Source organism: Chrysoperla carnea, chromosome 2 (assembly GCF_905475395.1).
Source record: "Chrysoperla carnea chromosome 2, inChrCarn1.1, whole genome shotgun sequence".
Classification (NCBI taxonomy): domain Eukaryota; kingdom Metazoa; phylum Arthropoda; class Insecta; order Neuroptera; family Chrysopidae; genus Chrysoperla; species Chrysoperla carnea.
The window spans coordinates 81,735,374-82,023,731 of NC_058338.1; the positions used below are offsets into that span (position 1 = coordinate 81,735,374).

The 288,358-nt window shown below is 29.6% G+C and overlaps 17 protein-coding genes across 21 annotated transcripts; 6 read left to right on the plus strand and 11 right to left on the minus strand.

The window, feature by feature from the left end:
- Nucleotides 1-1,327: 1,327 nt before the first annotated feature.
- On the minus strand, nt 1,328-13,573 carry LOC123292365 (claspin). Its single transcript, XM_044872994.1, has 12 exons — nt 13,041-13,573; nt 12,443-12,669; nt 9,099-9,944; nt 7,727-8,454; nt 7,470-7,615; nt 6,488-6,607; nt 6,211-6,420; nt 4,930-5,468; nt 3,461-3,582; nt 3,219-3,352; nt 2,625-2,819; nt 1,328-2,185 (listed from the first exon to the last, which is right to left on the minus strand). Exons 1-12 carry the CDS (start codon nt 13,482-13,484, stop codon nt 1,853-1,855), a joined length of 4,044 nt encoding a protein of 1,347 aa, XP_044728929.1. The 5' UTR covers nt 13,485-13,573; the 3' UTR covers nt 1,328-1,852.
- A 2,564-nt stretch (nt 13,574-16,137) lies between these two features.
- Nucleotides 16,138-21,359, minus strand: LOC123292106 (CCA tRNA nucleotidyltransferase 1, mitochondrial). Its single transcript, XM_044872642.1, has 7 exons — nt 21,091-21,359; nt 20,812-21,020; nt 19,760-20,043; nt 19,573-19,699; nt 18,165-18,358; nt 17,869-18,088; nt 16,138-16,520 (listed from the first exon to the last, which is right to left on the minus strand). Exons 1-7 carry the CDS (start codon nt 21,220-21,222, stop codon nt 16,202-16,204), a joined length of 1,485 nt encoding a protein of 494 aa, XP_044728577.1. The 5' UTR covers nt 21,223-21,359; the 3' UTR covers nt 16,138-16,201.
- Nucleotides 21,360-23,369: 2,010 nt separating this feature from the next.
- LOC123292389 (polyubiquitin-C) lies at nt 23,370-27,008 on the plus strand. The gene is made up of 2 exons (XM_044873024.1): nt 23,370-23,487; nt 23,888-27,008. Exon 2 carries the CDS (start codon nt 23,889-23,891, stop codon nt 26,856-26,858), a length of 2,970 nt encoding a protein of 989 aa, XP_044728959.1. The 5' UTR covers nt 23,370-23,487; nt 23,888; the 3' UTR covers nt 26,859-27,008.
- Nucleotides 27,009-28,953: 1,945 nt separating this feature from the next.
- LOC123292981 lies at nt 28,954-34,703 on the minus strand. The gene is made up of 7 exons (XM_044873696.1): nt 34,544-34,703; nt 32,705-33,431; nt 30,317-30,623; nt 30,021-30,242; nt 29,381-29,492; nt 29,098-29,311; nt 28,954-28,983 (listed from the first exon to the last, which is right to left on the minus strand). The coding sequence occupies exons 1-7, from the start codon at nt 34,603-34,605 to the stop codon at nt 28,954-28,956; spliced, it is 1,674 nt and encodes a 557-aa protein (XP_044729631.1). The 5' UTR covers nt 34,606-34,703.
- A 1,160-nt stretch (nt 34,704-35,863) lies between these two features.
- LOC123294179 (proteasome activator complex subunit 4-like) lies at nt 35,864-56,478 on the plus strand. The gene is made up of 20 exons (XM_044875286.1): nt 35,864-36,168; nt 36,416-36,556; nt 37,987-38,148; nt 38,218-38,434; nt 39,947-40,406; nt 41,179-41,759; nt 42,790-43,023; nt 43,093-43,307; nt 43,794-44,102; nt 44,424-44,601; nt 45,599-45,853; nt 46,964-47,472; nt 48,957-49,614; nt 50,578-50,864; nt 51,211-51,722; nt 52,923-53,077; nt 53,142-53,306; nt 53,873-53,992; nt 54,510-54,770; nt 56,229-56,478. The coding sequence occupies exons 1-20, from the start codon at nt 35,942-35,944 to the stop codon at nt 56,361-56,363; spliced, it is 5,781 nt and encodes a 1,926-aa protein (XP_044731221.1). The 5' UTR covers nt 35,864-35,941; the 3' UTR covers nt 56,364-56,478.
- A 606-nt stretch (nt 56,479-57,084) lies between these two features.
- Nucleotides 57,085-59,971, minus strand: LOC123293221 (DNA-directed RNA polymerases I and III subunit RPAC1). The gene is made up of 6 exons (XM_044873966.1): nt 59,858-59,971; nt 59,495-59,795; nt 58,951-59,070; nt 58,623-58,805; nt 57,312-57,557; nt 57,085-57,233 (listed from the first exon to the last, which is right to left on the minus strand). The coding sequence occupies exons 1-6, from the start codon at nt 59,912-59,914 to the stop codon at nt 57,124-57,126; spliced, it is 1,017 nt and encodes a 338-aa protein (XP_044729901.1). The 5' UTR covers nt 59,915-59,971; the 3' UTR covers nt 57,085-57,123.
- Nucleotides 59,972-61,878: 1,907 nt separating this feature from the next.
- LOC123293305 lies at nt 61,879-76,990 on the plus strand. Its single transcript, XM_044874080.1, has 11 exons — nt 61,879-61,959; nt 62,525-62,783; nt 65,782-66,237; nt 67,675-68,232; nt 68,767-68,989; nt 69,558-69,841; nt 71,026-71,396; nt 72,231-72,520; nt 72,610-72,759; nt 74,047-74,441; nt 75,409-76,990. The coding sequence occupies exons 1-11, from the start codon at nt 61,957-61,959 to the stop codon at nt 75,435-75,437; spliced, it is 3,018 nt and encodes a 1,005-aa protein (XP_044730015.1). The 5' UTR covers nt 61,879-61,956; the 3' UTR covers nt 75,438-76,990.
- A 9,082-nt stretch (nt 76,991-86,072) lies between these two features.
- On the minus strand, nt 86,073-89,257 carry LOC123292982 (sarcoplasmic reticulum histidine-rich calcium-binding protein-like). Its single transcript, XM_044873697.1, has 3 exons — nt 89,250-89,257; nt 87,524-88,431; nt 86,073-87,421 (listed from the first exon to the last, which is right to left on the minus strand). The coding sequence occupies exons 1-3, from the start codon at nt 89,255-89,257 to the stop codon at nt 86,073-86,075; spliced, it is 2,265 nt and encodes a 754-aa protein (XP_044729632.1).
- Nucleotides 89,258-92,974: 3,717 nt separating this feature from the next.
- On the minus strand, nt 92,975-100,483 carry LOC123291978 (DNA-(apurinic or apyrimidinic site) endonuclease). Its single transcript, XM_044872469.1, has 5 exons — nt 100,438-100,483; nt 98,602-99,655; nt 94,221-94,634; nt 93,240-93,420; nt 92,975-93,168 (listed from the first exon to the last, which is right to left on the minus strand). Exons 1-5 carry the CDS (start codon nt 100,459-100,461, stop codon nt 93,051-93,053), a joined length of 1,791 nt encoding a protein of 596 aa, XP_044728404.1. The 5' UTR covers nt 100,462-100,483; the 3' UTR covers nt 92,975-93,050.
- A 1,632-nt stretch (nt 100,484-102,115) lies between these two features.
- Nucleotides 102,116-106,843, minus strand: LOC123292984 (fidgetin-like protein 1). The gene is made up of 7 exons (XM_044873698.1): nt 106,710-106,843; nt 106,278-106,648; nt 105,860-106,145; nt 103,933-104,356; nt 103,591-103,818; nt 103,334-103,525; nt 102,116-102,334 (listed from the first exon to the last, which is right to left on the minus strand). Exons 1-7 carry the CDS (start codon nt 106,841-106,843, stop codon nt 102,212-102,214), a joined length of 1,758 nt encoding a protein of 585 aa, XP_044729633.1. The 3' UTR covers nt 102,116-102,211.
- Nucleotides 106,844-107,870: 1,027 nt separating this feature from the next.
- On the minus strand, nt 107,871-128,337 carry LOC123291946 (folylpolyglutamate synthase, mitochondrial-like). 3 transcript variants are annotated; one of them, XM_044872413.1, is made up of 10 exons: nt 128,239-128,337; nt 116,370-116,497; nt 111,476-111,722; nt 111,278-111,414; nt 110,263-110,443; nt 109,822-109,960; nt 109,087-109,177; nt 108,963-109,034; nt 108,673-108,818; nt 107,871-108,154 (listed from the first exon to the last, which is right to left on the minus strand). In XM_044872413.1, exons 1-10 carry the CDS (start codon nt 128,260-128,262, stop codon nt 107,886-107,888), a joined length of 1,434 nt encoding a protein of 477 aa, XP_044728348.1. In that variant the 5' UTR covers nt 128,263-128,337; the 3' UTR covers nt 107,871-107,885. The 3 variants fall into 3 exon arrangements, with proteins under 3 accessions (XP_044728348.1, XP_044728349.1, XP_044728350.1); XM_044872414.1 differs by lacking the exon at nt 128,239-128,337 and adding an exon at nt 117,317-117,353; XM_044872415.1 differs by lacking the exon at nt 128,239-128,337 and adding an exon at nt 116,877-116,897.
- Nucleotides 119,452-150,593, plus strand: LOC123291949 (fizzy-related protein homolog). Its single transcript, XM_044872416.1, has 5 exons — nt 119,452-120,024; nt 146,660-146,902; nt 148,313-148,562; nt 148,715-149,005; nt 150,031-150,593. Exons 1-5 carry the CDS (start codon nt 119,665-119,667, stop codon nt 150,315-150,317), a joined length of 1,431 nt encoding a protein of 476 aa, XP_044728351.1. The 5' UTR covers nt 119,452-119,664; the 3' UTR covers nt 150,318-150,593.
- A 3,528-nt stretch (nt 150,594-154,121) lies between these two features.
- LOC123293965 (neuropathy target esterase sws) lies at nt 154,122-192,053 on the minus strand. 2 transcript variants are annotated; one of them, XM_044874977.1, is made up of 22 exons: nt 191,870-192,053; nt 191,437-191,518; nt 189,540-189,935; nt 186,568-186,713; nt 185,874-186,083; nt 184,733-185,188; nt 184,257-184,459; nt 183,206-183,461; nt 182,980-183,136; nt 181,746-181,910; nt 181,440-181,672; nt 180,971-181,153; nt 179,186-179,341; nt 179,000-179,119; nt 177,672-177,858; nt 164,368-164,484; nt 162,528-162,739; nt 161,992-162,245; nt 160,791-160,893; nt 159,872-159,973; nt 157,794-157,853; nt 154,122-154,225 (listed from the first exon to the last, which is right to left on the minus strand). In XM_044874977.1, the coding sequence occupies exons 1-22, from the start codon at nt 191,969-191,971 to the stop codon at nt 154,139-154,141; spliced, it is 3,987 nt and encodes a 1,328-aa protein (XP_044730912.1). In that variant the 5' UTR covers nt 191,972-192,053; the 3' UTR covers nt 154,122-154,138. The 2 variants fall into 2 exon arrangements, with proteins under 2 accessions (XP_044730912.1, XP_044730911.1); XM_044874976.1 differs by lacking the exon at nt 164,368-164,484 and adding an exon at nt 168,370-168,486.
- A 451-nt stretch (nt 192,054-192,504) lies between these two features.
- LOC123293862 (protein yellow) lies at nt 192,505-237,871 on the minus strand. 2 transcript variants are annotated; one of them, XR_006535056.1, is made up of 4 exons: nt 237,243-237,871; nt 209,140-210,772; nt 204,988-204,991; nt 192,505-192,515 (listed from the first exon to the last, which is right to left on the minus strand). XR_006535056.1 is itself a non-coding variant. In XM_044874821.1 (2 exons), the coding sequence occupies exons 1-2, from the start codon at nt 237,574-237,576 to the stop codon at nt 209,667-209,669; spliced, it is 1,440 nt and encodes a 479-aa protein (XP_044730756.1). In that variant the 5' UTR covers nt 237,577-237,871; the 3' UTR covers nt 209,130-209,666. The 2 variants fall into 2 exon arrangements, 1 of the variants encoding a protein (XP_044730756.1); XM_044874821.1 differs by lacking the exons at nt 192,505-192,515; nt 204,988-204,991 and having other exon boundaries at nt 209,130-210,772.
- On the plus strand, nt 193,984-201,252 carry LOC123293863 (histone-lysine N-methyltransferase SMYD3). The gene is made up of 7 exons (XM_044874822.1): nt 193,984-194,453; nt 196,273-196,514; nt 196,578-196,705; nt 197,093-197,269; nt 198,199-198,517; nt 199,266-199,428; nt 199,968-201,252. The coding sequence occupies exons 1-7, from the start codon at nt 194,311-194,313 to the stop codon at nt 200,194-200,196; spliced, it is 1,401 nt and encodes a 466-aa protein (XP_044730757.1). The 5' UTR covers nt 193,984-194,310; the 3' UTR covers nt 200,197-201,252.
- Nucleotides 201,555-204,428, plus strand: LOC123292985 (zinc finger protein 271-like). The gene is made up of 4 exons (XM_044873699.1): nt 201,555-201,585; nt 203,023-203,415; nt 203,881-204,093; nt 204,193-204,428. The coding sequence occupies exons 1-4, from the start codon at nt 201,555-201,557 to the stop codon at nt 204,426-204,428; spliced, it is 873 nt and encodes a 290-aa protein (XP_044729634.1).
- Nucleotides 237,872-254,389: 16,518 nt separating the features above from the next.
- Nucleotides 254,390-267,801, minus strand: LOC123292502 (BUB3-interacting and GLEBS motif-containing protein ZNF207). The gene is made up of 5 exons (XM_044873210.1): nt 267,645-267,801; nt 267,049-267,522; nt 266,519-266,903; nt 265,114-265,372; nt 254,390-254,641 (listed from the first exon to the last, which is right to left on the minus strand). The coding sequence occupies exons 1-5, from the start codon at nt 267,683-267,685 to the stop codon at nt 254,544-254,546; spliced, it is 1,257 nt and encodes a 418-aa protein (XP_044729145.1). The 5' UTR covers nt 267,686-267,801; the 3' UTR covers nt 254,390-254,543.
- Between the last annotated feature and the right edge of the window lie 20,557 nt (nt 267,802-288,358).

Genomic DNA, 288,358 nt, shown 5'->3' on the forward strand with positions numbered 1-288,358 from the left:
AAATGTTACTCAGTATTATATTCCATACATAACCCTACAAGTGTTGTCAATTCAGTGATTTTATCATTAAAACTAATAGTTTTATTCTTAGTTTAGGTTAGGTTATATTGGCTGTCCACGAAGGACACACTTAGGCTATAGAAATATTTCTTTCCGCTTTGTTAATTATCCGAAACAGATACGGGAATAATATTCTATTTTAGATATAATGACAATTACATATTAAAAAAATAACAAAAATAGAAATCCAAACCAATCTAACCAGACCCACTAGCTAGATAAAAGCTGACGATCCAAAATAAAATATCAAATTCTGTGGACACATTTAGCAACCAGTAAAAAATTTATCTAAACTCGGGTAGTGAATCAAATAATCTAAATTTAAAAATTAATTTAAGATTGTACAGTCAGCCTATTTGATTATTTATAAGGTTGGCATACATTTAAAATTTTCCAAGAAAGTTTTGAAGTTACAAATGCAATTTTAATTGCATTTCATTGAACCATTTTCCTGAAATTCACCATATTTTTCACCAGGTAGGCACTAAGGATACAATAGGTAAATCTCTATAATGCCCGAAACAAGTAAGTCTTTAGGGGGGAATTCTTAACTCATAGTTAAAATCTCAAGTAGTGTGCACTTTTCAATACGTTATTTTCATTAACCGATGGTCCCCTATTATTCAAAGCCCGCCTATAATATTTAGCCAAGACACAGTAAGTATTAACTATTGTAGGAAATGAAGCATTTAAGATTTGATTTAATCAAATATTTGAAGAAAAAAAAAAGCAAAATATAAGGTTCAATGACTGATTCACATATTTCATGATTTTTGAGTGCTGATAAAAGCACACTTTTTAATCAATATCACTTTTTGATCTGGATCCCATAAGAAGTCTCATTCTTAACTCATTTATTATATTAAACTTGAAATTGATTAATGAATACATCTAAATTTTACTACTGTCCCTTGAATATGGTGCCATGTAGTTAATAATTGGCCGTACTTCTTTCAGGAAAATGGTTCATTAAAATTTTTATTGTTTATTAAACGTATGTCACCCCCAATTAAAGGAAAATATTTGAAGTTTTTAACAGGAGAAACAAAATAAGTATACAAATATCAGTATTAATAAACGAAAATCGACTTTATTGCACGATTTCTACGATTAATGTATCATGACAGATGGTAAAAGAGTCCATAAGAAAAGGTACCAATCTAACACCTCAAAATTATAAAGTGGAAATGACTGAAAAATATTTTACGCCCGCCAGACTAATAAAAATTTATTAGTTATCTTTTTTTAATTTTTGAATTGAGCCACACAAATTTTTTATTAGTATTAAGATAAACAAATTTTTATCAGTCTGGCGGGCGTAACATGTTTTTCAGTCGTTTTCACTTTATAGTTTTAAGGGGTTATATGGATGTCTTTTTCTATTATGGACTATTATACCAATACTGTACAATCTTAACAATAAAAAAAAATTCAACAATAATAAATAAATTTTAATTATGCAGTAATTAAGCACTTTCAAGTAGACCGATTGCAAAAGGTACTGCTGGCAATAAATCTTCAGGATCAAGATAATTAGTACAACTTTTAATTAAATAGGTAAATTTTGCTTAATTACAAAAATTTTTTTAATTTATATTTTTAGATCATTAAAAAAATATGTAATAATTAAAATTGGTCAAACAAAAACATTCATCAGCCTTTACAGTTTTCAAGCGCTACTTATGGTTTCACATGTTTTCTTCGTTTCTCTCATTATACAAGACCCAATAATTTTTCCGTTATAAATGCATTTTTATCTGATTTTAATTTTTTTTAAATTATAACAAGAAAATTACAAATTATTTAATAATTTTTTAACCCTAGAGCTCACTTTTTTATCTAAACTATCAGCCACACGTAATTTTTTAAACATTAATGGTGTTGTATCCAAGTCTGTTGCTTTTCGTTTACCGTTTATATTATTTTTTGTAACCTTTTTATCATCACTGTTTTTATTATTAATATTATTATTACCGTTTACTGTAGGAGGAGGATCTAATGTTTGAAATACAAAATTTCGTGAATTTTTTACACCGCCAATAATGTCAGTCGATTTTGTTGTGGCTACTGCTGCTAATCGTGCTAATGTACTTTGTCCTCGCGTTAGAAATGATCCTTTTTTATTCTAAAATACAAGAAAAAAAAGTTATAATAAATAAATTAGTATACTAAAAATTTAGCAACGTAATTTTTTAACTTGCCCTAAAATTTAAATCAATAAATTTTTAAAGATGTACGAGCACCAAGGCAATTTCAATTTCAAAAAAAACTTTTTTAAATATGAAGTTGGACTAAAGACTAAATCAACTCTGAAAATTTTAGGGGGAGGGGGGGGTTGCACGGGTTTTTTTTTTTAATTATTTAACTTTCGATATTTTGAAAACGAAGATTGATAGCGAAAAATTTTATTCTTATTCTTCGTCTACATTCATGAAGTTATAACAAAATTCATCATCAAAGTTGAAAAAGGTACAAATAATTTCAATCACAAGTCTAAACTTGCTTTGGCGCTCCGCTCTACCTTAAGGAAAATAAAAGCAATAATGCAAAGTTACAAAACTTACCGTTAACCCTAATGGTTTTTTAATATCCTGTGAAACATTTATCACCGAACTACATTTTTCCATAGATGTCCGTTTACACGACATAGACGAAACCCCACTTGTGCGTAATTTAGTTTGACCTAATTTTAAAATTGAATCGCCACCTTCAATCACTAAATCAATGTCACTGGTATCCAATTTTTCTTTTAATCTTTGCTGGAAAAACAAATTTTAATTTTAATATTGGAATATTTTACAACTTTCTTTCGACATGGCAATACTGCCTTTTATGGTAAACCATTTTTTTCCCTATCGATCAATAGACTTTTACTTTCAATTATTCATTTTTTTTCAGCTAGACATTTGACAGTAATTCGATTAAATACAATTTTGATCGGAAATCATTATATTATATTGGTTTTTTAACATTCTGACCAAAACAGAAGCGAATTGTGAAGATAAAATCACGCGAAAAGACTTACTGGTCAATACAATTGATTAAAACTTTCATTGCATTTTTTTTAACATCGAGACTTTGATTTTATTTTATGAAATGGTGCCATTTTCAATAAATTTTGCACAAAATCCCCCATTTATTTTTTAAGAACAACAAACCTCTTTTAATATTTTTTCACGTTCAAATCTTGCCTTCCTCCATTCGCTGTCTCCATCTTGCTCTTCATCGATACTTATTAATTCAGATTCATTATCAAAAGGTTGAACATTCTCATCGTTTCCGAGACCCGCATCTTTAAAAAGATAAATCAAATTATAATTTCCGGACTTTTTTAGTATATTTAAAATTATTGTCTAGTATATTTCAAGTTTTCCAAGTCAAATGGAAAATTTTAACTTACCCATTGAATTTTTCCACCTAAATTGTCGTTGTCGGCCCTTATCTGAATGTAAATCACCATCCTCTAATAATAATTCTTGCAAAATTCGTACATCTCGTTTATCTTCATCAAGTATTTGTTTCCTAAATTTGCATACAAAAATATTTTAATTCAATTTAGACATAATATTTCTGAAAGAACGCGAAATAGCTGTAACCCCAATTCTTGCTTTTATTATTGAATAAACAGATTTAGAGAAAAAATAATCAGACCCAAATCTAATAATAGAGAAGTTGTCTGTTTTTAATTTAATTTTATTTTATTTTTTTGAAAGTTAAGAAAACAAAAATAAATAATTCAAGACTGGATGAATTTAAACATTATTTCTGATAGTTTGAAGAAGTCCGGCGAACTGCCTACCGCCTAACAGTCAATTAATGTCGTATTCGCTGGGCACTTTTAACTTTAAAAACAAAAACTATCACGATGTAGCCTTCCTTTCCTCTTCCCTCATTTGTTTACCCCTTGTTCACAATTTCATGAGTTTTAATTTTTTGGAACGGAACCCTAATTTTTTTAGAAAATAAAATGTAGCTCATTATATTTGCTGAGAATTTAGCATTCTATTCGCTCCGTGCGTGAGTTTCGTTTCCATGGTAACGATACACTACTTTAATTATAGAATTGTATGGATGCATATATAATTGTATGGATTGCATTTAAGACTTACATTGAAAATTTAATATTATTGTCTCACAAATTTAAATAAATAATTATGATAATTTACATTTGAAAAATAATATTTGTGCAATTTCATTTCTTATTTTCACAATTTTTAATGCATTAAGTTTAATTAATTCGTGTTTTACAATAATTTTAATTTAACATTTCTATAACATTAACATGTAAAGAACTGCAAATTAGTAATAACAGCCCCCTTTAACGCCAAAATTTTTCACTGGAAGCGCTGGCATCGATTTTATTGTCCCTACCATGACTACGCACACAACAATTAGACGAAAAATTTTTTTAAAATTGTTTTAAAGTAGTATAATCAAAATTGACGTATTTTCATACAAAATGTCCCACTCCTCCTATTGCCCCACCTCCTTGGGCAGGGGAGGAGGAGTTGTTATGATATTCGAGGCGGAGACAAACACAACAAATCAAAAGCCATACAAATTCGTCCATCCTTATCGAGTTATAAGTTAGCCTGTAAGTGGATGCGATACGTAGAGCGAGAGAGAAGACTGTCAGTGAGTTCCGCTATGTCCTTATGATAATCATATGTACATATATACTTATTATACACGATAGCCAGTATATTACGTATTACGGACAGTAACTCATTGGCAGTCTTCTCACTCGATACCCATATCGTAAGTTTTAACCCCTTAGCGTGCTCTAAGTATTCGTATCTCTATGGTTTTTATTAAGATTACGACTATTTATGTCAAAATTTCTAATTTATTGAACGATTTTCAACTTACATGTGAATCTTTTCTAATTGACGTTTTACTTCACTTTCATTTAATTTATCACGATCACCTTCTTCTAGTTCCATTTCATCTAAGCCATCCTCACTTTCATCATCACTTCCCATATGTTCATCTTCTGATAATTCTGCTTCCGCATCAAAGAAATCTTTAACACGAGTTGCTTTTGGCTTTTCAACAAGAATTTCATTCTCTTCCGAATCATAACCAATTTCATGAGTCTCTTCAACATCCTCTTCTTGATCATCCGAGCCATCATCGTTAGAGTTGATTTCTTTGTCAATTGAATTTTCTGAGGCGTCGTCTTCATCGTCAGAACAAAACAATTTTACAGGTTTTTTCTTGACTAATTTTCGTTGTTTTTTAGTTGTTTTCAGAACTTTATTTTCATCCTCCGAGGACGAAGCGGCTAAAAATAGTTCATTCTTTGTTGGTTTGGGGGTGTTCGTACTATTAGAACTCATTATTTTTTTTAACTCAATTTCTGATTCATCATCCGATGTAAATAATTTCATGAAGGAATTATTTTCAGTCTGAAATTTAAATTCGAAATTTAATCACTATTTTCTTCCATTACTCTAAAAGTAACTAGTAGCAGTAAGTAACAAACAAAGAATAGGGAACTTTCGGTAGTAAAAAATAAATTATGAAATTAAATTGGGTAAAAATTAAAATATATATCCAAATATACTTAAATATTTTGATTTTGTGTCATAAAAGCATATTATTGTTTTATTATATTAAAATTAAAAGTCGTAATTTTTAACCTGTATATTATGTGACCTAAAACGCGAGCCACCATAATGTGACATCATATAGGCAAAAATAATATGCATTAATTACTAATTTGTTGATGGCTTTCATAGTAATTTTAGGTTATGTTACCATACTTGATTTATACATGTAATAATTACATACACGACTGTTTTTTTTACCAATATTACGTCACCAAAATGCTTGACAGTATTTTTGCGAGAGTAAAAAAGGTTTAAAATTTAATTTAATTTTATGGCAAGAAAAACGTGTTTATTTTGCCGAGATATATTATTTTGTAGCCATTTATTAGAAAATCAAGATTTTAAGGTACTTTTTCAAACCTAGTAGTATACCCTATTACCTAAGATAATCAATATTAATCAATATTCCTTAAAAAAAATTTTCCAATTATCTAAATTAATTAATGAGTTGAAATAGCGGTAAATTTGTTTAACTTTGAAACTTTTTTTGCTTTAAATTTGTACTCAATAAGTATAGACAAAAAAATATCCCAGTTACCTTCAAATTATTTCCATTTAACTCTTGTGATGCATCTGTCGTTTTTTTTTGAGTATCCGTACTTTGACTGGCTGTTATTATACGTTGTGTAGTCCACTCCGCATCTGGAGTTAAAGTAAAATCTAATTGCGGTTGTGATGGTGCGGTCAAAGCTTGAGAACTATCACTGAATTTCCCGGAACATAATTCCATAAGTTCATTTAAATTTTCCTATTAAAAAACAATATTTATACTATAGGCATATTTCAATAAAATCATTAAAATATTCATTACTTACTTGAGTATTTGGTATTTTTGAATCACAGAACAATTGTTTTGGAGAATATTTTTCATTCCTTAAAGGTGACGGTTCATTGGGTATTGTAAACGTGCAATTTGGTGATTGTTGATGAATTGTCTGTAAGTAACAAAAATAATAAAATAAACAACTGAATTATTGTGGAAAAACCCATTTTAATTTAACGAGTCAATAGACAAAATACAAAAAAATTTTGTTATTAGCAAATATTATTGTGAATAGAACTGAGTCAATCTGAGTTAGTTTAATAGTGAAACCTGGTTAAGTGAAACATCAAGGGACCTGCAACTTTGTCGCACTTATAGAGGTATTCCACTTACTCAGTGTCTCAGACATCCAGGTATCCAGAACATTGTATTTAAATTTTATCTTTATACTGAATTATTCTACAAAGAGTAGATTTTGGCACATTAAATTCGACACAGACTTTATCGAGTGTCTTCCCTCCTCATAAACGGATATTAACTTCAGTTTTTCACGTACTCATAACGTTTTGAGCCTTCGTTTCTGCATTTTTCAAATATATATCCGCATGATAGTAAAACAAAACTAAAACTGATGGTCATTAAGACTCAACGTACTTTTCACGTACTCATAACGTTTTGAGCCTTCGTTTCTGCATTTTTCAAATATATATCCGCATGATAGTAAAACAAAACTAAAACTGATGGTCATTAAGACTCAAAATTAGTTAAGTCTGGAATTTGCGGGTAGAATAAGCATAAGTAAACAAACACAACGGTGTAATCTCAGTTCTCAGTTACAGAGGTTAATGCATATAAAATTTAATGTATGTAAAATTCACTCGTTGTCTCAGTTATAGAGGTAATTATAACGATAAAATACTAATAATCTACTTCGAACTCTCTCAATGTAGTTATTTCATCCAGTAGTTAGCGTCTGTGAATAATTAAGTAGAAGGCTGCTCATTCGTTAGAAAGTAAAATAATATAATAAATACCTTGGTATCCAATGATAAACTTTGTAACGCTGTAAATTGTAGAACAGGTGATAGAAAATTATTTTCTGCTTCACAATTATTACGTTTCGATAAAGGTGTTTTCAAAATTGGCGGTTGACATAATGGAAACTCATCACCATCACAATCTAAAATGGAAATATTATTTTAATTAAAATTCAAAAAATTGAGATTATTCTGTGCTAGTTTTAAAAAATTCGCCTGCAACACACAAAGTCATCAAGTACTTGAAGACTTACCAGTTTTTGATTGAGTACTGAACATATCATTTTGTGACTTATTGATTGGACTTTCTTCAGTTTGTGTTTGATATGTTGTAGATTTGGGCAATTTTTGTGAATCATTCTCAGCAGTTTCATTCTCAGTATCCGTACTGTCCTCTGTTAATTCCTTAATTCTCCGTCTAGGCCGTACTTTGTTCTTCTCAGTTTCCTGATTCTGTTCATTTTCATCTTCGTCATTATCTACACTTTCACCGTCTTCTTCTTCACTTTCATCGCCATCTTCTTCGTTACCACTTTCTTCTGCCTCTTCATCAACAAATTCAGAATTCTTTTTAGTTTTCTTTTCTTTATAATAATCAACATCTTCCTCCTCTTCGTCTTCGTCTTCAACATCCTCATCTTCAGCTTCATCATCACCATCTACACCATTATCAACATCTCCTTTTGTTTTTTTATCTGAACAACAATCATCTTTTTCATTTTTATAAATTGATTCAAAATCATCCTCTTCTTCCTCTTCATCATCATTTTCGACGACACCCAACAATTCTTTCGTTTCTTTTTGTTTACGTGCCCATTCTTCAGCACGACGTTTTGCTATTTTCTTTTGTAAATCTTCACGCAATCGCATTAATTTTGCACCGGGTTTTTCATTTATTGGAGAAACTACATCTTCATCTTCGTGATGTGTCTGCATAGTTAATTTCTCTTCTTTAAATCCACCAGTATCTTCTGTTACCACTCTGTAAAGTATTCGTTTTTTTTGTTTTAATTAATAAAATTTGTATAAACGGGACATCATTTAGAATGCGTTGTGCAATACTTATAAAGAAAATGCCGTTATTTTGGCAATAAAAAAAAGAAAATAGGGCAAAGATTCAAGAGGGCAAAAGAAGTTGATTACATCACGGAAAAATGATCAGTTCTTGATTAGAACTTAAAAATCACGAAAAAATCATTAAAAAAAACTGAGCCCCCTATTTTCTTTTTCACTTAATTGTTTATAACTTTTGCAATTTTTTTCAGCGCCATTTCGGATTTTTCAGTAAACTTTCTACATAAAATTACGAATCGAATGACACCTATTTCGTAATTTTCCGAGAATATACAAAAAAGTTAGAAAAAATCGTACATGTGAACCAGACTATTAAAGTGTTCATCTTATGTTTGTCAGTTATGAATCAAAGCGAGGTTTTAATTAAATATGAAACTTAGATCGAATTCGATTCTAATATTTTTCGTTTGAAACATTTTTCTCGATTCAATTTATTTATCGAGTTTCAAGCATATGTCAACTTAAAAAAGAAGCATCCTGTATATTGGATAAATTTTCTAATACCTATGTTTAGTTTTCCCTGATTTTTTAAACAAGTAATTTTTCTATTACCTAACTTGGAGCACTTTTGGCGAATGCGACTTCTTTGCATTATGTTGTACAAAACGTTCCACCAAATTCTTAACACCTTTATTCTTCTCAAAAATATCTTCGGACAAATCAATTATTTGATTTTTATCGCCAGTCAAACGTGGTGTAAGTGTTTTAATATTTGTTAAATGTATATTTTCTTTTAATTCTGTATTATTATGTTCCATAACCGCATCATTGGTTTCATCTTTTTCACTATCCGATAATTCATTGAAACATTTATTTTCTGTCCATTTTCCTTGATTATTATTCATATTTTCAATATTAACATCACATTTCGTTGAAACAGCGACTTCTTCATCATCATCAATTTCCATAATTTGATCATTGCTGTTGGTTTTCGAAGCATCCTCGGTATTTAGGGTATCAATGATTTTATTCAATTCGAATTCTGATATTAATTCGGTTTCTTCAAAATCTTGATCTTCAAATGATTTAATGTCAGCTTCCATGCGTTCTATTAATTTTGTTGGTTGTAGAAATGATTTAATTAATTCATGTTTGAATTTTGAATAATCAATTTGTAATTCATCTAATATCCCTTGAATGCTACATGGTTCTTCTTCAACAATGTTTTCAGACGATTTATTATTCATTTCTGAATTTTCATTTATTTCCTCAATTTGAGGTGTATCATTTTCATTAGTTTCATCGATTTTTTTCTCATCATTTTTATCTTTTGAAGTTGATGTATTTATCACAGATTTTTCAATAAGTTCATCATCTTTCTCATTTTCTTCAGTTTCCGATTCACTAGATGATTTATAGAACTTTTCAAGGATTTTCTCTCTTTCTTCCAGTTTTTTACTAAAAATGTCATCCAAAAATTAGTATATGAAATGTAAACGAACCCGTACGATTTAAATGGAAATGATTTCCAGTTAAAAATTTATGGAAGACTTGGGTTTAACAAATAAGATTTCAACGCCATAATGTCACAAATATCAATTAAGATCAAATAGAAGTTTTTTTATCTCTATCTCTATATATCATAAATGCGAAAGTAAGGATGTTTGTTTGTTTGTTTGTTACGCTTTCACGCTAAAACTAGCGAATGGTTTTTAATGAAACTGTACAGCAATATAGCTCATATTTCAGAATAACACATGAGCTATAATTTATAAAGATCTATTAAAAATAAATAAAAAAATAAAATTTAATCTGACATTTACTATTTTAAATTTTTACAGAAATCTGTAATTTATGGTTGAAAATGATGATTATAGATGGAGCAAATCTATAATTATCATTTTGAACCATAAATTAAAGTATTTTGATTTGACACCTAAGAGAACAACATCATTCTTGCTGATACTGCGTATATTATGACCATAGTACTTAAACACGCAGTATAATATTTAAAAAAAAAAAAAAAAGTATTTTGTAAAAATTTAAAATAGTCAATGTCAAACCATTAATGACCAACTTTTTTGCTATACTCAATGAATTATGACTATTTTACATTTAACAAAATTGAAAACTGTGCACATCAAGAGAGGTGGAGGCAATCAAGCGGTGTTTTTTTACTTTTAAGCTCAGTGAAACGGGCGGGTATCAGGCTAATATAATATAAATATGAAAGTAAGCATGTTTGTTTGTTAAGCTTTCACGCAAAAATTACCGAATGGATTTGAATGAAATTGAACAACAATATAGCTCATACATCAGAATAACACATGAGCTATAATTTATAAAGGTATATATATTATTTTAAATTTTAGTAAGTCATTTTACTGCCCCGTCTATGATCATCATTTTGAACCATAAATTAAAGACTGCTGTAAAAAATTAAAACAGTAAACGTAAAACAATTGATGCCATATTTTCATTCCATTGATATACTCAATGAATGACTATATTAAACTTAATAAAATTGTAAACTGTGCAAATATTTTGGCTGTGTAAAAAAAAAAAAACAATCTCTTCAAGTGTTATAGAAGGGGGATAAGTGAGATCAAAAATGGCGGAAGCTATAAAGCAGTGGTTTTTACTTTTAAGGCCAGTGAAGCGGGCGAGTATCAAGCTAGTAAAAATATACTTTTAATACCATAGAAACAAAATAACAAAAATGTTATTAATTTATGTCAAATAATTATCTCCAAATTGGTGTTAATGCCTTGTTTTTACCATGTAAAGATGTGTTGAAAATTTCGATTTCGAAAATCGGACCCATTACAATAACTTTCTATACTGGGAAGTTGATAATTATTTGACATAAATTAATTTAAAAAAATTCAATTTTGATTATTTTGTTTCTATGCTGTTAAAAATATATTTTCATAAAAAAAACTTCTATTTGATCTTAAATGAAATGCATTCGATAAAAATTCCGACAAAAAGTCCGATTTTCAAAATTTTCAGCATATCTTTACGTTTCATGGTTAGCGCAAGGCATCAACACCAATTTGGAGAGGAAGTATATGTGATTGTGTGTGTGAGGAAATAAAACCGAAAAAAACTCAAGAATTGGCTCCTCGTTAGTTTATTCTTTATGGAAGCTGGTGGAAAATGTTTGTCTGAGTATACTCAACAAAATCATATTCATGCGACCTTGTTCTTTTTCGATTTATGCCCATACGGTGGGACAGAAGTATCCTACTTCCGGACTCCACATTCTATATTATTGAGTGTTTCCGGTCAAAAATTTAATATGAAAGCCATTAGAAATTATACATGGGGCGATTCTAAGTAGTTTTAGACTCATGACAATTTTCAAGAAACCTCACCATTTTCGATATATATAAGCGTTTAAAAAAATAAAGTACGATTTTTTGCCGAAAATTTGTTATAGTCAGAAATACAGATTACTTTGTGGTTTTGGTCAAATATTTTATGTGAAAATCATATGACTTTTTTATTTTGGACAATTCTAATCAAACTTTTGACCAAAACCACAAAATAATCTTTATTTTCGTTAAAAAATGCTGAGGATTGTCCATGATTTAAAATCTAATAGTTTTTTTAAATGCTAAATAAAGAGAATGGTGATGTGGAAAAATAAAGTAAATCGAAAAAGCACAAGTACGCATGAATATGATTTTGTTGAGTACACTGAGACAACCATCTTCCATCGGCTCCTATAAAAATCAACTAATGAGGAATCGATTCTCGGATCAAATGCTTCATTTTCTAAAGTAAATGAAGTGTATACTACATAAGTATCTAAAAACTACAGATGTGTATCGATGTTTTTGTGAGCAACATATTGGTTAATTATCATCGGAGATGTGGGTTCTTAATAAAAACGTTTGATAGAGTATCTCTTAACTAGAAAAGTCAATTTTGTATAGAAAATAAATACTTACGAAATTTCTGTTGTGCGAATTGACGCTAATTTTATAGCATTTACTGAACTCATATTTTTTAAATCCTCTGGTACAGGGTCAGAAATTTTAGGTCGAATTTTTAAAAATTCTTTTAAAGTACGCTGTTTAGGTTTATGATATGGTAACGATAAGCGAGATTCACGTAATCGACGTTGACTTGCTGAAGCAATTTCCAAACGTTGTATTTGTGCTTCTTTACCAGTCATCTAAAAAACAAACCAAATTTTATACTTCTGCAGGCGGTGTCGTACTTATATTATTATTTAGGCTGGAGTTCCGAAAAGCGGAGCGCCTTATTTTAATTTATTTTTTTTCTAAACTCGCCGGTGCGAAGAGTTCTAATAGTTGACTAACTGATCGCTCAATTTTTATCTTTGACACTAGTTATAAACAATTCGTAAAATACTAGCATTAACCAAAATCGAATTTTATCGATAGACACTTTAGAAATGTCATTGACCCAAATGTTGATTAATTAATTGGTCTATAGTCAAGAAAAATCTGCTGCTTGCGAATTTTGAGTAATTGTTTGTTTTGAAAATACTAATTTTTGAAATAACATAAATTTTTAATTCACCTTAATCGTAGATTTGCTTTTACTTTTAACGTCTTCGGTTTCTTTGACAGAACTAAAATTTTCATCTTCATTATTATTTTCTTCATTTTCACTTTCCGAATCAAATAGATTCACCCGACTCGGTTTTGAATAAGTAATATTACATGTACCGTTATCATCTGAGTCCGAATCACTATCAATCAATGAACTAAATCTTGTTTTAAAATTACTTTGTTTATTTTCTATTTTATTAGATAAATTTTCATCTGTTTCAACACTCTCAACCATAATTGCTGTATGAATAATTGTACTCTGGTCTGTTTCCATGTTTTGATCAACACCTGATGTATTCCCATTGTCTGACTTAACTGTACTTAAAACTGTCGCATGCATTTCCACTGCTGGTGGTGAATCTACCGATGATAATATTATTTCCGTAGAATTATTATTGACAACTGTACCCATTTTTTAATATGCCAATTTTTGTTCTTAATTAAATAAATTAAATAGACGATTTTTGAAAAGAATAACTTTACCCGCCGTAAAAAGTTTGGTTATATTTTTATGTATAATATTTCACTTTAAATATAATTCACATTTTTTGTTTAGTTTTAAACCGTTCATAAATCGAGATTTAAATATATAAATTTTGATTAATTAGTTTTATTAAAAAAAAGAACATTTATTTATTTGTTTAAGACGGACGTTATTATGACAAACCAAAGACATTTCGCCATTTCGCGCTAATATTAATGTACAATAATATTCTATTATTGAATATATTTTACAGAGCATGCGTACGTTTTTATTACGTGCTATGGAAGCTTTCTATTTAGAGCTCCGTACCGAAAAATTACAACATTCAGGGAATCCAAGGGAATCTCAATCCATAATGAGCAACACAATATACAGAAACTCTTTCATTCAAGAAAATGACAGACCTAATCAGTACGAAAACCAATATAGGATTATACTCAACTACGATAAGGTTGAGTTAGCACAGGCTCGTTTTATCAGAGTGATATTCGAACAAAATTTCATATCAACCCCACAAAAATTTTAAACGAAAGGTAACGAACGCTTAATTCCTACCAGAGTGTCGAGTATTATAGATTTTACATCAGTTATTATTAATTTCATACTTAATTCATTTGATTATGATTTTTTCATCATCTCACCCTTGTGGAAATATTTTAAACGAAAGACTTAAAAAGTTGTACTAATTTTGAAAAACTTTTCTTTTGTATTAGTAAGACTTTTTACCATCTTTTGTCTGAAATATTTCCACAAGCGCATCAATTTTCGCTTATCGCGTTGGTGGAAATCACCATAATTTGAACGAATCGAAAGAATATACGGTCTCAATCAGACTATACCTGGGATTTTTATTTTTTTATTTTACCGTACATTATTTCAATAGAATCATCTAATCTATTTATAATGATAGCCTCAGATTTTTTTATGTTGAATGTACTACGAAACCCTCTACGGCATAAATTTTTCCAGTTTGATTTAAATAAGAAACTTCTATCCTATTTTTGGTTTTTGCGCTCATTACGCTAAAAAACATGAAAGAAACACAAATTTAATCAATCAATTCAATTCAATCAATATAATGTTAGATTCAGAAATTTAGATAGAAACATTATTAGTTGTATTATATCAGTGGTTGTGCTAGATGTCGAACTAAATCAATGATAAATTCAGATCCAAGGGGAGAGTTTCCCTGACCTGTTTCCTCTAGGTACGCCTATGTATGTCAAATGGTAAAGGGGCGACGGTGGTAAAGGGACGACTAAATATTCTAAGGGATTAAACGGGCAAAAATTTCGCACGAGTAACCTGGTTTTATTTATTTTATAATAAAGTTAATTCACTTAGCTATATATTGATATTGCAATGATACGCAACTATTTTGCAGAACCTACCTTTTGCAATACAATAATGTTAATTTTCCCTCATCGCCGGCATAGGCCCCCCACCTGTTTACTGGACTCCTTCCAGTAGACGAATTCAAATTAATTATTTCATACTAGACGCTAAAATGATTTAGACGCTTACCCTTATAAGCGCACTTTACTGGTGTCCATCCAAAACAAATACAGGCAACCCTCATCACAGCCAGTGAATTTAATAAAAATTAATAGCATTGTGATTGTACTACTTTTGTCGTACGACACACGATTTACGAAATATTTAACAACTTCCTACTAACTTGGGTTTACGTTCGGGAGATGACACTGAACATATTCCAAAACAAGAGAAAACAAACAATTGACTGAGTTAATTGTTGAAATACCATGTATAGGCAGTGTTGATAACTCATTTCACATACATAACTCATTTCTCATGATAACATTTCACATACATACATATCTGACATATTTAACTGATATTCTCATATAATGCGCAAGTGTTGATGCGCAATCGTTTGTTTTTTGACGTCACGTAAATAACAAAAGATATTCACTTTGATATTCCTATATTAATACATACTATAAAATTTGCACCTAATTAACGCCCTCGTGGGTAAACAGTGATGTTTACAAAAAAATGTTTCAAACAAAAGTTTTATATTTTTTTATAAGCAACATTTTTTACATTTAAACTTTTGTTCTATCTCTAACGGTTTACAAGATGGGTCCTACGGACCCATGATCCAATTGACCCATGTTGCTCATTTACGAACTTGACCTCACTTTTTACGTCCTAAGCACGCTGTAAAAATTTCAGCTTAATATCTCTTTTCGTTTTTGAGTAATCGTGACCACAGACGGACGGCCGGACGGCCAGACGGACGGACGGACAACCGGAAATGGATTAATTAGGTGATTTTATGAACACCTATACCAATTTTTTTTTTGTAGCATCAATATTTTTAGGCGTTACAAACTTGGGACTAAACTTATAATACTATGTATATTTCATATATACATGGTATAAAAATTACTGCAGTAAATTCAAGACAAAACCCAGTTATTGGCATTTTACTTTTAACTTCCAAAAGGCTTTTTGTGTGAATTATAAACATTTGCTATCATTAGCTTACGTTTCTTATAATTCAAATTATAAAACTGTGCTATATTTTAAATTTAAAATAATAAAATTGCGAGATTCTTTTTATTACAATAAAAAAAAATGGATGGGAAAATTTACAAATTTAAATAATAAAAATAATTTAACTACGATTTTGTAAGTTTTATTTTGTTTTCAACTTCTTCTATTATTTTAGGTGCTGCTTTTAATAAATCTTCAGTAGTCATACCAAAACCATTTTCGGCCCAGTGTAATTTTAATTGTTTGATAATTTCACCAACCATACGTCCGGCTTTAAGATTATACTCATTCATTAATACTTTGCCACTGAGTGGAAATTTTGGTATTTCCCATTTTTCTAATTCTTCTAATAATTTTGTATCATTTCGATATTTTAATACTTCTTGTACCCACTCTTTTGTATCTTTAGGTTTGTTAAATGATAATATTAATTTTTGATAAGGTCTGTAAAAAGAAATATAATAATCAACATACGTACTAAAATTATATTTGCCTGAAATCGTATTATTCTAAAATTGATAATAAAATTTAAGAATTGATGAGAGGCCTTCCATATTCACCGATGTATCGACAACTTCGTGTTTCTCTCAATCATCAATCAATTTTATTGAAAGACAGATCTTTGCTGTGCATTTGCCATCATACTTCTGTATGTTAGGACATGTTACATATTCATGACTTTGCTTTGTTGAATTCAATATTTAAGACCACATTATAAACTAATAGCCCTGGAGCCCCTGGCAGTAAAAATAGAATCAATACTATTTAACGATAGGTACAATATGGACTTGGTGTTCAAGGTTTATCTTAGCAGAAATATTTCCGAGGGTTAAAGTTATATTATAAACTGATGTGACAGATATTTTGGTCAAGTTTTGAGCTGTCACACCGAGATATTCCGAAGGTAAAATTCAAAACGAACAAATTAAAAAAATAATACTAATTCGGCGATAAGGGTAAAATTTTATTGGCTTTAAATATTAAAAATCGGTGTGACAGACCTTTCTGGCACGATAAGATCTGTCACACATATCGTGCCAGAAAAAAGATAAAATTTACAATAAAATGGTCTCTTACAAATTAAATTCCATGAAAGTACAAAATACTTGTAATTATTAAAAATATAAAAATTAATAAAAAATATTTCTGCCAGGATAAACCCTGGCACACCTAGTCTATATTGTAGCTATCATTAAATAGCATTAAGTTATATGCGAAATTTCGAAATCCGTGTAAGTGCAGTCTTACTGTTACGAGCTCCCCGCTTATAGACCATTGATTTTTCTGGGTGTTCATCACCGGAAAACGATTAAAGTTATCAAGATAGGATTTTCTTATTTTTTTGTAATAATTAACTGATTTAGAATCCTTAATTTTATTAAAATAGGACATCAATTTATTAGATAGATTTAGAGCCAATGAAATTTAAATAAATTATCTACTAAACAAGAGCAAAATATTGTAAAAGTGTCAATTTAGTGGAATCCACAAGGTTCTCGATGAAGAGGATCCAGTTAACAATCGAACTATCGAGCAAGAGGCGAAAAAACACAATAATGTCTTGGAATGAAGTAAAAAATGTTGCTAGTTACCGATTTCTTTGGCGTCGTGTAGTGCAAGCGCTATGCTCCTGATCGGGGAATACAGGATTCAAAGGCTAAAAGTAAAAGACTAATACATCTACACAGGATTCTGGATCATAGGGCGACGGATAGAAGGCATAGAGAAAACACTTTCCACCTGCTTTTTTCGAATATGGGTACGAATTCGAGGCAATTTAGTTATTACTTACAGTAATGGTTTCACATCTACTTTCTCATCATGTCTATGCTGAGTTATAAAAATTGCTAAATCTCTTTCATAAGCACTGAATTTTAATCGTTCATACAATTTTACAGCATCATTTGTATCATGGAGTAAAGCTGTTAAAAGTGTGATTGGATGCATTTTATTATTTTGACATCGTTTCCATACGATATCAAATTCATTTTCATTTGGATTTTCTGGTAAACCTAGAAATTTAAAATTTTATTTAATAAGCATTGAAACTGGTAATCTACCCATCATTCAAAAACTTGAGTTACGTACCTATATATCTTGCTATGCCAACATGAAGCATTGTTTTCATTAATTCACCAGCAAAATTTCCTTCCAATATTTTTTTCAGTTCTGACCAAATTCGTTCACCCGAAATTCGTTCTAATCCATTAATATTTTCACTAATTGTATGTAATGTGCTGTCTTCATGATTATCCGGTCGTGATGCAATTCTCCCATAAAACCTAGATTAACTACATATTATGTAAAAAACTTAATAATAAGTAGGAAGTTAGGGGCACAGTGAAACACGAGACAAAATGGAACAACCGCAATATTTATACCTCATTCCATTACCCCTTGTTCCACTGTACCTAAATGCATGTATAATTTATAATATAAATAATAAATAAATAGAAATAATTTTAACGTAATCCTTCATTTTCGTATTTTTAATACAAAATGAAATTTTTTCAAATCTATAAAAAAGCGAACCGTATATAGAAAGCCATAAGAAAAAGTTCAGAGTTTCTCCGCTAAGATTTCTTTCACGACGGAAGGACTAAGTAGTTTTGATCAGAACATTATTTACCCAGGTCCCTGATAATAGGATTAATTTTGCCTTACAAGTGAGATAGCTGAATCATGAATCGTCAAAAATTTGTGTAGCCGTGCCACATGGTTATATGTAACTTGATTAGGTGGGATTTTCGAAGCTACAATTTTATTGGAAATATCACGAAGAATTTTGCTAGGGGAGTTACAAGCTACGCCTAGAGCGGCGTATAAAACTACCTATCCAGTCTCAGCGAAAAATTGCCGCTACATTTCCTTTCGTCATTTCCCACTAGAAAAATCCAATTCCTAAATCAACTTGCTATTTAATGCCAGGTAGTTCAATTTCTTGAAGCATTTACTGACAATTTTCGATCGGATTCTTAAAGCTTAAATGATTCTAAAATTTTTTAATGTAAAAATTCGGGTACAGCCTAATAAAGCAAGAATTTTTGTTAGGAACTCCGTCAAGTAATGTCGAGAGTACTGTCACTTTTAGATCCATAAATTCTTGCTTCTTGGTACAGGCAAGTTCCAAAAGGCTAAAGTCTATATATTTAAAAATTATATTCTTCACGAGAAGATGGGTAATCCTTAATTTATCGTCGAAGCAGTAAACTGGTAGAATTATGAAGTAATTAAATGCTGCTTTATTCAAGGGAGGATTCAATTTTCGAATTGGATTATGGTGACCGGCAGTTACAGTTATAAACATCCATCTCGATAAATTAACCCAGAATATGCGGTAAAAACGTTAAAAAAATGACGGGAAACACTGGATGTGGCCGTAAAAACCATCCATAATGGCCTTAAAGAATTCATTTCCACAAGTCTCAGTCTCTAGTCTGTTCAATGTATCCTCCCTTGTTTGGAACTTAATACTTAGATTTCTAAAAATAAGTACCTAAAATAGCGTAAAATTCGTAAATAATCTTCTTTTATTCGAGTATCTGGATCCCCAACAAAAGCGACCCGTTTCTTTTTTAAGTCATCATATCCATAAAAATAATCATAAACTGAACCATCCAAACCTAGTATTAAAAATTCAAATTTAGGGCTAAGTTTTAAACGAATAGAATACACAAAAATACCTAAATACATTGAATTAATAGTTAAATCTCTTCGATTCGCATCTAACATCCAGTCAGTTGTGTAAACAACATCTGCATGTCTTCCATCTGTAACAACATCTATCCGCAATGTTGTTACTTCGAAATTTTCTTTATCATTTATTCTGGGTGTAATTGTGCCATGTTTTTCTCCTTTATCATTAATCATACGAATTTCTTCAGCCGTAAACATTTCTTTCATTTGTTCTGGTGTAGCCGTAGTGGCAAAATCTAAATCTTTTGGCTGTTTTTCCATCAATATGTCTCTAAACATTGAATTTTTGAAATAAATATATATTAACAGGTCTGACTTCGGTGAACATTTTGACAATTCAAGTACAGAAATTTAAGAGGGACACGAGAAGACTAGTCTTTCTTTGGTTTCTTTTTTTTGAAGCACTTGCAGGGTGCAGTTTCTTTTTTTTGGGTACGAAGTTGTTTATTTTATATTTTACGGGAAAAGCGGAAATTTCAATCTTCCAAACGCCTTGTCCAATATTGAAGTGTCTGTTGACACCATCTAAAGACCTTTTTGGTTAATCCTGTGATTGTGTTCATTCACTCCACGATCCACGGGGATTTGCGTTTAATTTCGAGTTATCCGGGTCTCTAATTACATTAGTCCGTGGATAGTGTCAGTAGCAGCACCGGTTCAGTAAAAGAACCGATGCTGCTCAGAAATGTTTGTAAAATAGCTTATTCTTGTGAAAATAAAAGTTTCTAATCTACAAATAGCTTTACGGCTGAGGACGCAACCTTAACTGACACTCGAATTTCGATCTTTGATATGAGTAATCGAAATATACACTGGTGATTGGTCGCAGCATACAAAGAATCATATAAAACAAAGAAGTTTCTCGAATTATTACACGAATCACGGCGTTAGAATAACAAAAGTAACAACACAAATACAAAAAAAGAGCAGGTAAAGAAGGTACTATCGGAACATGCAAAATCACGATAAAAAAGGTTTACTATGTCCATATTCTTTGATATAATGATTTCAGAATTATTGCTAAGTAAAGTTTATTTACCTCACAGCTCCGCCAGCAACTCGAATTTCATATCCATGCTTATTGAAAATTTTTATTAAACTCTCTAATTCTGGTGTAAATATTGATTTAAATTCAGGACTTTCTAATTTCATAATAATTGGATTCTCACGAAGTTTTGGCATATCTAATTTAAACTTTTTTATATATTCTGTATGTTTAAGGTTTGTACTAAATAATCTATTAAATGTCTGCAAAGAATTAAATAAAAATTTCAAAATATCAATTTTATTAATCCTTGTTCCTTATTCCTATCTTTACCGTTCTAATTGATAAATTTACATAACATGTAATAATCCTCCCGATATTGACCATGTTTTGAAAAATAAATATATTTTTGAGGTTAAGTTGTCTAACCAAAACCCTGAAAAATTCCTTGAAATAATTCGTCATTGATTACTGAAGATGAGCAAATCCGAATATGAACACGAAATATCGCTATTTGTTCCCAGTAATGTCATTAAATCATAAAAATTTTTTGTCATAATCCAAACTATTCCAGAAAAAATCACATGTTAGTAAACAAAAAACAGTGTTCAAATTTAGATTATTTTTAGACACGTCATAAATAAGAAAACGTAAATTTTAATAATATTAACGTCATAAAATAGCTAACTCATGTTAAAATAAAACCCATATCATTTTTAAATGATATTGTGCAATATTTTTTAATGATTTTCACGGAAGTTATTACTTATTTTTCTATTTTCTAACAAAACATGTTTTGGCAATGAAAAACTTAATTTCTTGAGAAAATGCCGTTTATGTTTTACAAAATAATAATTCTCATATTTTTTAATTAATTTTTAATTCTCAAGCCTTTATAAATAGAAAATTTTGAATTTGAATGTATTCTAATAACTTATGCTTTAAGAAAAATTATTCTAGTAATATTTCTGAGGATTAGCCTAAAAAGAATGTCTGATTTCTGTGACATAAGCTGAAATAATATGAAATTCAAGAAAATATCGAATACTTCTAAGGCTATGTAGATACAAAATTTAGATTTTGTCTCTGATCCTAGGATCTTACTCTTTTTCCTAACAATAAATTATTTCAATTATATATTCACTTGTGGATTACTAATTGAAATGTTTCGAATCACAAACTGATAAAGAAAAACCCAATTTCGAGTAGATTCTTGAATGTATACATAGTATAATCCTTTTATTTTAAAGATTTTGTAATGCCCTTAAAATTTATAATCATCATATTTTTTTTGAAAATATAATAAACAGTTACATCTTCTTGACCTAATTAAATTAATTGAATCTAATCAATATGAATTAAAAACTACGTGGCCATTTTTTCTAAATTAAATTGCGTTTTAGATTTTTAGTAAATAATACTATGTAGAAAAATTTGTTAGTAGATATAAATTATGTTTTTATATTAAAAAACAAATTGCGTTCAAAATGAAATTGTGAAATTTGAACGAAAATTTGTTTTGTCCTGTCATATCTTTGTTCTTTCAAGTCTTTGACCTTTGATCATAAATTTGTCATATTTAAAATACAGACAAAATACAAATATTATTGTTTTTTTTCTAAATCTAATTTTGTGAAAGATTAAATAGGTTTATAGTACCTAATGTCAAAATTATAAAATTTGTGTAATTTATGCTTGACTCAAATTGAAATTTTTAGATATTATATATTTTAATCTGTGGCTTAAACATCTAATAACCACATTGAAGAAATGTTGGAAATCCAGAAAATTTAAGTAATGCGTTATTAAAAATCCCCATTTACTGGAAAGCTTCCACATAGATAAATATTAAAATTATGGTTTCCAAATGCTTTTTAAGACTAATAGAAACGAATGTTCTTTCCTTATATGTTCAAAATCTTTTGATTTCGAATTACTTTTAGACTTTTTTTTATAAATTTTCTTTCTTAAAATTCCATAGAAAAAAAATTTTGTATCGCCAGGAAATAAGAAGTTTACTAGACTCCATTCTATTTATTGTTAGCTAATCAATATTAAAAAGAATATAGCATAATATTTTGTTAAATTTCTATATTTTGAAATTAAAACAGAAAAATGATTGCATCATATTGACAAAAGTGTCCATTTTGCTTTATAATTAATTTTAAACCTTGAAACCATCTGAAATCATGAAAATGCCAGCAAATTGTATAATGAGAGAAAAATAATTGGATTTAAATAAAGATTTAAAAGTAATTTTTCCAGAAAATTATGGGTTTTCTTTGTTATGAATCATAACAAAACCAAATCAATAACAAAAACACCAATCACCTGATCAGCGAGGGGAACAGATGTTTCTAGTATGTTTTGTAAAAAAAACGAGATTAAAAAAAATGACGTATTTTTTAAAATTATTAAATAAATAAATGAATTGATATTTTATTTATCTGAAAATATTCAAAAAAATAATTTAATTTATAATTTTAATTTAAAAATAACGAGATAATTTTAGTTTTAGTTTAATTTCAATTATTTTTATTTTTAATTAGGGGATTCGAGATTAAAAATTGTCTAGTGGGGGAAACATTGACAAATAAAGTTTATATATTCGACTGCATTGCGTTAGGAAAATTCAGTCTACGAGACAATTATAAAGTGGTGAACTTAATAAAATTACAGAGAGAAAGATTTATTATATCTTGACTGCTGTTTATATAAATAAATATTAAAGTGAGTTTATTTTATTGTTTAATATTTTTATTTAGTTTTAAACATGCTTTGATCAATTTTGTATAATAATTAATTGTTTTGAAATAAAAATAAATACAAAATTTTGAGTTGATGTGAAATATTCATATTCTGTAACATTTTTCTTAACATTGTAATTAATTTTTTGTGTAGTAATTTGGTTTTTTTTATAATTTTAATCCAATAAGTTTTCAATTTGAGGACGAAATGTATATAAATTCTTTGTTCTTTGTTCATGGCTGTCTAAACAAAATGGCTGTTGTTTTAATATTAGATGACGCCATATTTGTCAAGTCATTATTCTAGAAACAAAATTGATTTTTAATTACACAATTATTATTAATAGTTTATATTAACTGAATTTATTTTTTTTATCTTTTAGAATGCAGATTTTTGTGAAGACATTGACTGGTAAAACAATTACATTGGAAGTTGAACCATCAGATACAATTGAAAATGTAAAAGCTAAAATCCAAGATAAAGAAGGAATTCCACCAGATCAACAACGTTTGATTTTTGCTGGTAAACAATTAGAAGATGGGCGTACATTATCTGATTACAACATCCAAAAGGAATCAACACTCCATTTAGTTTTACGTTTACGAGGTGGTATGCAAATTTTTGTTAAAACCTTGACTGGTAAAACTATCACTTTGGAAGTTGAACCATCAGATACTATCGAAAATGTAAAAGCTAAAATCCAAGACAAAGAAGGTATCCCTCCAGATCAGCAACGTTTGATCTTCGCTGGTAAACAATTGGAAGATGGTCGTACATTATCCGATTATAACATTCAAAAAGAATCTACCTTGCATTTAGTACTCCGTCTTCGAGGTGGTATGCAAATTTTCGTTAAGACATTAACCGGAAAAACAATCACCTTAGAAGTTGAACCATCTGATACCATTGAAAATGTAAAAGCCAAAATTCAAGACAAAGAAGGTATTCCACCAGATCAACAACGTTTGATTTTCGCTGGTAAACAGTTGGAGGATGGCCGTACACTCTCCGATTATAACATTCAAAAAGAATCAACCCTTCATTTGGTACTTCGTCTTCGTGGTGGTATGCAAATTTTCGTCAAAACCTTGACTGGAAAAACAATTACATTGGAAGTTGAACCATCAGACACAATTGAAAACGTCAAAGCCAAAATTCAAGATAAAGAAGGTATTCCACCAGATCAACAACGTCTCATTTTTGCGGGTAAACAATTAGAAGATGGCCGAACTCTATCTGATTACAACATTCAAAAGGAATCTACCTTGCATTTAGTACTCCGTCTTCGAGGTGGTATGCAAATATTCGTCAAAACTCTAACCGGAAAAACAATTACACTAGAAGTTGAACCATCCGATACCATCGAAAACGTTAAAGCCAAAATTCAAGACAAAGAAGGTATTCCACCAGACCAACAACGTTTGATCTTCGCCGGTAAACAGTTGGAAGATGGGCGAACCTTGTCCGATTACAACATCCAAAAAGAATCAACTCTTCATTTGGTTCTTCGTCTCCGTGGTGGAATGCAAATTTTTGTCAAAACCCTAACTGGAAAAACTATCACATTGGAAGTTGAACCATCTGATACCATCGAAAATGTGAAAGCTAAAATCCAGGACAAAGAAGGTATTCCACCAGATCAACAACGTTTGATCTTTGCCGGTAAACAATTGGAAGATGGTCGTACATTATCTGATTACAACATTCAAAAAGAGTCTACCTTGCATTTAGTACTCCGTCTTCGGGGTGGTATGCAAATTTTCGTTAAGACATTAACCGGTAAAACTATAACATTGGAAGTTGAACCATCTGATACCATTGAAAATGTCAAAGCTAAGATTCAAGATAAAGAAGGTATTCCTCCAGATCAACAACGTTTAATTTTCGCCGGTAAACAATTAGAAGATGGCCGAACTCTATCTGATTACAACATTCAAAAAGAATCAACCTTACATTTAGTATTACGTCTTCGAGGTGGTATGCAAATATTCGTCAAAACTTTAACTGGAAAAACAATTACACTAGAAGTTGAACCATCCGATACCATCGAAAACGTTAAAGCTAAAATCCAAGACAAAGAAGGTATTCCACCAGACCAACAACGTTTGATTTTCGCCGGTAAACAATTGGAAGACGGCCGTACATTATCTGATTACAACATCCAAAAAGAATCCACTCTTCATTTAGTATTACGTCTTCGTGGTGGTATGCAAATTTTCGTCAAAACTTTAACTGGGAAAACTATCACCTTGGAAGTCGAACCTTCAGATACCATTGAAAATGTAAAAGCTAAAATTCAAGATAAGGAAGGAATTCCACCAGATCAACAACGTTTGATCTTCGCCGGTAAACAATTGGAAGATGGCCGTACATTATCTGATTACAATATCCAAAAAGAATCAACTCTTCATTTAGTATTACGTCTTCGTGGTGGTATGCAAATTTTCGTCAAAACTTTGACCGGAAAAACAATCACCTTGGAAGTTGAGCCATCTGACACCATCGAAAATGTAAAAGCCAAAATCCAAGACAAAGAAGGTATTCCACCAGATCAACAACGTTTGATTTTCGCCGGTAAACAATTAGAAGATGGCCGAACTCTATCTGATTACAACATTCAAAAAGAATCAACCTTACATTTAGTATTACGTCTTCGTGGTGGTATGCAAATTTTCGTCAAAACTTTAACTGGAAAAACTATCACCTTGGAAGTCGAACCTTCAGATACCATTGAAAATGTAAAAGCTAAAATTCAAGATAAAGAAGGAATTCCACCAGATCAACAACGTTTGATCTTCGCCGGCAAACAATTAGAAGATGGTCGAACTCTGTCTGATTACAACATCCAAAAAGAGTCTACCTTGCATTTAGTACTCCGTCTTCGAGGTGGTATGCAAATTTTTGTCAAAACATTAACCGGTAAAACAATCACCTTGGAAGTTGAACCTTCAGACACAATTGAAAACGTCAAAGCTAAAATCCAAGACAAAGAAGGTATTCCACCAGATCAGCAACGTTTGATTTTCGCCGGTAAACAATTAGAAGATGGCCGAACTCTATCTGATTACAACATTCAAAAAGAATCAACCTTACATTTAGTATTACGTCTCCGAGGTGGTATGCAAATTTTCGTTAAAACTTTGACCGGAAAAACAATCACCTTGGAAGTTGAACCATCTGATACCATTGAAAATGTAAAAGCCAAAATTCAAGACAAAGAAGGTATTCCACCAGATCAACAACGTTTGATCTTCGCCGGTAAACAGTTGGAAGATGGTCGAACACTTTCCGATTATAACATTCAAAAAGAGTCAACTCTTCATTTAGTTCTGCGTCTACGTGGAGGAAATTAAAGTTCATCAATATTATTATGCATCTGCTTTTATAAATTTTTAGTAAACTGAATTTTTTAAACGATTTTATTTATTTTTTATATATTTTTAAAACTGATACTACTAAATTTTGTTAAGTGAGATTCGTAATAAAATTCTTTTCGACCTTTATTTGCGACTTTTTTCTATCTAATTATCCTCCAATTTTATTTTTCAGATACAAAAAGTATTTTCATAAGCAGAGAGGTTTTGTTCTAGGTTCTTGGGATCCACTTGCGGTTTCCCCTTTTTTGTTTAGTCAATTTTATTTGGGGTTGGGTCAGAGATACCTAAACCCTAGTTGATTTTTAGGTTAAACATATGTTGAAAAATTCTGAATAAACTCATCGATTGGTTAGAAAATGAATCTTAAATCAAGTTAATTTTCCTATAAATGGATGATGACGGGACTCCACTCTCTCATTGTATTTAGCCATTGTGTTCTATAGATTACAAACGATCAGCTAATAATTATATTGTCTGCAGGGCTGGCCATAAGGGGAAATTTCCGGTGAACCAATAGTCAAAAAACGAGAAAATGGGCTGGTCGGTTCAAAATATCGGGAAATTGAATTTTCAATTATATGTTTTACACTTTTGAAGATTCAATTTTTTTGTACTCGAATATTGAATGTAGGGTCAAAAAATACGTCTGCCAAAGATTGAAGTGCGTTGGCGCTTAATTCTTTGCTAGACGAAATCTCTAAATTTTGACCTTTAACACCGATTTCGATGAAAATTTGCTATTAAGCTTTGACCACCCTCTAGATCAAAAGTTCAATGATGCCTGGTGGTACTTTTACCCAGGGTAAATTTTTTTGCTTTTTGAGCCGAATCTTGTATGAGTTCCTGGTTCTTTTTTATAGATAACAGGTAGCGAGAGCATTGGATGAGTTTATAAGAAACCCTAGATAAAATTTTTAATAATATATTCATGTATTTTTTTTATACCATGTATATATGAAATATACATAGTATATTAAGTTTAGTCCCAAGATTGTAACGCTTAAAAATAATGATGCTAGGAAAAAAATTTTGTCATAGGTGTTTACTAAATCACCTAATTAGTCCATTTCCGGTTGTCCGTCCGTCTGTGGACACGATAACTCAAAAACGAAAAAAGATATCGAGCTGAAATCCTTACAGCGTACTCAGGACGTAAAAAGTAGGTCAAGTTCGTAAATGAGCATCATAGGTCAATTGGGTCTTGGGTCCGTAAGACCCATCTTGTAAACCGTTGGAGATAGAACAAAAGTGTAAATGTAAAAAATGTTTCTTATAAAAAAATAAACAACTTTTGTTTGAAACATTTTTTCGTAAACATCACTGTTTACCCGTGAGGGTGCCAATTAGGCGGAAATTTTATAGTATGCACTATACTTGAATATCAGTATGTATGTGTTATGTGATAAAGAAATCAACACTGTCTATGCATGGTATTCCAACAATTAACTCAGTCAATTGTTTGTTTTCACTTGTTATATTTTTAATTCTTTTTTACACCGTTATAACAAAGTAAAAAATATAAATACTGCTTAAAAATGCTGTAATTAAGTGTAAAAAATATTTAAAATACATTATAATTTTGAAATATTTAAACGCAGTTTTTTGGCGTTCTCTGTAGATGACGTATAAGTACGTGATCTGTCAATTGGTGACAGTTCAATGTATAATTTACACTTAAAAAAATGAATTTACAACACAGAATTTACACTCGTTATTATTAAGTTTTGTAATAAAAAGCCGTAGAATAGTATAATTTAATGAAATACCATATAAAATGTAAGTAATTAATATCATAGGTACAGTATGTCAACAAATTTGACAAGCCCGTACTTTGATATCACGTATAAAAATTTGAATTTCCGTTTTAGAAATTTTTAAATGCGTTCACTGAATTAGTACTTTTATTAATTAATTTTAATTGTAATTAAAAAAATATTAATTACTAAAGTAATGGTTTAATTGAAATGTCCAGTCATTAAAGTTACGGAAGAAAAATATTTGAACTAAATTTAAATTTCATGAATATTCCGTATTGATTATGAAAAAATTGATTGATCTTTTTAATAATTGATTATGAAAAAACGACAAAAATCGAATCATTCTATTTCAAAAACATGGTCCAGTTTAAAATTCCATTAATTTGACTGTGGTAATTATGTGTGAGAGGATTTAATGGTGACAGGAAATAAAAACAAGTTAAATATTATTGTAAAACATTTATTTCATTATATTTATCACATTCTAATTTAATTTTTTGCATTAAATATGGAATTTTTTCAAAATCTAGTAATTTATTCCATTTCATTATAGAAATAGGAATTGTCCGAATTCCTCTTGCCTCTAACAAATTTACCATAAACGAATAATTGCCTTTTAAACGATGTGAATTTATTGCATAACAATTTGACGGGAATGTAATTATTGCTACCCTGCAAATTGTTCAATAGAAAATTATTAAAAATTTGTCGAAAATATTTTTTCCAATAATCGAAACTTACATTTGATTGTCATTTGAACATTCAATGTCTTCTAAATTAGTTTGTACATTCGCTTCATCATTTTGATTTATTGCAATTGGAAAACCTCCTCGACGTACAACCATTATATGATCTAAAATACATAATTTGAAAATTCATATGATCTAAAATACATTAATTTCCTTTTTTGCTTTCTAACACTGAACTTTTGATATATCGGTTAAAAAACAAATCTGGTTCATTTTGAGATGGTTTCTTTATTTAGATATCGACTCAAATAACATCGTCCTCGTATACGATTTTGGGCGATACGAAACTATCCGCCACATCGTAAAAACGACAAAATTTTGCTTATAAATTTGATTAAATTTTGGTAGAAGGGATAATTTTGATCCAAAAAATACAATTATCAGGTTCATTTAACGATATTGTGAATAGTTTTTGAAATGTTGCCAGAAATTTGGTTTGAAAAGCATTTATTTCGGAAAAATTCTAGTAATATACAAAATAATTAAATTCATCTTATAGTCGTTTTAGGTTTCTAAAATATTAGAAAAGTGTTTCAAGAGGGTGTAGAGTACAGAAGTCTTCTCTCGTGTCGATATTAAAAATTACCCAACATAATTCTTTAAAAAATGCCCGTCTAATTTTGTTAACTTACCAATTGCATATCCTAAATTAGCATTAACATTAGTTTTAAAATAATTATAGCCCCCTAAAGCAACTGATAATGCATTTTTCAATGGAAATTCGTTTCTGGGTGGTATTCGTTCTAAAGCTGCATTAATAATGGTATTCGATGGCACTAAATCTGTATGATCTTTGTTTAAATGAACAAGTGCTTGCGATAACAATAATAAATTTTGGCATTGCGTTAAATTCCCTGAAAATAAATTTTAAAATTATGATACAGTTCATTAAGGATTTCATCTAAATTATCCCTGACTACTTTATTACCTTTATTGACAGTTCGTTGAAGATATTCATCTTCTAATGAAGTTTCTAATACTTTTCGATTATAAAAATCCAATACAGCCAATTCAAGTGTAAAATTGATACCAGCAATTTCTTTCCTTTCTTTACTATCAATATACTTTTGAATTATCTCTTTAACATTTGGCAGTGATTTTAAATTTATATAATCAGCACGAACAATTGAACTAATAAATGTTTTCATGAAAACTGTTTTATTATTTAATAATAGAGTTGGGTCATTTAAATATAAATTAGTGAAGTAGTCGATAAGCGGCATATGTACATGGTCCTGGAAAAGGAGTTAAATAAGTTAAATACAATTAAAAGAAAATCAGTCAATTTTAATTTTTTTTGATGAGTCATTTACCAAAAAAGTGGCAGGTCCGTGCTTCAGGAATCACCCAAAGGGGAGAGAGGTAGCCCTGGTGGAAAAAATATTTAAAGAAAGAATAAGAAATTCTGAAAAAGTCTTAGGAATTTTGAATTTCTCAACGTTTTCGGACTAGTCTAATTCAGAGTTATTCAGAGTTCTTAATACTTTATTAAAGTTTCTAAGACTCTTTCAGAGTTTCCTAAGACTCATTCAGACTTATTCTTTTTTCAAATATTTTTTCCACCAAGGAGATTTTCAAGCTTTTGTCCATCATGGTAGGTCAAATAAAAACAAGAAACTTTTTTCGAGTAAGAGAACATTTAATTATGTCAAAATGTGATATCCGTCACTATTTTTTAATTATAAGTTAATTTTTCGAGGTATATCGAGGCTAAGCCGTTTAGCCGATCTAAGGTCTTCAGATATTGTGGACCTCCCTGGTGGAAAAAATATTTGAATTAATAATAAGTCTTAATAAGTCTCCGGAAACTCTGAAAAAGTCTTAGAAACTTTAAAAAAGTATTAAGAACTCTGAATAACTCTGAATTAGACTAGTCCGAAAACGTTGAGAAATTCAAAGTTCCTAAGACTTTTTCAGAATTTTTTATTCTTTCTTCAAATATTTTTTCCACCAGGGCTAAGGTATTTTTTGAGACGACGCAAAGTTGAAAAGGAACGTTCATTTGTCGCTGTTGTCACAGGTAAAACTGCCGGTACGCGAAGCATTTGGTAGACAACTGGAAACGCATTTTCATTGCAAATATCGAATTTTTCGAGTAAATTTTTGACTTCATGTTCGGGAATGCGTTTCCCCCAAAGTTTAACTTAGTCGACCCAGATGTCACGAGAATCATCGTACAAAATTGAAGAATGTGGTTCAAAAAGTCGAGCACAAGAGTCTTCAATGAAAAATTTCATCTTGTTGAGAAAGATATAAGCAAAATTTGATAAAATTTTGCGATGATTCAAAAATCATTCCTGTAAATGTGTTAGAAACCAATCTGTGAACGGTATGAAGATTGTGATCTGGAAATAATCTTCAACTGAATCAGTCTGTACATCCGAGCAGAGAGTCCGTTTTGACGTGAGCCTTGGCTTCCGCTTTTTCATGTCGTATTTATCGCAAATTTCGCTTATGCTATGTAAGTATGTGTGTTTATATTTTAACTATAAAATCGTTGTCCATTTTGTTTAAGCATCCCGCCAAAAACTACTAAAGATACCGAAATTCAATTATAGCTATATTTAATGACAAAAAGGCTACAAGGCAATTATCCAAAACTGATCTTATTTTTAATTGTAAATACCACGCTCGGATTCACCTTGATAAATACAAAACTGTGTTCTACCCTTCCTTCCTGTTCCACTATACCCTTTGAATCATTTGAGCTTATTTAAAAAAATAGCAGAAGGATTTGACTTCTGCAGATTTCAATTCGGAGCTCTATCAGTTTTCTTTTAGCATGATTCTGACATTGACAGAAGAGGTGAATCATTATTCCTTTCGCTTCCACATTATCACAGCTAATGTCATTTACTGGCTACTTCATTCAGAAGTTGTTTGCAGTTCGCAAAAGTGTACGTAGATATATAATGACACTTGTGTCCAACAACATTGTGCCATTTTTTGCGAACATATTGGCTTTGATATAGCCTAAAACTTGACACGCTTATCAGGTTTATAATGAAACTTGCTAATACCATCTCAGAAGGTGCACAGACCAAGCTAAGGAATTTTATCACCACTTGGATATCAGATATAATCTTTTCACGTAAAAGTAATAGTTCTAATCAAATTGGATCCGATAATCGGAATGATAATTTATATTTGAGTTTTCAAAGTAGAACTCACAGGCCACTTTACCCTCAAGCTTAGATCCGTCAGTATAAAAAATCACAATTTTCGCCCTGATCAAGCTAACTGATCTCCAAAGAAAATTTGCCCGCGATAATCTACTCCTATTAAAATGCCCCTTAAATAATATAATTTTACTTACAAATTGTAAAAGTCGACGTTGTATACCATTTGCAACATTAATATCCAATCGATTATCAATTATATACTCAGCACAACTATTAGCAAATTTCTCATGATAAAACCAAACTGCATTATTACGCGACGAAAATCGTTGTGCTAATTTCGATAATGTTGTATCAACTTCTGTACATTTTAATTGACTTAAATCTTTTGAAATTAAATCTAAACACTTTTTTAATAATTTCTCATATGCAACATCCTCAACTGGTAGATCGCATACAGACCATACAATACTTTTTGCCATGTGAATATTTTGTATATCATGTGATATTAACACATTTATTATATAATCAATATTCTCTTTTGATATTTGATTTTTCGATGCAAATTGTAATAAATGCGATAACTCATTTAGATTTGTCGTATCAATTTTTGTACGTAAATTAATATCTAATACAATTGGTAATGCAATTTTTAATGCATCTACTAATGGATTACTTGTAAATTTATTTAAAATAAATTGTAAAAAAATTATTTGTTGTAATGATAAATTATTGATTTGATGGCGTAATAATTGTAGAAGTATTTGTGTTATTGTACTGTTTGAATTTACACCAACGTATGTTACAGTTTTTAATACTTCTAATAATTCCGTGATTTCTAAGTCGCGTGAACGTTTTCGTAATACTAAACATAGTTTTTCGAAGCTCGGATGTGTTAATATTTGTTCATTTTTTAAATCAGTCCTGAAAATAAAAAAATTGATTGGTATTAAGAAGTTTCACATCATCGGGGGTTGCAAAACATCAAAAATCGATTATTTCTTTGCCTGTAGGTATTAAATCAATACGAGCAATATGTATTACATATTTAATTCACTCGTTTTTTTACTATGATGAAAAACTTTTAAAAAAATTGTGGAATCGTACAGCGATCATTTTAAGCTGAAATAGTCACGAAATAAAGTCTAAATTAATCCAAGGACCCTTTTTATTAATTTTTACACTTCAAATATTGTAAAAGTTTCTAGTGAGAAATCTTTTGTTTATTAAATATTTAAATCCAGTGACGGATTAACCATTAGGCAAATTACAGACCTTCCTAAGGGTCCTACATCGACTGGGAGAAGAGCCGCATACAAGGAGCCGCCAAGTTGATTTACGAAGGCTAAAAGAAAGGAGGGAAAGGCAGATTTTTATGAAAAGGGCCGCACACAAGGGGCCCTAAGGTAATTTACGAAGACTTAAAAAAATTAAAAAGGGAGAGAATTTAAATTTTTATGACAAGGTTCGCCAAGGTGATTCGCCTATAGGGGTCTTGGAGAATTTCATTGCCTATGGGTATCGGCATGAGTTAACCCGACACTGTCTAAATCGCTATAAAAAATCAGCTACTTATAAAAAAACAAATAACTTTATGTCAAAATATAGACAAGTGTCCTATAAATTACTTCATAAATGGGCATTCAGCCAATCGATTACAAATCATAATTGTTTTCTATAATCGAGCCCATTATAAATTAGCGCCTCTACTATGACAAATTGGCAACTATATCCCTTAATTTTAGTTTTTACCGTTTGCTTAAAACATGGATATTTAAAAAAGAAATCGACGTCGAATTATTTATAGATAAAAACAAAATTCTTAAAAATTTGGCGGGGACATCCAAAAAAAATTTACGATTGTTCATACATATTACTTAAATGTAGAAGTAAATTAACTATAGTCATTCTCGTTAATATTATGCTGTAGGCAGGCATCCCAGAGCTTCCCACATGTGAGGCAACTCTTTATTAAAAACTTGCTTGGATATAAACATTATTTAACAAAAGAAAAAGCAATAAAATTTTTATCTTACTTATGAATTTTTTGTAACGAAAATAGTGATCGAAATGCTTGAATTATATGTCGATTGTTCATTATTTTATGATGTAAATCAATTGTGTTCAATATTTGTGTTGAATCTGTACTTTTTTTCAAAGTTTCTAATAAATAATCATTATTTTGTAATTTTGTGGACGATATTAAATCTAAAACCATAAAAATAAAATTCATCAGGTATTAATAAATTATAAAATTATATAAATCAATTAATATTATTTGTTTTAGCTCGAATCGAAGTATGATAGTATCGCATTTAAAACTTCGACTAAAATAATTTTGCCTGAGAGAGAAATTAGCCATCAGTAGGTGTCTCATACATGGTGTCTGAAAATTACTGGATACGATTACTGATCCGCATAGATAATTAGTTATTTATTAAAATAAGTAGCCAATCGGATAAACGCTACGGCGGTAAAAAGGCGTGAAGTGGATATAACAGGAACCGTAGCAGTGAGACCCAAGCATGAGAGATGTAAATTGATTCGCTAAGAATGTAAGCGCAGTGTTAATTACCTCGGTAGATGCAAAAATGGCAGAGGACTTTACGTTTCAAAATTTCTATCTTTATTAGGGTCAATAATTGAGCTCGGTACTTTTGAGCACCCTGTATAGCCATGTGAAGTTTAATTTCTTTTTTAAAATCGGTAATAAGAAATTTTTGAAAAGCAAGAAAAACAGTAAAAATAATAACGCGTAAATTATCTATTTATATCTCAAAATTTTTATTTAATAGAGTATTTACTTATTAGTGAAAAATAAAATTATTTGAACTGATAGACTTTGATTTAACAAAAAGTGATCGATCGTAAATTTAATTTAAGAAAAGTAACCAATTGCAAGCTATAATAAATCAGAAATTCAAAAAATTTCAACATTATATAATAATTTCACCTTTTGTTGTTGAATTACTTCGCCTAAAATTATTTTGAAAATAATTTATCTTAAACAATCTCGCATAATGTTTTGTGATCGTATTCATTATAATGTGTTTATCTAAAAAAAAAATAGAATAAAAGAAAAGTTCAATAAATTATAAGAAAAATATATAAAATAATATTTGGCAACAATCATTTCCAAAAATAATCACAAAGGTTGATGGCATGAAAAATATTTGAAATAAGCGCAATTTCAATAAGCACAAAGAACAGAATTGAAGAATGCAATACGATTGGTTGATTTAGTTCAAATGCCACTTGTAATCATCATAAAACATGTCTGCCAAAATGACTAGTATAAAATAACAATTCAGCAAGTTGTCGTGAATGACAAATTTCAATGAATATTTTTTTACACAAAATAGGTGCAATACAATTTAAAAACTAAGTGAAAACAATAGTGTTCACATAAAAATATTATAATCACAATTGCAACAATGGATGAAGATTATTCGTTAAATGATTTTGAGTTAAATGATCGATGTGTTAAATTGGGTTTTAAACCACAAAAAGAAATAATATTTAATCGTTTATTGCCTTATGCACATAAATTAGATGATGAATCATTACGCTTATTTGCAGATATTAAAGGTAATCTTGGACGATCTTTAATGCTTAGAGAATATCGACCAGGATTTGGAATTTGGATATCTCGACTAAACAAGTAGGTTATAAATTATGTTCAATGACTTAACAAATAAATTATTTAATTAATATTCGAATTACCAAATCAAATTTTTATTGATTTATTAGTTGTGTTAATTAATCAATTAATTAATATGTTTTTCACTTTTATATACAATTTAATTGTCTGTTTTTGACAGTCTTTTATCATTGCTTAGTTCAATCACATGACAAATGTGCGCAATTTACATTATACAGCGGGTATATTCAAAATTATTTATTTTTAGATATATAAAGGTCTATGGACTTAAGTTTTCAAAGGAAGATCACATTGCTTTAATTAAATTATTATTGGAGGCGTTATTAATACCTGATTTAGAACCTAGTCGAGTGTATAAAATTTCGAATTCATTACTACTACTATTAAAGTAAGTTAACTTTGAAATATAGATTAGAAAGTGACGAAATTCTTATTTTAAAATTTTAAATAGTGATATCAAACAAAGGCGCAAATGCTATTTATCATTTTTTGAATGTACCTATCTTACTCTTAAGCTTAAAGGATATTATTTATATAAAAATAACAAAATAGTTACCTTTTTTCATTGACTGATGCACTAGCCATAAATTTAGCAACCATAACTGTCTGACGTGTTTACCGTTTACTTTTAGTAGACTTAGTCGTTCTGTAGCTGATGATTAGTAAGTCTATGTTGCTTTATAACCAGCTGTTACCTGTTTCTTTTGCTGGACAAGTTTGTAGGTGTTATGAAGTAGGAAGTATTTCCCCTTGGTTCTGTAATCATACTCTAATAGAGTATGTGGTAAATAGAGTTGAGTGTGAAAAAATCGAGGATCGCATTTTGTCAATTGATTCTTGTTCAGAAAAGCTTATAGATTAATATCCCGGATGTAGCTAGAAACCCTATTAGTCCAATTTTTTGTATATCCCTCCCACATCCACAGAAACAATTAAATGCCATTTTTTGAACCAAATATAGCTACCCGAGGTTTTTTGGGTAACTTTACGTCAAAAAGGCTCTTTGAGATTTTTTCCTAAAGTTTATCGTTTTTGAGTAATTAATAGTTTAATGTTTGGAAAAACTCCAGAATGGTTAAAAATAAATTAAATTTTTGAGCTTTTCAAAATCTTAAAATCATCTTTTATAAAATTCTGAAGATTAATTACAGATTGTTTGATTAGAAGGCCTCAATTTTTCATTGTTAAAAATTTAAAAGTGTTATAATGCTGGTTTTCCACTAAACGGACAGTTGAGTTTTTAATAAAAAAAAAACAAAACTGAAACTGTAATGGTCATTACATTGCCAGATTCTTAGAACGGTAGATTGAAAGCTATAATTTCACGTGAAAATTATTACCTTATGAGTTAAATTGGTACCCCTAAAAGAACAACAAAAATAAGGGTTATCAGAATTTATCGACCAAGTTGGTCTGGAAACCTATTATTTCTTGAAAAGGTAGATTGAAAGTTGTAATTTTACATGAAAATTACTCGGTTAGCTTATGAGTTAAGTTGATAACTCAATTTTGCATTGAAAATGGCCCCCTTCTTCATTTTTGTAATCGATCTCATAAGGTTGCCATAGTTCATTATTTTTACGAGATTGATCGTCGCTTTAATAGAAAGTATGAGACATTTACCGATGAGACAAGTGATTTTTCGGTCTGCTTCCGGCATGTATGTGTAGGGCGGATTTTAGCCTTTGCTTAATTTAGCTAAGTCTACAGCAATACAGGTACCTTACTACATCTCAAAGCACTATTTAAAATTTTTAAATGATTTATCTAATTAAAAATTTAATATTAAAATTCAAAATGCATATAATTTTTCAACAGAAAACATAGTCTAATTTCTCCTGACGAATTAGAAATACCTTGGAGACCTTTATGTGAATTACATAAACGAATTATAACCAGAAATGAAACAAATTTGGGAATGTACAGATATTTTGCAAGTCTCGATAACACAATTACGTGTCTTATTGAAGATTGCAAAACGTAAGTAATATTTGTATCAATTTCGAATTTTTTATTAAAAAAAAATAATATTTTTACCTTGGTATACAGATATTTTCCTGTATCAGCGACACAAGAAATTCTTGATGAATGGCGACCGAAATTATGCCCATTTAATACTCAAGATATGTGTCAAGCATTGGAATCACTAATGTTATTTTTACCAATGAATGTTCCACCTGAGTATGGTCCACAAACTTATAATTTATGGTTGAAAGAAATATTAAATTTGTGGGATACATGTCACAATTCTCCACCATGGGAAAATGTAAGATAACTTTCATTTTGCCAAAAAATTCTTATGAATACAAATTTTTATAAATTAATTATTAAATTGGTAAGTTTTTAATGCTTTGAAATGTAATACTGTAATATTTTTATGCTGGTTAGTATTTGGCATGAGGTTTGTATTTGACATAAGGATAAGGAAGGATTTATAATACTTCGGTTCGTTTTTGCTATCCAGTACATACAAAAATAATACTATGCATTTGCTTCTGAACTAGTATTGCCCGCCGTTGCGTTGTAATAGCTCTCAAGCTGACTATTGTAATCTATATTGCGAGCGTTGTAATCGTCCAGACACCCGGACTGGAGAGTTATATTGACAGCGAATAATTCAACCAAAAATATGCCTTCCGTTGTTAGAACAGTGACACAAGACCCTCGTTTGTTCATCAGATTTTTGGTATTCTGATTCTGTTTGATTCTAATTTTTGGAATTTTATCGATACACATAAAAAATATATCGAGAAATTTGAAATTATCGTTGTGTCTGATTTTTGGAAAACAAAAGGTAAAGAAGACCCAAGAAATACAATAATCTAGTTAATCCAAAAGGTGAATATATAGAATTTCGAGTGATACCATAAAAAATTCTAGACCAACCATCAAATGAGCTTCTTTTTTTTTTTTAGTTCAAAACTATATAGCTAGTTTTATCGAATTCCAGAACAACCAATTTTTTGTGATGTTTTTCAAAGAGATACTCCTTAAGAAGATTGTAAAAATCGAGAAAAATTTGTTGCCACCAACTTCCATAAAACTTAGTATATAAGACTAGCTCGATCCGTGTGGAATCGCAATGCAATACTCGTGGCTAAAAACTGTGATAAACATCAACAGTAACTTTCTTTATTTTAATTTATAGGCAATTTTATTACAGATATAATATACAAATTACATAATGAACAAAATTAAATGTTAATATTATTTCTTTGGCCTGTTTTTTTATAAGCGGTACATTTTTAGACCGTGGGTCTAATTTTCCTCATTAGCCAGCACGATATGCTTTAAAATGAGGGAAATAAAAATAAATCATAGAATTTGGCTAGAGGAATAGTATATAAGATAATTTTGACCCCAAAAAAATACAAAAATCGGATTCATTTGATGATTGGATGCATAGTTTTTGAGAAATCGTCTAAAATTCTATACGAACAGCGATTTGTCTTATCGATTTTAGGAAAATATTTATCTCATATTCAAATAAATCGAAAACATCGAGTAAAATAGTATTTCAGTGTATACATTTAATGAAAATTTTACCTTTTATGACGATAAATTTCAGTGTGATTCTATGTGGATTTAAAAAAAAAAGTCAAAGAAAAAAGATAAATAATTTTATTGAAAAAATAGGAATCATCAGAAATTTTGAAAAATAATTTTTATTGCCACCTTATTGAACCTTTTCTGAATGACATTGTAAAATCATTCTTTCGTTTTATATAAAATTTAAAACAAGAAGTTACATTCTCTTTTCTTTTTTTTTAATTTTAAGACTTTAATGTGGATGGTAGCAAAAGTAGCTGCTGGAAATATTGGATACATTGATTGGGAGCCAACCATACCAATAATGTTTACACGTTTTTTAAGGTCACTAGATTTACCAGTATCGTATAAAGGTTACCAAAATGTGAAATCAAGTAAAATTGATATATCTGCAATATCATTATGGATTGTGTCTGTGTTACATGAAAAAAGTTGTGCCATGCAATACCTACAACAGTTTATGTGCACCGTTGAATCGTATTTCCATCATGCGAATCAAGGACGTTGGGTTGGTAAATTAAAAGCGTTATTGAAAAAATTACCATATGATTTTATTGAACGTTTACATAAAGAACGTTATGCTAAGAAAAAATGGAATATTAATATACCAAATGAGTATAAGTTAACTGAAGATTGTATTACAAAATTTGTGGAAGTATTGTTACCAGCTGTTACATTTTCAATTTATGGTATGTAATGGAAAAATTTGTTGAAAGTCTATATTAGTAATTTTTGACACTTTCTTGACATGAAGTAATATTTTATGAAAATAGTATAGTTTGATAACAAGGGGCTTAATACAAATGACATTTTCTTGGCAAAATGTACACTCTTAGAATATCCGGCTGATCAGCAAAAATGTAAAAAAATTTGCTCGTGAATTTGCCACGTCTTGTTCGGTTTATATTCGGTTTTTTGTACTTGTATCAAAAGGACACGAAGCATAGTAACTAGTTTACTTAAACGATAGTTTGTTTAACGAGAATGCTTAGCGAGTGTGTGATGCGAACATTGACGATAGTTGGCTAAGTGCGAGTGGGAGTATGTTCTCGATCACGATCTATATGGTGCATTCCTACAAAGAAGAAGTTTACAAAATATATGAAGACCTGACCCAGATTTTGTACAGTGGTGAAAAAAATATTTGAAGAAAGAATAAGTTTTAATAAGTCTTAGAAACTATGAAAAAGTGTTAGGAACTCTAAATAACTCTGAATTTCTAAACGTTTTTGGACTTTATAATTCAGAGTTACTCAGACTTATTAAGTCTGAATTAAAAAGCCCAAAAACGTTGAGAAATTCAAGAATTTTGAGCTCCTAATACTTTTTCGAAGTTTCTAACAATTATTTTTTCCACCAGACCTTTGAATGCGGATATAAACTCGCTCTGCACTGATTATATTAAGTTGTAACCTTACGTTTTAATAAAATTTGAGTCCAATGAAATTTAATTTGTTACAGGTACATTAATTGAAGTAACATCAGCGTTACAAAATTTATCGTTACTAAGGCCAGCAATTGTTATACCAGTGGTATTAGAAAAATTATATTCAACATTAGGCTCATTAACTGAACCACATAAATTAACCGCATCAATGATGTGTGTAGTATCAACAGCACGATCCTTAGTTGAAGGTGCACGTTTAGGGTATCCCGAAGGTCCAACGCATGTTGTTCCATTATTAATGGCATTACTACCGGGTATTGATCCAAACGATATACGTAAATGTTTAGTGACCTTTCAATTTATATCAACATTTGCATCGTTGGTCCCGATCGTTGATTCATCAAATGCTGCTGATTATTATTCTGATTTAACGGAAGAGGAACATGTAATTTGTGAGGCCACAGCACAATTTGAAGATTTTGTATTACAATTTATGGATAAAGTATTTACAATGATTGAAAGTAGTGCTTTGGAATTAACACGATTAGAACAAGCTGATACCGAAAAGAAGAGTCGATTAGAGAGTGTTGCTGAGAGTGCATTATCATCAATTTGTGCCAGTCTTTTAATGCAAACTTCACCAGCTATTTTTAAGGTTTGACTTAATAAAAATATAATTTACTAGCTTTTATTCGCTGCTTCGTTCGCTTTTTGTGTCCTTAATAAATGACAAAGATCATTAAAAAGTAAATGAAATAATATGAAACAAACAAAGTGAAGGAGATTATGAACAACTTGTTCAACCAAGGTTATCAGACATACTTGTTACAAAAAAAAAAATAATTTTTTAGAAACATATTAACTATTGCCTAAAGAAAATGGAAATAAATAAAGAGAAAATAGGATTAAAACTAGCCGTTAAGGAAACAATTGTTTTTTGTATTATGTAAAAATGATTATTTTAAACCACTTCTTTTCATTGAATATGCAATAATCAAAATAACACTTCTACGATTGTTTTCACAGATAAAAGTATATGTACCAAATAAACAGTTTTTATTTTTTTTGTAACAAAAGTATATGTATCAAATAATCAGTTTTTAATTTTTTTGTAACAAGTATGTCAGACAACCTTGGTTGAACAGATGTCCATAAATTGTATCTCCTTCACCCCGTTTTATGAAATGTCAAAACAATAAATATAATTTTTAAAATATATCTTTATAAATTATAGCTCATGTGTTATTCTGATGTATGAGCTATATTATTGCTAAGTTTCATTCAAATCCATTCGGAAGTTTTTCGTGAAATCGTAACAAACAACTTTGCTTTCACTTTTATAATATATAGGTATAGGGATTTTATATAAAAGCTAAAAATTTTGCTGTTAATAATCCCCTTTAGTGATTTTTTCTGAATCTTTATTCGTTTTCGAGAAATCTTTAAAAGTTTTGCCGGGAGAATTAATAACTATTATCAGTTTACCACTTAATTTCTTCGATTATTGATATCTCTTCAGCGCTACTAATTGAACTAAATTATTAACGAAATACAATAGCCACTTTTGAAATCGTAATCGTTTTCTACATTTTACATATCATTAGATATTTATCGAATGGAACAGGGAAGTAATTGATAGCGAGTACATAATCTAAAATAAATAATAATGAAGAATTATTTTTCAGTCAGCATTACGAAAAATGGATGCATTTTTAAAAGATAAAATAATGGAAATTAAAGTATCCGGACCATTAGTTGCCATAATGGTGCGAAGTTTTGTTCGTGTGAATCCCGAAGAAGTAATTAAATTATTTTTACCACGATTTTGTGAAAATATTTTAAATGGATTAAAAGATATTGATAAAAAAGAAGAAAATTTAGATAATGAAATTTTATTTAATTTACTTTTACTATCAGAAGTAAGTAAACATTTTTTTTTTAATTTCACGATTTATACGGAACGTTAACACAATTTTTCCCCCCAAAAGGTTGTATATCCTGGTGGACGTGCTTTATTGCCTTATGAAAAATTATTAATGGATGTATTAGATCGTACTTTATGGCTTACTTGTCGTCAAGCTGCTTATTCAGCCCATTGTTTATTAGGACGGATTTTATCCTCGCTTTCTACAATAGGTTTAATCGAATATCGTTCATCGCCAGCTCCATATGATACACACGTTAAAGATTTTCTTCCAATAAGGTATATAGTTGTTTGGACTAATTTTATTCATACTTAAAAATTTATCGCATAATTTCGCCGAGAAAATAAAAAATAGAGCTTGAAGTTTCAAAAGACATTCTAAAAAATTATTGGAAAAAGCAGCGGAAAGCTCGTGAAAAAAACTTCAACCCCTATTTTTTATTTTCTAGGTAAAATTATGCGATAACTTTTTAAATAAACAAGTTTTCGTAAAATGTTATATGCGATACCTTTTTGCGACCTTTTTTTGTAGATAATTTAAGTTCCAGATACTTTTATCTCTTTTCTTTTGACTTTAAAACTGCTAGGGGCGAGATAAGACGGCAAAACCGAACGCTCCCTTAAATTCAAGATGACGGTACGTTTCTCCGAAGGTAGCATCTCAAATTTTTGAAGTTAAGCTCACCATAAGACCCCACACTATTATTTACTATTTTTTCGACATTTTTTTTTCCTAAATAAAAAACTTTAGTTAACAATTTCCAGAGATTGGGGAAAACCTGGTGATATACATAATTTAAATATACAATATTTTGTACCTGGGGAAGAGGAATTACAATGTATTAAAAATTTTATATGGCGTTATTTACCAATTGAATTACGCCGTTTAGAATTACATATTATTGGTAATAATGACAGTTCAATAAAATTACCCGATGGTAATGAAATTACACCGTCATCAGATAATAATGTTGAATTGCAACGTGAAGAATTACATAGAAGCTTAGGTGTGATACTAGCATTAATGAATTGTAAAACATTGTTACCAATTTGGGACGAACAACCAATTGCATTGTAAGTATGTAAATTCAGAATTTTATCTAAACTAAATTTAAATTTCCCCTTTAGAGTTTTAATGTTAAGATCGCAGCGTTATTGTGGCAAAACTAGAACTCTTTTAATATTGAAGACCGAGACTCAATACGAATAATATTCTGATTGTTCTCATCCATAATTGTATAACAAAATGCAAGGCAAAATATCCGGAACTTGTCCAAGTTCCCGATATTTTGTCTTGCATTTTGTAATACGAATAATGTTTAGATAAACGAAGATACCATTGATTTTTCAATGGGTTTTCTGCCTGACTATTAATAATTGAAGTGTTTATTGTAGATTGGATACAAAAGTTGATATATCTCCAATGGAATTAGAAATTGGATGTCCAGGTGTAATAAATATGCCCGATGGTAGTAATATTAGAAGAACCGTTGCTCAAACAATTGGACGATTGCAAGATAAGATTTTGGATTCTTCAGAAGGTGATACAAAATCACTATTTCATTTAATTACAGTAAGTTTAAAATATAAATTTACAATCACAATTTTTTTTTTAATCTCCGGCGCAAAAACAGGAGTGTTATAAATTTGTTCGCCATGTGTGTCTGTCTGTCTGTGACACCGTAACTCTTACACGGGTGAACTGATTTGAATGGGTTTTTTTTATTGGAAAACAGATTTTCTAGCGATAATTTTTAGACATGTTTTATCAAAATCATGCTTATTTATAAACAACAAACAAAAAATGCTTATCTTTAAATTTCAAACGAAAGAAAAATCGTGTCTAAAGCTTAAGCAACAGTTCATCTAAATAATATGGAAAATATCGAATAAATACTTTTTTACTGCAGAAATAAAATTCGATTCATCCTTGAAATTTACTAGCTTGATACCAAGCCGTTTCGCTGGGTTTAATAGCATAAATTCCAACGCGTTATAGCTTCCATATCCCTTGCTCTCACTTATCCCTCTTCCATAACACTCGAAATAGAGGTAGTGATTGTTTTAACAGGTAAAATTTATGTACATAATTCAATTTTTTTATTTGTTATATGGTGTTGATTAATTGAGTGTATCAGAACAGGTGGCCATGAATTGTATATCGTTCACAATTTTACAGAAATCTTTAATGGTTCAAAATGATGCTCTTAGATGACGTAGTGAAATGTCATAGACTAAGTTTAATTTTTTTTTTAATCTTTATAAATTATAGCTCATGTGTTAGTCTGATGTATGAGCTATATTATTATAAAGTTTCATTCAAATCCATTCGCTAGTTTTTGTGTGAAAGCGTAACAAACATCCTTACTTTCACATTTATAATATAAAAGGATTATACAGACGAATTGCCTGGTTTCGATTTACGAATTTTATTTGTACTAAAATTTTATTCTTCAGAAAAAACTTTATCATTTCTAGTGTATAAACACTGTGGAATGTGAAAATTACCCTATCTTTGAAAATTTGAAAGTTTTTTATATCAGACAAATGAAAATAAAATTTTATCATAGATATGGAATACGTTGTTGTTAAATAAAAGCAATGGTGATCGAGGCTTTGAAGCACATTGGAAACATTATCATAATATCAAACGTGTTATGGAAAATCGTTTAACTGGATGTAAAAGACATTTACGTTGGTTATTAGTGGATCGAGTTATGTTACAACATGAATTACGAATTGAAGCATCTGTTCAGGAATTAACTCAAAGTCATGTCGATATTTTAAAACGCTTATTTCAACTTTCCATTAGTTCATATAGTGAGGTAAGAATATTATTAATGATGGATGTTTCAGGATGGTAAATATTTTAAAAAAAACGGGGTAGATATTATAATTTTAACACGAAATTAATCTGTTACAAAATTAGTGTCGTAACTATATGTTCCAGAATTTCTTAGCTGCCATTTGATAAGAAATTTTTAGGTTAAGCTAGATACGGAAAAAAACTTGTTGAGTTTTAAGCGAAGCACCATCTTCAGCATGATCTAAAATTCAACTTGAATTCGTAACTCAAAAGGTAGAAGACCACTTTTTTATTTGATAGTTGTTTCTTATAGAATACCTAACATTTTTAGTATGATTTTTGATTTTTATTTTGTATGATCCGACAGATTTTGATTTTAAAATTGTTTCTCTATATAATCAATTTCTAATTTATTTGATTTATGAAAAGACTTTTTATAATCAACAGCTTTTTAATTTTAAGTGGCTTCTATCTATCAGTTACGAATTGGAATTGATTTGTAGCTATTTTTTAACCCACTGCTTTATGTAACATCCACGGCTGCATAAAAATGACCTATTTCTTACCATGTTCTAAGCTATGTTTCAAGTGCAAGCTTAGGGTTCCGTTTCCGAAACAATTAAAAATGAGGCGATGATATTCCAAATTGGTTCAATTTTGAAAGAGCCACAATGAGAAAGAGCTACGAGAGCTATTTGTCAGAGATTATTTAAATTTTGTAAATTTCACTAGTTTCCATTAAAATTGTCCAATCGAATAATACCGCCTTTAAATATAGAATAGCTAACCGAATAATATCGCCCTTAAATATTTACTATAGATTGTAAAAAGTATTTATTCTTCCTTCAAAAGATTTTTTCTGAAATTGTTAAACAATAGCGACTTCAGGTAAGAAAAACCGATTTTTCTCACGGAAAAGTTAATTCAGTACGGAAAATTTTACTTTCACGTACTATTGTTTCATTTTTTGTAACCATTTAAATACCAGACAGGTTTTCTCGAAGGTCACTATTTTAACAATTTCTGTCAAAATAGCGTGTGCATTTCGAAGGAAAAGCATATTCCCGTACTTGCGCTTAATATATTGCTTTTTTTTAGTATTTTTTTCTTTATAATTAAATTTTTTTAGGTTCGTGCTCAAGCTCAAAGTAAACTATTAACGGCAATAAGTCATTTTCCATATTCATATACAATTTTAATACCCGAAATAAAAAAAATTTTGGAATTAGATTCAAATGAAAATCATGAACAATTCAAAGGCGCATTATACATATTGTTAGGACCAAAAACAGTACCATTAATTGCTCGACATGATTGGACGTTAATCAATCAAATATGGCCAACGTTAGTCAATTCAAAATTATCAGAAAAACCATCTGTTATTAATTTAGTTGAATTATTAGTGGATACAGTACATAAACATTTTCCAACAATTACAATACATTTAAAAATACCATCGAGTTGTGTTGATGTTGCAAAAATAATGTGGACAAATCATCCAGTACCTAAACAAGCGATGGCTAGTGAAGAAGATATCACTGATGGTATAATTGCGTTAGAGAGAGCAGGACATAAAAATTTAAGTGTTTATTTGGACACAGTTAATCGTATTTTAGATTCTATTGAGTTTGGAAATTTGTGAGTATTAATCGACGAAGGTATGCTTGTTTTGTATATAAAATGCATGTACTTTCTTAAATAATCATCTTTTATAGTAGTATCTGGATGACCGAGCTTTGTTCGTTTTTTTTTTTTTTTTTATAAAACCGAGATTAAAGTTTCCGATATAAAACGACGTTTTCTAAAAATGAAACCCAACTAGATCGATTTTTCGCCAGGAAACCTCCTGCATACTAAATATCATGAAAATCTTTGGAGCTCTTTCCGAGATTAAAGTATACGAGATAAAACGACGTTTTATAAAAATGAAACCTAGCTATATCGATTTTTCGCCCCAAAAACCCCTGCATACTACCTTTCATGAAAATCGTTGAAGCCGTTTCGGAGATATCAGATAAATATATATACATATTGCTCGTTTAAATATATAAGATAGACGTGCCGTCAAATAATTGTGGCTTCGTGTTTATTGGGAAAATGCAATTTTTTCAAGTCTATTTCTTTCTCAGCAAGCAAATTTTTAACAGCCGTACAAATATTCATTAATGACGTTTCCTACGAAATATCGAGCAAAAACAACTAAATTTGCAGATTTATTGACGTCAGTGCTTTCGTCAAAACTTAGCGATGTAAAAAGAACGGAGTTAATGTCAATGTTTTGTTGATATGTTAACATTTCCGACCAGTTTTAAGATTTTTCTTTTATTGTGTTTCTAGATAGAGGAGTATCTTTGATGCGCTGAATTATCTTTATTATCGAAATCATAAAAAAGAGGGCGTATGCTAACCAGACTTCCTTCAAAAACTTCCTTTGTTGAAAAGGTTTACAATGTCGAGCAATGAAATTTTCAGGCGTGCAGGCATAGATGTTGACTGTTTATTTCTGTCTTTCATTTCACTTGCAACTAATTACTTTTGCTCTGGTTCGCTTCTTTGACTAACGGATTTGTTTTTTGTTTCAAAATGCCGTTTTACAGACGATGTACGATCACTCGCGTTGGTTTCTTGATATAGATGATATATGAATAATGTATGAAAGGCCTACAATGTACAGACCTTTCAAGAACGTAGAACGGGGAAAGTATAATTAGATGATTTACTCCGGAATTGGGTTTAAAAAACAACTTTAAAAAATTTTCTTTTGACATCGAATAAAAACTAAAATATTTCATGGCACTCAAAATTTTAAGATCTCGTAGCTCTCGAATATCAGGCGAAGGTAGGATATCAATAAAGTGCATCATATTACCATCTCTACTATTCAATTTTTTCTTTTTCTTGTTTCATATTTTTATTTTTTGTAGCCTTCATTTGCAAAGTACATGTTCTTTAAATACAAAACAAACCTATCAAAAATTTTTTATTTCATTTTATGAAATTCTATATTGCCCTTTTTAAACCCTTTTTCTCAAAAAGTTAATATCAACCCCTTCAAATAATTTTCTGGTTACACATTTTTTAATCTTGACCCATTTTTTAAAATTACTCTCCCTTTTTTACAGACATTGGCGATATAAATATATGGCCTATAATTTTCTCCGTGATCTTGTCCATCCCGATGTAAAATACAGTGCTCGTGTTGTGCGATGTTTCTTTCAAACATTAATACATGACTCACTCGAATTGCGTAAACTAAATATTCGTACGTCATTGTTTGTATTAAAACAACAAAAACGACCCCATAAAAAGGTCAAAGTACGATGTTTGCCATGCATATGTACAGAAAAAAATGATACTGATGATAGTGCCAATAAAAATGACTCAACAGATGAGATAAATAATTTATTACCACTTGAAATTCGATGTACTATGTCAAACGATAAATTTAACGAAATTAAACCGGGTGATCGATATGATAATCGATGGTTACAATATAATAGTGCAAAACGTCCATTAACCGAAGCCGATTGGGAAAAACCACATTATTTACATAAAGAATATTATGGTTATTATACGTGGCCAAAAGTTTTGGAAATATATTCACCAACGGCCGAACAACCAAATTTAGATCGTGATGTTAGTGAATTAAATGAGCAAGAATTAGAAGTGTATAACTTTTTTAACGATACAAATAATGTTAATAAATTAATTGAATATTTATCAATGGAAGAGAAAAAAGGAAAAGACAAATTTAGTGGATTTAGATTTATCTTTTTTAAGGTGAGTTTGTGAGAAAGATTCTACTGATTTCAATGAGGAAAGTTTTATGACATTTAATGATTAAAGGGAATAAAGCAGCGGACTCTTTGGTATCAGAGGACCCTTTCACTTGAGCCTGTCATTCTTATTGCAAAATGTTCCGTAATTATAATCGAATCAAGGAATGGATACGACAAGCCCATCTTGATTACTGGGACTTTGCGCAAGTCATGCGACAGGCCAAACTGTGTATAATCATAGCTAGGTCCAAGAGCATATATATATATATACGTAAAATTTGAGTGAAGACCTGGGCAGGGTGTAGTCATCGGTCGTTGCTTAATTTGTACTGGGTTTCAGACTGTCTAAGTGATTGAAAATAAAAGCCGCAACGACCGAGGACTAGAACTCGCCCCGATATGCGCCTTTTTACCTGCTACCATCTTCACTCAAATTTTACGTATGTATATATATATATAGGGCGAGTTCTAGTCCTCGGTCGTTGCCGCTTTTATTTTCAATCACTTAGACAGTCTGAAATCCATTACAAATTAAACAACGACCGATGACTACACCCTGCCCAGGTAGGCGCCGTAAATTCAGTCACGGGCGCTTATACCTTGGCATAGGACGTTTCACGTCCTTATTATGGCCCTGGTTAGGCCATTTGACTGTGCTCGTCTGAGAGTTACTAAAGCACAGTTGAGGAGGGTGGTGGGACTCTTGACAAGACACTGATGAAAAATGAAAACAATAATGAAAATTATGATTTTTCTCAAAGAAAAAATACAATTTCATTGGATAAACATTTGAAGGTTTTGCGTTAAAAAAAAATTAAATGGCATATTCGAAGCTCTTCGATTCAATATTTGTAAATGGAATATTTAACATTATTAGACAAAGTCGTGCCTAAAACCGTTACTCAATTTCCAATCGTTCTGAAATGTCTGGCAAATACTAATAATCGATTAATTTCTTTTTCAGAATTTGTTCCGTAATCATGGTGATACATTTTTACCAATTTTTTTACCACATATTAGACGTTTAGTAACCGATAAGCAAGAACAACATCAACGATGTGCCGCTGAATTAATTGCGGCATTAATACGTGGATGTAAACATTGGCCTTTTAAAAAGGTCAAAAATTTATGGGATGAATTAGATCCGATAATACGAACGGCTTTAGCTAATATGACCGTTGAAACTACACATGATTGGGGAATTTGTTTTGCAACAGCTGCAGAAGGACGAGATCCAAATAGATATCATTGGTAAGTTATTGAAAAATGAAATAAATCAAAATCAAGTACTCTCGAAGGTGAATTATGTTATAACTTGACAATATCAGACGAAAAGTAGGAATACAAATTTTCGGTATCTGAAGTAATAATCAAAATATCGGAAATTGAAAATTTTGTTTAATTATTTAGCTTTGATACTTCGAAAATGAAGGCAGAAATCGAAAAATTTTATTCATTTTTTTTAGTCTATATTTATGAAGTTATAACAAAGTTCATCATCAAAGTTGAAAATAAGGTACAAATAATTTCAACCCTAAGTCTAAAACAAACTGAATTAATTGTTTATATATTTTGTTTATTTTTATTTTTGTTAAAGGTTGTATGAAATATTAATGGATAATCCATTACGTGACGAAGCATCATTTATTGAATGTGGACGATTGTATGCATTACAAGGGGCATTAAATCAACAAGAATGGCGTGTAGCTGAATTACATCATCGTTTATGGGTATATTTTAAAAATTATTTGACACATCCATTTCAAAATGTAAGAGATCGTTTGAGTAGCGTATTGACAAATATTACTGAGGCTGATATACAATTTCCTGGTGGTAATCGTACAATATCACCACGTGTTGAACAAATTATTGAAGAAGTTGAACCAAAATTAACGGTGTTGTATAATTCTGGTTTGAAAAACTTTCAACATATTGACGGTGCAATTAATTTGGGTAATGGAGATTCATCGAATGTGACTAATGTGGCAGCAGCATCTCATGTTTTAGCCGAAGGTGAAAACAGTAGTGCTAGTTCTCCTTTTAAAACTATTGACAATATGAAATTAACTGATGATGAAAAAGATACTGCCTTACGATTAATGAAAACAGGTTAGTAAGAATAAATATTTTTATCAGTGATACTTTCAATATATCTTGAACCTACTTTGGACTCCAGACAAAAGTTTTATGTCAATTTTACGTATTGTGTACGTCATACAAAGTCATCCTTAATATTTAGGCATACAATATCTTAAATTTTTACGTGGAAAGTTATACAATAACTAGCAGATACCCGGGCGCTTTACTGAGAAACACCACTTTAAAATCAAAGACTACCGTGTTATAGCCCTGACTTTCCTTGACCTCTCTTATCCTCCCAATTTGCTCACAATTTTATGAATTTTAAAATTTTTTGATGCGGGACCCTAATTTTTTGATACTTGTTGATAATGTAACTTTCTACAGGTGAAATAATTTTTAAAATCGGTTAAGTATTAAATTCAAAAATGACGAATATCAACTTCAATGCAAATCACCCCTAACTTTCTACCCTGTTTTAATCCCGTTAAGTGATTTCAATAAAATACGAAACACGTCCTCCGTCAATGAATGTTTATGTAAAATTTGAAGTAGATTGGACCAAGGAATCACGTTGTCCCATACCAACTTTGTTCCCGTTTTTCACCCCTTTAGAGGTAGAATTTCGAAAAATCCGGATGGATCCGATTTCTTATCGGATGCCTCCGTCATACAAAGAACACACCCTCCTAGTGTCAAGTCTCTACGAACAGCCGTTTAGGCTGTGCGTTGATCCGCTAGTCAGTCAATCAATAGTTCAGGACAAAGCTATCTTCTATCTTCAGAACAACCTATCACTCGAAGGTGAGACCTTTCCGTGTGAGAGATACCCTACAAGTGAGATCATCAGAGATTTCCATGTTATGTATATGGTAGTTCAATCGTCAGTGTCCTGTCAAGAGATCCACCACTCTTCTCAACTGTTCTCTAATAATTTTCATGCGAGCACAGTCGAATGGCCTAGCTATGGTTATATACAGTTTGGCTTGCCGCATGCCCCGCGCAAAGTTCTGATTATCAAGATGGGCTTGTCGTAGCCATTATTTGAATCGGTAATTTACGGAATATCTTGCTAGGGGAATGAGAAGTGAAAAAGACATTTAAGACGACCACTCTCGTGCCTACGAGTCCCCTGCTTCATTCCCTTCAACGCCAGAGTGGCCCGGTACCCAGATCAGTTTGATTGTGTTTAATTGTATGAAACTAATCATTTTTTTATTTATTTATTAGTATTTAAATGGATTGTATCGGTATTATCAAGAATGCAATATTCTTCATTAGCACCATTTTATAAGTTATTTGGATTGGCATGTTTTCTTCAGAGTCATGAAAATGATGAAGATGTAGCTAAAACATGTACACAATTTTTGGCAATGTTAGCACAGGTAATATACTTTTTTTTAGAAATTATTACAATTTGATTATAAAATAAATATCTTAAAATTACAGGCGTTACATCCTGTCAATGAGATTGGTTTTGCAATTGAACATATCCGTAATATTGCGTTACCATGCCCGTCATGGTCAGCTCGTGTAGCTGTTACTAGATTTATTCAATCGTTTGTGTTCTATAATATGGCACTTATATTAAGTAACGAACAATACGTTTTAGAGGTAAATATTTTCTGACAATATATTTTCAAAATATACAAGGGAGAGTTATCCCCACGAAGTATATATACAAGGAGTTCGAATGTAATGTGTGAACGAGTGGTCTCAATTTATGGAACAGATAATAATGCCATCTGTACGTCGTGAATTCTTGCAAAGCTAATGGCAGAAAAGAGAACTATGATCTGGGTTTATTATTGTGTAAATAAATACCATGGAAAAACCTATACCGTTCGGACTTCTTGTATCTATACTTCGTGGTTATCACTTTTAATGAATTTCTGCAAACCTCTCTTTAATGCCGGTTTTCCACTGACCGGACAACCAAAAACAAAACTCGAATAACTTTTCGAAAAATTTTTGAAGGCTGGCGTGTTTTGCTACAGTTGAAAAAAAAACCATATTTGATTATTATTATTATTATCAATTTTCGCAAAACACGCCAGTCTTCCAAAAGTTTGCGAAACGTTAAGTTATTATTTGAGCTTGTGTTTTGTTTTTGTTTGTCCATTTAATGAAAAACCGGCATAACAAGTAATCTGTGTCTAATAAATGTTTTGAATTCGTAGATAAAGGATATTGTCCTCACATTATTAAAAGATGAAGCTTTAGAAGTTAGAACAATTGCCGAACAAGTTTTAAGTGGTCTATTACATTGTAATTTTATACCAAATCCAGACGAAACATTGGTAAGTACAAATTAATTATCTTGTCCAGTTTTTGAAAATAAATTTAAAGTTTAATTGACATTGGAATGAAGAATAGAGAATCGATCGGAGGAAATGCGACTTAAGAATATGTCATTATTGCATTTAATCGAAAGAAAACAAGGGCAATAGAAGGCAATCGCCTGTGTCTATGACTTTGACCTACAAATATCGATAAACTTTAAGCGTACTTTCTTTCGATTTAATTTCCTGAAAGCGAACGTTTTTCGTAAAGATGTTTTAATTTTAAACAAAAATGTTAGTATTTTTTAGGAGGATCAACTTTATCATTTATTCTATCTCTTACCATTTAGAGCCTAATTTGGCTTTTAAAGCAACCCGAAGAACTAAGTCATCAAACTCTACAATTTTTTTTAAAGTTATTTTTGGATTGGTTAACTACAAAACCAATTATTAGCCATTATAGATTAAAATGACTCACCCTGTATATGTGTTTTTATATTATTTACCTAAATGTTTTATTAAATTTTGTTTACAGCAAGAATTTTTATTAAAAGCTAAAACAAGAGTTAAGAAACGCTCAAAAATGAGTGCAAATACAAATGTAAATGCAGATAATTCTAAATCACTTAGTAATTCAAATAAAAATACTAAACAAATTGAAACGATACGGTTACGACATGCAGCTATTTTAGGTTTATGTGCATTTATTGATGCGCATCCATATGATGTACCGTCATACATACCAGATATATTTTCCGAATTAGGAAACCATTTAAATGATCCTCAACCAATTCCAGTAAGTTATAAATTTTTTTCATCTTAATAGTATGTTAATATCCAAGCGCAAATCCAGAAAATTTTTAAAGAGTCGAGTAATTAATAATTTTAAATTATTTACACATTAGGTCTCGTCTCACGTAGGTTCTAGAAAATAAACAAATCCAATCATGAAATTGGCTCGATATTTGCATTTTCTGGATCTAAATTATTCTAGAAAACTATTTTTATACAAACTGGAGACAAACAATTTTTCCTATTTGTTACAAGTTTCATAAGAGAGACCACAATGAAAAAATTAGAACTCTTTTTGTTCCGAAATTTGATAAAACTTAATAAACAGAGTAATTTTGATCTTGCATATTACTTTGAACGGTAATCTTTTATTTCGAAGCGATTCTGCCAAATGGATACCATCACTCGTTTATGATTTAAAGCGAAATTTCAGAAACTATTGCAAACTTTTAAGAGTAAATGTATTTTTTTTGTTGAAAAATGTCTTAGCTATACTATTATAGTAATTTTATACATTACAGTTTGCGTCAAATTCGGTAGTTCTGATTTTTTGCAGACTTGTTTACGATGTTGGCCCAATGAATAATCCAAGGTTTTGAACTCGAGCGCCGAATGCAACTTTGTCAAAAATCGAAAAAACCGTGAAAATTTAAGTTTTTGACGGTTATCCCTTTAAGGACTAGTTTGTGATAGTACCTTTTCAGCACGTTTTTCAAGCAGACTTTTGCTACAATATGACAGCAGAATGGACTTTGTAGATCCAATAGTTTCCGAGATAAAGCCTTTCAAAGTTTATCAACGTAACTTTATACATCAGGACTTGTCAAATCCGGAAGTTCTGATTTTTAGCAGACTAGTTTATGACCTCGAGTACCGAACGCAACTTTGTCATAAATCGAAAAAAACCGTGAAAATTTCTGCATTTTTCAGATTCTGGCGATTATAACCCTAAAGGGATAGTTTTGAAGTATTTTTCAAGATATTTTTAAAGTAGACTAAATTTGCTGCAATATCAAATTAGAATCGTCACTGAGCAACACTAGCACACTACTTCGGAGGTAAGTAGAACTACCCTCCGCTAGAGTAGCTCGAATGACGTCTGAAATATTGCAAACAATTGCAAAATTAGAAAAAAGGATGAATTTTGATCTACTGGGACGATTCTTGTCTCATAATGTAGCAAAAGTCTACTTTAAAAAGATATTTCATAAACTATTCCTCTAAAAAAAATTAGAACTACCGGATCTGATGCAAACTACCCCGTACTTTCAGACGACAAGGCTGCTGTAATATACTCTTTTGCATATTTATTGGTGAAAAGTCTTAAGTTTACAAGATATTTGCGAAAAATCTAATTTTTTTTCTATTTCAATCGTCCGTTAGTCGAATTAAAGATAAATTTTCTAATATTTTAGTTTCGTTTTATTTCTTGAAATAATCATTAAAAAAATTTATTTTTTAGACCACAATCAGAAAAACATTAGGTGATTTCAAGCGAACACATCATGACAATTGGGAAATACATAAATTAAAATTTACCGAAGAACAATTGGCTGTGCTTACAGATCTTTCAGTGCCTCCATCATATTATGCATAATAGGTTTAGTATTTGAAAAACAAATGTGTTTTTTTTTAAACAAACGAACTTATGTACCTTATTGTGACCAATTATCACACTGCAAATATTATTTTTAATATGATTTTTTAGTATTAGCACTTTTTTTTTTGGTGTACAGTTTTTTTGTATAATAAAACAAAAATAAAATTATATTTTATAGAAAACGACAATTTGGTGTTTAAAAGTAAAAAATTTGTTGTTTTTTTTTTTTAATCTTTCAATTTCAATCAGATTTTCTATTTATAAAAATAGATCAGGCCCATGAAGACAGTAGTAATAGTAGCAGTAACGAGGAAACCGAAGTCTGGCAAGTAGGTTAGGTTAGAGTGGATGTCCAAAAAATGATTGACCCATCCTCGGCTACTACTCCATGAATCATTTGGAGCTGTTTAAAAACAGCAGAGGTGCTTTGAAATCGACGGACTTTAGGTCGGGGAGGTCATCAAAGAGAGGCTGGCTCAAGTAAGTCCATCTCCTCATGGCAAGAGCTGGGAAGTAACAGAGAAGATGCTGTCTCCTCCTCCTCCTCACTGTGACAACTCCTTTCAGAGAATATACTTAAATAAATGTATACTCTGTATCATAAAAAATCCACATTCCAGAAATGCAAGAAAAAAAATCGATTTTTTGAAAATTTTAATTGGATATAATCCCTTAAAGACTTTAAGAAGAGATAAAGGAATAATGAAAACAGAATTACAAAACGAAATATTTTTTATTTTTTAATACAAAAATTATATTACTTATTTTCTAAAGCTTCTAATAACGCAGTCGCCTTTTGTTTTAAAATTTTTATAGCTTCAATAAATATCACATCCGGTGCCAAAGCGCCCGTTGATTCAATATTAACTGAAAATATGAAACGAAACATAAAAATTTTATCATACCGCATCACATCTTCGAAGAGCTAATCAAAAAGATACTTACAAATAAAATGATCTTTTATTCGACTCATGATCACAGCATCTTTTAAATCATCATATCGAAAAACATTTCGACTGCATGTATCGTATCGTGCACTTTTCACATACGCAACACGCTGTTCTGGTGAAGGACCATTAGAACGCAATTCGATAACACCGGGTGCAAAACATTGTTGAAGACGTTGAGCTTGTTCACCAGATACTTCACGTGTTAAACGAATATCCGGTAAAATTCTATACAAAACCGTTGCTGCAAAACCAAACAAAAAAATAATTATTAAATAAGTGAAACTTTTTAAAATTTTTTTCGCAGGTATTTGGATAAATTTTTGATTTATTTTTTACAAAATTATTAATTTACAACTATTTTTGGATTTTTTTTAATCCTTCTTCAGGTACCTACGAAAAATAATGGATTATATTAAAAATAATTTTACAAAATTTATTTATTTATTTTTTTTTTATAAGAAACATTTTTTACATTTAAACTTTTGTTCTATCTTTAACGATTTACAACATGGGTCCTACGAACCGAAGATCTAATTGATTTTTGTTGCTCATTTAATAACTGGGTCTCACTTTTTACGTCCTGCGCACGCAATAAAAATTTCAGTTTGATATATTTTTTCGTTTCTGAGTTATCGTGCCCATAGACGGACAGACAAACAACCGGAAATGGACTTATGTGATTTTATGAACACCTATAGCAAAATTTTGTTTGTAGCGTCCATTTTTTTAAGCGTTACAAACTTGGGACTAAACTTAGTATACCTTGATATATTTCATATATACATGGTATAAAAATACACATTTTCAAGGATGCGAAAAAAAAATTCCAAGGTTTTCAAGCACCGTTATACACCCGGAACAATGATTTTAGCAATTTTTGATCCCACTACCTCCATGAAAGAGGGTACATAAGATTTCTCGAACCGCCCTCAAATTCGAAAAATTCTATCTCATTTTTCAGAATAATAAAATGTTTTTAGAAAAGGGTCAGTATTTCAAACTAACAGTTGGACGTAAATCAAAGATTTTTATTTTTTAGCAAATAATTTATATTCAAGATGTAATTCCAAGTGTACATTATAGAATGAAGAAAACCATTCAGCATCCGAAAGAGAACTAGATTTCTATTAATAAATTTTGACTTACAAAATATTACGTAATAATGGGTTTTACCCCCGCCACAAAGATAAGGTCATGTAGAAAAGTTTTTCAATCTTCCTCCCTTTTGGACCCTTACGTAATTAATGAATGGCCCCTTAGTACTTAGATCAAAATTATGTCATTTATGACGAGGATTAAAACTTACCAACTGGAGAAAATTTTGCATGATCTTTCCCCACACCTTTGACTGCAATCATTTTTAGATCAATTTCTTGACCTGGCCTAAGTTTATTGATTAGAATGTCGTTATGAACTGGACCGACATCTTTTTCCTTGTACATACTTTCTTGTGAGCCAATTGGTAACCATTTGATATGCTTTGAATATACTAAATAATTGCAAAATTCGAATAAAAAAATTAATTCGATATTATTACGAAAGTGTTTAGCGAAAAATAGTGCCTAAAGGAAAATGATAATCATTAATATTTGTTCTATGCACTTTTTTTCGCTAAACGCAGCTTATAATCATACCATTCGAATTTTTGTAAATATCCTCTGGCAATGTTGAATCTTTTTGAGTTCCTGCATTGCTTGTACACTTTATTTTTAGTTCAAATGCTAAAGTATTTTGTTCATTTTCTTCCGTGACACCTATTAGAAAACATTTTATAATTTTTTATTCTTTTTCAATATTTCATACTTTTATAATAATAGCCAACTACGACGTAGCTACAGGAGGTAGGCACGAGGAGCATCTCGTACCCGCTGTAACGACGCTGTAGATAACTGATAATATTTTGGTAAATTCCAATTCTAGAAACTCAGAGCATAATTAATCATTTTCATCAACTCATACCAAAATTACCTGACTTTTTCAGGATCTCAAAAATGCCTGACATTTTCAGATCGATCGACAACCTGCTGTCTACCGCGTCAATCTAAACTTATGAAGAGTTGGGGAGTGCTAACTCATACTAACTCAGCTAATTTAAAAGAGAGTTATCTTATTTTGGACAGAAGGCTATTTACAGACAGCAAACGGACGGATGATTACTTATAGATACAAAAAGATTACCATCAGGTCTAAACTCAAATAGCCTTGGATCTGCTTTCAATGGAATTAATCCAATGCGATGAGCTAAAACTTCGTCACGTAATATTGATGTATTATTTGCAATTATAACTTGATCAATGGCCATTGTTGGTACATCGCTAAGCATTATACGACGGAATGTATTGGCTATAAATGGATGAATACCAATTAAATCTATTTCCATTTCTAAATTATTATATCGAACAACGACTGCTCGAAATCTTTTTTTAAATGTATCTATGTTAAATTCTTCATCGAATATTGTCTCTGCTGATGGAACATTCTGAAAAAGTGTTAGGTTGTTTTACTTTTTTTTCAAAATTTTAACATTAATTTTGAGCTTACATGAGTAACTTTGTATTCTTGTAATATAACACGCGGTTTATCATCATTTAAAGTCATCTTGTAAATTTATATGTTTATAAATATTTTGAAAATTTATACAAATTTACTTTAAATTAAAGCACATGGTATTTTAATTGCATACATGTAACCAGAGGGCCAGCTAATCTGTCAAAGTAATGGATGTGTTAATTAGGGTGCGTTCCATAAGACTTACGACAATTTCAAGTTTCAACGTTAATAAATATCTTTATCGTTCCGTTTTCACTTCCACTTACTAAAAACTTAAGCCCTCAAAGAAGGTTGTGGTCATATACACCCGAAAATCGGTCATGTACGAGTCGAAGTATAAACTCGCTCATGGTCGATATAGTGTATTTCTACAAAGGAATGTTTACAGAATTTACAACGTCCTGACCAAGATTATGTTCTACGTGGGCAAAGCCGTGTAGCGAACATTAGTAAGTTAATGCAATAACACTTGTAAATTAATTACAAAAGTAAATGTGTTTTAGTTCACGACTCGAGAGTATATATTTTACATTAAATAATTTTATTTAGGTGCTTTTACTTAAATTAGAAATCAAGTTTACGTTTCTATTTCGCGAAAACGTTGATTGGAATTTCATCTTTATCCAGGTTTACATCTTTGTGTATATTTACGAGATCTAGCCCGAGAAATATTTTTTGTGTCATTGAGACACGCAATCAAGATTTTACTATGCTAAGAGTAGAAAACGATATCTCTGCGTTAGCTACGCTGGCCAGAGTTGTCAGTATTAGTAGGAAAATTTTTATGCTAGGGTAGTACCAGGACATTTGCCAGTTTTTGTAGGAAAATTTTTATACCAGTGTACAAATCTTGATCGCATGCTTCAATGAAATGAGCTACCGACTCTGGTATGGCGGAATAGTTTTCACATTTTGTTTTCTATTGACCACTCAGAATCGGTATTCATTTATAACAGTCGATATTCATTATTATACCAGTTGATCATGAATATGTGGTATATCTGGACGGTTCTTTTCACTGTCTGGATATCGATATCCTAGTTCCTAACTAACATTTGATTTAGGTAGAAAACTCCCAGCTGAAATAGGCCGAGTACCTCCGGAGACAATCTCTGACCCAAACCATTAGTAAAGGAATTGTAAACGAGAAATGTAAATTGATTTCTGAAAGTACTTTTATGTCGATTTCGCCTGATAATTGGACCTGTTCATTTGCCTTGGAACTGTATGTGGGAATTTTAATGTGACATCCAACTTTGCTTCCTCTGTCGTCTCTGAAAATAATTTCTTGAATAAACTTTTATTTATTTTATTAGGGCATTGGATATAATATCATCATCCTATCGACCTCAATAGACCGTGAAAGTGTGATGTCATAGATCTACTAGGATTGTGAGCGTGTTGCTAATGAAAAAAGGCTTTTTAGCATTTACAATCAGGAAACAATTAACAGAAGGATAATGATTATCGAGATTACAGAGCTCCTACAAAAAAATTTTGTCAAAGAGTATTCTGTTTCGTTTATTTTGTGGTAAACTGAAAAAATACCCTTATACGAACAAAGAGTATCAAGGAACGCAACCTACGGCATTTTTAAAAAGTTTAAAGAAGATAAACAAAAACCTCACTATTTCGTCATCAAAAAAATCATAAATTATCGGTAATAATAATAATATTTATCTGAACATAGAACTAATTAATTAAGTTTAAACCAGTTAAAAATTGTTATTTAATTCGTAAACTTGTGTGTGTAACTTTTTTCAAGTACAATCATTAAATTTTGTTTACAACGTAATTAATTATTATTTTCAAAAATACCGTCTATGCCTCCTTTTAAAATACATGTTACGAGTTCATGAATATATTTCAAATATATTTTGTCATTTTTGTTATACAAATAATTTGATATTATCCATAAATTGATGAATGTTTTATTATTTTAAATAATTTGATTAATTTTAATGTTATTCATAAAAAATTCCAGTTAAGTGTCTTAGATTAAGATTGATATGTGAGTGGTTTGATAAACATTGCAATTTGTTCAACATAATAATCAATTAATTAAAATATTCATATCCAAGTTGCTAAAAATGGTAAGTAATTATTTATTTTCATTATTCAGGTGTATTTGGAAGTACTGGGATCAAAAATTAAATAAGTTTGTGAAATTTCCATAATTGTGATTATGGGTTTTCCGATGAGTTCTACAATGTCAAATGTACATTAGAACATAATTTTCCTTGAAAAATTGATTACATTATATCGGATTTACGAGTTTTTTTTGTCATTAATGTAATAATATTTACATAATTGAGAAAAATTGTCATAAAAACTGCCTAAAAACCTTACATAATGTAGAGAAATGGTAAAAATTCAGTTTGTTTTTATCTACGCTATAACGATTGATATGTAAAATTTGGAAATTTCAAATTTTAGAATAGAATTTAGTATGGAATAAAAACATAAGCTGATTTTTAAATAATCTTGTTGGTCAAATTCAAGGTTTTATTAGAATGACTTCCCTCCCCGAGTAGAACAATTTTTTCTTGGATTTTTTTTCCAAAAACGCTTCGTTGAAGATCTGCAAGATCTTTAAGTAGACCTTTTATTATCTAAAAAACGTATTATTTTTATTTTTTTTTGTTTGTTTTGTTTTAGGCTACTGAGCTGTATGTTCAAGCTCGTAAATTGCAGAAGTTATTTCCAGATTGGAAATTTACTTCAATCGTTAAAGAATTAAATCGATCACAATTTTCATCAGATTCATTTCACAATTTAAATCAAATAGTTCAATCAAAATTGAAAAGCAAAATTGCAAGAAAGAAACGGAAACATACATGCGAAAATGAAGATATGCGAAAAAAGATTTGCACTGCACGCGATAATTTAAAGACGGGGCCATGTTTAAATGCAGTCGGTAAGTACAATAGTATATATCCCAATTTAAACCGTAATAATTTTCTTACAATACGTCGATATAAACGCACATTTTACGAATGTTTGCTAGAATTGTAAAGTAATGAGAGCTGTAACGTGCGTTGAAATTGGTGTCCGTGTAATCGAGGAAATAAGACCGAAAAAATATTCTAATTAAGGAATTGACTCAAGAGAGAGGTCGCCTCAGACGCTTCTTTGACCTGAACCTGCCATTCCCATAGCAAGAAGTTCTGTAATTTACCGAATCAAAGAATGGATACGACAAGCCCATCTTGATAACTTTGCGGAGGGTATGCGACAGGCCAAACTGCGTATAGCCACAGTTAAGCCCATCGACTGTGCTCGTCTGAAACTTACTAGAGCACAGTTGAGAAGGGTGGTGGGTCTCTTGACAGGACCTATTACCTTCATAACATGGGGATCTCTAGTGGTCCCACTTGTAGAACCTGTATGGAGGGTGACGAAACCTCCACATATGTTATTTGCACCTGCAGAAATATGCAGGGTGTTTTATTCTTTGTTCTATCTCTAATGGTTTACAAGATGGGTCCTACGGAATGAAAACTCAATTGACCTATATTGCTCATTTAACCTCACTTTTTACGTCCTGAGCAGGCTATAAATTCCAGTTGGATATCTCATTTCTTTTTTGAGTTATCGTGTCCACAGACAGACGGGTGGACAGTCGGAAATAGATTAATTAGGTGATATTATGATTTATGAACAACTATACCAAAAATTTATTCTTGGTATCAATATTTTTAAGCGTTAAAAACTTGAGACTAAAATTATTCTTTCAAAAGCAATATTTTCAGTCCTGGAAATCTTTGAAATATCCTTAAATTTTACTTTCCAAATTCGCTAACATCCTGTTCAAAAAATCCCTATTCATTTTCCATTCTTTATAAGAGCGCGATAATTCAAATTAAATATTATTTTTAAACAAAATCTAATGAAAATAATTTTATTTAAAAATAATTAAAATATTACAAAAGAAATTAAAATAATAAAATTATTTAATATAGTCTAAATTATTGTGGAATTTTTGATTGGTTTTTTTTTTTTGTTTGAAAAAGTTTAAATTCCCCATAAATATTAGTTCCCAATCTGTCCCCGCAAATTCATAAAATTCCCTATAGATCGACAATCCTGAAAGTATTAGTTTAAAACATGTTTAAAACAAACACATTATAAACAACAAAAGTGCTAATTTATGTTTGTGAATTCAAGCGATTGAAGTTTTAGCCTTTCGATCTTTTCGATTTCAATTATTCAAATTCAATTAACTGGGGTCATTACTTCATTAGTTTTGTGTGCAGGTCACAGACACAATTTTAAATAAATATTATCGGTCTAAACTATAGATCGTTAGAGATGTTCAGACTTGTTTTATTTTGTGTTGGTGTTTATTGAAACAAACGTATTTTTTAATTGTTATTTTTCTGTTTTTTATTTTAAATTTTTTAAAGATCTTTTTACTTTTAAATTAGTGTATTTTTATATAAATATTTGTTGTATCTTTTAGTAAAAGTATTTTTAAAAACATAAGGTAAAATTTTTTTTTAATTTTATGAAAATATGTTTATTTTTATTTTTTTACTCAAAAGTGCAATAAAATGTATACTCTTGAATACTACACTGAACCAAAAAGAACTAATTTTTATGATTTCAAGACCATTTGAAGAAAAACACGTGTTTTTATACCCCCTATATATTGTTGTGTTCCAAAAGAAAGACTTTGAGAATCCTTGGGGATGAATACGAATTCTAACAAATAAACATTGATATATTGCTGTTAATATTTCGTATAATTTTTTATTAATTCGATGTGTTTGAATATATTATACAAAGTTATCACTAGTATTGAAATTTGCTTGAGTATTTTAACGATGTAAATCGAATAATTATTGTATTTTCAAGTTGTAATATTACTGTATGATTCTGATCAATTTCCGATGTCTTTAAATACAAAACTTTTAGGTCTAAATATTAAATATTGTGACGTAAAAATTAAAATGTTAAATATTAATTTTGCTGACAAGAAATATAATCAGAGCCACGCAGCTATTATAAATTAGACCTCAACTCAATTATTATGATATTCAATAATTAATAATATAAATTTGTTGACTAGCTTAATGAACTAATATTTCAAATTAGGTTATTATAATTTAAAAATGTCTCTGCGGTCGCTAATGACCTAGACGTAAAAAGCGACCTTAAATAAAAAAAAAATTTAAAATATTATTACTTAATAATAATATGAATGATTCAGTGTGTTAGAACCACGTTTTTAAGGATAACGCCGTCCATGGCCTAACAATATATGTAATATATCAAGGTGTACTAAGTTTAGACCCAAGTTTGTAACTCTAAAAAATATTTAATCTACGAACAAATTTTTGGTATAGGTGTTCATAAAATCACCTAATTAGTCCATTTCCGGTTGTCTGTTCGTCTGTCTGTGGACATGATAACCATAGAATATTATAACGAAAAGATAAAACATTAGATTATAAGATATATCAAGCTGGTGGTTTAGCCACAAGTGGTGAGCATATGGTTAAATGTATATATATTTGGAAATACCGACATCTTGCACTGCATTTTATCCTTTAAATTTCAAAGGTTTATTATTATTACTCAAATATGCGTATACAGCAGGAATGAGCGAGTTATTTTAAGTCTAAATCACCATCGTTATAATTTTATTGTGTGTCATAAACTTTATTGCGTGTCTCTTTATCCAAGTCCGCATTGCTCATAGAGGAGGAAGCGAGATGGATATACAACTTTTCTACATATCTCAGTTTTTCTAATAGTAATGAGATAGGTAGAAAAAAAATGTTGCCTCTCTGTCTTACTCGTATTTTAAGTAAAGAATTCGAGGGACTTTTCTAAGTCCCATTTGCCCATGCCTGGTATACAGGGTGTTTTGTTTGCACTAAAATTAATAGAAATTTTCTTTTATTTTTCAGATCTAACAACAGCCTCAAATGATAGCGTAATTGTTCTTAGTTCAGATGATTCAATAGATTCAACAGATTCATCAGTAATCATAGATGATCCAATCAATGTAAATTTAATTAAAGAGAATTTACTTTCAATTTTCCCCGAGTGTGAACCATTATATATAGAGTTTTTAATCACTTTAGCTAAAGAGTCTATACCAAATGAAAATTTATTGGTTGATCATATTGTATCACGATTAATTAGTGAAAATTATCCAAAATCGAATGACGATGATACGCTAGCAATTCCGGATATAATTCAAACAGTGCAAGAACCGTTTGATATATTACCAAAATTAGTTGAAAATACTTCTCAATCTTTAGATAATGATAAAAAATTTCCAGTCCCCGATTTATTAGCCTCAGAAAATGCATCCACAATTCAAGAATCAAGTAATAATTTACTGAATGAAAGAATACAAGGTAATTATCCCGTACTCAATTCTAATTAAAATAGCAACCTTCTGGTTGAGCGGACACTAAGTTAGGGCTGCCAACCTTTCAGTAGTCGTATACCAAAAACTCCATACAAAATAAAGTTTTCTCCGTACTTCTTATAGTTTTATGATGAAATGTTGTTCAAAAAACCCCCTGGAGTAATGCACTTATATATGAATTTTTTTTTTTTTTTAATGTTGGGAATTAGGTATTATTTGAATTATCTCTATTCAGTTTATCATTTTTTTTTAAATTTTTTTGTACTTATTTGTCTTCTAATAAAATAAAGTGAGGTTTTTTAAATCAAATAATAAAAAAAAAAAAAAAAATTAATTAATTATAATTTATTGCAATATTTGAAACAAAATAGCATTCATTTTATTATTAACATATTTATTACTAACTAACTTGGTGTAAGTTAAATGCAATGTCTAACCATTTTAGTTTGATAATAGTCAATAATAATCACAAATAAAGACGACCTAAAGGTAATCAACATTATTTACAAGACCTAAACACTAAAATAAACTTAGTATATACCATAAAAAAATCAGAAAATATATAAACACACCTAAAAGGACCTAAACTAAATTACACTAATCAGTTAATGAACAAAATGAACGGCCTAAACACTTAAAGTCACTACCCAAATGGTCCAAAAAAAAGTTAACAAACGCAATACACACAAAGAAACTTAACGAATTTTAACGACATGGAAAATTTGAAAGACGTACTGTTTATTTATTTTAATATATATAAAATGTTGTTTCCCCAACAACCATTGAAATAGGTAAATTATTCTCCAAACTAATAGATGGCCCAATCATTTAATCGTGTAGAGCCATCTGGAGTAAGATACCTTAGTACTAAAAATGGTAAAAATTTCTTAGAGAGCAGGCGCGGTTCTAGAATTTTTTTCCCGAGGGGGTCACAAGATTAAAAATAAATAAAAAAGTCAGTATTTTGTAAGAAAATCAGTGAATTTTGTTGATTCAGTCATTTTTAAATTCCAATTTTTCCAGAAGTGCAAAAATGTGAGTTAATTTTGGTCGCTTGGTTAGTTTCCGTTTTTTTAGTTTGCAAAAAGTAGGCTTTGTTCGTTTGGTTTTTTTTCAGTTATTAAAAAATTGGTTTAGTTTTATTTTTTGAAATGCGGGTTGTTTTTTGTGTGGGGGGGGGGGCTATGACCCCTGCGACCCCCTCCTTGAATCCGCGCCTGTTAGAGAGTTGTACATCTGTTTTAAATTAAAAATTATAATCTGTGGAGTAGAGTGCTTTTTAATATCATAATGTCAAGTGAATAATAGAAACAATTTTTATTGTTTGTAAAAACAAATCTTGATTCAATTTTGGCTTAATTTTTAAAAGGTACGTCGTTTGTTAATTGTGACATTTATTTATAAAATTATAAATCATTTTCAGGAGTGATAGAAGAATCTTTTGATAAAACATCAACCGATTTTGAAGCTTTACCTGATAATCCAAACAATATATCGATTGAAAACGAAAATGTTCCAAATAGTTTACAAAGTCTGTCAGACTATAACGAATTGAATGAACTGTTAAACGACCAAGTCGAAACCAATGAATTTATGAAACTATTTGCTGAATTGGAAAAATTAAGTAATATACCATTACCATCAGAAGATATTAGTAATATACCATTACCACCATCAGAAAATATAAGTAAAAAACCATTACCATCAGAAGATATGAAGAAGTTTGTACCCGTCGTTGAATACAACCAAATTCATAAACCAGCTAGTCATAAAACAGCAACTGAAGACATTAAACCAACAATTAAAACGGAAAAATTGGAAAAAATGAATGAAATGGAGAATGCTGCTAATGTTGATAATTTAGTTCTAAAACTGTTACCGATATTTCCAGATGCTTGTCCTAATTTTCTGCGTGATTTTTGTAGAGGACGTAAAAATAATCCGACTGAGTTGGAGCAAATTATCATGTATCTGATTACAAGTAAGAATAAAAGTAAATTTTCTTTTTACCCGACTGTCAAGGAGTGGTTATGTTTTTTGCGCGTATCTTGTATGTATACAGAGTGTAAAACCTATCGTTTGACGTCTGCGATTTGGATGCGTAGGTGTCGAGAAAACTTGAAAAAATGAAGGAAAATAGTCGTTTTTACATTTGTTTATAACTTTCAGTCAATCGATAGGTTTTTATGAGATATAGAACTTTCCCATTGGACGTCAACTTTTTTACCGCAAGATAACTTTTTTTTTTTTACTTCTGCGAATTTTTTTGTATAACTTAGCCATTGAGTAGTCGTAAACAAAAAATGATATGTTTGTCACATTGTTTTCTTGCATAACAACATATTTTTTGTTTCTGATAGCTATTTTGTCATCCGTTTCGCAGATAAATTGAATTGAAGATCGATTGGCCGATTGACCGATTCAACTGCCGGTTTTAAATAACAAATTAAAAAAAAAAAAATTTTACACGGACTTTTTATATTAGAAGTTTTTTATGTATTTTATTTTACTGTAGATGATTTTCCGAAACGAGCTAGAGTTCAAGATAATGCAGCCGAGCAAGAAGTTGTAAATGAAGAAGAGCAATATCAAATTATGTTGGAATTGTTACCTGATGCCGATCCCGACTATTTACGGGTTCATTGTAGCAATCTTTACGATAAACCAGATCAATTGAAGGGATTCATTGATGACGCACTTGAACGGAAAAATTATCCAACACTCAAAGATTACAAACGGTAAGAAACAGTTTTCTACTGAAATTCTATAAAAAAAATCTTATGGTAAAAGTTCATTGATTGTTTTTCACCAATTTTAGTTTCAGAAAATATGTATTATCCCGCAATTTAAAAGAACGATTACCTACCTTAGCTAATAAGAATGATTTTATTCTATCGTTTACTCAAAATAGCCTCGCATTTTTTTGATAATCTAACAATTGTACTGCAATAATTGCTTTCTGAATAAGCGTTTATAAGGAACAAATTTCTGATTTAAAGCGTTCATCTAATGTTTGTCAGTTATGAATCAGAGTGAGGTTTTACTTGAACCTGAAAACTTCGAATTCGATGCCGGTATATGATGTGTCCCTTTGAAACTAATATTTTTCGTTTGACGCATTTTCTTCGATTATTTATCAAGTTTCAAGCATATGTAGTGTAATGGGCGGCAAATATTATTTTTGCCCGGAGTGGCTAAATAGCTGAATTCTGGCCCTGTACTGTAATGTTAACATTACCTCCTTTTTTCATTACAAAATTCAATCGAATAAATCCGAGACTAAACCATTGTTTTCTCTTTTTTTAGGAAACAACAGTTATCCGCTCAAATGAAGCAATATACGACAGAGTTTAATGTGAATAAATTTTTAGAGTCAATACCAAATCCTGTTGAATATTTCAACGATGAAAAACGTGTATGCACCTACAATTCGCCTAATAGAATGAATTACGACAAATTAATTGCAATTGAAGCACATATGAAAGATGTTTTCAAAAATTTATTTTTAAACAAAAGAGTCGCTGATATTAATGCTATTATTAGAAAGAATCAAAAACGTGTTATATTAATATACAATGAGCTAAAAAATGGTAAGTTTACGGCTACAAGTAAAAATTATTAAATTAAATAGAATAAAGAAAAAATTTATGCATCTTTGAAATTGCATCGAGCTTAAGTATTTCTGCACATTTTCGTTTTTTTCGACTTTCTAGCTTCAAAATTGACCGTCATATGTCAATTTATAATGGAATTTTTTTGCTTATTCAATTAAATGAAAAAGTATACATCTTGTAAACCGTTAGAGATAGAACAGAAGTTTAAACGTCAACTTTTATTTGAAACATTATTTCATAAATAAAAATGTTTACCCGTGAGGGCGCAACTTAGGAAAAAACTTTAGTGTCTACTTTCTTCTAAACTATAAAAAAAAGTGTGTTAATTTTTTTAAGGTTAACTTTAAATATTGGTTTAGTGAATTCTAGAAAAGCAAAAAGAAAAAATTCCAGAAAATATTTGCGAAAATTTCGAAATTTTCTTAAATTTTTGAAAGCATTTAGTGTCTAGAATTTTTTGCTCATTCAATCAAATGAAAAAACAACCATCTTGTAAACCGTTAGAGATAGAACAAAAGTTTAAATATAAAAGTTATTTGCTATAAAAAAATAAGCCCGTGAGGCCGTCTCCAAAGTGTTTTCTGCAATTTTTTTTGTTTTTCTAGAATGTTTCACAAAGTCACTAGTTGAAGTTAATCTGAACAAAATCAACACACATTTTTAAATAGTTTTGGAGAAAATGGACACCAAAATTTTTTTCTTAAGTTGCTCCCTCATGGGTAAACAGTGATGTTTACGAAATAATTTTTCAAATAAAAGTTGTTAATTTGTTTATAAGGAATAACTTTTATATTTAAACTTGTGTTTATCTCTAACGGTTTACAAGATGGATACTTTTTCATTTGATTGATGAGAAAGTCGAAAAAAACAAAAATGTGCAAAAATACTTCAGCTAGAACTTTTAATTGATTTTTTTTATTTGTTGCATAGTTTTTTTGTAATTTTTAAAAAATTGATTAAACCCCCAGCCTCCCCAACTACCCCCACCCCCAAATAGGCGGTTAGGTATGCCTCCGAGAGGTCGACTTTTTTACGAAGAGTTAACACCCTAACCTAATAAACAACTGTGAAAAATTTCAAATATGCATAAATTTTTTTTTTAGATATTAATTTTATTGTACTATATAATGATTAATACAAAATATTTTTTATGTTTAAAGGTAAAATAGAAGACATGAAACGTAATCGTAAACTAGGTCCTGTACAACAACTGTACGGAGAAATCGATGTACCGTATATGCAAGAAATTGCATATATCACCCATTACGATGAAATCCATAGAGTATTAAAACAACGCGAACAAGAAAAAACGCAATTATTTGAATTTGCCAAAGCAAACGGTACACTATTAACATGCGAATGTTGCTTTGACGATGAAGTTATGGAAGATGATACGTTCACATGTGACTATGGTCATAAATTTTGTAAAACTTGTATTATACGATCGGTGGAAATTTCTTTTGGTGAAAATAAATTACAATATACATGTTTAACCAATTGCAAAGCAGAATTTTCTTTAGCTACTTTACAGGTATATTTGTATTAAAAAAAATGTATTCTTATATGTTGTCTGCGACTTTATGTGAATTCCCAAGGTTTTATAATATAAAATTCCAAAATTCTCTACTTTAACGCTCTTCTCTAGCATCCTGTGAAGCGTCAAAAAAACTTCCCCTCTACCTTCATCGCTTACTTCATATACAAATTACAAAAAACTATACTTTAAAGAAAAAAAGGTCTAATAAAAGTTCGAGCTATGCACATTTTCAATTTTTTTTTACTTTCTACCTTTAAAATTGATCGAGATATGCCAATTTTAAAATGGAATTTTTATGCTCATTCAATCAAATGAAAAATGATCCATCTTGTAAACCGTTAGAGATAGAGCAAAAGTTTAAACGTAAAAGTTATTCCTTATAAAAATATTAACAACTTTTGTTTGAATTATTTTGAACATCGCTGTTTATCCGCGAGGGTGCAACTTGGGAAAAAACTTTGGTGTCTATTTTCTCCAACAATACTGTAAAATATGGAGATTATTTTCCTGCTTTTCTTTATATGGACTTAAAGCTTAAGATTGTTTATCTTAATAAATTTCGATTTTTGCCCCAATTTCCTAGATCAGTTTCTTGTATTTTAAAATACGTATTTTCGACTACCAAGTAGTCATCATCAGTAAGAATTAGCTAGTGAATGTTACTCTTTGCTAATTTGGTGGCGGACTGCACCCAAATTAGCAAAGAACCAAACTAGGAAATTGGGGCAAAAATCGAAATTGATTTCGACATATCCTAGGGTTCTCATTTATTATCTTCGATAATATTTATATTGTTTATCTTATTGTGTGATTTTTATTTTGTTCTAGAAACTTTTAAAACCAAATATGTTTTCAAAAATCGCATTACGTAAACAAATTGAAGAAGTAAAATCAGCTGGTATCGAGGATTTAGAGAGCTGTCCATTTTGTGATTTTGCTACAATTCCAACACCTGGTGATAAAATATTTAAATGTTTAAACGAAGAATGTTTAAAAGAATCATGTCGTAATTGTAAAGAGCTTTCGCATATACCATATCGATGTGATGAAATTGAGAAAAATGATGAAGTTAAAGCTCGCACTTATATTGAAGATAAAATGACTGAAGCACTTTTGAGGTAACTAAACCACTTTTAGTTTGAGTAAATTTAGATAAAATTAGAATCTTGAGCTAATTTAGATAAATAATGAATCTTCATTTATTTAGAAAATGTTGGAAATGTGGTATGAAATTTATTAAAGAAGATGGATGTAATAAGATGACGTGTAGATGTGGAGCGTTTATGTGTTATGTTTGCGGTAAACCTGTCGATGGATACAAGCATTTTAATGGCCAAGGCGGTACGAACTATGAATTGTAAGTTTTCATTTTTGATATCCTGTGCTTTATCTAGGAAGTATTCGAAGTAATGTTTTCACAATTTTTTTCATTTTTTTTATAAGAATTAACTTTGAAACTATAAAAATTTCCATTACTGAAGTATGTTTTAAAATTTATTTCAATTCGACAATCCTGCTAAGAAAGATTCTATCTAACGATTTTATTTGGAACTTTTGGAGATTGTGTCAAAGCCACTAGTTCTGATTTTATGAAGACTTTTTTTGTGACCTCAAGCTTCGAACGGAACTTTGTCAAAAATTGAAAAAAATCGAAGCTACAAAAATACGGTCAAAATTCATTCAGAACGAATATTGCCAAAAAAATAAATTTTAAGACTTTATCTCGGAAACTATTGGGTCTACAGAGACAATTTTAGTCTCACATTGTAGCAAATTTAGTCTACTTTAAAAACGTACTGAAAATGTAACATCCAAAACTAGCCCTTTATACTAACCCCTCTATAAAAATGGTCTGATACCATTTTTTTTTTTTGTAAAATGATCAGAATAAAAGTTATAACGATCAATAGAAAATTCGTTCTCAATTCTCAAATTTTCATCGTTTTTCGCTTAAAACTTTGTTATTTTTGGTTCTACGATTAAAAGTTACTTGACCAAAGTTCTAGAGAATTTTATTTGCAATGTTCTAATAATTTTTTTGTAAGGCGTACAGTTTGTCAGATAAACCATAAAAAGCATCTGTATCCTTTTTCCAAGATGGCGACCGGAGAACAAAGGCTACAACTCCACAAGCTTGGATTTAACTTTACACTAATCCCAACTGTATATCTAAAAAATAAAATTGCGTGCTCCGACAAACGCACGCTACGCTCAAAAAGATGTAAAATTTTAATCGCCTAAATACAAAAACATTATTTTTCTAAAGGTAAATGTTCAATTTTCGAAAAAATGATTTTTTTGATTTCTTCTACACCATTGAATGATATACTTTTCGGAAGTTTGGTAGAATTTTTCTGGTACTTTGATAGATACCCTTTAAATTCATCTTGATTGGGGAAGTGAAGAATAGAAAGATATAATCAAATGCTTTTGGCATTGAACTTTTTACATCGGTCGAAAGAAAAATGAGCGGTATTAAAATAATATCTTAGTGAGCAAAAATGGATTTGACTCAATCTTGTTAAAATTGTACACTATGGAAAAATTTCATTATTAGTTAGCCAATTTTGACGTTACGATCAAATGATAATAGCTTCCGTCCAAATTGACTTATCTTTTTAATTTTGATTTGATTAATTTCCAGATGTCCATTGTATAGCGATACTGAAAAATTACATTTGGATGCTGTTCGTAAGATTGGTGAAGAAGCGAAACAAGAAATCAAACAAAAAAATCCAGCTGTACAATTAAAACATGATCCATTGACTGGGTTACCTAAAGCCAAGGCAAAGGATACTGTTTATAAGCCTGGACCTCAATACGATCCTTTTCAAGGTCAGCATAGAGGTCCTCATAATAATAATGTGAGGCATCATCATCAACATCATGTTGTTATTAATCTTGAAAATAATCCTGCAAATGTACTTTATGATCACTATCATAATGGTCAGCGAATTCATCATAATCAACTTCGCCATCAAGCTGGCAATAATGTACATATAGATTTGGATAATTTGGTGCGCCATTTGGCTCAAGCGGGTAATTAACTTAATTTTTTAAAATAATCCAATTAATCTACGGAGGCCCAATGTTAAATTTGACAAAATTGTTATCAGAAAACAAAAAATACGTTGTAATGGAAGAAAACAAGCCAGGAAACATAGCGTTTTTTGTTTATGGCTAAGTTATCCGAAAAAATTTGCTTAAAGTCTAAAAGCTAAATTTGACTTTTTTTCCTAAAAGACTATTTTCGCTCTTTTTTTTCAAGTCTTCTCGGCACTTACGCACCCAAATCGGACTTGCCAGACGTCAATCGATAGGTTTTTTTGAGATCTAGAACTTTCACATTCTTTAGCCATTGTATAGCCGTAAACTAAAAACGCTATTTTTCTTGGCTTATTTCCTTCTATGACAACGTATTTTTTGTTTTCTGATAGCATTTTTGTTGTTTGGAAAACCATGGCCCCGCACCAAGTAGTGAGACAAAAGTGGAAAAATTCATTTCCTCCGATATTCTCTAATTACGCAAATGATTAGCTACATTTACCTGGCCACGTTTTTGTAAAATTGTTTTCATAAATGGAGACTTCGAATTGATACATCAAAAAGAAGGTTGTCACATTTTCCATAAAATGATTTACAGCAGAACAACTCATAACTAAAAATCGAGAAGTATTACAGAATACACTGGTCGAAAAAATTTGATATTTTTTTGTCACATTGATGCGATAGAACTTTTCTTACAAAATCAAGGATTGTTCACACAAACGTTTTACAACATTTGGACTGGGTATGTGCACGAACTGAACCAAAACTCCTCCATCGAACATAGCTTTTCAAATTCTGCTATGGGACCGATAGGGTTCCTGGCTATATCCGAAATATTAAGCTATAATTTCAATATCAATTGCCTTCTTCATATTTTGTACAATCTACTTCTTCCAGAGCCTGCAATAACATTAGTTTGGGAAAATAAATTTATTAAAAACTCTTCTTTTTTTTTTAGGCAACAATATTATGAACAGGAGACATTGAAATTATATTTGTACAAAAGAAAGTATAAACTCGACCTTCACTCACTGATTACCAGATGAGACATATTTTCTATGAAATTTTATTAATCAGAACATATATAATTTAATAGCGGAAATAATGGTATATAGGTTTTTACCTGCAAAAAACGTTATGAAAAAAAAATTGATTAAAATTCATTTTATTAATAAATATAATGTATCTATAAAAATAAAATTATCATGCAAAAATTACTGAAGATATCAAGCCAAGGGTCTCTACCACCCTAGAAAAAGGGTTCCTCTGTTTTTTTTTGTTTTTAATGATTCTTTTTGAATATTATTTAAAATCAGAAACATTTCAGAGGGGAGAAATAATCTGGAGGGGGAATAGGTAATGTCGCGGCTTATATATGGACGTCCAGTCTAAATCGCTAATGATCCAAGTTTGAAATTTCGAGAGGATATTGATTGATTTTATACTGTAGGTGTCATTTAAGAAAGGATTTTTTGAAATTCATCCCCTATAATGGTGAAATACGGGATGAAAGTGTATAAAAATATATACAAATCGTCATTTTTGATTCCACGAGCAACTGATTTTAAAAATTATTTCATGTATAGAATGCTACAGTATCAGCAAGTAACAGGGCCGTATTTTCTTTTCAAATAATGAAGGAGTCGCACTAAAAGTTAAAATCCATTAAGTAGTGAACAAAAGGGAAGTTATGAGAATTGAAGGCTATAACGTGAATATCTGCCAGTTATTTCTATTATTTAAACAGTATATGTGCAACTTATTTAAAAAAATCACTTTTGTTTGATTTTTTTCCCACAAAAAATGTATTTTAACTTAATAACAATAAAAATTGAATTTTAACTTTTGATGCGGCACTTAACTTGTTTGAAAATAAAATACAACCCATGTTAATTGGTGACAGTTAACTTTTTTCGATTACGTAGCGAACTCAACAATGTTGCTTTCACTATTTAATGGATTTTTACTTTTGGTATGGAACCTTAATTTTTTTTAAAATAAAATATAGCCTATGTTAGTTGCTGATAGTGTAATATTCTATAGGTGAAAGAATTTTTAAAATCGGTTAAGTAGTGAACTCAAAAATGAAGATTTGTATTTATTTTCATATAAAATTTCATCCCCTATTTAACATTTTTAGGGGGTTAATTTCGAAAAATCCTTTCTTAAATGACAGCTACAGTATAAAATCTATCATGAGCGATTTAGACTGGGCGTCGATATATCAGTCACGACATTGCCTATTCCCCTTCTAGATTATTTCCCTCCTCCCTCTGAAATGTTTCTGATTTTAAATAATGTACAAAAAGAATCATTATGAAAAAAAAAATCGAAATCGGAGCTGTTATTGAGAGCCTATTTTATATATTCCATTATCCGATTACCATTACTACTTTAGGTATTAACTTTTAGGTGATGCCCATCTCGTATTATTCTCATTATTGATTATCATGTTAGATAAGATTTTAACTGCATTTCATAAATAAATCTCAGTATAATTTAGTTATAATAATAAATATGTCCCATTTGAAATTCTATTCTAAATTTTTGTGAGAGCCTGGTAAGAAATTTTTAAAAGAAAATAAATACTACATATATTTTTTTAAATCAATTTTATTTTCAACAATCCAAGTAATTTTTTATGTGTAAAAATAAATATAAGAATACGTTATATCTTAAATTTAATTTTTTATTACCAATTAATAATTTAATAAATATATTAATTAATAATTTAACAAAGAATTTATGTTAATTTTTTTAAATAAAAATATGTATATACAACAAAATGTGGCGTCTTTGAAAATTTCAGGGATTTTTGAACTATCGTAAAAGTTAGAGAAAAATTTTCAGATTCTCCATTAGTGCAATAAAATCGAATATCTGAAAGAAAGTGTTGCATCTTTGATATTTGGCACAGTTATTTACTTAGTTGTAACAACTTCGTACCGAAAATCGACTGCTCAGAGAGTAGAGGGACTTAAATTTCCCTTTTGGAAGGTTTAAAAACAATTTTTTCAAATTACAAAAAAAATATGCAACAAATAAACTAATAATTAATAGTAAAAAACAGCTGTAGCTGAAATAATTGTGAAAAACTTTCATTTTTTATTTGACTTTCTATCTTCAAAATTGACCCAGATATGGCATTTTTAGATCAACTTTTCAAATGTAATTTTCATATATAATAAGGCTTTGTCCTGGTGTCGATTTCAATGTATCTTTCGTTAAAATTCGAAAATGTGCGAGAATAGATGACAAGATCTAAAATCAAAATTAAAATCGATTGATAAACATAAAAGATATAAGCAATTAAATAGACAACTTTTTCTTGCAAAAATTTTTTTGTAGTCTCTGCAATTGTTTCGTCATTGTTTTTATCGGATCTCTCTGTTTAATAACTGCCTTTAAAATGCTTATACCATCCGTATTTCTCCGATTTTAATTTTTCTTTTTGTCATCTCGCTTACGGGTTTTTTCATATTTTGTAAAGAAATTCGAAAAATAAATATGACGTCAGCAAGTGTTATTTTTCTTTCTATTTGTACATTTAAATTCTTCATATTTTCGTAGTTTGATGTTATCCAAAAATTGATTTCACACGATGTTTTGGCTCGATAACGAACGTCTTAAGAAGCAATAAACAAATTTAGGACAAGTCATAAATCTTTCATATCTTGGTCAATTTTGGAGCTAGAAAGACAAATAAAAAACGAAAATGTGTACAATTACTTCCGTTATTTATTGTTTTATTGGTTGCATAGTCTTTTGTAATTTGTAAATAACTGCATAAGCCCCCACCCCGCTCCCTGAGCCAAACAACCAAATAAAAAACTATTTCAAATATAAAAAATGCAACAATTTTTATCTTTAATATCAGAATTTTTTAAATAATTTTATTGTACTATATGCTTTTAATTTGATGTAATTTCTTGAAAGTTTTGATCGCAAATAATGCAAATAAAGATTATCATTTTATCTATAAGATTATTACCAAACACTTTACTTTTTTTTGCATAATATTTATAAGACTTTAAAAACCGTTGGGAAATTTAAAGTAATTAAGTAGATTCATATCATAAAGATATTGATCGGTTGAATTTAACAGAAAAAATGAAATGATTCTTTTTGAATACTAAAAATAGGTTCCTAATGAGGAATACAAAAATAATTACAAATATTACAAATAAGTTTAGAGTAATTATTATTTTCATCTAAGGTTATTGCCAAATGTTTTTTGCATAATAATTTATAAGACTAATAATTAGCACTATCTCCACTTTAATTTATCTCAAATCGTGCGTATTTTAAACAATTTCACAATCTGGAATCGGGTTATTTTTAGAAAAAAGGGTTATAGCTCAAATCCTGTGTTTTCTTTGTTTAAATGTATACATTGCACGGTAAGTGAGCAATAACATGCAATGATTATTTTTCCGTATAAGGAGGGGGAGGCGCATAATTTTTTTTTTTTTTTTGTAACTAAGCCAATTTTATTAAAATCTCATTTATTATTAAAATTTTATTACGTTACCAGAAAGCATTTTACAAATATATACAAGAATGGTAGTAAACTTCTAGTAATTTTACAAGTTATCGTTAATCGCGTTCGAAAAACTTTAATTATAGTTTAAAATTAATTATTGGTCGATTAATATTAATCGAGAAATACTAAAAATTAAAAACGATGAGGCTTTATCTCTAATCTTAGATTGAATTGAAAAATTGTTCTTTTTGTACTCCAGTGTATACATTATTTACATCAAGAAGAACTAGAAAATGATAGTCTTATTACACTGTAATAGGCGCTATCCTTTTTCTCTTACACCGAAACAAGATCAGGATTTAAACGCCTTCTGAATTCTGAATATCATTCAGGCTTCTAGTTGTATAGCGCCGTTCAGTAAAAAGGCTAGGCTGTTAATAGCTGAGACATATACACTATCGTACAGAAGGAACATATTTCATAAAAACATCATCCTCTTCGACATACGGCTCCCCTTCTTGTACGCTCATTCCACTTTCTTTTTATTTAAATAATTAAAATATAAAATTATCTGTGATAATAATTAATGTAAAACCGATTTTATTAAATAATTTTTGGTACAAATTATTGTTACTTATGAATAATATAAGAATATTTTTGTTTCATTACCTCAACCGGATGTTCAATATAAATCGTTGTAAATTATAGCAATGAGTAGACAACAGAAAATTTTCTTTTACATTAAAAAAAAATTTTTGGTATCCATTTACAATTTGTGGTGCCTTTTATGACAAAAATTCGTAACATTTTATATTGAACATGTCTATGATTTTTTGAGGCCTATATTCGTCAAAATTTCATGTGTGTAAAATACAAACCAATAGTGCCATATCAAATAAACAATACTAGTTTCTTACGTTAAAAGTTTAAAGGAAGTAATTAAAATGGTTTAATCCAGATTGGCCTTGAAATTCGAAGGCAATACTTTTTACAAATTTAGCTACTTGCTGTAATAGACGACAAATCTATGCTGAAATTTTTTGGGTGAAATAACCCAGCAAAAAACATATTGAAAAAGATACTCCTATATGTAAAAGTAAGTTTAAGCACCATGAAGTCAGTTTTGCGCGATAAATTTGAGAATATGGATGTCACACCCTTTAGTATCTGACCCCTGCACCAGCAAATATGTACGGCGTTGCTGGATAACAACTCTAGTCTCTACATAAGTATTCAAAGCGAATAACAGAAATAAACACGCAGGGCTTCGAAAATTGACGGGAGATCCAAATTTTTTTTTCAACTTCCGGTACCGAAGTTACCGGATTTATTTCTGAACGGCATATTAGTCTAAGATGCCAATTAGGATCGACCTTCACCCATCTGTTTACCGGATGAAAGTTATTTTTTATGAAATATAAAATGTTAACAAATATCCCTGCAATGGGTTGCCTAAAAAAATGTGGTCCAGACTACTTTTAGTGAAAATATCAAGAGTAAAATTTTTAGAAATTTTTCACTGACTTGCATATCTTACGAATTTTGATCTACTCGAAAGTAAAAGCCATAAAGAATATGCAGCAGCTATGTTTTCTGCCTTTTTTCGTTCACTATTATCGCATTTATACAAGTTGAAAATAGTAATTACGTGCATCTGTTAATTCATTGACTCGCATATCTAAATAAAGATAATTTTGTTACAATTACGGGGGCATATGATTAGCCACAAAATATTGGTCAAAAATAATGTTTACAAGCTTTCCAAGTTTTGATATTTATATTAAAAATGGTCTGGACCATATTTTTTAAGGCAACCCGTTACAGGAATATTTGTTAATATTTTACATTTCATAAAAAATAACTTTCATTCGGTAAACAGATGGGTGAAGGTCGACCCTAATTCGGATCTTGTACTATATCTTCCAACGCCGTACATAGTTGCTGGTGCAAGAGTGAGACACCAAGGGGTGTGACATTCATATTACTCATCTGTCCTGCTCAAAACTAACGTCATGGTGCTTATACTTACTTTTACATATAGGAGCATCTTTTTCAACATGATTCCTGGTGGATCATTTCACCCGAAAAATTCCAGCATGGGCTTGTGATTTATAAACTAATGTAGACCTTTATTATTCATTAACTTCTATACCTAATAACTCCTATCAAAACCTCACTACATTCACAATAGTTTTAAATATAGTTTTGATTTTTAGAAACACGGTGCCTTAGATTCTTATAGCCGATTGACTGGCCATCTCTTGTTTTTAACATCGATTATAATAAACAAATGTGAAAATACTATGACGAAAATCATAGATTTATGAGGCGAGTTATTAATATATTCTCTATTATTTATTTATACAATGATGGAAAAAGTTCAGTAACCGTTAAATATTTTACTTTTGAATGGTGTAGGATAAAAGGCTGAAATTTTTATGAGTTCAATGTGACTATAATATCATCCATTTCTCATTTAAAGACGAACAATTGAGTTTTTTTAATGGCACGGGACATTGTTAAGGCTCCTGCAAAAGGCTTTGTCAAGATGAGTACAATGATTACGGGAAAAGTCTGTTACGAATTTTTTTCACGAGTTTCAGTCATTTAAAAATAGTCAGTTTTAGTACGGATTTGGAGTCAATAAATATCTTAAAAACGAGCCATGGATCACACACAAACACAGTTTGTATGAGGGTGTGTGTGTGTCACAATAGAGACTAAGTTCGTCGTTCGTAATTGCGACGATATTTAATTACTCCAAATTCTCTCTGGCCCCGTTCCTTTAAAAAACTCGACATTAAATGATAGATATAATAGTAACATTAAATTCGTAAAAATTTGTATAACGGTTGTAAAATCTTTTCTCGTCACTGTAGAAAATAGCATGAGTGAAAAAACTGTATTTTATTGATTTTTTAATAAATGATTGATTATAAATAATTTGTCGTTTTATTTTTAATCTTATAAACAAAATTATTCCTTTCACAAAAGATCTTCATTTTCATAAGAAATAATTCTTCGTTAATTTTTTATAAAACTTTTCTATAAATTTAATTGGGTAGTGTTTTATAAGAACAAAAGTTAATTAAGTAATTCAATAGTTTTCACACTTAAAAAAATTCAGTAACGAACAAATTTTCAAAACTTGCATACCAAATTTTGACGAGATGAATTATTATAGGGTATTAGGGAAAAAAAGATATCATTAAAAGTTAATTTAATTTAATTCTGAACCTAAAAAAGTTCAACAATAAAAAAAATTTAGATTTTTAAAGAATAAACCCTTTTTCTTGCAGCTTTATCTTGGCCAGATTTTTTACCATATTTCGCTTCATATTCTTTTTCTTCTTTTTTTTTACCTTTCTTAACATGTTCACTGTGCTCATAGAATAGCAAGGATAAATTTTAAATTTTGTATACACAGAAGTAGGTGAATTTAAAAAAAAAAATCTTTAGACGCTTACGCTGACATTCAAGAAGTAATTTTTAATCTTTAAAGTTTTTTGGGGTTGAAGAGGAAAGAGGAGTGATTGGGATTTTGAAACCCTACCAAGGTATATTTCATTGAATAAACCTCATCATTTATGTTGTAAACTTAAAATTATTAACAAAAAAATAACATAAATTAACAATTATATAACAAAATATAAATATTATAACATTTATTACGCTCAACCCTTTTTCTTGTAGCTCCATTTTTTACCATCATCATGGCCAGATTTTTTACCATATTTCGCTTCATGTTCATGATGTTCATCATGCCCAGCAGCATTTTTATGTCCTTTCTCGTGATGGTAATGTCCACCTTCTTCTTTTTTACCTTTCTTACCATGTTCACCATGCTCATAACCAGATTTATGATGACCACCTTTAGCAGATCCTCCCTTCAAATTAAAATCATATATTTTTTTCATCAATAAACATAACAAGCGGAATTAATTATTTTAACACATTATACAGAGTGCGTCTTTTTAATCTATAACGGCTAGTAGTTCGTTTTGTAGTTAATCAATTAAAAAATAACTTACTGTAGATCCTAAACGGTAAGCGATAGAATAACACTTTAAATTAGAAAGTTGATCCTCGTAAAAAACAACCATTTTTTCGAAAATCTCAGAGGAAATGCGACTTAAAAATAGGCCATTATTGCATTTAATCGAAAGAAAACACGAAATCGCCAGTGTCCATAACTTTGACCTACAATTATTGATAAACTTCAAGTGTATTTTCTTTCCATTAAATGCAATAGAGACATATTTTTAAGCATTTTCTCCGAAAGCAAAGACCGCAGTATTCTGTATTGTTTGCTGAAAGCTAACATTTATCGAAAAAATGTTTTGAACAAAAATTGTTAGTTTTTTAATGATGATCAACTTTCTAATTTAAAGTGTTATTTTATCTCTTACCGTTTAGAATCTAAATTCGCTATTGAAGCAACCCGAGGAACTAGGGTCCCTCACCAAACTCTACAATTTTTTTTAACGTTATTTTTTGATTGGTTAACTACAACACGAGCTATTAGCCATTATAGATTAAAATGACCTACTCTGTAGATGCTAAGATTTAATTATTTGTTAATCGATGGTTGATCAAGTTAAGAAAGAAAAATAATAATTAAAAATTTGCCCTTTAAGATTCGATACGAAATTGTAATGCCTGGAATTGCTGAATCCCGAACATGTACGTTTGTGGTTTAACGTATTTTACATTGGGGATGCCTAATTAATTTCTAGTAATTTTCTTTCGTTATAATAGTAAAAAAGTTAAAGTAACTTTACATAAATATGAGGACAAAGTTATAAAATATTTGGGGTTTGTTGAACTATTATTTACCTTATGTCCTGCATGTTCTTGATGAAAAGCACCATGTTTTTCACTTTCACCACTTTCGTTGTATTCATCAAAGAATTCATGTTTTTTTTCGTATTCATCTTTTTTATGTATATTATGTTCACCTTTGGTACTGTGACCTTTCTCATGTTTTCCATGTTCAGCAAACTAAAGAATTTTTGGTTGAAAATATCTTTTTTAGCTAAAATATTTTATTCTAAAACGCTAAATTATTGTAGCTTGAAAAGGATAAGAACAAAGCAGAACTTGGCAACATTAACTTAAAGTAAAGCAAACGAAAACTTAATTAACTGTAATAATCGTTAATTATATTTTCTGCATAAAGGAAAATGGTGTGTCAAACAAGAAAGAAAATGAAAATCATACAATTGGATGTACAATTGTGTTAGGACCCAAGTCATGACATTTAATCTTTCAGAGGATGTAAGATTCATTTCCGTGGGAAAGAGTTTGCGTCTATATCCAGCTTCGTATAAGATATAAAAGCGTAGTGAAATTTTATTCTCATATACAGGTTTAATCACCATATTCTCTCTCTATAATTTATATAGCTGTATCATAATTAATCGAGGTATTATAACCAAAAGCTTTGTATTTAAAGGTACACCTCCGATTGTTATGGGTCCGGGCGAAAATTTTCGTGTGACGATGTAGAAAAAAATCAGTTTGTGTGGTTTTGATCAAATATTTGATTCAAAACCAATTGGATCTTATGTTTTGGACATTTCCCGCCGTTTTTCGAAATGTCAACAATTTAAAAAAAAATCGCTATTTTAGGCTGAAATATTGTTATCAAAAAGTGACCATAATCGAGTGGTTTTCAATTATTTGATTAGAAAACCAACTGATTTTATATTTTTGACTATTATATTATTATATTTTTTGATTATTATCACTTCTTGAATATTAAGAAAAATAAATAGCTAAAAAAACTCGAAATTTTTAACTTTTTCATCGAAAACGACGAGGGTAGGTAAAAAATGTCAAGATACAAAAAAAGTTTAAAATAGTCAAAATATAAAACCAGTTGGTTTTCTAATCAAATATTTGATAAAAACAAATAGTCGTTAAAATTGTTGATAATAAAATTTTAGCATATGCATTATACTATAATCCCACATAACTTCTGTCTCTTAATAATTGCTCCCATTACTCCCATCCTATTTTTAATGTTATAATTTAAAATAATAGTATTTTAAAATTAATATTTTAGTGACTTATATTAAAGATAAGAGGTTGAACCTTTAGTAGGTATTTCTCTAACTATTGAAGCATATGATCGCGTAAAAAAAATAGCGCGTTACCGCACCACAACTTTTTTAGGGCCATTTTACAAAAGTCCTGTTTTTTGCTTTCAGCTGCGGTTTGCAAAAAGTATACGTTCGATCTTGCTGAAATTGTGAGTGATAATTCATGGGCACAAAAGCTACAATCCATTTAAATCTCAGCTTTGAATCTTTAAAACAACAAGAGTAATGAAGTTTTGCAATTTCGAGCAAAATTGATGGTTTTTTGCAATTTGTGGGGACATCGATGGACCAATCGGGTTCATTCGCAGCTCATTTTTTTCGCATTTTTACAGCGCTTAAGATTATTAAACGCTTTTTTATTTTTAACTCAATCCGATGGTGTCTGACGCGAAAGACCGGATTGGGCCACTTTACCATTTTTTTTGGACCCCTTCCGACCATCAAAAAATGTTAGATTTTAGTTTCTTCAATTTGTATCATAATTATCTACTCAATTCAATTTTTTTCTCCGAACTCAGAATTAAAATACTCAAAAAGTTAATTTGATCACACTAATAAAAAACTTTTTTTTTTTAAATCGTTGACATTCTGAAAAATAGGTTTATTACGAGGTTTAAAAATGAAGGAATGATGTGAAATAACAAAAAACGCTTAGAATAGTTTAAAATAGAACATCCAATAGTTTTTCCTATTTTTATAATTTTTTAGTACGATTGGTTATTACGAGCTTGTATCTTCGCTCACACTCGTAAATTTAAGGACCACACTTTCTGAATAATTTGACCCGGTCCCGTAAATGAGTAAATAGAGGTTGTGTAAATAGGTTTAGCTTCCAAAATAAAAGTATGCTCAACCCAAGAGATCCGACTCTGAAACATTGGTTTCTCTGACGGAACTGGAAGACGACACAGAGCGGAAAGAGAAATAAAAATAATAAAAATCCCAGTTAATGAGAGCTGTCCCGAACCTTTAAATGACAATTGAGTATCCATGAAATTAATTGCTACACTGGAACCATAGTTGATTTATCAAAAATTATATATTTACCTTTGCCCCCTTTTCACCTTTTTCACCTTTCTTGTGACCAGAAAAATGGCCATCTTCATGATGATGTTTTTTTTCACTTCCACCTTTATCATCATAACTGCCCTTATGCACTTCCTTATCATGATGTCCTTTTTGACCTTTCTCATGTTTATGTGAACCTTTATAACTTTTATCACCTTTTTCACCATGCTTGGAATAATGTTCAGCATCATGTTCTTTACCCCCACCTTTTTTATATTTTGTATTCACTGGTTTCTTGTGTGCTTTTTTTTCTTCGTGTTTCTTAGTATCTTGTGCATTATTATCTTCACTTACGAGCGCCACTGGTTTTATTGTTGTAGCTCGATCATATTTAATGCCTTGGGGTAATTTAATTGTAGTCAGATGACCACGACTCTCAGCTTCTTCATGTAAAGAAATATCTTGTGTTGAAGGTCTTTGATACGCCCTTGAGTTTTGTTGTTTTCGTGGAAATTCTTCTTCGTCTTCATCATCATCCAGGCTTCTTGAATTTTTTAAATTCAATAATGATAATTTTCTAAATTTTGGATTAATTTGTGAAATTTCTTCAGTACTTTCTTGAAAGTCACTAGGTGATTCTAAATTCTTATAATTGTCCTTACTTTCATCAGTTTTAATAGGTGCATTTACAACGTCATCTTCAAGGATATGAGGATGAAAATGTAATTCATCATGGAGCCCGCTATCATTTCTCTTAGAAATGATTTCATCATAATCATTATCGTCTTCATCGTCATAAATTTTAATAATTCGATATTTAGGTTTTCGACGTTTCTTTGGTATACTTTGCGTTGATTTCTGTTGTTGTTCAGATTCACTTGGTATTATTTGACGATGATGGTAAGGTTCTTCGTTAATATCATACTCCTCACTCTCTCGATTAACAACACCATGACGGAGATTCAAAGGTTTTTTTTGAAATTTGTTTGTATTTTTCGGATGACGGTCTACATCATCACTAGCTTCTACATGTTGACGATATTTTTGATATTTATCTGCATTTTTTGAATGATAATCTTCATCTTCAACAACATCATCATCAGCCCTAGCTGGTTGGTGATATTTTTGATATTTAATTGTATTTTTTGGATGATGATCTTTGTTGTCAATAATTTCATCAGAAGTATAACTTGGAGCACCATGATATTTTTTATATTTATTAGTATTTTTTGGTCTATGATTTTCATCGTCAATCACATCATCTTCGGTATCACTTGCAGCAGTGTGTAGATTATACTTTTTTGGACGATGATGTTCTTCATCAACGATATCTCCATCATGATCATCTTCAATTTCAACATCATCTTCAGTATCACCTTCAGGACCATGTTGATGATGTTTTTGATATTGTTTTTTATTCTTTTTTAATAATGCATTATGTAATTTTTGTGTTTCTTCTAATAATCGTTCATATTCACTATGATCACGAGGATAACTTCCATTAATTAGCGTTATATTATTTGTTAAGTCATCTTCGAGTATATCTTCTTGTTGTGATGAAGATAATACTTCTTCCTCATCTTCATCATCTTCAACACTATCAGATTTATTTCTTTCAACTTCTTCCTGCTCCTCTTGATCAATTTCTTCCTGTTCATCATCTTCTTCATCACCTGAAGTTGCTTTTTCATTTGTTATATTTTCATCCTTCGCATATTGTTGTTTTTTCATTCCAACATCATCATCTCTTACAGAAGGTATCAAACTATCATCATTTTTAATAACTACATCACTAATTTCGTCCTCACTAACTTCATCCGAATACTCAACATCTTGTAAATCTTCCTTACGATTAACAACCTCCGATGAATTACTATTTTGATCAGTGGCATTTTTTAATAAATCAGCGTAATACTCTTTTGTACCAAAATATTGTAATGTAGGTGCTGAATTTTGATCCGGTCGAATTTTATATAACAAATTTGAATTTGGCGGTACTGTTGTGTTAATAATTTGTCTTGATTCAAACGGTTGAGGTTTACGCCAAACATGATGATTTTGAATTGAATAAACTACTGGTATAACAATTTGCTCTGAGTTATCCACAACTTGATCTTCATTTTCATTTGTTATATTTTGATCCTTATTTATGGTTGTTACTGGTATTATAATTTGATCTGAGTTATCCACAACTTGATCTGCATTTTTAATTGTTATATTTTTATCTGTGTTTGTCACTATTTGATTCGATTTATTCACAATTTGATCTTCATTTTCAATTGTTACATTTTTATTCGTAGTTGTCGCTTCAGTCGTTATATTATGAATCACTTGTGACAAATTTAAAATGTTTGTTTCTTCAATTGTGTGGTTATTTAATTGAACACTATTTATTGATAAAAATATTATATAAATAATATAAAAATAATTTCTTGTTTGTTTATTATTTATAATAAACATTATAAAATTTTTATAGAATATGATTTTAGGCCCAACATGCGGTTGGTTTTTCAACTAACTAAACATTTTTCTTGAATTATATCATTATTTATATACAAATTTGTTGGAAGATATATATAAATATTATTCAGTGATTTATTCAAGTGTAACGTTTAAATATCAATCATTGTACTCTGTATATATGAAATATATATATCAAGGTATACTAATTTTAGTACCAAGTTGGAAACGCTTAAAAATATTGATGATACAAACAAAATTTTAGTATAGATGTTCATAAAATCACTAAATTAGTTCATTTTCGTCTGTCCGTATGTTCGTCCGTGATTACGATAACTCAAAAAACGGAAAGAGATATCAATCTTTAGTGTCTTCAAGACGTAACAAGTGAAATTTACAAAATTTAAAAAAACCACGACAAATTTTTGGGGTACGGAACTCTAAACTCGCACTTGAATCATAGCTAAGAACACTCTCCATTGAATTACCTTTCAAACTAAAAAAAAATCTAAATCGGTTTATTCGTTTAGGCGCTACGATGCCACAGACAGACAGACACATATAGCGGTCAAACTTATAACTCTTTTTTTTTATTTGGGGGTTAAAAAGTGTTTAAAAGAGTTCGTAAATGAGCAACATGGGTAGGGGCGTAACTACAGCCGTATCAATGATACGGGGCCCCTGGGCTACAGAGGACCCCAGACTAACAATTTACACAATATATATTTAATCATGTAAACTCACAGCAGCATATTAATGCATCCCCATCTTATAATATTTGGTTACAAGAAAATACCATCGATATTTTATTGCAAAGTGAAATCAATAGTAAAATTACAGTTTGGAGAGATTTATATCTAATTATGATCCTATTGTAAAATAACTTATTTTAAAACCGAAGGGGGTCCGCAGCTCAATGGGGCCCCCCAACCAATTTTGATATAGGGCGAGCTACGCCACTGAAAATGGGTCATTTGGGGGTTGTATCTTGTAAGCTATTAGAGATAGAACAAAAGTTTGAATGTAAAAAATGATCCTTATAAAAATTAACAACTTTTGTTTGAACCATTTTTTCATAAACTTCATTGTTTTTCCGCGAGAGAGCAAATTAGGGCAAAATTTTGGTTTCCATTATCTCCATAACTATAAAAGATAAAGAGATAAAAATTTTCTAGGTAGCTTCAACTTTCTAGTGGTCTTGTGATTCTCGAAAAATAAAATTCTACAAAATTTTTACGAATATTTTCGATAACCAAATAAAAAATTGAATTGATTTTTTAAACTCTTCTAATAATGCAAGCACTGACATTCAACACTTACAGGATATTTTAGCAATTAATTCAATTGTTTGTTTTAGCTTGTTTTTTATTTAATCTTTATCATCGTTATAGTATTCTTCCTAAAAACAATGGCGTTCATTTCAAAAATAAAGATATATATACATATTAATAATATAAATTTTTTTTCTGTATTGAATTTCTGTATTTAAAAGGGATGCATAATTTGCATCCCTTAGATGAATGAAAAAAAACACTCATTATTATGCGTAATATCGAAAGCAAAGGGAGGTGTCCGTTTCCGTTTTATAAACTCTGGAACACGATTTTGAACGTTATGTGGATGTCTGTACATATATATCAGGCTCGTTACATTTAGCCACATCTGGCAGCTTCAATTTCTTGTAGATGATTGAAAATGTGGATGTAAATTGAGTTAGTAAACAAGAAAATGCATATTGTTTCAAGACTTTGCGCATGTCCAAATTTACTCAAAATTAAGGTAGAAAGTTGACAGTTTTTATGTAAGTTCCTAGTGAGAATGTCAACTTCTCATCTAAGTCGAAATATCATGAGAAAGAGTATTAAAAATTTATCACAAAAATCCGATACCGCTGGAAACAAGAAAGAAAGAACTACGATAGGATTACCAGAAACCATAGTTATAGAAATTTTTTGCGAAGATCAATTTACTTATGAAAATTGTGGAGGATTTTTCTTTTGGGAATACTTTTTTTGAACGCCTATGTTAAACTGCAAATATAAGTGGGAAAAAAAAGTATTTTATTGTCAAATCGAATCAACTAATGATTTAATTGACAAATTACTTTCTAAAAGTAGAAATAACTGTGTACTGTGATATTCACACTTTAAAATGAGTACCTACATAATTAAAGAATATTACCTTATAAAAAACACTCAAGATATTGCTTCATTGATTAATCATTTAATTTGTCATAATGGATATATTTAAATATAATTAATACATTATTTTTTTAAGAAATTAATAAAAATTAATTAACGATGCATATATACAGGGTGGACCAATGTAATCTATACACCTAAATATCTCTTTTTGTAGTAAACCAAACAAAAAATACCTTAAACAAAAGTAGCAGAGTTTGGTGGGGGACATCATGCTCTGACATCAGATTGAACCTAGTTCTTCGGATTTCTTTAGTAGTCAATTTAGATTCTAAACGGTAAGAGATAGAATAACACTTTAAATTTGAAAGTTGATTCTAATAAAAAAACTTACAATTTTTGTTTAAAACATTTTTTCGAAAGATGTTAGCTTTTGGAGAAAATGCTACTTAAAATAAGTCATTATTGCATTTAATCTAAAGAAAATACCTATTACCTTTGACAACTTTTGGCTAGAGCATTTTTCCGTAGTAAGCGTGTTTTCTTTCGGTTAAATGCAATAATGACATATTTTTAGTTCGGATTTCCTCCGAAAGCTAACGCTTTGCGAAAAATATTTTTAAAAAAAATTGTAAATGTTTTTTATGAGGATCAACTTTTTAATTTAAAGTGTTATTCTATCTCTTACCGTTAGAATCTAAATTGGCTATTAAAGAAACTCGATTGACTACGTCCAATCTGAAGTCAGAACAAGAATTCCTCCATCAAACTTTATAACTTTTGTTCAAGTTATTTATGATTGGTTAACTATAAAACGAAATATTTAGATGTTTAGATTAACATGGCCCACCCTGTACATACAATATTTACCGAATGGTTCTCAAAAACTGTACTTTTTTTATCATTTTACATAGGGATTTTTAATAATGGGTAAAATAAAAACCAACTGACAAGAAAAACTTTTTGTGTATTAGACAGACATTTTCTAGGAATTTTTCCTGATAGAATTACTAGCATTATCACGAAAACCAGTTGGAACGTTTACTCCGCGCTACAAAATCTGCCATAGTTAATTATCCACATATTAAATCAGTAAAAATTAAGGTTTTGTTGATAGATAACATGTATATCACTAAATAGTTATCGCATGTATATATATCACATGTATATCACCAAATATATTTTAGAGAAAAAAGCATGGCACCTTTTTTACATTTACTCAGTGCAGATTTTGTGACGCAGGGTGTACGTTAAATTGTCTAATGACAATTTTTTAATACTTCTTCGCTACCTATTCGTTCCAAAAGTGGCGAAAATCCAGTTTTTTTGCCTATTTTTGGCAATAAAATCATTTCATGAGAAATCGATGCGTTGATAAAATTTAGTAGACATATAGGGTAATTTTGACAAAAAAAACCGATTCATTTGACGACTAGTCGAATATATTGTGACGGTCTATATTTTGGAGATTTTATTCGGCAGTATATAGAGAACGACACATCTCGTCATCAAATGCACTAGAATTATCATCTTAGTCGTCAAATGACTGAATGAATAGATTTCTGTGTTTTTTTTTAACCTATACAATTATTTTTTAAAAATGGTACAGCAAAAATCGGAAAATTGGTGATTTAAAAACTAATTAACCAACGAAAAAATAAAATTTTTTATCGTTGAATTTCAATATTTTTAAATTCTTCTTAAAATGTCTATAATTTCCATAATAATTTCTTATCATTTATATTCTCTGATAAAATTCCTTCTTTTCTCGTTTTGTGTTGGCACGAAAAGGGTCGCCTCAAACGCCTCTTTCACCTGAGCCTCTCATACCCATAGGAAGATGCTCTATAATTTAATCAAAGAATGGCTACGACAAGCACATCTTGATTACTGGGACAAAACTAGGCCATTCGACTGTTCTCGTCTGAAACTTATTAGTGGATGGTTGAGAAGGGTGGTGGGACTCTTGACAGGACACTGTTAATTGAACTATCACCTTCATAAAATGGGGATCTCTAATAATCCCACTTGCAGAGCTTGTATGGAGGATGACGAAACCTCCATACATGTTATTTACATCTGCAGAAATTTGGAGGGCGTTACATTCAGAATGTTCGGGTCCGAAACCTTGGATCCATCAATTTTGGGAGAGATCCCGACGGAGCAGCGGTGGGCTGGCCCACTTGCATTACCTGTCTTTTGTTTTATTATTATTATTATTATTCTCGTTTTGTGTCCAATTTATTAAAATATTTAAAAAAATAGGATTTTATTAATTAGGATGTAAGTAAAACAGAAAAATAGATATAAAAAAAAAAATTTACCGGTTATTAATAAACGTACATTTTAGTTAGTAAAACCAATAAAACAATAATTAATAAAAGCATGAATAATAAATGAAAGTTTAAAAGTTCATATACAACACAATCGGACAATGATCACTTCCATATATGGACGATCGTATTACATTGTCACATAATTTTGGCTCTAATTTTTCCGAAATTAAAAAGTAATCAAGACGCCTGAAAAGAAATTAATTAGCATTTAAAAAAATGTAAATTTTAATTATTTCAATTTTAACTGTTTTACTTACCATCCAGTATTTTTCGCTCTACTGTTTAACATATACGTCCAAAAAGTGTACGCATCTTTCCTTGTTGGATATAACTTTCTGAAAGTATCCACATAACCATTTGCTAAGAATTCAGTCATACCATCCCTTTCTTCTTGGGTAAACCCTGCGTTTTTCTTATTGGTTTTAGGATTTTTTAAATCTGTAAGAGGTAATGTTTTAATTTCTTTATATTTTTCTAGTTATAAACTTCCAAGCTTATTTTTCATAAGGTTTAAAATGAGGGGTAAATTATGGAATTTGATAAAAAATAAGGAAAATATCGCCATGTGACAGATAAATAATATACAGTGTGTTCATTTTAAAAGTATCCACCTTAAATATTTCTTGACCTGGTGCAATTATTGTTTTGAATAAAAACACGTCGATTTAGATACCTAGAGAATTTTAGGTTTCACCTCTTCACTTTAGTCACACCAACTTTGAAATTTCAAATGGCACCCCCTACCTTGTTATACATCATTTTAAAGGGCATACAATTCTCTATTCAACCATGATAAATCGATCGATTAGTTCTTAAGTTAGACTACACAGAAAATGGAAGGTATTCACCAGGATAGAAAATTGTATGCCAATTTAAATGGTGAATAACAAGGTAGGTGGTGCCATTTGAAATTTCAAAGTTCGGATGGCTAGGGGTGAAACCTAAAATTCTCTATGTTTTCACTCAAAACAATAATCCCGCTAGGTCAAGAGACATTAAGGGTGGATATTTTTGAAATGAACACACTATATAAGATCATGCGGTAAATATTTCCTGTGTCAGATTTTCTTGTCATTACTTCGTTTCGTTTTTTTAAGCTGTATTTATTGACAATATAAACACTTACTATATGACCGCAGAGCAAGAAAATGGATACAAAGCGTAGTTATTTTCTGTGTGAAAGTTGGCAATAAAAAAGCATTACGGGATCTGTTAATAAGATAATAAAATAAGCATACCTATTTCTAAATGAGCGACATTCATATCTCCACAAACGATTACTGGTTTTTTCTTTTTTAAATTATTACAAAAATTTAAAAATTTTTTATTCCAATCCAACCGTTTTGGTAATGTAACTAATCCACGCCCAGAATTCGGTACGTACACACTTATTACGAAGAAATATTCAAATTCTGCGGTTATAATACGACCCTCAGCATCATGTTCTTCGTCCTCAATACCATTTATTACATTTAGTGGCATTTTTTTGGAGAATAAACCAACTCCAGAATAGCCTTCTTTTGAAGCAGAACTCCAATATTGATGATAACCTTTAAATGATTTAATATCATCCGGTAGTTTGTCATAAGAACTTTTTGTTTCTTGTATACAGAATATATCAGGTTTTTCATGTTCAATGTATTTAAAACAACCTGAAAATAAATAAAATGCATCTATAAAAATAAAATCATCATGCAAAAATTACTGAAGATATCGAGATATAGCTTTAATAATTTCTTTTTAATACTGTGGCGAATAATAATAGATACTGATAAGAGGGGTACCGCAAATGGGTTTCTAGCATCTAGGCAAAAGGATTCTCTGTGCCTTTCTTAAGTCAACCGGAGGCTAAATGTCTCCGGGTAAGAGATGCTACTAAGCAGATGAAACTAGAAACATATAAATATTTGTGATAGACACCAACTCACCCGTTGACAATCATGGAATTTATATCTACCATATTAAAAAAAAAAGTTTATTATTAATAACTCGATTTTCTATTATCATAACATTAAAGATTAAAATAATAATAAAACATAAAAAGGGTACCGCAAATGGGTCCCTAGAACTTAGACCAAGGGTTCCCCCGTACTCTCCTTGAAAACAAGTCATCCGAAGAGCGAGACGTCTTCAGGTAAGAGATGCTATTGTAATCAGAAGAAACTATAGGATTCTGTCAAGGCTAGACTCTACGCAGAATGCACACAGCTTCTTCATCGGGATCTCTACCAGGATTAATAAATCCAAGGTTTTGGACCCGAACATTCTAAATATGACGCGCTTTAGATTTCTGCAGGTGGAAATAACATGTATGGAGGTTCCATCGTCCTACATAGAGGCCCTACCAGTGAGAGCATCAGAAATTTCTTTGTTATGAAGCTGGTCTTGACTGAGAGTCCCGCCACACTTCTCAACTGTGCTCTAATAAGTTTCAGGCGAGCACAGTAATCAAGATGGGCTTGTCTTTGGCATTCCTTGATGCGGTAAATTATGGAACATCTTGCTATGAAAATCACAAGCTCAAGTGAAAAGGGCGTTTCAGACTACCCTTCCGACGTGCCAACGAATCCGCAGCATCATTCCCTTTAACGCCAGGGTACCCAGATCAGTCTAGCTGTGTTATTCAGTGTTAATTCAAGATTATAGGTAAACTTGGAATCTAAAATTATATTATTGGAATCAAGGAATGTAGCTACATAATTTTTGTAGGTATCTATCTTATAGTGTTTTTAAAAAAAGTAACGAAACCTTTTTTGATCTCTAAAATTAAGAAATTTGGAGGAAAATAGCCAATAATGTAAAAAGTGTTTGGTTCAGACGGAGAAACTTAAAGCATAATCTTGAATTTGAAGTTAGCCTTCAGGATCGTTTTTTCCAAACACTAAACCCACATGAAATAAAAATATTATTTGCGGCTACACTTGTGGCCATCGGCTTAACATATATTCGATGAGATCGATGGACATTCGAAAAAATTTTGTCCATATTGACCAATAATTAATTAATATAATAAACTCGACTTGTACATAATGTTATAATTTATTTATTGAATTCATAAACCAAACAAAAGTAAAAGCGTAAATAATCAATTATTGATTTTCTTGTATATTTAAAAAATCAATCATTTAAATTGGATTGTTTGAATACATCATCATTACGTTGCAAAATTTATACACTTTCATCACAAAGTTAGGAGAATTTGAATAACGTTATTAAAAATGCTACAATTGCACCTTATCGAATTTCCATCCAATAGGCATGTTGACTAAATTTTTTTTAATCACTTCAGTACGCAAAATATAAATGTTTAAAATGCCTAATTAAACAAAAAGCAAGATATAGGTTATAGTGACGTCATTGTCCGATATCACATAGACATACATATAAAACTTTGTTAAAAAGAGATGGACAACAATCTTTGAATGCTTATAACTTCTTCGTTTTTAATCAATTTTAATTTCACTTTCAAATTTTGTCATGGTATCCAATCTAGTTTTACATTTTTATGAGTGATATGGCAAATTCGATATCAGGCAACTAACGTATCACACATAAATATTAGTTTTCATCTAAATAGAAAGCTCTATTTTTTTGAAATTTAATCAGTATACTCAAAAATTGAAAAGAGCTTTTATCTTGGTTATTTGAATTTTCTGGAATGATTTGGATCCACTAAAAACCCAATTCATTTGACTATTAGACGAATTTTTCTAAAAAATTGTTCCGAGAAATTCTTTTTTCGTATAAGATTTTAGACGATGTCTCGTTTATCATAGTAACTTGAATTCAGAAACTGTTGAGAATTATTTTCGGTCAATCATATTTCCTGATAATTCCCGGTTCTCGGTTACTTTGAGCATTAGTCTTACACTGATTATGAGCGCAGAAAAGAGACGTGGTTTCTTTCTACATTCCTGAGGTGAAGTTCTGTTTAAACGCTAGTCATCAGTTGCGATTTATAACCCACGGTACGGATAACAAAATTGTGGTTATTTAGTAAGTTAACTTTCAACAGAATTAACAATTGAAAAGATAAATATTGAATCCGAATTCTCCTTTAGTCGTAAATGTTTCCCAATTTTTTGCGGTGAGTGTATTGATTAATCGTAATTTAAATAACTATTGATTAATAACATTTTAATATTAAATAATGTTTATAACAAATTTATTACGACAATGATGTAATATAAAGTGTTTTTATAGTTCATTGAACACGACGTTTATAACACTTATAAAAAAAATCGATCAACTATAAACTTATGTTAAACATCCATAAAGATTGCATATTTTAAAAAAATTCATGAGCAGCATAGCTCCATTACTAACATCAAATCTTCCCCTCATATGCTTCTTTTTATTTTAGACCTTTTTTAAGGATTATTAAATTTTTGTCTTCATTTTTTTGAAAATTGGTCAGGAATATATATATAATGTGTCTCCGGAGAAGGACACACCATCTAAGAAGTTTTGCTTATTCTGAAAAGTATGTAGGTATATTTAAAACTTCTTAATAATGTACAGGGTAGCCAAAAATTTGCTATTTTTAGTAAGAAAAGTTATTCGCAATTAAAAATTATGACTCTATACAAAATATCAAGAAGATACGTGTACTTTAATTATAGTATCATTTTTTATTTGAACAAAAGCTCTTATTATAAAAAAACGTAAGAAAGAAAATAATAATAAATCAATTAACATGTAATATCCGAGTGTAATTTTTTGTGGACTAGTTTAGAAAATTAAAAAGAAAATTTATTTTCTCGGATAAACATTCAATAAGAATAGAATTGTCAAAGTTGAAAATATCTTCTTGATATTTTGTATAGAGTCATAATTGTTAATTTCGAGACACATTTTTTAACATTTTGTCAACTTTTAAAAACAAAGGGTAGTTTACCCAAAAAAAAAAAATTAGTAATACCAAATTTTTGGCTACCCTATACATTATTTAGAAGTTTCAAATATTCCTACATACTTTTCATAATAAGCAACACTTCTTATAAAGAATGACTTTATATATATATATATATATATATATATATATATATCTGTGTGTCCCCGGCTAGAGGTAGAGGATATATATATATATATATATATATAAATATATGGTAAACCATTTTAATCTATTGCGTCTAATAGCTGATTTGTAACTAACCAATCAAAAAAGAAACTTCTTATTTTTTTCGAAATAATCTTTTTCGGAAATCATTAGCTTTTCGGAAAAATTTTTAGGCAAAAGTTATCAAGAACAATAAAGATCATTCATCTGTGTTAATCACTTTTAAGCTCAGGTAACTTTTCAAGGTCAAATTTCTCAAAAAAAGACATCGAGAGATTATTATCCATTTTTTTCTATATCGTATAGTTATGGAGATACCCTATTAAAACATCGAATTTTGCCCACTCTGTACATAATTTTTGTCTATTAGAGAATAAGTAAGGTCTTAGGGCTCTTTGATCTTGGACCATAAATCACATAAATTAGGCATCAATATTTCAAAAACTATGGTATATATCGAAAAATATTACTCTTTATTTTCCCAAGTACTAACAGAACATCAGCTCATTTTTTTAGTCATTCTTAAGTTAAACAAATTGAATTTGAGTTTGAAAACTTACCTTTATTATACCATGCTCTAATTCCATCCACATTCCAACTTGCTATTTTAAAATTTGCCTCTTTATCTTCTTCACTTAACCGGCTACACGAATAATCGATACTCTCCCAATCAGTATCCGTTGTATTTTTTAACTTTTTCGCATCAGTTTTAAAACCTTTTGTACTGTCTGGAGAGACACTTCGTTTTTTTCTAATTGTTTTTGTCACTGTCGCTTTTTCCTCACTTTCTGAACTAATACTTATAGGAGAAGCATCCCTTTTAGATTCTTTCAGTTTTTTCTTGGATGTTTTCTTGGCCACCTCTTTTTTCTCTGTTTCCTCACTTTTTGAACTTATACTTATAGGAGATGCATCTCTTTTACTTTCATTTGATATTGTGGGTTTTGGACTTTTTGCACGTCCTGGAGAGATACTTCGTTTCTTCCTGGATGTTTTTTTTACCACCTCTTTTTCGTCACTTTTTAAATTCACGCTAATAGGAGAGGCATCTCTTTTCGATTCATTTGATATTGTGGGTTTTGGACTTTTTGCACGTCCTGGAGAAATACTTCGTTTCTTCCTGGATGTTTTTTTTACCACATCTTTTTCGTCACTTTTTGAATTCACGCTTATGGGAGAGGCATCTCTTTTGGATTTTTTTGATGTTGTATCTTCTGTAACTTTCTCTTTTCGTTTAGAGGCTTTCTTTTTACTAGCATCTTCATCAGGTTCTTTTTCTTTTGTCGATTTTTTGTTAGTCTCCTTTTCTGCGGGTTTTCCTTTGGATGTAGATTTTTTAGGTGGCTCATCACCTTTTTCTTTAGTTGCTTTAGATTTAGCTTTTGTTTTGGCGGCACTTTTCTCAATTGGTTCACTATCTTCCTCTTTCGATTTAGTAGTTTTAGTCTTTTTCAATTGCCCATCTTTATTCTTTTTACTACCGCTTACGCCCTCTTCCGTATTACTAACTTTTTCTTCTTTATAGTTAACGGCACTCTTTGTGCGTAGAGTTCGCTTCCCCGGCGCAGGTTCGTCTGTAGCAGGAACATTTTCTGGCTCTACTCCATTTGTTTTCTGTTAAAAAAATTTGAAATTACTTCTATTTTTAAATACAAATTCGTAGATTTACCCGTTTTTTTTTGTTATCTTAAAAAATTGTTGATCCGATTGTCCAAAGTTCTAGAGTACTTAGACTATAGTCGTAAAAATTCAGTTCTTTTTACTACCAGACAACAAAATTTTCTAAGAAAGGGCTCATTGCATAAAATTTTGGATGATGTGTTAATCCAATCATGAAATAGTTCTGATTTTTGTACTTTTGGGTGCCTCAAATCCCTTTATGTAATGTAAGTTTTATCGGTATGGGGTTACTTCTTTGATATCACAATCAACTTTTGGTTTCGAAATTTTTGGTAAATACGTAAGATACAATAATTACTTTTGACAATCCTTTGAAACACAAAAACTACGTCAAAATTTCGACTTTCTAGGTTTTACAATTTTAAGGAAATTAAAAAGTATAGTCGCAAGTTTTAAATAATGATTTTACTTCGTTTAATTAAATATTAAATAAGGTTTTTTTTATTCGTCTTTGAGCCCTTTGCCAAATTAAGTACCTGTATTTCTATCAATGGGATGCCATATCAATTGTTTTTTAATATTCCAAAATCCGTTATGTTACATCTTTAATTGATTTAATTTTTTTATTTCATAATAAAATAAATCAATAAATGTAATATTTATAATAATTTTTAATAAAAATTCAGTAGTTTACTATGAACGATAAGTATATAAAACATTGAAATTTTGGCGCCATTTAATTTAACATTAGCAGTAAAATTTTAAAAATTACTTACTTTTGTATTTTTTCGAGGTGGCATTTGAATAAATGTTATAATTAAAACTAATATAAAATTAAAATTAAATTAATAAAACTTTTTATAATAAATAATTAATTAGTTTTTAAAAATGTTTTGAATTGTCAAAACCAAAAATGGCAAAAATCACAAAACACATATGCCGGTAGACGTTAAACCAACTGAAAACGCAAAAAGTCATGCTGCCAACTCTTTTGGATTAAATAAAAAAATTAAAACTATATTCTACGATCTACGAAACAAGTTTTAAAATAAAAACTTGCGTTTTCACTTCTTTTTTATTATTATTTAATTTAATTATTTAATTAATTATATGATATTCGTTTTTATAGAATTTACAACCACTAGGCACCTAAAAAGATTTTAATCAATTATTAGAATTTATTTTTTCCATAAAATTTTAATAAAACTCAGGCATAGGCTTAATATATTAAAATTATATAAAACCCTAATTAACACTCAGATTCACTGTATGTTAACTAAAGGTCGGAAAAGACAAAATTTTAAATTAGAAACAAATAACATTTGAACTTGATACTAATGGATTTAAAATAATTAATAATTTTATAAAAATACTTTTAATAATTGCTTCAAAATACATAAACAAAAAATATACAAAATATACAATATTTAAAAATCAAATATATTCTCAGATTAAGAATTCTATAGAGTATACTTAATTATTATAGTTACTATCGAGCTATCCACAGACTTATATGAAAAAAATAGATGCAGACAGATAAATACTAGTGTATACGTTGACACGACATGTTGTCCCATACATTCTAAAGATAATTATAAGAGACATGTATTCCTGGTTTATATTTAATATAAGTCTGCGATAGTTAGTTAGAATCGCAGTCTATTATTTATGAGATACAACTTATTAGCCAAAAGTATTTTAACACGCAAGTAGGCACTCTTCTATTTAGACAAACCAAAGGCATAAAAAATGAACTGCAATATCCACACAAAATTGATCGCTCTGTACTGTGTGGCCAATACCTGTCTCTTTTCTATAGATCTCTAAAAATTCTAAAACGAGACAACTACTGGTCGTACATTCGCTTTATCTCTCTCATAGTTTCTTGCCCGTATTAACTATGTCTTAGATAAACAAATACATTTTTAAATTTAATTGGTGCTTTCGATAACATTGTAATATACCAAATTAATCATTCAAGTTTTTGGCATAAATGGGAGTTTTTCATGCATTATTTACACGAAGGAAATTTATAGAATTATCATTGAACTAGCGTTTAGAAAGGCACATGGTTAATTAAAATTGTTTCTTAACAATATACACGTCACAGCTAACTAGCTTAATTAGTCTTTCAATTAACATCCTAGCCTTTTTACTTAACGGTGCCTTTCAACTATAGGACTGAACGATATTCAGTCATTCAATCAAACAGATTTACTTGGATCGATAACATTGAACTACTTGCCTAGCCTAATCATTTTTTTTTTTAAGTGTAAATTATACATTGAACAATCAAAAATTGACAGATCACGTACTTACACGTCATCAACAGAGAGCGCCAAAAAACTGCGTTTAAATATTTCAAAATTATAATGTATTTTAAATATTTGTTTACAATTAAATACAGCATTTTTAAGCAGTATTTATATTTTTTACTTTGTTATAACGGTGTAAACAATGAATTAAAAATATTAAAAAAATACATGAATATTCACTATTGGGTGCGACATTTACAAGACTTTCCATATAAAAAGTTTCAAAGTTTCCGTTTTAGTATATACCAGAACCATAGGTATTATCCCATATAACATACTGTTCTAAATCTTTTGATGATACACTGGTTCGAACCCTATTTAGTGCTGATTTAAAATCTTCAAAATTGATTGGTCTAACCTGTAAATAAAATTTTGTTAATTTCGGTTAATTTAAGATTCGATTATTTTATAGTTGAATTTTCATAAGATTTTTCAGCGAGAAGAGCATATAAACCCTACTGTACGTATCCCACAACTAGCTAGGGCTTCTCACCGAAAAGCTCCCATATTAATATACAGTTTTTGCACTCATATTTTTACTTTGGTGCTTGAAATTATATCTAATGAGTTTTACCCGACTGTAAGGAGTGGTTATGTTTTTCACACGTATCTTGTATGCATGTATGTATATTTATTTGTAAATTTTTTTATTACCTTGTATTATCCAAATAGTTCGATGGATTTCGACATTTAAGCTATCGTTACATTCTTCATAAAAACGCAAGGCCCTTAGGTAGGTGTTTAAACAAAAAAGGTGTTTAACGCGAAACAGTAATACGTTAATAAAAAAAATTAACCAAACCTATCGAGTAGGGTATCAAAATAAGGGGATTATATAAATTAAATTTATTTCTGAATGATCAATTGGATTAAAAGTTTTAATATAGTACATTAACAGGGGTTTTTAGTACTAAGTAGTAAGGCACTAAAAAGTCTAAAATTAAATGAAAAAATTTTAAATTTTAAAATCCGACTGTGTTAAATAAAATCTGAAAAGAAAGAAACAAGTTCAGTGGTTTACATAGCGACTTTAACAGTCGGGGCCCATTCAAATCTAGACCGGCCCAAATCCAATAATGGGCCCCTACTGTTAAAGTTGCTATGTAAACTACTAGACTTGTTTATTTCTTTTCAGATTTTATTTAGCACAGTCGGGTTTTTGATTTTTTAAATTATCTTATTAAAATGGGTCACATTTACAAATTATTGGACTCTTTCTATGAAAAAAATCAAGCTTTTGCGATATTAGTTCCATTTCAAGCGTTAAACCAATAAGCAAGAAATTTCTGTTTTAGCAGCTAATACAAAATTTTAAATATGAACGAACAGTGGTTTTTAATATATTAAAAAGAATTACTTGTTCCAAATTTATGTTATGCATCATAGAATGGTGTATTGATCTTATAGGCCCCAATGATGCCTCGGAACACAAATTTTTCATATCAGCTCCAGAGTACCCATCTGTTAATTTAGATATTTCTTCGATATCATTTTCAGTTAAACTATTTTTTTCCGACGACATTAGACGTTCAACAATTTGTTTTCGTGCCTAAAAAAATCACAAAAGTAAGAAGAATTGAATCAAACGTTATGAATTAAAAGTAAATTATATACCTGATGTTCTGGTAAGGGAATATAAAGGCGTTTAACAAGTCGTCGTCGCGCAGCTTCATCCAATTCTTGTGGACGATTTGTGGCACCAATAATTAAAATTCGATCATCATCAGCAGTTGCGGCACCATCTAGCTGTACTAAAAATTCTGTTTTCATTCGTCTGGACGATTCGTGTTCGGTGTCACTACGTTGTGTAAGTAACGAATCAATTTCATCAATAAATATTACCTATAATTCAGGAAAAATAAAAGTTTTAAAGAAATAATTGTTGTGATTTCCCAAGGTTTTTTTTTTTGGATAAGTACCCTATACGAATTTTAGAAATTGGATTATATAACTTACCGCTGGCTGATAACATCTTGCAACTGCAAATAATGCACGAACCATTTTTTCTCCGTCTCCAATCCACTTAGATGTTAGAGAAGATGCACTTATACTAAAGAATGTCGACTGACTTTGTGATGCTATACATTTACCAATAAGTGTTTTACCGGTTCCCGGTGGGCCAAACAATAATATACCTTTTGGTGGTCTACGTAATCCAGTGAAAATATCTGGCCTTAATAAAGGCCAAACAACTATTTCTTGTATAGTTTTTTTTGCAAATTCTAAGCCGGCTATATCATCCCAGGTTATTGGAGTACCAGTATCCATAATTTCCGATTTTATTAGCTCAACCATTTTTGGATCAATATTTTTTAATCGAGGATCGATATCTTCATCTTCAGGGACACCATCCTTTTTAATTTCTCCAGATTTACTATCCCTGCAAGAAATAACTTTTTTTTTAGAAAATTTTCTCAATTTTAGAGGAGAGAGGAGCTTTGGTTTAAAAATTGAAGCAAATGTTATGTAATTTTATTGGAGTCATTATTTTTTCGTGTTAGATTGTTTTAAAATCAAATTTCATGAAAATGGCCATTGGCAGGGAGCATGGTAGGAGAAGTGGACAGTTAAATTGACCCCAGCGCTCTTATCTCTGCAATAAATCACGCGTTTTCTTTAAAATATGACTAATTGCCAATTGTTTACTGTTGTAAATGGTTATAAATACACTACTTTATAAAATATTAATAACTAGCGACCCGCCCTGGCTTCGCACGGGTGCAATGCTGATACTAAATACACTACAGAAAACTGTGAACGTTGTATATAAAAACATAGCGGCCCGCTCTGGCTTCGCACGGGTATAAAATATATAGCCTATGTGATTAAAATCGATCCAGTAGTTTTGATTTATTCATTACTGCCCGTGGCCCGCACGCGTTAAATTTGGAGTAAAACAATCCCCCTTTCCCTATATCATGAAGATTTCCTGCTATCTTTGGAATATCTAAATTCATACACTACATTTTTACTTATTTACTTTTTACATTTTTAACTATTTATTTTATTTTTACAACATATTACAGAATGTCTTTATTTAATGGATGTTATTATACATATAAACCTTCCTCTTGAATCACTCTTTCTATTAAAAAAAACCGCATCAAAATCCGTTGCGTAGTTTCAAAGATTTAAGCATACAAAGGGACATAGGGACAGAGAAAGCGACTTTGTTTTATACTATGTAGTGATGAAGTAGTGTACATCGTTAACGACCATCTATTAATTTCGTCACACATTAAAGGGAGAGAGGGGGTTAACGAAATATGACATTGGTTGACAAGGGGCCAAAAACTTTGTGACGTCATATATTAAAATTTAAAATATAAACGCAAAATTTATACGTACAAAAACTAAAAGAAAAAACCAACTCAAAAAAACCGAGATTTTCAACTGTGATTTTATTTTAATTAAATTTTGAACTGCTGTTCTATTTTAATTATTTCTATTTAATTATAAAATATGTGACGTCACACCAAGGAGGGGGAGCTCCAAAAATGCAACCATCTGTAACAAAGGGGAGGGTTTTTTTTTTAAATCGTAAAATTGGTGTGACGTAATTTATGGATGGCCCCCTTACGATGGAAACGCCTGGAATAAAACTCATAAACGGTACGAATAGCAGATAGTATCTAATACGCTAGTTAGTATGTTTAAGTGGAAGACCGCCAAATGCATCACAGGCTTTCTAACTATGTTTAGAAACGGTAATCGGAAAAAATAGACCGAACATTTTATAGACCCGGATTATTGTTGGCTGAGTTGAGTTTGTCGACTAACGAGGAGTTGGTTGAGTTCTTAAGTTTTTAGACCTAGCGTTCAAAAATGGGACACTATTACATAAATTTTTGTTGGTTTATTTTTTCGTAAATCCTCAACTTACGTATCAATTGTTGGCGGAATAAATTTACTGCTGATATTTCCACGTAGCCCCAGAGATTTTTTCTTAGCTCCCCCAGAGTATCCAGGATCGTTGTTAGTGTAGTTTGAATGTTTATTCTGCTTAATATTTTGTACAGTTAGTTCTTGACGTGCTGTTACAAAACCATTGGTTGGACGTGGAACTTGTTCGTTGTTATTAATATTGGGTTTTGAAAAATTTCGAGTATTTCCAAATTTAAATGAATTATTTTCTGCTAATTTGGGACTAACATTTCGAGTTTCCATTCCTTTATTTGGATAGTTATTAAAAGATTTAAAATTATATGAATTAGTATTATAATTTTGATTTCCATGATTTCGTTGATTGAATTGGTTTTCATTTTTATTCTGGTACTGATTAGTGTTATAATTTTGATTACCATGATTCCATTGATTAAATTGGTGATGCTCATTTTTGTGAATCGACTGATTTTCGATCCTGTTTACAACAGGATTCTGTACGGATTCATTTGACTTTAAATTTGAATTTTTTAATTTCGTTAAATCTTGTGAAACTACTTTAGAAATTGGTTTGTTAGAAATTTTTTCTAATAATGATTTAAATTTTGCTTCATTACTACTTAAATTGCTACTCCACGAAGAAGCTTGCGATGATAATTTTATATCAGACGTTAAACATTTAACAGGTTTTGCATAATTATTAATAGAATTACTCTGTTTTTGATCGACTATATTCGAATATGCTTTAGCATTTTGCTCTAAATTATTTAATCTGGTTTGATTATCGACTCTAAAATATTAAATTTATCTTATAATTAGAATAAATACTTGCAAATAAAATTAAACCTTACAATTGTGTAGCAGCAAATACTTTAATTACCATACATTTTCTTTGCTTTTTTACTTTAACCCATTCATTTGGAGTGTTTAAAAATTCGACTGGTTGGTAATTCGATAAAAAATTATTATTTTCAAAATTTTCCATATTTTAATTGGTAGATGAAGAAGTTTTACAAGACTGTTATTCACATGATAAAATTTTTTTGCCGCCTAGACAAATCATAATATGTCAACATTCAACAGATCCATCTACACACGATGTGAAATTGTCGCTGTCAAAAATTGGTTGCGTTCACCATAGATAAAATATTGTAGTGGGAAGCGTTCACTCCGATTTAGAATGTAAATTTTTTAATTTTTTTTTTTGAGACGTTATTTAAAAAATTAGAAAAAAATTGCATATCAATAACATAGTCTCAGACTTTTTCCTTTATTTTTGTGAACGGAATCTCAAATTAAATTTTTTGTTTGAAGACCGCTCATAATGGGGTGCCAATATTTTTCAATGACTTTGACCAATTAACGAACGAATTGAGCTTTTTTTTTTTTAACTATTTTCGACTTTTCAAATTTTATGCCAATATCCCATAGCCCTTAAGTATATTGTTCTAATTGGTTATGGCCCCATGACGTTTTCATAAAAAAATCCTTGTTTTGAGGTTAATAATGACGTGCGATGTTTTACTACGTGGATATAATTTTTGTAGAAGGCTGAAAGGCAACACATACAGCTGCATTCTTGGGACAGAAAAAGGTAAGATTAACAACCAAGTCAGATTAAGTATAATTTTAACCATTTTTATTATACCCTGTTCAAAAAATACAATAAAATTATAAGGACATGTTTTTATCAATTCCTGGTATATTTTCTTTATATATTACATTCGAGATTCTTTTTTTATAATCAACAGATTTGGCTACGATTTTTTTTAATGGCTAACTAAAATTTCTTACATTACTACCGAGTCTACCGAAGAATATAGCATTGTTAAAGTTTACGGATTCTGATCGATATGATTGTAGAGTACACAAAATATGGATCATTATACTCCAAATTACTCTTTTTTAAAGCCATATTTTTTTGATTTAACTTATTTAAACCCAAAAACCTTCTTATCGTATAAAATATTACAAAAGTATAAAATATAGAAATGTGATAAAGGCATGTATATCAATATAATATTTAGCTAACTAATATTTTGTACTTCATTTTCCACTGTTGTAGATAATCGTAGATCAGGATCGATTAATTTTAAAACTGCCCCAATTAAATGTAAGGAGCCTGTAACTAATACATTAGGTTTTTTCTCATGCAATTTTAACATTTCCAAAGCGTGTGATACACTTGGATATACATTAACAATTGATTTATTTTTATTAATATTTTCCCAAATTTTCTTATGATCTTCACATCGTTTCAATTGCAAGTTTGTGGGACTGTTGTAATTGACTTGATCTGAAATACGAATTAATGGACATTAATTAATTGTAGAGAGGTTTACTTTGTGGAACTCCAAATAAAGTTTACAAAAATAATTTTAATTATACTTATTATGAAGAAAATGTTATTTAATGACAAACTTTCTAAAAATTGACAGTCAATTATTCATATTATAAGGAAATCTTAGCCAACATATGAATTTGTTTATTCTGTTCTTGGTTTTCATGAAAAACGATGTTATAGTTACTATAGTTAAAAACGAGTTAATACATTGTGTTATAGGGAAAAGACGGTAAAAATATCGCATTTAAGTTTCTTAGCTCGGGACCCAGAAATTACAGCTTTACAAAAAAAATACCACCGTATTTATTAAAAGCTTATAAATAACTGTGTATGGGACAAAGTAAGAGTAACAATGAGTCTCGGACTCCCTTCCAGTTTCATAAAAACTTTAAAAGCAGGTACAGCAGACAATGAACAAATTTACACATTTCTAGGCAGGTTTAAATAAAAATATTTAAGTATTATTTTACCTAAATGATTGTCATCTTGTGCGTAAGCATTATTTGGTACAAAAATTACATTTTTAAAATTTACATTATTTAACAATTTCAGTAATTGTTGAGAATCTCTATCACCTGTTACATTGAAGATTAAAATATTTTCATTATCTGAGACACTGAAAAAATAATTAATATTTATTTTATTAGTAAATAATTAATTTTTCAATTAACTAATGAATTATTAATAGCCTATTGGATAAAATAATAACTGAGATAGCTATTAAGAATTTTAACTAAATATAATTGTTTTAAAAATTTACCCTATTTGTTTTGTAAACCACTCAATACATTTGGCTAAACTTTCAATAGTATGTGCACCATCCAAAAAGAATCTAAAATTATAAATTATTTTATACGAATTATTTTAAAGTATTTTAAATATACCTTGCCATTGATGTGTCTAAAATTTGAGTTCTTCCTGGCCAACGACAATTGAGTAAACCTTGAACGGTTTTTTCGTTAATTTTCGAACTATCTACAAAAATATTGATCTGAAATTAATTGTATACTCTTTTCCGACTGGAATTTCGTAAATATCTCACAATTTTTTTTATCTAATTTAAGTTTTATACAATAGGGAATAATACTCATATCGCATTGGCTATATTACCCATAAAAATATAAAACTATAGACTTGATTCCATGACAAAATTTAAAAGTGAAATTAAAATTGATTAAAAAATGAAGAAGTTATAAGCAATCAAAGATTGCATTCAAGGGTTGCTCATCTCCTTTTAGCAAAACAAAGTATTATATGTAATCTCTATGGCAATACCCACGTATGACGTCAATAGTGGGTATCTTCCTCTTTGTTTAATTAGGAATTTTAAACGTTCATATCTTGCATACTACTTAAGATTTTTAAAAATCGACTTCACTTTTCTATTCGTGAAGTGAGAATTCTTCATCTGAAGTGATACAAAAATTTAGCCCGATCCCCTATTTTTTCTGTTTATACAGATAAAAGTTTTGAAAAGGATCTTCGATCCATTTGAGCAAATCTTGAGTTATTGATGAAATAAAACTTTTGTAGCGTTATTTGAAAATTTGAAATCAATTAGATGTAAGACATTTACAAGATTCCAGCCTTTTATTTCAAAATTAAAGATTAAAAGTTACCAATATTCATAAAAGCATATGAAAGTTGTATTGCTAACGATGCATTAATTTGCTGAACGTCAGTAAGTTTATTTTGTAATTGTTTCATGTTAGTTTCAAATTCGTATTCATTAAAATCAGGTACTATTTGAAGTGAACACTAAAATAAATGATTGAAATATTGATCAAATTACGACTTATATTAAAATTAATCATAGAGTTATTATAAGAATAGAGAGCGCGAGAGGAATATGACAGTGTGCGAAAAGAGAGAGAGAGAGAGAGAGAGAGAGAGAGAGAGAGAGAGAGAGGGAGAGATTGAGCTTGGGCTTTCTTCCCTGCGGACACTTTTATTTATGGATAATATCACACGCGCACTCTATTCTAATAATATCTCTATGATATCAATGTAGAAAAATTTTTCATGAGCTGAAATATGATTTATGAAGAATTTGAACCTACATTTTTTTCAATACTCCTATTTTGTAATACTTTAAGCGCATTGCTCGCTTGAGGTACAGTAAATGCTTTACAATCTGGTTTCATAATACCACTTTTTTGCCATGCAATTTCTTCAATAGTATTGCCTAATAAGGACGTGTGATCCATGCCCAATGATGTAATACCAACTACTGGTACTTTTCTATTTTAGATTTTTGGTTAAAAAAAAAAAACACAGCTACATTTAATAAATAATTTGTTTCTAACAAATAAATTTTTCTCACCTCCGTGCAGAAAGTGTCAACTATCGTCCCACTAGAAAAATAGTATACACACTACGGGAGAAAGTAAAGAATGTCTCATATCGCATGTTTCTCACTCTCGGCTTCGGGCGACAATGATCACGAGATCTGAGACATTCTTTACTTTTGCTCCCTAGATGTGTAATGTACTATTATTGCATACCACGGACGATTTTGATATAAAGCCAAACATGATACGTTTAAGGTATTCCCAGCATGAATGAACTTGTCCATTAATTTGGCCTTTTATCACAGACTCAGAATAATGTTTACTGTGAGATCCCGAAATTGCAGAATTTTTGATCGTTTAGATCGCGAGATAATCAGCTGTAAAGTTCGCGATTTCCTTCTTCATAGCATGTAAAACTCACTGTCTTCCCAGCTATATTTTAGGAATTAAAAAATTTCTTTCGACAGATTTGAAAAAAAAAGTAAGACAGTAGAAAATAATGTTTTTAGAATAAAATAAATCAAAAAAAATTTTAAATATCAACTTTCGTTTTCGAGATATTATTCTTGACGAAAATTGGTCAAAATGGGGAACGTATTAAACGGTCAAAATTTCTGAAACTTTATGATTTAGTAGTAAGCCTTATTAAGCTTTACCATAGGAACTGCAAATAATACCATGCTGGAAATACCTTAATGGAAAACAATTTTTATGGAAGTTTTATGGATTTTCCTTCTCGCTCCAGGAAACTTAAGAACATGGAATAAATTGGAATTTTTCTTACCTTAAAATATTCGTACAATCATATTCCCCACCAATTCCAACTTCAACAACAGCAACATCAACTTTTTCACTCAAAAATATATTAAAGGCTAAAATTGTTAAAAATTGAAAATATGGCGGCATATCAGTTTCATTTTCCTGAAATTGTAAAAATCGTCAAAACTATCGCTTAAATAATTTAAAAAAAATTTTAACAAACCTTATTATTCTCCAATTTTTCATGAACAGACCAGAAATATTTGATAAAATCTATTTTATCAATTGGTTTTCCATTCAAACGTATTCGTTCTCGAACTGATATTAAATGTGGCGATGAAAAAAATCCAGTTTTATAGCCATGTTGTCGTAATATACTCTCACAAAATGCACTTGTGGTGCCTTTACCTTTTGTACCGGCTATATGAATTACAGGAAGTGTATCCAACTGATCAAAGTTGATTCCAGACCTAATAGAGAATTTTAAAAATATTATTGACTGTAAAATTAAAGATATATAGACTACAAGCCCTAAAGCTAAAACTTTTCGGGTGAAATGAACCCTCAGGAATCATATGTTGAAAAAGATGTTGTAATTTATAAAAGTAAGTTTAATCACCATGGCGTCAGCTTATTGCGTGATACAGGTGAAAATGTCACACCCCTTGGTATCTTACCCCTGTACCAGCAAATATGTATGGCGTTGCTGGATACTAACTATTTAAAAATTAATTAGAGCACCACAGTCGATGCTGAAGCCAGACCGAAGGCCATTTAATTGACCAAGAGATCGAAATAAAATATGTTTTTATCGAGCTCCAAGAGGTAAGTCTAATACTCACGGATAATGAATTGAAGCTGTAAGTTAATTAAGATTAATAATCGCTGATCAAAAGTTATTATCAAATAAATTCTAGGTGTAACGAAGTTCATCGTTAATAGTCTTAATTGAAATCGAAGAAGCTGAATTATAAAGATTAGAAATATTTATCATAGGACTAAAATCACCACCAATACAGGTGTTCAAAAAACGATCTGGTAATGACACATGAAAGGTAATTGACAAAAACAAAATCTTTATTAATAATATTAATTTGATTTCAAATACTACAATCGCTGACAAAAGGAATGCCCATTTCTAAAGTAACATAACATGTAGAATGCATGAAAATAATCAATGTCTTAAAATTATGTCAACCCTAGTAGCTCAGTTGGTTAAGACGTAACCAATTCCATTCGCGGTATTTATAGTGTAGCGGGTTTGATTCCCGCCGTCACAACAAAAATTAATTTAATTAATAGTTGTGATAGGCTAGTGCATGGAATATGCATGAAGGAGTTGCATTCAGCCTCTGAAAATAATTGAGGGCTGATAAATGGAATTATTAGCGGAAAGGTGGTCAAACACATATATGGTTTCACAATAGGCCGTATAGCCTAAGTGTGTCCTTCGTGGACAGCCAATATAACCTAACCTAACCTAACCTAAAGTATGACTTGAATGTCTTAAAATTATGACTCGAAGTTGGTTATTTTAGCCTTCAATAACTCAAACAAGTTTTCACTATCATCTCTATACTGTTTTCGCAACAAAAAAAAAAACTTGTGAAATTGGAGTGGTATAAATAAGCTCATAAACTAATTTTAAAATACAGAGTGATCCAAGTTATATCAGCAGGATTTCATCAAGTGTAGATAACGTGAAAATATTGCAATTTCTCAATACACTCACAGCCGGTAAAGCGTCTTTTCTAGATACAGATTGTTGAAATTCTGGAAGAAAAAGGATATTTTTGTGAAAATTTCAACACTCTGTATTTAGAATTCCAGCTATAAGTATATTAAGAAATTGCCATAATTTTAAAGTTACCAATCATTTGATAAAATTTTGCTGTTATAATTTGAACCATCCGGTATATTTTAACAAAACTTCTAATAATTTTGATATTAATTAACATCTCACTTTCGTTTTATAAATATATACAATACTTTTGTCTACGATAGTACCCCAAGTAAAGAAACGTGACTTAAAAAACACAGATCTTATGAATAAGTAAATATTACCACTTCCTCTTATTGTGATATTAATGTGATTACCTTTTTTGTGCATGACAAAAAGTCATTCAATAATAATTTAAAAAGGGGTATATATTAACAGGTTGGCTGATAAGTCCCCGGTCTGACACATAAATGGCGTCGCTAGTATTAAATGCATATTATTTTTATATAGTACCAACCTTCAAATGATTCGTGTCAAAATTTGACGTCTGTAAGTCAATTAGTTTGTGAGATAGAGCGTCTTTTGTGAAGCAACTTTTGTTATTGTGAAAAAAATGGAAAAAATGGAATTTCGTGTTTTGATAAAATACTGTTTTCTGAAGGGAAAAAATACAGAGTCCGGAAACTCATTATCAAGCCAAGTTTTTGCTTCCACTGTATTTTTTCCCTTCAGAAAACAGTATTTTATCAAAACACGAAATTCCTTTTTTTCCATTTTTTTCACAATAACAAAAGTTGCTTCACAAAAGACGCTCTATCTCACAAACTAATTGACTTACAGACGTCAAATTTTGACACGAATCATTTGAAGGTTGGTACTATATAAAAATAATATGCATTTAATACTAGCGACGCCATTTATGTGTCAGACCGGGGACTTATCAGCCAACCTATTATGTATATAGGATGTATCATTAATTATTGTACAAAAATTTAAGACGAAATCCTTTACTTAAAAATATGGAAAAAACTACGAAAAAGGTCAAAGTATTCGTTTTTGAAATCCTTTCATAAAAAAACGGTAGAAAAATTTCGTAATAACATATTAGACATTTTTATTTAACCTGTAATATTTGTATGTATGTATGTACCTCTGCGTTACAAAATTTGCACAGAGCAAATGTAAAAAAGATGCCATACTTTTTTCTCTAAAATATATTAGGTGATATACATGTGATATATACATGTCATAACTATTTTTAACAAACCTTAGAAATTTTAAACATTAAACCTTAGAATTTTAATGAACTAATAAAAATGGATAATCAATTTGTGCAAATTTTGTGACGCACAGTACCTATATGTTCAAAGTCAAATCGTGCAACTGAATTTTATTGGCAGTTATCCTCAACAGACTGAGCTGAAATTTAGAATACACCATTTTTGCCATTTAAAATTTCAAAAGTTGGGGTGGCTGGGGTGAAGAGATGAAACCTAAAATTTTCTAGGTATTTCACACACAAAAATAATCACATCAGGTCAAAAGTTATTAAGGGTGGATACATTGCATCTTGTGTGTAGTCTTTCTCAAGAACCAATCGATCGATTTCATTTTTTTTAAATCATGATTGAACAGATAATTTTATGCTCTTTCAAATGATGTATAACAAGGTAAGGGATACCATTTGCATTTTCAAAATTGGGGTGGCTAGGAGTGAAGGGATGAAACCTAAAATTTTCTTGGTACCAATTTTTGAACTTGAACGTGTTTTCACTCAAAACGATAATCACATCAGGTCAAGAGTTATTTAGAGGTGGATACTTTTGAAATGAACACACTGTATACAGTATAAAATATATTTCGTAATAAATTTTAAAGTTCATATTGTGTATCCGGTGTCTATTACTCTTGTGCCGTTACATTTGGGTACAATATTAGTTGCAAAATAATTAAATATAAATATGGAAGCCGGAAATAAATAAAATGTATCAATATTATTTTATGAATAATCAAGTAGATGATTTAATGCTATTTACATTTTATGCATAAATTTCAATTGGAATACTCATCGTTATTGTATACAACTTTTAGTTTCATAGATGTTTTTAATTAACAATAAAATGTATAGTTTCACAAATGTTTAAAGATCTGTCGAATGAAATTAATTTTATCAGAGTCATAGAATATTATACAAATTCTATGATCAGAATAGAATGAAATATGGTAGAGTTTTCGTTTTTAGACAATTCAGTTACATAGACTGAGCGTCAAACGAGTTTAAAAGTGCCAACAATTGAGGTAATTATAATCATGGCGGCGGTGTAGAAATGTCAAAACCATAGACATATAAGAATGGACTGAAGAAGTGGGCGCAATCTGCCCAGGCTCGATAAAAAGAGAACGATGCTCTGGCGTACGTTTTGTTCCTTTTCAGTTGCGTTTGCGTATTGGCAGTCTTGGGCAAGTGCTTACTGTAAGTGCACAAGTGCGCCAGTAGGTCACGCCCCAAAAAAGAGACAAAACGTACGTCAGAGCATCGTTCTCTTTTTACCGAGTCTGGAATCCCACTTACACGATCGTGCATTACTAGCGTGGTCTATTCTTATATGTCTATGGTCAAAACAAAATGAACGTTTTTTTTTTTTTCTAACGTTTTCTTACGTTAGATTCGTAAAAAAAAATCTAAAGTGATACGTGATATGTATTTTTTTAAGTCAAAAAGCGAAACAGCTCAGCGAAATCACGATTTTTTATATGAAACATTTTGTGATATAAAAATTTGACATTCAATGTATGCTTTTTTGATAAATGTCCTTATAGTCAATGTATATTTTTTTGATAAACGTCCCTAGCTGACCCAAGCAATTACCTCAAGTGTTGGCACGCCACTCATTGTACGAGAAGATAGGCGATGTTCAGTCTATGTATTAAAATGTGAATGGTTTTCGTAAAGGCAATAGGCAGACATAGGGATATTTGGCAACGGAACCTTAATAATTTTTGTTGTTATATAAACCTGAACATGTTATAAGAATTTCGTATAATAAATGCTTATAACAGGCTTTCAGGCTAAGTCTATGTTGAGAACAGCATAATTGAGATGATTCGATTATTTTGGCTGTCCAAAGTGAGTTCTATTGATGGTAATATTACTAAATATTTATTCCAGACATTTCCGATTCAAAATAGTTTTTAATAAATAATATAAGCAATTTTATTTCCGGCCATATACTCGTGAATATCCCAAAAATGCCATTCGTCGAAATTTTTTACCTTATGAATGAATAAGCAAGTTTCAAATTACATTTTCAGAAAAATAAGAGTAAATATAAAACAGTTGTTCTTTACAGAATGTTTCAGTATAAATATGTAATAATAAAAATAAAAAACTAAAAACCTTAAACAATACTTGCTACAATCATTTTCACGTTGTCTGTGCATGCTGTTTGACAATTTTCGTTTTTCACGACTCTTTTCTAAAGTTGCGGCATTGCTTTGCAGCTGATTTAAAGCAAATATTGCATCCTAATAAAGAAGAAAAAAATTTTTAATGAAATTAATCATGCCTGAATTATAAACGTTATTATCTGGAGTAATAAAACCAAGATGGCATCACTCATGATGCAGGTAACCTAGGTTGGCAAGTGAGGCATTCCCTCACTCTTGGTTACTTCGTCTAATTCTACCATGGTCATTGGTCTTGCGGAACTAAGTGTTGCCATGGTAGAATTAGGCAGCACTTGGCTGTTCGATAGGGGCCAAGTTTTTGTTCAATTGGCTCACGTACTCAATGACGCCATGTTTGCTTGCTCCCGCTTTCTGATTCAAATGTTGTAAAAAACGTGAATACGTTTGTGTGAGCAATCCTTGATTTTAGTAATGAAAAAATCGTTCAGGTTTTTACAATTTTTATGAGACAACCCGACATTGCAAATATGTAAATAAAACATCGACAGCATTTTTGACAGCTCAAATATAAACAAAAAATAAATATGGCAGTGACTGGGTACCTTGCGAGAGAGATTACCGAGAGTGAAATAATACTCCAAACCTACCCCTGCGCAAGAGCGTACCTTATCTAATTCTACCATGCGCAGGACTTTTTCAGCTTGTTATGAAGACGCAAAGCGAAAAGTAAAAGAGTTATTTATTTTGGGAACCCGCAAAAGAACTTATAAACCATTAAAGGACAAAGGTTATTGGTTCAGTAAAACATCTTATTATTGATTAAATTATAATGTTTCTGGACATCTTCTAAAATTTGCACCTCATGATCACCTCATACTTGATCGATGTTTTTAAATATCAGTAAATAAACTTAATAAACTGTTTTGATTAAATTACCTTATATTTATCTTTTTCAAAAACATCGTTTTGACCAGTGCTCATTTTAACAATATTTTTAGACATGTTTTTAAAAATTATTAAACGTTTATATAATTTATACATCCAAAACTGAGATCAAAATTATTTAAATTTCAAAGTTTAAATCAATATTTTAATAAACAAACTTATAACTTGATAGTTTAAAATAATTATAATTTATTTATTTTAAAACTGATTTCAAATATATCTTATAATTTTACGAACAAAATGCCTAATAAAATAAGATACAGTTTATTGCTTTTAGGTTAAGGTTCTGTTAATTTTTTATGTATACAAATACAAATTAAATTTTATTAGTAAAATCAAAATAGGAAACTATTTGATAATACATTTTAGATAATCAATATAGTTTATCAGTTTAATGATTGAATTTGATTCTTTTTATTTCAAATTCGTATCAAATATCATAATTTTATCGTACGAAGAATTGCATATTGTCCCTATTTTATAATGAACAAAATATAATAAAATTTTATTAAATGTAAATAATATTATTGATTAATTTCTTCGACCCTTTTTATTAAGTTTTTTTTTTTTTTAATTTAAATGATTTAAAAATCTCCCCTACTCTTAAACTGATTGCAGTTGACCAAAAATTTAGTTCAGACATTTGAAAGTATTTGAATTTTCAAAAATTTCTAAGGATTAATTTCAATAAAAATTAGTGTAAGAAAGTCTGATTATAAATTAAGAATAGTTTTGAAGTTTAAATCTGAAATAATAGACAAATCGTAAATAATCATAGAAGATTAACACAATGCGAGTAAAATAAATAAATAATTAGTTAAGTGTGATACAAGACAGGTACTTTAAAGGTTCAATATCTGTATATCAGTGATAGAACGCGGTCTTAATGTTTTACCAATTCAAGTATGTACATTAATAAACTGGATTTAATCATATATTATATTTTTGAATTACTTGTAATTCGGTATTTACAACACTAATATCAAATTATAAGATAAATGCTTAGTTAAGGATCGTGGGTATTATTATTTTAGCAAATACCACAATAAGATAGCAAATAAGTATGTGCTGCGATTATTAAGCAGGTTAAAAGTTTTTGAGTTTCAAAATTTGTGGCCACTGAAATGTAGATACTAAAAGGGATGTGTGGAGCTTAAAATAATTTTATCACAGAATAGAAGATTTCTTATTTATTAACAAGCAATTGATAAAAAAGCAACCAAAACTTTAGGTAACACGAGATAGTTACGTTTTCGTTGGAATGGAAGGAGTAGTAATGAATGATTTTTTCCCTCGAATGACGGAAGAGTATTAATTACGATAAATCGTCCTTGATTATCGAGATTTCACAGAGGCTATACAACACTCTAAGTTATGCACAGTCAGCCAAATATGCAAACCACATATATATTCAGTCATTATTAACTTCTCAGTATAGGATCTACGTTTCATGGCTAGGACAAGGATTTAACACCAATTTTGAGAAGTATATCTTCGTATTTCATAACTTTCGGTCGAGTAGGGTGAGTTTAAAAAAAATGCTTTCCTGATCGATATCTCGCGAACAAAAAATGATGTCGATTTCTTTGAGGTGTCGAATAAAGCGTATTAATGACAATATGATCCGAAAAGAATATCATATAATAAAAGAATAGAATATTCGGCGGAGTCATTTCGATTCGAAAGAGTTTTTATTTTTTTTAATTATTTATTATGTTGGGAAGTTATTCGTGTGGGCTTCAAGAGAGGCACTAGATATTATCCACGGCTTGTTTTAAGTATATAACTGCTAATATGAAACGGCCCACTGTACAAATGAATCCTTGAGTACGGAACCATAAAAAACGATAATATACTTTTTTAAACAGATAGAATAGGACCGACTGAGTTGATGTTGATAAAATAGTTGGTCGCATGGTTTAAAATCCAAATGAGACGGTAAAATGTATACTTGAGCGTCATTGGATAACTTGATTTTGTATATTCAACGCCATTTCACTGGTATTTAATTTAAAAACTGTTATCAACAAAAGTGTACATACTTTTTATTTTGTAATTTATATCTACAAATATCACATATATTTATATACTTGAATTTATTGACATTTTATAGATTATACATTTAGTGTGGTGATAATACAGAATTTTCATTTTAGTTTTACAGTGCGATTTTGCATGGTTGTTAGGTTATAGAAATTTTCTATTATTTGTCAAAAACAAAAATAATGAAAATTTTTCTACATCAGAACCAATTATATACATAATTTTGTGTGATCAAAACAATATAAATAAGAATAAAAATGTGTTAAAATAAGTGTAAAATAAAATTGAAAAAAAAAATGAATAATCAAGATACTATTGACAATCGAATATTACGCCAAACTAAAAGTCGTGTTGCTCGATGTTTATTTGAAGCGGGTGCATATAATAATTCTGGTACTTACGATCGTTTTATACCGTCCAGAGCGAATAATACATGGGAAACAAGTTTTGCCTTGTCTGTTGATTCTAATAAAAATTCGGGCTCGAAAAAAGTTCGTGAAAATGGTGACAATACAAGAGATAATTCAGTTTATGGATGTTTATTAAAAAATGAAATATTAGGTGATGACATCGAAGATGTGAAAACACAATGTGAAGATCGACAAGCGTTAACGCCTGTTAAAAATTTATATAAATATGGCACACCCTCGAAAAAGGTAATATATTTTAAAATATTATTTTTATTTAGAAAAATGCTCCCCTGGAGCTGTATGATATGAATACGGCTGAATTAGTATTTATTTAATAACAGCTCTTTGGGAGATAATGATTTTCTAGAAGACTGATATTTGAATGTTGGGTTCTTATAGAATTTTTACGATTGAAATTATGTGCCACTTAAGTTTTTGAGATATTCTTACTTCTGAATTGAGTCGAATTAGTTTCTCTGCCTGGAATAAATTCGTATATTTAAGTATACCGTTTTTTTGGCAAAAATATTAACAAAGCAAGATTTTATTAGATTTTCGTTATTGGATTATTGATCAGGTTGATTTTTTCGATAAAATGAATATGATTTGTGCTCTCTAAATATAACTGGAAAACTAAAACTAAAAAATTAGTCCTTTTTCAGTGATTAGGTTTAATCATTTATAATTTACAAAAATTTTTTACATAAAAGCTCAGTGATCCTAAAAGTTGGTTTGCTATTTGATTATAATGTAAATAATTCCACGAAAGTTTATTATTATATTAAACCAAATATACCTCGATTTTTATTGCCTTTTATACCTTGTTTAAAAATATAAATCAAGGTATACTAAGTTTAGTCCCAAGTTTGTAACGCTTTGAAATATCGATGATACGAACAAAATTTTGGTATAGACGTTCCATTTAACTAGCTCATTTCTGTTTGTCTGTCCGTTACTACGATAAATCAAAAACGAATAAAAATATCAACCTAGAATTTTTATAGCTGGCTTGAACGTAAAAAGTAAGTTCGTAAATGTGCAACATGGATTAATTGGGTCTTGGATTTGTAGGACCTATCTTGTAAATCGTTAGAAATAGAACAAAAGTTTAAATATAAGAAATTTCTCAATAAAAAATTAACAACTTTTGTTTGAAACATTTTTCCGTAAACATAATTGTTTACCCGTGAGGGTTGAAATTAGAACAAAATTTTGGTGTCCATTTTCTCCAAAACTATAAAAGATAGGGATTTGAAAATTTGCAGGTAGCTTCAACTGATAGTCTTGTCAATGATTCTCGAAAAACGTAAAATAATTCTAGGTAATACTTTCGAAAATTTTCAGAATTTTCAAAAACCAAAAAAACAAACACAAAATAATTGTGTTTTATATTATTGAAAATAATGCAAGCTTTGACATTCAACACTTTTTATACAGGGTATTTTAATAATTAACTCAGTCGATTGTTTCTTTTCTTTTTGTTTATTTTATTTTTTAACCCCAGAATTAAAAAATAGGGTATAAGTTTGACTGCTATGTGTGTGTCTGTCTGTCTGTGGCATCGTAGCCTCTAAACGGATGAACCGATTTAAATTTTTTTGTTTCGTTTGAAAGATAATTTAATGGAGACTGTTCTTAGCTATGTTTCAAGCACAAGTTTAGTGTTTCGTACTCGGGAGTACCAAAAAATAGGCGATGATCCTCAAAATCGGTTCAGTTTGGATTAGGTCCTAAGGAAAAAGATAATTTAATGTAGAGTGTTCTTAGATATGTTTCAAGTGCGAGTTTAGGGTTCCGAACCGAAAAATTAATTGGAGATTTTTTAAATTTTGTTTTCATTTGTGTTGTGGAATTAATTTTAAAACAAGTGAAAACAAACAATTGACTGAGTTAATTGTTGACATACCATGTATAGACTGTGTTGATTACTCTGCAACATTACACATACATGTTACACATATATAAAACTGATATTCCCATATAATACATAGTATACAATTTGCGCATAATTTGCGCTCTCACAGGTAAATAGTAATCTTTACGAAAAAATATTTCAAACAAAAGTTGTTTATATTTTTATAAGGAACATTTTTACATTTAAACTTTTGTTCTATCTCTAACGGTTTACAAGATGGGTCCTACAGACCCAAGACCCAATTGACTTATGTTGCTCATTTACGACCTTGATCTCGCTATTTACGCCCTCAGCACGCTATAAAAATTTCAGCTTGATATTTCATTTCATTTTTGAGTAATCGTGATGACAGACGACAGACAGACAGACAACCGGAAATGGACTAATAGGGTGATTTTATGAACATCTGTACCAAAATTTTGTTCATTATATCAATATTTTTAAGCGTTACAAACTTGGGACTAAACTTAGTATACCTTGGTATATTTCATATACATGGTATAATTATTTGAATCGAGATCAGAAAATAATTGACTTATATTTCCAAGAAATATCCATCTTATGGCTGGAGATTCACAGCCGTAATTATTTTTAATTACACAATTTTATAGCCCGATAACTATTTTAAGGTTGCCACAAGAAACAACAAGCAAGGTTGATTTTTATGTTTTGTACAAAAATTTTATAAATTTTGCAATTGCAAATTTTTATCTTGGCTTTTTACTACTCCATATGAATTTGCATAAAATATCAATAAACAATATATAGTAAAAAATAATTAATGAAATAATTGTTATAAAGAAACGGACGTATTTTTACATGTCAGAATAATTGTAACTATTATTTATTAGCCATATTTTTTGATATGACACAATCCTTGTAAAAAATATTTTATTTAAAATATACTAATTATTATATGAACAGCAAAAATGTAATAAAATTTTGCGAATCACGCAAATATTTGATTATTACACAAATTTATTTGAAGTGTTGTGTTATACGACCTCTATATGAGTATATTTGCCACAAAAATTGAAAAAATACGTAAGAAAATACCTTAGATTTTAAAATAATTTTCACGTCCGGTTTTTCAACGGGATATTTAGGAGAAAAATAGTAGGCATACTTTGGAAAAAAATCGTGGTGGAGGAAGTTGTATAAAAAAATCGGAAAAGTGCGAATAACAGGTTTTTTGTAAACGGAAGAAAGATTTTGATATAAAAGAAAAAATTTTAAAGCTTAAAAGAAGGTTTATCGCCACAAAATTGACCTATGTCGTTCATTTACGAACTCAAACTTTTTACGTCTGATTACTATAAAAATTCCAGCTTGATACCTTTATAACTTCCGAACTAAAAAAAGGTTGCCCGCTATGTGTGTTTGTTCGTCTGTCTGTGGCATCGTAGCGTCTAAACGAATGAACCGATTTTGATTTTTTTTTTTGTTTCGTTTGCTTCGTTTGAAAGGTAATTTAATGGAGACTGTTCTTAGCTATGTTGCAAGTTCGAGTTTAGGGTTTCGTACCCGAAAAAACTAAAAAATTGGCGATGAACTTCAAAATTGGCTCAGTTTGGAAAAGGCTATAAGAAAAAGGTAATTTAATGGAGAGTGTTCTTAGATATGTTTTAAGTGAAAGTTTAGAGTTCCGGAAAACAAAAATTTGTCGGTTTTTTTTTTTAATTTTGTAAATTTTACTTGTTTTGTTTTATCGAGCTATTGAGTTTACGGTGGACAGGCGGACAAATAACCGAAAATGGACTAATTAGATGATTTACTGAACACCTATACAAAAATTTTGTTCTTATCATAAATATTTCTAAGCGTTACAAAATATTTCATATATACAAGGTATAAAAATTCTAAAGTTCAAATTGAATCACTTAATAGTGAATTGATAATAAATATCAAAGTATATTATTGCATACAGTTGAATTTCTATAACTCGAATTCCTTCTTAACTGCCGACCATCCTTATTTCTATAAACTATTGCTTAGTGTTCGGATAGCAATCTGCTTCCCAAGATAACATTATCCTAGATTATCGAATGTAGGGGGGGACATTGCGAAATTTAAACGACGAAAATGGTTGATGTTCTTTCCCGTGAAGAAGCCGCACTCGCGTATTAGGAATCAGAATCATGAGACCGAAGCCGTCGTTAATCTGAGTCTAACAAGAACCGGAAAGGCATAAATTTCATGCTGCGGTGTTGAACCGTGTCCGTGGACTCAAGGAGCATTCTTGAGTCCACATGGTATCCTTGCAACTCTTCAATAAATTGTCCTCAAACCCTCATCTCTATGATTTGATTGATTTTCTGATTTTCGAATAACTATCATTCGAAAAGAAGTTGAACAGCCTCGATAGGGATCGCAGGCCTCTTACCTTTGTGACACAAAGCTGTAAGGAAACAATATAGAAGTCGATCTTGAAAGGCTAAAGATCAATTTTCACAGTTCAGTAAAGTCTCATTTGAATCACCGTTCCGAATTCCAACCATCATCGTCCAGTCTCAGTCAAAATGAAGGCTAGATATTTCTAGATACTAAGAAAGAATACATGCGCGCGCATCGAACGTGTCCCACGAAAGTAGGTATTTGTATGTTTTATTATGAACATTTCTTTGAACATCAGATAGCTGAGCGAGTAAAAGTATGGCTATGAATTTTTTTATTTTACTTAGTTCGAATCCAGCAGTCACAAATTTAAAAAGAAAATGTATTATCATATGTACCTCTTTGGATTTTCTTTATTTTTTGTTATCTTGAACGTCTATTTTATTTTTTGTTATCTTGATAACTCTGTATTGTTTTAATTACGAGTTGGCGGTATTGTTTTAGACCTTGCGTTCAAAAGTAGGACACTATTACAGTAAACGGAGATATTATCGTAAACTAGATATAAAAGTTAAAGTTGATTTTTTACATGTAAATTTGTAAATATAATAGATGCACGCGCATTCGCCGCAGTCAGTCGATTTCGTTACGACTAGAATTAAATAGAAAGATTCTTCAAAACGCGAGTATATCGCTGAGAAAAATCAATGTTGACGGGTTGGTGTCTTAAGCGTGACGAAGAGGCGTTAATAGCTTTTCGTTTCTATTACTACTATAACTCGAAACTCACACGTTCTAACTACATCTGCATCAGAAAAAGTTGAATTGATAAATAGACAATGAGGACTTAAACTCGTAGATGGTTTTCATAGTCATAAATAGTTCTAACTTCTCTTATTAATGTCTCGAATTTTTATATTTCCGCAAGATATCGAATTATCGAGGTTTGACTGTAGTATGCTTAAATGCATCACAAAAAGGTTTAATTTAATCAAATAATATGGCGACCTATTTTCATTTACAATAAAAAGTTTTTTTTATTTATTTTATAAACTTTCAGTTAACCTCTTGCATAATGTATGACAAAAATACTAGATACAGATATAAAACAAAACATTTATTATGAATAAAATAGTTAAAATACTGTTTGAAATAAATAAATTTAAATTATTTCTAAATGCATCTTTAATATTAAATAATATATTCATAATAATCTATTTGTTTTATTTATACAAGTGAGAAAAACAATTGCTTTTGTATGAACTTTCTTTGAATATTCGTGGGGCACATAACATAGGTGGCGCCAATAGTAGTAAATTTTGTAACTTTATACTATGTGATAGGGGTGACAAACGTTTATGTATCAACGTGTCATTTTTTCTAAAGCAATACTTAATGAGGCCCCAGACCGTCAAATAATTTTGACTTCGTGATGATCAGAATTTGCTATTTATTCTTCCTTAATGACGTTTTCTTCGCAATATCTAACAAGAAAAGCTAAACGTGCAGATTTAGTGACATTTGACAGTGCTTTCATCAAGTCATATCGGTATAAACTGAATGGAATTAATGTCAATTTTTTGTTGATCTCTTACATTTCCGGCCAGTTTAAAGTTTCTTTTGTTTTATGAACTAACCCCCGAACTAAAAAAAGGGGTCTTATAAGTTTAGCCGCTGTGTGTGTGTGTTTGTGTGATTGTCTGTCTGTGGAATCGTAGCGCCTGAACGGATGAACCGATTTTAATTTTTTGGTTTCATTTGAAAGGTAGTTTAAAGGAAAGTGTTCTTAGCTATGTTTCAAGTGCGAGCTTAGGTTTCTGTACCCGAAAAAACTAAAAACTTGACGATGATCTTCAAAATCGTTCAGTTTGGAAAAGGCATGACATATAATTTTAACATATAAATAATTACTATGGAAATGAATGGTCTAATAAACCTGGCTCCATTCATTTCGAAAAGCGAAATGGTAAAATAATTAGATAATGTTAAACAATAATTCAAAAGAACAAAGTCAACTCAAAAATGATAGCTGTCTATCCTTTTCTTCTCATCTGATGTTCTTGATCATCACTTTGATATTGATTTAAGAAGGAGTGTTATAAGTTTAAAGTGTTTATCTGTACGTCTGCGTGTTTCTCAGTGGCATTGTAGCCCCTAAACGGTCGAACCGACTCGATTGAGAACATTTTATAGCAAAGTTTCTAAAAATCGCTTTACAAGGAATAAATCGCATTTGTCGGGGGTTTTTTAAATTTTGTAAATTTCACTTGTTGTGTTTCTAGATAGAAAATCTTTGATGCGCTGAATTATCTTATCTGACTTTTATTTTATAGAGTTTGTAAAATCCAAATCCAATGATTTTTATATGACTTTTATTTTATAGAGTATGTAAAATCATATAATATGAAATCGCTAAATTTATTACGTATGGCGCCAGCTCTTTTTTGTATCCAAAAAATATGTGAAAACCAAATGCACTAGTTATGGGTATCCACACCTTAGCACTCCGCATATCTACCTACCCCAAGCATAATTTCTATGATCAAGGCGAACTTGTAGCTTTTCTTAAATTGAAACTGGGACTTCTTCGATAATCAGAGTTTCAGGATAGACGTTTGCTAAAGTGATCTCTAGCAAATCCAGTCAAACTACCAACTATTCTTTTCATGTGTATTCGATTTTTAACGAGCCGAACCAAATAAATTAATTGTGGTTTTGTACTATTTAGCCTATAGCATAATCTCTTTGATCAAGGTGGACTTGTTTTAGCCTTTTAAGCGTATTGCCGAAGGAAATGGAGCTATTGCTATTGTCTGTAAACTCTCTAGCTGTCGCAATTTAAGTCCGATCTGAATAAAATTTGGTATCAAGAAGGCTTTTGGTATATGAAAGGTCAAGTCCGTTAATGAGCAAAATCTACAGATAAGCAATGGGTGGGCGGTACGCAGAGTACAAAATTTTGAATTTTTTCAAAAATCAGAAATATTTTTGTGTGTTTTGATCAAAATACTCTTGACATTTTTTCTCTATACGCTTAGTTTTCGAAATAAAAATCTGTTTCGCTTAGCTAACGCAGCTTCTGCGCTACGAATTTTTCTTGATTTGAGACATTAAGAAACTTCTTCGGATGAGAAGTCAGTCTCAGGTGAGATGACTGACCACTTCTGTGCCAACAAATTCGCTGTCCTTGTAAGTTAGTGCCAGGTGGAAGCATCTAAATTCTGAATTGCCCTTTTGCTATTAGAAAAATATTGTAAAGTTGACTAATGGTTAAGTCTTTACATAGGAATTACAACCAAGAATGCCATTTAAAACTATATGCTGAGATCCATTTGTTTGAAAATTTTCTTTTCTGAAACTAATTACATAGAATTGTCTTATTTTCAAAGAAAATTTCGAGAAAATATATTCTTTTCAAGGAAAAAAACCTTCATTAATTTTTGATAACAAACTTAATGGTCCGTTCAAGGAGAAATTTTGTTTATGAATTGTGATGTAAAATAAACTTTTTATACGAAATAATGTTTCTATTAAATTTCTTTATATTGTTTATAGTGCAGGCTCTGAATGGGGTTGAGTGTGCAAATTATGAGTACCGCATTTTATCAATTGATTCTTGATCAGAAAAGCTTGTAGATTAATATTCTGGATCTTGCCAGAAATCCCATTGGTCTAATTTTTGCATACCCCTCCCTCCTCCATAGAAACAGTTAAATGACTTTTTTTTAATCAAGTAAAAGTTACTCTAGGTTCTACGGGTCATTTACGTTTAAAAGGCTCTTTGTGTTTTTTTTTCGTAAACTTCTTCGTTTTCGAGATATTAACAGTTTAATGTTTGGAAAATTCCAAAAAAGCCATTTTAAAAGCTGAAAAGCGGGGCTCACAATTACATTTTTGAGCTTATCAAAATTCTAAAATAATGTTTTATTCTGTAATTTATGGTAATGTCAAATTAAATTAATTTATAAATTTTTTAATTTTTTATTAATATATCTTTATAAATTATATCGCATGTGTTATTCTGAAGTATGAGCTATATTGCTGTACAGTTTCATTAAAGACCATTCGCTAGTTTTAGCGTAAAAGCGTAACAAACAAACAAACATGCTCACTTTCGCATTTATAATATATAGAGATTAATAACATTCTTAAAAGAATTAATTTATGTTAATTTTTATGTTGCTTAATTCAAAGTAAAAAATTTTTTTTACCATTTCTAAAATATCCATAACCATGTTTGTTTTTAAGTATACTTATTAAACAAGCGTTAATCACTAATATATAATTCGCACTAATGAGTATGTTTTACACTTAAAACGTTTATAAAACAAATCACTTATTTAGTGATTCTAAACAAATTTTTAACTATTTATATAAATTTCAGTTTATTAATTATATATTTTAATCTTTAAAAAAATTTTAAGCTGGATTAATTAATTGATTTTTTGATTGACGGCATATCAATGATATCCTGTATACAAATGTTGTGCGTATTTGTTGAATTGTAAGGAGTATTTTGTTTCCTGTTTTTTCTTTACCATAATGAGGATGATGACTTAATTTTTTTTATCACTTCAGGTGAAGAATTCTCACTGCACCGACAAAAAACTGAAGTTGATTTTTGAATATCTTTAGAAGTAGTAAATATGAACGCTTAATTATCCTTATTTAACAAGTGAAATTTCCAAAATTTAAAAAACCACCGATAAATTTTCCGGGTACGGAACCCTAAACTCGAACTTGAAACATTTTTAAGAACACTCTCCATTAAAATACCTTTCAAACGAAAAAAAAATCTAAATCCTTTCATCCATTTAGGCGCTACAGTGCCACAGACAGACAAACACACACAAATAGCGGTCAAACTTATAACACTCCTTTTTTTTGGTTCGGGAGTAAAAAAGGGAGATACTTAAAAAGAGACGTTATTATAGAATATCGCCATAGAGCTTACATATAAAACTATGTTTTGCATGAAAGAGACGAGCTACAATCTTTGAATACATATAACTTATTTGTTACACTATGTATAAATGAAACATATCAAGGTATAATAAGTTTAGTCCCAAGTTTGTAACGCAGAGCGCAAAAACAAGAATTTGAGGACACCTCTTGTAAACCGTTAGAGATACAACAAAAGTTTAAATGTAAAAAATGTTCTTTATAAAAAAATAAACAACTTTTGTTTGAAACACTTTTTCTTAAACATCACAGTTTATCCGTGAGGGCATAAATTATGTTAGAAGAAACATTTTATAGTATGTATACAGATATTGTACATTTTTTAAATGTATACCTTACATATATTATGTATGTGTTTGTTTGTTATAGCATATACTATATCCAAAGATGAAGTGAGAGGATACTCTTATTGATTTGTGTGTAAGAGTGACTATCTTTCTTTACTTACATGAAGTATAAAAACAAACGATTGCGTAATTAACACTGTCTATACATGGTATTTCAACAATTAACTCATTCAATTGTTTGTTTTTACTTTTTTTTCAATTTAAGTTTCAATTTTTGTTATAGTTTTAAGTCTACTTTAAATTTTTATGGGTAATGTGGCTAGTTCGATATCAGTCATTTACCGTATAAAGCACAATAGTGCTTGTATAAGAAAAATTTCATCGAGCGAAATTATTAGCTAAGAATGCATGTGAGCATATTCGCACCGTGCGTGAGTTTTATTGGAGGCCTTTCCATGGTAACGATACACTACTTTAATTATAGAATTGTATGGATGCATAATTGTATGGATTGCATTTATGACTTACATTGAAAATTTAATATTATTGTCTCACAAATTTAAATAAATAATTATGATATTTTACATTTGAAAAATAATATTTGTGAATAATATTTGTAAATAATTTTTAACGCATTAAGTTTAATTAATTAGTGTTTTTCTATATCATTAACATGTAAAGAATTGAAAATTAGTCATAACAGCCTTCTTTATCGCCAAAATTTTTCACTGGAAGCGCTGGCATCGATTTTATTGCCCCTGCTAGGACTACGCACACAACGAATACGTTATTATACGAAGGGTATGTGGCTCTTTTTCATCACAATCGACAATTTTTCAGGGCGATTTTGTACGTGTCACAAAGTTACTATAAATAGTTTTCCTTGAAGTTTGTTTGTAGTATTATGTAATTTCCGTTTAGGTGTTTCAGTTGACAATTTTTTTAAATAAATTTTACACCACTTTGATAATAAAATACGTTATATTGAATAAATATTTTATCATATTAAAGAATTATTTATTAATTGAGTTAAGTATGAAATGGCATTGTGTCTAACGTTGTAGATACCTTTTAATATCCATTGTATAAAAATGAAGATAACACCAAAATGATAAGCAGCGCAATATTTACTTATACACTTGTTTAGTAGAAATTCATTTATAATCTTGGCAAAAGTTGAAATCTTATTCAAGGTGTTACTCATAATTTTGCAAATATTTAATAGAGAGATTACGATTATTAAAAAATATTCATTAAATAATATAACTACTGTTTATCATTGGATTTGGGTTCAATTGACCCTAAACACGGTCTATAAAATCACAGAAGCATGGCTTTGGTTTAGGAAAAAACGTGGATTTTTAAGGTGTTTGTCCGACTGTTAAGGATGTATGAGCATGGTAGTGGGGGCACAAATTTAAAAATAGATATTTTCAATTTTGATGATAAATTTATGTTATTACTTGACGATATAAGACGAAAAGTAAGAATAAAATTTTTCGATATCTGGCTTAATTTTCAAAATATCGAAAATTGAAAATTTTGTTTAATTATTTAGCTTTCGATATTTCGAAAACCAAGACACATTCATGAAGTTATAACAAAATTCATCATCAAAGTTGAAAATAAGATAAAAATAATTTCAACCCTTAATCTACCCTGCTCTTACATCCCTTATATGGACGGTGACACTTAGTTTTTTTCTTTTCTAATTCATTGCTAATATGTTTACTTTCTATTAAAAAGTTTTTTTTTAATTTGTTTTCATTCATTCCAAATGAAAATTATCAAAAACTTCCAAAATATGTCGTTTTTTGAGATTCCTCCATAAGAGCCAATGTATTTTATATCGATTTTTAATGACTTTTTTCTTAAAAATTTGCACGAATACTTAAGCTGAAATTTTAACCACATATTCTTTGAGTAAAAGACTACCTACAAACAAATTTTGAGCCTTTAAATCAAACATTGTTGTCATGCTCATACATCCTTAAGGTTTTTGTCCCCGAATTTTCTTAACGTAAAAGTTGAATTTTTGGATCTTGGTTGTTGGAAGAGATTGGTGATTCAATCACGGACGTATAGTAAACAGCAGATTCCTGATCTTAAGGTTGATCGGAAAGTATTAGAAGAATTATTATAGTTGAAATATGTAAAAACAGTTATCTTCAGTTCGTTTTGCCTCAACCACCTTCGCTTTCCATAAATGTAAATTGTTATTTTACAAAATTCTTTAAATACACTCCTACATATCTCGGGAGTGTTTTTTTTGAACCGTTTCCGTTATTATCTGTTCTAAATGGTCTACATTTCCAAACGACCAATAATATTCCTGTCGAACTTTTTCAATTTGTGGTGTACCCTGTACATTCGATGTCAAGAGGGGATAGCTAAATGATAATATTTTCGAAAGCAGATATTTTTATAAAGAATAACTTTATTTCGTAAACCTAATAATAATAAATTGGCAGTACATAGTCGGTGTGGTACTGTTAGCCTTCATAGATTATTCTTCAAACATGTATTGCAGGTTATGCTAGAACGATCATTATCTTGGATAAATGATGTGTTTTATCCTCTTTCCAGATTCTGTTTATTCAGTTTTGCCAGTTTTACCATTAAAAAGCGGCCCAACTAATTCTGCTGAAAACTCTTTCAGTTCTTAAATACGCTATTAAGTGTCGAATAAGCTTAGTCACGTGTTAACGGCATATCTGGTTCGCGAGATAATTCAGGCGAAAGAATCCTACACACACACACATCACATTGAAAAGGTTTGATTCGGATAATGCGGAAACCGCGGAAATATGTAAAACTGGAGATTTTCAAAATCGGCCCCATTACATTAACTTCCTCTGGGAAGTTAAAAAAGTTTTCCATATGTAACAAACTTAAGTTAATACCCTCTATAGATGTAGGAGTATTCGGTATGCCGTATACTGTAAATATAATATAATTGTTCTGTTTTTATAATATAATATTGTTGTAAATGTCTATTAGACAAACAAAAATTTTGACCTAAATCTTCCGCCCCCTAAAATTTTCCGCCGCGCCATAGGCTGCAGCCTACTCCTATTGGTAAATCATGCATCGAGGAAAGATTCCATACTTTTTTTAAATTCATATTAGGGATTCCAATAAAAATGCCCTCTTAATCGAAAAAAATTGGCAACTAACGACCGAATGACGTTTAGCCTAGTCATCTTTTTCGAGTATTCACGGTTACATAAACAAAAAATTACGACAGATGTTTTTCCATTTACATAAATAAATATAAAATAAACACATTCGAGTACAATCCACTCTTAGTAAAGTTCAAAGCACAAAACTATTCAAATTCGTGAATATTTACCAAATAAAAAATCAGCAAATTAACACTATATTGTTGAAATTGAAACGAACGATAGACGGGGTCGGGGACGGGGACGGGGATACGGTAGAACAGGGGTAAATAATAATCCTTCAAAACAAAAATCAGATGCTAAATAATATTATATTCTAATTAACTATTTAATGTAAATTTATTTTAAATATTTATATTTATGTCTGTCTTATTTCATATTATTCATATATTTTTTACATCCATGTATAAACTAGTAATAAGGAGGTATGATTTTTACCTTGGTTATATCGGGGAATTTTGAGATTCTAAATATACCCTTGGTAGAATAAGACAAGGTATGCTTGATGGAGAACGAGTTTTGGTTCAGTTCGCGCACGTACCCAGTCGACGCCATCTTAGCTTGTTCCCGCTTCCTGATTCAAATGCTGTAAAAAACGTCAATACGTTTGTGTGAACAATCCTTGTGTGAAAAAGTTCCTTAAAATTAATGAATAATTAATTATTAATAAACTTTTTCCGCCTCAGATTTTTTAAATTTTTATGACAACTTGACATTGCAAATGTGTAAACAAAGCATTGACCAACTTGACAGCTCGATAGGAATAGTATAGGCGCTGAGTGCCTACAAAAACATTCTAAACTATACTAGAACAAATTTTCAATTTTCTCATATATAATTATGTGGGATTAAAATATAGACTCATCATACCTTTAAAATGAATGCCTTAAAGTACACAAATATTATTAATTGGTCAATCTACGGCCGTTTCAAACCAAGCGCTTCACATCGATCCTCTGCAATATCATTTTTGTTTACAATATCTCCGGTTCTATTGGTCCTATCAAGACGAATAAAAAAAGAAATATTTGCTTTATCATGTTGAATAAAATGTACAAATTTTTTTTACTAAATTTTCAATAGTTTAGGAGCTATGGCCGTATAAACAATTAATTTGTTTATAACAAATTCCCCCTTCCCCCTATTCTGAACGATGAGCAAGCTGAAAATTCGAATTGAGCGGGTCAAAATACGTCGAAATACACTCCTTGATCGGTATGATCTGAAAATGTATACAAAACCTACTCAGCTATACTATTAATCCAGAAAATATGGGGTTGCTGTGCAAAAGGTCGGGTAGTTTTGATTTTTGGATATGTTGTTAGTGTTGAGCCCATGACTTAAAATCCAAGTTTTCCACCTCGGGGTGCCAAGGCGTGCCGCGGGGCGCGCCACTTTTTAATGAAATATCGAAAATTTGACCATTCCTAAGTGAAATCTCGCGAACGGTTTATTTTAGAGAAAATATTATTTTAATAAATTAAAGGGTAATAAATTTGTGACAGTTTAAGCCCAACACCAGGTTTGTAGCGTAAATAATGGCTGAATTATAGATCTTCAAAATAAATTAACTAAGATAATTGGGATCAATGATATAGGTTGGTAAACCTGCATTATTAATTGATCAGCTGAGTGTTAGTAGTTTAGTAAAAACAAATTAATTATATTGTCATGTTATTGTCAGATTTGTTGTTTAAAATGATCTGAATGTTCGTGCATGGTTATTGCTTAAAAGTATCATTTTTAAGATACAGAAGTGGCTAGGTCAAGAGAAAAACCCTCTTGAATGGGGCTGGGTATCTACCAGATTTGGGCTCTCTCCCCTCAAAATGGACAGAGATGCAGCTCCTGAATCCCTTCTTAAAATGATATCTTGCAATTGTAAGAAAGCGTGCAAGAACTCATGTGGTTGCCGTAAAGCTGGTCTTATATGTTCTTCTCTATGCACCTGTTCTCTAGGAGAATCTTGCGAAAACGTTTCGGAAATAAATCCGTTTGAGGGGAGCTTTGAAGACGAAGACGACATGCTGGCGTCAATAAATAACTCTAAACATGAAGATATAGGAGAGTTAAATTTTCCACTGGATGAAGAGAACAAGGAGCATCAGGCAGAGCTTGAGCATTTCCATCCTGGACCATCAAAAATGCGAAAACTTTAAATAGATACTGTTATCGTTATTTGTAACAAATACTTCCAAAGTTTACTGTATTGTTTTAACTAAATAGGACATTCATTGATAAAAAAATGTTAATATATAACTCCTACAAACACACTTTTCATTCTTTCTTTCATAATTTTATTAATACTTTCTTTTATTCTTTTATAGCAAATAAACTAACATACACAATTAATTTATACGGCGTTTGATTTAAACAATTATATTGTGGAAATATTTTTAAAAAATCACGATTTTCACAAATCTTTGAAAAATTGGTTTATTTTGAAGGTTTGTATTTCAGCCATTATTTACGCTACAAACCTGGTGTTGGGCTTAAACTGTCACAAATTTATTACCCTTTAATTTATTAAAATAATATTTTCTCTAAAATAAACCGTTCGCGAGATTTCACTTAGGAATGGTCAAATTTTCGATATTTCATTAAAAAGTGGCGCGCCCCGCGGCGCGCCTTGGCACCCCGAGGTGGAAAACTTGGATTTTAAGTCATGGGCTCAACACTAACAACATATCCAAAAATCAAAACTACCCGACCTTTTGCATACCACAATGTATTATTTTACTGAACTATATAAACAAATAAGCAATATGGCGGTGACTGGGTACCGTGCGAGAGAGTGAGAGAATGTTCCCATCCTACTCCTACCGGCATAAGAGCATACCTTGTCTAGTTCTACCATGAATATACCAAGAGAATAAATAGTAATTTTAATATATTATAAATTTAGTTTATTCAAATATTCACTGAAAAAAAATCGAAAATCAAAACGCGTCTGGTAGCTTGATGATCCATTCTGAAACTCCAATTTTTGGTTACTTCTCATATTAAAGTTCCAATAGATTAATACAGAGTGGGCCATTTTAATCTATGATGGGTAATTGATCGTTTTTAGCTAACCTATCAAAAAATATATAGGTTAAAGTTTGTGACTTCAAAGCAGGTCCTGGAAGTAAATATCGAATTATTGTAATAAATTCAGGAATGCTCAAAATGGATATTTCTGTTGAAGTTTCAAAACCGAGAATTTCGCGATTAAAAGATAAATCTGCCTCGTAAAATTTTGAGGGCATTTTTAACCCCCGAAACAAAAAGAGGCATGATATATGTTTGACCGGTGTGTTTATGTCTGCCTGTCTGTGGCATCGTAGCTCCTAGCGGATGAACCTATTTTGATTGTTTTTTTGAAAGATAAAGATTCTAAGTGCGTAATTAGGGTTCCGTATCCGATACATTCGTCGGGCGTTGTTTAAGTTTTGTACATTTCACTTGTTTTCGAAATTGAATGAAAATACGTTTTTGTGTATTTGCCAATTAATTATCATTGGTTCTATTTATATTTTTTATCCAGACTGGTTACAAAAGACTAAACGCGTGGACCGATCTTGATAATTCTTAATTTTGCGAGTGTCACTGAAAATGTGGCAGTAATGAAAGTTCGACATGTTAACCACCAGACGTCATATTGGAAAAAAGAAAAAAAATGAAATTCGAAGAACCATGTTAAGTGGGGTATCTATGTGGATTTCGATGTTATAAAATCTATATATGGAGGTTATGTAAATGTTTCAAACTAATTTTTTTTATTTTTGGTATTTTCTATTATCAGCTGTGAGTGAGCTATGATTTCACAAATAAAATATAATTAACACTTTATTAAAATTAGTGTAAATATAAGTTTGATGTAGAAATGATGTACTAAGAAACTTTCGAAACATTTTTTTGTGTTATATACCAAAAAAAAAAAATCCATCAATTTACATTGACAACGAAACGGACGGGTGCAATCACACAAATTTTTATTATTATTATTATTAATTAGATAAGAATAATTCAGTATTGTTACAATATAGTACCGTTATGTGTGTACAAATATTGTATGTTTTACCATATTTATTAAGTTATAAATATGTAGTATTTAATCACGTAAAGAATTATTAATTATTATCTGAATATGTGTTATGGATAAAGAATTACATAAATCAAGAATTTAGTACTTGAAAGTTCAAATTTTTGTATATTTCAATATGTTGGCTTCGCACAATCAATAATATTGACGCAATATATCTTATACTAGCTTGATACCCGCTCGTTTCACTGGGCTCAAAAGTAAAAAACACCGCTTTATAGCCTCCTCTAATTCTTGAAAAAGTCCTGCATGGCCTAGAATGCAATATTAAGTCATCAGATATCAATTTTTTTATTCGTAGTCGAACGAGGATTGTCGAAAAATGTCGACAATTTGTCTAAGAATAAAGTATTTTCATTTTTTACAATATCGACAATATTTATTAAGAAAAGTTGATTCTAATTGAAAACTACGAGGTCAGATTATCCAATATTATGCATCCACCATGACAAAACGGAATTTAGCATACAATTCTAGCAGGCAAATTTATTCTCCTCTCATGTATATATGAAACTTCCTGTATATCATCAACTTGTAAAGCCAAAATATTACTAAAAAATATAAAATTTTTATAATTTAATACTTAAATATTTATAAATTTTTAAAAGATTCAAGTTTCTAAGGTGGTGGAATACTGGAATCCGTAAAGTTGGCGGTCGAAAAATCAATTCAATGATACCTCCCCCCATCTTAAGTAGTCATAGTATCCGATAAATTCCCTGCTGCGTTTTTTCAGGCCGATAGCTTAAATATGACGTTATCATTTTCATTTGAAAACGCAACACTTTCGAAAAAAGCGGTACAGCGAAAGTTTTGTAGACTCGCCAAGTGGAAGCCACTTACGAAGTTTCAAGTATGGATTGATCATTTAACAAAACGGTTGCTGTCCCTCGGGCTAGGTAGAGATACATTGTTACTTTAACTTTGTAAAAGAAAATATTTCTTAATTTGTAATTTTTCTGAATCATATGTGCAAGTTTGAACTAGAATTGTATTGATATGATCAAAAAGAATATATTTTTGTACTTTCCATAATTTCCGGATATCACAAATAGGTATTTTTGATAACAAAAATTATATCTTAAATAAATAATTTGCATTTCTAATGACATTTTAACTCTAATAAATAAATCAAATAAATTTGATTATTTTTTTTGAAATGAATCATTTTTTATCAATTACTTATTTTACTTTCTGGATAATCAATTATCGTTCTAGAGGAAGATAATTAAAAAAATAAAGTTACATATTTGATTAGAGATGTACGAGCGCCAGGGCAATTTTGGATAAAAGGCTTGTTTTTTTATATGAAGTTTGACTAAATCTAAATCAATTCTGAAAATTTTAGGGAGATGTTGCCCGATTATTTAAATAGATAGATAAATGACTTCAAAAGTAGGCATATTTAACATTGGTCTTATGGAAAAACGGTAGATGGATGAGATGTTTTCATAGATTTCTCCAAAACTAGTCGATGAAAATTAAAAAAAAAATATTTAAAATTAAGTTAAAAATTAAAAGTTTTCTGAATTTTTTTAGGATCTTCTTTAAATTTTAATAAATTTAAATTTTTTAATAGCCTTTAAGTGTTAACGTAAATGTATGCTTTATTATGTAACAAGGGTAGTCTTCTTTTGGAAAACTTGGAAAACTAATATTCATTAGTTAAAAGCATGCCAAATATTTTCCTATAAAGAAAATTATAACAAACGGCACTTGTTTTTCCATAAAATACATTTAAAGTGATAAAATGAATTGCATTTGTGTGCAATTTTTTTATAAGTGAGTTTCTCTAAATCTTTAGAAATCAATATTTCAAAAACTATGGCATATATCGAAAAATATTACTTTTAATTTTCGTCTAATTTTTCTAAGTTCTATAGAGTCCACGCTCAAAATTTGACACGCAAGTCTCAAATATTTCATACTCATTTTCGGGAATGTCCTTGGCAATGAGCTGAGTCAAATATTTTAATTAGCAAATACTATATTGTTATAGATAACTTAAGCATTTAAGCTCAAAATATTTGCAAACATTTATTATTTACATTCGAAATTTCTATGTATTTCTTTAGGTATTTATTACAAATTGTGGTATAATTTATTCAAGTAAATCAGTAAAGTTAAGATCATTACGTTTTATACACATGATTTAATATTGAAAGAACTGTCCTAATGAAGAAAGAATCAGATCGTTTCAGATGCTCGATTTGTGACATCCGTTAATAATGCGGGCAGAAATTAACTGCTTCCGATTTTTTTGTTACCATAGGAGTTGTTACAACTTTTTTCAACTAGAAAACCGGTACTAAATATTCAATATTTTATTTTTAAATAAGCCAATTTTTAATCTAAATTTTAAGCAAATATAATAAATTATTATATTTTTTTTTTTGTCAGTGATACCACAAAATGCAATATTGATAAAAAAATTTTATGCGAAAATTGTAAACATAAAAAAAAAAATATCAGTTAAAATGTTCTATTTTGGACAATATATATGTGCCTTCTTATCTTTTCTTAAAAAAATTGCAACTTTTATTTAGTCTTTGCAGAAACAGAACACAATAAATTTTTAATTATCATTTCAAATTATCACATTTCTTTTTAGAAATGCTTGCATAGCAATGTCATTTTGTTATGTCCAAACATTTATTATTTTATGACCTTTATATGATCCAAAAATGTATATATATGGATTAGTTGATATAAAAATAAAGTAGGTTTAAGTGAAAATAATAGGGTACTTTCGGTAGTGAAAAAAAAAATTATGAAATTTGGAAAAAGTTAAAATTTATGCAAAAAAATATACTTATAAATATTCTGATTTCGAGTCATATAAGCACATTTTTCTTTTAAAATATTAAAATTAAAAATCGTAATTTTTAAACTGTATATCACGTGACCTAAAACGCGGACAAGCCATGATGTGATGTCATATCGGTATGAACCATAGACAGCTGGGTATAATATATCCATAGATAATAAATATTTATATTTATTATAATTAGTTGTCTATGAATATATCTGTCAAACTTATTTGTGTTATTTCGTATAATGATATTACGTCACCAAATTGGATGCCCGCGATTTTGAAAGTTTAAAAAAGGTTTAAAATTTAATTTAAGTTTTTTGACAAGAAAGCATTCAATTTAAAATTTTCATGTTTACTTTTAAAAAAATTGATATTTAATTTTTATTTTTCGTATTTTTGTGTTTGGACAAAAGTAGCCCGCGTTGAAAGTAAATTTTTCATTATGATATCGGACGTTGTGAATTAAAAATATGTCAATTTGTTTTTATTAAAAACTGTACAAACCAAATGTGTAAAATATATATAATTTTTTTTTTGAACTAAATATATAATAAAATTTTTATTATTTTATTAATTATGTAAATTCAGCATTAACAGTATTATTTATTATAATTTTGTGTTTGATATTTGCATAAGAATCGAAATAAATTGATGAGGTTTGCAACCCGACCAAAGAACAATTGACATAATAATTAAAATATATTGAATATTTATTTAAAAAAATTTACATTGTGAAAAAAAAAATTAAATTAAAACATAAGTTTATTATGATAATAATAAATATGAATTACAAAATAAATAATACATCAAGCATTGCCGCTCGTTACTTATGGTATTCATGTAGGAAATAGCATGCAAATTCAACAATAAAAGGTTTTTAGAATTAGGGGGTACAATTTTTAATCGACAGATTTTTTTGATAATATACTGGGTATCCCAAAACTATTGCACCAGAAAAACAAAATATTTTAGATTATGTATAGACCGTATACCGATTGTAAGCTATCTTGTTTGCCATATAAAAGAAGTAAGAAGAGTTTTTATGGACGTTTTCATGTATAAAACAAAGAGGGAATGTGTATTGTGTGTTATGGTTATGTGTTACTGGGTGTGATTGGTATTGTATATGTAAACCTTCAATTGATGGGTCTAACCGGTTGGGTGCATGTACACACATATACAATCTCTCTTTGTTTTATACTTCTTACTTCATATAATATAGATGGCTAACGGTATGGTTTACAAACAGTATACTATAGAGCATAAAGAAAAAATCTAAGAAAAAGTTCCTTAGCAGTGGTACATTAATTTTTTTTTTTTTTCTATCATAAGTAATAAATTTTTGTATTTACTAGAAAAATGTCAGTACCGGATCTGTCAGTACCATGTGCAAAACATAAATAATCAGTAATAAAATTATTTTAATTTTTTTTTTTAATTTGCAGTAAAATACTCTCAGGCTTTCATTTTTACAGAAAGTGAAATTTACAAAATTTAAAAAACCCCGACAAATTTTCCGAATACGAAACCCAAAAATCGCACTTGAATTATATCTTAGAGCACTCTTCAATTAATTACTTCTTTCCTTAGTCTTCTCCAAACTGAATCGATTTTGAGGATCATCGCCTATTTTTTAGTTTTTCCGGGTACAGAACAATAAACTCACACTTGAAACATAGCTAAGAGCACTTCATTAAATCCGATGTGTGTCGGTACACACACATAGCGGTTATACTTATAACATGCCTTTTTTGGTTCAGGCTTAAAAGGACTCTGGGGTTAAAAGTCCGATGATTTGTCTGAATCGTACGATAAATTTTCTGCTGTTAAAATTTTCGTTTTTCTCAAAATGGAGGTTATGTATCGGGCTCAAATTTACCACCCTTTTTTATAATCATAAGTAACATCCTCTTCCAGAATTTCAACTCAATTTCTTCATTTTTCGAAAATTTATCAGAGAAAGTTGAAAATATGAGTTTACAGCGGTTTTCTTGAGACTTTGAGGTTATATTTTTCTTTGAGGTCCAGGGTTCGATGGCTAGGCCTATGCAGTAATTCTTAATAAACAATTCTTTTTTTATTCGTCTTAATTCGAGCAATAGAAGCAGAAATATTCAAGAAAACGTCACCAAAGAAAACAATGTTGAGGTAAAACCTCTTGCAGAAGTTCGCGCGGATCGTACCGCACCCGAAACCAAAACTACTTTTCTGTATTTTTTACAATAAAAGAAACCTATTAAAAAAAAATTAGCCATATGCAAAAATTTAATCAAAATTGGGTAGATTTATTCAACAAATATAAAAAAATTAAGCTTTTTATTTAAAATTGCCTTGATGCTCGTACATCCTTTATATCTGTATTTATAAAAATAAATTTATCCTGTAAGAATAATAATGAATGAATGGAATGAATACTTACGAATCGCAATTTTTAACATCAAAAAGCTACAGGTCGAATCTACTGGTGCCCTATTATTGTAGAGATAGACCCTTTATTATCTAAATAGTATATTTATAAGATTCATTAATTTTCATATGACCGATAATAGTACATAAATTATAATATAATTGCGTTGAAACGTAGCAAAAGGGATAATTAATTAGGGTACATAATTTATTCAATATTCATTCACCGTGAGCCCTTGATAATTATGGGCTATGAAAGATTTGATGGTAATCTCTTTAATTTTGCATTGATATATTTCTTTGTAAATTTGGTTTGGTGATTTGCTTCTGACTATTATCATTCTAAAAAAATTCGTGCAATATACTTTTGAAATTATTGGCTATTTCCGCATACTTTAACAGCGAATTTGCACATTAATTTTGTATTTAAATGAAAATTTTATGCTAGATGTTTCAAGTGTCTTCCACAGTTGATTGTCAGGGTCTTTGAAAAAACTTTTAATGTTCACTAAATTTTTTTGAAAAATTTTTTTCTTGATGTCGAGACCATTCCATGAAAAATTCTTTAAATTTAAATCATGCATTTTTCTTCACTAAATTTGTTTGGAAATGTTTATCTTGATGTCGAATCCATTCCCTGAAAATTCCTTTAAATTTAAACCATGCATTTATCTTTTTCTAGAGATTAAACAACGAGATAAATTTCAATTTTTCACTAATATTTCGAAGTTAATCAATTTTTCATGTGATATTTATGATAAAATTATAGTTGAAATGGGTCAATTTCAAAAAAATAATCGGATCTTTTCCTTAAACTAAGCCGTGTGCGAACGGGTTATTTTCAAGGAAAAAAGTCGAAATTATTTGTATATTTTTTAAGCGAAAAAGCAATTTTAAGGAGATCACTGCTCTGTATAAAGGTTAATTATTAAAATAAAAATATAGATTACACCTTAATAAAGGTTATTGTCAATTTATAAAATAATAATTTGATAAGATAATAATTATTTTATTTAATACTAGCAGTTTCCCACCTGCTTCGCTGGGCAATTTCAACATTAGATCGAAACCTAATTTAAAAAAAAATAAAATACGGCTCATGTTACTCGCTGATATTGTAGTTTTCTAAAGGTAAAATAATTTTTAAAATCGGTCCATTGCAAAAATCAAATTTTTGTATAGATTTCGGAAAATACGTTTTTAAATAAAATTTAATTTCCTAATTTAGGAAAAAAACAATTGAAAATAAATAATTGACTGAGTAAATTGTTGAGATATCCAGTATTGATAATGTTGAATGTCATTATTGCTTGCATTATTTTTAATAAATTAGAAATTACTGAAAACCACCCAATTTATATCACATGACAGCTATCTAGAAATTTTCAAATCCATCTGTTATAGTTTTGGATGTTTACGAAAAAATGTTTTGAGCAAAAGCTGTTTATTTTTTTATAAGGAACATTTTTTACATTTAAACTTTTGTTCTATCCCTAACGGTTTACAAGATGGGTCATACGGATCCAAGTCCCAATTGACCTATGTAGTAGTTCATTTACGAACTCAAACTCACTTTATACATCCTGAGAACGCTATAAAAATTTCAACTTGATATCTTTATTCGTTTTTGAGTTATTGCGTTGAAGGACAGACAGACAGACGGACAAACAGAAATGGACTAATTAGGTGATTTTTATGAACACCTGTACCACATTTTGTTCATATCATCAATATTTCTAAGCGTTACAAACTTGAGACTAAATTTAATATACCTTGATATATATTTCATATTATTTTTTACAATTTTGCTTCTTACAAAAAGTTCTTTTCTTAACATTAATCGAGAAATTCTCAAAAATAAATATTATAATTAACGAAAACTTATCACGTTAATGGTAAATTATTGATCACAATTAGACTTCAAAATTAGGAAAATAATTGGACTTTTTTTTAAATCGGTAGGCTCTAAATTTCCAAACATTTATAACAACTAAATGTTTCTGGCAGACATTGTTACTAATTAGAAAAACACTAAACATTCATTAAAATAATTTAAAATATTGAATACTTTGACAAAAAAAAAATCATTTAGCTTCCATTAAAATAAAATGATTATTTTTAATTTATTTTACAATGATACAAAATGGTGCCATAGTAAATATATTTGTCGCCTGATAATAATATTAAATAATTATCTTATCATATTTAAAAATAAATTATTATTAGTTCAAAAAAGGTATACAAAATATTGTATTAAGTGAAAATTATTTAATAATTCATAATTTTGTAATTATATATTCAAAAAAAATTCATAAATGTTAACTAAGTTCCCTTTTATCGTAATAATTAGCAAAAATCATTATATAAAACGTCTGTCGCCCCCTTTTGTCTATTGAATGACTAATTAATACTGAAATAATAATTAAGGTTGGTATTTATCAGTCATCAGCATTGTAGACACCCTTACATCTATCTCTAATAATGTGCCGAGCTAATGATGATTTTTAAACCATTTATTTTTTTATTATAGTGAATGAGTTTTTAATTTCCTGATAGAAACTTATTTTATTCATTTTAAAAATAGAAAATTTTACAATTTGTACAATTTCTTTCTTTCAAAAGTTTATTCCAAACACATTTACAAAATCTTAAAAAAAATTAATGTACAGAAACATAATTTTGATAGTGTGTATAAGAATTTTAACTGAAAGCGCTTGTGGGATTACTTTCTTCCACCTTGGTGGTCGAATTAAAAAAAATGTTCACTATTACATTGAACAGTTACAGTTTTTATTTTTTATTTTAAAATAATTAATGGTCCTATCACGTAAAACAATCAATAATTGATAGAATCTTTTATTTATTTACTAGCTTGATACCCGTCCGCTTCGCTGGGTATAAAAGTAGAGTCTGGTAAAGCACCACCGTGTTATGGCCTTCACCTTCCTTATTCTCACTTATCTCCCTTTCATAACACTCGAAATAGGGATAAGGATTGTTTTAAACAGGTACAAAATATATGTACAGATGGCCATGAATTGTATTTTTACCAATTTTAAAGAAAACTTTATGGTTCAGAATGGCACTCATAGATGGCACAGTGAAATGTCAGACTAAATTTATTAATTTAAAAAAAATATATATCTTTATAAATTGTAAAGTTAAAGCTATCTGATGTATGAGCTATTTTTTTGTAAAGTTTCAATAAAATACATTCAGTAGTTTTTACGGGAAAGCATCATAAACAAAGTAACAACCTTACTTTCACATTTATAATATACTATAGGACCCGACAGACGTTGTCCTGTGGAAACGTAACTCCAATTCATTAATACCTATACAATGCTTAGCCTGCCCGCTTAACCCATCTCGCTAAACCTACCCCGTTGAGCCCATTTCGTTAAACGCAAATTTTACTCCCATCTATTTGACAGGCCACAGTCTTCGGCCTTACAAGTAAAGTCTTCATTATTGCCATATAAAATATATAGTGAAAATGAGTTTATGAGGCCTCAAAATATATAACTTTTACGGCCCTAATTTAAAAAAAAAAAAATTAATTTCTAATGCCTAATTTTGAAGTTTTTTTCGGAATAAATGGTTTATTTGTTAGTTAAGATGAAGACTTGTTAATGCTTTGTGGATCCAAGACACTTTGGATCAATTTTTTTGTGTTAAGGTCCAAAGGAATGATAACCGCAAGCACTGTCAATTTCAAGCCCTTAAAACAGTGAATAGATTGACTAATATAAAAATAATTGTTCCTACTATAAAATAATAATAATTTGTTTAATGATTTTCTGCACATATTTGGTATTAGTACACATGAAAAATAAATACGCCTAAAATAATGCCAGTCCATTATTCAATTAGTAATGAAACAACGTGGTTTTAATTACAATGATAACAAAATAATGTTATCATTGTATTATTGTCATATTGTCTTACACTACAAGGGACTCATACACTATTTAAAAATAAAATATTCACACGATATTTAGGCTTGTCAAAAAAATAAAAACAAGTGAAATTTAAAAAAACCCCGAGAAATTTTTCGGACACGGAACCCTAAACTTGCACTTGAAACGTATCTTAGAACACTCCATTAAATTACCTTTTTCCTTAGACCCTTCTCCAAATTGAACCGATTTTGAGGATGATCGCCTATTTTTTTGTTCCGGGTACGGAACACTAATCTCGCACATGAAACACAGCTAAGAACACTTCCCATTAAATTACCTTTCAAACGAAACAAAAAAAATCAAAATCGGTTCTTCAGTTTAGGCACTACTATGTCACAGACAGACACACATAGCGGTAAAACTTATAACATCCCTTTTTTTGAACGTATATGCCAAGCAACTAAGCTATCAAAAAAATATTTTCCACCTCTTAAACTGTTATTTATTAACATTTTGATTATTCCAAAATCTGAGAAAAAAGTTTTAAACATAACCTTTTGGGAAAAAAAAACTCAACAAAACTTTTGTGGTACTCATTTTTCTTGTTAAACCAATACTTTCCAATTCATTTGATGTTCCGATCATTTTAAGAAATAATGTAGAATAAATAATTAAAGAATATTATACTTAACTGTAGTTAAGCATAGCTAGGCCATTTGACTGTGCCTGTCTGAAACTTACTGAAGGGTGGTTGGCCTCTTGACAGGACATGATCTTTATAACATGAGGATCTTGATACCATGATCTCACTTGCCTGTATGGAGGTCAATGAAGCCTCCATTCGTATAATTTCAGATTTCTGTAAAGACATCTTGGGAGAAATCCCGGAACGTCTCCCTTGGTTTAGGTGCTAGAGCAAGGCCATTTGTGATAACCCTCTTATGTTTTATTTTTATTATTGAATAATAATATACGAATGTTATTTTTGTTTCAGGATTCATACATAAAAGATGCATGTACACCATACTCATTATCACCGCTTAGTGTATCCAGTCAACGATTACTTCGATCACCACACAAAGCTACTAGAAAAATATCTCGAATACCTTTTAAAGTTCTAGATGCACCAGAACTGCAAGATGATTTCTATTTAAATTTAGTCGATTGGTCAATGCAAAATGTATTAAGTGTTGGTTTAGGAAGTTGTGTATATTTATGGTCAGCCTGTACTAGTCAAGTAAGTATTATATTTTCTAAAAATACCTAAAGATCTTTAAAGCTGTTGTCTCCATAAAATATTGTAAAAAAAAATTTGGACTATATGCACGGTAATAGTATAATTGCTTTTAGTCAAATAATATTTCTAACTCTAATGTACCACGCATAATAAATATTGTATAGCAAGAGCAGTGTTAATATAGATATCTTTCTTCAACTACCAACACTCTCAACTATAGCCGTTTCTATTCAACAATAAAATTAATTAATAATATTATATCTCAATAATGAAGCGGTCAATAATTTTGTTTTTTTTTTTTTTTTTAAACTCAGAACAAATACATCAATGTTCAGTTTTTTTCTAGAATTAAAAAACTTGTTAAAAACTTATCGGAGCTTTCAATCGAGTTCAAAACTTTTATGGAAGTTAATAAGAAAAAAAAATTTAGAATTTTCTGACACTATGCCCATAGCGATATAATATCCTTAATAAGAAAACAAAATTTAGAATTTTCCAACACTATGCCCATAGCGTGACAACAGCCTTAAACACCTTTTAATTAAACAAGATTCTTTGCTACAGAATCGAATTGCTCTTAAAAGAGTACAGACAATTTACGACAAAGACGACACTTATAACTACGTCATTGCTCGTTTGTGAAAAATTTTTGTCCAAAGTTATAACTACGTCATTGCTCGTTTATGAAAGATTATTGTCCAAAGTTTTAAAACTGTTAAGATTCACACTCGAAGCTCAGAGATTTTTGCTTTACTATATAACCTTTCATTAACGCTACAAAACATTTCCATTTTTTAGGAAAGTTCTTTCTCGGTATCAGCTTCCCTTTTTACTTCATTCAAAAGCCTTATTCTTGGAAAAAGAGCCTCGAATTTCCAAAGCTAGACATCACAAGTGAAATTTACTAATTTACAAAACACTCTTTTTTAAATTACCTTTTTCCTTAGAGCCCTCTGAAAACTGAACCAAAATTGAGGATCTCCTATTTTTTTTAGTTGTTCCAAGTTTAGGCGCTCCGATGCAACAGACAGACAGGCAGACACGCACACACATAGCGGCCAAACTTATAACAGCCCTTTTTTTGGTTCGGAGATTAAAAATACTAGATAATATATAATATATCTTGAAATTGCATTATCTGCAATAGTTTTCCTTTGTGTTTCTTAATTTTTTCCCTTGACAGCAGTTTTCTGTGTCCACTCCTGTGAATATACAAATAAGATTTTTCAAATGATCTCAGTGGGCGCTTAGTTCTACTTTTACTTATTTTAAGCCTCACGCGGTCTTTTATCGTTCCCAATCTTCTCGGAATGCCTGTCTACCTTTTACCTTGAGCATTTCCGAGTATAATTCAATTTTTTAAATTACGATGGTAAAGTTCTTTTAGAACTAATATTTTATTTTTTCTAGGTAACCCGTTTATGTGATTTATCAAGTGATGGAAATGCGGTTACATCGGTTGCGTGGAGTGAACGTGGACATTTAGTCGCTGTTGGAACTCATCATGGTTATGTTACCGTTTGGGATGTGGCCGTAAATAAACAAGTTAATAAATTACAAGGTCATTCAGCACGTGTGGGAGCATTAGCATGGAATGGAGATGTATTATCATCCGGTAGCCGTGATCGGCTTATTTTACAACGGGATACTCGAACACCAAGTAGGTTTTTAAGTTTATCGTCAAATAATTGATTTGTTTAAAATATTTTATGGAAAGAAAATTTTACATTAGATAACAATTCCACCACTCTTTTTATGTGCAGCTCATTTTTTTCCACAAGAATTTGCATTAACATGCTGTATTTTTTTTAGGTACAATAACAGAACGAAGGCTGGTTGGACATCGTCAAGAAGTTTGTGGTTTAAAATGGTCACCAGATAATCAATACTTAGCATCGGGTGGCAATGATAATCGATTGTATGTCTGGAACATGCAATCATTATCGCCTGTTCAAACTTACACCGATCATTTGGCTGCTGTAAAAGCAATCGCATGGTCACCGCATCATCATGGTTTATTAGCATCCGGTGGAGGAACCGCAGATCGTTGTATAAGATTTTGGAACACTTTAACTGGTCAACCAATGCAATGTGTCGATACAGGTAAAGTTTAAATATTTTCAAAGTTCAGCCATGAAGTTTGTTGGGTGACGGTCAAAAATAACATAAGCAGTATGATGTAAGCGTAGAAGGGAATAGGGGATAATCCTGATGTCAAATTTGCCATATTACCCATAAAAATGTAAAACTAGACTTAATACCATGACAAAATTTGAAAGTGAAATTAAAAATGATTAAAAAACGAAGAAGTGATAAGCAATCAAATATTGCATTCAAAGGTTGCCAAATCTCTTTAAAAAAACATAGTTTTATATGTAATTTCTATGACGAAACCCACGTTTGACGTCACTAGTGGGTATGTTCCTCTTTGTTTAATTAGGAATTTTAAAGGTTTATATCTTGCATACTAGTTAAGATTTTTAAAAAACTATCTTCATTTTTCTATTGGTAAAGTGAGAATTCTTCACCTGAAGTAATAAAAAAAATTTAGTCAGATCCCCTATTATTTATACAAAATATCTTGTTATGGTAAATGCAACAAGCACATGCCATACATACCATTAATTACTTGGATAATTAATAGTAAACAGAATAATGTGTCCGTTACACTAAGCGTTACACATTCAACCATAAAATGAATCCGATTTTTGTATTTTTTGGTTCAAAATTATCTATTATTATTATTATTATTATTTATTATTATTATTATTATTATTAATTTATTATTATTATCTTATTATTATCTTACCTACCAAGTTTTATCAAATTCCGAAGCAAAAAATTGTTTGTGATTTTTTCTAACGATTTTTTCATATCAGGGGGTAAATTGCAAAAAAAATCCATTTATTTAAAATCAAGTCTAAAATGTTCGGTTCCGGGCGAAAATGAGACAGATATTAAAGATTCGGTTTCGATAGAAAGTTCTCTTTCGGTCGGACGCTATCCTTTATCAAACTCAGTGAGTGTAGAAACGAGTTTCGAGGACACTTAAGAAGGAAGTAATTCTTTCCCTTTATATTTATGTGAAAATTTATTTTGATTTAATTTTGGTTTTTTTTATGTTTTAGGTTCACAAGTATGTAATCTGGCATGGTCAAAACATAGTTCAGAATTAGTATCAACACATGGTTACTCACAAAATCAAATACTTGTATGGAAATATCCAAGTTTAGCACAAGTTGCAAAATTAACAGGACATTCGTATCGTGTTCTATACTTAGCATTATCACCAGATGGTGAAGCAATAGTTACAGGTGCTGGTGATGAAACATTACGATTTTGGAATGTATTTTCAAAAGTTCGTTCTCAAAAGGAAACTAGATCAGTGTTAAGTTTATACACGGGCATACGATAAGGCCAAATAAAAAAACAATAATTTATGTAAATATTTTTTGAATTGTAATATATTTTCATTTATTATCGTATTGTAATTCGTACTGTAATTCAAATAACTTTTCGATCTGTAATATATCTGTGTAAAATAGCAGAGGTATCGAGATTTTTTGAATAATTTTTTTTGAGTGATCTAAGATTATATTTTTAAATCGAAAATTTTTTCCCACCGTAACGTATATTTTAATCGTATAAATCAAATAATTTCCTATTCTAAAACTAGGAAAAATTTGTACTAATTTTTTATAAACTCAATTTAATTTTCGATGAAAGAAATTTTAAATTTTTGATCAAAAATAGTAAAATTAAATAACGACGAAATTTATTTAAATAAACTTTTTACATACAGTCGTGGGTAGGGAAGAGTTCAAGAAATCGTTTTTATCCCTTATGGAGGTTTTTTTTTAAAATACCTAATTTGTAGAGATGTTGAGCGAGTTCTATGACTTACGTTCTAAATTTAGATTATAGCAAAATTCGTTTTAAAATTCCAAGAATGATATCTAATGGTTTGTTGCTAAACCTCAATAAGTAAAATCGAACGATTCAGACTTAAATCGTCCCAAAAGAACGATTAATTAATAACTTAGATCGTTCGATGTGAGGAACAACTGTACACATTTTTTAAGGCTTACTCCGCAGAAATTAGATAATGTCGCAAATAAGAGAAGTGAAAAATAAAAACTTTTCGTTTTCTCTTATAAAGATGCAGATCGAGCCTCAGTTATAGAAGTCTAGGTATAGAAAATGTTTCTTATCAAAGGTTTTTAATTTTCACTTGTAGAGATTTCCTAAATTAAATAGCATGACCATGCAGGTAATCCAATTCAGAGGGTTTTCACGCATATTCACGATTTTAATCACTTTTTCTTATATTGATTTATTTTTTTCATATAATTTATATTTCGGAGATTTATGACAGCTAAAATTACGAGAATTGGTAATACATTTCGGTCATTATTTTCTCGCTTATCCAAGATAAATTGTGTTTATCTTTACTCCTTTCCAAAAAACGGACATATTTCATTAAGATGAAAACTCAAATCAGACGATATACATTGTGAAATGTTTAAAATTAATTAAAAATATCGACGAAGCGACACAAATTTGATAGTATTTTTAATTTTTAGCAAATTAAAATTTCGTCGTCATTTGTGAACTGTTTTATCATAGTTTATTTAATTCATCTTTTGTAATTGAAGTTACTTCCGTTCAATTAGCCATTGAAACTTATTGAAATAACCACGAATTGCAAAATGAATTCAAATAATTTTAAATTTTAGTAAATAGTTTATACTAAACTCAAATAATGGAAAAATTTTACTTGAATTACAGTATAGAAATACATTCACGATTTTTATTTAACATATACTAAAAAACATTATTTTTGTTTTTTATTTATATTTAAAAAAAAAAAAAAAAAAAACAAACAAATTTTTATTTTTATTTTTTTTTTGTATAATTTTGTTATACATATAATATTTATTAAATCTTTATTAAAAATACAATTATAGAAATTGAAATAATTTCAAAATTGGTATTAGTACATTCAACCTAAATTTTTAAATTGCATTTTTGGGGGGAAGCTCAACTTTTTGGTTACGGTTAAGATGATCAAAGATAAGTTTAAATTTCAAAAGGCGGGATGCTCCCCTTTGGGGGAAGGCCGCTATATTGGTTTAAAGTTGCTTTTATGCCATAACTGCTACGCTATTAATTTTAGCGAAAAAAGAGCCGAGATAATTTTTGTAGAAAATAAAATTCTCGAAAGAAAGAAAGTTAGTGCAAAATTTGAAACAAATAATTTTGAAATTTTACGATAAATAATTCCATAAAAGCAACATATTATGTGGATATTTTACTATTAAATATTCATGGCTTAGAGGCGCATAAGTTGCTTTTAAATAACTCTTTATGCGCTTTGTTTGGGAGTGCGCAACTTTGACGACCTCTGACACGAGAACAACGAGTCATAGAAAACAATTATTTAGACAAATACAATTCCTATAAAACCTTTTTTTAGAGAATTCTCTACAAAAATGCTTTCAGCATTTTTTTCGCTAAAATCAATAGAGTAGCAGTTATTGCAAAAAAACAACTTTAAACCAAGAGGCGGCCTTCCCCCAAGAGAAGGTCTGCTAAAGTCTGCTAAAGGCGAGATGCTACCAAGGAGTAGCATCTCGCCTTTTCAAATTTAAACTTATCTTTGACCATCCTAACCGTAATGAAAAAGTCGCCCCCCCCCCCCCAAATGCGATTTACTATATAGCATTTAGGCTAGGATTACTGTAATATATAGAAAGTGTAATTTTTGAGTTGAGAATTTTTGAATTAAAAAAAAAAAAGAATATATTAAAAAATTCAAAACTAACATTTGTTTTGATGAATTATTTAATTTCCTTATTCCCAAATACATGGTGGGCCATTTTAATCTATACTAGCTATACTGAAAGTTGATCCTCATAAAAAACTTAACAATTTTTGTAAAAAAAATATGTCATTATTAAATTTAATCGAAAGCAAATACGCTTTAAGTTTATTGTAGGTCAAAGTCATGGACACATAGACGAATGACCTCTATTGCCCTTGACAACTTTTGGCTAAAACAATTTTCTGTAGTTAGCGTTTTCTATTTCGGTTAAATGCATTAATGACATATTTTTAATTCGCATTTCTTACGAAAGCTGACGATTTTGGATAAAAATTGTGTAGACTTTAGATAAAAAATGTTAGTTTTCCTATGAGCACTTTCTAATTTAAAGTGTTATTCTATCTCTTACCGTTTAAAATCTAAATTGCCCATTAAAGAAACCCGAAGAACTAGGCCCAATCTGATGTCAGAACATGACAAAAAAGGTGCTTTGTAAAATGATTCATACTTGAAATTTAGTGAGTGGCTTCCTATTAGTGATGCTACCAAAAATATCCCTCCGTCTTTTTGCTGTGTTCTCAACTGAGTACGATGACGCCATATTTAAGCGCTATCGGTCTGAAGAAACGCAGCAGGAAATTTGTCGGACACTATGACCACTTGATAGCAATAATAATTGCATATTTAATAATTCAACTAAAATTAACTACGTACTGAAAGGCAAAAGTGCTTAAGTACAGCATGCTCGAGGTCACAGACAAGCTCATCGGTGATGTATTTTTGTCTGACTTTAATATTTTATTGTTTAATAAAATTATTAATGTTATCAAGTGGTCATAATGTCCGACAAATTCCTTGTTGTGTTTCTTCAGACCGATAGCTTTAAAATGAAGTGATCGTGCTTATTTGAGAACGCAACGCTTTCCAAGAAGTTTCAGAGAAGTTTGGTAGAATCATCAAAAGGAAACCACTCACGAAATTTCAAATATGTATTAATCATTTTACAAAGCACCCTGTTTGTCCCCCGGTTTTAATAAGTTTCTTTATAATATTCTTTTTATAATTCGTTACGCTACGAATTATGAATGCTGGAATGAATAATCACAATTTTCTGGACATTCACGTGATTGGCTGATACAATTAGTTAAACACGACCAATGTTTTTGCTTGAACAGTTTGACTGTAACTGGTAATCGAAACTAGATAAAGATTATGATAAAGGTTAATGGTAAAAAATTAAACTAATTTTATATGAAAAATTATTTATTTCATAAAATATTCACAAAAAAAATCACATGTTCTGAAAAATTTAGAACATCATATATTTAAAAAAAATTAGAATTGACTACAAATATACAAATACATAAATAAACTATATATATATATATTATTTATATCAGTCATTAAAGAATTTATTGTACAAATTCATTATCTGACTCCAGTTCATTCTCCGACAATGATAATGAACCAGCTCTTCGTCGTATTTTACCAGTTTTTGTCTACAAACAAATAAAGTTTATTTATAATATTGATTCATTTTCAGATGTGGTATTTTGTGCAACCTAAAATTTAGTGTGGTAGATATTTTTTTTTAAATATTATTTTTTTTATGATGTCTGCACAAATAATCTGCCATCATACTGTGCCTGCCTCTCCATATTTATAATGGAAATAAAACAGCAAGGAAATATACGAAACAGCAGCAAATACGAAAAGCATACTTCAGATTTTAAAATAATTATCCCGTCCAGTTTACAACGGGATAATTAGAAGAAAAATAGTAGTTTTTAAGAAAACATACTTAGGAGAAAAGCGGACTGTATTAATCCCTACACTGCGTTTTTCCTGGCCTTTTTGATGGTTTCATCATGCATCTAAAAGATTAATAATTATGCCGAAGTTTTAGGGCTCTTAACGAAGAACTTTATCGTAGGAGGCTTCGTTACCGAATGCGCACGGCTTTTCCGAAGCACCTATTTTCATTTTCGCAAATTGTGAAAAAAATCTATTTATTATTTTGTAACAAAAAATTTTTTACAAAAAAATACCAACCATTAAAAGGGAAAAACGCGATATTTTCGCGATAAAACCGTTTTTCTCGTAAAGTTTGGAACGGATTCGACTTAAGCTATTTTATTTTTTTTGTTTTTTAGCTCCAAAGATTAAGCATTTATTATGACTGCATTTGTTTTGAATTCAAACAATGTTTATGTTCAAAATATTCAAATTTTGCTGAAAAAAATTTTGTAAGCATAAAAAAGCATGAAAATAAAAGTAATCACTTGAAAAAGAATTTATGATTGAATATTTTATTACAACGACAAAAACAAGATTGAAAGCGATAGTGTTCAAAACAAATACACCCAAATGAAAGTAAAAAACATATTTGGAGTTTACTCCTTAAGAATCGTTTTTCATATAAGGCGCCAGATATTAATTAAAAAAAAAGAGGAATAAAATCTAGTCATCGAATAACAACTTCCACTTTTTATTAATGCGTGTGTATACTTTAACTTGTAACTTGTTAGCTTGTGTGCTGTCGACAAAGCATCATTGTTTGAAACTAACAATAACCTGACGGATACAACACACTATACAACACTTAAGAAGTAAACTCTAGTCGTGCGTCGGAGCAATTTGACACACACAATTTTTTATTCGTGCAAATTGAATAAAAAAAACAACACATAAATAAAGCTTAAAACATAAAATTACCAATAAATTATAAATTTTGAAAAAGGGAAATAAATTTTTGATTAAACGAATTTTTTGAGAATAATTTTGAGTACGATTAACGGTTTTACGTGTTTAATGGTTTAAATTGAATTAATACGTTTTTCAACTGGTTGGTAGCTGAAAATTCAATCGTATGTGACTTAAGATATCAAATTTAAAGTATTTTCTATACAATATATTTATAAATTTTGGCGAAAATTGACTAGAATTTTGTAAACCTTGTTGCTTGCTATGTTAAGAACAAAAATTATTATCTCAAAATACTCATTTTTTCAAAATAAAATTGAAACAGATGTAAAACATATACAAAATTAAAAAAAAAAAGAACTGATATAAAAAAATCATGAGTTAACACAAAATAAAATATTTTTAAACAATTTATTATTTAAAAAAAAATCAAAAGTAAAATTAAAGCCTTTCGCCTACCGATGCAAAACAATTGTAACGCGATAGCAACGCAACTGCAACCCAACTTACTAGCAACAGTTGAATCACAATAGTCATTGGGGCAGGTCAAGAGTTCAGTTCAACGCTTATGTCACTCTGATTGCTCTTGCATTGTGTCAGTGGACGAAAGGTCGTAATGTTTATTTGCATGCAAATAAAGTCATTTCAGATAATTAATATTTCTTTTTACTATCAAAAAAATTCACTCTTTAACTAGACAATGATTTCACAGCACAGCAACGATTGACGAGCAATAAGCCATCCTAAGAAAGACTATTCGCATTGATATATAGATTGTTTTTTGTTTAAGCTGATAAGTTGGATTATGCTGTTAAATGAATCATATGGAATCATGATTTATCTCCTCCATCCTACGCTGTGGCGTGAATTCATTATAACTGTACCGGGTTGTACAGTAACTCTTACTACCTTCAATATCTTCGAATTTTTTTGTCAAAAATCTAATATATTCCAATAAAATAAAAATATATTATATTATTCCAATAAAATATATAAAATTTTTGATTCAATTTCTGTCAAGTCATTCGTCATATTTTGAAAAATTGTTTCTAATATAAAACAGAAAAGTCAAATTTAAAGTAATGTTTCTATCTTATCATTTACCAACCCGAGTTGACTTTGAAATGAGTGTGAAGATCTAAGTCAAATTTATAATATTTCGATCAAAAATTTTCGTGAACAAATTTTTTTTTTGGGCTATAGGTTCGAAGATATTTCAAGTGGTAATATTTGGTATTTATATTATTCACAATTTTTTTATTGATTCACGAAAGTCTATTCAGTAGTAAAAACTAGAAAAGTGAATTTTTCGATTTGTTTTTGAAGGTTTTAAGCGTGCTTAATTAGAATTTTTTACTGATTTTACAATTTAGGGACCATTTATTAATTACGAAAGGGTTCTAGGGGGGTTGGGGTTAAAAAAATCTGTACATTCCCCTATTTGAAGGGGAGAGGTAAAACCCATTTTTACGTAATATTTTGTAAGTCGAAATTTAATCATAGAAATCAAAATCCATTTTGTATGTCGAATGGTTTTCTTAATTCTATAATGTACACTTCGAATTACATCTTAAAACTAAATTATCTGTTAAAAAATATAAATCTTTGATTTACGTCACACTGTGAGTTTTAGTGCAACTGATCCTTTTCCAACAACATTTTATTATTCCGAGAAACGATATAGAATTTTTAGTAGAGGGGAATTAAAGAAATCTTATATAACCTTACATGGTGGTAGGGGGGGGGTTCAAAAATCTCCAAAATCATCCTTAGGTAATTAATTAATGGATCCCTTAAGCTCCTATTTTCTATAGTAGAGTATTGTGATATCGGGCTTGTATAGCAGAAATATTGGGTTTAATGCATATTGGCTTTCATGTGGACGTATAAAAATATTTTGTGCCTAGAAGAAAATGAAAAAATGAAAGAGTGATTGCTTTTTTTGTGCGTCCACATAAAAGCGAATACGCATTAAATCGCCTATTTATGTCGTACAAGCTGACTGATCTGACAAATCACAGTCGGAATTTTTTTAATTTGATAATATAATACAACTTAGCAAATATTTTAATTTTCAAATTTTCACGAAGAATTGGTATCTTTTCAAATGATTCAAAATTTCAGTATGACTGACTGATTACGAGATTTTTGATAATGGAATATTAAAAATTCATGCGGCGATTAAATTATATTACAAAATGTTAATTTAAAAAAAAAATGATGAGAAAAATCGCTGAATGAATTTCCACAAAAGGATTATTATAGTTGACATGATGTTGACATTAAATCATTATTTTGATGTAATTCGCCTTTCTGAAAAAATAACATGCAGAATATTGTCAAACAATAATTAACACAACTTACAGTGGGATCAGACGCAGACTGGCCATTACCACTGGAATGCAAACGCACACCAGATAGTTTCTGCAAATTTTATTACCATAATTTTAAAATGATTTATTACCCTTAATAATCCAATGCAATCTTTATAATCCGAATCCAAAGTCAAGTACAGTTGTTACTGAATTTTTTTATAACAAACTTTCGTCGACAGAATACTTATGATTCACGGTACGATGTCATCATGATAAATTTACACAAAAGGTGGCAAGCCACGAGCTACAACCGATTAGCAATAGTTCTAGATAGTTCTTAAGCTAATCGCGGGCGATTAAAAAAAGAAGTGTCCACAAGGCCCGTGCGCAAGGGAGAGGTTTGTGGGCCAAGCCTCTACCCCAATGAGAATCTCTCCGTGTAAATTTGAACTAACAATATAGTACTGTAAATGCAGTCGTTTATGAAATACCTTACCACTGACTAGTTAGCTGTTCAAGCTATTTCGAATTCACGATGGAGAAGAGTTCAGAAATTTTTTTAAAACTATGAGCGAAATCTAGAATTTCTATGAGCGGAGCCAAGTTTCGAAAAAAAGTTTCTTGTATTTATTGACTTTATGACATGATGAACAAAAGTTTTAATCCCCCTAGGTTGATTCTTGTGCGCGAGCCTGCTATCTACGGAACTATATGAAAATACAATTAAATCGTATAGTTTTTCAATAGTTAATTATAAATTCATACAGTTCGGTTGCTAATCGCGTGTCGTTTGTCGTCCATCGCTTTGTGTGCGAATTCATCATATTAATCTGGTTTCCAAAATTTTGCATTATATTTTCGAACACTCACTATAATAACACGTATTTGTTACTTTTAACAGGTTTTTATTCGTATGTCTAATTATAGATATTATTTTATTATTAAAATGTTTTTTCTCCAAATTGAATTAGTTCAGATAATAAAAATTGCAAAGTATTTAGATCGAAACACTGTATCAAAAATTTAAATTGCAAAATTATATTATTTCAACGCAAACTATTTATTAGCGAAATAAAGTATGCGTAACAGACAAGTGAGTAAATTATTATATTTTTTATCACACTATTAATGTTATTAAGACCCATTTTGAAAAAAAACAAAACAACACCAGATACACAAAAGTTTTACACATATAAAATTAATACCCAAAAATTTTTTACCATAGAGAAAATAAAATTTAAGGTTGTTCTGACATGAAATTCCGTTTTATAATTGATATATCTTACATCGAAAAGCAGTGAATTCGTTACTTAAGGTAGTATAGCAGTACCAAAGTCATACCACTTTAGTCAAATCAACAATCTTTTTTTTTTTCTTCAATTTATTATATAATTTTGCTCATAATATCAGTAATCCGGAACTTCAATAGACCGATACGTTCAATAATCTGAACATTGTAATTGTTAGTTTTCATTCTTATTCATTTGATAATTTGTTTTTCGATTAACGATATAAGGTAGTGAATTTACATAATAGTTTTCATAAACTTTTCGTACCAGAATAACCTTAAGCCAAAATATTTAAGTTTTATTATTCTATAAATTATTGAAAATTTTTTGTGGTTATCGTTTTAACAGGATTAATAAATAAATCAAAATAGACCAGAAATAATTCTCAAAATTAATTTTAAAATTTAGTTAAAATAAATTTGCATTATAGTAAAATTCAAAAACCATGCAATAAATCAGATTTAATAGTTTAAAGGAATCTTATTGTTAAAATATTGGAATTTTTTGAAAAATTTTCGTTAAAATTTACAATTTCCGATCACTTGTTACTAATAGGTGAGTTTTATATAGACCTTTTCATTTTAAAAAGTGATTATACCTTTTATTTCGGACTGTTTTTGTTACAAAAAGTAATGTAATAAAACAAATAACAAATATCTTGTATCATTGTCTAACTTATTATTGTCTGACCGAAACAATAATAAATCGTAATTAAAATGAAAAGATCTATTCAAGAATTTGTTAAAACTCATTTTAAGGCGTTGATTGAAATGCAAAAAAAAAAAAAAAAAAAATTAAATTGACAAAAAAAAACACCATGCAAATAAAAAATATTTGCCTGAATTTCACGCAATAATTCGTGTAGTGCTTCATCAGAAAAGTCAATGCTAACAGATCGAGATTCTAATAATATTTGCTTTTTTCGTAATTTATCTTCCTCCTAAATGAAATTAATAATTTAAAAACTTAAAAAATGCCTAATAAAAGCGCACTTTAGATTTGGAAACATTGGAAACTTTTTCAGGCGTAAAAATAACTTATAAAATATTTATTGACGTCTTGACGATAAATATAACAGCTATAAAAAGCAATTTATTCCATAGTTAGTGAATAATAGCTTTCTGAAGAAGAGTTAAGAAGCAATTCGACCCAAACTTAAAATATAGTTTTAAAAAAATTATGAAGGTTCAAGTATCACGTAGGCACACTAAGAATGAGCTTCTTTTTATTAACTTACTTTTATTTACTACACGCTTTTTCGCTTTAAAACTAACTAAAAAACTTTTAAGTTTTCATAAAACAATTTTTGAAGATATACTTCTTTTGGCGCGTTATGAAAAAATGATGAGAGTTAATTTTTATGATGGTGATTTATTATATGGTGAAGTAAGTTTTAATTTTTAACACCATGGAGTTATGGATAAACGTAATGTCACTCACAGTAGGCAAGGATATATAGATATCAGTCTTCTCAGCCTTAAGTCACCTTACGTTATACTTGAACACACCCTAATTAATATAATTAAATTATGTATGATATAGTGTACCCTAGATTATGAAATACTCTAAAAACATTAACTTCATTTATAATAACTAACCCAAATATTCTACGCAAAAAGAATTTAAAAGTAAAATTTTCATTTTCTAAGAAAAAAAAATCTAAAAAAGTTTTTGGGGTTTTAAAAAGAAAATATACATGTGCCAGTTTTAAGTCTGATGTATTTTAGGTAACTAAATAGAATAAACCAAATACTCACATCTAAAATTCCCGCTGATGGTTCAGACGCGTATCCAACTTCCTGTTGTTCTTCTAATTCGTCTTCTTCTTCAGATGAAGATATTTGATCTACATAACTGTTACTAACAGATTAAAATACTGAATGAACACGATGTTCGGTGTTAGTACTTAAATTTTAAATGGTTATGGAATTTTGTGTTAGTTTTTTTTAAATTTCCTTCCAGGACAGGTTTTAATAATTGTATTACAAAAAATGTAATACCGATATCAGTCGTTGATCTTCATCCATCTGATAACCAGATGAGACATATTTTTTATGAAGTTTTATTTATTTTTAAATACTCTTATCTTAGTTTTTCTATCGAAAAGTATTCATAGCTATTTTTAATAATATTCATTTAAATCAATTTTTTACATGTACGGTTTTTTTCAGGTAGGCCTATACCATTATTTGCGTAATTAAATTATCTTCCTTCTGATACCAATTTCGATTTGTAAACAGATCGGTGTAGATCTGTTCATACTATATGAACAAGTAAGTCAACATAGGTAACTACACCGATTTGTTACCCAATCGAAATTGGTCTCAGAAAAAAGATAATTTAATTACGAAAATAATGGTATAGGCTTGCCTGAAAAAACCCGTTTAGAAAAAAATTAATTTACATTAATTTAATTAAAAATAGCCATGGACACTTTTCGATAGAAAAACTGTGATAGGAGTGTTTAAAAATCAAAATTTCATAAAAATATGTGTCATCTGACTATCAAATGGGTGAAGATCGATCTTATACCGTCTCTCAGATCATGAAAGTCACTGAAAATATAGATTTTTATGTGTTCAACAAGCAGAAATTTTTTTGAAGCGAAATATTCATTTCTGTAATTTTTACGAGTTACAATTGAAAAAAAGCCGAATTTCCAAATCAAATTCTTAATTCTTACTTTTAATTAAAAGAATTGGTGGTGGTAGCGTAACGCTCTTTAATAAACAACCATTAAGTGTATCATTTGTACATAACAATGAACACAAACTAACCAAATAAGAATATATGAACGAGACTCTAAAAATCCTTTCTTTTTTTTTTAATTTTGAGAAAAAAAAGCGAATAATTCGACTATCGTTAAGTTTATATAGACTGACTGTCATGAAAGAAATTAATAATAAAAGTAAATGATTATTTCTATGGAAAAACATAAAAATTTGTCATCCTACTTACCGAGGTACTTTGCAAACCATTTGTGCTAAATCTGTGAATGTGTATCCACTTAAATGTTGTTGCGATGTCGTTGCCTGACTAGCTTGATTTGCTTTAAACAATGGCAAGGCCCCAGCACGTAATTGCCCATCGAAATATGTTTTACCATGTTGATAGCCAACATCTTTTATTTCATCAAAGCTACCAAACTGAAGGGTTCTATATTTGTCTATAGGTGGCCGAATATAATCGCAATAATCTGACTGCTTCACTTCCTTAAAAAAATAATTAACATTTTAGCTGACTTTTGCGTGAGAAACAAAAAAAAGTATAACCAATTAATTAGTTCTCAAAGCAGAGACCTCAAAGCCTTAAAAAATTTTAACAAAATAATTAAAATAAACTATTCAAAATGGTTTTATGAATCGAATTCAATGAGACTTCAGATATGAAATGTTTTAGAAAGGTAGACGAATCAAATGGAGTACGGGATGCAAATTATCCTTGATTAGTCATTTCAAATATTCTTATATTTAAATAAAAAATGTGAAACTTACTTCTAATTGTCTAACACAACTGACATACGCTAGTCGAGATTGAATATCTGGTAAATTTGGAACTTTAACATTACTAGTGAACGGATTCCATCGTTTCCATAATAACCACCAACCAGATAAATCATCACCGTAGTTTGTTAGATCTGTATCATCAACAGAGCCGACATCTATTGCTAATATATGACAAGCACCGTAACTTCTCATTACATCAGCTAAAAAACAGTCATTTCTTTTAAATTACCAGTATGGACTATTTGTTTTCGTATCGTAAGACAGTTTAAAAATAAAATTTAATAAATAGGAAATTTATAAACCAAAAATTTGTAAATTTATCTTAAAAATTTCCACATTCATTTTATAACAGGTTGGTTTATTATTTATAAGTTGAAAACATCACGTATTTATTTAAAAATAATAAAACAAATTAATCACTACTCTACAAATAAAAAGTTTGAATTAGAAAGAAAACAAAAATTCATCATGTATAGATTTCGAGTGAAATCAAAATACAAATTTTTGAAAATGTATGTTTTTACTAAACGGCGCTGTTTTTACTAAACTAGCAGCCTGAATGATATTCAACCGCAGCGTCTAATAAAAATTTTAATGAACTGGCAGGCTGATTTCAGCCGATAGATAATTCGTACAATAGGGTGATCAATTGACAAAAAAAGATGAAATATCAGACATTAGAAATATCTTACATTTTCGTAATTTAAAGTGTAACATATTGTTATTTGGTAATCATGAGATCAAATAAAAAATTAATTAAAATATTATTTGTTAACTCAAGTTAAACTTCCATGGAATTTGAATCCGCAAAACACTTTGTTTTAAAACAAGCGCATCTATTATTGCGACATTAATTCAGAGCAGGCCTACAACAAAATTTTGGGAAATCCTGGCCACCTGGCCACCAAAAAGTGACTGATTTGCCACGATATCTCGCAAAGAAATTGGACTTTCTGAAATGTCACCGCCATAGTTTGAGTACTGCAACTCTTGTCGTGAAAACCAGTGTTTGATATTACCATAGTTAGTTCCAGCTTTTTGTCACTACACTTTTCCATTGTACTTTTATTGCGTTATCGCAATCAAACTGTGAGAAACACCAACAATATTGTTGCTTACCGGCGCCATTTTGACAGTTTGTGGGTTTTAATTCTAGGTGGCAGAAAGTGGAACTAAAATTAAATGATTAGCCTAGGAAAATAGTTAAACGGTATCGATTCAAGTCATTTGCTTAGCTGTTTGATTGAATGGCTGGAAATTATTCAGACCAATAGTTCAACGGCGCCGTTTAGTAAAAAGGCTAAGCTGTAAATGAACGGCTACTTAATATAGTTGGCAGCAACATATTTATTTGTTTTTTTCTTCGATATTGATTCACTTACAGCCGCATTTTTAATTTTTAGAGTAGTGATTTAAATTCTAAAAATAATGTTGTAATTTTGTAATCAGTCATCAATCGAATTAAAGTCAGTACGCAATTATATCAGGTGTCAAAACTTGGACTTTCGACCATTTTCTAGACTGAATGTATTTATATGGAAAGTTTTCCATAATTTTGGAATTTCTGTATATAACAGCAGCGCCATGAATTTATGAATAAATGAGCTTGACATAAGTTTCTGCAGATACAATTTTTTTGTAAATTTTATAATTTTACAATGAACAGGGGCCGGCAATCTTTTGGATGCGTGAAAAAACAACCAAATTTGAATGCTAAAATGGCGCTTCGGGTCAGCGGCATTTACAGATAGAAATAAAAATAAAAATTAAATTATATGACTTACCGTTTCCAACGAAGTGGTAGAAAAGTATGATAAATTAAATTTACCTGGCACATTATTTGTATAACACCCGTCTACAAGAAGATGTCCATCAATTGGATCACACACAGGGGGAAATATTCCTACTATTGACATACTGGCTCGTATATATCGCCACATTTCGCCTAATTATTATTTAAATAAAAAGTTTTAAAAAGTTAAACCCCCCTACCATTAAAAGTTAGTTTTTTTTTTTAAGTGCAAAATTGAGCAGCATTGTTCGTGTAAAAATTTAGCTTTTTTTTATACAGACATCACACATGCTTCTAATGCTACTATTCGTTCAAGTAGAATCATTTTCATTTTCCAAAATAGTACGTCAAATTAAAAATTTATGGATTCAATTTAAAACTTGTGTCTCCAGCTGTTTAAACAATAGCCTTAAATATTCGATGCAAGCTTTTTACCTAATTTTGTGAAATTTCCTAGTTAATATCCACTCAAACTTTTTCAATAAAGCCTTTTTAACTCAAATAAGTTAACGAGCATAGAGTTAAGTTATTTTCGCGTTTTATACGCCTGCTAAGTTCATCGTTTGGCTGCTGTATCTGTTTAAATCTAACTATTAGACCATGAGCCGAGAATATAAACCCCCCCCCCCCCCCACCTTGAGCGAATTGTCGGCACAGACAGTTTTTTGTTTGTATTGACATGTACTTTAAGGTTTTAGGAGTTTGCCACTTGCAAAAACACGAAAGTTTATTTTCCGGAATATGCTGTTATTTAAAAAGAGCACACAATTGAATTCTCTATCTGGTAGGTACTACCAACAAAAAAAGTATAAATCATAAATTTGCACGGGGGGAGGGTTTCATATTGATGGTTCGTGGTCAATATCTAAGCTACAATGCATACGCATAAATTTTATTTGTCTTTAATTACTATTGGAATTGCTCAACGGCTGCACAAATCTCAAAGTGACAAAGCAGGAAAGAAGGTTTACAAAAACAATAAACTCTTTTGAGAATTTTGAATTAAAGCAAATAGCGTTTTCAGATGTATCTTTATGCTTCCAATGGACTGGCAAACGTTTACCATAGACCTTGTAAATGTTAGTCTGACTAGCAGAGAGAGTTTGGTTTCTTCGCGTATTCGGAAGGTATTTTTTTATGCCGAGATGTATGCTATTAATTTTGTCCAGTATTTCCTAAGCTCTTAAATGAGCTAATGGATTTACGCTAAATTAATCAAAAAGGATTTACGCTGTTACGTAATATCTCAATGACATTGGTATAAGGTGGTTAGCCCGTGTGATTAAAAACAATATTATAGTCACTGAAAAAGTAGTTGGAATGGAAGTTGCAACAATTTTATTACGAACGATATAATTGAATTTTTTAAGTGCGTCTCTTATTTTTATGGAAGACTGAATTTAAAATAAAGATAAAATATCATTTTTAAATTTTCATTAACAGTCAATAATTTTCATTAGCCCTTCAGGACGTTTGCGTAGAGAGATTCTCTCACACTTTAAACTTTTTTTTTTTTAAATTTCAAATGGAATAACCCCTTAACCACAAGAATAAACATTTGTTTGTAAAACAAAGAGAGTATCTTTTTACAGTCTGCCATTCATTTTTCTGTTGCTTGTGGCTGTATGTAATTATGTCCTTATTATTGGCAGATTGTAAAAAAATTGTTGATTTTTTTGTCACTATCTATCAGTTTAATTATTATACAAAATATTTATTTTATAACAAAGTTTCAAATTTCATTTTTGGTGCTTGCGGGTTAGCGTGAGATTTTATCTCATCACAAGAGTAATGATTGGGGTACGAAAGACGTCCTGGAAAAATTTAATAAGAGGAATATATAAGGAAATATAATAATTTTTCAAACAATAAGTTTAAGAGCATAGGGGTTTTCAAAATTTCCCCAACTTGAAAAATGAAAATGATTACCTATGCCAAATGTAATAAATCCAGCATTGTCCATGCAAATTATTTAACGTATAGTATTTTAATTTGCATGTTAATTAGTATTGAATAAAATTGAACAAAAATTTATTGCATAATTTTTTTATGTGAATTTTAGAAATAAAAGCATTAAACAACGTGTGAAAGCCAAAAAAAGAAAATTTATAATAGAAAATTGAGCATTCAATTTTGTTTTTTTTTTTTAATCAAAGTCATTTTTTATTTTGCTTGTGATTGGTTGGATTTTATAAAAAAATTTATTTTATGAAATATGTCAATATTTTCGTTATTAAAATGTTAAAAATTGCTTTATTTTAGATTAAGACTTTTTCGTTTTAAAATAAATTCTTGATAAACTAGCATACTGAAAAATTTTGATCATGCGCATACAATTTCTAAAATAAAGCATTTTCCAATATATATCCTTCTAGCCAAAGTCATTCGTTTAAATTTTTTACCATTCCCATGCCTAAGAAACTTATTTATTAATTTGAAAAGAGAAATAGTTACTGGAAAGATAATATTATACAGAAAATTATCAGTACTCTTAATTTTCTAACAATAAAAAGTGATTTGAAATGATGGTTCAATTCTTATCCTACTTTTGTAGAAAACAGGATGAGAGAATGTTATAAATTGATCGTAAGACGTCGATTTTTATATCGAATTTTTACTAAACATAGTTTAATCCTTTTAAAATGCACCAATGTCTTCTCAGTTGGAAAGTCTCAGACACAAACGACATTAAAAAGCTTGAAACAAATTAATATGTCGATTTTCATCTAGATGTTCTTATTTTCTGATTTTCCTGTGGCAAAGCCACGAAGTAAACTTGTCGTCAGGTTTTGTATCAAAAAAATATGAAATGCTTTGAAAAAAAACCTTAGTCTGATGTGTCTTATCATTTGAGGGGGAGAGGTTGACGGTTTACCCATTTTCTCTTATATATGAAAGGGGGGCTAAAATCATCAAAATTTTGCTTACATAATAGTTGAACGCACTTAAATTTGATTAATAATGATTTTATTATTTATATCAACATTTTCATTATTAAAATTAAGCTCAATTCGATTTTTTGGGACACGTTTGGAGGTTGCCAACCGTACAAATTGTTTTTTTGTTTTGACAAAAATGTTATGTACAAACAAATTTAAAGGTCCGTAAAGGATCGGCCGGAGGGGTTTGGTTTAAGAAATCTATTCATGTGCTCATGTAGGGAAAGAGAGAGATTAAACCCATTCTTACGTAAGTCTCTGTGCTAAAGAAAAAAAACTTTAATTTACGTCAAACTATGAGTTTTAGTGTAACCGATCCTTTTCTAACAACGTTTTATTATTCGGAAAAACGAAATTGAATCTTACGTAAGATGGGGGAGGCGGCGGTTTCGAGAAATCTTATTTATGCTTACGTGGGAGGGAGAAGGGTCAGATTAGGGTCACTCGAAATATATTTTCTTTTTTATTCTGAAACCAAATTATTTTGTTTTATCTATAAATTGTAGCCTTTGTGTTATTCTGATTTATGATCTATCTATATTATTGTGAAGTTTCATAAACCCCTTTAAGAGTAGAATTTCGGAAAATCCTTTCTTATCGGATGCCTACATCATACAAAGAACACAGCCTCAAAGTTTCAGATGTGTTGATCAGTCAGTCAGTCAATCATTAATTCGGGAAAAAGCATTTTATAAGTATAGATTTCTGTTGGACAGATAGTTTATGAGAAACTAAACAAAAAATTTACTCTTTTTTTAAAAAAAAAAAAACCAAGAGCATGAACAAAAAATGATCTGCCCCCTTGCAATATAGGATCAAACTACAATTTTACTGAACACCACTAGTTTCAGGTCAGAATGGGTATTACAACTTCATTTGCAACTATTTTTAAATACGACAAAAAATTAATGATTTTTGTGTTAGATTGAGAGACATTCAATTACTTTACCTTATATACAATTTGTAGTCCATGGTACACCCACCATATGAGTTTACAAAACAAAAAGAATATACTACTTACATGATACTAAAGATTTTAATTAAAATAAAATAGAAAATAAAATTAAGAAAACCATCTACAAATGAATTAATTAATTACCTGGTAAATTGTTGACGTATCCTCCATCGAGTAAGAGATGGCCATCTGAAGGATCGCACAATGGTGGCATGTATCCTGAGAGTGACATTGAAGCCCTCACATAACGCCACAAGGATCCTGTGTGTTATATTTATACATTGTATATTTCGTTTGTTTTTAGGAAATTTTATAAGGCGCACTATATATTAACCTAAAAGTGAGTTGCCGGTTCATTAACTATATATCAGCAAGATTTACATTAAGATTAATTATTTCTCTTATGGAACGTGTAAGAGAATTCAAAAGTTGGAACCCCAACACGGTTCCTTTAGAATAAGAAATGGAAGCAATAAATCCGTCGCTATAGTTTGATGGCGGACATCATGTTGGATCTAATTCTCCGGGTTTGCTTTATTGGTCAATTTAAATCCTAACTAAGAAGAGATAGAAAAACACTTTAAAAAATTGATCCTCATAAAAAAACTAACATCACTTAAAAAAATTAATTATTAAAATGTGACTTAAAAATATGTCATTATTACATGGATACAGAAAAATGCTTAAGCCAAAGGTTGTCAAGGGCAATATAAAACATTCGCCTATGTACATAATTTTGACCTGAAATTCTATTTTCAAAATCATTTGACCTTGATCTTCAAATGATCTTGGAAATTTACTTGGGCTTAAAAGTTATTAACACAGAAGAATGACTTTTATTGTCTTTGATAACTTTTATCTAAAAGTTTTTTTCTAAAGCTAGCGTATTTTCTTTCGATTAAATGCAGTAATGTAGTGTCCGACCGAAGGTCGATTTTTGACCAAAGCCGATTAATCGGCTATCGCCACAACCTTCGGCCGAAGCCGAAGGTTTAAAAACATAATTTTAAAACTTTAATATTAAAGTTGATCTCTAGAAGTTGATTTAGAGGTTATGATCTTGAGAAGTTGATCTAGAAGTCAATCTAAAGGTGATTAAAAAAATTACCTTGAAATTTATTTCAAAATAATAACATTTAGTACAATTCGTTCAATTCCGACGTTTGCTAAGAACCTTCGGCCAAAGCTTCGAATGTTTGACCGAAGGTGGTTTTTTGGCCGAAGGTGACCGAAGCCGAAGCTTCGGTCGGACACTACAGTAATGGCATATTTTTAAGTCACATTTTCTTCGAAAGCTAACGATTTTCAAAAAAATGTTTAGAATAAAAAATTTTCTTATGATAATCAAGTTTCTAATTTAAAGTGTTATTCTACTCCTTACCTTTTTAAGAATCTATTTTGACTAATGAAGCTCCCCGGAGAAATAGGTTCATTCTGATGCCAGAACATGATGTAAGTCATCAAAATGTTTAAGTTATTTTTTGATTGAAGTTTAAAGTTTATTTGTTATAAAAGTATGCAGAGTGGGTCATTTTAATCTATACACCTAAATATCTCGTTTTCTAATTAACCAATCAAAAAATAGCACATCAGTTCTGACATCAGATCGGATCTAGTTCTTCGGGTTTCTTCAATAACCAATTTAGATTCTAAACGGTAAGAGATATAATAACACTTTAAACTAGAAAGTTGATCCTCATAAAAAAACTAATAATTTTCGACAAAATGCGATTTGAAAATATGTCATTATTCCATTTAATCGAAAAAAAAACACGCTAAGTACGGAAAAATGCTTTAGCCAAAAGTTGCCAAGAACAATAGAAGATATTCACCTGTATCCATGACTTTGACCTACAATTATCGATAACCTTTAAGCTTATTCTTTCGATTAAATGCAATAATGACATGATTTTAAGTTGCATTTCCTCCGAAAGATAAATTTTTTAATAATTGTTTAAAAAAATTTTTAAACAAAAATTGTTATTTTTTATGAAGGTCAACTTTCTAATTTAAAGTGTTTTATTCTATCTCTTACCGTTTAGGAAATAAATTGGCTATTAAAGAACTCTGAAGAACTAGGTCCAATATAATGTTGTTTACTAAAAAACGAAATATTTAGGTGTATAGATTAAAATGGCTCACTCTGTATATTTGGAAATCGTTTATTGCAGATTCTCGATTCAAAATGTTGACGATTCAAATTAATACATGTAAAAGTTACTAAAATACTGTCAGCCGGCTACTGGCCTATTAGATTAACAGTTGCAAAAGGAAAAAAACTAGAATTTATAAGGCATACATTTTATTCAAATTATACACAAGATTAAATTTTAATACCAAATTAGTAAGAAAAAGCTCCAGGAAAATTTAAAGTCATACATTTAAGCATCAATAACTTTTCCAAATGATTTTATGGATTTAAATATTTAAGATCGCTTTCTAACAATAATCCATAAAGCCTTAAAATTCTGATTTTTTTCTTTATCCATTTCATTTAGGGTCACTATAAAAGCAATGGAAAATACGGTTTAACATGAATGAAAAATAGCCATGTTTGATTTTCCATTATTTAAATTTTAAACCATTATCTGGACTAATTGGAAAATAGCTAAAACATTTTATGCTTTGAAGTTTTTTTTAATAATATTTCAAGTCTAATACCGATTTTCCACTAAACAGTCAAACAAAACAAAACTCAAACTTAAAAAATAACTTACTTTTCGCAAACTGTTTTAAGGCTGGCGTGTTTTGCGACATTTGAAAAACCCATATTTGATTATTATTATTATTATTCAACTATCGCAAATCACGCCAGTCTTCTTGAGTGTTGTTTGCCTGTTTAGTAGAAAACCGGCATAAGAATATTTACGGATATGTGAACCATTTTAAATTTACTACATAAAACAAAAGGTTATAGTTGAATCAAAAATTTAAGTGAGAAGCTCACATAAACGTTAATCAATGTTTGATTTCAATGTTTTTTTAAATTAAAATTCAATTATTTCTTCAAATTCTTCAAATAAAACATAAAATGTATGTTAATTTTTAATAATTAATTTTAGTGACAAAAACAATAAGTTAACAATCCAGAAACATTTACCAAACAAAACTATTTAAGTATAAAAATAAGGAAAATTTTGTATTACTATCCAAAACTTTCCCTTTTGTTATACACAGAAAAAATGCTTAATGAAAATTTACCATAAATTTAGAAATTTACTGAAAACATTGATAATTTACACCGAATATAACACCAATGCAAACGAGTTGGTACTCAGGTAAATGAAAAATAAATTTTTTACGCCACTCAGTTTTATGAATTTTCTTAATGATTACGTAGAAAAATTGTGGCCATCAATATAACGGTAACAATTTTTTTATATACCCTTATAGTCCGTACAAAAAAAAAAACAGCAAATATAAGATGTAATCCCACTATTTGATTTTCATTTAATAAAAATATAAAATAAGCAGTGATTTTTTTATTAATTCAAGCATACAAATTCTACCAAGAGAAGAGCCTGTCAAATTTTGATTTTAGCTGAACTTGTGGCATTAGTACAGGCTTTCCACTTGGCAAATATATTTTACCATATTAAACGAGTAACCGAAACTAACAGATTATTAAACCTGTCAAAAATACAACGTATGTGATTAACACAGTAGTTGCGTTCTTTACTTACATCAAAATGAATGCGTATTAATATGCGTGAAAAATGACATGTTTCGAATGATAATAATAGGCCTTTTTATCATATCACAATCGCAAACGCTGTCCCTGTGGTGAAAGACTGCCCCTTTATTTTATTTTGTAAACTAGTGTACTGGCTAGAAAAACAGTACTCGACAAACATTTATATTATTAGCTAATATAAATATAGATTAATATATATTAAGACGGTTCTTCACTCATTTTTCAAGGGCGTGAAATCATTATTTGATTGGCGTGAAACTTTATAATTTTTTAAGACTCCTTGTGAAAATTAACAGGATTTTTGAAAAATAAAAGTAACCAGGGCAGATAGAATATGAGTACATATAACATATCCAAATTTCAAATCGATAGGGTAAAGGGTATATTCGTAGTGCTTGAAATTCAAATGCAACTTTAATCATTCTATTCTGGAAAATCGCTTTTCTTTATAAATATTTTTTTCCACCAATGAATATTTAAGAGGAGTCTTAAAAAATTTATAAAGTTTCACGCCAATCAAATAATTATTTCACGCCCTTGAAAAATGAGTGAAGAACCGCCTTAACGTAATATATTATTTTGAATATAATTAAAAATTTTAATTAATATTTTTATTGTCATTTTCATATATAAATGTTATAAGTTCCTTAAAACCTTAATTGATCTTTTTATTTATTTTTTTTTTCAATTAAATATAGTTGTTTTTGGTATTTGATAATTTTAAATATCTATACTCGGATATTTTAACACGTAAGCTTACAAAAAACAGTACGAAAAAGATGGCTGATTTTGACTACGCATGCGTTTCCACCAAAATGGTGAATTTATTAATTTTGATGTGAATAAAGAACGCAACTAATGTGTAATGTGTATTATGCAATTATTTGATATCAGATACACATACATAATATAAGCTCATAAGTTCATTTTTTATTACCTACAATCCGGGAGTTAGTTCTCTGAAAACCAGGGGCTTAATGACTTAATTTTATGTTATAAATAAATTGTATAATTACAATTATAAAAAAAAATTATTATTAATTTGTACTACTAAATAAATAAATTACTATAAAATATAATTTGTTTCATAACTTAAATTATTCAATTCAATTATAACCTAAAATTAAGCAAGTAAAAGTAACCCCTTGGTTTTCAGGGTACTAACTAATAGATTGTTGGTCCATAAAAATGGACATATGAACTTATATGTGTATCTGTATTCTTTGCTGTCTATAGCTAATAAAATTAAATACTTCTTATATCTAAGTGCTATTAATTTTTTTATCTAACCTATTTTATCGATCGGTTACTAGCTTAAAAGTTTATTTTATTTTTCATGATTGTCTCTTGATATTATTTTTCTAATTTTAAACCAATCCACACTTACAATAACATAAAATAAACACCTGAAAATGATGTCTTTGAAAAAGATTTCAACGCTTTCACACAGTTATTCGAAAAAATACTTTTGCTTACTCTTTTATGTGGCAGCTTTGAATATCTTTCCCTTTTCGAATGATTTAATATTAAAATGTCCCTTTTTCAATGATCCCCCTATTTTTCGTTGTATTTACAGATGATTAAATTAAATTTATTGCGTATCATAAAAAATGAGTATGTTATAGAAAGGAAGAATACCGACAAATTAAAATGATTTCTTTTAGTTTCTGGCATCACTTATTACGAAACACAAATCATGCATTTTACTTTCATACTGAGATAGTTTTGAATTTATTGTTATTAAAAATTTGGTGTCTAGAAGTAGATCATCGATAAAAACAGACTAGAAACACTTTTTGATTTATGAAATCCTAACTTATATTCTCTATGTGAGTCATTCGATAGAAAATGTTTTCGAATAGAAAGTTGTACAATTCTATCACATATTTTAAAGTAGTTCCATTGATTGAAATATTATGAAATTCACTTTTCGACAGAATTTAACCAATTTTTTTTCACAGAGTAAGAAATATGCTTATCATTAAATTTCAAAAAGTTCAGAAATGCGAGATAATTAATTACAAAATTAGTCATTTTGACGTAAAATGATCAAAATTGGGAACTTAGGCATTAATCTCGTGTTCTAAACGGACAAAATTTCTGCAATTTTGGGATGGATTAATAAGCATTTTTCTTAGTCTGTGAAAAAAATTGATTAAATATTGTCGAAAAGTGGGTTTTACAATAGTTCAAGCAATGGAATTACAAAATTACAAACGACATATATAAAATTGTTAACAAAATCAAAATGTTCCCCTCATCACTGTGGAATGACCCATATATCCTCATTTTATACATAGTTTTGGATTTTCATTAAATAAAATAGAAAATTTTGGAAATGTATTTAAAATATGTATTTGAATTTTCAAAAATATGTTCAAAAATATTTTAATTTGTCCTTTTATCAATGTCATCTATCAATTTTGAAGAAAATAAACTTTAATAAACATTCTTAAACGTTTTTTAACGGTGGTGACACTAACAGTGAAATAACAGATAAAGCAATTTGGTGGAATTTTTTGGGATCTTAAAAGTTTGGGAGTTCCCAATCGGATTAATTCGATATATCAATTAGTTTTTGATCTGTTTCTTTATGATTCTACAACTGGGTTGTTGAATAAGTAATAATAATAACTTTTGTATTTTATTTCAATTAAAATATAAGTTAATTAAAATGAATAAAATATAAAAAATAATTCACAGATTAAAAACGTTATTTAAGCACAGTGTGTTACGTTCGTAACGTAGTAATGTTAAAATACAAAAGCCTATGTATAAACATATACATACATAATTAAAATTATTACGTCACACGATGTTTTACGCCCATTTTTTCTTCGGGCGTTTTCGTGTCTCATTTGAAAAGTTTTTTAAAACTGTATGTAACTTTCAACATATTATGAAAAAATAAAAAAAAGTTTTGTTATAAAATTGTTCAACAACTCAATTGAGATATAAACCGTTACAAACAAAAGTTCTCAGTTCATTTTTCGAAGGTGTGGGTTGTACTTTGTGTTACACAAGCGCTAATGGAGACTTTTAGAATTGGAAAACAAATTTTTAATTTTCGAAATGCGCTATATCTTAAGGCTGTTCTCTACACATTTTTAATTGGAGTGAAACATTATAATTTTTTGATAATTTTCTTAAATATTCATTTGTAGAAAATAAATTTATAAAGAAAAGCTATTTTCAGACAAGGATGGTTCAAGTTACAGTTTAATTTCAAGCACTACGATGATACACTTTACTCTCTCGATTTGAAATTTTTTTTCGATAATCCGGCTTATTTTGCCAATTTTCATTATTCACGCCCAGGTACTTTTCTTATTCCACTGTACCTGGATGTGAACAATGAAAAATGAGAACATTAACAGAATTTTCGAAAAATAAAAGTATCCGGGGCAAGTAGCATATAAATACCCATAACATATCCAAATTCCAAATCGAAATAGTAAAGGGTATAGTCGCAGTGCTTGAAATTCAATTGTAACTTTAATCATTCTCATCTGAAAACCGCTTTTCTTTATACCTTTTTTTTTCCACAATGAATATTTAAGAAGATTCTTAAAAAAATTATAAAGTTTCACGCAAATCAAAGAATGATTTCATGTCAATCAAAAATGTGTATAGAACAGTCTTAACTAGACGAACAAATTCATTGAAATTTGAGATCAATCTGATGCTGACCATTGCTGCTTGCGAACTTAAAATACATTTTTTAAGTTTATTTCCAAAACTGTCTGAACCCAATTTGGAACACTACATTATTCTACCTATTCACTGGAGTAGCTTGTATATTTGCAGAACGCAATTCATAGATAAAGTGCAGCTACATTGTTCCAATCACATACCGTGGTAAGAAAACTGTAGTACCGGAGAAATCTTGGAAGATTTGGAAAAAGTTCGTAATAAAATTTTAAAATGCAATAAAAGAATTGTGATGCAATAAATGATAAATGATTACCATGAAGCAAAACTAATGCTATTTACAAGAGATCAAAAACTTCATTCATAGAAATTAAAATACCTAAGTAAATATGCTATCGCTAAAAAAATTATAACCCAGTAATTATTTAAACAAATAGTTTTTGTTTATAAAAACAAAGCATATTATATGCACACAATACACAAGAATATTGATGACCGCATTTTATCAAATATTTTTTTTACAAAAGATAATATATATTTTTTTTCGAAACAACCAACTCAATCACAAGCATTTAATATAATATATTTAAAAATAAAAGAAGCATAAAAATGATAACCAAAAGCTGTTGCTTTCAAACTTGAAAAAAGTAGTAAAGCTATTGATAAAATGCATAGATTCATGACTAGACAAAATTCAACATAGAATGAAATTACAATGTTTGGTTCTTTGTAAATTATATTTAACCCGGACGTCACTATTGCCGGATATTTAATCGACGCGACGGTATTTAAAACCCTAATAACTTTAAAACATAGTACAACTGTTATTTGCCGCTCACAGTAGCTGCAGTCATAATCAATTCGTAAAATTTTGGGAGAAGGATAATTTTTTTTAAATTGGTACTCATAAAAAAGAGTGGTAAATTTTAGCCCGATACATAACCTCAATTTTTAGAAAAATGATTTCTGAAAAATTTCAACAGCTCGTGTAGTTTAGGCAAATCATCGTATTCTTTTTAAATTGTAGGTTTTTTATGTACTTTTAGATAGTGCAAACGGTTTTTTTTCAAAACCTGATTATGAGCCGAAACATTACAAAACAAAAATGCAAAAAAATTGTAAAAACCCAGATTTGCATCCATTACAAGATACAAAAAATGAAAATTTATAATTTTTGTACCATGTAATGATGCAAATCTGGATTTTTCGAGTTTTTTGCATTTTTGCTTTGTAATGTTTCTCAATCCGATCAATCGAAGCAGAGATATTAAAGAAAACGTCACCAAAGAAAACAATGTACAGATAAATTGTCCCAAAATTGAGTGCAAAAGGTCGTGCGGATTGTTCCGGAAGCGGAAAACTACTTTTCTGTATTTTTACAACGAAAGAAAGTTATTTTTAAAAAAAATAGCCTCCTCTCAAAATCTTATGAATTGATTATCAAAATCGGGTAGATTTACCTAACTAGTATTAGCTCAAAATCTTATGAATTGATTATCAAAATCGGGTAGATTTACCTATTCTATTTAGTGTCGTTGCTACTACGGTAGAGTTTGCACGTTTGTGAAGAGCTCGCGGGTGAGTTATACCCGGCCACAATAGTCACGTAACATGTATATATACAGTTTAGTTTCAATTTTTTATTATTATATGCTCATTGTATCTATTTCACTAATATAGAAAACTAATATTGGCATAATTAGATCCAGTGTACAGTAATGTACATAAGTGAAATACACTTACAATACCAGAAAGCCGAGGATTGATGCAATTCAGCAATCGTGTACATTACACATGCACTTCACTAACGTCTGTACTCTAAGAGCTAAAGACATGAAAAATGAAATTGTATCGATTCATTACGAGATAGCCGAGAGAAAAAATTTCATGACTAGAATTGAAAAATTGTTAATCATATCAATTTTCTTATGTCCTGCACCTATATTTTCGCCAAATCAGGACCACGGCTCACTAGTGTGATTTATAAAATATTGTGCGCATTTAATTCTATGATTTAAAAATATACATTGTAGATCAATAACTTTACTATTAACAAATTATCACATGTAAACAAACAGAATATCATTCAACAATAACTCACCATGTGTATGAATTCGCATACAACTTGCTGTAATATCAGTGGTAACTGTAAAAAATGGTAACCATAAATCTTCTATATGTGTATCACCAAATGTTCCACGTATCGTTTGATTAAAATCACGTCCACTAAACATTGACGTCATTGGATACGTTAAATCTAATATTTGTCGCCACCATTGTGTCATTTTCTAATTTTAAATCATAAAAATAATTTTTATTACGCATCATAATATTATCAAAAATTTGCAATGTTTTTAATTAAAATTAATGGAAATTATTGAAAGTGTAAACTTTATTCCTTTGGGTAACTATTATAAACTTAATTTTATATAACAAATTCAAACAAATTTTATTGAATTCGAATTCTTACTTTTACATTTCAAGATATATATACTAAAGACCTCCTATACCAAGCTAAAAGTAGCTGAATTTAAGGCGCCTATCTGGACGGGGTCTAGTCAACGATCATTGCGTACTTGGTACTGCGCATTAGGCTGTATAAGTGATTGAAAACAATTGAAATTGTTCAACTGATTGAAAACAAAAGACAGGCAGCTGCGCAGTACAAAATACGCAAAGACCGACTCGCCGTACACAAAGAGCATTTCCACTGATGAATCAGATATCCATGCATATTTTGAGCTCGGTAAATTCTTTGACTTTGTTTTTGAGTCGAATACTTCAAACAGAAAACCTGGATTTTGGCAAAGCTATCTAAAAATGGCTGATGCTGCGAAACAAGAGGAAGAGGAAACGCTGGAGAAAAGTTCAGAAAAATTTTGACTGATTCAGTTGGAGATTATAGGCCGATATTTTAATCATCGCAATATTTTCTCCAATTTTTGTGTGCCAAAAATTCACTCGAAGCATTCGATATTTGCAACAAAGGTGCGTTTCTAAATGCTTCGCGTTCTGGCAGTTTTACCTGTGACAATAGCGACGAATAAACGCTCCTTTTCAACATTGCGTCGTCTGAAAACATAACTTAGATCGATTTACCCCTCGCTCAATATACATCGCGGTGTAGAGGTCGATTCACACAAGAGCTTTGGAAAAGTTTTTTTTCTGTAGCTCGCAGTATTAACTTTTTGAAAAATAGTGACTGAATATCACTTAATGAGCTGAATATCACTTAATTCAGTCTTAATGGCTTAATGATTTAACATGGCGGACAAAAGTTCGAACCCCTCTCTTGGATAACCTCTGCGCACGGGCCTGCTTCTAGTAACTCAATTTTTAGATTTTAGAGGCAATTTTTAATAGTATCGAAAATATATCTTGGTTAGAAATAAATATTACAAGATTCTTTATTAAACTACTCCTAATTACCTTTGACCATTCACGTGCTTTTTGTGTCATTGTGGTGATATTCTTTTCTGAACACCATAGTGCACCCATAAATGCACCAATACTAACCCCAGCTACCATATCAATCGGAATTCCTGCTTCCTAAATAAAAAATTTATCCCTCAATCAATCATATAAATTTAATTTAAATGATTCATTAATGTTTACCTGTATAGCTTTAATCATTCCAACATGAGCTGCACCCCGGGCTCCACCACCACCTAATACTAAACCAACTGATGTTCCAGTTAACCATCGCGCAAGACGAGAAAAGTCTGAATGTATATTCGGCTCTGACATTAATACTTTGCTATATAATTCATTCTTAAACAACGAAAAATATTTTGAGTACAGTTTTAAAAATGTTATATAATACAAGATAATTCATTACAGTTAAGCCTAGTTATAATGGCTGGGCTTGGCAAGCCTGATCTAATTGGCACCAGAATGTATTCATAACTGGTCAAGGTGACGTGTGATTTGAGACATCTTATGCCAAATACTTTGACGGATGATGAAATTTACTCTTTTCCAAGTTACGTCTAGTTTTTGCGGACATTATTGAATCCATGAAGAATGTAGAACAGGAGAACGATCGCTATAGAAAATATTGTCCCCAAAATATGTATAAAATAAGTGAGGCGCTGCGATCAACATGTAGTATCAATAAAAGCGGTCTGTTGTGCGCTAATTTCAAATGATATATCAATTTGTACATTATGCTAACAACAACAGCTAACTTCACAGATACAACTTCTTGTTGACAGCGCGACTGGTGGCTGAAAATGAACTATAAATTCTACAAATTTTTAGGGACAGGTACGCTAATGCTTTAGTACATAGCGATCTTTCTCCTGTTCTACATTCTTCATGATTGAATCAAAATTATAACTCTCACATTACGATGATATGTGATTTTAGAAATTACAAAACAGCTCATTGAGAGGTACCGCAACGAGCCCGTATTTTAAGTATTTTAAGCAAAAAGTCCACAGCTTCTCCGCCGAGATTTCTTTAAGAATTTCTACATCCAAAATTTCGGACCCAAAAATTTTAAACTGACGCTTCGCAGGTTTCTGCAGATGAAATTAACATGTATGGAGGTTTTATCGTCCTCCATACAGACCCTATAAATGAGATCATCATAGATTCTCATGTTATGGATCCTCACGATGTCGATGTCGACAGTGTCAGTGTATGCTCTTGTAAGTTTCAGGCGAGGAGCACAGTGTAATGGCCCAGACGTGGTTATACGCAGTTTGGTGGGTCGCATGCCCAGCGCATAGTTCCAGTACTCAAGATAAACTTGTCGTAGGCATTCTTTGATTTGATAATCACAGGCGCAGGTGAAAGGGCGCATTTGTGACGACCTCTCTCGTACCAATGAATCCGCTTCTTCATTCCCTTTAACGCCAGAGTGGCAGATCAGTCTGACTGTGTTATTAAATCCCACGCGATTTAGTTCTTCGAAATCTTGACGCCTCAAGGGGCCGAAGTCTGACTATCTGAGAAGATGCTAATATTTGCGCCACTGTAACTTTTCGTATTACAGATCTGTTCAACTCTCATCGTGGCGAATAGTTCAGATTGAAAACCCTGGCATATTGACGTAGAAGAATCGATTCCTTTATTGTAGACTCATAAACCCCCACACCAGATAAATATCCAGTCCTTGACTCATCCGTATAAATACATGGTCCGAGAGAGGGTGAAAAGTTAGGTACATCTCAATCCCATTCTTCACGGAAAAGAACGATTACCCTTAATTTGTGAACAAAACGGTAAATCGGAACAGTGGCTGGAACTGCATCATTTCCACAAGTGGGAGTGACAGTTTCCAACCTGTTCAGTATACTCGCATGATCTGTGTTTGTCCTACAGTGCCACATGAAGTTAAAAAATAATTTATAATATGCAATGAATTATCCTAAAAAAAATAAAAAGTATACATACAATTCTACATTGTGATCGACGAGTGAACATACGTTTCGGACATTGAATATGATGATGTGATGATACCCATGAGCGCATATTTAACCATGCAACAGTGTTTGATGGTTTTTCACCAGTTTCTTTATGCAATAATACTAATTCTTTTTGTGTACGTATTGATAATCTTTCGACTTCCTTTTCAATCTAAAATATTAAATTATTAAATTTGAAAAACACCCGATAAATGCGATTTTTTCCTTGTAACTCTCTCCAAACTGAACCAATTTTGTTGAAGCATAGCTAAGAACACTCTCGATTAAGTTACATTTCAAACAAAAACAAAAAAAAATTGGTTCATCCGTTTAGGAGCTACAATACCACATGTGTGTGTGTGTCTGTATATAGAGAGACAAACACACACATACACATTTATCGATTAAACTTATATCACCCCTCTTTTTGCGTCGGCTGGTTAAAAATAAATACATACTTTTCCTAAAATGGGAGTTTTATCTCCAAGTCCTACAATTAAAATACAATCAGCTTGTCGTATACATCGTTGTGTCCATGCAGAAAATGTTAAATCACATTGATACAACGATATTTTATGTTGATCTTCTTGTTGTGCTAACCACGACGTCAAACGATATTCATTATTTGGATCTAATATACTTGAACCAAGCACTTTTTTAATTACGTCTGATGTTAAGCGTAATGTCGGACCTAAAACAAATACCATTTGGTTAAATCATGTGACAATTGGATTAATTTTCTATGAAATGTTATAAATTTTTACCTATTGAACATAAAGAATGGTATAATTCATAGGTAAACGCAGTTAAAGGAACATCATCCGAAATCGCAACAATCGCAACTGTGGAAAAATTTAACTGCATTGGTCGACTATCAACTGCCGCACTACTACGACGCATTGTTGTAATACTTGGCTTTTGCCATGACCCTATAAAAATAAAATAATTTAAGAAGAAATTTTTTAAGATTTATTCCGAAGGAATTGTTCAATTGAGAGGTGAATCAAAGTTTTCACTTTATAAAGACTTATAAAGTTTTATAAGTTTATAGTTCTTCAAGTTTTTTAAATTTTAAAAACATTCATCGTGAAAAATATTCCGATGAAGCTCTGAGCATTCTAAATTGTCGCTGGGTTCGACAGAATCTCATAACCTCATTAGAATCTATAGTACAGGGTTGGTGAACCTTTATGTATCAACGTGTCATTTTTTCTAAAGAAATGTTTAATCAGGCCAGACGTATCGTAAAAATTATCGTTCATATCTTTTAATAGTAGTTTCTTGTAATAATATCGGTCCTGAAAGCATGCAGTTTAGCGTCAAAAGTGCGAATGAGAACTATCATGGTGATAATTGTTTTATTGGTGCCTTGAAGCTTCATGTTCAATTTATTGAAATGTTGGTATATGTTTGTCAAAAACAACAATATTAAAAGCCACATAACATCCAAAAACTATTGTATTGTTCAATTTTTTCCTCATTTTGTAGAAACAGTTTGATTTCTTTCAAGCAATCAACAAATCTTTGAAGTATGTTCCTGCGGCTCAAGCCATTAAGTAATCCATTATACAACGAGTTCTGGTGAGAAAAATGAAGGTTGAGGTTGACTTCACTCTTAGAGCCCAAGGCTTGTTGTGCTTACTCTTGTTCGTTTTTTAACCCCCAAACTAAAAAGTTTGTGTGTCTGCCTGCCTGTGGCCAAAACGGATGAACTGATTTTGATTTTTATTGTTTCGTATGAAAGGTCATTTCATGGAGAGTGTTCTTTCTAAGCTATGTTTCAAGTTCGAGTTTAGGGTTCCGTACCCGAAAAATTTCGGGGATTTTTAAAATTTGGACAGATTTGTGATTTATTTCAAAATCAACAAAATATTACTTCATAGTGAACTTTGTGATCGGTGGCGTGCCTAAAATATTGTATCGCGTGCCATTGGTTCGCCATCCCTGTTCTAGTAAGACATTTTATATTTTTTTATAATTATTTACATATTTAATTACCTAAAATTCTATGTCCTAATAAATTAATCAGTCTTGTTACTACAATAGGAAAGCGTAACTTTATGGCATTAAAGAGGCCTTCTGGTAATTTTGCTAATTCTGAATCACGCACAGCCATTACAGTAGTACTTCTTTTAGTTTGTGTAACCATTTCCACCTTAAACAAAATAATTTGTGAAAAAATGTAAATATTAAACCAATGCGGTTGATAAGAAGTTGTACTTACAATTCCAATTAAATCACCTTTACCATATTCACCAACCAATTCCTTTTTACCATTACTGTGTGTAATAACGGATCGTAAACGACCCGATAAAACAATAAATGTTGAATCACTTTCATCATCTTGCCGATAAACAGCACGACCTGATTCTAAGAAAACCCAATCTAAAGCAAAATCAACTTGACGTACAAATGGTGATAAACGTTTGACGACTGTATGTGCTATGTGTAAAACAATTTTTGGCTGCTCTCTCATTAGGCTAAAATATTAAAAATATACTATTATTTACACAACGTATTTTTTAACCCACTGAAAGAAAATTTACTCTAATTATTTCTTCCCCATTAATTTGCCTAATATACATGGTGCGCCAACTTTTATGTCGGTATGTAAACATTGAATAACTGTGACATTTATCAAGCAATTGAGTTGATTAGACATGTTTTTGAAAAGTCAATTCTGTACAAAATTAACCATGAATCGCTCCATACCGAAATAACACGCCGAAAAAATGACGCTGTACATTGAAAATAATCGGCCAGTTGTGTTAAATCAACGTGAATATCGACGAAAATACTGACAGGTACCATCCGACTAAAGTATTTCATCATTTTGTTGAGCACGGGACAATGAGAGATCGTCAACATACCGTTCATGACGACCAAGGCGTTCCAATGAACTGGTTGAAGTAGTCAAGGAGAACACTGAACCTAATTTTTTGGAGCAAATTTTGATGACCGCGAGACCCATTTCACACTACCAAACGCCACTGCATGTCCAAAACTGACTGTTTGTTCCAAAACGCAGTAAAAAGGACACACTTTGTTTTGGTGATCAATATAAGTGGCCATTTGATTGATGTTGTATTCAAAAACTAGTCCAAATAAATTGCAAAGGACCACATTGAATAAAAATACCTCATGTACAAAAATCACTTATTTTTTTATTTTTACATACCGATATAAAAAATGGCGCACCCGTTACAATGTCTTATGGTAATTGCTGATACCTTATTAAATAAATTTGAACGAGATATTTATTTCACAGAACTTACCCATAAAATGTATTTTTGGAAAGAAGTGCAATGCGTGAAAAACTTTTTGCTTTAATAGTAAAAAATGATGGTTCACCAGTAAGTACAGCTAATCCACCAACAATTTCACCAGGGTATGACGAATACATATGAACTTCATCACCATCAGTTGTTCTTTGTGATACAATTAATGAACCAGATATTAAATAAATAAGTGCTATATCCTATTAAAAGAAATTATAATGTTTAACTAGCTTAAAAGAAAAAAAACAAAGTTTTTGTTAGTAAAATTTAATTCATATTGAGGTAGTTTTCTTCAAGGTTGCGTGTCTCCTCAGGAGTGCTGGACATCAAAATTTGTAATGACGGACGAATTTTTCAAGCATGCTACAGATCTAATTCCTGACAATAAATGAGGCAGATATTAAGGTAGCATCGAGGCCATCTTTTTGTTAGCAAATTAAATAATATAATTTCGAAAAAAAAAAATTATTTACTTTATTAGATTCTTCTTTCATTAATTGTGTACCAGCAGCTACTTCTCGAATTTCAACTTTACCACGAATAATACTCGGATCATCTAAACGCAATTCACGTATAAATGCTTCCGTAGCAATTTCAACTAATGTTTCTTCATCCATTTGTTCAGACATACGTTTCCGTGTATGTCCTGGATGTATATCAGGTATTGTCCCACTAAACGAAGAACGTTGTTCAAATTCTGGTACCATATCTGGTGTACCTTGATGTGTGCCTGCAGATGATGATGTTGAATAATATGTATCAACATTTGATTGAGTTCGACGATGTCCACCACTACCATTTGGTGGTATATTCACAGGATGTGTATGTAGAAAATGTTCACTATTTTGTTCAAATTGTTGATTGTCTTGATTATTATCAAAATCACGATTTTTTGTTATAACAGGTGACATTTTACGACGATGAGTACCCTAAGAAAAAAAGAATTAAAAGTTTAATTTTTATAGCAATTTTTGTGTTTCTTTTACGGTAGTTTTGTATTTTTTTTATATCTTTTCAGTAATCATTTCAACTGCTTTTGACATGTGGTAAGGTTAGGTTAGGTTAGAGTGGCTGTCTTGGGGTGGCACATAGTTAGACCATAGTGTCCGTTGTGATACCAAAAAAGGGTTGTCCCATCCCCGGCCACTACTTCATGAACCATTTGAAGTTGTTTAGGAACAGAAGTGCTTTGACGTCAACGGACTTCAGGTCGGAGAGATCGTCAAAGAAAGGCTGGCTCAAGTGAGTCCATCTCCTCGTGGTAAGAGCTGGGCAGTGACAGAAAAGATGAGACATCGTTCCTTCCTCCTATTTTTCGGACAAACATTATTTTAATAAAGTGGTCGTAAATAATCAATTATAAAGAAAACGATAATCTGAGAATCTTCACAATAGTAAAGTATGGTAGACTTGTCAAAACGAAGCCTTCCACAAAGTTTGGAAGGTGTGGTAATAACTGAAAAAATTACGTGATATACTGGGGACTAAAATATATTTGGAACAACATTTGCCTGGTCAAAAAAAAGATTGGTTAGTTTACCCTAACATGAACTTTTTAAAATGAATTTTTGTACAAATTTCCTTATTGTTTAAGGCTTGTTGGTGAAAACTTACAGGGTTAACTAATTCAGCGCTCAATCCAAGATACTGATGTAAAGTAGTAAATGTAACTCGTTGTAATCGAACCATAATTACTTGCATTACACGTATAAAAATATCTGGATACTCTTCAAAAACATCTTGAAATGCTTGCATTGGTAATCTGACAACAGTTGAATCAACAACTGCACGAGCCGATACTGTTTTGTAAGGATTTGGATGCCCCTAAAATAAAATAATAATTTGATTATTGAGTATAAAATTAAAGCCGAGCATTATCCATTTTTATAAACAGGGTGGACCATTTTAATATATTATGAATAATAGCTCGTTCTATAGTTAACCAATCAAAAAATAACTAAAACAAAAATTACAGAATTTAATGGAGGAACTCATGTTCTGACATCAGATTGGATCTAGTTCTCCGGGTTCCTTTAATAGTCAATTTAGATCCTAAAAGGTGAGAGATAGAATAACATTATTGCATTTAATCGAAAAAGTTATCAAGGACAATAAAGGTCATTCATCTATGTTAATAACTTTTAAGCCCAAGTAAATTTTCAATTTATTTGAAGATCAAGGTCAAATGAACTTGAACCTAGAATTTCAGTATATATTAATTTTTATAGATTTCAGTATATTAAAATGGTCGCCAAACGCTGGATATTTTATAGAGATTATTTTTTAAGAGTATTTTGGGGTTACTTACAGTAAGGACATCAGTAAAACTAAGTAATGATGTAACTGATTCACCAGTTTTAACAACTTTTAAACAAATTGAACTACCATCAGGTCCTGTGATAAATACGTTTACTTTTCCATTTTGAATAACATATACATTCTCGTCTGCATCACCTGTTGGCAAAATATTTTTTTAAACGAGAAATATAATATAAAAAATGTTCTAAATATTGAAAAAAAATCAAGACGGCTGCGGAGTGTTTGCTATTGTTCCAGAATAACGTGAAAGGCATTACGATTTTATCTGCAACCATTTTTTGTGTGATTAATCGGTAAACTTGCATAAAATTAAATTTTCTAGAGTACTTAAGATCCAAAAATCAGCAAAATTTAGTACATTTGGCTTTAACACAGGAATTGCCTTAAATATAACCGAGAAATCGCTTTTGGTCTAATCTCTAAAAATGATCCCTTTTTTTTTATATTTTACGTTAAAAGGAGATAGAAAAGGAAGGTAATTAATTTTTTTGAAAATATCACAAAAAACTTTTAGGTTTTGTTAAAATTCGGAATGCAAAGAAGTTTTGACACAAAAAAACACAAAAATCGGGTTTATTTGACCATAGGTCAAGTATTTTCTATGATATCGTCCGAAATTCTATAGGCAGCCTTATATTTTTGAGAGATTTTCGACTTCATTTTTACTCGTAAACTGAACTAAGGAAATTAGGGTTTCTGAGCCTGATTTACTTGATATACTCCAAGCACAGAAATAAAAAAGTTTTGAATTTCTTGGTATGTTTTTAAGCGTTAATCGATAAAATTAAAAAAAAAATGAAATTAAAAAAAAAATTGTGATATGAATAGAAATAAATAATTTTCAAAGGTAATTAAATCAAAAAAACATTAAAAGCTTGAATTTCCCTAAATTAAATTCCTTGATTTTTTCGGTCTCAAAACTCAAAATTGATTGGGGCCCTCATTTAAGCATTTCATAGCTTATTTCTAGAGAAAAGCAATATCAAGGTAATACAGGCAGAAAATTTAATAAAACGTACAAATTTTTAAAATATCTTATTTTCATCTTAATATATATTGTAAATAGTAAACATAAAATTATACTCCTATACTTTTATAATCTATAAAAATTCAAACGACTTCCGCGAGTGTGTGTAAAAAAATAAATTAAACTAAAGAAAATTTTGAAAAAAAAAAAGATTAATCTAGTGTCAGAAATGTATACTAGATTTATTTTAAAATTCAAGTGAAAGTTTATGTTAAAAAAATGATTTACAAATAATAATACTAACAGAGATATAGTTCTGATATAATAAGTATGATAATACATCAATCACTCATTACAAATACGGAAGTTTAACTTTTAAATACACAAACAAACAAACCTTGAGTTTGTTTACTTTCAAGAAAATTTGCATAATTTTTTTTTCTTTCAGATAAGTGGGCTATTTTTTGCGATCATTAATTTTGCTATTGTAAAAATTAATTGTACGCCTAACCTTTACCCGAGAAAATAAATAAATAATTATTAAATATATCGAGATGAAAATTTAATTGTTATCAAAAAATGGAAAATATGCCGTTTATTCGCCAAGCTATCGTTCCAATAATGTTCCAATAAAGCGAATTTAATTTTAAATGAGATTGTACTTTACTCTTGAACAAAATTTACATTTTTAGACAAATCTTGTATACGAACACAAAAAATTAATATTTGATTATTTCATACAATGGAATCCCGATAATCCGGAAAATATTTTGCAAGGTAGTGTCGAACTATCGAATTCGTCGGAGTATTGCCTATCCCTATAGTCCATAATTTTGTACAAAAGAATACCTTGTTATCCGACAAATCACAAATACAATGATAAGATTCTATATGTTATACTCTGAAGTATAAATTATACTTCATTATGTATACAATAATAATAGATACGTCGGATTACAGGGGGCGCCGGATAAGGCAAGGGCCGTTTTACCGGGGTTCCACTGTATTGCGGTTTAGACTATTCAAGACTTTTTATTAAAAAAATTTCTTTTTCATAAAACAAATAATAAAAAAGTTTTCCATATGATGGTGACATAATTGGCACCCTAACTAATAATGTAAAGTATTTTTGACGGAGGCTCTTTGCGCCATCTCCTGTTTTATTTTTTGTAAACAGCAGTTCAGCAGAAATTATATTTTGTAAACAGTAGTTTGAGGCATTAATAATCTCATCCTCTCCCAAAATATCCTAATACTGCTGAAGAGTAGCGGTATCTTTAGAACTCATTATCAAACATATACAACTTTTTGTCTCCAAAAATATCTTTGAGATAACTTGTAATTTTTTTAAAAAAGTAAACATAAATATTATAAATGAAGAAAATAAAGCCAGGTCATTTGCGAGAGATTTTAACCCTGCAAGATGCTTTCAAAAGTACTTTAAGTAAGTTTGAGGCAAGTTGAAAATTTTATAGAATATTATTAAGTATTAAAAATAAATATTCTAAAAAAGACAGGCCATTTTAATGAGATGTTCTACTTGTCAGATGATCAAGAAAATTACAAGAAAAGTAGTTCTGCATGCATTTTGAGGGTTAAAATCCCTCGCAAATGGTCTGGCTTGTTTATTTTCTTCATTTTTCAATATTTAAGTTTACTTAAAAAAATACAAGTTGCCTCAAAGATATTTTTTGCAACAAAAAATTTTATGTTTGATAATATGGGATTCTAAAGACATCGCTATCCTTCAACCAGGTTTGCATTTTTGTATTAGGAAATTATGGAAGAGGTATCAGACAAATTTTCAGAATGCCTCAAACACCTATCCAAAAATGTCTACCAGCTCTGGGCTAAAACTTCATTGTCAAATGTTACAAGTAGAATTAAAAGTGTAGCGTATAAGTTCTTACAGTAATAAGGGTAACAAGATTTACTATATCATCTAAAAAGATTCAATAATGTCGGATGAAATAAAAAATATTTAAATATCATACCTATCTTAAATAAATACGATCCAGCTGGTAAATTTAAAATTTCCGTATGTTTACATAATTTCAAAAAAACTGGTTTCTCAAAATGTCCAAATACACGTATACTCTGTAACATGTACAATGCATCAGGCGGTACACGTTCGTCATTTGTTAAATCTTCTTCTAAAAATTCAGCAGGTGGTTCCAATACTTTCAATTGAACTGGTGTACTATCTTTTTTCAATTGCAACAATTTACGAGCAAATTTCATAACTATACGCCGTTTACGTCCTTGTGTACCAGGTACTTCACCCGATATTGAACGTACTTTACGTAACATTTTTCGTCCATAAAATAATACTTTATCACGTTTGCGAAATCGTGGACGAGGTACACTTGATGTTGCTGGTTCTCTTTCTTCTAAAAATTAAAATACATTTTTGAAAATAACATAATGCCTTATAGTACAACTAATAAGCCAGAATGCATAGGAAAAGTTGAGAAACAGCATTGATTTTAACAAAACTTTTTGTAACGTGTTAGTTGGATCCCAAGGAACATTTAGCCAACTTAACCTAGTCATAAGAGGGCATATGGCTCCAGCAGGGGACATTTGTAGCCCAATTTTTTTCGAAATGCTTATTTTGGCTTAAAATTGTCATCAAGTAGGTATTTTTGGTCGCTGAATCGGACCCAATGTAAGAATACACTAATTCTGTCACGTATTCCAAAAACTGTGCTATTTTTGGCCCGAAACTAAGTTTTTATCACCCAAACTGTTATCTAGGAGATATTTTTGGTCGCTGATTACGAATCTGATGTCAGATTAACATATTCTGTCACCTATTCCGGAAACCATGCTATTTTTGGCCAAGAATTTCAGATTTTACCACAAAAATGGCAAACTAAATATTTATCGTCCAAACTTTAACTTTGGGAAATATTTTGATCTGATGTCCTATTACATGGATGATATTAATAAAAATCGTCAATAAAATTTGTGTTTGATTGTTGATACGCGTCCTCTGGGGCAATAAAGTAGTTCAAAATTATAAAATGAACACAGAAGTCCGTTGCAAAGATCGAATAAAGGTAAGTAAACGTATAAGTAAACATATTATACTGACGACGATTTGAACAGCCGCGTCAGTAAAATCCGTTTACCTTTTTTGCCAATTAGGTCGACTCTTCTATAAGTTCCCAGTGTAAACGGTCGGAGCACATTTTCCAAGAGATAATTTGCATGATAATAACTAAAAATATTTATCCAATAAGAGATTTATTTTATTTTTCTTTGACATTTCCGGGCTCCAAGTGAATGATGTCTGTGTTTTTGTACACAAATTTTTCATTGAATCGATACACCAGATTACATCTTGACAGTTAAAACGATTCATGTCATTATCCTATAATAATCTGTCATATATTTTAATTTAGAAGGGTCAAGGCTGTTAAGATTACAGAATCTTAATCAAATGTTGATTACAAATTACAAGTGAATTTTGTAATCGGATTACTGATAAAAATAGCACGTAAATATTTAATTCACTAGATTACAAATTAAATAATTCAATTTTGCTAATTTTAAATTTGTTAATAGATCAATTAATGTATTTTCAAAAAGACTTTTTCGATTTGAACTGCCCTTTTTGCTATGGTTTTTAACACATTCGACGATATTTTTATAATTTTTCGATCAATTACATTAATTCTAGGAAATCTAAAATTAATTTTATCCATCTTCGTTTTATCTTTTAAGGAGTTTCGTAAACTTCAACAATTTAATCGCCTTACAAAGTATCTGTGTAAATTTTATAAGTTCGTTTTACTATAATAGTATAATCTAACCCAGCCCAAGTAATTTAACATTCTTCCTTTGTTATTCCTTTCAAGATAATTATAAAAAAAATCATATAATTACCTCTTAATTTCCATTTCCGATGCCATATTAGTACAGCGGTAATCGTTGCTGCAATTATTGCAAATAGTAATACAAAAATACTCTGCAACACAATAATATAATCCATGAATGTATTTATAAACAAAAACAAGCAACAATTAGTCAATAATACAATGTGTTAATGAATAATTATTGACAATGTTCCAATAGATCTTTGAACTATTTCTTTACTAGTTTTTTTTTTTCTTCAAAATGATTAATATTAAAAAACACTTATTATTTATCATTAAAATGAATAGATAAGATTTATGAATAATAATTGATGTTATTGTATTTTTTTTATCACATGGTTTGTTTTTTTTTTTTTTTTTTTTAACATAGATTATAATGAAAACAAAAAATTTCCCAAATTGATAAATAAACAATAGAAAAATAAATTATGAATATTTGATACCTGTCGCAGACTGAATGTATCGATTAATTTTGTTATCCATTCTTCAGTATTTAACAAATGAAAATTACCACGTAAATTATTAACTAATTCAACAATATCCATGTTCGATTCATAGACCTTGATTCGATTTGAAAAATTATATTATAAATATAAACACAAGAATACTGACACAAATAATCACTCTAGTTCATTACTACCAATAATGCGCTATCTATTATTATTACATGTTATGACATAAGTAATTATCAATAACTTCACTTCACTTCATTTTCCACATCCATTTGTTCTTCTCTTCATGTGCTTCATTCACTATTTTCTATAAACAATGTACAGGACCGTAATTATTGTGAATGATCATGATTTTTTGAGTTGTGAATTTATTCTTGTCAATATTATTTTGTTCATATTTTTTTTACTGGAAATTTTTATTATATTCCTTTTAAATTTATTTTCTTCAAATTTTTGCTTAGCAACGGTGCAGTTTTCGAATTACATAACTTTACTGATCTCTATTGATGGATGTCGAATTTTACTACAAAAGTTTAATGTTCGAATAGACCTTTTCATTTAAAAATGTGATTACCTTTTGTTTTGGACAGTTTGTTAAAAAACTAATTTGATAAAATGAATAACAAATATCTTGTATCTTTGCCCAACTTATTACTGTCTGTCCGAAACAATATAGAATCGTAATTGAAATGAAAAGGTCTATAGACCTCATTTATTTACATTTAAATGCGTTTTGGAAATACAATTCTAGAAACTATAGTTACAATGGTTACGTTTCTAATGATGTAACCTCATGAAGTGGATTGACACTAATTTTGAGCGTGAAATTAGGGTACCACCTAGTTGAAAAAATTAGAGTTATATCCAGCATCAAATCGTATAAATCAGCGACAAAAAAGTTTATTAATATAGAAAGTCGATATCTCGAGATATATATACTAATAGTAATTCCCTAACCTCATTTTTAATGAAACACATGCCAATAATAAGTAAACAACTGTATCCATAATGGCTGGTAAATATTATTATTAATTGTGGAATCAAATAAAAAAAAAAGTTAAGCGTAAAATAATTATATGTGCTCTATTTGACTATCTATTTAATAGTTTAATATAAATTTGTTTAGCCAGTACTGTCAAAATTAATCCTGATAATAAAAAACTATTTGTTTAGGTTAAAGTTTTTTTTCAGGTGGCAGCACGATCTAAACTGACCACGTGATCGAATTTGACGCTCAAACTTAGCGTCAATCGGTAGCATGAAAATACACCTTTATTAACTGACCAACTGATGCTTCAATATACTGGGTAGGCAGGGTTGGCACTCCCCGAAATTAAGTAGTCTCTCCCAACTTGCGATATCAAGAAAAATTCTCCGGAGTTCAGTAGAAAAACATATTTTTTGATTATTTGTTTCATATTCAGATAAATTCGATATTTCTGAGCAGCTTTTATTTTAAATTACTTGAAGCACATTTATTTAAATATTTAATTATGGAAAAACTGATCATAAAACATTGAACAAACACAAATATTGAACAGCATTATAATTCGATGGTACAATTAGATTAGATATAACTATGTAAAAGCTTGAGGGGCTCTATTTAATATACGCAGAATGGTTCGGAACCCCTTAAGTTTTTACAAATAGTCATATATGGTTATTCAGGTTAAACAATATTTTCTAATTTTTAGTGCAGTAAAAGGTTGTAAAATATGGTGGAAGCGATGAGAAGAAATTTACTATTTACTTTATTTTTTCTTAATATTTATAATATTGTTTTGGTTGACAAAAATAGAAATATACGAGATTTTTTTTACTTAAATAATATTTTATATACTGCCCAAAACAAATACATAAATTTCTAAATAAAAAATTATATTATGTAACCATTTGAATTATATAACTATTATTAACTTCATGAACGCCCCCATATTCAGTCATGAGTTTCAATTGTTGAATGTTGCCAATTGTTTAAAATGTCAAAACATGTAACATGACGTTCAAGGTGAACATTTAAAAAATAAAAAACAACAACAAAACGTATGAATATCGAAATCGAAGGTTATGATATTTGTCGTCACTAAAAATCTCTATATCAACACATGTTCTACGTAGTTAAAAGATCTTTTAAACTAAAAATATCATTAGATTTGTTTTCACTTCTAGGTATCTGCAGGTGCCCAAAATTATGATTAACGAATAAATGCATTAATCAAAAGTAAATCTGCTGTAATAACTATTCAAGTACCTGAATAAACAGACTGTTATTTCACGGTATTCAACTAAAAATAAAATCCACTTCCAAGGGGATTTTATATTAGTTATGAAATATTCAATAATACAGAGACTTTAAATATTAATATCACTCTCTCTTCTAACGTTCTTACGTTCACTGACCGACCGGTTATCGTAATCTATTATACAACGTTATGAATAGTTTAAAAATTGAAAATATGAAAAATAAATCGATTGGTTCTATTAAACCGGGTACAACAATTTTAACCGAACAACCTTTTGTATTTGTTTTAAAATCTAAATTACGTACAGAAGCATGTGATCATTGTTTGGAAAGGTAATCAAATTTATTTTCTTTATTTTTAGTGCTATCACCAACTATCATTTTGTGTTAAGTTTTCGCTTTTTTTTTTTAGATTTATTATATAATTTTTATTATTATATAACTTAGTTTTATTGACTTACGTAATGTAAGAAAATGCTCAGTTAGATTTTAAGGTCTGGCTAAAAATTTAAAAGGACTATCCTTATAAATATTACAGGTGATTATTTGCGTACATAAGCGGGTCTATAGCGTGAGTCATATTTTCATAAAAATAACCCAAACCTAGATTAAATGGATCCAACTAACTCAACCCGAGACACTCTATACACATGATTTTGTGAAAATGCCCTTATCCGAATAATATATTAGCCTAGAAGACTAATTGAGTAGCTATCATTCTAAACAAATTTCCTATGCCCATCATGCGTTTTTTCTCAGAAAATAGTGAAACATTAATTTTGCATCTTTGTTATATCTTGAAATATATGCCAATTTTATATATATAGCTAATTTTTGTTTGAATTTGTAACGCTTAGAAATATTGAAGCTTCGAACAAAATTTTGGTATAGATGTTCATAAAATCATCTAAGTAGTTCATTTCCGGCTGTCCGTCTGCCCGTCCGTCAATACGATAGCTCAAAAATGAACAGATATATCAAGCTGAAATTTTTATAGCGTGCTGAGGACCTAATAAATGAATTTGAGTTCGCAAATGAGCAACATAGGTCAACTGGATCTTGGATTCGTAGGACCCATCTTGTAAACAGTTAAAAATAGAACAAAAGTTTAAATGTAAAAAATTTTTTCGTAAATACCATTGTTTACCCTCTAGAGCGCAAATTAGAACAAAACTTTGGTGTCCATTTTCTCCAAAACTATAAAAGCTAGGAAGTTGAAAATCTGCAGGTAACTTCAACTAGTGATCTTCTTAAAGATTCTCAAAAACGAAAAAAGATTCTACAAAATTGTGCTGGTTTTTTAAACTTTTCTAATTTATTGAAAATGTTGCGAGCACTGATATTCAACACTTTCTATACAGGGTATTTGTTTAACGATTAAAAATGATATACAACGATTCAAATTTTTGAATCATTTTAAAAGTTTCAAATCGTCGGCGAAATCAGAAATTCATACGATAAAAATCAAAATCAGAAATACGATAAAAAATCTGCACTTTTCTTGGAAATTGGAAATACAATTCCAATTTTCGAATCATTTTTAATAATTCTATATCGAATGGCGATACTAAAAATCCACTTTTTACGATTAAAAATGATATAGAACGATGTAAATTATGAATCGCTTTAAACGGTAATATATAGTTTCTCACTGAACGATTAAAAATGATTTATTTTCAAAACATCTCAAAAACAGACGAACGATTAAAACCATTTAAAATTGTAATTTTTTTTAAATTCGTTTTTCTTAACCTGGGAAATCTAGAAAGTAGTGAAAAATTTATTTTATGTTCTAATAAAATTTTTTTCAAGGAATATATTATTTTCATTGCTTTTCAGTTGTTAAGGCCTTCTGTTTTTGTTCTACCCATTATCATCGCGCATTTTTTATATTTCTGTAACTGAACATTTTACGAACCTATTTCTGCAAAAAACGCATGTTGAAACTCGTGTTTTTGTTTTTTAAATTCTGTTAGCATTGAGTTCTGATCCATATCTCTCCCAAAAATTATGTAGTATAAAATAGGTTCAAAAGTATGTTCCACTGTCCTCTGTAAAAGCACGTATTGGGATTCAAAAATTACTTTGTTTGCTGATTGCCAGAACTAAACGATTATCATTATTTTCAAATAAATTTTTATTTTAATTTAAGGGGGAAAGTGTTGAAATGTTCCGTCTGCCAATATGTATATTATTGTAATCGAAATTGTCAAAGGGAAGCTTGGTCTTTACATAAACTGGAATGTTCAAATTTAAAACAAATCGCACCAAAAATATTACCAGATTCAGCGCGATTAATGGCACGTTTAATATTAAAATTGCAAAAGGGCGGTGATCATGAAAAATCTTACTATTCGGAAAATAAATTTCGAAAATTTAAAGATCTTATGTCACGTAAGTATATTTTTGTAATAAAAAATATTGAAAAGCAAATAATTTCTGTGTCCAAATTTTTAGATTATTCGGATATCAAAATTGAACAAAAAAGGCAAGAGCATTTTACATCAATGTGTGCGGTTTTATTTGAATATTTAAAAAATATAACTATTCCAAATTCAGCTGAATTAATGGGAATATATGGAAGGGTAAGTGATTTAAAAAGAAAATGGTTTTCTTTTCGTAGATACCCTGGTGGAAAAAATATTCGAAGAAATAATAAGTCTTAGAAACTCTGAAAAAGTTTTAGACACTCTGACTAACAGCTATTTAGAGTTCCTAAAACTTTCAGAGTTTCTAAGGCTTCTAATTCTTTCTTCAAATATTTTTCCACCAGGATGGTTTTCCTTTAAATGGTAAAATAAGGAAGTATTCCTTTCTGAAAACACCTAACAATAAATTATAGTATGGAAAATTGATTGTGTATGTACAATTTTCTGAAATAATAAAATAATATTGCTGAAATTAATGGCCGCGAAGAAGGAAATTTCCTTTATATATCCTTCATAAAAAAGATTTCTCAATTTTTGTTATAGATGTGTATTAATTCTTATAATATTTTGGATCCTGAAATGAATAGTGTTGGTACTGGATTATATTTGGCAGCATCAATTATCGATCATTCGTGTGATCCTAGTGCTGTTGCAGTTTTTAAAGGAACCACAATTAATATTCGAACTGTAAAATCTTTGCCTTCATTAAATTGGCAAGAGGTAAGAATAATAATAATAATACATAATAGGGTCTAAAATAGGGTCTCTATGGTTCTCTTCTTGAGAACAATCTGCAACCGGAAGGAGAGACCTCTTCAGGTAAGAGATGCTATTTTAAGCAGATGAAAGAAGCAGAACTTATCCGTCGGGATTATCCGTCGGGATTATTCTGAAAATTGATGGATTCAAGTTTTCGAAGCAAACCTACTAAACTTAACGCACTGCAGGCTTATGCAGGTGTAAATAACATGTTTTGAGTTTCCATTGCCCTCCATACATGTCTTACGATTGGGAACATCAGAGATCCTCATGTTATGAAGGTGGTAGTTAAATCGATAGTGTCCTGTCAAGAATCCCTTAACGCTCTTCTCAACTACGCTCTAGTGTGGCAAGAAGAAATTAAATTATAATTACTATGTCTTAAATTAGGGACTGGCATGGGAGCATGGCTTAAAAATATGGTGGATTTTTGGCAAGACCACTTTCATAACATGGTGATCTCTGATGATCCCACTTCTAGGGCCTGTATAGAGGACAGTGGAGTCTACATACATGTTATTTGCTCCTGTATAAACCTACAGAGCGTCATATTTAGAATGTTTGGCTTCAAAACCTTAAATCCATTAATTTTGAGGTAAATCCCTAAATATTCGACAAAAAATAATCTCTGTTTACTGTTTTTTCGTAAATTAAAAGGTTAATTACATCCTATTGTTATTTATGTACGCATATATCTAGCTTTGTTTTCAAAATTATAGCAGCTAACAGAAACGGTTAATGCTTTTACAAGTCTTTTACAACTTTATGTCGTTGAAAGCTACCACTATCGAATATCTCGTGCAGAACTACGTTTAGTCTCGTTAGAAATACCTTAAATATTTAAGAATTAATTGTTTTGTAAACATTATATTACTTTTCCCTTTAAACAGATATTCATAAGTTACATTGACGTGTTAAATTCACCATTCGGACGCCAAGAAGCTTTACAACAATCATATTATTTCTTGTGTAAATGTCCACGATGTTTACATGATGGTCAAAATTTAATAATGTTTAGTGGTGTGTGTCCAAATAAAGATTGTACTGCACCAATTATTATGAATAATAATGGAAGTAAAAAGGATGATAATTCACAAAAATGTTCTGCATGTAATGCAGAAATTGGTAAAAAATATATTGATAATTATCGAAGTGTCGAAGAATTTACGGAAATGCAATTGAAAACAATGGAACAAAAATCAATGGCGTGTATCCTTTTTAACAATTACTCTTGTGGTCTATTAAGATAGTACGAGCACCAAGGCAATTTTAGATTTAGGGTTGAAATTGTTTGTACCTTATTTTCAACTTTTATGATAAATTTTGTTATGACTTCATGAATGTAGACGAAAAAAATAATTAAATTTTTCGATATTTACCTAAATAATTAAACAAAATCTTCAATTTTCGATATTTTGAAAATTAGTCCAGATATCGAAAAATTTTATTCATACTACGTCTTATATTGTCAAATTATTACATAATTCACCATCAAAATTGAAAAAATATTTTTTTTTTTTTAATTTGTGTCCCCACTACCATGCTCATACATGCTTAATTAGTCTGATACATCGATTTTTTTTTTTTTCAATAATTTATTAAGGTTTTCACTTTAATTTAAATAGTTTTTTTTTTTTGTTTCCATCGACTACTTTTGGAGAAATTTATGAAAACATATAATCCATCTACCGTTTTACTGTAAACCCAATGTTAAATATGCCTACTTTTGAAGTCATTTATTTATTTAAATAATCGGACAACCTTCCCTAAAATTTTCAGAAATGACTTAGAATTAGTCCAACTTCATATAAATAAAATCAAGCTTTTTATTTAAAATTGTCTAGGTGCTCGTACATCCTTATAACTAAGATGTAATGTTTAGAATAAATGAACCTCGATAATGTTTAAGAAATTTTTTGAAAAACCATTACGAACAATTTTCCTATTAAATAATTAGATTTAGATGTGTGCAAATTATGCTTGGGAAAACAGAAAAATGTTTTTTATAAACTTAATTTATTACATGTGAAAACTTTAGATACAGCATTAGAAAGTTGTATTGAGTTAGGACGATGGTCAGATGCTATTTTCTTTGGAAAACAACTAATAGATGGCTACAAGTAAGTATTTTTATTTAATTAATACACTGTGTCTGCTAACACGCTAACAGGACTACTCACCTACTGCCTGAAGTGAACCATTGATGAAGGCATTTTCATCAATTATTATTAACTTCCCAGTTTGATAGTTATTGTAATGGATCCGATTTTGCAAATTGAAAATTTAGACATATCTCCACGTTTCAAGACCTTTAGAGTCGAATAGTATGGTTTTTAAAAGGATGTCCGTGTGTACACATGTATGTATGTATGTATGTTCGGATTCAATTTTGTATAATTATGTAACTTAGACCTGATTAGGTTTTGAGCAAAATCGGTCAAGCCGTTTTTTTTTACCGAATGAAAAATTGTATAAGTGTCACTATTATCACTTATCATTTATATGGTTTTAAAGTCATAGGGGGTGCCAGGGGCGAAGCTCCCGCTGGGGTCGCAATTTTTTACCCTTTCCACTGGGAAGTCAGTCCTGTGGACCTTTCGAGTCGCATCTAGACCGGTTTTTCAATTTATTATTAAATTTATTAATTTTTTTTTTGTAGGTATTATTACGGTGAAATTCATCCAATGCTTGGATTATTGTATTTAAAATTGGGAAAAATATTAGTTTATGAAAATAAATCATCAGAAGCATTAAAATACCTTCAAGAATCAGCAAATATTTTACATATTACGCATGGGCCATGCCATTCTTTATGCCGTACTGAATTAGATCCATTATTAAAACAAGCGATTTTAGAATCGTCAATTATAAATAGTAATGGTTATTAACGATTACTTTTACGGTATTACCTCTCTTTAAGGTAGTATAGCAGTCTCAAGCATCACAGTTAACTAATATTTTAAATAAATTTGAATTTTTTACCGTATCGTTTAAGAGATATAATTAATTAAAGTTATGCAAAAATACACGGGCTCTTGTCTTTTTGTTCAAATTCTCCGGAAATGGTTTATGTATGTAAAATGGGCACGGTTCATCATCTATAGTAAAAAACACCAATAAAAACGTATTTTTTGTTGGATTTCAATATGATTTAATGCAGTTTAAAAAAAATTTGTCAACTTGGGGGTTTGCCCTTGTTTTTCGAGTAACAGTCATATTTAGGGGAAATTTAAGGGGAAAATAAATTCCGGTAAATATTTATCGTCTATTCCTTCTTATTTGCGGCATATTTACCATTAAAAAATATTTTTTAATAAATAAATAAAAATGAGATTTAACCTCTGTTTCTCAAACATACGTCTATAACAGAAACCGCCCACATCATTATCTTTTAATCTTTATTCTATTTAAAATAATATTTATTCTATTCAAGGTGAAGTCGGTTACTTAGTTCTTATTCAATCAACGACAGTGTAATCAATTTACTTAATTTATAATTGATTAGACCGCTGTTGCCCGGATTCGAACCCCCACCTCCTCCACTTGGCCTGTATGGTAAAATAAAAGGTAAATGTGTGTTTGTTTACTCAAAATATTTTGAAATATTGCGGATCACATATTTACCAGTAATACCAACTTAAATATTTTACGAAAGTTGTTATGGCTTCAATACTGCTATACTTCCTGAAGTATTATTTTGATTATGATTTCTGACCAGTTTACATTTTCTAAGAAATAGATCTTTCATTTTCGACAAACAGAGATTGGCGATATTATTTTTATAAATCTTATTTTTATACTGAATTACGTTAAGTTATTGATAACTACGTTCAGAGTTACAAATGAATATGAAATATATAATTTTATTTATTATTTTTTATAATTTTTGTTGAAAACTTGAAACCTTACTTAACGTATGGGTTCCTAGGTTTTCAATTATCAAATTCACCAAATATTCATACAATTTTTTTGAATAAGCTAAACGTAGTTTCTGTTGTCTAAATTGTATCAAAATGTATAAATAATTACTACAATAAATAATTTTACTTAATTTATTTTGTAATGTTATAAATTATAGGGACCAAAAAATATATTTTCGTTTCATCTACAAGTAAATTCCGTGTATAGATATCATTTAATCTTGTCACCACATCTATCTTAGCTGTCTTTACGACACCCCCCCCTCCAGGGTCGTATCAGCCATGTGGGGGGCAATAAGCAATGCAATTCTCGGGGCCGGTTTTCAATGGGTGAAGGTTTCAGGTTGATGAAGGAATGTGAGTAAAATGAGACGCGGGTGTTTTAATTAACATTTATTTGTAAAACAAAGAGAACAACTTTTTACAGTCTGCCTCAATTGAATAAAAGAGGAGTCTGTTCAAATATACACCAAAAATTTATTGGCAGACGGTTTTCTTGTGTACAAACTTTAATGTAACAATATTTATTTTTACTAATATTGTTATGTTGAAGTTTGTACAGAAGAAAACCGTTTGACAATAAATTTTTAGTGTATTGAACAGCCTTGTCTTTTTTTTAAAATGAATGGCAGACTAAAACAAGTTGCGTGTGCTTAGTGGAATGCATCCTGAGTTAATTATTGAAACAGCCTGTATATGCAGTGTTGAATATCAGTTCCATTCTGAGCAATTCAGTGCTTACTGGTGCTTACATTATTTTTAATGGCGATATTTTGATCTACACAAGCGTCTCGCGAGAGGATGATATTAGGGTGCCGATACCAACTGTAATTGATCAAATGCTATTTATCTAAATTCCTGCTTGAAATCTCTTTTCGTTTTTGAGTTATCGAGTTGACAGTTGATAAATGGACCAATGGACTCTTTAGGTGATTTTATGAACATCTATATCAAAGTTTTGTTCGTAGTATAAATATTTTTAAGCGTTTCAAGCTTGGGACTAAACTTAGTATACCTTGATATATATTTCTTATACAGTATACAGAAGGTATAACAAGTGTATAAAATAAACAAATGATCATAGATAAAACATAGATAGATGCCATTGATTGCGTTAATTATTGAAACACGCTGTATAGAAAGCAATGTCGAATAATCACCATGGGAACTGATTCTAGCGCTGTCTAGTGGTAGAAATAGAAAATAGAAACTGTCTATGACAAGTCAAATTTATGCATGGCTATGATTGAATTGTTTATTTATATTTTGATAATAAAAAAAATAAATAAATTATTTAAACTTTTGACACGTTTGTACTCTTATTTCTGTTGAAATTTGACTTGTCATAGACAGCTTCTATTTTCTACCACTAGACTGCGCTAGAATCAGTTCCCATGGCGAATAAGAGCTTACATGATTTTTATTAAAATAAGAAATTAAAAAAAATAGACACAATAGTGTCTTTTCGCCCTACCCTCCATTAAGTATCCTCAAAGTGTCTCAAAAGATCTAAAGTATATTTCTGACGTCTGTGAATTTAAATTTGTTAACATTTACATAACCTGGATTCAATTTTTAAAGCAGAATTGATTCTTGAACAGAGACACCTTTACCGATATATTCTCTGTTCTTGAACCTCAAATAAATAAGTTTTAGAGATATTATTAAATATTTAAAAAATGACAAATAATTCATTTGTTGATACAAATAATCATTTGCTTGTCATTGAAGAAAATATTAAACTTGAAAAAGAATTACATACAGAAGTAATTATTAATAAAAATGAAACGTTAGATAACTACGTTACAATAGAAGATGGACGAATTAAAAATGAAATACCAGAAGAAGACAGCAATGATATTGATAGTGTTGTAAGTGTTAAACATGAACCAAGTCGTGAAAACGATAACCAATTGTGTACAATTAATTACGAACATATTAAACTTGAAAAAGAATTACATACAGAAGTAATGATTAATAATGGACGAATTAAAAGTGAAATACCAGAAGGAGACAGTAATTATATTGATAGTGTTGTGATTCTGAGTGTTAAACATGAACCAGTTCGTGAAAACGATAACCAATTGTGCACAATTAATTACGAACATATCAAACTTGAAAAAGAATTACATACAGAAGTACTGATTAATAATGGACGAATTAAAAGTGAAATACCAGAAGAAGACAGTAATTATATTGATAGTGTTGTGAGCGTTAAACATGAACCAGTTCGTGAAAACGATAACCAATTGTGCACAATTAATTATGAAAATATTAAACTTGAAAAAGAATTACATACAGAAATAATTATTAAAAATGAAATATTAGATGAAACTGCTTTAGAAAAAAAATCATTTACATGTGATATTTGTAATAAAAGATATAATAAACGATATTATTTAGTTCAACATAAACGGATTCATAGCGGAGAAAAACCATTTTCATGTGACATTTGTAAGAAAACATTTTATCATAAAATTAATTTAAATCAACATAAACGGATACATAGTGATGAAAAATTTTCATGTGATATGTGTAATAAAACATTTAAACAACAAAATTCTTTAATTTTACATAAACGACTTCATAGTGGAGAAAAACCATTTTCATGTGATATTTGTAATAAATCATTTACTCAACAACGTACTTTAGCTCAACATAAAGGAATACATAGTGAAGAAAAACCATTTTCATGTAGTATTTGTAATAAAACATTTAGTCTAAAAAGATATTTAGTTCTACATAAACAGATTCATAGTGAAGAAAAATCATTTTCATGTGATATTTGTGATAAATCATTTAGTCAACAGAGTACTTTAGCTGCACATAAACGGATACATAGTGAAGAAAAATCATTTTCATGTAGTATTTGTAATAAAACATTTAGTCTAAAAAGATATTTAGTTCAACATAAACGGATACATAGTGAAGAAAAATCATTTTCATGTGATATTTGTAATATAGGATTTAATAAACGAATTTCTTTAGTTCAACATAAATGTATCCAAAGTGAAGAAAAACCATTTACATGTAATATTTGTAATATTAAATATGAGCAACAAAGTGATTTAATTACACATCAACGATTTCATAGTGGAGAAACAAAATTTGATATTGGTAATAAAAGCTATATCCATAGAAGTAATTTAAAAACGTATTCACGGTCGATAAAAAGCACAAACAATATTGTAACAAAATAAAATCGTCAGTGAATGATGTCAAGTGAAGTAATTTATCCATTTCCCTATATATAATAATAATAAAGCAAACGAGGGGTACCCTAAGTGGGTTTCTAGCACCTAGGCCAAGAGTTCTCTGTCCCCTCTTTAAGAACGACCTATCACCCGAGGACGAGACGTCTTCGGGTAGGAGGCGTTATTAAAATCGAATGAAGCTAAATGATTTTGTCGAGACCAGACCTTCTCCGTCGGGATCTCTCCCAGAATTTATGGATCCTAGGTTTCGGACCCGAATATTCTGAATCTAAAGTCTTGCAGATTTCTGCAGATGCAAATAACATGTATGGAGGTTTCGTAATCCTCCATACAGGCTCTACAAGTGGAATCATTAGAGATCCCCATGTTATGAAGGTGATAGTTCAATCGACAGTGTCCTGTCAAGAGTACCACCACCCTTCTCAACTGTGCTCTAGTAAGTTTCAGACGGGCACAGTCGAATGGTCTAGCTGTGGCTATACACAGTTTGGCCTATCGCATCCCCTGCGCAAAGTCCCAGTTATCAAGATGGGCTTGTCGTAACCATTCTTTGATTCGGTAAATTACAGAGCATCTTGCTGTGAGCATGACAGGTTCAGGTGAAAGAGGCCTTTGAGACGATTTCTCTTCGCCAACGAGTCTGCTGCTTTATTCCCTAACACCAGAGTGACATCACTATATATTATAAATGTGAAAGTAAGAATGTTTGTTTGTTTGTATGTTTATTTGAATGAAACTGTACAATAATATAACGCATAAATCAGAATAACACAGGAGTTATAATTTAAAAAGATATATTAAAAAAATTAAATTTAATCTATGACATTTCACTACGCCATCTATGAGTATCATTTTGAACAATAGAATAAAGATTTCTTAAAATTGTGTACGATATTCAATTCATGGCCACCTGTTCTTATACAATGAATCAACTACTATATAACATTAAAAAAAATTGAATTCTGTATATAATATTTTACCTATGTAAAACAATCATTAACCCAATTGCGAGTGTTATGGAAAGCGGATATGCGAGAGCAAGGGAAGTTGGAGGCTATAACGCGATGGTCTTTACTTTTAAGCACAGCGAAGCGGGCGCTAATCAAGCTGGTTTTATAAAAGCATTTGTACAAAAAATGAAAAGGAATAATTTTTTTGTTACCATTAACCATAACCACAAGTTGCATCCATGACTATGAGGGGATATCTTAACTGAACTTTGATGGCGATAGGTAATAATTGTTTTCATAAACTTATAAAAAAAAAATTGGAATACCGCAGCAACATCATCGTGTATGGTGGCTTGTTTATAATTTTAAAAAATGTAACAAACAATATTAATAAATTTAAATTACATAAAATAAAAGCTCCTTCTTTTTGAATTCCTAAAGAAACCTTCCCATTTCTACTTGTTTCGGTTCTACAACAGTATATTTTTCAGTTTTTAAAACATGCTTGTTTTTTATTTTAGATGTGGAAATTCGTAAGAGCGTCTACAAACCTTACGAATAAAAGTGATGACGGAGAAATGAAAAACTGAAAACTAAGAATCGATGGAAATGAGCCTAATTTTGGTTTTGGGGCCGCTGAACTTGAATAACACAACGAAAATAGCCTCTTGGAGTTTATTACGAGAATATGTACAAATTTCGCCAAAACTCGTTATTCGGGAGTTATCATGGCCGTTGAACATGAATATCAGTATGAAAATGGTCTCCGAAATACCTGGTACCCAGGGTGGGCGAATGGGGGACGCCCAAGGACAAAATATGTTACATATTCTCGTAAAGCTCCTAGAGACGAGGTGATTGTTGACATAGTTTGTAGGCACTTTTGTTGTGAAAAAGTTTGTAGATACCCTTATGAATTGAATGCAACAAAACGCAGTTGACCCGATTTTAGAACTTTATTCCATTGACTATTTATAATCATTTTTTCAGCTACGTCAGGCAGATAAAACTTAAAATGATCCTTCACAACACCAATATAAAAAACAATTGACTGAATAAATTGTTGAATTACATATTGATGGTGAATTGTTACAACTTGTCAATCGGGCGAAAAGTGATAATACAATTTTTCGGCATCTGGAATAATTTTCAAAATATCGAAAATTGAAAACTTTGTTTAATTATTTAACTTTTGCTATTTCGAAAACCAAAGCGGATATCGAAAAATTTTATTCTTATTCATTAGTTATAACAAAATTCATCACCAAAAAATAAGGTACAAATAATTTCAACCCTAAATCTAAAATTGCCTTTGTATTCGTACTACCTTAAATGGGATCTAATCCATAGGTTAAATAATTCAAATATGGGATCCTTTTCAGTATTTATTTTTTTTTTTTTTTTTGGTAAATACAACAAAATCGAGCAACTATTTATCGAAATTAGAAATAATCATAAAAATGATAACTTAAAAAAAATTGTATTAAATTTGTACTAAATTAAACAAATACATAACAATTTTATAAAATATATATATAAAAAAAATTTCACAAGTGTAAATATATATAAATTATAATTTAATTAATTAACAATTATTTTAATTAAATTTTTGTAACTTAAAAAAAGCGTCGTGTCTTTTTGTTTATATAATTTCTTTCTTCTTTTTTTTTTTTTTACAATTAAATTAAAAAATAATTAATTCTATACAAGCGGAATGTACAATAAATTGCAAACTACTTATTATACTAAATTCATAAAAATTTACATAATTGTTTTAAAAATAATTTTTAAATATGTTTTATGCATTTTATTGAATATTAATTAATAAAAATCGGTTAAGTATTAATCTTTATATTACAAAATGTTTTAAGTAATATTTTATTCAATTAATTATATCAATAATATTTTATTCAAATAACACACTTGGCGGTATGTAAAGCCCGCACTCAAGGTCAGTACAGTGTATATTTTATGCTAGTGGCGCTTCCTTTCATATTTAGAACTTTAGCTACAGTAACGCCATCTTAATTTCTCTCGATTTCTCGAACACTTATTATACAGAGTCGATTCTCCTTACCCTTTACCCTCTATATATTTAACCTAGCGTAATCCAATTTTTTTCAATTTTTCTCTTGGATATTGCGTTTAGGTATTTAAAACTCTCTTTTCTCGCAACTTTTAAAAAACTTATTGAGTGCGGAAATTACATGCAAACTTTCATACATAATGATTCTGATCGAAGAATCTCACATAAAATGATCAATAATCACAAAACCGTGCAGCCATCTTATTTTTCTAATATTATCGTTTGGAATGAAACGATCCTTTCGGTCCTGTAAGCTTATGAATTGTATGGGTAAAATACAATTTCCTCTTAAATAATTCACTTTAGAATCATTTTCATTATCAAAAAATTTTTAAACAAACAAATCCGATTTGTAAAATTTAGGACGTAAGAAATGTACTTCTTTAAATTAATATGCTTATCATGTGATGTTAAATTGTAATTTTGTAATTTATTCACATTGTGTTAAATAATAATTGACAAATAAATCATTAAAAAAAAAATTGAAATTAAAATTTTAGAATAAGAAATATTGCACAAATTATTTTGAAATACTCATACTTTTTTTTTGATATATAATAAAGTTTAAAAAAAAAATTTGCCGATATGCCAGAGTTTTAGAATCACACTTTTGTGGTATAATTACATTCATAGCAAAATTGAATAAGCAAAGTATTAAGTGTTCCATCAAAATTGGCTGAAAAATACTCACATGAAATAATTAAAAATCTTAAATTAGCTAGAGAAGTAGTGATAATTTCGATAGTTATAAATAGTGAAATAATTTTTTAGTAAAACTGTCCTTACATTTTACGTGTTTTTTAAATCGATGTAACCATTAACGCGATTTACAATCTTGAATTATGAAGAAACGGTGTCATGAGCGCCGCTGGGAGTACTTTCAGGGGAGTGCATCGGCATTTACACTTGGGTTAATGGTCAAAACAATCGACAATTTTCTTTTATTTTCAATACCGAAAAAATTGCACCACTAGAAAATTATCTCCAAATATGAGATATTAATATTAACAGGAAGGTTCTCCTCACCAAAGTTTTCAATTTGTTATGGAAAAATGCATACCCTACCATTTACTGAACGTATAGCAAATCTCAACACATATTTTTGTAGAAAATTGAACGTTCTACAAAGGAGGGGTCTGGCACTTTTCCACTATAATCTAACCATTTAAAAAATATTGAAAGACAAAATTTGAAGAACGGAAAATAAATTTTTGTCTTTTTAATTATAATAACTCGCTCATTAATAAAACTTATACATAAAATGGGCAATACATATTTTGAAGAAAATTAACAAAGTTTATAAAGCATACCGTTTTTGAAATTTTTAATAACTATACCTTAGAAAATACAATTTTAAATAATTTATTTTTGGAAATATTTCTAAGTTCGAGTTTTCGAAAGGTTTTCAAACTATTTCTAGATAGACAAAGTGCATGATGGTGTTAAGCAAACAAAAGCCAAATTTATTTTATAGTTGAAGACGGTATAGATATGCACATAAGATCAAGATAGGCATGTGAGCCTCGCAAAGCTAGTTTTTAATAAATTCAGGTCGTTGGAGACAAACAAAAAAAATTCTAAAAGAACAAAGACTTGGGTTCTAAAGTGACAAAAAGAACAGAAAAACTTCTAGAAGCAGTGGAGATGTTGTTTTATTGACACTCAGATTCTTGAAATAATAATATGTTGATTTCCATATTAGTTACTATATGAATAAGATAAACAATCGAGTGACCGATTGTCCATCCGTTTGTTTTCAAGTAAAATGGAAATAAATTTTTTTACAGACAAAATTACAAAATTTTGCTTTTACTCTTTATTTACAAGTTATTTCCATTCTACCTAAATCACTGCTTGTTGCATATTTTATAATGCCATGTTTGATATTTAAATATAACGTAAAATGTTGAGGAAGTAAAGTTTGAATACTGTACTAATGATTATTGATAAACTCTTATTGTTATAATATTCGTGTTTTTTATAGTGAAAACTATTTTCAACTTCTGACAAACGATTAAAAAATCGCCTCCCTAGCTAATATATGAGTTTATTGAATATCTTAAAATTATTTTGAATATCAAAATATAAACTAAAACAGCTACCATGATATCATCATTCCATTGTAGTTCCGAGCATTTTTCAGGTGGTATTCAAATTCTAGTATCGACGCCAAATTCAATATTATGTCTAGAATAATTTACCAATCAATCCACTTACTAAAAGAATTATGCCAATATGTATCGATAGTAAGTGATTACCCGAATTATTGTTATTTATAATTGCATTACGGTTATTAATTGGAACTATTAATTTACTATCACAAGCCGTTCCACGGATAGCATCCTTGACCGTATTAGTTAATACACGGAAATTCACATCTGCTGGATTCAGTTTTGAGTACATAAATTGTGGCAAACGATTTGATAACACCCATAAATTACCTAACATATCAACTTTAATATCATTTGCATATACCATTGTCACGTTACTCATAAAAATGCGTCCTTGAGATTCCATTGTATAACTAGGGTTACTCGTACGCCAACAAGCTACCGCATTTAAATTTACCAACGAATAAAATAGTACACTTGAATTTTTATCCAAAAACGATACAGCTGATTGTCCATTTGGTCCACGATTTCCTAACAGCTTAAACTCATGAAAACTGTTACCGGCAGCAGTTTCATTGCGTAAAATACGAGTTGAAACAGCAAATTCATTTGTACTTGCCATTGGGTGGAAGTATAATGTACTAAAACCATCGGTATCAGGAGCACTTAGTGCTAAACCAAATAATGCATCAGTCCATTGGAATTTTAAACCATTTACATTAAAATCGCCAGCCAATGGATCAATATGGAAATAGTGGTGGGTAATACGCCATGATGTTCCAGTTTTAAACGAGTATATCACTAAGCCAGGTGAAGATAAATCTCCTAAATAAGCGTAGGTATCATCGTAATCGGTATCTTCCACAGCAATATTAGCGAAAAATGAATTTTTATGTACTTGATCGGATGGTAAAACGTATCGTCGTAATAAATTATCGTTACGTAAATTGTAGATTAATAATTGAGTTGAAGTGTACACAACTGTATCGTTACCTAATAGATTTGCCACACCTGTATCTAATACCCATAAACGTCCATATTTATCGGCGCGTACACGAAATGGTGATACAATTTCTGGAGGATCTTCGGTAATATCTGTTGAATCGTTGTAGTTGATTGATTTTGGCAATTTATGTGCGGACCAATTTGGAAATGGGTTTAGTTTTGGATCTTTACTGGTATCTGGAACAAAAATAAAAAACTCAATTATAATTTAATAACTCAAAAAAAAAAAATTCAAATTTACTAACTACTTCAGACAACAGAGAATATTTTTCTGCACTAAATTACAGGAGTTACTTTTTTTAATACCATGTATATATGTAATATATATCAAGGTATACTAAGTTTATTCCAAGTTTGTAACGCTTAAAAATATTGATGCTATGAAAAAATTCTGGTATAGGTGTTTATAAAATTATCTAATTAGTCCATTTTCGGTTGTCTGCCTGTCCGTCTGACAATACGATAAATCAAAAACGAAAAGAGATATCAAGCTGAAATTATAAATCGTGCTAAGGATGTAAAAAGTGAGGTAGAGAACGTAAATGAGCAACATAGGCCCGTAGGACCCATCTTGTAAACTTTTAGAGATATAAACTTTTAGAAGAAAGTTTATGTGAAAAATGTTCCTTATAAAAAATAAACAACTTTTGTTTAAATAAACATCACTGTTTACCCGTGAGAGCGAAAATTAGGCGCAAATTGTATAGCATGTATTATATGGGAATATCAGTAATGTATGTGTGACATGTATGTATTGTAATCAACACTGTCTATACATGGTATTTCAACAATTATCTCAGTCAATTGTTTGTTTTCACTTGTTATTTAAATAGTTTCAGTATCACGTACTGAATGTAATTGCACAAAATCCTTACAAAAAAGAGGGGGAAGTGCCTCAATTTTATATATATATATATATATTTTTTTTTTTAAATATTAATATTTAGCGCCAACTATTCACGGTAGTGATTTCTTGAACCGTTTCTCTTATTATCAATTTCTCTTATTATTATATATTAAGAAATTCTATTTAAAAAATACAATTAAAAAAACATACAACACATTTACATTTCGCTAAATATTGATATTTCGATTGCAACGTAATCATCGTCAGTAGTTAAATTTATTCATATAACACATTACAAACATTTTACACAAAGTTAAAAATAAATATGTAAAATATTATCAACAAATTACAGTAACACTTACAAAAAAAGTAAAAATACAAAAATTATTACAGATTTGAAAAAATAAATTTCTCAAGACCGCCAAACTTTTTCAAATTAATATTTTCGAAGGCAGAAATTTTTATAAATAATAATTTTTCCGTAAACCTTATAATAAAAAAGTTTTTCTTTTGTAGCCAACTTAAGTAGATATCCTGTATAAGATTTTATAGTAAATTTTAAATCTTTATTTTATTATTTTTATTATAGAAATTAACAATTCTTACAAAGCCTTTTTTTGCGTTCGAAGATAGAAAATTGCTGGAAATTTAATAATAAACGAAATGTCTCAACATTCGGTAAAAAATGTGTACACAATTACGTGTATAGAAAATAAAGGATTTTCAAAGAAAATTTATACCTATAACAATAAGCTTTTATTATAAATACTATTTTATTGAATTTGATTGAAATAAATGATAAACATATTTTAAAAATAAAATATAAAACATTTTCACATTTAGCAATCTTATTGTATACGAAATCGAACAAAATGTTTGGCTTAGAATACAAAAACTTAACAATTTATAAAATATGTCAAAATTTTAATAAATTAACAACAATATTTGGCATAACAATACTATCATATGATAACAATACAATAAAAATTAATAAATTTAAATTAAAATACACGATTCTTCTATTAACGATCACTATTATAGGTTTTGTATTATTACCAAAACAACTGCATCAAACTATAAGAATGTACAATGCAAATTCGCCTAAAGTTTTTACGTACAAATATTATTTGATATTTTTGAATCAAGCATTAAAATTATTGCAATTAATTACATGTCGATTATTATCATTAATTTATTTACCAAAATATTTAACTAAACTATTAAAAATATGGAATAAAGCAGACGAACAATTGATACAAATCAATTTTAATATTAATTTTATGAAAAATAATATTAAATTTATTTCAAGAGCATTTTGGATTATCATAACAATATATGTTTATTTTGCTTTAGTTTATATTTTAATTAATACAATTCCAAAAATTGCCGTTTCATTAATTTCAATAGTTGATGTTACTAACAGTTTAATATCAAATTTATGTGAGCTTGAATTTATAATTTTATGTTATTTACTTGGAACTCGATTTTATTTTGTAAATAAAAATTTAAAACAAATCAATAAAAATAATTTGTATCGAATTAATTTAATTCATAAATGTTATCGTCAATATTGTTATGCATTAGAATTGTTAAATTGCTGTTTTAATTATCATTTGTTGGTTTGTATAATTAGTTGTGCTATAAATGCTGCTTTGATTTTATACTTTATCATAAATGGTTCATATGTTTTTGAGACTAGTCAAATAAGTCAAATAAATAGTTTTCAACGGTTTTTTGCATACGTTATACGATGCGTTTTAATCGTCGGAGTTGCATCATTCACTGCAAATCAGGTGCGTTTAATTTTATTATCTATTGAATCATATACACTCACCCGCTGGAAATATAGAGGGTGGGCCATTTGAATTTATAATGGTTAATAGTTCGTTTAGCAGTTAACCAATCAAAAAATAACTTCAACAAAAATTGTAGAATTTGATGGGGGACACCATGTTCCGACATCAGATTGAACCTATATCTTCGGACTGCTTTAATAGCCAATTTAGATGTAAACGGTAAAAGATGAAATACTTAACACTTTAAATCAGAAAAACGTTAGCTTTCGGAGGAAATGCGACTTAAAAATATACCATTATTGTAATTAATCGAAAGAAAATGCGCTTAAAGTTTATTAAGAATTGTAGATCAAAGCCATGGACACAGATGAATGTTTTCTTTTGCCCTTGACAACTTTTGGCTAAAGCATTTTTTCTTGCCTAGCGTGTTTTCGTTCGATTTATTGTAATAATGAAATATTTTTTAGTCGCATTTCCTACGAAAGCTGACAATTTTCGAAAAAATATTTTAGAATAAAAATATTAGTTTTTTTTATTACCAGCTTTCTAATTTAAACTGTTATTCCATCTCTTAACGTTTAGCATCTAAATTGGCTATTAAAGCAACCCGAAGAACTAGGTCCAATCTCATGTCAGAACATGATGTCCCCTGTCAAACTGTGCAACTTTTATTTAAGGTATTTTTTGATTGCTTAATAAGAAAACGAGCTGTTAGCCACTATAGATTAAAGTGTCCTACTCTGTATATTCCAATAAGAATTAGTTAACTTATTGTAGTAAAAAGTAGCTAATGCCCTTCATAAAAATGCAAATTATCTTTTTTTCAAATTACTATAAATTTTCTTATTTGATATAAACATTTCAATTTGACTAATATCAATTGAGAAATTCTCAAAATTTCAAACGAAAATTAACGAAATCCTATTTCTTTAATGATTCATTGGATCCAAAAACTGATATGAAAATTAAGTTTTGTGTGTTAAGTAATTAATAATAATTTCATACGTATTCTGTATAAATTTCAAGTCGATTCTCTATACGGTTTACGAGAAATTAATTATTAAAAACGACACTTTTTACATGGTGGTATATGTAGAAGTCCCAATAAATGTAGATTTTTAGCCAATAAGTGCTTTCAAAAATGTTATCATTTTCAAAAAAAAAACTTTTATCAATATGTGTCCAGTTTTAAGCTTTGAATTCATAACAAAATTAAGAACTTTCGCAGTCTCATTATTTAAGAAGTAAGATTCCATAATTATAGGTAATTGAGATTTTGAACCAAATTTTTTTTTTACAAAAATGGAAATATCATATATAAGTTTTATAACAAAATTGTTTTTACTTTTTCATGATTATTTTAAAGTAACGGGCAGTTTTAAAAGAACTTTTCAAAAGAGAAACGAAAACGCTCGACAAAAAAGTGTTCGTAAAACATCGTAGTGACGTAATAATGTTAATTGAATAGTATACACTGTATATAATTATTAATTAACATTATGACGTAACACGATCTTTTACGACATTTTTTTGTCGGGCGTTTTCGTTTCTCTTTTGAAAAGTTTGTTTATAATTGATTGTAACTTTAAAACTATCATTTCCATTTTCGTCGAAAAAAAAAAAAAAGAAAAATTTTTTTTTTCAAGGTTTTAATCAATATTTTACCTATGTTTTTGTGCAAAGCCCATTAAATTTATACAATGCAGATCTTTAAGTATATTATTAGATATAAAAGCTTATTTTATAATAAATACTATTTTATTGAATTTGATAAAAATTAATGATAAAATATTGTAAAAATAAAATATAAAACATTTACACATTTAGCAATCTTATTTTATACGAAATCGAACAAAATGTTTGGCTTAGAGTACAAAAACTTAACAATTTATAAAATATGTCAAAGTTTTAATAAATTAACAACAATATTTGGCATAACAATATTATCATATGATAACAATACAATAAAAATTAATAAATTTAAATTAATTTACATGATTCTTCTATTAACGATCACTATTATTGATTTTGTATTATTACCAAAACAACTGCATGAAACTTTAGTAAGAATATACAATGCATATTCGTCTCAAGTTTTTACGTACAAATATTATTTGATATTTTTGCATCAAGCATTAAAATCAATGCAATTAATTACATGTCGATTATTATCATTAATTTATTTACCAAAATATTTAACTAAACTATTAAAAATATGGAATAAAGCAGACGAACAATTGATACAAATCAATTTTAATATTAATTTTATGAAAAATAATATTAAATTTATTTCAAGAGCATTTTGGATTATCATAACAATATATGTTTATTTTGCTTTAGTTTATATTTTAATTAATACAATTCCAAAAATTACTGTTTCATTACTTTTAATAACTAATATTTTTAAAAGTTTAATAACAAATTTATGTGAGCTTGAATTTATAATTTTATGTTATTTACTTGGAACTCGATTTTATTTTGTAAATAAAAATTTAAAACAAATTAATAAAAATAATTTGTATCGAATTAATTTAATTCATAAATGTTATCGACATATTGTTATGCATTAGAATTGTTAAATTGCTGTTTTAATTATCATTTATTGGTTTGTACAATTAGTTGTGCTGTGAATGCTTTATTAATTTTGTATACATTTTTGAATGGATCATTTATGTACGATATTAAACAAGCAAGTCCAATAATAAGTGGTCAACGGTTTTTTGCATACGTTACACGATGCGTATTAATTGTTGGAGTTGCATCATTCACAGCAAATCAGGTGCGTTAATTGTAAATGTATAAAATGCTCTAAAAATAGCGTAAAAGTGTCAAAAACCAAAGTTTTTTAAAGCTCAATCACCGATTAATTTTTGTGCAATTAACATTATCGTGAGTTCTTCCATAAGGTATTGTGTTAAAAATCACAATTTTAAAATGAAATAATTGAAAATTTTGTCGCCTAGAAGCCCCAAAACTGTGATTATTGTGATCAAGGGACAAACAGCCGGACTACTTTAACGATCACTATTATAAATTTTGGATTATTACCAATGATCAATTGTATGAATTGGTTGTAGTAAATTCGTCCCAAGTTGTGATGTATAAATTTTATTTGTCATTTTCGAATCAAGTTTAAAAATTTTTGCAACCAATTGTTTGTCGAATTTTATCAATAATTTATTTACCAAAATATTTACCCAAATTAATAAAGATATGTAAGGCAGCAGACGAACAATTAATACAAACTAATTTTGATAAAAATTTTATTAAGAATAATATTAAAATTAATTTCAAGAGTATTTTGGGTTTTCATAATAAAATATATTTATTTGACTTTTATTTAATTAATTCCACTACTCCGATTTCGACTCCAAAAACTACCCTACCATACGTTTTTATACCATGTATATATGAAATATACATAGTATATTAAGTTTAGTCCCAAGTTTGTAACGCTTAAAAATAATAATGCTAGGAAAAAAATTTTGTCATAGGTGTTCATAAAATCACCTAATTAGTCTATTTCCGGTTGTCCGCCCGTCTGTGGACACGATAACTCAAAAACGAAAAAAGATATCGAGCTGAAATTTTTACAGCGTACTCAGGACGTAAAAAGTGAGGTCAAGTTCGTAAATGAGCATCATAGGTCAATTGGGTCTCGGGTTCGTAGGACCCATCTTGTAAACCGTTAGAGATAGAACAAAAGTTTGTAAATAAAATGTAAACAATGTTCCTTATCAAAAATTAAACAACTTTTGTTTGAAACATTTTTTCGTAAACATCACTGTTTACCCGTGAGGGCGCCAATTAGGCGAAAATTTTATAATATGTACTATACTTGATTATCAGTTATGTATGTGTCGCATGTTTGTATGTGTTATGTGATAAAGAAATCAACACTGGCTATGCATGGTATTTCAACAATTAACTCAGTCAATTGTTTGTTTTCACTTGTTATTAATAGTATCGTCAACAGTTTAATACCAAATTTATGTGAAATTGTATTTATAATATTGTGTTAGTTACTTAGTACTCGATTTTATTTTGGTTAATTTCAAATTAGGTTAATTCATGATCGAATTGTCTATGTTTACTGTAGTCGAATACTCGAATATCATAACTAAAGTTGTAGAAAATAAATTTTAACAAAATAAATCAATGAAAAAAAAAAATGTACGGAATCATTATATCAATTTAACGTAGGTAATGTTTGGTTCTTCTAGATTTTGAGATATGTTTTTATTTTTGTAGGCAAAGAAAACGAAGACGTTAGCTGCTAATCTTTTGGACAAAAAATTACCATTTGACGTGAAAGAGGATGTAAGAAAATTATTTTCATTAAAAGATAAAATCTTTATTAATACTCTATGATTATTTTAGTTAAAAATAATGATTACTTTTGCATCGGTTCGAGATTTAGATTTTAATGCTATGCATTTTTTTACATTAAAATGGTCTTTAATTATTTCTGTAAGTATTAGTTAATATTCCATTGTCAATAAAAAATATTAAGAAAACATACCTTAAATTGCACTTAATTTTAACTTTTTTATCACATTTTAAACATTTGATTTTAAAGCCGAATTATTCATTTATCAATACTAATTTCGGAAATTTGATGTAATTACTTCATAACACTTTTCTTGGGAAAAATATTCAGTGCCCATTGAAATTATTTACTTATAAAAAGACGCCCAACTCTATCAAATTCGACAATCTTTTCTATTATTCTTCGTCGACAATCTTTTCTATTATTCATCTTTCTTACTTTTTTGAATTTTTGTTTTTGCTAACATTAAGAACCGATCCCCATGGACACAAAGTGTGCACCTCCAAAAAGTTTTTTGCCCGATTCAGGATCTGAGCTATATAATTTACTAGAAATTATATGAATTAGACTATCATACATTTGAATAACTGTAAAAATCTTATTATACTTACACAATTAATTCTATGTTTGCTAAAAACCTTCCACGCCCCCCCCCCCTTTGTGACCTTTCTTTTGTAGACACGTGCCTACTTTCCCTTATGGATAATCTGCCTCTGATCACACCTGAATTTCTTATTATATTTATGAATGGATTCAATAATTTTTTTATACTTTCTTTATTTTTAGGCAATTACAAGTGGATCCACTTATTATGTACTGTTATTGGATATTCATGCATCATAAAATCATGGATTTTTACAGAAGCTCGAGTAATTGGAACCATTTAAATTAGATTAATCAAATAAAAATCATAAAAAGTGTTTTGAGCAATTAATTTCTTGTAAGCTGGAAATCGTTTTAATACCTTTATTTGGTCTTAAAAGCGTGTACCTAATCGGATTTTGCGCAATCCCAGGAGGTGTGCATAACTTTTGGGAGTAAAATAACCGCAAAATTTTAGCTCTCTTTTCAGTTTTTAGCTTGTAGCACAAAAAAGGTACGTCGGACGGAAAATTTCATTCCATTCAATATTAAATAGGATCAAATTTTGCGTATAATGAACATCTAAAACTCAAAATTGTGTTCAGTGGTAGTCAAAATAAAAGATTAGAAACCGGGAAAGTTTCTCATTTAGGTGGAAAATTACATTTTATATTTTAGTCAGGATGCGAGTATTTATATAGGGAACTAGTTTTCTGATTGGGTTCTGATTGGGTTCTGAAAAAAGAGCAAAATTTTGTAGTTATTTGTCTTCCAAATGTTATGCATACCTCCTAGAATTCCGCAAACTCGTATTTTACTCACTTAGGACCAAATAAAGATATTAAAACGTATTCCAGCTTACTGGCAATAATGCTTCGAAAAATTTTAATTTGATTGGTCTAAATTGTATTAGATGGAAAATTTAATTTGTGTGCAAGTTTGTTTGTTTTCACTTGTCTAGTTAGAAAATTGTATCACTCAACGAATCACTCTAATCGCTATTATCAAACATGTTATTGAGTTACGATTATTGATAATGGTGATTGATGATTTAATGTGTCAATCTATCTCATGCTCTATCTATCTAGCATCATTATTTTTAAGCGTTACAAACTTGGGACTAAACTTAATATACTATGTATATTTCATATATACATGGTATAAAAAAACGATTTAATTTAAAGTTAACCTTAATAAATTATTGAAAAACAAAAATACTCGTTGTGCCCGACTAATTAAGAATGTATAAGCACGGTAGTGGGGACACAAATTAAAAAAAAAATATTTTCAATTTTGATGGTGAATTATGTTATAACTTGACATTATAAGACGAAAAGTATGAATAAAAATTTTCGATAGCTGGAGTAATTTTCAAAATATCGAAAATTTTGTTTAATTATTTAGCTTTCAATATTACGAAAACCAAAGCAGATATCGAAAAAATTTATTCTGATTTTTCGTCTACTTTCATGAAGTTATTATAAAATTCATCATCAAAGTTGAAAATAAAGTACAAATAATTTCAACCACAAATCTAAACTTGCCTTGGCGCTCGTACTACCTTAACAATAATATTGAATTAAAAATTTAAAGAAGCCCCCAACATAAAATCAGGTTTAATTGATTCGTTTGTGGCCTTGTAGCTCCTAAACGGATGAATCGATTTGATATTTTGTTTGAAAGGTAATTTGATCGTGAGTGTTCTTAGCTATGTTTCAAGAAAATCATCTATTCAGCCGTTTGACCATCGCCTCTTTTCTAATTGTTTCGAGTATGGAATCCTTAACTTGTTTTTGAAATATATAGCTAAGAATACTCTCGATCAAACCACTTTAATCGAAAAGAAATGAGTACGGATTTGAATGCGGGTATTTTACGGATACATCACTACTACAGTACTACCTTTTTAAAGTGTCCCATAAAGAGGATAAAATTCTAAAAAAAAAGTTTCTTTGCAGTCTTTGGATGTATTTAGAGACGGGCTTAGCTTTTATCGAATTAACTTGAGTTCTTTGACCGAAAATTTGTCTGCTTCCTTCTACTTTCCTTCGAATTGTACACTTTTTTCTAGTCCTCATAAATCTACTTGGGGTCCATGCGGAAGCTCTTTCATAAAAAATTTGGCGCTACTTTTTACCTGCCGCACTTATGCCATTGCGTTGTTGGGGTTTTTCATGGCCCGCCTCTTAATGTATCGTTAATGAAATAGGGATTTGTAAGTTATCAATAATAATTTTGTAAATTCTGGATAACCATTAGTCAAATTGAAAATTTAATACAATATTCATTAAGTTTCATATCTGGTTCTGAAATACAAAATTTATTGGACGAACTCAACAGAGCATGATTAAAATTTAGTAGATCTAGACTATTGATTGATAATTCAGGGTAGTAGACGACAAAATATGAAGGTGATTTAGTATAATGAGTTCAAGTGGTTGGTATTAACCCACCCCCACCTCCTCCCCAGCTTCTCCTTAAGAATTGACATTGTCGTAGCAAACACCCAGTTATCATGAAATCAATTAAATAAATTATTATTTATGTTTATAAGGTTTATAAAAACCCATATAACAACAAACATAGGACATTCATACATATGATACATATATACAGGTTGTTTCTTTTAAGTGAGTACCACAATTTTAGAGCATATTCTTGAGTAGTACAGTTAAAGATGTTGGAAAATGAAAGAAATTGCTCGCATTTACTTAAAACCTCATGGAATGTGTTTCTTAAATGGCAGATATCATTAGTAACGTATGAGTAAGTGGCACAAATGTTTCTATTTGTTAATAAACAATAAATTGTTAATGTTAATAATGGAACGGTTAATGTTAAAGTTGACTTATAATATTAATAAACAGGCAACTTGATTTACGTATACGTTATATAACATTTATGCCATACAAGTTGTCTAATTACTAATTTTTTAAGTGAACTTTAACATTGATCGTTCCATTAATCAACAATAAAAATTTATTGTTGATTGACAAATAGAAACATTTGCATAACTAACTAGTGCGTTACAAATAATTTGACACCTAAGAAATAGATTCCATGAGGTTTTATTTTCTTTTATAAGCTACTTTTTGTAACATCTTTTACTGTACTAGAGCCAAAACCAGTAGCGTTAGCGGACATATATGTATGTTGGAACGCATGCGACTGCGGATATACATTCTCATGTAAAGTTTTTTTGATGTACAAGCTTTTTTTAGCAACGTTGAGTGCGGTTATTTCAATAGTATTTTAGTAGGGGGTTAACATTTCAGTTTGGTGCATGCAACGTGGCATACATGTAACGTGGAAAACACCGGTTTATTGAAGTTAACGAACATTGGATACAGGCACTATTTGCTTGGGAGGTCGCTTGGGAACATAGTGTGCTGTTGCCTTTTTATTATTTATAATAGTTATTTAAAAAACTCGAAAAGTGGTCGATGAATTTACTTGAAATTTTGACAGGTCATTGCATTTATATCCAAGAGTGCATACATGTTCTCACGGGATCGAATAATGTTAATAATTATTCTATAATTCAAAAAATCACAGTTATTCCAAAAGTTTAAGACTCAAGGCAATTTAGACATAGGGTTGAAATTATTTGTACCTTATTTTTAACTTTGATGATGAATTTTGTTATAACTTCATGAATGTAGACGAAAAATATGAATTTCGATATCTGCCTTGGGTTTTGAAATATAAAAAGCTAAATAATAAAACATCATTTTAAATTTTCAATATTTTGAAAATTACTCCAGATATGGAAATTTTTTATTCTTACTTTTCGTCTTATATTGTCAAGTTATAATTCACCATCAAAATTGAAAATATATAAATTGGTGTCCCTACTACCGTGCTCATAAATCCTTAATTAGTCGAGCACAAGGAATTTTTTTTTTTATTTTCATCGACTCGTTTTGAAGAAATCTATGAAAACTTATTATCCTTCTATCGTTTTCCCATAAGACCAATGTTAAATATGCCTACTTTTGAAGTCATTTATTTATTTAAATAATCGGGCAACCCCCTCTAAGATTTTCCGAATTGATTTATAGTTGGTACAATTTCTTATAAAAAAATCAAGGCATTTATCCAAAACTGCCTTGACGCACGTACATCCTTCAATCTTCTTTAGACAGTCCCCACCATAACTACCCTTTTTTTTGTACAATCTTGAATTTTTTGTACAAACTTAAAAAACACTTGTATATTATTTATTTATAAATTATATAATATTGACAATTACTTCAAATCAATTTAATATTAAAATTATAATAAAATATGAAATAAAATTATATAAACAACCTTGTTAAATGAAACATTTACTTCGTAAATATGTATTATTTAATGAAGGTTATAAATATTTACAAATTTCCGAGAAAAAATGAGTATTTTTATATTTAAAACAATTGTGAAAACAAACAATTGACTGAGTTAATTGTTGAAATACCATGTATAGACTGTGTTGATTACACTGTCATATTACAATACATACATGTCACACATATATAAATGATATTCCCATGAAATACATGCTATATAATTTGCGTCCTCACGGGTAACCATTGATGTTTACGAAAAAATGTTTAAGACAAAAGTTGTTTATTTTTTTATCAGGAATATTTTTCTTACTTTTAAAGGTTTTTTTTTATATAGAAAATTATTTAAGGTATAGTACGTGCGCCAAGGCAAGTTTAGATTTGTGGTTGAAACTATTTGTACCTTATTTTCAACTTTGATGATGAATTTTGTTATAACTTCTTGAATATTTTCTTGTATTTTTACTTTTTGTCTTATATTGTCAAGTTATAACATAATTCACCATCAAAATTGAAAAATTATATTTTTTAAAATTTGTGTCCCATGCACTACCATGCTCATACATACTTAATTAGTCAGGCACATTCAAAACGGTTTTTTTTTTTGTTTTCAATAATTTATTAAGGTTTTAACTTTAGTTTAAATATTTTTTTTAATTTCCACCGATTAGTTAAATCTATGAAAACATACCATTCATCTACCGTTTTTCCATAAGACCAATGTTAAATATGCTTAATTTTGAAGTCATTTATTTATTTAAATAATCGGGCAACTCCCTCAAAATTTTCAGAATTGATTTTGACTTAATTCAATTTTATATAAAAAACAAGTGAAAACAAACAATTGACTGAGTTAATTGTTGAAATACCATGCATAGACAGTGTTGATTACTCTATCACATAACACATACATACATGTCACACATACATAACTGATATTCCCATATAATACATACTATACAATTTACGCCTAATTTGCGCCCTTACGGGTAAACAGTGATGTTTACGAAAAAATGTTAAATGTCAAACAAAAGTTGGTTATTTTTTTATAAGGAACATTTTTTACATTTAAACTTTTGTTCTATCTCGGTCGGTTTACAAGACGGGTCTTACGGACTCAAGACCCAATTGACCTATATTGCTCATTTACGAACTCGACCTCACTTTTTACGTCCGGAGTACGCTATAAAAATTTAATCTTGATATCTCTTTTCGTTTTTGAGTTATCGTGTTTACAGACAGACGGACAGACAACCATGATTCTATGAACACCTATACCTAAATTTTGTTCGTAGCATCAATATTTTTAAGCGTTACAAACTTGATATACTCTGTATATTTCATATAAACATGGTATAAAAAATCAAGCCTCTTATCCAAAACTGCCCTGGCGCTCGTACATCCCTAATACTTCAAATAACAACCTCCTTAAACTTTACTCGACTGGTCCATTTAAAAAATGACCTTACCGTTCAAATTTCTATGAAATGTATCTAACCTTAGCCTCTACACCGGAAGCAATATTTACTTAACTTTCCTTCTAACTTCATTTGTTTTTATGTAATAACAAACATCAATTTTTGTGGATATGATCTTTTGAGACAAAACCTGTAATTTTCTTCTGATATTCACGATAAATGTTTCCATTTAAATAATCGAAATAATTTCTTCACTTTAAACTTCGTTTTTCAACGCTTCAATTTTAATAAAATGGTGTCGAAGTGCATAGAGCCTTGACAACTTTATATTGTTGAAGAAATACCTTAATAGAAATACCTTACTATCGAGACATTTCGTAACGATATCAAAACAACGTTTCGTTCTTGTCAAATTGGTCTATTATGATTATAAATCATTGATTTTCATCTAGAAAATTTATACTAGTCTTTTGTAGATCGAGATTAGTTAAGGTGATTGTAAACCTACAGTATTGTAAAAAAGTTTTGGTTTATTGCACGGGACATGCATATAAACCAAATACATGCTTTGTAATCAAATAATGTGTTATTTTTAGCTTTACAATACCACGCAACTACAAAAATATAAAATATATTATGTGCAAGTGATGCTTATAAATTTGATAATATAGATATCGTTCTTCAATCATCAATACTCTAACTATAGTCTTCTCTGTTCATAAAATGATGGATCTTCGATGAACTCATAATTAAATTAAAATTTTGTTTTTATATAATCGACAACCTTATATTTTTATGGTTATTATAAACTACAAGATTGTCTTATACCTAAACTATTTTAGATAGTTTTTTATCAGACACTCTAGATTTTTTGATATAGAAATATCCAATTGAAAAGGATAACCTACATGATTCATCATTTTTTCAGCCAACTTTGAACTAAAATAAGAATAAAAAGCCCGATGACCTAGGCATTTTTTGTAATTTTTGGAAACTTTGTTAATAAAAAAAAATATTTATAAAGTTTTATTGAAATGCCAAGTATTACCTATTAAAGATGTCATACAATTTTTAAATTCGATTTTCTTGCTGAAGACAATATCTTTCTGTCATAGATATTTAAAATTATTAATTTAAATAGCCGTTATTTCCATTATGGAGTAAAAAGTATTAAAAATTTCTTGTACCTATGTACCTATTTAATCAGCAAATTAATTGACCTTGTATATATTTCACTTTTATTAATCTTATTGTATGTAAAATATCTACCTGTATAAAATACATGTATGTATGTTTATTTGAAGTAATTGTTATTTAAATTATAGGTTGGTTTGGAATGCAATGTTTATTTTATAAAAACAATGTATCAATTAATATTATTAATATCATAAAATATTTTATTCTGCCTTTAATTTTTAACCGACTTCAAACAAAAAAGGAGGAGGTTATCAATTCGACTATAATTTTTTTTATGTGTTATCTCAGAACTTTGGACTGAGTGAACCGATTTTGATGATTCTTTATCTATTTGAAAGCTGGTGCTTCCCGTGTGGCCCCATTTCATTTTGGTCCAGTTCTGACAACGGCATCGATGAGAAAATCATATAAGTCTTAAATTTACATTCAGTATGCACGACAAGAGGACGAATAGCTCAATATCACGCCAACCGTATTCGATTATTCTTTTTTTAGTGAAAAATTAGTTAGTGTATTTCAGATTCACTAAAAATCTTTAACAAAAAAAATCGACTTCAAAAGAAAAACTTTTCCAAAACAAATTAATATGCACTCAAAAGTAAAAAAATAACGATAATATAATGTAGTTAAAATTATTGTTATTTTTAAAGTCGGTGTCAGCCAAGTTAATGTAGCAAACTGTTCTGCCAGTGATGTTTCCTTGGCTGACACCAACTCCAAAAATAACAATAATTTTAATTACATTATATTATCGTTTTTTTTTTTTTTTTTTTTCTTTTGAGTGCACATTAATTTGTTTTGGAAAAGTTTTTCTTTTGAAGTCGGTTTTCTTTTTGTTTTTTTTATTAATAAAAGTTTTTTATTAATAATTATTATTTATTAATTTGGCAGAAGGTTTTAATAAATATGGTGTTTTTACATGTTATTTAAAAAAAAATTATTTTTCATTGTATGGCGATTTATATTAATTTTATTCTATCCAATAAATTTATATTTTCTACAAATCTAGAATCTATTTCGAATTCTTATGATGATAATCTAATATTTTAATGGAATTCGAAAATACGCTAAATATTCTGATTTAGTGGTGAAAGCGATGCGAAAATATGTTTAAGCGCAAATAATGGTAATAAATCTGACAACGTCACGAAAAATTTCAAATCGGCTGAATTTTTTATATTTCCTTCCACTATAGGAAGTTATTGTAATGGGTCCGATTTTCGAAATCGAAATTTTCAACATATCTTTACGTTTCATGGTTAGGACAAGGCATTAACACTATTTTGGAGAAGAAGTATGTGTGTGTGTGTGTGTACGTACCGTAGCCATTTTTTTCGTCGTCGATATCACGCGAACAAAAAATGATATCGACTTCTTTGAGCTGTCGATCGAAGCGTTTTAACGGCAATATGATCCGAAAATAATTTCATAACATTCGGTCGAGTCGTTTCGAGTCGGTCGAAATTTTATTTTTTTTAAATGTTTAAAAAAACACCGATATTGATCGACACTTTTCTATTGTCTTGAAATATTAAAAATAATTTTCAATGAGGTAAGAGTCTTGTGATAATAAATAAAATTCATCTGTGTAAGTAGATTTTTTCAACTTTTAATTTATAGCAAAAAGAACATACTTCTCACCGGGTGACCCACGCCTTGCTCTTTTTATACCATGTATATATGAAATATACATAGTATTATAAGTGTAGTCCCAAATTTGTAACGCTTAAAAATAATGACGCTAGGAAAAAAATTTTGTCATAGGTGTTCATAGAATCACCTAATTAGTCCATTTCCGGTTGTCCGTCCGTCCGTCCGTCTGTGGTCACGATAACTCAAAAACGTAAAGATATAAGCATTCAAAGTTTGTTGTCTCTCTCCTTTTAGCAAAACAAACTTTATATGTATTTTATATGTATCTCTATGATGATATCGGGCAATGACGTCACTAACCTATATCATCCTCTTTGTTTAATTAGAAATTTTACACATTCATATTTTTAAAAATCAACTTCACTTTTCTACCCGTGCAGTGAGAATTTTTGACCTGAAGTGATAAAAAAATTAAGTCTCAACATGCCTATTTGTATAAACAAGGTTTCAAGAATGTTGTATTCAATGAAATCTATCAGTTATACGTACTGAGGACTATAATATCTGTGATTACAATAATTATTATTGTTTATGAATAATTATTACATTGAAAGTGAATCATATGTTTATTTACTGATTATTTAATGAATATTTTACTAACGTTTTTATTTTCTAAGTACCAAGTACTAATACTAATTACTCGCAGGTAGGTAATAGCTAATAGCTGATATTTATATAGGTGGTCCATAAGTAACTATTCATTTTAAAGCATGGATAATATAAACTAAATTTATGGAATAGGAAATAGCTCAAAAGACTAACCTGTTGAAAAGTATGGTATCTATATAACTAGGAGTACGAGTTTAATTTTTAAAATTATCGGCACTTGATCACCTCCGCGTTTAAAACAGTCTTTGTGCTAGACAACTTCCTAAACTGCGCGGTATCATAATTAAGTTGTAAGTGGTTAAGTTTTCAAATAATCGGGAAAAGTATAAATTTGTGTACTTTTATGTTTGGACATGTATAGTTACCCGATCAATGCTTGCTTTCACGCTCATGCAAATAGTCCATCCAATCCCATGAAAATTTTCTCTGAACAGAGAAATTTTACTTAAGCTTAAATTTGGGCTTGTGCAAACTTCATGCTTTCGTTCATATGCAAGAATTTACATACACAATCAAATTATTAGAGGAATAAAATTTTACCTAATTTTTGAACAGCTGTATCTCTGCGAAAAATCATTGAATTTGGAATTGAAATAACTTAGTTGAAAGCTTGAGCTTTTCTAGTTTTGCACTGTTCAATTTTTACCTTTTGCCGCTTTGCAAATTTTTAATGGGCAAGATAAGGTTTTAGATAACATCGTTTTTCTTATAAAGATGAAAAAACTCCTAAAATAAACTCTGAGGGAAATTTTTACAGCGCATTTTCTAGAAAAATAAAACTTTTGAGTGGTTTTAACAAATTTGTAAAATAATTTTTAAAATTTTGGTATTCTTCCAAACTTCATATAAAATTTAGGAATAATATTTCTCACTCTTTCAACTGTCCGTGCAAAGCGGCAAAATGAGAGAAAAATTTTTGAGCAATAGATTTTAAAACCAAAAAGTACAAGTTTTTAAATGAGCTATTACTGTTTCAAATTCGATGATTTTTCACAGAGATACGGCTGCTTGAAATTTAGGTAAAATTGTGAGTAAAAATTTTGTTCCTTTAATAATTTGGTTGTGTATATTTGTTACAATCAAAAATCTTCCAAATTACAATAAAATTGCCTTGTAATAAAAATTAAAATGATTAAAACAACAAGGTTTTTGATCATAATTAAAGCTTTTACAAATTAATCACAAAATGTATTACATTTTCATTGTCAGTAGATATATAATTAATAATTAACTTCTAATTGTGTGAATTTTATAAAAATAGATCCATTAAAAAAATAATTCCTTAAATTATATGTTGTTTTCATTTTAATGGTAGATATTAACTATTTATAATGTCTACAACTTATTCTATTTTAGGAGTCCGTACCTATTATTATCGAACGTAGTATATGCTCAAAAAATCATACCTAATCATAAATGCGATGCCTGAATATAAAAAAATTCGTAGCGCAAGAGCTGCTAAGAACCTAGAGAAGAAATCACAAGAGAGCTTTTTTGCTTGAAACTGATAAAAAAATGACATTTTTTATTTTGAAAAAATTCGAAACTTTGTACTTTGCACACTCCTCCTCCTTGTTTATCTGTCGATGTTTGGTATCAAAAAGGGTTTTGGTATTTGAAAGGGCAAATTCGTTAATGAGAAACATCGACAGATAAACAAGGAGAAGGAGTGTGCAAAGTACAAAATTTCGAATTTTTCCAAAATAAAAAATATTTGTCATTTTTTTACCAGTTTCAAGCAAAAAAGCACTCTTGTGATTTCTCTATAGGCGCTTAGCTAAGAATTCAACCCCTATTTCAACCCCTTACTCTACTATAATATGGGTGTATTATACATAAAAACCTTCCTCTTGAATCACTCTATCTATTAAAAAAATCCGTTGCGTAGTTTCAAAGATTTAAGCGTACATAGGGACATAGGGACAGAAAAAGCGACTTTGTTTTATAATATGTAGTGATATATATAGATGTCAATATTGACCATCGTTAAAATTTATATATATATATATATATATATATATATATATATATATATATATATATATATATATATACAAGGTGTTCTCTTATTAACTGCAGATCGTCGGCCTACAGATTAAGCTCATAAAGACGAAAGAAAAAGTCATTTACCAATTTTGGATTTGAGCCCTAGTTTGGGCGCTACAGGTATGGCAAAAATTGATAAATTTGTTCATTCACTGACTATGATTCGATAACCAGCAGCCAATGATAATCAGTAGATATTAGCATATTTTATTTAATAATATTAAACTAAAGAAGGGATATGAACTGATTTCAGTTGGATTATATCATTTTGAAAAAACATTTTAAAAAAGTATTTGATTGGTTTGGTCAAATCCTACTTTTTTTATTTTTATTAGAAAACATTAGATTCTTAGTAAAAAAACAAATTACGTCTTAAAAGGCGTTGTTTTAATTTAACGTAACAAACAAAATTATTAAAACTTAAAATGCAATTGGTAAAAAAACAAATTACGTCAACATAGGCGTTTTTTTGTTTGTTTACGTTAAATTAAAACAACGCCTTTTAAGACGTAATTTGTTTTTTTACTAAACCAATCAAATACTTTTTTAAAATGTTTTTTCAAAATGATATAATCCAATTGAAATCAGTTCATATCCCTTCTTTAGTTTAATATTATTAAATAAAATATACTAATATCTACTGATTATCATTGGCTCTGCTGGTTATCGAATCATAGTCAGTGAATGAAATTTATCAATTTTTGCCATACCTATAGCGCCCAAACTAGGGCTCAAATCCAAAATTGCTAAATGACTTTTTCCTTCGTATTTATGAGGCTATTCTGTAGGCCGACGATCTGCAGTTAATAACAGAACACCTTGTATATATATATATATATATATAAATTTTAACGATGGTCAATATTGACATCTATAAGGTAGGATCGATGAACAATAGCTCCCATTTCCTTCGGAGGAAATTCGCTAAAACTCAAATCTAAAAGAAAGAGTTTCTGCGCATGGATCCTCGTAGCGCATTTTTAAGTTGACAAGAGAGAGTTTTAGAGGTGTTTCCCCCATTTTCGGGGAGTTCTGATGTAGAGAATGTTAAGTTGACTTTGTTTCCTATGGATTGGTGAAAGACTCATCCTTCTAACATTTATAGAATAGAAAATGAATTTTTAGGGGTGCTTTTCGATTTTTCGAGTTTTATTATTATTTTATTATTTATTTTTCTTTATTTTTTATAACTATTTATTATGCTGGGAAGATATTCGTGTGTGTCTCAAGGGTCGCATCAGATCCTAACCAAGGCTTGTTATATTTAGTCAGTAAATATTCTGGCTTCTAAGAGTCATGTAATGTATAATTAGCTATGGCTTTTAAAATATGATATAGAGCCCTCAATGTTCAAGGTAAACTCGAACTTGACTAGTTTTTTTTTGTAATTAATTGCCAAATAATAGTGCATACTCCGTAAAGTGTTTATTTACAATAAATATAATATGTTTGTATATTAACATAAATTATAATAATTAATAATATTTATAATTATAGATATAAATTAACAATGTTTTTAGAATATAACTATTTATTTCCCTTTTTTTTCTTATTTATAATTAACATCTAATTTATGGAAATTATTATTATTTTTCCAAAAATTATTGTTTTTGTCTTCTCGTTTTGAATAAAGAGTTTTGATCAATTTTTATCATTGACCATATACGAATCCTCAAAATCCTTTGTTTTAGTTTATTAAGGGTGATCCAAATTCAGTTTAATATGTTTGCCTTTGTCCTAAAATTTGTTTATTGCTTCAAATGACGTTCGTTATCGAACCAAAACATTGCGTGAAGCTAATTTTTGGATAACATCAACAACTACGAAAATATGAAGGGTTTAAATGTACAAATAGATAGAAATGAAAATAACACTTGGTGATGTCACAACACTGCAATTACCATAGATACTACATACCAAAAGTTGTTTTGTAAGAACAAGATAGAAATAAAATATTTAATTAATTGCTTTTATCTTTTATGTTTATCAATCGATTTTAATTTTAATTTCAGATCTTGTCATCACACATTTTCAAATTTTAGCGAAAGATACATTGAAGTCGATACCAGGACAAAGGCCTATTCTGTAAATTAGAATGCTGTGAACACTTTCGCTTGTTTTAAACGTCAAATACAACGTTGGTGCATCTCAAAGCTAACATTCGCCATTTATAACCGAAATAATCTCCCGAAACTTGCAAAAATTCATAGAACTCGAACGAATAAACCTCAGCAGAAGGTGCAAAGGCGGCCATTTGACTAGCATCATTTTTCATATTAAATGGAGTATACTTAATATTCGATTCGGATCAATATAAACATATTTAGGATAATATTACTATTTTTTAAAAAAAAGGTAGGTAACTCAATTTGAACCACCATTACAAGATAAAAACTTTTAAAAGAACTTCCATAACTTTCTAAAACATTCACGTTTTAAATGACTTACAAGCGTTTGAAAAATCATTTTGTTTTTTTCGGAAATTGATTGGCGGTACTAAGCTTAGTCAGAAAAACATTTGACATTTATGATTTAAATTTAATTATAAACAAGTGAAAACAAACAATTGACCGAGTTAATTGTTGAAATACCATGTATAGACAGTATTGATTACTCTGTCACATTACACATACATGCATGTCACATATATAACTGATATTCCCATATAATACATACCATACAATTTGCGGATAATTTGCGATCTAACGGGTAAACAGTGATGTTTACGAAAACTTGTTTCAAACAAAAGTTGTTTATTTTTTTTAAGGACATTTAAACTTTTGTTCTATCTCGTTGTTTTACATTTAAATTTTTGTTCTATCTCAGATACAAGACCCAATTGACCTATACTGCTCATGTACCAACTCGACCTCACTTTTTACGTCCTAAGCACGCTATAAAATATATTTCAGCTTGATATCTCTTTTCGTTTTTGAGTAATCATGATGACAGACAGACGACAGAAAGACAGACAACCGGAAATGGACTAATTAGGTGATTTTATGAACACCTATACCAAAATTTTGTTCGTAGTATCAATATTTTTAAGCGTTACACACTTGGGACTAAACTTAGTATACCTTGGTATATTTCATATACATGGTATAATTATTATCTATCATGAGAAAACAATGTCGATATTTCCAGAAATCCGTCAATGGCTAAAATATTTTAATTAACCACAAATTTCCTTTGAACCTGGTAAAACCAATCACCATTATTCTTTGCGTATAAGAAATTTTATCACAATAACATAATTTATTTTCCTTTATGAAAATTCGTTGATATTATTGAATTCATAATGCATTTCTAGATTAATTCTATAATGGAATTGATGACTTTTAATTTTCCTTTTTATTGGGGACACATTTTTTAATAAAAGTTTTATTTTATGATGTTAACTCATTGTTCAGATTCATTTATTAATAAGTTTCAACATATTAATTTAATATTAATTTCTAACCATTTTTAAGAATTATGAGATATTGTTGCCTGCCTAAGAATATAATAATAGACTAGCATCTACCCGCAGCTTCCTTCGCATATAAATAGAAATAGTCAGAAAGCCCTATGAAGGAACAAAAAAGCCTTTTATAATAATACCAAACAAATATCCTAAAAATAGACGAAGTCCCAGAAAAAGTATTGCAATTGACTTTTCTGCATTCAAATTATGGAAGCAACCACTGAAGACCTTAGTTTCCTTAAACTTACCTTGGTACATACTCTTTCTTATATATTATCTGTCTAGCCTTTTTTCTATTAATTCACGAGATCTTTACCCCTCATTTTAAAGTTTATCGTGCTGGGTAACGATGCAAACTACATACACGGTCTAAAAAGGTACCGTTAAATTTGGTTTTTAAGATATAATTTTGTTCAGTTTGTAATTTGTATATCTTATCTGTAATAAAATTGTCTATACACAATTTAAAAAAAATTACTTATACACACTTATATATATTTTATTTCTCTAGACTGTTTAAAGCCACGAGTATCGCACTGCGAAATCCCGCGCGAGTCGACTAGTATTTTTTTAATTTGTCTGTTCTTCAAAATATATAAAAATTATTTGCTTTAACTTTCAAGAAATTAGGAAAACTGTCTACTGCAAGAAAATTTTCTACTGTCTCTAAATAAGAAGAATGTTTGGTGAGTTTAAACACTTAAAAAAGTGCTTTCGTTCCAAAAACCGCTAGATAAATTTTTTCGATACCAAATTTGGAAAATTATAGAGTATACGAAAGAGAATTGTTAAAACAATTTCACTAAAGAAGGCTTTTTTAAGACGTTTTTTCAGCATTTTGCCGTTTTTGAAGTGCAGAAGTTAAGATATTGTATTTTAGTTATAAATGATTTTAAGAGATTCACAACTCTAAATTAAAATAAAACAAAGAAACATATTTTTAATATCAATGAAAATAATTAATGTATATCGCAATGTGAATGTTCAATTTCCACACACTTTTCGCAGCAATTGCGGTCGTACTTTGCCAATAGATCGGCCAACGTTGTATTCCAACTGTTCAATTAAAGTGAAATTAATAAAAATTTCATAAATTTTTATAAAAATTTTCAATAATTTGGATATCAAACAAAAAAGTGTTGCTAACTCAAAGATGTGAAGCTCTAAAAAACATCCTTAAAGAATTATAGTAAATTATTCAAATTTCTATTTTACTTATATATTTTCAACGATGTAAAATTATAATATAACGTCTAAATTTTGAAAACTATTGATTTTTAAAGTTAATTTGTTATTGAAATAGATTTATATTTTCGTTTTAACACATTGTATTCAAGGAAAACTAAACCACGATTTTCTTGAAACAATTCTATAAGAATCTAGGTACCTTCTTATTATAAAACAAATGTAGGTGTATCTCTTTCTCACATTTCAGAATAATAATTCCACGTGACTAAATAAGAAATATTAATTTCAAATAATATTAATTATTATTAGATAACTACAATAATTTAGCTACTAGCATTCAATAATAATTGAAAAATAATGGTTTTTAAGTAATATTAATTCTAGTTTTTTTTTTCTAAAAATTTATTATACCATGTATATATGAAATATACATAGTATATTAAGTTTAGTCCCAAATTTGTTTAACGCTTAAAAATAATGATGCTAGGAAAAAAATTTTGTCATAGGGGTTCAGTAAATCACCTAATTAGTCCATTTCCGGTTGTCCGTCCGTCCGTCTGTGGACACGATATCTCAAAAACGAAAAAAGATATCGAGCTGAAATTTTTACAGCGTATTCAGGACGTAAAAAGTGAGGTCAAGTTCGTAAATGAGTATCATAGGTCAATTGGGTCTTGGTTCCGTAGGACCCATCTTGTAAACCGTTAGAGATAGAACAAAAGTTTAAATGTGAAAAATGTTCCTTATCAAAAATTAAACAACTTTTGTTTGAAACATTTTTTCGTAAACATCATTGTTTACCCGTGAGGGCGCCAATTAGGCGGAAATTTTATAATATGTACTATACTTGATTATCAGTTATGTATGTGTCACATTTTTGTATGTGTAATGTGATAAAGAAATCAACACTGACTATGCATGGTATTTCAACAATATACTCAATTAAGTCAATTGTTTGTTTTCACTTGTTTTTTCATTAGGGCTTATACAAGAATTTTCACGCTAAATGACACAGAATATTATGACTAAACGGCTTGATTTTACCAAAATTTTTTTTTCGGGAATAGATGGAGAGTTATTGGTTGTACATTTTACAATTATTTTCGTAATATACAGGCTGATCGGAAACGCGGAATGTTTCAAAGTTGTAATTTTTAAAAAACACCCTATTTATTATTTCATTTTCAGGTTCTACGATTAAAATAAAAGTGTTTTTCATTAAGATACGTCCCTTTAATTACACTCGAAAAGTTCTCTGTATTTTCTGAAATTAAAATAGCAATTTTAACGTATAATTTCTTCAAGCTTATATCAGTTTTTCAAATCAAATTTAACGTCTACTTATCGATTGAGTTGCTTGTCGCAACTGTGAATAATAATAATAATGGGGTTTAACCTCCGTTTTTCAGATATCTATCTATAAAGAGGCTACCCACATCATTATTCTTTTTAATATTTATTTATTTTAATTTAAACTACATCCAATAAACAATTAAATTTTTAAGATGCGGGTGGAGTCAGTTACTTTGGTCTTATTCAAGCGACGACAGTGTGATCAATTTTACCGCCCCAATAATTATAATTTGCTCACACTGCCGCTGCCTGGGCTCGAACCCCCCAACCTCCCAGTCAATACCCAAACGTTCTAAAGACGATTTAGATCGTATGAGCACTGAGCCGGTAACTGTGAATAATTGAATTACGTATACAAGTTGTCCCAATTAATTACGACTACATAATGATGGAAGCGCAATTAAATTATGCAGCTTTTCAATTCTAATAGTAACGTATTGTACATTTCCTTAAGCTTCCAACTATATTAACGAAATTATTGCCTGTGAGGGATACAAATTTAAATGAATTTTCATGTATCTTTTAGAAAAGCGAAAAGGAAAATCTTGTCGGAAAATATCATTCTTACAACAATATTTCCTAAATTATTAGTAGAAATCTAATAGTTGAGTGTGAAAATAAAAGATATATCTTTACTTGACAAACATTTCTTACATCCTTAATAGTTGATGTCTAACATCCTTAATTATAATTAAAATATTACAAAATCTATATGTAATTAGAAAGCGATCAACTTTTGAAGGATAATAATTAGCATTCCTTTCTCATTTATTTTGTACATTAACAGACATTTTAATTGATTTTAGTGGTAATTAATATGGGTATTTATAATGGGTATTTTCCATTCTTATTTCCAGAAAAATTTTTGCAATTGAACTTTTTACCAGAACTTAAATATAAGTAAATTTGTCAATTCAATACATTTAAATTCTGTCTATTATCTCAAATATTAAGCAGGATCGTTTTATTAAGAAATAACTTTTTAGGAAATTATTAGCGAATTTCTGAAGGAAATCGAGCTATAACGAGTTTTGACCGGTTATATAACGAATTTGCCGAAAATACCGTTTACCCTGGGCACCAGGTACCTCGGAGACTAATTCTGACGCGAAATTCGTGTTCAGCGCCCTAAAAATCCCAGGCAAGAAGTTTGGAATCATTTTCATCACTATATATTAACCGAATTGTGAATTTAGTATGTTTACGGTTAATTTAAAATGCAAATATAAAATGCATATTATTTATACAAATTCCATATTTTTAATTTCTCATAAATCAATTTAGGTCACAAAATTCCCTGACTCTCTAACGAATCCAACGTCGAAAACCGCATTCAAATCTAATTTACTGTTCAAATTTTTCGAACTTCATTGCATCGTTTCTGCCACTAGCTGAGAATGTAAAAGCCGAGTGTAAAAGTAAAGTTGGAATAAGAAAGGAGGGAGCGGTTGTTTGAACAATTAATTTTTCAGATGTATTCCCTAAAAAAGAGCTTAAATGACGTCGAATGTCCAAAAATCGTATCTTTCTAGCATGTACCTACAGTAGTGAATAAAGTACTTCAGAGCATTTTTTTTCATTTTCGTAGGGGAAGGTGGTTACTCTAGGAAAAAAAAGTTTTTTTTTATTTTCCCATACTTTTTTTCCGCCTCTAATTTAAAAAAAAGCGTATCTTTCTAGCATGTCTAGAACTGCTTTAAACATAATGCATGGCGGAGATTCGCTTTCAAAATAGGTGCTAATTAAATTTAAACTGTTATACATAATAAAAATAAGCAGATCACAAATTGCAGCGGACACGAGATCTCTAATCAACAAAATAACTACAACAACATACCATTTAAATGAATATATGTCAAGGATGCAGGTACACCATCTTTCCATCTTGGTACAGTTACAAACAATCGATTTTCATAAACTTCTAAACCCATCGGTATATTATTTTCTGGTATAAATACACCATTTTCAATCGCTTCTGTACGATCTTGTACCGATGGATAATTAAAATCTAATTGTTTCCATTCAAATGCCACTTTTAAATTATCCATTGCATGTGTTGTTGATAGTGATAAGAATGCAATCAAGAAATAATAGTAGCACATGGTAATTCTTCGACCACATGATGTAGTCGAATATTGTCGTTGATGATGATGCAAAAGATGTAACAACATTCTCTCTTCAATCACTACACACAGAGTAAAAAAAACCTGCTTCACTACTGCACACTACACGAGAGATAAACCGATTAAAACGGTGTTTATATGTTAATTCTTGGAAATGTATCAGAACAACGTGGGTAACAATGTTTTCATTCACTAATATTCAACAATAATTCATATGACGGTAAGAGAGGATGGATGGATAACACTCTTTGTTGTTGGACTTAACTGTTGGCTGGTAAAATAATCACTGATTCAAAAATTAAATCAAGTGAGTTGTGTTAGTTGGAGTTGGTCTGTTAGGCTGTAAGCCGAAGTTGGTGCTTACTCACTATAATGTTTGTTCTATTCATGGTAAAAATACGATGAATATACCACCAATATTATTAAATACAATTTATTACACATGGATTTATAATGTTGTTATAATATAATAATTTATACCGGTTGTTTTATGTATATTTGATGACAGATGTAGTTCATTTAGAGCACGACAATGACATACAGTCTGCAAAAGTAGAAGTGTCTTGCGGCTTGGCTGACTACACGACGAGACGACCCAAAATAATAAGAGTATAGTAATGACTTAATAATATTCAAATTAGACTACGATAGTACGATCTATAAGATACCAAAGACTCATTCAATAAGATTTAAAGAGTATGTTCACGTCTTCTACTTGCAATCACTTATGTCCCCTTTGCAGATGTAGTTCATTTAGAGCCATCCAACTTCAGTTTTCCACTCGAGAACAATCTCAGCCTTATGTACATTTCAGTACTCCAAAGTTAATTCATCTGACTATGTACCTACCTTATTCTCTCGATTCCAGTTCGATGAATTACAGTCTTTGGTATTAATGAAAGAGCTAAGCAAAGGACGCAACGGATGCACTAGATGTAGCTCGGCAGCAAAGGTTGACAAATATAACGAACTTGCTGCTGAGTTATCATTTTATCTTCGAAAGGTTATAGGGGGTCATTGAATGTTTTAGTCGTTGGTTCGCTCAAGTCTTGATTAGCTCAGAACTATGGGGGGGGGGTTTCGAAGTCACTGGGATTATGCCCGAAATATACTCAGTCCGTGGTACGGTTGATGGTGTCAGACACGATGGTCCCGCGACATTTATGTTGAACATCTAACCAGACAGATACAGTACCATGATCAACCTCTGTGACCCGCACACAGGTATTGGATGGCCCGAACGCCTGGACATTTCTGAAGCCATTACTATTGGAATTTTCCCTTTTATGGCTTTGGGAACTGCGTTGTTTGTGCACGATTTACCGTGTTTTAAAACATGCACTGTAGGGATATATTATCAAGAGATGGACATAGATCGTCGATAATCCCCTTGGTCCTAGACCAAACAGTATTGCTACCGGTTAGAGTATATGATTACGGTTAGAGTAATTGTAGTCGATCAAATCGCTGTTGAAAAACTTTGAATAGCATGTGCAGGTCAGTATTATCCTCATTAACGAAGAGCGAGACCAAGACCAAGACCAAAACCAATACTTTATTTGACTACTACCTTTGTTTAACGAACGTAGCACGTTTAACGAACGAGTGTAACGGATGTAGCATCTTTGTCTCATTCATTGGTCTTGGTCTCGAAGTCTTGTTTTAACAGAAGCAGTTAGATATATAAAGACCAAGACCAGTGTGTAAGACAAAGAGCAAAGTTAAAACCTAAGTGTGTAAGATAAAGACACATATGCTCGTTAATCTTTTTGGTTGTTCGCAGGCAAGATAACTATTGGGAGTGTATACGTTTTATAAGGGAGATATGTAAGTTTAGAGAGGCAAGTATCTACGGATCAAAATCGGTAAATGATAAACAATCCGAACAGTTTGGAAACGCATTCTCTAATATTCTTCTTGAATCTTTGGATTTTCAAATGACTCCTTTAGAGCACTTTACTGATTGTAAGCTATCTCCTTAGCCATATAAAATATATGAAGTACGAAGAGTTTTTATTTACGTTCTTATGTATAAAACAAAGAGGGAATGTGTACTGTATGTTATGCTGTGTTATGGTTATGTGTTACTGTGTGTGATTGGTATTGTATGTGTACAAATTCAAGTGATGAGTCTGATCGGCTGTGTTCATCATGTATGTATATATTCTATATGGCGTGTACACTTTTGGTTTTACCAATGATTTAAATTTAAGTTCATTTTTAGAATTAACATTTGACAAAAAAATAAGTAATCATCGGATTTTGCGGTTAAAAAATGATTTCACTACATGCTAATCTAAATTCAATATAGATTATACATTATAAGTGCTATAAAAAATGATTCCTCTTTCTTTACTAATAATTTACTAATAATACGTATTTGTTTTCCGTAAATATACTCCAACTGCGTCACTGTGTGTCATCTTTAGTATTTTCGATAATTATAATCATCAAACAACTGATGATCTAGAATTATGATTATTAATCTCTACCTCCAGGCCCGTGTGCAAGGGAGGGGTTTTGGGAGTCAAAACGCCTCTCATTGAAAATCAAACCAAAATGGCACAACGATGGAAAAAACAGTGTTTCTTCATTTAAATTTAGATTACATTTTACACAATATGTAATAAAAAAATTATCTTTTAATATATGCTTATAATATATGTAACACAGATTCTATATCTTGATGATTCAAAGTCTTTCTTAAATTATCATTGGATCTTTACATTTTCCGATAAAGATCCTACTCTAAATACACTTTAGTCATTGATTTGTGTGGATGGATATAACCATTATTAGATGGATATTAGTATACTCTTATATGGAAAGTTGTTAGTATGTATGTATTTTAATTAGAAACTATAATTTTAGATTTCTAAAAAATAATACCAATTCTAAAAAAATCGAAAATATTTCATTAACATTTAAAAAAAATTCGTGTAAGAACTTAAGGGTGTTAATATATTAGTGGCTGTATGGCTAGATAAAAAAATCGTAACAAATTTTTGTGTAACAAATATATATTACCTACTAGCGTAATACCCATCCGCTTCACAGGGTTTCAAAGTAAAAATTGATACAGAACACCGTGTTATAGCCTCCGCCCTCCACCTCTCTTGCTCTCATTTATCCCCTTTCTATAACACTCGAAATAATAGTAGGGATTGTATTGGTAGGGATTGGGTTTTATATTTTTTTAAATGTAAAATAGTCATAATTCATTGAGTATATCAGAAAATATGACCATGATATGTTTCATATTGACCATTTTTACAGCAATCTATAATTTATGGTAATGTCAAAATAAATTTAATTTTTATTTTTTTTATATATCTTTATAAATTATAGCTCATGTGTTATTCTGATATATGAGCTATATTATGGTTAAGTTTTATTCAAATCTATTCATTAGTTTTTGCGTGAAAGCGTAACAAACAAACAAACAAACATCCTTACTTTCACATTTATAATGTATAGGGATATCTATGGAAACAAAAAAGTGTAACAAAAAAACGAAACCTATGTAATAATAATTTGGTTATTGATTCTGATCTTTGGTAACATCTGATTATTCTGTTATTAATAAGAAAATGACTATTTTCAGAACTTGATAAACGAAGACTTGATACATAATTAAATAATTTATAATTTAAAACGAAAGCAACGTAGTTCCTACCAGGTGTCCCACAACACCTCTATTATCAATAAGACAATTTATTTTGCAATTCGCTTCCGGACTATTTTGGATGTATAAGATTTATCCTTTCCAACTACCTTCACACCATTATGAGAACTAAACAGAGCAAATTGGCGAAAAATGCAGTTTTCTCTGTTTTTGGATTTTTAAGATTTGTGAGTGAACGATATGGCCTAAACACATCATTCTTTGCTTATATTAAAACTAATGACATTTTGTTTAACATCTTTGCCCATGATTTCACCCATAAAATGAGTATTTTCCTCGATATCTGCGTCAAAAATAGACCAAGTATGAAAATTTCACTTTTTTCGAAAAAAATTGCCAATTTTTTGAGGTGCTGTTCATAAAATACGTCACGCTAAAATTAGGATTTTGAGACCCCTTCCCCCGGTTGTCACACTGTGTCACACTTTCTGTGACCCCCCTATAAATATTACGTCACAAAAACTAAGCCCCCTCCCCCTAAAAATAGCAAATTTTGATATGCTATTAATGACATGCCAAAAAATGAAAAAAAAAATAGCTGAAAGAAATTCTCCAATAAAATTTTTTGATAAGCCGCGAATGTCACATTCTCTTAGACCCCCTGTCCCCCCTTGTCACATCTTGTCACACTCAGCGGAACCCCTCCCCCTTTGAGTGCGAACGTATTTTATGAACGGCTCCTGAGAGCTGTATCTCAGTAAGTATTTAACCAATAGAGCTGGCTTTGAAAATATTTTCTTAAAAACGCATAGTTTTGGACTTATATTAAGAAAACTAAAAAATTGGCAAAAATCTGGCCACCATCTTGAATATCTCATTTCCAGTCGAGATTTCGGTTGAGCAACCGGCATATTCGGATTTAGCAGGGTCGAAATAGGGGGAAATTACCTTTTGCTCAAAAGTAATATGTGTCTTATGCAACCTTTTTCACTAAATCTAATGTAGGCACAATTAATATTATATTGACCCATTTGTGGTATCATGCCCTCTCTACCAAAGAATATTCCTAAATACGCTACTGATTACACCTGTACTAAGAATAAGTATAAATAATAAATTAAATAAAATACGCGTAGGTTTTGGTATACAATATTACACCTGCAGTCCTGTATGTAAAATTATTATAAACAAATTAATAATACATTTATTAAATATTTTATTTAAATTAATCTTTTAGTTCACAGTCTTATAAATAAGTATCTTATATACTTGTATTTTATTAGTCCTAGTGCCTGCCAGTGATGTCATTGATAAATACACCTCTAGAAATGCATGTGCAGTGGCGTAACAATAGGGCGGCAGAATAGACAAAATGCCATTGGTCCCTGGTCGGAGGAGACCCAGAACTCAAGAGGGCAGGCCGCGAGCACCAGAGGAAAACAGCACTTATTATTACAACAATTAGTAAAATTTATTATTTTTAGCTGTAATTTATTTAAATTACCAACAAATAAACAAAAAAAAATTTTACAAAATTTCAATACAGTTGTTGGAAAAGATATCATTTTACAGAACATCGACGCAGCCTCTGAAGCACTTCAATCTAAAGGTATGGATCTGTCAAATGCTTCAAAGCGCTTCTAAGTTTGCCTGGAAGAACTTAAAAAGTATCGAAATGAATGTGGAGATTTAAAAACACAAGCAAATAGTACCTACAGCAAAAAAATGGTCTATAAATCGTGAATTATCTAAAGCTCGTCAGAGGAAAAGGAAAAGTCATTTTGATGAAATTTGCTAGGTTGAACATATTCTATCGTGTGTCCGGCGTTAAGCACCATATCTCTGGTTTGGATTATTTAAAATGAAAAAATCTAACAAATTTCTTTAGTTGATAGATGAATACAGGTATTAATCGAAGGAATTGTCAAAATTTGGATTATTGACAAAATGGCGGCTTCAAAAAAAAAAAAAAAAAAAATTCTCATATTTCAAAAACTTTAAAGTGGTTTATAATATCGAAATAATTTTCAGAAATTTTATTCCTTCGATTATTATCTGGGAAAAATATCTAAGAAGATTGTGTAAAAATTCGAAACCGATCGGTCGAGTCATTTCGGAGAAATCTTGCTCACCAACTTTGAAAACGCTGTTTCCAGAAAAACGCGTTTAACTTGAAATTTCCAGAGAATGTACTTTTAAATATATGCACATTCCGGAAATGCAAAAAAAATTGATTATTTTAAAATTCTAACTGGATAAACCCCTTAAAAAACATACAACAGACTTACATGTCGCTAAATATTGATATTTTGATTGAAAAGCAATCATCGTCAGTAGCTAAATTTATTCATATAACACATTACAAACATCTTTACAAAGTTAAAAATAAATATGTACTTAAAAACATGATCAAAAATGGCAGTAACACTAAATTATCACAAAATCAAAAAAAATTGTTCAATTTTTTTTTTGGGTATTTATTTCAATAACAATGTCTCAACTCGAAGGCAACAAAAATTCATTTTTATTAAAAAATTGTTTATCTAAGCCACATCAGAGTTTCTAGAAGTGTATTTATCTATGATATCATATACTGAACATAACATGCTGATGTGCACCAGGTCTATATGATTTACCTATGTTGGGATACTCTTTAGCTTATATGCTATACCGATGTCGCGTACCGCACTGTGTTTATAGTACCTATGGCCTTCATAAGATCGCGTTATTACGCAAGTAAATGTTATTATTATTATCATTTTATTATTAGTGAAAGTAAATGTTTACTAGATTTTTACCAATATTTTATTTATTATATTATTATGTGTGTACAATATAAACACCATCGGAAAGTTAGCACATTACATAGGTTTTTGTCCTAAATTTGAAAAATTGGTTTATACGTTACATTAGTATCTAAGAATGGATACGACAAGCCCATCTTGATTACTGGGACTTTGTGCAGGACATGCGACGGGCCAAACTGTGTATAACCACAGCTAGGCCATTCGACTGTGCTCGAATAAAACTTACTAGAACACAGTTGAGAAGAATGGTGGGACTCTTGACACAACATGGGGATCTCTAATGATCCCACTTGTAGAGCCTGTATGGAGGATGACGAAATCTCCATACATGTTATTTGAACCAGCAGAAATCTGCAGGGCGTTAGACATAGAATGTTCGGTTAAATATTTAATTTCCTTTATTTTGATACCCTACACGGCAGGTTTGGTAAATTTTTTTTAAATAAAGTATCACTATTTCGCACAAAAAATCAGCCTAAATACAAAATTTAAAAAAAAAAAACCTGCTAAATCCAAATATAATTAAATTTTTTAGAAATTTTATTTTTTTCACCGATTTTTTTAGAAATTATTTATAATTTGTTTTATTTAAGAGAAATAGAAGAGGTAACTGAACGGAGATATTCTTAATTTGTTTAAATATGAAACAACTAGGACTGCCAAAGTTTTAGAGTTAAGGCCTGTTTTATCAAAAATATCGATTTATTTTAACTTAATGGGGTCATCATTATCCAAAAAATTGAACTTGGCTTTATCACATCCAAATTTTACCCAATTTTGATAAACCAAGTATGGGATCCTACTAAATTTGGGTCATACTTTTCAAATTTGAGGTCAAATTGAAGCTAGCTTCCATAGGTTTCAAGAATGTGCGATCCTGTTTCCGATATTAAGCTCAATGGTGAATGTTAGCGAAAAATTAATATCAGAGATGAAAAGTTTGACCCAAAATTAGTGGGTTTCAAAAAAACTTCCATTCAGATTGGATCAAATTTGCCTGTGTTATCAAAAGATCGATTTTTTTTAAACTTAATGACGTCATCAAAATCCAAAAAATTGAATTTCGCTCTATCACATCTTAATTTTATCCAATTTTGATAAATCAAGTATAGAATTCTACTAAATTTGGGCACTAAATATAAAAAATACAATTTTTTCAGCTTTTGAGAATTATATAAGCCGATTGATATGAGGAACCCTAGTATAACAATACCTACTAGCATTTCATTTATAATTTTTTAAATGTTATTAAATTTATGAAATTGTCAAAGAATGAATCTTTTAAATAAATTAACCTAATTTTAAGAAACTAATTAAAAATAAATTTTAACATTTTTTTAAACAGGTTGTTAATATTCTTCTCAAATCTAAATTACTGTGAAGTTGAATGAATATTTATATTTTTCTGACTAACTCTTGCATTTAATTATCAAGATAAGCACTTAATTATGTTATGTAAACATCTAAAATAAAAAATCTTTTTATGCAAAATGCAATTGCAATAAAAATAAATTTATAACTGAATAACTAACCAATACAAAATTATAGTTATTTAAAGAAAAAATAACTATAATAGTTAGTTGAATGTTAAAATCCCACTTATATCGAATGTTCCATAAAATCACTTTAAGTCCTTATAAGCCATCCTTTAATAAGCAATATCTTAAAAAATAAGTTAGATACAGAAAAAAGTTTTAAATAAAAGTGTTTAGGATCTAAGGAGGCTCATATTTTAGTTCAGACTTTGAAATTGACCTTCAGAACCATTTGAACGTCAGTTCGGTTACGTAACTCATAAGAGAAGACAAACCAACAATTAAAATTTGTCTGGTGTCACGAGATGGAAAAATTGTTTTTTAAAGATTCGGGTCACTTTACTTTTCTGTTTTTTATTTAATAAAATCGGTTGAGTGCGAGTCGGACTCCCACATGAAGGAATCCGAACCATCGTACAAGATATAACACTAGGTACTTTTTAAATACTTTTGTAAAAGAAACAAGACAGGCGCTATAACAATATGTAATTATTAATCTAATGTAATATAGCTAAATGTTTAATAAGGCAACACACACTACAAGTATGCATTAAAAGTAAGCTACCATATACAGGGTGGGGCATTTTAATCTATGCAACTGAATATCTCGTCAGAGGCGCCACCTATACAAAAAAGTTGTCAACAAAAGTTGTACAGTTTGATGGGGGCATCATGTTCTGGCATCAGATTGAACCTAGTTCTTCGGGTTTCTTTAGTAGCCATTTTTTTTCTTCGAAAAACGTTAGCTTTCAGAGGAAATACGATTTGACAATATGTAATTATTTCATTTAATCGAAAGAAAATACGCTTAAAATTTATCGATAATTGTAGGACTGTAGGTCAAAGTCAAGAACACAGGCGAATGTCCTCTATTGGTCCTTGACAACTTTTGGCTAAAGCATTTTTCCGTAATTAGCGTGTTTCTTTTCGATTAAATGCAATAATGACATATTTTTAAGTCGCATTTCCTCCGAAAGCTGACGATTTTCGAAAAAATAGTTTAGTTAAAAAATGTTAGTTTATGAAGAACCATTTTCTAATTTAAAGTGTTATTCTATCTCTTACCGTTAAGGATCTAAATTGACTATTAAAGAAACCCTAAGAACAAGATCAAATCTGATGTCAGAACATGATGTCCCCCATCTAACTCTACAATTTCTGTTTTGGTCATTTTTAATATGTGGTGCCTATGGCGAAATATTCAGATGCATAGATTAAAATGACCCACCAGTGTAATTATTGAATATACAATGATTTAATTTTTTTTTAAATTTACTTGGCGATCATTTGGGATTCGCAATTTTTATTATTTTTTGTTATAGCCAATATTTTTCTATAGCAAGTGCACCCCCTCCCGGGACCCATGTTGATAGCGGCAATAGTAATACACACTCTGGCTATATTTTAACTATTTCGGTTTCCGTTAGTTACCTTTTAAGTACGGAACCCTAAAAAGAAATTAATTTGATTTACTAATTATAAGATTGTGACGCAGTTAAATATTTTCAGAGTCCTCAAAAATGTTTCATTCTCCAGAATGTTTCCAAAATAACCTTTCGCCATAACGAAGCTACCTACATGTGAAATTAATAGCCCATTCTTTTATTAAAACTTTGGCAAAAAAAATAAAAGATCATTTTATTTTTTAAATCTGTTGTAGAAAATTACTATTAGTTTTTCTAAATGTAGATCAATCGATTGATATTTTTGGAGGGAAATTATCTTCACTGTCACTCCTAATTAGATTATTTCGGCTGATATTCGAAGAAAAGAATTTTAGTTTCAGCCGTGTAGGATATGGAGTTTAATACACCTCCTGTTTCACTGAAGGCATTTTAATATATAACACGGAAATCTAATTTATTTTTGTGGTCACATAAAATTATATCACGGTTATGTGTCATACATTCATAGGAAAATATCAAATATCCATACAAAGTTATTTTTGATGCGTAGTGACGTATTTTCCCACTGAATTCTATTCAGAAAGAAATAAGTATTAGTAATATAAAAATTTAATATGAATTATATAATAAACCAGAAAAACCTATGACCTTGTGTAGATATAACCATTCTCTACCAGACGTTGAAAGTTAATTCATTCATAATTAATTCTTTTTACGGAAAAACAATTTTTTATACAAAATCGTATAAAATTTTCTGATTCTGTTAATTAATAATTATTAATAGTTCAATAGCCTGAGGAAACTTTTTGAATAAAATTTATTTCAAGGGAAAAATTGAAAAATGTTTGTGACTAAACTCACGACACCAATTTATCCGACCTCAGAAAATGAATTTCGATAATATCGATGACACAAAATTTCGCAAATTTGTTTAAAATCCAATTTTGATGAAAACATTATTTTATGAATTTGAAATGACGAAAATGACGTATATTACACAAGACTTTCAATCAAATTCATGGAATTGGTGACCTTAAATTCTGAGAAAGTCCGGCGATAAAATAACATCGATTTTAATAATTTTTGGATTAAAATTGCCTTAGAAAATAATTATCATAAGCGAAAAACTTTTTTCAGTTTTTTCGAAATTGTTTAAAAGTAGCGAATTTTCAAACGTAATAATTTGTAAAAAATTTTAACAAGTGAAAACAAGATTGACTTTAACTGTTGAAATAGCCTGTATAGAAAGTGCTAAAAGTCAGTGCAGCATTATTATTAGAAAATTTTAAAAAACTAACACAATTGTTTTGGTTTTCGAAAGAATTATTAAAAAATTTTTTTTTCGAGAATGTCTCACAAGACCACTAGTTGAAGCTACCTGCTTTCAACTGCCTATCTTTTATAGTTTTAGAGAAAAAGGACATCAAAATTCTGTCTTAATTTGCGATCTCACGAGTAAACAGTGATGTTTACGAAAAGATGTTTTCAATTTGTTTATTTTTTTGTAAGGAACATTTTTTGCATTTAAACTTTTGTTCTATCTCTATCGGTTTACAAGGTGGATCCTACGGACCCAAGACCTAGTTGACCTAAGTTACTTATCTACGAGCTCAAACTCATTTTTTCATTTTTCTGAAGAATTACTTATGTTTCTGAAAAAAAACCTGGACGATAAAATAACAAAACAAAAATTTTACTAAACAAAGATTTTTATTTCCTTTTTTTATCAAATACATATCAAGAATTATCTAAAATTCTTAACAACAAATAAAAACTGAAAACTGAGAGTAAAGATTTTGTGATTTCGAATTTTTTTTTTACACATTACACAATAAAATTACAATATATATTTTTTTTAATAATCAATAACCTCTCTAATATAATTAATTAATTAATAGACATAATAAGCAAAAAAATTTAAATAAAAAAAAAGACAGGGGACGTTATTTTTTAATTTTAGTCCAACAGTAATAAATCACTGTGATTGGTAGAACTGTATAGACTACCAATCGCCTGCCTTGTCCATATTCTGATATTGTGAGAGTACTAAAAGAAAAATTATGACAGGAGACTAATCAGCCCAACAGCGTCTGTAAATTAAGTAGATCATATTTATCTGCCCTTAATCAACGCTGTGATTGTTGTCAATTTGCATACGATAAAAGGATACAATTATTCAAATTATTTTTCCCCAATTTTGAATCAAAAAAAATACAAACCACAATTTTTTCAAAATAATTTTGAAATTAAAATGTATATTGTTAACCAAAAGTATTTTCAACCATCCTTCTAATTCAAATTTAACAATCACCTGTTATAGAAACAAATCTATTGAGAAATTTTTGATTATAACAAAAAAAAACATTTATTTAATTATAAGATTTACTCTCCCAGAGACGAGAAATCTACGAAGAAATTAATTTCTGTTTACATGAAATCATTTTAAAGAAGGGAGAATGAGGTATCTGCGACTGAGGTATGAACGATCCGATACGATTTTCCTTTTGACAATGATCGCGGTAATAACCGTTGAAAGGACCCTGCAATATTAGATATGAAAATGGCTTACTGTGAAATTTTTTTCAAAACCACCCTAAAGTGTTCTTTGAACCATTCTGATCAAAAGCTTTCACGGCCACAAAACTTTTTAACCAATAGTTTTCTACTCGTTAAAAATTTTTGTGGCCGTGAGAGCTTTTTTTGATCAGATTCATCCAAAAAACATTTTAGGACGGATTACGAAAAGTTTTACAGAAAGCTATTTTCCTATCTAATATTGCAGGGTTCTTTGAATCTTTCCTTCAAGTTTTTTTTCTACAAGTTAATCATTAATGAAAAAATTACGCACCACGCAACGCACAACGTATGGCATCGCCAGTTTATCCCCTTCTTATTTTATCATGTCCAGAAATTAATGTTTCTAGCTTTTTTTCCTCAACGGGAATGTAGTATTTTAAATGGAGAAAAAAAAGTGATTTTTCAAAATAAATTTATTAATATAACAGGGAGCTGAAAGTCCAACAGCAGAAAATATTAAAAACCAACAAACAACCATTTGCTTGTTTTTAATATTGCTTTGGAAACATTTAAAAAAAAAGTCGCTGTGATTCAATATAAATTGAATCGCCTGTCGTTTAAAAATAGTTAAAAGTATTTTTTTTTTGTTTTTAAATAGATAAATATAGTGAATTACAACAGAGCTAAAATAGTGCCCCCAACAACAGCAGCGAATTAACACACCATGGAGATGAATGAAATGCTTCCATTAAATAAAGCGCTACTCTCTAACAAACATCCCCACTGTGTGAATAATTATTTTTTAAACATTGGTTTTTCATTTTTAATAATTATTTGTATTTGTTTGAAAGCAAAACTTTTTAGCAAGTAGAAACTGTGTAATAAATTTTGTTTTTAATATTCTTTATTCGTAGAAATTTTTGTACTTAGAAAACAAAAATTTAAAAATTCAATTTTCAAGACGGCCTTTTAATTTATCTTTCGAAGTTTTTTAATTTAATTTGTATGGTAACAGAGAGCGAGAACAAAATTTTATTTAAAGAAAATTTCGTAAATGTTTTATTTAAAAGCGTTTCAATGTCCTGAAAATGCGTTGCAAAAAGAAAAGAAAATTTAAACGAAAAGAAAAAAAACACGCGCTCGTCTTGATTCGTCGCTAGACTGAAAATATTGCAGCAGTGCGTGCAAAATCAATCCGACATTGAGTTCAGGAAATTGTTGTTTCCACAACCACTATGCATCGAATCTTCTTAACAAAAGATTTGAAACCTTATGCTAACAAAGTCTAATTCACTCAAAAACTGAACCCGGAAGACCATGGGCAGCGAATTTTTTGTTAATTGGATTTTGGAACAACGACAATTGTGTTTTATTTTAAAACACAAAACCGACGTACTTATTGGAACACCCATTATTTAACAGATATAGATTCATTTTGTCCAATATAAAATTTTGCTGAAGTAAGCCCAAATTCTGTACGAAATTTTCCACAACTTTTAGGAAAAACCGAAGATCAAAATTCTTCAGATCGATCGTCACCGTGAATGAAAAGCAGAAGAGAACATAAGCCAAAAATTTTGCTTGGCACATTAATCTTCATCATCATTTATTTAAAACAATTTAGGTTGAGACGAACAAAGAATATTAAAAAAATATTTCTATTAAGGTTTTTAAAAATCACAATTTACCTTATGACAATTTGTATAAAAAAGAGCCATTTGGACGAAATTGGTAATGAAGTTTTTTTATTCTTAATGTATTTCAAAAAAGTGTACACATTTATTTAAATATAATTATTAAATTCTATTTATATATTTATTTATTAGGAAGAGCCTAACCTACCTGCGAGACATGGATAAAATATTGACATTATGTATTTAATTTTTAATTACTTTATAATTTATAAATTAATTATTTTTAATAAATATTTTTATCCAAGTGTATAAAAATTAATAACAACGAGATACAGTCTCAAATATTCCAAAAATAATTCTTTAATTTTTTTTCTCTTATTAATTTTGAAAAATTTTACACAAATTTGTTATATACTACAGAAACGAGTTTTCCAAGTTTAAAAAATCCAAATTTTTGAACAGAATTATTTGACAAATATTTATTTTAAGTTTTTAGTACAATATGAAAATTAAGGCTTTTTCTTACCTTGAATACAGATTTATTTCAAGTTTTTCCAATAATAATTCAATTATTCAAAAGTTTTGTTTGGAATGTTATAAGTAAAAAATTTATAAACTATTTTTATTCAATAATAATAGACAGAAAAATTACACTGGATTTTGATTACTGAGACTTTGCGAAGGACATGTGACAGCTAGGGTTGTGACTCTTGGCAGGACACTGTCGATTGAATCTGACCACCTTCAAAATTTGAGTATCTCTGATGATCCCACTTGTAGGACCTGTATGAAGGACAATGAAACCTCTTTACATGTTATTTGCACCTGCGGAAATCTGAAGAGCGTCAGATTTAGAATGTTTGGATCCAAGACCTTGGATCCATCAACCCTGGGAGAAATTTTGACAGAAAAGCTGTGTGCATTTTTCGTGGTATCTGACCTTGACAGAATCCTTAAGCTCCATTTGCTTAAAATGGCATCACTTACCCGGAAGTCTCGCTTTCGGGTAACAGGTTGTTCTCAAGGAGGGTTAGAAAACCCTTTGGTCTAGATGCTAGGGACTCATTTACAGTGCCTCTCTTGTGTATTATCATAATTCGCTGTTCTAATGAAATCGATTTTCATGAATTTCTCAAAGTTAGTATTTTTTATTTCAAATAGAACTTTAATAATTTGAAAGAAAGAAGAAAAAATAATTTGAAAGTAATAAAAAATATTTAAAAAAATGTTATTTAATATAATAAATAATATTTTTTTTTTTTGAACGGACAAAAAGGAATTCGATCAATATCAGTGATTTTACAAAAAGAATTCGCGGGATTATATTCGTAGAAAATTTTTTAAGTTACAAAATTCCCAGTCTCATTTTTCCTGTCAAAGTTACCGTTGGAGATATATTCATGAAAAATTTTCTTCAAGAACTTTGATCCCGTGTACAGTTTTAATGTCAAAAGATTCTTTCTACCAAAATAAAATCTAGTTTCTCCATACCTTTTTCGAAGAGTATTTTTATATCTACTAAAATTGAATTATTAATGATTTCCTTTTTTATTGAATAATTGAATTCTTATTTAATGAAAGATTTTTCAATGCAATGAAAATTTGGAAAATAGGAAAAAAAAGTATAATTCTAGAAACGACAAAAATTTCCAATTTTTCATAGCATATAAATTATTTTTATAAGAAATTCTCAAATTACATTATTAAAAATTACTTTTAGTTGCGGTGGATATTGTCGAAAATTAAAAATAAAAAAAACTAACCTGTAAATAATGGCCAAATATTTAGCCAAGCGAGTGATTGTGTGTGTGCCCAATACACATATTGTGCCGGTTTTTAATTTTAAAAAATATTTTTTGGTTTTGGAAAAAAGAAAAGAAAAAGGAAAACTTTTTTAAATTACATACCGTTTGTATTTTTTTTTTTTGTTACTGCCATTATTTTTAGCACAATTTTTATTTAGCACAACCTGTCAACAATATTTGAAAATTATTTATTTATATTTTAAATTTATTTTCGAAATGTTTATAATATTTTCCGATTATGAAAATTAACTACACTAAAATCATGCATTTATCGATTTTATTGAGAAAAATTTATTAAGGTAGTTATCGCGAATATTTCAGTAAAATATGGAAGTTAAATAACCCCATGTACTTAATTAGGATATTTTTTAGTTTATAAATTGAAAATTCACAATCTGAAATTTCTGAGATTATAATTTCTAGGAGAAACGTAAGAGTTTCAAAAATAATCTTTATCGTTTTAAAGAATATCAGTTTTGAATCGATCGATTGCATAAAACAAAATTTTGACGAAGAAGCCAAATGTTTATAAGAAAATATAAATCAGAAAATTTACAACTTCTGAGAATTTTTTCTATTTACTTAAAATTGATTGAAAATAGTACCTCAATTATCGACAGGATCGGATTTACCTTGCAGGCTTAGTAAATTTTGGCGGAAACTTCGAAAAAAAGGCGTACCATGAAAAATTTATTGTTTGAAATAAAAATAGGGAAAAAATATTATGAAAAAATGAGGTTAAGTATCAAGTAAACGTAAGACTTTGGTCGTTAACTAAACTAGATATTTTTCTTCACTTTTTTAATTTTTCGAACGATAAAATAACAATTTTTACATAGTGCATTACTTTTTTTTTTATTTCTAAACCCACCCGCGACATTGGATTGGAGGGGAAGGGCAATAATTTCCGTAACAGCCTAGGAACGGCAAATTTCTAAATCCGGGTTCTGATTATCGAAAATAAGAAAGAAATGAAAAATAATTCGACAAGACTTTTAATACAATTCTAATTTTGAAGTAATTATTATTATATTAGAAAAAGTCGAAACTTAAAAAATATACACTCTAACTACCTTAAAAAAATATCGAAGTCACGTTATTTTTAAAAGTTATATTAAATTCGGGCCATTTATTAACATAGCAATAAAATTTAGAAAGATTACACAGCTTATTATTTGCACTTAGAAATGTGCTAAATTCGAAGAATTATCATTAAAAGAACATTTATAATTAATTCACTTTGTCCATAATTAAATATTTAATGGCAAGAAACAAACACCGGAAATAACTAAATGCCATTTTGGAAAGAAAATTAATATTTAAGAACACTATGATTAAAAAACACGGCAGCAGCATCAAAATTTCGCAAAACTAAATACTATGATTCCATCGCTATAATCTCAAAACGCAATTTTACCTCTTCCAAGTTTTAAAACAAAAAAAAACCAAACTGGACAGCTTCCGATTTATTGAAAGACGTAAACGAAAAAAAAAGAAAAAAATTAAAAAATTTATTTTTAAAAACTTGCGTTGTTATTTTTTGACGTCGAAATTATTTTCATATAAATAATGGACTATGTATTTATATTTGTATTGTAGGGCCAATAAATTTTCTTTTTGCAACATTGTTTTAAATTTTCATGGCCCTGAGTATAGTAACCAGAGGGCCCCCGAAGGGGCAGGTGATCATCTAAATCTCGGCTGCATCATGGGTGCTAACATGGGACCACCTGGAAACATTGGAGCTCCATACGCTACCATACCTGGATGCATTCCGATCAGACCTAATTCACATAATAAATAATTGATTAATTTTTAATATTAATAAAGCATTCATTTTAATTAAGTATAATAATGATAATAATTAAAAACAAATTATCATGACGTGTAAAAATTAATTGATTTTTTTTTTTGTTTATACAATTTTGATTTTTTTTTATATATTATATCAAAGCACAATTAATTTGAAAATGCATGTGAAAGCGTTTTGTTATTTTGTTAAAATAATTTTTTTTTTTTTTTAATAAATAGCTTTTTTTCGAACAAAACAATGTTCAGTCTGTTGATTTATCAACTTGTAAAATCTCTACCACTATCTAAATTAAAAAAATGTCTATGTTTTTCAAATAAATATAAATGTTAAAAAAATACTCTTTGATCATTGCGCCTGATTGTGTTTTGTTTGTAACCCGTACTTACCCCTTTTTCGATTATCGAATATATACATGACAAAAATGTAAAATGATAGTAAATGTGTCCGAGGGCAATGATCAAAGATTTGGTAGTAAGTTGTATTTTTAAATAAAATGTACACAAAATTGACAATTTAAATCGAATTAAATTTCGTGATGACAGGGACATTCCGGGAATTGTGTGGCTTGCTATAAATGGCACAATTCTGCCGGACACAAGCATCAATAGACATCCGGGAGTTCCATTTGCGAATTGAAAGTTGCTCCTCGAAGAGGATACCTTAAAAAAGGCCAATCGTAGATGGAAGGGAGGAACATACTTGTGGTACTACAAGACAGATATGGCCGGAGTAAAATCGTAGGCGTTCTGAAGATCTTACATCAATTCCAAAGGCGTCTATTAGCAACAATGTTGCGGCTACTACAGAACACTGGCTACGTGGCAGGCACGCTGTTCACCTGTAGGAGCTGTCACAGTGTGGAGGAGGAAGAAACAATGTCTCATTTTCTCTGTCACTGCACAGCTCTTGTCACGAAAAGGTGGACTCACTAGAGCCAGTCTTTCTTTGATGATCTCTCCAATTTGAAGTCCGTTGACGTCAAAGCACTCCTGCTGTTCCTAAACAGCTCCAAATTATTCACGGAGTAGTAGTCGGAGATGGGCCAACCCTTTTTCGGTATCACAATGGATCCTATGGTCTAAGTGTGTCTTCCCTTAGGGTAGCCACTTTAATCTAACCTAACCTGTTGATGACACTTGACCACAGAAGTAATAACATAGAGGTTTAAAGACATAAGAAAAGCAATAAGTGAATTATTGACCGCTAAAAAAGAGAACAAAAAGTCCGTTCTTCTCTTTTTAACCTGCAGCCTGGCAACGAGCGAATATTTTGAATTATTGTATAAACACGTACATACAAAAATCTGCCAGACTCAATTTACTGCAAATGATTTTCATTGAAAACAGAAGCTATTAATTAGAATATAGTTTTTTGAATATTTTTGTACTTTCAAATAAGAAATTCAAAATATTAATATTTCAATAATATTAAGAATATACCTAACCTAAAATATAATATCACATAGATCTCTTTTTAGATCTCTCTCTATAACGATCAACCGTTTGAACGGCCAATTTACGGTACTATGTTATTACTTCTGTGCGGTTGACGCTGGCTTCTAGCGTCAAATTAAGGTTCAAACTAAATGAAAAACTAGATTTATGACCAGCATCAAATTGTAAAAATGAGCGACAAAAAAGTTTATTACTATCGAAAGTTGATATCTCAAGATATACATACTAAAAGTAATTCCCTAAGTCATTTTTAATAAAAGACATGGCATTGATAAATAAACAACTACATCCATAATGGCTGGTGAATATGATTATCAACTGAGGCAGGTGCCAGAACGAAATAAGCTGACTACGTGATCGATTTTGACGTTCAAACTCACTATTAACGTTTGATAAACTTGAATTTAATATATCCGAAGTGAGAATGATGTTCATTTTAGATCAACTAATTTTTTAAAACTTAGAAAGCATAATGTATAAAGCTACAATTTATATTTATTGAATTTTATAAATCAATATTGTGTACATTTGATTCGCAAATTATGTTTCAACTAAAAACCATATAATTAAAAATCCATTCCAATCAAAATGAACTCCACACTAACAAAACACCTTCACCAATAAAAATAAAAATAAATTTAAAAAATAAAATTGATAAAATAAAAATTTAAAAAATACACCACGTACCAAAAATGACTAAGCGTGTATAATAATAAAATATTTAAAAAAAGATAAAATTAAATAAAAATTAAAAAAAAAACTTAAAAAATAAAAAACAAACAGTACGAAATACTTCAAGAGTAAGTAATAAAAAATAGATGATATACAATACGTCTATAATTAATAATATGCATTAATTAATAATAATATCAGGTAATTAATAATAAAATGTATGTATATCAACGGTATAATAATAATAATAATAATAATATGCGACATGCCAAAAAACACACTGTCAATCTAGGTGTGAGATTTATATAATATATATAGAGTATTACAATCATATGGAACAGAGCGGAGATTTTATGGTCTACCTGTGGTGTGACACCCGCGATGACAAACACGGCTACATTTCACACATAATCACAACATCTTCGGTGGTCATCTCTCTCATGTTCATATACCATATATAATGTTTTTTTTTATATATAAATTAATATAAATTAAACAAAAAAAATAAATAATAAAAGTAATTTTTTTTTTGGTGGGGGGAATTTTTAATTAATTTGTTATAAGCACACTAAACAATATAAATTAAAAAGAAAATTTAAAAATATTTTTTATGAATTTGGCGGCACTAATGGCAAAGTTTTGTAGAGAAGATAAAGGGTAAGCTCGGCCGAAATGAAGACTCAATATACTGATCGATGCACCAAAACAGGATGCGCCATCTTTTATTTTGAGATGTAAACATTGATAACATTTGTCAAGCACTTGAGATGATTAAGACATTTTTTGAAACGTCAATTCAGTACAATTTTAACAATAAATCGCTTTACGCCGAAATAGTGACGCTAAATATTGAAAACAGTCGTCCAATTGTGTCAACTCAGCTTGCATATCGCCGAAAGTATCGTGGTCAACAGGTACCGCATGACAACACTATTCGTCGTTCGTTGACAAATTTTGTTTAGCACGGGACAGGGAGAGTACATCAACATGCCGTTCATCTACGATCAAGGCAAATGAATTGGTTGAATCTGTCAAAGAGACGTTGCCCGAGAGCGAAATTGACAATGAACCGGATTTTTGAAAGCAAGATAATTTCGATAACCGGTGAGGTCTATTTTACACTATCTGACGGCGTTAATAAGAAAAAATGCCTCATTTAGGGAACTAAGAATCCACACGAGATCCATGAAACGCCACTGAATGTCCAAAAGGTGACTGTTGAGGCAAAACGCAGCAAAAAGAACACATTTTTTTTGGGGCAATATAAGCGGGCACTTGATTGATGTTGTATTCGAAAACTAGTCCAAATAAATTGCAAAGGACAAAATTGAAAAAAAAAATTTCATGTACAGAAATCGATTGTTTTTCCAAAGTTATGCAATGTTCACATACCGACATAAAAGATGGCGCATCACTATCGTCTTTAAAAAATAATTGGATATGTGATAGAGATTACAAGATTTATTTGCAAAGGCAAATTAAAGTTTCAAATGGAAATTGATTATTATCATAGAAGTATCATAAAATTACATGAAATCATAAAAGTTTGAAAATTTTCAAAAAATAGTTAAGTCTAATGGGGGGATTAAAACTAATTTTGAAGCGGAAACATAAAGAAAGCAGAAAACTTGAAAAAAGCGAATTGCTGAGTAGAATGAATGCTTTTAGGGTAGCATGATCGCGAAAGGGAAGCAGACTTACGAGAAAATTTTTTTACAAAGACAAAAATTTTTATTTTATTTTACCGTTTAACAAAAATTTAAAGTAACTTTTGAGTTCTGTCCAAACTTTAACTTGAAAGTGCCTTCAATATTTACTTAAAAAACATTTGCGATTAATTTTTGGTGTTTGTGTGTACAACTCAAAATAAAAATGGATCCATGAAAAAGTTATCGGACTCTATATCTTGTTATCGGCTCAAATTCACAAAAAAATGTGTTCTATACTTCTGAGGCTAAATGATTTTTTCCGCAAAAATGAAAAGTTTCTGTTAATATTTAGCACATAATTTATTATGTGCCCACTTATTTAAATTTAAAAAAAGTTCTTACATTAACAGAAACATGTTTATTCATTTTGACGATACTTACTTACCGTTTTGTGGAAAGGAATTACGTACACGATGTGTTTTTGGAATTTTAATGCCAAATGCGCAAAATAGGTAAAAGGGTTATGGAGAAAAGCTAAACTAAATAAGTTTTCACTACATTGTAATATAGAACACTTTTTTTTTGGAAATCTATTGTAAATTAGCCTCTGAAAATGTTAGTTGAATTCTTGGAACTTAAGTTATAGTGAATCTTGATAAATAATTGTTGTTCGATTTTTGAGTAAAGTAAGTAAAAATATAAGTAATATAGTATTTCACAAAGTTTCACTACCGATTTTTCGACCGAAATTTTGCATATTTCCTATCAATTAATCAAGCGTGCAATACCCGCACATATTCAGACAACTGTTGAAGAAAATTTTAATAACAGAAGCGTAAATAAAAAAGCTTGCGTATATGAGCAATTGGAATTTTTCATTTCAATATTTTTCAAATTTGCAAAAACGCTTTTCTTGGACGTATTAAGGGCAAAATTTTCAAGTGTCGTTTAAAAATATATTTTTTTCAAAAAGATACGGACGTTTCAAAAAAAAAGCGATTTATTTATTTATTAATTAATTTTTGACGTCGGGCTGGGATAGATTGATCCGAAATAAAAATTTACACATTTTTTGAACAAAACTTTTTTTGATACGAAGCGTATTTAAAACAAAAATAATAAAAAAATAGTGCATTGAATTCTACGGAAAATTTTCGACTTTTTACATGTATTGGTTTGCTGTATCTGAGTAACGAAAATTATGCTCAAAATAGATAGGCTAGACTATTAAGCAAACCAAACACGATAAGTTTTTTTTTTTATCGACAATCCATATGATAATTGGAATAATTGTACTGATAGAAATTAAAAGGGCTGTCGAAAGAATAAATAGTTGCATCGACAATCCATGCATTATGTTTGTAATTTTTTAATCTTAATAGAATTGCTAACTCAAAAGACACACTTCGTTAAATTACTTTCATACTTAGAAAATACTTGTTTTCTAAAATTACCTTTTTAAATTTTCTCTATAATTGCTAATGATGTTAAATCCAGAAAAATATATGGATCAATTTTACTTTGGTTATTTTATCGTAACAAAAACTATTTTTTAATATTTAAACGCAAATGGAAGAGTAAATTAAGCAAGTTATGAGAAACTTAAAGAATATTATTATCAAGAAATAAATGTAATTTAATTTTCTAAATTGTTTTCGATAAGTAGCCTTATTTCGAAATATAATTAAAAATTCCACACAAACTTATTTTAGTAACCCTAAGCTGCGAATGCCCGTTAACAAAAATATACAAAATAAAAACGGACTTTACAAAAAGGCAAAAATAAGACGCCCAATTATTATAATAAATTGATAAATTTTATTATGCTAATCAATTTATTTAGTACAACTAAGGTACTAAAATAATAAAATAATATTGGGTCGTATGATTAAATGTAAGTAAATGTTTTGCAAATTAAATATTTTATTTTCATAACATTTTTGTATTATAAATATGATTTCATACTTAGAATGTTCGCTGGTAAGAAGTTATACTTCTTTGGTAATAACAAATATCAGGGCCGAAACTACAAAAAGGGAAGATTAAATTTAAATTTAGCGCCACTAGCGTTTGCTATAGTAAGATTTGTTAAATTTAATATTCATAACATAGACATAACCCCGATTGTGAGGTTAGCTGAATTGAATCATTGGGTAAAATTTGAAAGACTTTTTCCTAATTTATTATATTCTAAAATAAATTATACTATTTTTATTTGCCGAAAAGTAATGACTTTGTATTTGAATTATTGAGAATCCGAAATAGTGTTGTAACACTATTCGTATCAGAATGGGTGCCGTCTGCTGTATTTCACCTGATTCCGGCATTTGGATGGTAATTTGTAGATATTAAATCAATAAGAAGAAAACGATTATCAATATCGCGATTGTTGTTAATTGATAATCAGTTGATGCAGTTAATGTAGAGCTTAATATTCGCAAGTGTTTACTAATTTTTATTCATACGACCCAATAAATTTCAGCCTCTAATAGGTGTATAAAAACAGTCGATTTTGATATTCAAATTATTATTTCTTATTCGTAATTTTTAAATTCTATACACAAATTATAAATAATTTAAAAGGGGGTTATATATTTTGAAAAAATTGAAAATTTTTAATCATTTTATCTTGATTAGTCACATCACTGCAAATTTCTCGGACACACCATAAACATCGGAAAATTAATCTACATATAATTTTCGATGAAGCTTTGTTTATCGGCGCTCATTTTGTGCATTAAATTTAAAAAATATTATAGCAATTGGTAGTTACATAAATATTTTATGTAATATTTATTGTTTAGCGACAGAAAGAAAAACGTCGGAAGTTAATGAAACTTCGGGATGTTGTCCAGTGATAGTAAATGAACATTTTCTCAAAGGATCCTGTGTAAAAAGAGGAGAGCAAAGAAAACTGCATAATTTTCGATTCACCTTCGGTTTTTCTTTAAAAATTTTTTTTCCTTAAGTCCTACGGCAAAAGCAACCCTATACTTTTTTGTAAAGAATTAAATTTTCTGAAATTTGGACTATTAAAAAATGATTGTATGTCCATTCGTTACCGATATGGCGCTTTAAACAAGATCATTTTTCAAAATTCGATAAAAATGCAGATTCCCACTTTATTTTTTCTGTAAGATCCGAATTATGATGAAATTTTGTTGCAATTATGGTTCCTGATTACAATGTCTAACATTGTACTGGTTATCTTTGTTAAATTAGCAACATGAATTTAAAAAAATTACTTTTTTCGAAGCGCTATATTCCGGTAACGAATTTACATACAAACATGTTTGAAAATTATAAGAAATTTAACAAAAAATTTAATCGAAAAAAAAAGTATGGGAGTACTTTTAAATAAAAACGAAGGACAATCGAAAATATTGTACTTTTTCTCCTCTTCTCTTTTCGCACAGGATCTTCGAAGTCCAAAAATTGAGGCAATGTTAATTAACCATTCCTGAACAATATCCCAGACTTCCGATCTTTTCCCACCTATCACCACTTTTTCTAATCTGCCGATTGGATTATTATTTTGTACATATTTTACTACGAGACAAAGCTGTTAGTGTATTATGCAGATCTCACGATAAATTAATTTGTGTTTAATTAAACCTAAATGAAAATTATCAGACTAGATTTGACTCATAAGTTGCAAACAAGGAACCTTTTCCTGCTAGGCATCGCTTTTTCATACAATCACCAACATTTACAATAACCCTGAACCATACAAAATCATATAACTCTCTTTTTAAATTATTTCAAACTATATTTTGTGCAATGTTAGTAGTAGAAAAACATCTTTAGTGTTGAAGAATAAATTTTCAAATATAACAATAACAAAAACGTATATATAAAATACAATTCCTATTTTTAAATTTTCTTTTTCTAATAACGACGTTTCCAATCATTATTTTGTTAATAAGTTTTAGAAAAGAAAAATTATGAAATATTTAAGGAGAGATGAATAATCTTATCGATAGTGAAGAAAACTGTAATTATTTGAAGGTTATGTTGGGGAATTATACTTTGTAAGTATAATTCGACTTTAGTAGCTGGTTTTATTTCAAAAATAAAACCAACATTTTAATAGAGAAGACGCTTACAACGCAAATCTAAATTTTTTTGAATCTAAGAAGTATTTAATAGATTTCATACTCCCCTTAAATAAACATTTCTACTACATAGTTTTTTATTAAGATATGTCTTTTTCAAAATAAATGCGATATAATTGACGACGTTTATGTATTAAGTGAGTAACAATATACATAAAAATTAAATGTTAAATTGTTAATTGTTGAAAAAAAAATAAAAAAAATAAAAATTTTACTTAAAAACAAAATCGTAAGATACTTTCGTTCAACAGATTTTTATTGAAATTCAGATTTAAATATAATATCTAGTTAACAATGGTCGAGTGAGTAATGAGCCAAGTATGTAATTTTACACCTTAAAAATAAATTTTTGGACCGAATATTACTGGCACGAGTACTTTTCTAGCGACAAAACATTTTTTCTTATAAAATTCATTTTAACCATTATGCAATGGAAATTTTCGCATACCTGTTAAATTTAGTTGATTTTTTTAATTGAATGTATAGGCAACTTTTATAATTGCGATACTTTATTATAAAAATTTTGTAGTTTGAGTTTGTATAAATTTAGTACGTATAATTTATATACTTAAGTCGCGATATCATTTTTTTTAAAGAGTTGCCATTGGCATACTACAACGTTACTTAAACGACAGTACCTGAATGACCAAGCTTTGCTCGTTATTTTGAAGCCAAGCTAGATCGATTTTTAAACCGTTCCGGAACCGTTTACGAAATAAAACAACGTTTTTTAAAAATGACCTAGCTAGATCGATTTTTCGCCACCAAAACCCCTGCATACTACATTTTACATGAAAGTCGTTATACCCGTTTCCGAGATATAACGACGTTTCCTAAAAATGAAACTTAGGCAGATTGATTTTTCGCCTCCAAAACTCCAAGAGATTCCAAATATATATATAAAAGAACTGCTCGTTTAATTAAAAAATAGGGACTCTAATTAAAACATTTATTTTAATGTTTTATAATTCATTAACAATTTTGTTGTTGTCAATATTTGTTAAAATTATTTATTCCTTCCCTGTCGCTATCCCCATATATTATAAATATGAAAGTAAGGTTGTTTGTTAGTTTGTTGTTACGTTTTCACGCAAAAACTACAGAATAGATTTGAATGAAACTGTGCAATATAACTCATACATCAGACTAACACATGAGCTATAATTTATAAATTTATTAACAAACAAACAAAAATTTAAAAAAAATTAATTTAGTATATTACTACGCCATCGCGTAAAAATGATACAATGAGATACAATCCATGGCCACCTGATCACTCAATGAATCAAGACTATATAATATTTAAAAAAAAACTGAAATCTGTACATATATTTTACCTGTGTAAAACAATTCCTACCCCTATTTTGAGTGAAAGCAAGAGAGGTGGAGGCTATGACGCAGTGGTCTTTACTTTTAAGCCCAGCAAAGCGGGCGGATCTCAAATTAGTCATATATTTATGTATTATGTATGGTATGCAGTATATAATATTGTAAACAACATTTCCGTTAAATATGATATATCTATACAAGTTAACACATACAGTAATTTTTTTTATCGCTAGATAGTCTTTCTTACTATTAAAATCCCACAAGCCCCTTTCCTCTTTATGAACATAAATTAACATAACAGAAACATAATTGCTATGAATTGTACTGCATAAATTTCTCTGATCTTTACAGCACATCTGCTTGGCTAACTACCCGATCAAGGTAAACTAGACACAAGAATGATCTCTTAGTTTAATCTTCGTTTTAGGAAAAAGTTCCTATTGTTACGTGCTATTGGTAAGATGAAGCAACAGAGCTGGTGCCATAGGTAGAAAATGTAACATCTTTTAGGTAACATGTGCTACATAATACTATTTTTTTAAAATTCTATGGAGTTGCTAAATTTGCTATCTATGACATCAGTTCTGTTTTACATCCGACAAATAAAAGCACCGTTAAATATACCAAAAACTGTATATTTAACGGATAATTACTGAAACTTTACAAAGGTGCCGAGTCACATAATCTTCGACGCAAATCTAGCGTTAACATGAAAAAACACCTTTGATCTCATTAGTTTAGAAACAGAAAAATTAATGGATTGTGCGCAGTATGTCGGGTGCAAATTTGGACTGTACCTTAAATTATTTCAAACAAGAGTTTGAAGACGCAGAATAAAATTTAGAACCAAATCTTGAAGCTGTAGATAAATTCCATAAAAAGGGATGATAAATTCATCGTTAGGTTGAAACATTGGAAGAAAAACTCAATTTGTTGAACGTAAGTGTCAATTTTTAGTTTGCAAACTAAAAAAAATTCTTAAAAAATATTTCCATCTTTTTTTTTAATAAAAGTTCATTTTTTAAAACAAAACATTTAGCCAAAAATAAAAACAAAAAATTAAAAAAATAAACACACGTATAAAACCCTAATTAAATGCTTAATCATTGGTCGTTTTGAAACGAGATGATTCCTCGATTCAAAAAAATTTATATTTTACACAATATATAAAATTCGTTTCCATTTTTTGTGATAATACATTGAAAATAAAAGAAAGAAACTAACCTGGTGGTAGCCCCATTGGGGGTGGCCTCATCAAATTACCTCCATGAATAAGACCAGGATGATGTGCAAGTGCCATTGTCGGCCTCATTGGACTAATTAAAGCCATTGTTGTGGCGGGACCACCGGCCATTGAGACCGGCATACCCATTGAAAATGGAACACCAGGTGGACGTGCTGGAAAACGTTGTTGGTGCATTAACACAGCACGATTGAGATCATCAGCTTGTTTTTGGTGAGCAGCATTCACTGCTGCTTGTTGCTATAAACAAATCAAGAAAATTATAATTATTCTACGAATTTAAATATTATTTCAAGGTCACAAACACTTATAAATCGAAATCGGCGAGGTAAGATAAAATGTCTTGAATCGAAAAGTGTTTAAAATGGTCCAAACTATAATAGCTTGTAGTTTTCAAGTCTAATTTTTGACCAGAACCACAAAATAATCTTTATTTTTGTCAATAACCAATTTTCAGCAAAAATCCCTAATATTTTTTTCAAAAGCAGATATATGGAAAACGGTTACGTCAAGTTAAAAACATGCCACGAGTTAAAAAGTGTGTAGAATTGTCCAAAATATAAAATCATATAGTTTTCACATCAAATTTTTGACCAGAACCACAAAATAATGTTTATTTTCGTCAATAAACAAATTTTCGGAAAAAATCGATAATTTTTTTTTTTTTAAACGCTTATATATTGAAAATGGTTAATAGGTTTAGTGAAAATTGAAAAAAGAAATTGCCACCGGAACCACAAAATAATCTTTATTTTGGGCAAAATCGTTAATCTTTATTTTCTACGATTTGCTGTCGAAAATTCGCATCTTTGTTTTTCAAATGCTTTTCTTTCGAAAGCGGTGAGGTAAGGTAAAAAATGTCAAGGATAAAAAAATGCTGAGAATTGCCCAAAATATAAAATCCAATAGTTTTTTTAAATGTTCAATAAAGAGAATGTGATGTCCGGAAGTAAGTTACTTCTGTCCCACCGTATTGGGGTAAATCGAAAAAACACAAGTACAGACAAACATTTTCCACCGACCACAATAAAAATCAACTGACGAGAAGTCAATTCCTTGGCTGGACTGTTTTTTCGATTACATTTCCTCGTTTCATTTCCGATTTTTCAATTTACTATGCATTTCCTTGATTTTTTAGAACACTAAATCAAATCCTCAGTGAATATTAATGCCATTTCAAGGTAGAATCATTATTGGTGAAATAAACATTTTTATTTTTCCTCCTAGAATTTCAGCCCGTAATTCGGAAAAAAACGTACGTTAAATGGAGTTAGGAAACATGTGAGAATTGAAATAATCAATGTTCCTGTTTAAAAATGTTAGCAGAGAGCATAATAATAAAAAATAAGGGCAATTATAATTTGTATTGCAGCTTTATTTACTTACTTCGGATGTTGGCGTACTTTGTTGTCTTGGGGACTCTGTTTCTTTTTTGGCAGGCACTGATTTTTGATATTTTGGCATTCTTGCCATTAATTCTTCTAACGATACATCCTCTTGTGGATGAATTATTTTACTAGCTGCACCCGTTGTTGCTATAAGATTTGTACCCTTATTTGTATCACCATTGTTCGTGGTTGGTGGTGCACTTATTGTCGCACTACTAAACGTTGGTGCTTGTGTCGTAAGTGGTTTAAAATCAGCTCCAACAGGTGCTGAAGGCATGCCAGGCGATGAAGCGGCTGTAGATGGTGCCGCACTAGGAAATAGAGGTTTAGGAGGACCAGGTGGACCACCAGGACCCATCATTGGTGGTCCCATCATCGGTAACCTACAAAACAGAAATCAGAATGCATACTAAAATGAAGTTACAACGTATATTAACATAAATAACTAATCAAAAATAAACAAAAAATTTATATTCCACTTACTATTAAAATAAAATAAATATGTTATATTATTTTAAAAAAACTTACCCAGGATGACCCATAAAAGGAGGACCCATGTGCCCCATCATATGATGTGGCATATGTGGCGGAAATTGCCCCATAGGTCCCATAGGCATAGGGGGCATCATTCCTGTCATCATACCTGCTGCAGATGGTAATGGCCCAGGAGCAGTGCCCAATAAACCTTCTGGTTTTGTTTTTTTAGGAGCTGGTTCATCATCTTCACTACCAGAATCCCTGCCACCTCCAGACCTTTGTCGTTCATGCTCTTTAAGATCATTTGGTGGTATACCCTCCATTCCATATATTTCTATTTCAATATTCGAACGATTTGGCAACGAATTTGGAACTTTGTCTATAGCTTCCTTATGCACTTGCATACAATGTATAGATAGACCCGGACCCGTATACAATTTTTTATGGCATATGTGACATTTAAAATGTTTTGCTTTTTGATGTTGTAATAATATCTTTTCGTCGTCAAATTCACGATTACAGTACCTGAATTATGTATGTTAAGCAATATATATTTTTAGAAATGAGCTAAAAATAAAATCGATCTGAAAATAGGTAACATGGCACAGCTTGTGCTGGCCTCCAATCAAACTATCAAAAAAGGATACCAGCACCATGGCTTTGACATCTTCTTCTTTTTTCGACCCATTTTTTTTATTTAAATATATTTAATTACCGTACAAAAACTAAAATTTAGTTTATAAAATTACTTTATACAAATTATTGTAGCACTATACACAAATAAAACTGTATTTTTACAATTAATATTTCACAATGTTTTCTAATCTATATTATAGATAATAAAATGGCTACGAAACGGTACATAAAAGCATTAAAAAAGTCCTTGATTATTAAAACTACAACAACATATTATTATATGGTCTTTGTTTCACTACCGTTATATGATCACATACTTTTGTCATGACGTATGTCGTAATTTGATGCCTATTTGAGATATCTGTACTATGTTCAATGCAGTCATTTTGACTTCACTGCCATCTATCAAATTTAACACTAACTATTCTATTCAAAATCAAAAGGTAAAGAAGATAAACTTTGCGATAGTTTCACAATTCAAATAAAGAGGATATATTATGTATTTCCTTCACAAAAATACAAATTTAAAAAATAATAAAACTCGACTTTGTGAACTTAAAATGTAATGTTTCCCTTAATTTTATTCCTTTTACTGTCTAAACATTTTTTTTAAATCGAGGCCCAACTTTTGGTACTTTTGGGTAAGTTTTGATGAAAAAAAAAACTAAACTAAAATCGGTTTTTACCTATAGAGAATTCCTGTGCGATAAACTTTTATTTCGGAGAAGTTTTAAAGATATTTCGAAAAATGTTCATCTTGAAGATAAAATGAGCTGGATTTTTACGTTTTTGGTCTGAATAATCGTAAATAGCGTATAGACAAATACTTTTTTGAATAAAAAATCTATAAAAAAATTTGGTTTCGGAATTTGATGAAACTTGCATTATTAAAACAACTTCTAACACTCCGATTTTTTCCAAAGTATGTTTTCTTAAAAGCTACTACTACTACTTTTCTCCTAATCGTCTCGTTGAAAAATCGGACAGGATAATTATTTAAAATTTTAAACTTTTTTGCTTGTACTATTAACGATTTTCTTCTTACGTATGTATGTGAGAAACCAGGGTCCTGCTTTCCCTTAAACGTGTAGGGGTCCCATTCCATTACTACCACTAATATGGAAGTTTCTACGCTTCTGGTGTTTGTAGTTAAAATAATTAGCCACCTGCTCAGTTAGTTAGAATCAAGTAACAATTAACTACCTTAGTTTTAAATTGTTACATTTATCAAAATTGCTATCAAATTCGTTGCACATTCAAAAGCGTGAAATAAAAGAATAATAAAAACTACATAAGTAAAAATTATTATAACGGTGTTTATTTCAAATAAAATAAATAACAAAAAATATTATAAAAATTATTCACAAGTGAATATTTACATAATTTTAAAATAAATATTTACATTTTTCTGGATATTAAAGTTTAGCTAAACTAAGTATGTACCTGGAAATTTGAACCTAGATGCTATAATCAGAAAATAATATTTAGTAAGAATCGCAAATTACACGATTTTTATGATATACAAATTGAACAATTTTTAAATTTAAAAAAAAAAGCACATTTTGTTGCCTTTTTTAACAAGCTTTAAATTTTGAATTTAAATTGATTTGTCAAAAACTTCTTCCCAGTTGATAGTTTGCTTCTAAACACAATACAAATTTATAATGTAATTTATGTGATTGCACTTCAGAATTCTAAAGTACAAAATAGAAAGAGAAAAATTGTGGAATGGTCATAATTCGTTTTGAATATCGATGAGAATATGAATGTCACAGCCCTTGGTGTCTCATTCCTGCACCAGCAAATATGTACGGCGTTGTTGGATACTAACTCTGCATAAGTATTTGAAGCGAATTACATAAATCCCTTACAAAAATAAATCACGTAGGGCATCGATTGACGGGAGGTCAAAAATTTATTTAACTTCCGCTACAGAAGTTATCGGATTAAAAGTTGTTTACTTTTTTATAAGGAACAACTTATAATCTCTTACGGTTTACAAGATGGATAGACCCAATTGACTTATGCTGCTCATTTACCTATGAACTCGGCCACACTTTTTACGGTTTGACCACGCTATAAAAATTACAGCTCGATAACTCTTTTCGCTTTTGAGTTATCGTGCTTAAAGACAGGCGGACGGACAAACGGAAAAGGATTAATTAGATGATTTTATGAACATATATACCAAAATTTTGTTCGTATCATCAATATTTCTAAGTGTTACAAACTAGGCACTAAAATCAGTATACTTTAATATATATTTCATATACACAGGGTATAAAAATTACGAACTCCCCGCCCCTTTTATTGGCTGAGCCACGTGATTTGTGGATGGTCTCTAGCCTGAATGACCAGACAAAATTTTTGCAATGTTGTTTTTGAATATGAATTTAAATAAAATTATGATAATAGAAGGTTGAGAACCACTGTTTCAGGTGCTATTAAATATTTATTCGCTACTTATAAGCCCGAATCGTGTTCGTGATCGTGACTGCATTTAAATACAAAAAGTTAAATCCATAAGTATCTTAAATCCATAATGTATTATTATATTTTGAAAATTTTTAAAATGATAATACTACAGCTTGTGTATGTGAATAATGTTCATACTAATATTTTTCTTTTATTTACGTCATTTTTTAAGATGATTTATAAATTTTTGTATACTTATTATGGATATAATAATACAATTACCACCAAAAGTTAAAGTCGATTGACCGTTTTTAACTGGAGATAAACTTAATTTTAATATGTTTTTCTATTCTCGAAAAAAACTAACTGTTCGAAATTTTCAAAAAACTCCTCTTCACTGATGTTCTGAATTAAAAAAGAGAAATTATTGATATGATCTTGAGATATAATAGCGCAAAATTTAATAATTTTATGTTTTAACTGAAACAGAACTATATTCGAATATTTTGGTTGTAAGAGAAATAACTATAGTAGAAGTTTGTAAACAACTAATAGCTCACTAAGTGTTGTATGTATGTGTACATATAATCTAAAACTTTTTGATGATAGTGCACCAAGACAATATCGATAATAAAAACAAATGAGTGAGTAAAATTTATAAATGCAATTTTCGATTTTCGTTGGATATACAAATGAACTTTCTTCACATCACATTAACTAACAAGAAAAATTTACAAAATTTAAAAACCACCGAGAAATTTTACGGATACGAAAATCTAAACTCGCACTTGGACTGTATCTAAGAACATTCTCCATTAAATTACCATTTTCCTTAGAGTCTTCTCCAAACTGAACCGATTTGGGCACATGAAACATAGCTAAGAACGCTCTCCATTAAATAACCTTTCAAATCAAACCAAAAAAATCTAAATCGGTTCACCCTTTTAGGCACTACGGTGCCACAGACAGACAGACAGACACACATAGCGGTCAAACTTATAACACCCCTTTTTTGGTTCGAGGGTTAAAAAATCCCGAAAAATGTAAGTTTAAAAAAGTATTTTATTACAAAACAAAATTTTTTCATTTGGTTTTTTAAGATGTGAAAAGCTGCTAAAAAACTATTACAAGTCGAAAAGTAGGACCGAACGTAAATTAGACCTAGGGGGGGGGGGGGGGAGAACTATAAGGATTTTTATTTATTTATAAACATCATTGAAAATAAAACTATGTATGTAATTGACATACACAATCTGTACTTTTATACACAACTATTAAAACAGAACATTTCTTAGGCTAGAGACCTACAACTGGGAGCATTATAATACTTCTTGCTTACTTGCTGATCTATTACTTATTTATCATAATCCCACTTGGACCACTCCATCCATAACGTATTATAATGCATTTTATAATTTAAATAATTTTTGAATAAATTCAATATTATCGATAAGTTGTTGACGATATTTTAATAAAATAGTATCACGTTTACGATATCGATAATATTTTTTACATTCATTATATGTAATATCATATGGACATTTATTATTATAATAACGATAATGATTTAATTGAACCTGTTCATGTGGTACAAAATACGTTCGACTTATCCCTGGTATCAATGATTCAAACGTATAATGATTAAATACAGTTAAACTGTATTGCGTTGACATAAAACTTTTACCAGATTCACCATTTGGACTAAAATATTTTGAACGATTTATATTTTTATTTAATAAATAAAAATGACTAGAATTATTATTTTGACTAGCTGGTAAAAAATAATATAAATTTTGTATCATAAATGATGCATATTTATGTTCAAATTGTTGTAAAAATTGCTCAAATAGTTCATTCCATGTTTTTACAAAATTTGGAATAATTATTTCATCTAAATCAACTAAAATTACATATTTTGTATTATGAATATTTTGATAAAAACAATCGTTATATGTAATTAAATAATCACGTCGACGTTGCCATATCGATGTATATGTATCGTTGCCATATTTATTTAATTGTTTTGGCGCGTTTTTTCGAATAATTTTAAAATTTTTATCACTTTGTTTAACATATTTATTTAATAAATTATCTACGGGTTTTGTAATATTTTCAGTATAGAAAAAAATATTATTTACACCTAAAATACGATGGATTTCAATCCATTGGATTAATTCATTCGTAATATTTTGATTAAAATTTAAATTTTTTACACATATTGTAAAATTATTGATATTTTTATTTTCTACATAATTTATTAATTTTAATTGACTAATTGATTTAATTGTATTACATGCATCTTTTGTTAAAGCTACATATTGTGGTATTTTATTGTAATTGATTACAGGACATGATATTAAAATGGGATTGTAATAAACGTTGGTATCGTTTTGATTCCATTTTGATGTCCATATTAAATGGATTATGGCTTTTACGGTGTATGGTTGATTATCTTCTAATGTATGCCATAATTGACAGAAGTATGTTGCATCCAAATTACCTGAAACAATTTAATAAAATAAAATTATAATTTATATGCAAAGAAAATTTTAAATTGTGTCAGGTAAGTGCGTATATTTGTGGGCAATAAAAATGAACAACACTATCAGTTAAAGACGTTAAATTCATAATGAAAATAATTTCTATGATTACTTGTAGCTGTCTTTCTTGAAGATTTATTTAGAGTTTAATATAATAAAGGACAAAGACTTTAAATCATGTCTCCAAGCGCATATTCAGGAAATTTATTAGACGAGGCAATGTGAACTTTTCATTACCGTTTTTTGTATAAATAAAGTTGATTATTCTTTCTTATTTCTTGGCTATTATTGTTATTATAAAAAATAATAATCAATTTGATTTCCATTTTTTTAGATGAATAATATTGAACTTTGCCAAGACTACTCTTTTAAAAATTATCTCTAATTAAATATAAGTTATTAAAATTAAGACGGGCATTTCTGTGGGCTGTATTATGTATTTTGTTAAAATATATTCCCTTCAGGACCAACATTAAAAATGTTTTGCTAGATTTATAGCTAGACCGATTTCGATTGCTTTGGCAACCTTCTTCAGTAGCATTTCTTAAAAAATGAAAATAAATTACCAAAATAAGATGAAATAAAATAGATCTGCAACTCCTTAAAAGCAAATATGTTTTAACAAAATGCGTAAATATAAGTTAACTAAAATGAATATAATTTAAAAAAGAATTCACAGATTATAAACGTTTCAAACAAAAAATGTTTGCGTATTTGTAAAGAACAATTTTCTAATTTAAAGCGTTCTTCTAATGTTTGTCAGTTATGAATCAGTTTGAAACTATCATTTTTCGTTTGAAGCAATTTCTTCGATAAAAAAATTTATTTATTGAATTCATATGTCAACTTTAAAAAGACAGTCAGTATAGGCAATCTTTCACTCGTTGTGTTGAGACAGTAGTGTATGTTAATAATGTGGAAGTGCCAGGAAGAATGAAATAAATTTGCGTTTTCACAATAGAAATGTTTAAACATTGAAGCTTTTAAATTTTCCATATTTCACTTGATATTACAATAATTTTATTGGATTATAATAAATTACAAATTTTTTTTGCTAATAGGTGAATAAATATGTAAGAAATTAATTTAGATAATAATTAAATTGATTTAAATAATATTCGCATAAATTATGTATTGTTCAACCCACTTTTTAATACATAATTACATTCAATGCAAATTTATTCAAATTTGCTAATTACTGTCCAGGTGGATTTTTTTCCGATCTTATCATACCTAAGAAGATTTATTAAGAATTTATACGTAACGGTATTATTAATTCTATTATTAGAACAATACAAGTCCGTAAATTGTAGGAATTCTTTCAAAAAAATTTCTGCCTAACACGAAATTTGTTTTGTTCATGTTTACTTATGTTAACGATTTGATTAATTTCAGTTTAGGAAATGTAAACGATTTTTCTTTTTAATTGTAATTTAGGTTAATACAAAACTGAAATTGATTAAGGGGATTTTTCAGTTTAAATATATATATATATCTTAATATATATATTTCTTGTGTTCGTGTGCATGTGACTGAACTCCTCCTAGACGGCTGGACCGATTTTGATGAAATTTTTTGTGTGAGTTCAAGGGGATTCGAGGATGGTTTAGATTTACAATTTGGTCCAGTACAACTGTTTTTGAGGGCTCCGTACCAAAAAAATGAAATTTCATTAAATGGTGGGAGCGCATATAAATCATATCACATTATGTATACTATGTGTACTATGTATTTTTAATAGTATTCAGGTATTGTCAATAGGCATTTATTAGAGCCATATGCGAGCGCAGCGAGCTCTACTATCAAAGGTCAGGCCAAAGGTCGAAGGTCAGGCCACTCCAATAAATAGGAGTTAAATTGGGGTTTAGCGGGATGGGTTTAGCGGACAGGCTAAACGTAGTATAGGTATTCATGAATTGGAGTTACGTTTTTACGGGACAACGTCCGTCGGGGCCGCTAGTATATATATATATATATATTAAATATATATATTTTGATCAGTTTTAAGCAAAAAAGTACTATTGTGATTTTTTTTCCAAACGCTTAGTTTTGAAATAAAAATTCTTTAAAAATAAAAAATGTAATATACTATTTCAAGAAAAATGGATATCGCTTAGCTAACGCGGCTCTTGCGCTAAGAATTTTTATTCAACATATAGAATTTATGTATTGATGGTACGGAATGCTAAAATGGTGTAATATTGAACATAAAAAAGTACAAGTGAATATAATTACATTGGAACGTGTGAAAAAATGTTATATACAATAACATAAATTACATAATTTAAATTTTAAATTTCCATAATTTTTATTATTATTTTTTTTTTATAAATTATCTCAGAATTATTTATTGTATTATTTTATGCAAATATATTATTTTGTTATAATAACAATAATAATAAATTGTTTATTTTTAACATTCCGCAACGTAAATTTATGATGAATTAAATTCGACGGGCTCAAAGTCATCCAGAAAAATACAAGGACTAACAAAAAGTTGAAAAATGCTTCCTTGGATTCTACAAGAATGTATAAGCATGACAACAATGTTTGATTTAAAGGTTCAAAATTTTTGTATAGGTAAACTTTTACTCAAAGAGTACGTGGTTAAAACTTCAGCTTAGGTATCCTTGCAAATTTTTTAGAAAAAAATCATTGAAATTCAATATAAAATACATTGCTCTTATGGAAAAATGTCAAAAAAACGATATATTGTGAAAGTTTTTGATATTTTTTACTTGGAACGAATGAAAACAAATATACAACTTTTTAATAGAAAGTAAACATATTAGCAATGACATAGAAAAGAAAGTGTCTCCGTCCATACAAGGGATGTAAGAACAGGGTATATCTAGGGTTGAAACTATTTCTATCTTATTCTCAACTTTGTTGATAAATTTTATTATAACTTCATGAATGTAGACAAAAAATATGAATAAAATCCTCCTTGGTTTTCGAAATATCGAAATTTGATTAATATAGACATTTGAACTAAACCATTATTTTAGTAATTAATATCTTTTTAATTACTTAAAATTAATTAATAAAAGTATAAATTCAGTGAGAGAAATTCAAATTTCTAAAACGGAAATTCAAAATTTAAAACAGACGTGACGTCATAGTATGTGGCTTGCCAGATTTGTTGACAAACTGTATCGTATTAATTACTTATATTTTGCATGGTATTACATTGGGTTATATTATTCTACGAATTTTTATTAGAAAGCTTAATAACAACGTGTGTAAATTCTGTCCCAAATCTTAAAATAATTTGACTAAAAGACTTTTTTCGTAATGATGGTTTAGAATTGAAATTGTGTTGGTGTAATTATGAATTAGCTAATCATTTTTACAGAACCTTACACTTAACTACAAAGTATGACCACACTTGATAAGTTCAATCTCTTTTATATCTTGGACATTAATCTTTATATTTTTAAAGTAATGTTAATAACATGTTAGCTCAAAATTAACTAAACAATCATTGTTTAATAAATATTCATATTTCAGTTTTTTGAACTTATTTCTGTAGAAATTTATCATGCAACAAGGTTTTATGTAAATTTTAAAAATCATATCTTTGAGTTGGGAATAGTCTTTTGTGTTTGATAAACGATTTGACCGCAGACAGTTACTTTTATATTCTAGGATATGGTACGTAAAAAAATCCACGAACCCCTTTGATGTGGAGCATATTCTCTCATGGAACTTATATGTAGCAGAGCGGCCAAATTCGAGATAGAAGGGAAAGAGGAAATAAATTTAGTGAAAATTGAGAAAAATTTCTGTACCTTACCAAATAAGCTCCCTAATGATCGCACAAACGTTACATACGATAGACATTTCCCCCTCCCTCTCTCTTCCCAAATGCCCGGAAAAGAGTAACATGGTTTGATTGATATTAGTCGGAAAGGAATGGGGGGATATGTCTGCTAACATCACGTAACATTTGTGCGGTCGTTAGGGAACTAATTTGGCAAGGAGTAGAGACTTTTTTCAATTTTACTCGTTTTATTTCCCTCTTCTCCTCTATCTCGAATACGGCCGCTCTGTACACACCTTAACACCTAAATATCTTGTTTTGTAGTTTGTAATTCTCATAAAAATCAGCAACTTTTCTTCAACAAATTTTTTCGAAAAAAGTTAGCTTTCGGAGGAAATGCGACTTAAAAATATATCAATATTGCATTTAAGCGAAGGAAAATACGCTTAAAGTTTATTGATAATTGTAGGTCAAATTTATAGACACAGGCGAATATCCTCTACCGGCCTTGGAAACTTTTGGCTAAAGCATTTCTCCGTAATTAGCGTGTTTTCTTTGAATAAATGCAATAATAACATATTTGTAAGTCGCATTTTCGAGAACCAACTTTCTAATTTAAAGTGTTATTCTATCTTTTACCGTTTAGGATCTACATTAACTATTAAAGAAACCCGAAGAACTAGATCCAATCTGATATCAGAACATGATGTCCTCTTTCAAACTCTGCAACTTTTGTTTAAGTTTTTTTTTTATTGGTTAACTAGAAAACGAGATATTTAGGTGTATAAATTAAAATGGTTCACCAGCTTATTTACCACGCGGTAGGTTTAGGGTAAAAATAATGATTAGATTTAAATCATTCAATTTGTTCAAAAGATAGATACTTGTTTAGTTTACAAGGTGTGTATATGTAATTTGTTAATAAAATTTAAATACATAACAAGTGAAAACAAACAGTTGACTGAGTTAATTGTTGAAATACCATGCATAGTCAGTGATTTCTTTATCACATAACACATACAAACATGTGACACATACATAACTGATAATCAAGTATAGTACATAATATTATAAAATTTCTGCCTAATTGGCGCCCTCACGGGTAAACAGTGATGTTTACGAAAAAATGTTTCGAACAAAAGTTGTTTAATTTTTTATAAGGAAAACCCAATTGACCTATGATGCTCATTTACGAACTCGACCTCACTTTTTACGTCCTGAGTACGCTGTAAAAATTTCAGCTCGATATCTTTTTTCGTTTTTAAGTTATCGTGTCCACAGACGGACGGACGGACGGACGGACAACCGGAAATAGACTAATTAGGTGATTTTATGAACAGCTATGACAAAATTTTTTTTCCTAGCATCATTATTTTTAAGTGTTACAAACTTGGGACTAAACTTAATATACTATGTATATTTCATATATACATGGTATAATAATTTTGAATAGATCAGAAACAAATATTTATTACATATTTAAATAGTTGACCTCTAATGAACTAAAGGTATGTAAAAATCATTTTATTTAAATATTTACATCAAAAACAACTTGACAAATAATTATTAAACACAACCCATATGGTATAATAATAATAAATGATTATGTAAATGACATTTAAAGTGCTTTAGTTAAATGTTGACTTTGTTTAAATATTGAATATTAAATAAAACATAACAGAAATTTAACGAACATTGTCTAATTTTATAAAGTGTGTTGATTTAAACGTTAACATACTTATGTAGTATAGTTGAAGAAAACAGTTGATTTTTATGGAAGCCGGTGGAAAATGTTGGTCTGAGTGTAGGTACCTACTCACTCAAATCATATTCATGCGAAATTGTGCCTTTTCTATTTACGCCCATATAGTTAGACAGAAATGAGTTACATTTTATATCTAACCTCGCCGTTTTTGAGATATAAGCATTTGAAAAAAAAACGAATTTTCGCAGAAAACTAATAATCAAAATAAAAATTATTTTGTGGTTCCAGTAAAAAATTTAATTGAAAAGCCATTAAATTATATACTTTGCGGGGGACGGCTCTAAGAATTTTTTGACTGTTCTTAATTTTCGCCGAAACTCACCGTTTCCAATCTATAAGCGTTTGAAAAAATTAAACCAAGGTCGAAAAATTCTATGAATCGTCTAAAATATAAATTCCAATAGTTTTTTTATAAATCACTACATAGTATAAACAAAGTCGCTTTCTCTGTCCCTATGTCCCTTTGTATGCTTAAATCTTTGAAACTACGCAACGGATTTTGATGCGGTTTTTTTTTAATAGATAGAGTGATTCAAGAGGAAGGTTTATATGTATAATATAAAATAACATCCATTAAATAGTGGAGAAGTACTGCTATTTTTGAGGTTTCTAATGTGATGTCGTATGTTTTTATATGTATACAACGTTATGTTTTTATATACAACGTTCACAGTTTTTCTGTAGTGTATTTAGTATCAGCATTGCACCCGTGCGAAGCCGGGGCGGGTCGCTAGTGTTAAATAAAGCGAATTTGATGTCCTGAAGTAGGATATCTTCCGTAACACTTTATGGGCGTAAATCGAAAAAGCACAAGTTTGCATGACTATGATTTTATTGAGCATACTCAGAAAAATCTTTTCAACAGACTCCCATAAAATTTAACTAGCGAGAAGGCGATTCGTTGATCAGAATGTTTTTTTTTTCGGTTTTATTTCCTCGATTAGTGGACGAACGTGAAATAATAATAGGAGCATAGATGAAGATATTTCCAATCGTTCTAGAATAGTATTGTGTTATACATTTCGCCAATGAATCGCCACAAATTTTGCTATACAAACTTAAGGATACTTTTGGAAAGGGTGTTGCGGATTTGATTAACTGGAATCTGAATTTATTTATGCTCTGTTAGGCCTAATTTTAATGCACTATACTTTCTAAATTAGTAGTAAAAAAAGTGATAACTTGACTTTGAATGAAAATTTAAAAAAATAGGAATATTTTATTCAAAATTTTTGATATAAATTTCACATAATTTTACATGGAATAATAAATGATTAAAATGTAAAAACTACTCTTCATTAAGAATTTAATAATTCAAATGATAAAATTCTTTGCGCAACCATTTATTTAATTATTAATTGAAATTATCCATGAATTGGACAGATATCTTATTTATTTATTTTAAAAAAAATAAATTTATAGATACGAAGAAATCATTTCAGTTGAAAAAAATTTTAATGCATTTTCAATTTGAACACACATTTGTCCATAATTTAATATTGTAAACATCATTAGTTGAGCCGATTAGCGACTGACATTGAAATTATGTTATTCAAAGAGTTTTAATATAGGTAAGCAGTTTTATTTAATTCTTTATTTTATGTCTACTTCATACTTCTTTTGCTTTCTTGCAACTACCTATTTTCTTAATTCTACTTAGGGAGCGTTCATAAATTATACGGGGCTCAATTCCGGCCTCTTAGCAATCCCCTTCATGTAGTCTATCGTAGCCTTTACTATGACCCACCCCCTCCACTGATGGAATGTAGCTTTTTGTTATTTTATTCAAGAAGACATTTTCTATTTTTGTAAACACAAATTATTTAAAAATATATATATTAAGAAACTTGCCAAAAAAATATAGATACTAAGAAAATTGTGTAGATTGACTTCATAGCAACCCTCCCCTTACGTAGCTCAGCGTAATTTTTGAACTAATCCACTCTCAATCTTTTCGAGAGCAACTTGGTTTATGGATGCTCCCTTACAAAAATAAACCAAGTCCAAAAATTTGTATAGGCGAAAATTTTATGTTGTAAGACAACTATGGTGTAGGACCTTTTTAAAAAATATTTGCGTTCTAGATTGCCAAACACACCGTTTTGCCGAATGGAATGTTGGCCAAAATATTTTTGCATTTCTTTTGCAATTTTCTTTGGATTTGAATAACCAAAGAGAAGCGAATATCAATTTAAGCTCGTGGCGCTGCTAAAAATTGGCTAGCCTTCATTCTACAAGAAGCTCGGATTTGTTATTATAGCCTTTGCTCAGTTTTGTCGAATTAGTGCTTACTTACTATATTATTATTATGATTTTTAGCACTAGATGCAAAAATATTGGTTGTTTAATGTCCATAGGTTATTTAAACTTTTAAAATTTCATTAATGTGTGTTAAGTAGTAATTTCCTTTTTTTCTAAATTTATGTTTAGCACAAAATCGATTTACATATCGGTACTTATTTATGAAGACGTATGGGCTTCAAATGAACATAACAACAGGAATACATCGCCCGTACTACATCGATAGTTATTATTATTTTGTTTTCTTAATTAATTTTTTATGTATTTTTGATATCCAATTGATTTTTACTTCTATATACAGAAAGAAAATATCTTTATTCCAGCCAAAGTTATAAATAAAAAAAATAGAATAGATATGCTTTGTGTCAGCTTGATCGGTTTTGTGGAACCTTTACTTTTAAAAAATCCACTGTCTTTCTCAATAAAAGTTCATTTAGACTTTTACTTTGATATTTTTTTTGTAGGTTTTCTTGCAATACATGTATTTAGTATAAGCGTACTATGTACGGAAGTAATTTGGCGTTCATACTTAATTTAATCTTAAAAGGTATTTTAAGTAATTATCATTTTTATTTTATGCATTTTGGTTAAAAATGTTTATTGATTTTTAAATTGTAGATGTAAGCCATTATTTATTTACTAGCTAGCGACCCGATCTGGCTTCGCACAGTAAATTGTTGCCTTCACAAGTAAGCACCAGGTATACCCCCAAGTACGCATGCGACCTTAGTTTCTCAATTTAAACAAGTGAAAACAAACAATTGACTGAGTTAATTGTTGAAATACCATGCATAGTCAGTGTTGATTTCTTTATCACATTACACATACAAACATGTGACACATACATAACTGATAATCAAGTATAGTACATATTATTATAAAATTTCCGCCTAATTGGCGCCCTCACGGATAAATAGTGATGTTTACGAAAAAATTTTCAAAGTTGTTTAATTTTTGATAAGGAACATTTTTTACATTTAAACTTTTATTCTATCTCTAACGGTTTACAAGATGGGTACTACGGACCCAAGACCCAATTGACCTATGATGCTCATTTACGAACTTGATCTCACTTTTTACGTCCTGAGTACGCTGTAAAAATTTCAGCTCGATATCTTTTTTCGTTTTTGAGTTATCGTGTCCACAGACGGACGAACGGGCGGACAACCGGAAATGGACTAATTAGGTGATTTTATGAACACCTATGACAAAATTTTTTTCCTAGCATCATTATTTTTAAGCGTTACAAACTTGGGACTAAACTTAATTTACTATGTATATTTCATATATACATGGTATAATAATCTGTTTTATCTGACTAAGGTAGTACTAAACTTGCCATAGTTGTCCATTATTATATCATAATTAACCAGTTAAATTTTTAGGGACCTTTAGAGAACTGAAAATCTGAACGTCCAGTTTTGTGAAATAAAATTAAATCTGAGATTTCCCATAAGGATCAATGTTAAAATATCTTTAAAATATCTTTCTTTCAGTTCTCTGAAGGCCCCTAAAAATTTAACTGGTTAATTATGATATAATATGGACAACTATGCCAAGTTTCATTAAATTCTGAAGTCTATTACCGATAGTACTACCTTAAGGCTTCTTTAATGAGGTTATTGAAAAATTTTAGTAAAATTTAAATCAAGACTGATGAAGATGATGAAGACAAGTTTTTTTGTTATTCTTACAAGAAGACTAAAAAAAATTGCAAAAATTATTATTCGCGACCCTTTATAAAACGGATGTCCGTAGTCTGACTCCAATAACACTTGCAATAATGTAGTTATCTGGCTTGAATTGGTTGAGATGACTTTGCTTAATTAATATTTTAAATTCTGAAAAATTCTGTCTGCGATAATGTCATCGATAAGACATGAAACCAAGTTTAATTTATAATAAAGTTGTGTTTTCATTTTTATTAATTATCTAAGCGCAAGTTGTTGCTTTCACTTCGAAAATGGAAAATATTTTCTTAATATCTTTACTACTTTACAAAAAAAATATATTTTATATATTCTCATAAAACTCAAAGAGACGAGGTGTATGCACTGCCCGCCCTGGACATCAGATATCCCGGACGCCGAGTTTCGACGCAATATATTAGATATTCTCGTCAAAACTCCAAAAGATGAGGTGGATACTGGACCTGGTCTGGGCTCCAGGTATATCTGGGGGTCGTTTTTGCTGTGATATTCAAAGTGGTCCCCAAAACCCCTGAATAACAAAATTTTACTCATTTCCAACGATATTTAGTTTCCAATTTATGCATTTTATCATTTCTCCCTCGTAACTTTTGTTCACAAAGTTTGTAGACGCCCTTACGAATCGAATCCAAAAAACCACATTCCGATCCGTCTTACTACTCACAAGATCGACAGTTCTTTGATTTAATTCTTTGACTATTATTCCATTTCCATACTTTATCCCTCATTTTAAAGCTTATCGTGCTTTCCAATAATGAAAAATAAATTCACGATCTAAAAATGTACCGCTTAGGAAAAATAGGTTAGAGAAATAAAATTAAGATTTAATTTAATTCAGTATGTATTTTGTATATCATATCTGAAATAAAATTGCCTATAATAAAAAAAAGGATGTAAATTGTTGATATTTATCATTTATACAGTGAAACTTGGTAAAGTGGGACCTATATAAGTGAGAAACCTCCAAAACTGGAATTCATGCTGAGGTCAAAGCACTTTGGCACTGAGTTACCTCTGTTAGTGAGACGAAGGAAATCTCTATATCTGGTATTCTTTCTTTCGATTTTATCGTCGAAGTTACTTCTATAACTGAGACAGCGATTGAATTTCATACGCTTTAACCTTTGCAACGGAGAACTGAGATAAAACTGTTTGTTTACTTACTTAATCTTATTCTACCCGCAAATTCCGCAATTAAATAATTTTGAACCTCAATGACCTTCAGTACGGATGTTTATTTGAAAAATACCGCAACGAAAGCTCAAATCGTTATCAGTACGTGAAAAGCTGAAGTTAACTTCCGTTTATGAAACTGGGAAGACATGCTATGAAGTCTTTCCCGAATTTAATGTGCCAAAATCAACTCTTTGTTGAAAAATTGAACAATGTTCTGTAGGACAAGGAAAACTAAAACGTGTACGTTTATCATAATATCCTGAACTTGAACAGTGTTTGTTAACATAGGTCAAGCAACTTCGTAAAAAAACGTGGAGCCCTCTGTAAATGAGACAGATATTTATTTATACCAGAATATCCGAGACACTGGGTAAGTGAAATACCTCTATAAGTGAGAAAAATTTGCAGGTCCCTTGATGCAGGTATATTATTTTAGCCCATTTTTAGTCAGGGGTACCGCGTTTTAACCATAGAAGAAAATCCAAATCCAAGTGGTTGACCGTTAGAGACAGAGACCTAAAAAAAGTACACGTATAGCTACCTTCGCCTGTCTTATATACCTCTATGAAATAAACAGACATGCACGTGTCTATACAATAATTCAATTAATGGGATAATAATTCAAAATATTTTTTGAAGAGACCCTTTTTTCGCGGTCAATAATTCACTTATTGCGTTTCCTATGCTTTTAAGTCTCTATGTTATATATAACGTCTTTGGTATTAACTTAAGCGTCTAATTAGAATGCCTCTAACGTTCTCACCCACCATTATTTATATATTTTTTTGTAATTCCACAATTTTTTTAAAAATATATAAAGTAAGTATGTGATGACTGAATAGTTATAGGTAGGTACAATGAGACGACACCTTTGATTTATGTTAAGACAAAATGTTTCAACAGATACTTTATTTTCAGTTTACCATTCATCATCCACTTCTTTTTGTTTTTTGTGTTTTTCATTTTCAAAGAGTGTACTCTGTAGTATAACTTTTATTATATTATATTACTGGAGTAAATCTAAGCAAAAAAAGGCTGTTATATGGATTAAAAGTTCGAGCAGCGAAACTTTGGGGTTTTTCTTTTCACATCAAAATAAGTATTTTTTGAAATTTTTTACTTTCCCGGAGTGGTGCAACATGTTTAAAAAACAAAATGGCGTCAAAAATGAAATTTTTTTCAGAAATTTTATCATTTTTATTTTATATTCGCAAAAGGAGACATCGGTGCATATCCAAATTTGGTAGGTTTGTAGTCCATGTTAAGAACTACTCCTCATAATTTTTTGGTGGGGTTTCGTCCCTTCCCCTCCCAGTGATATATATATGTATACATACATATGGTAAAACAGTTCATTTGACTATAACTTGAAAAATATTCGATTGATTTTAATGAAACTAATATCAATAGTAGGTTTTATTACTTACAACTTTCGGTTAAAATTTTAGCGAAATCCGTTAAATAGTTCGGCCAAAATTTCCAATTTAGGGAATTGTTTAAAATGGCTGCCATTTTATGCCACGAGGTTAAATTTGTAGGTAGACATTATTTTGTCCTACGAGGTTAAATTTTTTTTTAAATTGTAGCATTTTTTATTATCTTTCGATTTTATAATAAGTGGCTTACCCGTAAAATGACTTCTTGATCCATATTTTTGCGAAAAACGGAAAATTTAACACTTTCTGGAAATAATTGTTTGGGGGGTGTATGGACTGGCTTTGGGGGGTGTTTTTTGCTTTGGCATGAGAAAACTATTTTTAAAAGAGGTCTATATGGTTTAAAGCAAAATTTTTATATTTTAACCCCCGCGCTGTAAGGGGGAAGGGGTGTATGAAATAAATGTATCTTAAAAGATTTTAAAAAGAGGTCAAAATAGTTTAAAATGCTAAAGTAACCCAAAATTTTAGATGCTTTTATTAATATAGCACTTTTTACAACATCCACCCCTTCCCCTCCCGCTTTCATATTTTTTGCAAATTCAAAATTTTTATGACGTATAAAGGGGTTTTGGGGGTCGCTGATTTCGAACTTTTGGCCCAAATAAGTACACCCCCTAAAAATATTACAATTGTTTTTGATAATCTATTGCAAAATTCGAGATCAGCGACCCCAAAAACCCCTTTATACGTCATAAAAATTTTGAATTTGCAAAAAATATGAAAGCGGGAGGGGAAGGGGTGGATGTTGTAAAAAGTGCTATATTAATAAAAACATCTAAAATTTTGGGTTACTTTAGCATTTTAAACTATTTTGACCTCTTTTTAAAATCTTTTAAGATACATTTATTTCATACACCCCTTCCCCCTTACAGCGCGGGGGTTAAAATATAAAAATTTTGCTTTAAACCATATAGACCTCTTTTAAAAATAGTTTTCTCATGCCAAAGCAAAAAACACCCCCCAAAGCCAGTCCATACACCCCCCAAACAATTATTTCCAGAAAGTGTTAAATTTTCCGTTTTTCGCAAAAATATGGATCAAGAAGTCATTTTACGGGTAAGCCACTTATTATAAAATCGAAAGATAATAAAAAATGCTACAATTTAAAAAAAAATTTAACCTCGTAGGACAAAATAATGTCTACCTACAAATTTAACCTCGTGGCATAAAATGGCAGCCATTTTAAACAATTCCCTAAATTGGAAATTTTGGCCGAACTATTTAACGGATTTCGCTAAAATTTTAACCGAAAGTTGTAAGTAATAAAACCTACTATTGATATTAGTTTCATTAAAATCAATCGAATATTTTTCAAGTTATAGTCAAATGAACTGTTTTACCATATGTATGTATACATATATATATCACTGGGAGGGGAAGGGACGAAACCCCACCAAAAAATTATGAGGAGTAGTTCTTAACATGGACTACAAACCTACCAAATTTGGATATGCACCGATGTCTCCTTTTGCGAATATAAAATAAAAATGATAAAATTTCTGAAAAAAATTTCATTTTTGACGCCATTTTGTTTTTTAAACATGTTGCACCACTCCGGGAAAGTAAAAAATTTCAAAAAATACTTATTTTGATGTGAAAAGAAAAACCCCAAAGTTTCGTTGCTCGAACTTTTAATCCATACACAAGGCGTAATTTCACTCTACTATATATTATATGTATAATAGTGTATTATATATTGTATATAGATATTTATTATATTATTATTATTACAAGGCCTTCAACTTCTAAATGATGGTCAAACATTGCTTGCACACAGAGACCATTGTTCTGGCTGGATGGAGTATTTATGTCATTGATTTGAGTTAGTCTTGATAATAACATTTTATAATAACTTTTTATACTTAGATAAATACATACCAGATGTGAAATGGATCATTGGATATAGCATATTTCGATATATATATATTACTTAATATATTAATAAACTGCTGAAAAATTACCGGACAATTAACCCAATAAGTTTTTAATGCCATCTAGAATATCTACAACGTATTACCGGAGCTATTAAGCATAACGCGAGATATATAAATATTAGATGAAATTTTGTATTCCTTATTCTAGTTTTATTACTCAATAATCAATAATCACTTGTAAGTTATTAAAATGGTTCACTTTTTTATCCACTACATAAAAATATTTGATTATTAGGCTTTTGTCCCAAATTACATTAGTATCTGATTTGTACCAAAAAAGTATTATTTAAAAAAAAAACACTATTTTGCATTTTCAAAAACCAATTCAAATTTACTTCGAAAACAGTGTAGTGTCATTGCGTCTTGAATGACATTACGAAAATGATCCAAATTTTTAGTAGGTATGTTGTAGTTAACGATACATATTATTAAATCAAAAAAAATTTGGGTATCTTATCGATCAATTAAGAGAGTAATTAATTAATTAAAAATACACTTAATAACATAGCATGATATGAGGATAGTATGTTATTTAGTGTATTTTTAATTAATAAAAACTCTCTTAATTGATCGATAAGATACCCAAATTTTTTTTGGATTTAATAATATGTATCGTTAACTACAACATACTAAAAATTTGGATCATTTTCTACTAATTCTAGAGCATTAACTTGTGCCCTAGGAGATTTTTGGCAAAATCGATTCGAAATATCACTTCCCAAAATTTAATCAAATAGAGCTCTTTTTATGTCCTTTCAAAAGCATTCTAGGTGAAATTCTTTCAAAAGCAGGACTAGGTGAGTTTTTGTAGCTTTCATTTACATGTTGGAATCCGACCCGAGGTTCTTGTAGTAATTTTGGCAAACAAAATATCCAGGACGATCAGCCTTAGAAGAAATAAGAGAAATGCTCTACGATAATTTTAATAAAATTGCATTTGAAAGTTGAGTTATCGAATATGATAACAATATATGTGCTTATATTAAAAACATATACGGTATAGAAATCTTTTTAAGATTTATAAAATGCATAAAACATTTTTAAATGGATGATTTAAAGTAATTTAGAATTTAACGGTCGTCAACATTTAATTAAAATGTAATGAACTATTAAAATGTTAAATAGCAAAACTACCAACTTTTAAAATTGTTTAAAATATTTTTTGTATTTTTTTGTATTTATTTTGTATTTAACGTGTCAACTACAATATCCTTTATTAATGTAACCAGCAAACAAAGAAAAATGGATTATTTGCTATACTCACGAATAAATTTTATAATACCTCAAGCTGCTACTAAGGATGTGCGAGCACCGGATTACCCGATTATTTAAATAAATAAATGACTTCAAAAGTAGATGGATGATATGTTTTCATAGATTTCTTCAAAACTATCAGGTGGAAATTAAAATAAAACTATTTAAATTAAAGTTAAAACATAAATAAAAAATAGAAAACAAAAAAAACCGTTTTGTCCGACTAATTAAGGATGTATGAGCACGGTAATTAAAAAAAAATTCGTAGCGTAGGAGCTGCGTTAGCTAAGCGAATTCCCTCAAAGATTGAAAAAATAACACATTTTTCTTAAAATCGAATATTGCACTTTTAGTATTCCAAGAATTTTTATTTCGAAAACTAAGCAACCAGAGAAAAAATCACAAGAGTAATTTTTAGCTTAAAACTGA

What these genes read in the sequence shown, in the direction of transcription:
- LOC123292365 (XM_044872994.1), bottom strand. Translation starts at nt 13,484, where the DNA reads ATGGGTACAGTTGTCAATAATAATTCTACGGAAATAATATTATCATCG. An exon ending in ATTCGCACAACAGAAATTTC is followed by an intron (nt 9,945 to 12,442) that starts GTAAGTATTTAT and finishes TGACATTTTTAG; the next exon opens with TAAAAAACTGGAAGAAAGAG. An exon ending in TAGGTGGAAAAATTCAATGG is followed by an intron (nt 3,353 to 3,460) that starts GTAAGTTAAAAT and finishes ATCTTTTTAAAG; the next exon opens with ATGCGGGTCTCGGAAACGAT.
- LOC123292106 (XM_044872642.1), bottom strand. Translation starts at nt 21,222, where the DNA reads ATGACGAATTATTTCAAGGAATTTTTCAGGGTTTTGGTTAGACAACTT. An exon ending in TAAATTTATCAATTAGAACG is followed by an intron (nt 21,021 to 21,090) that starts GTAAAGATAGGA and finishes AATTCTTTGCAG; the next exon opens with ACATTTAATAGATTATTTAG. An exon ending in GTAGATGTGAAACCATTACT is followed by an intron (nt 16,521 to 17,868) that starts GTAAGTAATAAC and finishes TTCTTTTTACAG; the next exon opens with ACCTTATCAAAAATTAATAT.
- LOC123292389 (XM_044873024.1), top strand. Translation starts at nt 23,889, where the DNA reads ATGCAGATTTTTGTGAAGACATTGACTGGTAAAACAATTACATTGGAA.
- LOC123292981 (XM_044873696.1), bottom strand. Translation starts at nt 34,605, where the DNA reads ATGAACAATCGACATATAATTCAAGCATTTCGATCACTATTTTCGTTA. An exon ending in AACGTCGACTTTTACAATTT is followed by an intron (nt 30,624 to 32,704) that starts GTAAGTAAAATT and finishes CTCCTTTTCCAG; the next exon opens with GACCATGTACATATGCCGCT. An exon ending in TCAACGAACTGTCAATAAAG is followed by an intron (nt 30,243 to 30,316) that starts GTAATAAAGTAG and finishes ATTTATTTTCAG; the next exon opens with GGAATTTAACGCAATGCCAA.
- LOC123294179 (XM_044875286.1), top strand. Translation starts at nt 35,942, where the DNA reads ATGGATGAAGATTATTCGTTAAATGATTTTGAGTTAAATGATCGATGT. An exon ending in TGTTACATTTTCAATTTATG is followed by an intron (nt 40,407 to 41,178) that starts GTATGTAATGGA and finishes AATTTGTTACAG; the next exon opens with GTACATTAATTGAAGTAACA. An exon ending in TTTTGGCAATGTTAGCACAG is followed by an intron (nt 53,078 to 53,141) that starts GTAATATACTTT and finishes TTAAAATTACAG; the next exon opens with GCGTTACATCCTGTCAATGA.
- LOC123293221 (XM_044873966.1), bottom strand. Translation starts at nt 59,914, where the DNA reads ATGACTTTAAATGATGATAAACCGCGTGTTATATTACAAGAATACAAA. An exon ending in TATTTACAAAAATTCGAATG is followed by an intron (nt 58,806 to 58,950) that starts GTATGATTATAA and finishes GCAATTATTTAG; the next exon opens with TATATTCAAAGCATATCAAA. An exon ending in AATAAAAGATCATTTTATTT is followed by an intron (nt 57,234 to 57,311) that starts GTAAGTATCTTT and finishes TCATATTTTCAG; the next exon opens with TTAATATTGAATCAACGGGC.
- LOC123293305 (XM_044874080.1), top strand. An exon ending in TATCATGTATCTGATTACAA is followed by an intron (nt 68,233 to 68,766) that starts GTAAGAATAAAA and finishes ATTTTACTGTAG; the next exon opens with ATGATTTTCCGAAACGAGCT. An exon ending in GCGCCATTTGGCTCAAGCGG is followed by an intron (nt 74,442 to 75,408) that starts GTAATTAACTTA and finishes TTTTTTTTTTAG; the next exon opens with GCAACAATATTATGAACAGG.
- LOC123292982 (XM_044873697.1), bottom strand. An exon ending in AAGTTATCCTCGTGATCATA is followed by an intron (nt 87,422 to 87,523) that starts GTGAATATGAAC and finishes ATGGTCCTGAAG; the next exon opens with GTGATACTGAAGATGATGTT.
- LOC123291978 (XM_044872469.1), bottom strand. Translation starts at nt 100,461, where the DNA reads ATGCCACCTCGAAAAAATACAAAA. An exon ending in TGTCGCTCATTTAGAAATAG is followed by an intron (nt 93,421 to 94,220) that starts GTATGCTTATTT and finishes TACCTCTTACAG; the next exon opens with ATTTAAAAAATCCTAAAACC. An exon ending in AGAGCGAAAAATACTGGATG is followed by an intron (nt 93,169 to 93,239) that starts GTAAGTAAAACA and finishes ATTTCTTTTCAG; the next exon opens with GCGTCTTGATTACTTTTTAA.
- LOC123292984 (XM_044873698.1), bottom strand. Translation starts at nt 106,843, where the DNA reads ATGGAAAATTTTGAAAATAATAATTTTTTATCGAATTACCAACCAGTC. An exon ending in CAAGATGTTATCAGCCAGCG is followed by an intron (nt 103,819 to 103,932) that starts GTAAGTTATATA and finishes CCTGAATTATAG; the next exon opens with GTAATATTTATTGATGAAAT. An exon ending in ATAACATAAATTTGGAACAA is followed by an intron (nt 102,335 to 103,333) that starts GTAATTCTTTTT and finishes TTTTATTTACAG; the next exon opens with GTTAGACCAATCAATTTTGA.
- LOC123291949 (XM_044872416.1), top strand. Translation starts at nt 119,665, where the DNA reads ATGAATAATCAAGATACTATTGACAATCGAATATTACGCCAAACTAAA. An exon ending in GGTCAGCCTGTACTAGTCAA is followed by an intron (nt 146,903 to 148,312) that starts GTAAGTATTATA and finishes TATTTTTTCTAG; the next exon opens with GTAACCCGTTTATGTGATTT. An exon ending in ACGGGATACTCGAACACCAA is followed by an intron (nt 148,563 to 148,714) that starts GTAGGTTTTTAA and finishes TATTTTTTTTAG; the next exon opens with GTACAATAACAGAACGAAGG.
- LOC123291946 (XM_044872413.1), bottom strand. Translation starts at nt 128,262, where the DNA reads ATGGTTATGGATATTTTAGAAATG. An exon ending in TTATGGATATTTTAGAAATG is followed by an intron (nt 116,498 to 128,238) that starts GTAAAAAAAATT and finishes CTTCTTTATTAG; the next exon opens with GATGCAATATTTGCTTTAAA. An exon ending in TGGTTTACAAAACAAATAGG is followed by an intron (nt 108,819 to 108,962) that starts GTAAATTTTTAA and finishes TTATTTTTTCAG; the next exon opens with TGTCTCAGATAATGAAAATA.
- LOC123293965 (XM_044874977.1), bottom strand. Translation starts at nt 191,971, where the DNA reads ATGGATATTGTTGAATTAGTTAATAATTTACGTGGTAATTTTCATTTG. An exon ending in GAATGATTAAAGCTATACAG is followed by an intron (nt 179,120 to 179,185) that starts GTAAACATTAAT and finishes TTTTTTATTTAG; the next exon opens with GAAGCAGGAATTCCGATTGA. An exon ending in TTATACAAATAATGTGCCAG is followed by an intron (nt 162,740 to 164,367) that starts GTAAATTTAATT and finishes ACTGTTTTTTAG; the next exon opens with CTGATGTAATGAGAAGTTAC.
- LOC123293863 (XM_044874822.1), top strand. Translation starts at nt 194,311, where the DNA reads ATGAATAGTTTAAAAATTGAAAATATGAAAAATAAATCGATTGGTTCT. An exon ending in ATTTAAAGATCTTATGTCAC is followed by an intron (nt 196,515 to 196,577) that starts GTAAGTATATTT and finishes CCAAATTTTTAG; the next exon opens with ATTATTCGGATATCAAAATT. An exon ending in CTTCATTAAATTGGCAAGAG is followed by an intron (nt 197,270 to 198,198) that starts GTAAGAATAATA and finishes CCCTTTAAACAG; the next exon opens with ATATTCATAAGTTACATTGA.
- LOC123292985 (XM_044873699.1), top strand. Translation starts at nt 201,555, where the DNA reads ATGGGTGAAGGTTTCAGGTTGATGAAGGAAT. An exon ending in TTTCAGGTTGATGAAGGAAT is followed by an intron (nt 201,586 to 203,022) that starts GTGAGTAAAATG and finishes ATGAAACGTTAG; the next exon opens with ATAACTACGTTACAATAGAA. An exon ending in TGAAATACCAGAAGAAGACA is followed by an intron (nt 203,416 to 203,880) that starts GTAATTATATTG and finishes AACGTACTTTAG; the next exon opens with CTCAACATAAAGGAATACAT.
- LOC123293862 (XM_044874821.1), bottom strand. Translation starts at nt 237,576, where the DNA reads ATGTTGTTACATCTTTTGCATCATCATCAACGACAATATTCGACTACA. An exon ending in GACATATATTCATTTAAATG is followed by an intron (nt 210,773 to 237,242) that starts GTATGTTGTTGT and finishes TTTTTGTTCCAG; the next exon opens with ATACCAGTAAAGATCCAAAA.
- LOC123292502 (XM_044873210.1), bottom strand. Translation starts at nt 267,685, where the DNA reads ATGGGTCGAAAAAAGAAGAAGATGTCAAAGCCATGGTGCTG. An exon ending in ATGTCAAAGCCATGGTGCTG is followed by an intron (nt 267,523 to 267,644) that starts GTATCCTTTTTT and finishes TACATAATTCAG; the next exon opens with GTACTGTAATCGTGAATTTG. An exon ending in CCCAATGGGGCTACCACCAG is followed by an intron (nt 254,642 to 265,113) that starts GTTAGTTTCTTT and finishes TATGTGAATTAG; the next exon opens with GTCTGATCGGAATGCATCCA.